Genomic DNA, 278,253 nt, shown 5'->3' with positions numbered 1-278,253 from the left:
AAATTGCTTTCTACCACTGATCCTTGTTTTCATCGCTCTAATCTGTAAATTTGTTCAGTAATCATCTTGTGCTTTTTTTTTAGAGCACAGACAAAACTACTGCATAACATAGGGTCAAGCTCTTGAGGGTGGGATAAAAGAAACTGTTCTCTTTTGTGTTGATATTTAATTGCTATAAGCTGGAAACATTTATTTAGTATTTGGCCTTATCTGCAATTACATTCTGAGGCCTATCAGTCTCTAGCCCACTTGATGTGTCATGTTGATTTTGATTTTCTTAATCAAATGTCATTTTGCATCAAGTCAACTGCCATACAAAACCTGCTATATCTGTGCTATTAATTAGCAATAAGCATTTAATTAAAAACCACACTAGTGCAAGAATATATTTTCTAAAGATTCATGTCACCAATGCTGTATTACCCTCTCCATTTTTTTCTAGCCAGTCTTGTATTGGCCATTCTGTTGCTTTGCCATCAGTGTCACACAGACAAGATTGTAGCTACTCATGTCATCAAATCTGAAAAAAAAAAAACCCAAACCCTACAACACCGCCTCAACAAAACCACCACCCCACCACCCTTGTTATTGTTTCCCTCTGTCCTCTCGAACAGCCTGTTTCCCAAAGAATACCAAAAATCAGCATCAATGGTCCAAACAGCTCCTCAGGCAAGCTCTTTCTTCTAATCACCATGGAAATTGAAACCTAGATTTTAACTCTTTCCCATTTGACCTACTTCAAGCCACTCACTCAAGACATAACTGTCCCAGGAGAGTCATCTGTCTTCCTGTGGGACTTGCAGGAATCCTTTCTAGAGGTTCCTAGAGGTCCCCTGCTTAACCAGCCACAACAGCAGCACTAGAGGTGATGGTGACTTGTCACTGGTTTGGGCAGCTGGGGTTAAAGGGATGTGGGACAGAAGCTGATGGTCTAAATTGCTTTCTGTTATTATTTCAGGTGAATTACATGGCTATGGTTTGGAATTGATTAAATTTTGATGTTAATCTTTGCAGCTGTGAAATAGAAAAATTCAACAAACTTTTACAACTAACCCCAAATCTATAGAAATTGATTCCGCTAGGGCAGTATTGTTGCCAAGCCATCCTGCACAGATGCCAGTTGTGTGATGTGATCCTAGAGTTCGTGGATGTTGGATGGATTGAGTTGCTCTAAGAACTGCTGGGAGCAGATCTTTGGGCAGCAGGGCCAGCGAATCCACTTTTTTTTATATAATGACCTTCAAAATCAAACCTCAGTGTTGTCTCATGTTTTTGGCTGGCTTCCTGTGGGCATGGGTAAATCAGGTCAGTTTGCTCACTTGATGTGCATAGACAAGTAGAAGGATTATGAAATGAGAGCAATAACAGAATGGTGTGTATTACAGTGAGAGGAATAAAGGGTAGCATAGAGGAAAGTGGTGCCCTTTTGTGGAAATATTTATGAAAAAATTTGATAACTGGAAAATAAGATGGGTGATTGATACCTGTGGAATATCCTGGGAATAAACAGATCAATAAAAATCAGTAAGATGAGACCAGGAAGGTGGTATTGTTACTTGCTGGAGTCATGAGAAGCACTTTTGTACTTGTGAAAAGGTCATGTTCTAAATTCTGAAAATTATATTGAATTGAAGTTTTGGGGAGTAAATCAGTGGGCAGCTCAAAGTGAGGTTTGTTTTTAAGTCTGGAACTTGGGTTGCAGTATATTTTCTTGTTCTGGGCCTCGCTTGAGGAACAGTGTGCATGGAGCTGAGGGAGTAACTCGTGTACTGAAAAGAGCTATGGCTTGTTCTGCTCTCCTCGTGATTTTAGCAGGGCAGGTTGCAGGATGTTTTCTTTGTTTTCTTTGTAGCTCTGGTGTTTGGGCTACAGGGATTTCAAATCTTTCAGAGAAAAAATAGATAGCTTCAAATTCAGCTCTGAGTCTGATATTTGTTTTATTAGTGGAAATCTTTGTCTCATGTGTTTTCCCAGTTCTAGATAACCTTTTCTTGTCATCTAAGAAATTAATTTCTTTGTTGGACTCATTGCAAGTAAACTTGATAGCAGGATTGCTGTTATTGAGGCAGCTTACACAGTGATTTGCTAAGTACAGCCTCTTCATATAATGTGAAGCAGAAGTCGATTTATTGACCACCACTGGGATTTCAGGAACTGTTGAACTACCTGGTTTTTATACTTCTCTCATAAAATTTGCTATTAAATATCTTTTTTTCTGTTACCCTCTTGAAAAGGGTTCTCTTTGAAATGCAGTTGTATAAGAGCAGCAATACTACTCATTTCTGTGCTGTAGAATTTGGCTTTTTAATGAAGTGTCTACAGGGTCATGTAAAGGATCTTGGCATCATATTCTTGAAAGTTTTCATAAAATACTTTCCTATACCAGGAGGACACTGATGCTTCTCAGCTGTGACAACTGGCTCTGTGGCTGTGGTGGCAGTTCTGGCACAGAGCATATCCCAGTGAGTGTAAAATGCTGCAGAAAGACCAGCTCTGCTCTTAGCACAAGACTGCGCTTGTTGCTGTACATGTCCTCTGTCAAGTATTATCTGCTGCTTCTCTGGAATACTAAGGAATTAATAAATATATCATTAGATTAATTTGTGCTATTTGCTGTATATTCATAATAGGTTTTTACTACTTTCTGCAAGCTCTTCTCTAAGGTGTATGTTAGGGAGGAAAACTGTTGTCTCTGGTAATCTGTAAAAACAGTTTTAAAAATAGAATCCAAGTCATCTGTACAAGTGGATTATTGATTCTTGGGGATGTGGAGAGAATGCTTTCTGTGAAGTCTTCTTCATTGCTTCAGAGTTTCTACCAGGGTCTGGAGGCTTTGGGGGTGATGTTTTTTGATTAACAGGCAGTAATGGAGAAATCATCTCTAGCTAATCTGGATTTCTGACAACTCTTCCCAGGCACTGCTGCAGATGCGATGTCAGAGCTGGGGTACTTGGGGGTGGAAGTTGGACACAGACAGGTTGTGGTACATGGTGATGAAGGTCTCGGCTCTTGGTGTGTTTCTGCCCCGTGAGATGGTGCCATGCTGTGTTATGTGTGACCAGAGCACCACACTGCTGGGGACTGGCACTACCACAGAGCTGCTACAGGCACTGAAAGGGAAGAGGGAAGTGAAGGCAGAAGAGAACAGCTATTAGTGCCTTAGATTATTGCAACCAGCTAAAGGGGGTGACATATTTGAACCCTGATGCTGTATGCACAGCTGCAACCTCTGCCAGCCCAATGCTCGGGGAGGCAAGCCCATCTAGTTATGTACTGTGGTTGAGACTTTATTTTTGTGTTTATTTGTGCAGAAGTCAAATGAAAGGAGCAAAACTAGTATTTTCCAAATTCCCTTTTAGCTTACCTTAATCTTGTATTTATTGTGGAGCAGCATCTTAGTAGTTCTGATTAACCTGATCACTGGATAGTGTGGGATCCTTTTTATTTGACTGGGCCTAGAATGATTTTATTTTGCTGTCAGCTGCAGAATAACAAGCTTCAAGGGGAAATAGCTTCTGCCAGGTGCATGGTTATCATGCATGTGGCAGCTTGGTTTTATTTCCAAGACTGAGTTCCCATTTGTAATCCAGAGGAAACCCTGATCTCTGGAGGTGAAAGCTGGGCCATCACTCTCCCTTGCAGCTCAGCCTTGCATTCAGCACAGAATGTCAGCTGTGTGCCTGGCTGTTCCCTCAGAGCCAGCCTGGTGTGTTCCCTGCAGGCTTTGTCAGGGCTGTCCTCTTGGAGACTGACATGGGGAATAGTCCATGACACAACTGGCAAGTGGCTTTCACGCTCTGTGGTGATTCTAATGAGCTGCAGCTGCCTGGTGAAATCCTGCCTCAGACCCTCCAAAAGAACTCCTGAAGGTTCTGCTTGGGCTCGTGGACTTTTTTTTTTTTTTTTTTTTTTTTTTTTTTTTTTTTTTTTTTTTTTGGGAGCAGATGGAGAAAGCACTCTTGGAAACTCCTTCATAATTTACATTCACAAGTATCAAGTTTAGAATATGACACAGGAGAAAACGGGGAAGGTGACACGGTACAGGGCATGCCTGGACATGGAAACACAGTGGTGTATGCCCACCTGCTGAGGAAAGCAGGAGTATAAATCACCTCCAGGCTCTCAAAGCTATGAACACCCCCATGAACAGGTATTTTTTTGCTTTCTGTTCACCAGATGCTTTAGGTGCCTGTGTTGGTGCTTGGTATGTGTCCAAATGGGAGAGGTGGTGCTGTCTAATGCATCCGTGGCACTCATGGCTGCATCTTCCAAAACCTGGGATCTGCAGTTGGTAGCAGTGCTACTGTACTTTTTCTTCAATCTTTTATTTTTTTGTATAGCCACTTTCCATTTTGTTCCTATTTACACAACTCACTTTATTCTCTTTGCCTTTTCTCCTGCCTTATTCCGTTTGCCTTTTCTCCTGCCTTAGGGATATCAGCTAGCCTGAACTAGCCTTTTACATTGGAACTGAAGTTGTGAGAGAGCAGGATCAAACGCAGAAATGTTCTTCTCCAGCCAGCGAGTGACAAGACTATGGGTGGGCACATTTAAAGAGAATCAAGAGGCACATTGCTAGGAGACTTCTAGGTACTCAGAGAGGAACATCAGATATGAAATGCTAACAAAATGAACTCCTTAGAAATTCCAAGTCTCACTTCTGCTGTAGAAAATACTTTGTTTTACTCCCTTGATCTTCCTATTCATAGTGGTTTTGACATATTCATTATTAAACAAATGATAAGACACCCCTCCTCTGGTTCAGTGATGTAATGAAGCCTTAGAGACTGGCTCAGTGTTTGGGACTTTCCTAGTGAGAAGGAAGAATGTGAGGTCACCACATTTTCAGTTTAGAAGAATTCTCACCTAGCTGGTGGCTCCTGGCAGGTATCACATGCAGAACAAGTCTGCATTCATTCTTACACCACTTCTAAGACTGAAAACTAGAAGTTAGTTTCCTGATTTGGAGACAGAAGTGCCCAAGGGCTGCTGAAGGCTGTCACCTGTGCAAAGTCCCTGTGAGGAGTCCCAGTGCTGCTGTCAGGGGTTATTCGGGAACTGGGCAGGCACAGGCTTAGCACACGTGGGTGTGAGTCTTGAAGGTGCGTGTTTTTCAGCCCTAGCATTGAAGGCACAGGGCCAATGTGGCTGTGAGTGGCCTCTGCTGCACATTTGTGTTTGTGCCATGCTGTTACTGTTTTCTGGGTAAAATCTGTGATGTATGTAAGTACATCTCAGGTATGTGGGCTCACTTTTTGCATCTTCTATCTGAGAAAATATGTTTGTTTTTTTGTCCTCCCTCTCCTTTGTTTTCAGTCATACTTTGCCTGACTACCACTTGCCCAGAGAGGAACCTGAGCCCAAAATGGTGAGCAAGCAAGGATCTGCTGTACATCCCTGGTTCAGACACCACCATGCAGCTTCTCCACTCTGTCTTTAATTAAACTTGGGTTTTCTGTTGTTGTAGCTGGAAGCAGTGTGCTGACACAACTCATTCTTGTATCAAACAGATTAAAATGTCAATGTTTTAATGTCCTCATCTGTGGGAAAAAGAAAATAGTTGGGTGTTTTATTTATAACTTAAAAAGACGCTGTGGGAAAGGTTTACTTGTGCAAGATGGAAAATGACAAATAAAGGTACAGAGTTCCATTTAATATTAAGAGTGTTTAAAAGGCTGAAAATAGTAAAAGGATGAAACCTCTTCAGGAAATAGGCTATTCTGGGGCATGGCAGTTTAAAACAATTATATATTTACTGTATTTTTAATTATTCACTCTGTTTTCTTTGCATTTCTGGCATAGTGTGCACACATCCTGATGAGCTCATGTACCAAACCAGCATTCTGTGTGAGAAGGAAAAGAATTAAGGTATCTGCAAAGAATGGTCAGAAGTCAGTGTTGTCCTCCATGCTAAGTGACTTCCTTCTGGGACAAGGAAGGTGGATTTTCTAGGAAGAAATGTAATTTTTTTTTTTTTTTTTGGTGACCAATTCCATTCATGTTTTCGGCAGGTTTGTTCCCTGGGCAATTTGAGGAGTGACAGTGGCACTGTTTTGGAGCTCTTGGTTGCAAGTGCCCTGTGCAGGGACCTGTGTGAGGCAGGTTCTGGGCTGGCAGCTTGGCCAGGTGAATGCAGGAGGCTGCTGGGCAGGGGTCCAGCCAACAGCTGGAATTGCCTACTTGGGATTAATGTGGCATTTCTTCAGAAAGTGCCTCCCAGACTTTATTTAGAGATTTGCTTGATTTAGGCTGTCCTCTGGGTTTCCATCTGTGGAATCTCTGTTTCTAGGGCAGCCATGTACATTACATATGTTCACCAATGCCCTTTTGGGTTATGCTTTTCCTGGACTGGGGGAAAGAAATAATCCATTTTAAAGGGAAGCAGAAAGAGCTCCCACCGAACACTGATGCTGGAAGAAGAGTGCTAAGTGTCTTTTTGTTTTACTTTCTTGCTCTCTCACTTATTTATCTCAACCCATCTCCTACAGCCTGGCTGCTGGGGGATCAATTTGTTGGCAGGGGTTATTCAAACATCAGCAGAATGCATGTTCTTACTGTTCTGCTTGGAACTGGGTGCTGGAGCCAACACAAACAGCTCTGGTGTGGGAACCAACGCTGGGTGTTGGAGTCAGGCTGTTCTTGGTGGTCTGTCCTTCCTGCAGTAAAAATGTCAGCAGTTTCTTTTCCCATAGTGTTCATTTATGTTCCTGTTGTTTAATGTTTATACAATCACTGTGCCTGTGGACAGTTCAAATAAATTTTTTGAATAAATTCTGTGGTTTTCTTCACTTTCAGCTCTTGTTTTCTGTAGGTTTTGGGGTTTTTCCTCTATATGGCTCCATGTTTTTTGTCCTCTTTCCCACTGTTATGTTTGGTGTTGTTTTTTTATTGTTTGGTTTTTTCCCAAGAAGTAAAACTTGACTGTGGGGACACTTCTTAGGGCAAATAAGCTCCAAGTGCAAGCAGAGTGCCTCCAGAATGCCTTGGGAGCCAGGGTAGTAGAGGGTGCTTCAGGCTGAGCTGTGCTGAGGCTGGTGACAGAGATGGTGCTGTGCTCTCAGCTTTTTACTCCCCTCAACGGCATCAGACACCCCTGAAGCACTTGGTGTGCTTTGTAACACCTTTCCAAGTATTCAGGAACCACCAACATTCCTTACTGGCTGTGCATTGTTGTTCTAGTGAGAGTCCAGGATGCAGGATGCTTGTGGGAGCTGGATGGTTTGAAGCTTTCTGTAATTCTTCCTGTTACCCTCAGGGCATGCTGAAAAATTACCTCTTTGTAGAGTCTTTGGGATATGATGCAGTCCCAGATCAGACAGTTCTCTATTAAATAAAAAGTATGATAAGCCTAAAAGCATTGAATTCAGTATTTTGAATCTCTAAAGGCCAATCCCAGTGTGGATCTATTTGGACTAATTTACTGAACTATTTAGTTTCTCCTCCTGCATAACAACCATTCCATCCCCAGCCATTACCAAGTCAGCTCTGCCTCTGTGGCTGCCAGGAATAACTTTACTTTGCATGGATAATTAACTGGATTGAGTAACAGCGAAAAAAAAATTATTTCCACATAGTGGTAATAATAAATCTGTTACTACTTTTGGCTCTCCATGTTATTGCCATATTTGGGTATGTCTTAATGAGGAAGTGGCTTCCTTTGGCTGAGTTCAAACACCAGCACGGAGCCTGCCTCCAGCGCTGGGCTGGGCTGGGAGGAGGGCAGAGGGGACGTTAAACCAGGCAGGCATTCCTGCCACAATTAACACTGTTGTTGTTGTTGGTTGATTTGGGGTTTCTTTTGGGGGTGGTTGTTTTTTGGTTTTTTTTTTTTTTTTTTTTTTTGGGGGGGGGGGGGGGGGGAATTGGGGTTTTTATTGGGGGTTTTTCTGGGTTTTTTCCCCCAGCAAGCAGCAAACTTCCAGTCTTTGTGATGAGATAAAACTTGGAATTTCTGTTCATGTAAGAATCAAAGGTTTGCTAAGATGGAAATCTTGCAAACTTTTTTTTTTCTTTTTTTCCAAACCAATATCGACCTTTCCTGTGAGGATATTTGCAGCATCCCACTCTGTTTTCCAAAATGCATAAAATACAGGGATGGGACCTGCTGAGCTCACCACAGGAATTCTCTTGAGAGACAGATATAAAGTTAAAAGTAGCTCCTGAGCACAGTACCTTTCATGTCTCATAACAGCTTATCTGACACTCTCACCACCTTTCCCAGAATCATCATCCTTCTCCTCCCATTAATTTTCATCACCTGTTTTGTCTCATGATCTGGAGCCTTGTTGTCCATCAGCCCAAGGAGGATGAACCTGCTGCCTGCAGACTGCTCTCAGCTGGTGGAGCAGTCTGAGGGTTGTGCCAAACACCCACCATCTCCAGTCAATGTATGTGCCTTGCTGCAGTCATGTGGTGACAACACACCCAACTGCAACTCCTCCTCCAGCTTCTCATTATCATGGGAGCTGCAGACCCTTGAGAAGGGTCACTGACCCAAGGATCACTTTAAGGATGTCACAACAGCAGCCCAATGGAAAGCTGAAGGCTTCTGGGAAAAAGAGGGCAAACTTAATTGCTGATAGAGAAAATTAAAGAAGGTGTTTGTTGGCTTGTGCCCATTAACATCTTCTGTCAGTCTTGCCTGTGTCCCTGTCCCACTATTTAATTCACTCTATGTGTAATCCATATCTGCTGCTCCGTTTCCATCATCCTCTCACCATGTCAGCCTCTTACCTCTAAGCACTGCCCAGTGCAGGCAGCTTCTGCAAAAAAATAAAATGCAAAAATTAACTTAGTTATTGATAAATAACTAAGTGGAGTTTGTTAAAGAGGGGAGAAATATGTAACCTTAGAGTTAAAGCTGCAGAAGTTTGATGGTTGTAAAACCAATCACTGAATTTGAGAAGACAAAAGGAAATGGCTCAAGAAAAGCATTTAAGCAATTCTTGGTGAAAAGTGCTCTTTGCCAAAAATAACTTCACTTTATTGAATTGCTCATGTGGTGAGAGGAAAAAAAATAGTCAAAAAAAAAGAACTTAGAGGAATTTTTTTCCTGTGTTTTCAGCATTGATCTGGCTATATATGACTGCAAAACCTATAAAACTGCAAAAGTGCTGAACCTAAACAAAGCCCAACAGTAGAGAGTCCTTTCCCTTTCTGAGCCTATTTATCAATTTACTTGATTTCCAGGTGAACTCAGTGTGGTGTCACTGATGCTCAGTACCCTAAATATGGGAGCTAGTCCTAATGTACCAGGTTTCAATCTTTATCTGCCCATCATTAAGGGTTCAGATGTGGGGATCCTTAGAAGTAGGCACAGCCAATACACCCCCAGGCACGTGCTGGAGTCTCTACTACTGGAGGGTTTCAAGATGCTTCTGAACAGTGTGAAATAAACTTATCTGGGCTCCTTTTCCCATGAACGATCTACCGAGGTCCTTTCCAGCTGGGGCTGTTGTGTGAATGCACAGTCAGTGCAAAAGCCAGGGTGTTCAGAGGCTGGTAGGAAAGGTCTGGAAGCACGTTCATGGGAAGTGGGAGAGGTAATGGACAGCATTTTCTCATGATTAGAATATGTTTGTTCTTCTCTTCTCCATGGCAAAAGAAGTCAGGGCTCTGGGATTTTGAAACCAAGTGCGTGATGGTCTCGACCAATATTGCAGTTCTGCTAATGACCCCATGGCTGACCACAGCTGCTGGCAGTCAGGCTCCCACTGCCACTGCACTGCTGAAAGGCTTCTCAGGCATTTTTTCTTATCAATTGAGTTGACTTTTTTCAAATACTGTTCCAGCTGTAGTCTTGAATTAATGAATTTGGGAACATGGATAGTGCAGGTTAAGGTCTGAGCTTATGTTCATTATTGCTTGGTGCAGTTGAGGATGCATTATGTCATTAAAACACTCATTCAGATGACTTTTCTATATCAATTAGAGAGGCCTGCAATAGACTGGGTGTAAATATAAGTGGCCATGTGGCTTTGTCATCCTGTCTGTCTTGCCAAAGTATAAGCATGAATGGAGCACTAATCTGTTCTCTGGTACCAAATTAGGAAAAAGCCAAACTGGAAGATAGATAATTTGGTTTTGCCTTCACTGAATTTTAACAAGGTTACCCTGGCTTAAGTCCTAGCTCCCCAAAAGTGTTTATTTAGCAAGATGTACCTCTGAGTTTGCTGGCCCCAAAGCTGCCTTGAGTGGCAGTGAGTCCATGCTAATGCTGCTGCTCTGCAGACTGGGCACCAGCCAACTTCAGGGCTGATGTTACTTCTCTAAATCTTTTTCTTAATTGCTTTTCTCTGCAGAGAAATTCCAGCTGAGCACATGCTCTCACGTCACTGGCAAAGAATTTAGTGGGGGGCCTGACTACTGCCCTACAAATAAATTATATGCTCAAGCCCAGCAGGGAGATGCCTGTGAGACACCTCTCTGGTCAGCACCCTCCAGTTCTCTGCTCTCCAAAAATAAGCCAACTCAAAAGAAATCACTTGACTGTTTTGTACAGACACTTCAGAAACAAAGACTAGCTTTTTAGAAGAAAGGTTGGTTAGGATGGTTGGATAAATACTGAGCATCTTCTATATCCCTGGAATATAGTGTATCTTGTTGTCAGTAAGGAGAGCCACAAACTGAAGTTGCTTGTAGAAATCCCAAATTTCTTTGGGTCAAAGAGATAGAGATGTGCAGATGGGAGAGAAGCCATGGTGCCATGAGCAGGTATGGACTGTGGACTTCAGCTCACTTTGCCTGACATTCTCGTGCCAGGTCCCAGGAAGCAGAAACAGCTGGCTCTGTGGGGACTTGCACTGACTTTGGAGACACCACATGTACCTCAGGGTACCATCCATGTATTAGCTGCATTAAATCCCAGCACTTTCCAGCCGGTGTTTCCAGTGCTCAGCAGCGGAGGAGGAACAGTAATCCAATAGTGGAGGTATCAAAGGCCAACATTCTGTAGTATCTTTTACCCATGGCTGAGGCCCAGGCCGTGGAGCTGGGCGATGCTGGCGGCGGGTCCGTTCAGTGCCCAGCTGAGCTCACGGTGCCCCTCGGGCCGTGCAGGGCAGTGCCACCACAGCAGCTCAGAGCTGCCAAGGTCCCTGTGACACTGGGGAGGGCTCTGCTGCCCCAGCCCTCCTGCTCTCACCCGCACAGCAGTGGGCACCGTGTCCCTGAGCCTGCCACCTGGCCAGATACTGGCTCTTGGTGTTCCCTTCTGTCTTCTTGCGGGGCTTTAGCAGGCAGGTGTAGCACAAATCTGGTTGTGTAGATTTTGGGTTGTTCTCCCTGACTGTAACAGACCTAAAGAAAGAAGATACAGTGTTGATCACAGTTCTGTCCGTGGCTACAATCCTCTCAGATGGCTACATTGGTGCATCCTTGCTGACTTTAATTATGTAGTTTGAATGAAAATGAGAAGGAAGCAGTTTGCCTTGGGCCCATGCATACCTGGGATGCTTCATCACAGCCTGACAAATAATCCCTTAACCTAGTTACTATTTTATATCTTATGGCTTATTTCTAAAAATCCAGCCCAGGGAACTGTGGTGTTTTTAAGGGGAGGGGTGTGACCTGCAAATATATTTGATTGATTCTGTTCCTGTCCCCCAGTTCTATGTAAAATTTATTTACTGGTTCTCCTTTTAAACCATTAGCTGACCCTCCATACGGATCCCAGCTGTGCATTAGCATTGCTTGGGGATGTGTTTGTATCTTTTGTCTAAAAATACCCAGCCGGTAGGATCCATGATCCATGAAAGCTAATTGAAACAATTTCTCTTCAAGTTTTGGCAAGTGAAGCATGCATTATAAGCATTAATATCTATAAATTGAATTGTTAATGAATCTAGACACTAATAATGAATGCAATTTTGTAGGCTTAACTAGAAACACTAAAATTATCAGGATCTGGAACAGAATTTTCAATCATTTTTGCTTATTAAATAGCAAAACTATGCTTTTAATAAGCTAATAATTTTTATTTGACCCCATAGGAGTAGCTCAGCAGATTAGAAACAGGTTTCAAAGTGCAAAACAATGTTGTTTTTCTCTCCCTGTTTTAACTACCACAGTGCTGATCACATCAGATACTGATCTCCATTGCTTATCCTGCAATTCCTCTAAAAGAATTTGTAGCAGAACCTCTCTGTGTCCCATTGAACAGGAGAATTCTCTGCACAGATAAATCGTGCTGTAAGCTGCCAAAACAACTCGAGCTTGCTTGAAAGATAGTGCACAAAAATACAAATATGAGAGAAGTAGAAAAGCACTTGATACAGCTCAAAACTCAAGACCAGAGCTAATAAATAGAAATCTTCTCCCCCAATTTAAAATTAGCCTTTAGGATTTTATGGAGCTGAAGAATATGGTAAGGTTCAGAGTTATAACAAGCAAATCTTAGGTTCCAATGGTTTCCTTTAAAACAGTTTTGTGAAGTTTGCCATTCTTCCTGACTCCAGTGGCTGGAGACTAGGAGGACGCAACGAGATTGTTCTGCAAGTCCCTCAGGCAAAGCTTCTTCTCCCCATGCTGTTGCTGGCAGCCCTTGCAGACAGGCTGTCAGCTTTTATGGAGCACTGGTGTCCCTTAGACAAGCAATCTCTTTTACCAAAAGATTTAGTAACTCTACAACTTTTGTTAAATGAAAAAAATCAAACCTGGTTATCTTGCAAGATAATGTTAAAGAAGAATCTCTGAAAACCAAGGGAGAGGGATGCCCAGGATTTATCTCTGGATTTACATCTGGGAAGGACCATAAAATGTTCCTCCATCTCTGCAGGCGATTGATATCCTTACAGAAATGTATTCCAGTGCTTAATTACATTTTCTATTTGAGAGAGGAGGTTTCCTTTATTTAATCTAAATCTCCCTTACTACAGTTCATACCAACTTCCATTTTTTTCTGTTCTATGAAGATGAAGAAAGGTTTTCACTCTTTCTAACAACCTTCTCTTTATTTGAAGGCTCTTTCCATGTTCCCCAGCTGCCGCAGTACTTCCCCTCCTCATTTCTTCCCTACTTTAGCATGGACAGATGTCAGGTAGCAGTGATAACTGACTGATTAACATCGGGTGGCTACGGAGGAATACTGGCTAACTTGGAGGGATGAAGTGATAAGGAAAGAAACATCAACAGATGGAACTAAATAGCACAGCAGGGGATTCAAAATACTTCACCAAAGTACTCATGGGAAAGAATTGGTGTTTCCTGATTCAATGTAATACTCAATGGGAAAATAATGTTAATATAGAAATACACATTAAAGTGCAGAGTACTTAGGCATGAGTTCTAACTTAGCAGATAGCCCCGCAAACGTTACACTGAAATATTTAGCTGAAGTAGTTCAGAATATTTTTACTACTTGGACATTTGTTTGTGTCCATGCACCCTGGGATCCTGTTCTGCCTTCCCTCGTGGCTGCCAGTGAACCCCTGGGCACTTTCCACTCCTTTACAGATCTTTTGCCTGAGGGCGTTACAGTGAGCGCCTGACAAATACCAGCAGGGATGACCATGATCACAACCACGGCTGTGCAACTCAGCCCCTCTCGAGGCTAACCACTTTCATTTTGGTAAGCTGTTTGGTAATATTTTCATCATGATATGTCTGTAAAATGAAATTACCGAGATAATTTGAGAGGAGAAATGCTTGAGGGTCTTCCCCCACCTCCCCACCAATGCCTTCTCCTGACGGACAATATGCTGGCAGAAAAACGTATCAGTGGAGCCTTGCTCAGCCTGAAGAGTGTGCCCTGTTACCTGCACTGGGCAAGGGAGAGGGTGCTGGGTCTGAGGGCTATACTCCTGTTCTGTTTCTTCTGTGAAATGTCGATATTCTGTGAGACAACTATTAGAATTATCTTTAATAATTAATATTAGAATTCATCCATTGATGACTGGTGTGTTTGGTTTTATTCTTTGCAGTGTTCTGCTGTTCAAGATTCCTTTTCCCAAACCAACAGCAAAAAACAAGGGAAAAAAAAGTTTTCTCAGTGCTGCTGTCTATTGACATTCAACAGAACAACTGCCCTGGAGTTAATTCCTCCTCTTAAGTAAACTACTTCAGTCAGGGCTGTTAGCATAGAGGATATCACCACTCCTGTTTACTGAATGGGAGTCTTCCAGGATCCTTGCTTTCTTAGTGAATTTAGTATATGTACATGTGTACTTTTCAATACATGTAACAAATAACCCAGGCAAACTTGGGAGCCTACTAGTGAGTAGGTTCAGTAGCAAACTGAACCAAAAATATTTAATTCTGGAGTAAACATTCATTAAGTGTCTGTGCCACACTTTGCAATAGGATAAAATGGTCAGTCAGTGTGCTACAATGTGCATCCAAGAAAGAGCTGAAATAATACTTTTTTCGTACTTTAAATGTAAAATAGCGAAATAATAATGTAAACCAGGTAATGTGTTAAAGACTTGCAGCCTCTTTCTTTGACTTGAATGCCAGTTGTGTCAGGCGCCTGCCCATCTCCTCCAGAAAAGAAGTTTCTGTACCTCAGAATCCACCCCTGCTGCAGCCACTGCTCTGACACAGGTGAGAGCTGGAGACCTCTCTGCTTCACAGCTCAAGATGCAATTTTTTCAGCTATAAAAACCCAGCCGCACAGTGTATCTCAAACAAGTACTAGAGAAGGAGGACTTTACCTGAGTTGGTTTTGCCTGCCCTCTACAAACAGAAAAATCAATGGTCTTTGTTCTTTTATTGAGCAGAAAAAGTACTTTCTTCCCACCTGGGAGGGCTAATGGGATATTCTGGTGTGCAGCACCATTTCAGTGGTGAGGGAGGTGTCCCTACTTGATCTCTGCTAATAAAAGTCTTCAGCCAGATGTTCATGCTGATTCTGGGACACAAAATTTCAGGTTCTGGCTCTCCCAAACCATCACCTTGCTAAGCCTCTGTGGGGTCCTGAGCAGCACTTTTTGAGTGTAGTCCCAAGAAGGGTGTGATTTGAAAGTCATGGCCTTTTCACTGGCCAAAGGGTGCTGTGGAACTCCTCTGTGAACTTGGCTGCAAAGGTTGAATGTTCTGATGGACACTGACAGGCTTCTGAGCCTCCCAGGTTGTGTCTGAGTCCCTGACAGAGTCAAACCCAACAATGCCTGTGTGCAAAACTGAGGTTTTTTTTTTTTTTCCTAGATTTCAGACCAGCAAGATCTAATAACCTTTACTTTGGTCTCCTGCACATCCTTCTGAAAAATGAAGCATGTCAGATCCTCAGAAATGAAAGGAAATGGGATAACCTTACACCTGAATTGACATGGGCATGTCTTCTGTCATTCCTCAGTATTTTGCTATCCCATGTTTTACATGGCTCACCTTTCACATTGACAAAAGAGACAACAGATGTATCTTTTTTCATTTCTAGAATACATGATTCTTTTAGAGCAGCTCTGTCATTTATCTTGCCAAATATTTAGCGATGCTCAGTATGTGAGGCTCTTCAGGAAGATTACAAGATTTCTCATTCTTGCTGCCTATATTTTAAACAAATAAAAATAAAAAAAAAAAGAGCACTATATTAAAGTGGAAGAGGAAATAACTGACTAGGGTGCTGGGAGTTAAATCAGTGTTTCAGCAATTGAAGATTACTGGCCACCAGTCTGGGTTGGTGGAACTTCTTGGATGCCAAGTGTCAACATCAGTTTCTGTGTTGGATGTCATGACAACCTGTTGTCACTTTCCAGAGGTCTACAACCAAGGTTTATCATAATAGCAGCCCTCAAAATCAAGATAGTTCAAAGTAGTAGCAGCCTTGCAAACAATTACACCTGCTGTTTATTTTGTGTGTGTACATTTATCTTCATTTCTTCTCATCCTCAGAGTTCCAAGTTTTTATTTTTTAGAGGTTGGAACTGGAAGTTGTTGACACACTCCACCCAATAAGACTGAGCATGGGGAGAAGTGCCCATGCCTGTTTCAGTGCCACAGGGAGAGCAGGTTGTGGCACATGAGGAATGTGAAGTGTTGTTTATGCTTATTCTAATGAAAGAATCAACAAAGGACAGTTGTTTTACAACAAAACAAAACAAACCCACAAAAAACCAACTTTTTGACAATATCTAGTAGAATTTAAGAAACTCGATGTAAAGGCAAAATCATAAATACATTTTTATGATTTTTATGCCACACTTCCTGTGACCTGAGAGTCAGATGGTGAGAAATAACCCTATGAAATGATAGTTTCAAAAAATAGTGTGCACAGGTACTATTGCACTCATATTTTGGTGTCATCTACTGCTGCTCTGCCAAATTTGGTTCCAACTCAAATTATTCAGGAAGACACAATACTGAGCTGGTTCCTCAGACTGGAGAGATGAAAGATAGCTCTGGACAAAGCTTCAAGGGGGAGAAATTTAATTGATAATCTCGGCACAACATAATTAAGAGCCCACTGGAGGTGGAGGGCATGTTAGTTGCTTCCTAGCACAGATGGGTCTCTGACCAGGGTTTGGCACCTGCCCCATCTTTCCTGTGAAAGTGTGAGTGTTTCTGAATGACACCTAAAAGTTGAGGGGAGGAGATGAGCTTTGAACTTTCATTTTTTTTGTAGTTTCTTGATACTACATCAGCCCTGTTTTTCCCATCATCTTTGTCTGCCCCTCACTCCAAGCAAAGATGCCTTGTTCTTAGAAGCGATTTTCTGATGCAGCCAGGATTAGAACTGAATATTTTTCAGCCCATTCTTTATTCTCAATTCAGGACTTACAGACTGCTCTCTGCAATGTTGTAATGAGATCTGGGATAATAATATCAAGCTGTATCTAAACAATTGGATTAAAGGAAGCCCTTGGAATAGGACAGAGGTTGGTGTAACTTGCTGGATCACGTGTCTGATTGCTGGCCAGTTCCCTAGGGACAAAGTTTTTCCTCCTGGCAGAGCTCAGCAGCTAGCTTTCAGCTTCTTTCATGATCAGCACTTTGTACCGAATGTTTGAAAATGTTTGGAAAATGCAGCATAAGGGAGACTGGAGGTTTTATCTTTAATTGGACTAACTTAAAAATTAATATTGAAAAGTTTTCTCCTTGTTGTGTTGCTATTGACCTGATGTTAAGAATAGCTTGTGCTGGTCTTGGGGAGAAGAGTATGGGATATATATTTTGCTTTTAGTTTTTGTGATTTGAATTTTGGATTTTGGTGGGACAGGAGAGGCTGCTAGTACATTTAGGAAAAAAAAGGTCTGATCATGATTAGGAAATATTTTCAAAGGTCTTTCTGGGTGTTGGGTTGTCTGTGATGATCTGTTCATGGATGCAGCTGGGAAAGGCTCCAGCCAGTGTGAAGGTGTTGGTAATATCTGTTTGTCAGTCTCAGACCCAGGAAGGTCTGAAATGTAGATGGACCTTTTTTTTTAACCTGGTGAGGCTCTTCTGGTAATCACTGCTCAGAAAGTAATGGCCTTATGGAATGGAATTGCAATTGCCTCGTTTGACCTCAAAATATTACTTTGTCATCCTTGTCTGCCTCTGTCCCTTTCTCTCTGGAAAATTAACATTAGATAAGAGTGGGGTAGATTCTTTTCTACCTTATTCATTAGCAGCAGCGGTGTTGTTAATTACGTTTAGATTGTAAAGGCTGTATTATGAGTGGTCAGAGAACACAGAATTAGTTTCAGATTTTATAGCTAGAAGGTGGGAAAATCCTCCTCTGGATTGCAGACTAAGCATATTTCCTCTGGATATCACTGAGACAATAAACAATAAACTACAACTTTTTTATCATAGCTTTGCTCTCCATGCACAGATTTTACTCTGAGAAATAACACAGCCCACTTCTTGGAGTGTCTTTTTCTCTTTGTTTATATGCATAATTTTCTCAGCTTCGGCTGGTAGAGTTTTCTTCTTTTTTTTTTTTTTTAATTCTTACAGGAGCAGTCAGAATGTTCTTGAGGAGCCCGTAACTGGTTTTTAGGTTCCTCCTATATGAGTTAGAAGCCTGCCAAAGCCTACAGCCATCTTCCCTGAGCAACACTCAGCAGCAAGCAGGATGGGACCTGGTTACTTGGCATAATAACTAACTACAACCTTTCTTTTTATTTTTAGTTTTGTAATTTATTTAAATTTTTTTTTAATCAGTTTATAAATAATTTTTCTGTCTGTGACTCAAAATATCCGAGTCATTTGTTAATAAAAACACCACCCTGAGCACAAGTACAAGGGAGTATGGCACTTCAAATACATTTATCTTACAAAACCCTTCTCTTGTCCGCTCTTGCCATCCTAATGTGTTGTGGTACTGTATTTCTTACAGACAGAACCGGAGGGGTATCCAATTCACCTGTGGACAGTATTTTCTGACTTGCTCAGTCTTCTGGAAGAGACCTCTTCAGAATCTGCACTATATTTCCTTTATGCTCTTTTGTCTATTTACAAGTGCATGGGGGATTTTGCTGGTCACTGGGATGTGTTCAGCATTACAAGAATGTTTCTAATAACCAAATTTTACTCCTGGTGTCTTTATAAACTCCCTCGGGTGTTCCTCACGATTTCTTCTTCTGAAGTTGGTTTGCACATGTTCCTTTGGGCTTTTTGCATCAACACTTTATCAGTACGGTGTGTTGATAAGACATGATAGCACATTCCTGAGGAATCCCTGGAAGGACAGGGGCACACATTTCACTGCGTGGAGACAGACAAACCATGTTTAAGTTCATCCAATGCAGGGCAGACCCTTCTCAGCCCTGAGTTCCTAGATTTTAGTCAAAACTTCAGTGTTAGATGAGGAATTTGAGGTGGAACATGAAACAATTCCTTTCATCCTCAGCTGAAGTGGTGGTACTCATTTTGTCCTTGGTAATTAAAGGGTATTTCTTGTTTTTCTCACTCTTTCAAATCTGTATCAGTAAGATCTTTGGAGTAATTGCTCAGAATAATAGCATGGAAGTAGAACATCACTGATCTCCTTGGCTGGGAAATGTGTGAAAGGGAATGAAAAAGGGAGAATTTCCCTGTCAGAGCTGCAGTCTGGAGTTCAGTGGGGTCTGAGCATGGAAAGAGCAGCTCTGTGTCAGCTTTGAAGAGGTAAATCCTTGAATTCACAGTGTGTGTGTAAGTTGCACATAACAGGAAATATCAGACTGTAAAAAATTCTGATAAATTTCAAGGAAGTAAGCAACTAGTGTCAGAGAAATGGGCACAAGAAATATTTTAAAAGAAAACAAATACAAGTAGAGAGAAAAACAGGCAAGGATTTAAATATATCATAAGCACATCACAATTAATTCATCTGATAAAGGAAGATACAAGACAGAAGAGGTGATTGATGTAGCTCAAATATTTGATGGTACAAAGCTGCCTTTACTTGAAATGATGAAAGGAAATAGGGCAAAAATCAGAATACTGAGGATTATTTACGATGTAAAGAGAGGGAGAGTAATCAAAAAGGCTGAGTAAATTCTAAAATGAAATAAGAAATGGCTTATGGTGTATGTGGGGTGGGGAGAATAAAGAAATCATTATAAACGGAGAGTCACTCAGGAATCTAAAATGGATGAGCCCTGAACTGATTTCATAAATGGGCCTTGACAAAGGGGAAAACACAGCAGCACAAGGCTATCTGTGAGTAATGGAAACATTTCACAATGCGGGATGTTAATAGAACACTTGGAAAGGAGGACTAAAAATAGAAGACCAGTTCCATGTATGTGTTCTTTATGTAAAAGAAATTAATTAGTATTTTTTTGCAAAATATTGAGAATTAATTTGGAAGATAATAAACTGCTGAGATAGCAAGGGATTGCAGAATTCATGTGAGGATTTCCTTTTTCTCTTTTCAAAAAAGGAATTGGAGTCAGTATTGCTCAGTATATGGTAAAATATTGTCAGAATTTTTCTGGCTCATGATCTGTGAAGCATATTCACTAAAAAGTTCCTATGCTTGGAAGTATGTCTGTCACAAGGCACCTCCTGCTCCAAGACAGAGCTGTCTGAATGCTTGTTCTGGTCTTTTTACTAAGTGTGGATGACACTGGGTACCTAAAGAAGTAAAATAACATTTTGTTTAAGATGTGTTATTCCTGTAAGTTTGAATCACCAGACTGGATTTATTCTGCTGGTGAATCTTTGACAGAGCTAATTTCTACTTAGCCACAGGAATGCGAATGCCTTGGGAAGCATCAGGGTACCAGCACTGCATTAAAGAACACGAGGTTTGCACTTACAGGGAGAAGAATTGTTAAACATCTACTACATAGTAGTAGATAAAATAAATAAAAGATTTTTATCAGTAACTTCTGATTAAGGATTATACTGTATTTGAGAAGACTGACAGTGGCAGTCTTGCAGAATTCCATCAAATTTGATGTAAATTTCTCAATAATTTTTGTATTAATTTCTGCACATAAGATGGCAAAAGTGAATTCAGAAGGACCTGACTGATGTGAATATATATAAGGTTGACACTTCAAGCCTAAGATTTTCCCCATACCACTCGGTAAAGGACCCAGACCAGGAAAAAAAAAAAAATTGAATTAGTGCCAAGCATAGGCAGTTAGAAAAATGATGGAACAGTTGCTGGGAGATTAGTAAATGTGGATCCCAGGCAACACCATTTCTAGAATTACTTTTCTTTGTAAAACTGTGTTTAGGAGCTGGAAGTAATGATTTATGAAGAAATATGAAAATAATTATATGTGTTTAACTTGGCAAAAATAAATGAAGAGTGTTGTACTTGTCCACAAGCATATGAAGAGCATAAACAGAAACCATGGAGAAGAATTGCCCAGGACAGGGCCTAAGGAATGCAAATGAAATGTATTGTGATCATAATGCAAGAAGGAAAATGTATCTCAGATATCAGGTAATATCCTCCATTAGCAAGATTTATGAGACCCATCATGACGGGAATATGAAGGAAATGATGAAAAGTCCATTGACTGAGTCAACCGAAATTGGATTAGAAGGTGTAGAACACTTCAGCCCTGAAACGGGAATTGTCACATGCCCAGCAAATATTGCAAACTCGTGAAACTGTAGCATAACACAGATGTATTTCAAAGTTCTCTCTCGATGGCAGAGATGCAGGTTCTGTCCTTCTGTGTGAATCCAGCTGGGCAGTCACCAAGCAAGTGTGCCTTGGTCATGCCTTGGCGTCTCTCAGCTGAAGTTCCATATGAATCTTGTGGCAAACAGTCTTCATAAACAACAGCATAGTACCATGCTCCTTCACCCCGTGAGTGTTCCTAGAACCAGCGGATTCCATAGAGAAACTGGGGACAAAACATTTTGATCTTACTCTAATGTCTGTCTCCCAGATACCTGGCCAGAGGGCTCCCAGACTCCAGGGCTCATTTCAGAAGCTCAGGAGTGTTGATTCTGGTTGCCTGACACTGCCAGAGAACTCTGGCTCTCATCTGGTGATAAGCCTAAGTGATAGACTTGGAAGGGGTCCCACTCATTTTCACCTTCAGCAGCTTGCTCTCAGGAGTCGGCCGCTGCCAGAGCTGAGGCAGACGGCTGGTTTGGCATCCAGCAGCAAGTGTTTCTCTGGCGCTGCTCCATGTCTTATATCACGCTCAGCTCTAAAGAACTTCAGAGTTTATGGAGCCTCTTTCCACAACTGGCTTCACCACAGGCTTTGGGGTCAGTGCTCCTGTTGTGACAGCAGGTTTCATTTAGATTCTTACTTGAGATCATGGCTGCCCTGTTGAGCTCCTGGAAACCTTCTGCATGGTAATGGCTAGTCAGCTTATGAATGCCAAAGTTGGTAGTCCCCTTGTGCCATGTCACCAAGGCTCAGCCTTCAGTAATTTGCCACTTCCCCTTCAGGGAATCTGAGGCACCTGTACAGAATTGTTATTTAGAAGGTGGGTCATCTTAGAAAGGTGCCTTGTCACTCTAGATCAGTGGTCCCCATGGTGAGATGTACAAGACTATCTATTAGGGCACAGGAAGACTTTTTTTTCAGTAATAAATTTTAAAAAATTAGAATAGTGTTTATTTCATCCTTATCCTTTGTAAATGCCTATTTTTGTGTATGCTTAATACAGTAGTACATGGAGATAGTTTATAGATAAATACACATACACTGGCATGCACACTCAAAATTTTTTTACTGATCAGATGCACAGTCAAAAAAGTTTGGACCCCACTGATCTAAATGTTCAGAGAAAGATGAGGATGATGGCTATGGCACAAAGATCTTCCACAAAGAGAATCCTAAAGACTGATGATAACCTTTGAAGAGGGAATATGATGCAAAGTAATGAAATGTAATGATAAAACCCTGGGCTTTTTCATTTCCCATGCTGCTGGGATGGTGTGTGCTTCCTTGTGTTGTCGAGTAGGTGCTTGAACTCTTTCTCATGTACACTGGGGTGTATTTCAGCCTTATGTAAATCCATAACTGCTGTAGTCAAATCTATCCTACCTTCTCTGCCTGGTGGTTCCTGTGTCTCTTTGTTGGGTCCAGCCTGGTTCTCTGTATCCATCTGCTCCCATGGAGAATCCAGGCCTAGTCTGGACAATCATGCAACCACAGGTCCTGGAACACCTGTCCCAAGAAAAGGGCATAAATTCAGCTGGTTCCACTCATGGGCTGGTGTCCCGTTTTCATCTGTAGCTGTAGCGGCAGCCACAGTCTGATCATTCAGAACATTAATTTATAGTCTCTATTATGGCTTCATATACATGGCTGAGGGCTTCAGCAGACTCATTCATAGTGCCACAGCCATGGCTCTGCCCAGGGGAGGCCGTTGCAGGACACAGAATGGGCTGACTATGGAAAAATGGTGTCAGTTTTTACACTATTGGATCTCTGACTGGCGTCTGCCATCTGACCTTTCTCCAAGGCAAAAAACACAGTCAGGTCTCTGCAGCTTCCATCACACATGCAGGCAGCATACCTGTTTGCCAAAGAAATGTGCTGCCAAACTTTGAGCTGTCGTTCCAAATTAAGATGTTACAGCTTTCCTTGCCTATGATAAGTCATTAAATATTGCTCAATTACCCTTGCATTGAGCCTTTTTTTAAACTCGAGCTTACTTTACTGAAAGGCATCCTGTCTTGATTTGGAGATATTAAAAGATGAAAAATCCTCCTTCCTTTGATAGGGCAGGGTTTTTAATGTCTAATCATTCTCACTATAAAACTGTGCCTGATTTCCAATTTAAGCTGGTCTGGCTTCAGCTTCCAGCAATTGGTTCTTGTTATGCCTTTCTTGGCTGGATTAAAGAGCCCTCTAGGACCTGGTATTTTCTCCCTTTGAAGGTACTTATATATCGTAATCAAACCATCTCTTGATCTTTTTAATAAACTAAACAGATCGAGCTCCTTAAGTGTCTCATTCTCAGGCAGCTATTCCAGTTCTCAAATTATTTTTATGACTCTGCACTGTCTCCAACTTTCCTGTCCTTTTAAAAACACGGCCACCAGAAACAAAGGCACTCAGGGTATTTATAGTCAACTACTTGTCCCATTTCCCAAAATCCTTTAGATTCTCTTATTTCCATGCTATGAGTTCCTCAGTCTGTAGAACACTTTCTTGCTCCTAGAACCAATGACTGCTGATGTCATTTGCTCCAGGTGAGCCAGAACTGCTCCCAGCCATGTAATCTACCACCAAAAAAAAAAAAAAAAAAAAAAAAAAAAAAAAAATCTGTGGACCTGTGCTCTGATCGATGTAACTGTTCTTAAGCTTTTTTTGCCCATTTGTAGGAGCTATTTTAAATCATTAATGCTCGGGAACTGGGATCTTTGTGTATTTTACATTCTAAAAGAACACAAACTTGAGTTGTTTGGGGCTGTCCATAATTACCATTCATTGTAAACTGAGCCTGATTGTTCTTACAGAGGAAACCGAGGCTTCTACCATTCTCCAAAAGTGATCTCAGTAACCAAAATGATGTTTCAGTTCAGGCAATGGTCATAAGAGATAACACAGGGGGACTGGCCAGGGAGGACAGAGTTCAGGAACCACTTACACTTCTTTAATGAGCCCAGGAAGCTGCCTTGGTTTGTACAGGGAATGATGCTGTCTGCGAGGATTTTCTAAACCTATCTGGTGCTGTTTCTTAGATTCGAATGTTTGTTTTTTTGCTTTGTTGGTTTTGTTTTTCCTGCAGTGTACCTGTATTTATTAAGGGGATAGTGGTTGATCACTCCCCAATAAAAAGGAAATTTTCCAGATGTTACCTTGGTGAACTTATTTCTGTTACAATCCCTTATCCTCTTTTGGTCCCCTTTCCAATTCTGTTCCTGTTATTAGTCATAGTTTTCCTCTTGCTGACTATGAGCAAACTGGAGGCCAGATCCGGGGTACCTTGTGTTGTCAATATTAGGCATTTTTTCTGTTGCACCAATCAGCCTCCAAGATATTTATCCTTGCAATTATCTGCCAGGTAGGTAACAGCTATTACCTGGTTTTAAGATAGGGAGGAGAAGACAAGGTATGGGAAGCTTCAGTAGGTCAGGGCTTGAACAAAGATCTTCTAAATCTGGGGTAATTGTGCCTCCTCTCTGTTCCATCTTTAAAAAATAAAGCACACATGTTAGTTCTGAGGCTCGCTTTCATCTTCACCATTCTGCCTTCAGAAATCTTCACTCCTCCTCGTCGCACTGCGGTCGCCCTCGGAGAGTTGCACAAAGGCTGTCAGTCGCTTTGGTTCACTGTCATCAAATATCGAGGAAAAATAGGAACAATTACAAGTTTAATATTAAAAGAAGCAATTTCATTTCCTTTCTGGAGTCTGTGTAGTTTTTTAATGCTACCTGAAGAAGCAGAAATCTTGTGCATGGTGAACGGGGCTCATTTACCTCAATTCGGACCTCATCCCCAGCGTGCAGAAGGGCAAATGGACACCCGGGACCGCCCGTGTGGCGATGCACTGTTTCATTTTTAATTCCCAGCTGGGCCCGACGGCCAAAACTGGGCCGTTGTTTTTTTACTGTAGGAGAGCAAGAAGAGTCACTTAAGGCCGTCGGACTGTTCAGGGGGTCGCTGCCCGGGCCGGGCCGGGAGCGGGGCCAGCCCCGCTCTGGCCGTGGAAGTGCCCCTGTGTGGGTCCCCCTGCAGCGGAGGAGCCCCGCACACGAGGAGCCCCCTCACACGTCCCCCTCAGGGCTGTCCCCGCACACGAGGAGCCCCCTCACACGTCCCCCTCACAGGTGCCCCCTCAGGGCTGTCCCCGGACACGAGGAGCCCTCTCACACGTCCCCCTCAGGGCTGTCCCCGCACACGAGGAGCCCCCTCACACGTCCCCCTCACAGGTGCCCCCTCAGGGCTGTCCCCGCACACGAGGTGCCCCCTCACAGGTGCCCCCTCAGGGCTGTCCCCGGACACGAGGAGCCCTCTCACACGTCCCCCTCAGGGCTGTCCCCGCACACGACGAGCCCCCTCACACGTCCCCCTCACGGGTGCCCCCTCAGCCGCCCCGCCCGGGCGGGCTCCCCGCGCGCTCCGGGACCGCCCTGCGGCGCGCGGCGGCGGCGGGACGGCAGCGCCCCCTGGTGCGCCGCGGCGGCCCCGCCCGCGTCCCCTCACGCCGGGACCGGCGGGACGCGCCCGGGCGGGCCGTGTGTGACCGTGTCTGGGCCGTGTGTGACCGTGTCCTGACCGTGTGTGGCCGTGTCCTGACCGTGTGTGGCCGTGTCCGAGCGCCGGGCCGGTGTGTGACAGTGTTCTGACCGTGTGTGGCCGTGTCCTGGCCGTGTGTGACCGTGTCCTGACCGTGTGTGACCGTGTCCTGACCGTGTGTGGCCGTGTCCGAGCGCCGGGCCGGTGTGTGACAGTGTTCTGACCGTGCGTGGCCGTGTCCTGGCCGTGTGTGACCGTGTCCTGACCGTGTGTGGCCGTGTCCTGACCGTGTGTGACAGTGTTCTGACCGTGTGTGACCGTGTCCTGGCCGTGTGTACCGCGTCCTCACCGTGTGTGACCGTGTCCGAGCGCCGAGCCGGTGTGTGACCGTGTCCTGACCGTGTGTGGCCGTGTCCTGGCCGTGTGTGACCGTGTGTGACCGTGTCCTGGCCGTGTGTGACCGTGTCCGAGCGCCTCCGCTGTGCGGGCGCAGCCGTGACGGGCGCAGGGCACCGGGCACAGCCGCAGCGCTGCCCGCAGTGGCGCCGGGGCAGGGACAGGTGTCCGTGCCCGGACAGGTGTCCGTGCCCGAGGCCGCAGCCCTGGGATGTGGCGGTGACCGGGCAGCGGAGGTACCGCTGAGCTTCAGGCGTGCTGGCAGCGCTGGCAGGGGCTGTTCGTTAGGCAGGGAGCAGCTCCGAGGGGCCGAGGGGAGCTGTGACCCATAGAACTGGCACCCTAAACACCTGGTCGGGACCTCCGTAGGCTGGGCAGCAGCTCCCTAGGGATGAGCTGCGAGCCGAGGCCGCGGAAGCTCCACAGCAGATGAGGTTCCACAGGGTGTGAAGGGTAGCTGTGTGTGGTGACCTCTCCGTGCTCATCCCTCGCCTTCCAGGGCTCCCGGCTCGGCTGTGGCCTCGGCCCCCGGTCCGGGCTGGAGGGGAAAGTCCCTTCCTGCTGCCACAGTGGGCGAGGAGGCTGCTGGCTGCTGCAGGGGAGAAAAGGCTGAAGCTGCCAGAAAAAACCTGTAAGGTATAAAAGCCTACAAATTGGGGAGAGCATTCTCCTTTGACAGAGTAAAAATAAAACCTGGAATGGGAAAGGAAAGGCGTGAAAGAGTTAGTGACAAAATATCATGTACAGCTGGGGAGATGATGGTTTTATTGGTATTGCGGTGGGGAGGGAGAAGCTGAGAGGCAGTGAAAACACAATTTGGCCTAAAATTGAATTTCTCTGATAAGGAATTTCAGAAGCGGCTGCCTCATTCACTGTGCGGCCAAATAATCATATGCGCTTTAATAATCTTTATTTTACAGGAGTATGTTGCCAGGGCAACAGAGTGTAAGCAGGAGCACAGCACCTTGCAGATCACAAAGGCAAAGCTGCAGAAAGACATTTCAGCGAGTTTCTCTCTCCCTTTTGCAATGTAATGACGACTTATTTTTCATGCACTGATTTAATAATCTTATTGAAAGATCCTTTCCCGGTTTCTCTTATTCTTGTCTGTCTGAGCACGGACAAAGGCAAAAATCTGGAATTGTCAAGCCCAGTGGGCTCAGCAAACTAACAGATGTAATATGTTTAGCATTTTTATGTAATTACTTTTTATTGCTATTTTACCCTACTTCTATTCCTCCCCGGTTAGATGCTGCTTCCCTTTCATTCCAACCCAATCAAGGGATGGAGAGGGGCTGGGGGAGAGTTGGTAATTGACGGCATTAATCGGGAATTATTAGTGGGACGTGTTTTCAGAGGTGGGGGTTGGGTGCAGCAAGAGACCTTTTAGGAAGGGTGAATTGAATTATGGGCGATGCAATAATGAAGCCTGTGGGCTGTGAGCTGTAGAGGACACTCATCCTCACAGAGCTCTGAGTGTTATTTATCACAGGCTCTGCTCTCTGGGTGAAAACCAGCACGTTGCCCTACTGACATCCTCTGGATGAGGGGGTCTCAACTAGCTGGGCTGAAAACCAAGCTGATTTGGGATGATTAAAAACGGAAACTTCTAGAGATCTTCAATGTAGGTTAGACCGGGAGCAGAAATGCCACAACTAAACCCTCAGCAGGGTGCAGTGTGACCAGTCTGTCTCTTGTAAACATTTTGCCTCTTATTCCTTCCCAAGGGCCAGCCTGAGGAAGGAAGTGTGTGAAAAGCAATCGCTGCAGGCCACAGAACAGGAGGTAGGGGAAGGCTCTGTGGAATTCAGTACAAAAACCCTGGGTCATCTCACTTCGGCTGAGGAATTCCAAGAAATCAGGAACAAAGGCTGACACCTGAGCTCAGGCTTTGGCACTGCATGTGGCAGGTCTTGCTGGCACCAGGAAGCAGCAGAATATGTGGGTTTGGTGGGCTGAGAGACCCAGGAAAAGAACATGGTAGTGGGGGTTTGCAGCCTCAGCTGAGAATGTCACAGTTTTGTAGTGTGGATACATCCTTTTAGATGTTACTGAAATGGAGCTTTGCTTTAGGAGGCCAGTTCTTTAAAGAACAGCACATAGATTTATGTGTTCTGTATTTTGAGAAAGAATTACATGAAGTGATATTTTAACAATATGTGTAAAATAATACATTTAATATATATAAAAATAATATTTAGGCCAAGCAATATTCTCCCTACAGGATTACACTGTGGCAAACACTACTGGTTTTCTCTGAGTCGGCGTCCCCCAGTCACTGTGAATGTGAGATGTTTTACAGAGCAGTAAAAACTGCTCTGAAGCAGATTGCAGAAATGTTTAGAAGCTAGATTCAGGAGTGGGAGGTGGTTCTGTAGGGAGCAACCAAACCCTTGGACCAGATGTGGGGACAGGAGTGCAAGAGAGGGGGAAAGTCTGTTTGGAGGCTGGGGCAGGACACCCGTAACTCACAACGTCCTTGTGTCCCCAGGCTCGGAATGTTCCCAGTCATATGGAAGCACTAACAGTAATACAGTGCTTGAAGTCTCACTACCACTAATGTCTAATCATAGTACAGACAAAAACTCGAGTTCTGAAGCCCAGTTAAAATTCTATTGTTTTCTCAAAAGAGAGATGAGCATTTAGACCTGCAACATCCAAATCCAGGGAATGAACTGTTCTGGCTGCAGGAACAAGAGTGTGTGATTCAGTGAAGAGTGAGATGAGCAATTAATGCTGCATTGATGTGTTCAGTTTATTAACATTTGTTTATAAACCAAGTGTAAGGGCATTGAACTCCCACTAACAACTTCAGCTTGGCTTTTAGAATATTTGCAGTGCTAATCCTAAACAGCACAGTATCGGATAATGCTGTGATATAAAAAACACGTAATACAAGGTCCTGCAATAGAATAATGTACATTAAATATATACAATATAGAAAGCAATAAGATACCTTCTGTATAATATTACATATATAAGTATATAGAATTATTCATGTGTAGTTTTGAATGTGTATGTAGATTGAGGAATTTAGGAACAAAGACAATTCTTTATTGTTGTCATAAAAAGGGAAAATAAAACCTCTTTTTTCTGTGCAAACATATCCCAGGTTTCACCTTCCTGCTCCTAAATGAATGAACTGTAATGATGTAACCACTGCTTAAGGTTTTATCTGATCAGAAAATTCAGGAGTGCCTGACACTGAATTGTCCTATTGTTCCTAACGTAGAGATATGCAGGATTTTCTACAGCCATTGTAATAGTTGTCCCTTTTTTTTTCATGGACAGGTCTAATTACTGTTATCTAGGCTATATTTTCCTTATGAAGAAAAAGACTTTTCATAAAGCAGAAAAGGCTTAATTATGTACAAAACTATTTTTACTGACTGTAAAAGCACATGAGCATCCTTCAAGTTGTGCTCCTAAGGCTTCTCTGTGGTATGTGGAGTCAGGAGAGGGAATGAACAGAAAAGCTTGAATATAAGATCCCAGCTCAGTTTGACTTTTCCTCCACAAACTTGGAATCTGCTTAATCTTAGAATTTAAAAAATTTTTAATATAAAATAATATTTCTTTGGGTTCCCATAATACAACAAATATTTGGAATTTGATTTATTCAGAAAAGGGTTGTTGTAATTGTCTGGGTGTATCTAGAGAACCTATGGAGTAAATCACTTCTCTGCTGCTACCTTTACATTAGCAGAAAAACCAGGAATAAGGGAGCAGCCTGTTGCTTTGGCAGCATTTGAAGAAAGATCTCCAATTTCCTCAGAGAGCTGGAGACAAGGTCAGGCTGATCTGAGGAAAACCAAGTAACTTCTGGAAATCCCAAATCAGGCCAACAATGCAAGATCTGTCCGCCATTCAGATTTAGATGAAGTCACCTTCCACACTGCTTTCACTGATGTTTAAGATTTTTTTATTATTATTTGATATTGGCTGGTTTCTGTGAAATCCAACAGCTCTGCTCCTCTAGGCTCTAGCTATGGAAATCTACACAGGTTTTGTCATCTCTGCAGCATTAATTTCATAGAAACGCTATACATTGATTCAGTTAAAACACATAGATAGAAGATCTCCTAAAAGCAATCTTCCATGGAGCCTGCAGGAAGGCAGCTGAGTGCAATCAGACTGGGCCACAGAAAGAGCCATGGAACAAGGTGAACTGCAGACTGCCAGACACTGGACAGTATTTCTATATTTTTGGGAGACTGTATTTTTAGCTCCTTAAAGCCAGTGCTGGATGAGAGACTGTTTGCTGGAGGATCCTCTACAATTTTAAAATATTTTTTCTATTTTAATAATGATAAACTTTAAAATGGAGAAAGTTAAAAGGATTTTTATTGGCTCTTTGCAAGACTCAATGGGGAAGCCCAAAGTTGAAGCATTGAAAGATCCTGTATTTGCTGCAGTTTGAAGCAAGGTTATTGCCATCACAATATTGAAAAGATTTGTCTTTTTACTCATTTTCCTATTTTCCTTAGGAATGGTGGGATAAAATTTTGGTGAGAAATTGAAGCCCAGCTGCTTAAATACTCCCATATTTCTAGCACAAAATCTGGGCAATTTGCTTTCCTCTTCCTGCTAGCTTGTATCCTGCTGCCTTTTGAAATGGAAACTCTTCTGACCCTCTAACCCTCTTGTTACTCAGAATAAAACTCTTTTAATTGTGTTTAGGAGGAGCATGCAAGAAGCTCCCACACTACTAATCAGCTTTGCTGGTTTGGGTCTGTATCGCCAGGATTCATGTCAGCAGAATAGCTTGATATTATTGATGCTCTACATCACTGTTTTAATGCTGAAGAGCTTTAAAGGTGCAGGTCCCCATTTCTATCTGTGTTACTACAGAGTGAGAGCAGCTCCTGGGCACCCCTGGCAGTGTCTGGGACCTTGCAGGAGGACTTGGGCAGGCCCTGCTGTTCTTGGGGTGCCTGGAAGGGCTTCCCACAGTGCCAGAGAGGGTGACTGCCTGATGGGCAGGGCTTGTGGGCACAGCATTCACACTGATACAGTTTTTGGAAGAGACCTTTCATACCTGTTTGTTTGCAATGTGTCATGTGGAAATACAGGTCAGCTTTATTGCCTGGCACATCTTCACACAATTAAAAGCAAAAAGCCCAAAACACTTTTAGCTAGAGTCTGTGTTTTGCACTGGCTAGAAGCAGGTCTGGATGGATTTAAAGCAGACCTGTCTTAAGGTGTTTGAGGTCATCTGCAGCTTTGGTTTGAAGTATGAAATTGCTGCCTTCCAATGCCAGAACTTCAGCACTGGATAATACTGAAAAATCCTCCTTTATATTAGGAAGGTGGAAGTTGGTCAATATAAAATCCTGCCTTGCTATAGATCTCCCTTGGGCAGACCCTCACCTATTTTAGCACTATTCCTTACATCATTTGCCTTCTTACCATCCTCAGAAAATGCAAACACTGCTTTAGCTTTTCACATTTCAGTATAACTGTTTAGCACTGAGGTTTGCCCCAGCTGCAGCCCATTGTACACAGAGCTGCTGCTGCTGCCCATTTCCTGGCATTTGTTCATACCTCTGCTAATGTGCCTCTGTTTGGCCTTCAGCATTCCAGGAGTAGGAAGGCCACTTACCCCAAGTCCTAGCTCTCTGATCCTATTTTATCAGGAACAGTGATGCAAGAACTACCTTGGACAAATGACTCTACTGAGAACACTCCCAATTGCCCTGTAATAAACCTGCCTTCCTCCCTGAAAGCCATGATAAGGATAGAGAGGACAACAGTGACTGAAAGGTCAACAAGTTTGAGCACTGACAGAATGAAAGAAACAAATTTTTATGCTGAGGCCATGACACTGTGAGAGTGCCCTGTGTCTAAATCCTGGCATGGTTGGAGCCTGGGTGTGTCAGCATGAATGCCACCCTGTCCTGGTCCCACAGGAGAGGAGGCAAGATCTCAGCATCCTTTTATCCTCTCTGTGGCTGAGAGTGGTTTAACTAGGCTGAGAGTGGTTTAACACAGGCTTAACTAGGGTGCTGGAGATCACTCGTGGAGAGAGATCAGAATTCACCAAGTGTCACAGTGCTAGGCTTCCTGTGTGAGGAGTCTGTGCTGATGAGTCTTCCAGCTTCCCAGTCTGGGCCAAACACACCTGGGGTGGATCCCATTGGTACTGGTGGGATGTGTACATCTGGCTGTGCTGGGCTTGAGTCAGAATTTGTCTCTTAATAAGAAGCAAGGAGAAACTTTTCAGTGTGTTCTCAATAAGGCAGAAAAATGGAAACATATTACAATTGACGTGTTCTGTAATCTTGTCCATTTGTTCTGAAAGGGACAGTCCTGGTGAGCTGGCTCTGGGCCTCATCCCACTGACACAAAGCTGGGAGAAGCTAGCCAAGAAGCCAGTTCTGCAAGTCCTATTTGCTGGGACCTGTGCAACCTTTTGTCTGCTGGGGTAAAAATAAATTTTATGGAGCTTTTCATACAGTCATCCTCCAATTCTGCTGATCATACACTCTTTTGGGTGTTTGCCTTTTGGATTTGAGACTATTCAAATTCTGATGCTTTGAGTTCTGAGATTTTTTTTTCTGTTGTAAACCAATAAATCCATGTGTTCATGCAACAGTCACATGTTTCCTGTGGTTTTAAGACCTGTATTCTGAACAAAAACTGCTGGTACTGAGCTCTTGGTTCAGTGTCCCAGGGAAACAGCCTTTATGGGCTTTGAAGGATTTAATTAATGCCATAATGTTTGGGCTTTTTTTTATTATTATAGTCTTTTACACAGATAGATCACTTAAAGGCTTGATCTGTTTTATTACCACAAAGCACGCATGAGATACTGTTGTACACACCATCATCTCTGAATGTGAAGTGTTTGCACAAATGCGTTTCAGACAACCTGCTCTACAGGGAAGTTTCATGGGGAAAGTAATTCCTGCAGAGAAAAGGTCGCAGTGAGCAGGGATCCCTCCCAGCAGGAATTGGAGAAACCTGTGCAAGGCCAGGTCAGGTAGAGCTCAGACTTGGTGCACCAGCAGCCCCTTTCAACTAGAATGGAGCACATCCATGCTTTTGTTTACATACAGAGATTGATTTTCTCCTGTAGGTGGATATCCAAATCTGGGTGATTATAACAGAGAAATGAGATCCCATGCTCTTACCATAAACATGATAACCCAGGATGTGATTTCCTGACCATGGTTGAAACCACGTTCAGATGGCATTTCTCTTAAGAAGTCTTTTCTGATTCATTTGCATTGCATGGTGTCCTGCAGACCTGTGTGGCATCCACAGATTACTCACTGTTCTTTCTCAGACATTCACCCCTCAACAAGTAGATCTCTTTGGGGCAGGATAGAAGCAACTATGTTCCAAAGTCACAAAATCACAGACTGGGTTAAGTTGGAAGGGGCATTTAAAGAGGACCTAGTTCAGCCCCTCTGCCCTGGGCAGGGTCGCCTTCTACTATCCCAGTTGCTCCAAGCCCTGACCAGCCTGGCCTTGGACATTCCAGGGATGGGGCAGCCACAGCTTCTCTGGGCAGCCTGTGCCAGGACCTGACCACATTTACCACACTTGGTCTGCTTAAGAACAGCAGAATTTCTCTGGTAATACTGGGTATTTTTCTGTCAGATGCAACTGAAGGAGAAAGAATGGCTGTCAGGGAATTGTGACTATATGGTGTGAAAACCCTTCAGGTCAGTTGGAAAGTGTGTAACACACTTTCCACTCTGATGAGTAAGGAAGAATGCAAAGATTGGTGGCAAAGTGTGGTTATGTGGATCAATAAACCACAGGATGTTTTGGATTCTAGAGCTGTAAGGAACAGTGTGAGGCATTGGAAAGTGTATATTCACCAGCACCTAGGGACTGCTCCCATGCCTGAATGCAGGTATGAAACTAAGAAGTAGGAAATGGTAGCAGGAAGCCTCAATATGAATTGGCAATGCCACAGAAAAAGTAGGGAAAACCAGGAAATGGGACCCCAGCACATCAGCACATCCTTAAACTTGCTGTGCAGCAAGATGTTTGTCCTTTACTGTGTAGGATGATTAAAGTAAAAAAGGGTTTTACCCTAAAGTATGACATTCTTTCCCTCTGCTCAATCTTTCCTAGATTACTGATGTTCTAGTTTTGAGCAGATGTCTCTAGTAAGTAAATGGTGGTTTAGTTTTGCCTTGGCCAAGCTCATGTTCTGGCTATAGATAGGAGGGACACACATTGCTTCCTGTGAAGGCATGGGAGCTCATTCTGTGTCTCATTAAATTGACTTGGCCAATGCTCAGGTTCAATAACCGTAACAGCTGTATTCCCTGAAAGTTATCAGCCATTGCAAGGAGGGAAAAACCGTGCTGGGATGTCTTTGGCTTTGTGAGAGGTGACTGATTCCAAGGAGTATTTACACCTGCCACCCTTTGCTACTGCTGCCAGTGCTCAGGGGATCAGGTAACAGTGCAAAAGGGAGGATCTGGAATATTGTGACTTTTGCTGTAAGTTTAAGAGAAGATAATTAGAGGTGCTGCCCCTGCATTCAGCTGGATTCAGAACAATGTTGATGCAGCTGCAAAAGGCCCAGAGCTGTTGGAGTGTGGCCTGTGATGTGGTTGACTCAGCAGCTGAACTGAGGAATTTTATCTCTAAGAGCACTTTACTGAAACCAAAATATACCAGAACAGAAATCTTCCAGCACTTTTAAGAAGAGTCCTGGTTAAATTGCTCAGTAGTTTATGAATTGAGGTGATTGTACTAATTGGATGTTGCACAGAGGCTGATTGAGTTTATGTCTCATGGCTGGAAATCTCAAACACTGAAAGTTTAATTCACCATGCCTTTATCACATCACTTCCATTTTCAGGAATCACAGCCTTTGCTAGTGCCAGAATCAAATCCATGTCTGAATGGAGAGTGCTTCCAGTAGCCTGGGATGTGGCTGATTCTTTCAAGGCCAAGATGATGGAGGATCCTTGATACTCGTGAGCTGAGCAGCTCTGCCTGGTGCAAGAGCAGGGACAGTCACCTGTGTTCTCTGAGCGAGTGTCTGATACTGGGATGGACTGGGGAGAGTTCCCTGATCCCTTGTCCTCTGATGCACTCCTCTGGTCACCCGGATCACAGGATTCTTGTTCTCTGCCTTAGCAAAGCTCCTCTGTTGTTAAGTTTTCACTTTATTTGCTAAATTAATTTTCTATGGACTGAAAAGAGACGATAAGGTTTTGTTGGGGTTTTAAAAAACAAATTGGTGTATGTTTTGTTGGGGTTTTAAAAAACAAATATTTCATCTTTCCTTGCTACTAGCTCTTTCAAATGAGGAAATTCACAGTCATTTTCCCTAGTGCTTTTCATACCCACTTACTTTGTTGACTATTTTGTTTATTGGATTTGTTTAATTTCTTAAATTTCTCTTCTTTAATCCTCTTTAATTTCATCTTCTTTATCAGGGCTGCACGAAGGTAAGCTGAGTCCCAAAGCTATTCCATCCTAAATTCTGGTATTTTATATATATAAAACTTCAGGGCTGATGGTACCTATACCTGGGATTATTTATGGGTTTTCATAAAAAAGAAAGAGGAAATACAGAATTGCATGGCTCCTCTCTTCCTTCTCCACTTCCCAACCCCCTCCCCACAGAGGAGTTTAATGTTAAATGATAAATGTGGAAATTAGAGACCGTCGAGAAAATCCAATTTGGTGAGGAGTTTTAAAAATCCCATAATAAACGCCGAGTGAAATGTATGATTTAATGCGGGGCGCCAATGGCTGCTATTATGTGCTATTAGCAAATCGGGGTTGAGAGTGAATCTTTATCACGGGCGCGCGCGGGCCGGGGCCGCCTCTGCTGCCGCTATTGATTTGTAGCCGCTTGTCATAATGACATGGGGAAGCAATGAATGGAAGATGTGCTTTTGATAGGATTGAAGGGGTGCAAAGGGGGGAGAAAAAATTCAGCAAGTTTTCTATCTCTTCTGCCTGATTAGATTTTTTTCTTCTTTTAAGAGCTTTCACATTCCAATAAAAATGCTAAATCAGCTCTGAAGCAGAATTGTTAGGGAGTAAATAGCCAGTCACATTTAAAGGAGGAAAAGATCTGACTTTACAGCTCTGGTTTCACAGCAGCTGATGAGTCTAAAGAATATTTTTGGCTCCACAGAAATTACAGTAGTGGGTGGTGTGAGGGTGGCTGGGACCTGGTAAGAGGACCTGCAGGCAGTAGGCATCAACATCTGTGGGCTGCAGTTTGTCAGGATGCACAGGAATTAAATCCCCAGCGCTGGTGTTTAAGGAGAGGAGGGTGTGTCTCGTGACCTTTGAAACAAAAGTGGCTGCAATGAAAAAAACCTACAAGCCTTTGCCTTATAGTAACAAATAATAAAGGTCTCATTTGCATCTGGACATAATATTTTTGTCACTTTAATTACAGGTGTTCCTTTTCAGAAACCCAACTCAGGTTTAATGGGAAAGGAGTGCAATCCCTGTGCTGCTTGGGAAAAATAGTGAGGCTTTGCTGCAAATTAGGCTCTCAGGAACCAAGAATAGGCTCCTGTCCAGCCATGGCTCTGGTGCACGCAGGAAATGAGACAAAATCCAGGTCTGCTCAGGAGTGGATCTGAAGGTGGGTCTGTGTGCCTTTGTCTTTCTGATTAGTAGATCCATGTGCTTTTAACTTCCTTGTCTTCCAAACATTTTGCCCACCCTGGGAGGGTGGAACTTGCCTTACGCCCCAAGGAGCAGAGCTCCACTTTGAGCTCCATTGCATCAAAGTCTGCATATGTCTTCTCTCATTACTACTATGATTAATATTGTTCTTGTTATTTTTTTTTATTATTATTACTCTGGTTGGCCAGGCTGAAGAGCTGTGGGCTGAGTAAAGTTTGGAGCTCTGTTATTTGGGTCCTTCCTTTTGGCCCAACCAGCCTCAGCTGCTCTTACTTACAGAACCCTCAAAGAGCAGCTGAGAGAACGTGGTTTCCAGGGCTCACTCTCAGAGTATGAAATAGCAGATTAGAAATCAATGCAAAGAGTCCAAGTGCCACTTCATCACTCAGGAGAAAGAAATACAGTATTCCTGGTCTGAGCTGTGTGCTCATTAAAATCACATCCTTTAAACCAGCCTTTGAATTAAACAGTGATCAGTGGAGATGGGTGGATTTCATGTCACAGGCAGGCAGGCTGGTGCTGTGTCTGACATGGTGTTCACCTCACCACCCACTAGTCTGACTGGGCTCTCCAGGTGTGCCCAGCTCATGTCCAGCTGGAGGTGGCTGCACATCTACTGCAGAAATTCAGTGCAAACCCTGGATGTGTCAAAGGCTGCTTTTTGTGGCAAACAAAGCAGAAAGGATTAGCACCTGACCTGTTCCTGCTCAAGAGCACTGACTATGAATCACACAGGGTTGGACACTTTAGCAATCCATCTCACCCCTCAAGCCATTCCAGCACGCTCACACAAACAGAATGGACTATTCCTACAGGAATGAATGAACAATGGACCAGTGGGAACCCTCTGCTAGAGGAAAGTGCTATTTTGGGCCAGTCTTTTGGGGTGTTTGATAAGGTAACAACTTGATTCTCTACATTTTATTATGAAGGTAAATGTAGGCTGGGAATCAGCTTTGGGAAGCTTTTGGTGCTAATGTGATATTGCTTCTAGAACAGTTGCTCATACTTCTGAACAGATGAGTCAGCAGAAGTACAGAGGCAGTGTTCCAGCTCTGGTCTGTCCTGCCTTCTGGCTCCTAGGTACAAATTCTATGATAACAGCAGAGGAGGTTGATATGACAACAGCTTTCAAACGTGAAGATGCTGCTGCCAAGGGAAAAGGAATAGTTTGTTTCCTGTGTTTAAGACTTAATGGCTTAAATAGGTTAGATCAGCAGCCTGGAACCTGAAGTCTGTGGACCACTTGAGTTCTTTTGAAAGTGCTCTGGTCAATCTATCTGTAAGTCTTCAGTGCAACTACTCATATTATATTACCTGTTTTCTGGGAGCTCAGAGACACTTTTCTGCAAAATTACAGGAAAAGGCCAACTTTGGTCCCTCCTTGTTCCTGCTCATGTCAGGGATGGGACCTTGGAAGGTCCCTTGCAGCCCAAACAGTGCTCTGAGTCTGTGATCTGTATGTTTTATCCCAATTGCATGACATTGGATGCAAATTCTGTCAATGTCTGATCATTATTTAGATCCCTGTATAGTGAAACACAAACATTCATGTTCTTTTGCTTAGAATTTCATTAATAAGCCTGGACACAGAAAACCCTAAACTCGCAGTGAAAAGGATGAACAATGGAATGGAAAACAGTAACATAATTTTGGTAAGATGCCATCAGGAGAGTGAAGCTGTAGAACTCTTGAACTATTATTTTCCTTCTGCCCCTCTTTCTTATGTTTTTCCTTGGTTGAAAACGGAGGAGAGAGCAGATTCTAACAGGAGCTTCTAAAATCACCTCTCTTCTTTCAGTCAGTACAGGTGATCTATCTCCCCAGGCTCCTAAAAGCACATTGATCATTTTCAATTTGGAAGCTTTTCTGTAATAAAACTGTTTTGTTATAGCAGACAAGTTTGAAGGTGTTTATTGTGTTACCGTCGGTTGGAAGACCTGCAATACCCTTTTCTGTCATGCTGGGCATCCAAGGCTCTGTCATCCAAGCATCCCCTTGCATGTGCACCCTTCCACTCCCCAGTGCCACAGGGGCTCTGCCAGGCACAGCTCTCTGAGCCCCTGCCCAGAGCATTCAGGGGTGCCAGCAGGCACGAGCACTCTGAGAGAAGGGGAATACAGGAAAAAAGAGATTGGGATAAATCAGATGTTGACTTAATCATGATCTTTTTAACAAGGCACAGAAGTATTCCTCTGCAGGCAGTCATGAGGCAGTAGGTCCACTGCCAAATGTCCCTTCTAATTCTCTCATTAAAAAAATAAACATGACTATCTGACACCCTACAGCACAAGTTGCCTTCACCACGATGCCATCCAAGGAGTGACCAGGTGGTGTGGGAAGTAGTCGTGGGTTTTTCAGGTTATCTCATTTCTGTCAGCTCAATGCAAATGTTTAAATCTGTCTGTCTTTGCTGCAGACCCCCTCCTTAGAAATCAGGGGTGGAGTTTCTGCAACTGTTTAAACCTAAATAACTGACCATGCTAAAAGGGAGTGTTCCAGTGTTCTTCCCTTCTCAGCTTTGAAATTTTATTCCTGCACCTCCCTTGTGGTGGCATCAGAGCCAAAGCAGAGGCAGTCTGCTGAGTGTTGATGTGGGGTAACATCCCGTGGGAGGTGAGAGGACGTCCTCCTCTTCCTCCTTGAAAGTTTTCCAGCATGTTAGGTCAAGCACACAGTAAACCACTGCATGACAATCTTGCAGGGTGCTCAGTTCCCACTGCTCTGGGGTGGAGGGGAGGCAGGATAGGTTCCGATCTCTTTTTGGTGCTCAAGGCTCGTGGTGACAGCCACATATCCTGTTAGCCAACGTGGCTCCCACATGCTCTGTGGGATGCGTGCTCAACCAGCACCCCAGGGCTACAGATTTGGCTGAGCAGGCTGGAGGAGTGCGTTCAGCAGTAGCCTTGCTCACAGACTGCCAGGATGACAAACATTCCTTGAAGGAGACCATGAAGTGAAATAAACCCATCTTAATATATATAGGGAACATCTATAACAAAATATAGGATGCCCGTGTGTATATTTGCTGTATTTAAAACCTGAATTTGTGAGAGGGACACAGCATTGCCTTTGTCTGAGGTATGCTCAGAACCCCTCAGTGGAGATAATGTGCTTGGGGTAATCTGTCGCCTGCTGAAATATGTTCCTGTTCTGAGATGGGTGTGCAAGATACAGGACACAAAACACCAGTTCTCCTAGGAATGTGATCCAGCTGGTCTGTGTGGCCTTTGAAATGTTTACTTCATGCTGATGAAGATGAGTCTGTCATGGCAGCATACAAGAGTGTTTTAGCTTTCAGAGGCACACGGTCCCCCCACACCCCTGGGGCAGCTCTGCCCTGCATCACTGCAACCCTGGAGCAGCTGCTCTCTAAGTGTGAACAGTTCATTCTCCATTCACAAAGTTCTGGCTCCAGCCATGGTCAACAACCTGGCTCTGCACATATGTGTGGGTAGGAAGATGTGCTTGGGAAGTTTGGAATAGCTCAGACGTGACCCCCTGAATGCCTGAGAGGACAGTCATTTCCCTTGGTGCTGATTGAAATCGCTGGGCTCACACAGAGCTGTGTGTCACTGTGTTTGTCATTACCTTTCTCCTGGGGTTTCCTGGCCTGAGTGAGGCACGTTAGCTGCCTGACTAATTCTTGGCACCATACAGAGACCTGCAAAATGCTTACAGAGGAACAGCAAGCACACCTTTAAATATCTCCTCTTTATGATTCGGCCTGTAAGTCTGATGCCATCTTGGGCACACAGGTATTTAATCCATACTCTGCTGGAACTCCTTACCTCCATCCTGCAGATCATAATGCTAGCAGGTGAGAATATGCCAGTAAAATGTGCTGATAATTCCCATCCTGCCACATTCTCTCCGAGCAGTCTGTCTCCTCCTTGTTCTCCATGTCCTCACAAAGAAGGTAAGGTGAGATCTAAGGGGCTGGGGAACTGCTGACTTTACAGCAGTTCAAGCAGGTAACAGAAAGGGCTCCAGTGGGACGGGACTGGGAGGAGAGAGTACAAACAGTGTGTTAGTAACATGTCCATCCTGGTCTGAAAGTAGGGTGGGGTTCTTGCATCCACAACTGGGGAGTAGAGAGAGACACGGCTGTGTCCAAAGTGGCTCTAGGAATGAAGTTGGCTAAGGTGTCAACATTAGAAATGGATGGCAGTGTTGAACTGGCCCTGTGACAGACAAGGGAGAAGGAACTTCAGGTTCCAGCAACACAAAAACCCACTGAAACACCTAGGTGGAAGAGAGTGAGTTGGTCATGGAGAGGGATATGAGGAGGTGTGAGTGCTGGAGGGTGCCTGGAGATGAGGGAAAACACTGAAGGAGCAAAGGACCATAGGGTAAATAGTAACTTGGAACGTTTGTCAAATGTTACCTCAGTGAATTGTGCCATGAATTGATGTGTCCTGATGGCTCTGAGGGGTTCAGCTGAAAGGAGATGGGCATTGCCCAAATATCTGCCACAGCAGTGATGGGGACAGGCCAAGAGCTGGGCTTTGTGTCCTGCAGAGAGCTCCTCAATGCAGTAGAGGCACGACTCTGGCCACTGGTAAGTCCCAGTATGTAGCACTGTGTTCCATGATTTTAGGATTGTAGGGAAGGAGAGGGATAGAATAATATTTGGTAAAATCACTGGGGTATAGAAACCTCTTTGAGGGTGCAAAATGTCCTGATGTGCTGATGTGTGAAGAGGTGAGATCTAGGCTGGAAGAAGGGAGGATAGGGAGAAAGGAACAGTGAAGCTCAGCAGATATTGTCCTGGTTTGGGGTTGTGCTTAGGGATCCTTGCAGGGCTTAGTCAATGGTGGAGCTTGTGCTGACAGCAGCAGCTCTAGCAGCACAGAAGCAGCAGAATTTGGTTATGATGCTCTCTGGGAGGTACCACAATTTCCTGTAGAAACCCCTGAAGCTAACAGGCTCTGGGCTCAAGAGAGAGAAACCACTCAAGCAATCCATCTGGAACTAATGGGGTTTGTGCCTTTGATAGGGCTGTGCTTTTCAATACACCTTCTGTAGCCTTTGAGTCTGGTGAGACCTGAACCTTGCTATAATCATTTCCACACAGGACAACAAAGGTTGCTATTTAACCCAAAATTTAGTCTGATATACCCTCCCTGGCAAATAAGCGTGAATAATTACTGCAAATTATTGGGAAAAAAAATCTGTCTTAATTACATCTCAGAGGATGAAAATCTCCCACCTTGTCTGAGTGCAGAAAGAGCAGCTGGCAAATGGAGGTTTCTCTCTGTCTCCTAAATGGAATCTGTCTTCACCAACCCCAGACAGTTCTTAGCCTACTTATTCTTGTGTTAATTAATGTTGCCATCTCATAAGGACTTACCTGAGTCAGGAAGGAGGCAACAGCCATGCTCCTTCCCCACCTGTGGGCAGACCCCACCCCTGTGTGTCAGACCCTGCCCTGGCTGCTGCCTCAGCAGGGTGGTGGTCGCTGCAGTGCCCACCTGAGGCATGGGATCAGTGGTGACTGCTGCCTTCAGGTGGGTCTGATGGCTTGCCAAGAGAGTGAATTCCAAACAGTCGTGAATGCCTGGACCCTTTGGGAGTCTCATCCACCCCACCAGGCTTGAAATTGTGGGGACAGCTATTAGGAATCTGCCTGGATGTGACCAAAGGTGTTAGTTCACCCTATATTAAAAACCACTTCTGGGTCTGGACTTGACTGCACAAAAATATAAAGTAGTCTGGAGAGTCTTTCATCTCCACTAGTAACAGAACAGCAGTCTCCTCACAATTGCTGTGACAGAAGTCTGCTGGAAAATGAGACCTGCTTCATGCAGGAAAAATGCCCATTACTACCATCAGCTGCCATTTCCCCCAGTGTTGCCAACAAAAAGGTATTCCTGTCCTTGGGGTCTGCCACAACCCATTTGTTCCTCTTGTACAGTCTCTGAAAATCTTAGTCGTTCCTTGCAAATGTGCTGTGTTTGTGCTGCAGAGAGCTGCTGATCTCCAAATATGAGTCTGGATGCTCCAGAGGACTGCTGGGGACAGGGAAACTGGTGCCTGGGGCTCTCTTCTCTTTAGGGAAGGGGAGGCAAGGGCTTTGCAGGGGAGGGGACCTTAATCTGAATCACAAACTTTAATTTTGTTGGAAATGGAAGATTAGCTGCAATAAAAAGCTAAGAAGGGAAGTGCCTTGAACTCTCTGAAAATTCCTAAACTTCCTATTAATAGATCCATGTTTAGAATCACGTGAAACATCGAGTTTCTCCAAGCACTGAATCATGTGCATTCCCATGAGTGCTCGTCTGCAGCCACACAGCCCAATCTGACTCCACCCCTCCTGTGCTGGCTCTGGGGTCATGCTGCAGCAAGAACCTTCATGGGGTCTGTAGCATCTCAGCTGTGGAGATTCATCACTGCCCTGGTGATTTTATAAAACATTTGTGTTCTCCATACTTTATTAGTCCCTGACAGACTCAATGTTTATAACATACTTCTCAGCAAGCTGTTTGCAACTCATCGCCCTGCTTGCTTTATAGTCTATAAATATTTAATTCTTTAATAAGCTGCTTATATGTAATATCAAATGACTGATGTACTTCTCTCCCCTCTTCAGCAGTGCTACTATTTGCCAAACAATTCTTTTGGTGTTTTGAATAGCAATATGTTCTATAAATGCTTGAATTTCCTTTTCCTAACTAGCAATTTCTTCAGGGTATTTGGTGAATTGACAAACAACACAATGGCTCCTGCAGTGTTCTGGGAGCTGCCCTTTCCTAAAGTCTCCATGGGGAGACTTCCAAATGGTCAACTGACCATTCCAAATGGCTGCAAGCTGAGTGTCTTGTACCCTGGGGGTAATATTCCTGGTAGCGTGCTGGGAAGTGGCAGGAACCATTTGAGCAGGTTGGGCACTGTGCAGAGCAGGGTGCTGGATGCCCCATGGGGGTGTCATGGGTTAGCATCCTGACTCTCACTGTGTGCTCTACCCCAGCCTCTGCCTCACCCACTATATGCTCTATGCTCATTTTCCCAGCACAGAGCACAGTCTCCTTCCTGCTCCTCTTTGGCAGCACTTGTGGAAAGAGTGAGTCTGATTTGGTTTGGTACTAAGCTTCGTTCCATCTTCCCTGGGAGTTTCTCTACCTGAGGAGCAGGCAGCAGGCTGCTGGACTCCTTTCTCCAGTCCCCAGCCTTTGGGCTCCTCTTGGAGTGCCAGATCCTGTCTGACATGCAATGGGAGCAGGAACTTTGAGGACTGCAGAAGTGTCAGCCAAATGAGCCCATGGCTAGAGCCATCGATCTGCTCTGCACCCTGCTCCATGTCTGGGTCAGAAAACCCTCTGAGGGTGTCAACCAGCCATTGTTAGGGTGATGGGCTGCGCTGGGCTGCACCTGGCTACACCAGGATCTATGGACAGAGTGGACAGGCCTGTAGAGCTGGCAGGGAGGGCTGTCCATCAGCATGGACACGGGAAGGGATGGTGACACTGCACCACCATGTTTGTGCCTCTCAGCCTGCCCATGAGTCCTTGTCATACTCTGCACCTTGGGGTGCTCAGGCTTTGCCCAGTTAGCTCCTTCCCTAAGGCTTGTGGCATGCCAAGGCACCATTCAGGATTGGGCACCCCGCTCTGCAAAAACCAGGCTGAGGAAGAGTTCAGCACCTGGAATGATGACAAGGGCATGGTGGGGGCATGGCCTTTCTGTAGAGTCGCTTTCTGTTGGTTTCAGTTGTTCCATATTCCCAGGCTCTGTTTGGTCTGGACACCTTGGTACTGAGCTGCTTTGAGACTGAAGAGCAGAAAGATGAGGCAGAGCCAGGTGGCACCCGCGAGGTTGGCGTTCTGCAGCATCCAGAGCAGCAGTGTCACCATGCTGGGGTCAGGAAGCCATTGGCTGGTGGTTGATGGGGTGGAACTAGATTTCCATTAAGGATCCTTCCAACCCAAACCATTCCATGATATGATTCTAGGATCTGCTCAGACCATTCCATCCCATCATGCTGCTCTGTTCCTCACAGACAGCTTTGGGCTTCTCACGTGGTCCAGGCTGGTTTGACTGCAGGCTCCTTGTAACCTGGGTGGCAACACACCTTAGCCGTGCCCCTGAGAGGCTGCGTGGGCATGGGCAGGACATTCACACACAGCTGCTGGGTCAGGTTGCCTGTTGGGTTATCCTCGATGTCTGAAGTTTTTGCAGGCAGTTTGTAGTGGCAAGCCCAGGTTTGAAATTTCCCAGAGGCCATCCTGGTGTCCTGGTTTTGATCAGGCCTGGCAACCTGTTGCCTTTTCTCAGTCTCCTGGGCGCCCTTGCAGAAGAGGCAGTGCAGAAGGCACACGTCTGTTGAGATGTGGGAAGGGAATGGAGGGACGTGACAGCTGGATGGGCCTGTGGTCAGGAGTCTGAACAGCTGACATCTTGTCCACAGCTCATTGCACCCTCTGCACATTGGTCCTCAGAAACAGACTAGAGTGTAACCCTCCTGTCTGGGGTCTCAGTGTTCCTTTGAGCCTGGCCTGCCAAGGCCCCCTGGTTACTGGGGGGTCACAGGTGCCTTCGGGCAGGCTCTCACACCACTGCTGTGCCTGTGACAAGCAGCACACCCTTAGAGACAGTGGGACCACCCTGCTCTGACCACCAAGGGACTGCTCAGGAGCCTCTCTGGAGCCACAGGTATGGTCTGTGCATGCCCAGACATGGGAGCAGAGGAGGATTCTCTCACAGTGGGTCTCATCTGCAACTGAACCTTCCTCTCCACCTGCCTCTCCCTTTTTGAGTGGAGTGGAAAACAGTTCTCTTTCCCTGGGACTACATCTTTCTGCAGCCTCAGTCCTGCCCACCACCAAGGGTGTGAGGAGGCTGTAGAGCTCTCCAGGATCAGAGCAGGGCAAATACATGAGGCACAGATCCCTGAGCTGATGTCACAACTGTTGTTGTCATCACAGCTGATGTCACAACAGCGTTGCTGTTGACTGCTGGCTCACTCTGCCTCTCTTTGTTCACTCCTACTGATGGATATGGGTGCAGGTCCCAGCCCAGAAAAGCAGATTTTTGTACTTATTATATCCAAGTACCATTCACTACTCTGAGGAAAAGGGGTGAGGGTGGATCTGACCAGCTCTGGACTCCCTGTCCCCAGCAGGCTTCCCAGTGGCACAGTGGCCAGAGCTGCCCTGCCCCAAGACCCCGTGTCCCACTGACCTGTGGTGGGGACCCACCAGCCCCCTGTCGGCGCTCTGTCCCCTGGGAAGCGTGCATGCCAGCCTGGCATCAGCCAGTGCCTGGATGGCCTGTTGTCACTCCCTCGCTGAGCTGTCATCAGGCCCCTCCTTTGTCACTGAGCTGCGGCAAAACATTCTCCCTCTGGTTCCTTTTCTCCTGTCCCCCTTCCACCGCACACTTCACAGTATTTCTGAATGATAACTAGGAATCATCCAGGCAGCTCCCAGCACTCCAGGTCTCCAGCAGCAAGCACGCCCCGTGCCCTGGCTGAGGGATGAATGATGATAAATAAGTAAATCACATGGTGGGCTGAACGATTTCCCCAAATGAGCCTGTTTGTCCCAGGCACAGTGCAAAACCCTCTTCTCCTTGGCGATAACCTTTCTGTGTGCTCACATTATGCATGTATTCATGTGACTTCCTCTGCCTCACTGCCACCTCTTGATTTAAATAAAAATAATTTATGTGGACATTCCTTCAGTTAGGATTCCCCCCCCAATAATATTTCGTCGATGCTCTCAACCCAAATGGGGTCGTTATGCTTTTGCATATCATTAGGGCTTTATGAAGAACAACAGCGACATCTGCATGTGCCGCAGTGCCACAGAGATGGGGGAAAAATACAGAAAACAAACCCCAAATGAGCTCCAAGCTCATCTGGCTCTGTCTTTCCTCAGTGCCTTTGCCTCTATCATGGACACAAGTAATTGTACAGTGTAATCACATCACGGCTCATCTGAATATTCATAACTGACACAAAGACTTGGAGAAGAGAAGTGGGGAGGAAAAGGAAGGCAATTTAAATATAAAACAGCATTTCATTTGAAAGCAAAGTTCCCCGTCCAGCTCAAGAGATTGTCTTGGTACTGATTCTGTCTGTCCATCTCCCATACATAAGCGTGGACAAGTGGGAGCATCGCACCCGCAGCCCCCGCTGTGGAGAGAGAAAATAAAGCACAACAACAAACAGCGGCAGAACTGCCCCCAGCCAAAGAGATGTTTGAAGAGTCGCCAACGGTGGCTAACCAGCTGCTGGTCTCCAGGAAAGAAATAGTCTATTGAGGGAGCTTTATAAAGACTCCAATTAATATGTTGTGCATGTATAGGATCTACAAAGAGCCCACTGTGTTCCTCCCCCCCGCAGCCACCACCTTCTCTTCCTGATCAATGCCAGTGGAGAAGGATCTGTGCAACCAAATAATTGATTAATCACTTCAGCGGTGAAAACACCCCTCTCCAAAACAGAGAAGAAAAACAAACAGAAAAAGAGGCAACAGTTCGCTAATTAGCGTGTAAATTACCGCTGGTCCCATCCTTCTTTGTGCCTTTAAAAAGGAAAAGAAAAGGGAAAGAGTAAATATAATCCCCATCTTAATGTATATGCTGTCTTCATTTCTTTTGTATTACTTTGGTATCCTTCACCAGTATGAACACAGCAGTGTGATGTTGAAGCTGTGGCTGGCTCTGCTAGTTCATTCCCCAAAGAGCTCCTATTTCCATTCCACTGGAGCTTATATTCCTTTAAATGTCTAGCGCAGCATCATTTCCCTCTTTCTAATACATCACTCTGCTGGAATTAGAAGAATCCAAGGTTATATCCAACTTCAAAGGTTTCCAAGTCATCATGATTTTAGTAAAAGTAGAAGACAGATCATGGAACAAGTCCCTGGCTTTTGAAGATAGACATCACAGGGACCTTCCTCCCTCTGTCTCGTTCTCGCTCTCCCACTCTCTCCCCCCAACTTTGTACCTCTCCAGCTCTGAATGTCCCGCGCTAGCGTGGTTTAATGATATGCAAATGAAATATGCATAAAACCATTCTACTGTATGATGATTAAACACTGGAGACATTAGCCGCCGACGTTTCACTGTTTGACTATAATAATCTTCCCCGAGCATCCACTTTGATTGCGGAGTTATGGAAACCCATAGCAGTTGGCAGAGAGGGAGTAAGAGAGAGCGAAGGAAGGAGAGGTGCAGGGATGTATCACCCATCTCTGCATTTATCCCACTCCAGGAGACATTTCCCCTCTTTGTACTGCGTTCCTACTGCTGTCTTTTGTAATCCATCCATGCGGTCGCACCAGGGCAATTAACGGGAAAAAACCCTCTTTTCTCTTAATGTTTCAAAGCTCATTAGCCAAACGATTATTCCTCATTAACAGCGAAAGCTCATTCATTAAAAGAAAAAATATGCCCAAAAGATGCCAGCACTGTTAATCCCGAGCCCTGTAGCTGGGTTGTAGATCCCATGGTAGTATTTTCCATGCAGAAGGGAAGTGCACCAATCCACAAAAAAAAAACCCAAAAAACCAAACCAACAAAAAACCCACCAGGCAAAAAGAAAACATTTTGTGAGTTTTGTAAAATCCGCAAGAGAGGCAATTATTATTCCCATTGTATGACTTTATTTTTTGTGTCTCCCTTTTGTCTCCAGTGCCCTTCCCTGGCTCAGCGCCCAGTGCCAACAGAACACCTTGCAGGATCCTCAGCAGCGCAGACAACGTAAGTAGCCAGCTGTCCCTTGACGCCCTTGTCCAGAAGCCCCTGTGCCCTCCGGACCCCCGGAGCGCTCGCACAGCTCCTTCCCTTGCTCGCCCTCCGAGTGCCACCTGGGTCTCACAAGTAGCACCTTCCAAATCTCTCTGTCTTCAAGTTTGTGCATGTCTGTGTGGCATCCCTCCTCCTCCTTCACTCCCATAGTGGATCTCGTGAAGGGCTTCAGATCGGCCCCATTCATCTCCCTGGTGATAGCAGTGAATGTAGATAAATCTCTGCTGCCTGCTTGCTGCTCCAGTATGATTTTTATTTTGTCTTCCGTGTACACCTAGGTCAAAAAGTGGGATGTATACTGACGGTGGGTGAGTGTGTGTGTGTGTGTGTGTGTGTGTGTCTGTGTCTGTCTCTTCCTCACTCCCTGTCGTTCTCTCTCACTGAGGCACACAAACATACATCTCCCTGCGTGTGTTACACGCGTGCACACAAATAAATACCCCCACACGGACGCACGCGTGTGCACAAGAGGCACACACACATCTCCTCACCCCCCACTCACACAGCTCCTCTGCACCGACCCGAGGCGGTGTGTGCATGTGTGTCTGTGTGTCTGTACGCACTGCTCCGTGTGCGTGTGCATACACAGGCATCTCGCTACACCGTCAACCATTCCCTCTCCTCCCAGCAGAGGCTGTGTGCAGTCTGATCCTGCCCTGTAAGAGCGGTATTCCTTCCTCCTTTCCTTCCCTCGGCTGTTCGGAGACCTTCACGTTCCCTCCTCGGGGTCCCTCCCGAGCTGCAGATTTGGCACCTTTCCCTGAGGTTGTCCAAATGGCAAATGGCATCGGCCGGAGCTCGCATTCTTGCAGCTTCTCTGGGCATTTCTCCCTCCATGTCGACTACTCCCTTTTGTTTGTTGTTGACTGGGCTGGGTGTGGTTGGGGGTTTTTTTGGCATTAATCGTAAACGAACCTGAATGGCAAAACACGCCAACAGCTTGCGGGGAAAAAAAAGCCAAAAAAAAAAAGCAAGCCCCACACAAACGCCTTCTGCTGCGACAGATGCCCATGTTGCCCCTGGCATGGAGAGCGGGCACAAGGGGTTTGTTGATGAGGTTTTTTTCGATTGCTGTGTTTATTGTTCGCATTTCCCTTTTCCATTTATTTTTAAAGACTCCAAGATGCCGGCCTCGGCTTGGAACGGAGCGGTGTCATGGCGGAGACGACGGCCTTTGTCTCGCAGGGTGTGAAAGCATCCGTTGTGCTGGCTCCACTGCGGCAGAATGATGTCTAAAGGAGGGAAAAGTGCTGGAAGTCCGAGTGGTGCGGCGCTGGCGGGGGAGCCCCATCCCCATGGTGCGCGTCCGAGGAAGGGCTGGCGGCGAGGAGCCTGGTCTGTAATCCTGGCACTCGCGCCTCCGGTCGCTGCCTGCCGTTTGCTCCTGGGGGTCTGGATAATCTCCCTTGGCTCTACGGCACTGTCTGGCCCGCGCTCAGGGCCCCCGTAACATATACCCGCTGCCGCGATCGCAGGGAGCTGTGGCGTTGCCACTGAATGGATGGCACTGTGCCAACTCCGCTGCCATCCGCCCTTGCAGCTCTTTTCCTCCCTCCTCCCTCCCGCTCTCCCCTCCTCCTCCTCCTCCCGTCGACTTGATGTTAATTAACACACGGGTTAATTGATTTTAAAAGCTGAAGAATTACAGTTAAGTTTTCCCCCAGGGTCCGGCCGCCAGCCGCCTGGCACGGCTGTGCCTGGCCCGGGTGCAGGGGGGAGCCCGCAGCTGCCCCGGCCCCTGCCAAGGCCGGACGGCGGCCGTCGGAGCGCGCCGGGGCGGTGGCGCTCCTGCCTCGTCCTTCCGACACACCTCCGGCGTGTTCTGCCACGACAGCCGACACGAGCCCTCCCCTCGCCTCTGCCATACACACACCTGTCGTTCGGAACGGGCGCTGCTGCACTTTGGGCGGGGAACCTGCGCCCCGAAGCCCCACGGCAGCCCCACGGCAGCCCCACGGCAGCCCCACGGCACTCGGCTCCCGGCCCGAGCACCCCGCACGGATGGCAGCCTGCAGCATCGGAGGCCCCCAGCCGTCACGGCTGGTCCTGCCTGCCGCAGCTCAGTGCCCCGAATCGGCTCCCATGTGTTGGTTGGGATGAAGCATCAAAACACCAAGGGAAAGTTAGTTTGTCGCAATTACGAGAGAAATAACCCGCGAGGGCTTTGGTTTTTCGCTCTCCCTTGCCCCAGCGTGCCGCTGGTGAGGGTGACAGTGTGGCAGGAGGAGGCGCAGCAGTGCTGGGAACTTGCTGCTTTCACCTTCCTGTGCTTTCATTTTATTTCATTTTGTTTTTTAAAAGCATGAAGCAAGTGAAGCGACAAGAGGAATCCATTATGCAAATCAGGTCACATTTGCATAATGTCTCATGACTGGAATATGCAAATGAGTTGTATAATTTATGAGTGCCAGTGTCTTTCTAAAAGTGTTTCCCAGAATTTATAAAAACTGCGGCGTGGGGAGGCAGCTGCCTGCTGCCCTGCCAGGAGGGTCCACACTAGCTTTGCAAAGTCTGCTTGAGTCTGGGAGTGCAAACGTCTGGGACCGAGAACTGAGCCCCCCCTTCCCATCCCGTCCTTTTGCTTTATTTATTTCCCATTTCTTCCTCTACCAAGCTCCCACCTGCTCCCCTCGAACTTCTCTGAGGATGCAGGGCCAGGGCCAGGCACCGGGCTGGATGGCCAGGCAGTCCCACAGGTGGCTTAGCCAAGGCTTGCTCGTGTCTCTCGGGGCTCTCAGCGGCCACAGAGCCCCTGCACTCTCCAGGCCAGTGAGCTCGTGGGCACGATGTGGGCTGGGGAGCCGCCTCCAGCCTCTCCCGAGCTGCACAGTGGGATTCCTGCTGGTTTGCTCTGCGCCAGGTGCAGTCCCTGCTCGGATGTGAGCCCTTGACCTTGGGGAGAGCTGCCAGCTCAGCAAAGGCTGGCTTTACCAGCGGAGGGACCCTGAGTGTCCTGCCCAACGCCGCAGCGCTTGGTACCAGCTCTGGAAAGGTCTCTGGAGTACCCGGACAATCAGGACAGGTATTACCACATTTTCTTTTCTCCCTCTTCTTTGCATGTCTAGTGATCTGGGGAGCACCAAGAGAGTGCATTTGAGCTCTTGCTGCTGGGCAATCCACTGTTTTGAGCTGTCTGCACAGAGAGAGGATAAATAATAATGTGCAGGCCTGTGGAAAGCTGCGTGGGTCACAGCCTGCCACTCTGAGCAGCATCTGACAAGGAGCACCGGGATGGGAGAGTCCAGGGGTCAGGGCAGCTCAGTGTCAGCCTTCCTCAGCTCTGTGAAGTCCCCAAAAGGGCTTTTGGGCATGAAAGTGTGATTTTCTGTTTTTGAGTGTCTGCATTTCAATTGTAAAACCCAAATGTTTATCTCCCTGGTTCCGAATGACTTTTGGTGTTAGATGCCTCAAAAGTGAAGAATCTCACACTTTTCATCGGTTTCAAAATACTGTGGCTGTGTGTGTGGTTTGTTTAGTGGATGCAGGTACAGGCTGTGACAGTAAGAGTCACACTGAGCATCCTGAGGACAAGGGGATGAGTTCATAGACTGTGCTTCTACCTGTGACTGGAGATTTCTGGTGTGGGAATATGAAGAGACCCTCGACATCAGGTACAAGGCAAACCAGCATGTAATCTGTGTGACACACCAGTGAGAGGCAGCAGCACAGCCAGATTCTGAAGCATCTTAAGCTTGTTTCTGCTCAGGGTTGGTGCCTACCCCTCACACCAAGGGGTGATTGTCCCCATGCCAGCACAGAAAAGTAGCTGAGTCTGATCTGGAGAGGGTGCAAGACAGGGGCCACTGGGTAACAACTGGTGTGTCCCTCTGGAGGTGGGGAGCTTTATGGAGAGCAGGAGGGACTGAGAGCAGTGGGAGGAAGTGGGATGATGGCCCTGGGGAATTTCCCACAGCTCCATAATCAGTGGCCCAGCAATGTCAGGAGACAGAGATCTTTTTGACCTCAAAGCAAACCACCCTGGTTCACTTGTCACAAAGGCTCCTGCAGGCTGGAAAGGAGAGAAGGATGTCTGCTTCTCAGTTGGGGTCTTCAGGGTAGCACCAGCAGATCTTACACTGGGACTGGTGTGGTTCTCCAGATGGGATCAGGGATGACAAGGACCAAGGCTGGACCATGACTGGGACAGGAGCTCTTCCTGTGGGGCAATCTGCAGGTGTCAGGGGGTACTCACTGTCTGTTTGGGGAGAGCCCACTGCTGTATCTGGAGCCACCTCACCATGTTCTGGGCTCTGAAGGTCCTGGTCCCACTCCTTGTGCCGAGGGCTGCGTGGGGAGCTGGTCCCAGTCCCCATCCTGCTCTGGGATATTCAGTGTCCCAGTTCTGGTCCTCCAACTCCCACTCTATGCTGCTTTCTGATATTTTTATGAAACCACCAAAATACCTGAATGTTCTCTTGTGGTTTTGATGCTGCACCAAGGGCTGGTGAATGTTTAGGGATGAAACAGCTTTTTTGGGGTGGGAGAAGAAAAGGTCATCCAGAACATGCATCAAAACCTCTGTATCTGCCAGACAAGATTGTCTGGTCTCTAGTAGGTCAGTAACAAGGGACAGTGCATGGGCAATCTCTCACACTGCTGCTCATTCATGGTCTGGTTTCTACTGAGGTGGCTTTTGCCAGCTGAACAGAGCATACCTGCCAGATTCCTGTTGCTCTCTTTCAGTGTTCTCCTGTGGTTCCTCACCTGGGGCATTGGAAGAACTCCTTGAAGCTCCATCCTTGGGATTTCCTTGGGCCTTTGCCTGTAGAACTTGCTCTCTGTCCCTCAATGAGATAAATTGTCTGAAACACAGATCCAGGGACTTGTGGCTTCTCTGTGCCTGGGGCTCCCCAGCAGAGCATAGGTTAGCTATGTGCCTACTGGCATTACCTGTTGTTATCATTTCCAAGAAGGGTTCCCATTCAACTTAGAGTCACTCCACTGCCTGCTTCTGTTCTTCCAGTACCAGTGCTGTTTTGAGCAGTAGGATACAGTTACAGATAACCCCTAGGCACTTCAGTTTCCTTCCCACCTCTCCTGGGTAAGGCATGCACCATCAGGCAATGCCAGCCTCAGCTGGATGGATAATCCCAATTTTCCACTCCTGTTGATGCCAAACTCTGGCAGTGGCAGCTGCTGATGCCAGTGCAATGACCCACATTCTGGGCTGGCAGCTCTTTCCCTCCCTCACTCAGTCTTGCAGAAGCAGGGTAATGTACAGACTCTGAGCATCGACTGGGCAGGTCCATGAGGGCACCAGTGTGCCAGCAAAAAGCATCAGCCATTAGCATCACATCACCAGCCCTGGCACACCTGATGGATGTGCCCAGCATTAGGAACAGCTTACCTGCATGGGGCTTTTTGCCTGATGGTTACAGATAAAACAGTTGTAAGCAAAGTGTGTGAAATCTTTAGATCTTTAACAAATCTCTCATTAATCCCAGCTAAGTAGATTAAAGCTGACTGCAGGCTTTAAAAAGAAGCAAGCTGATCGCTTGCAGGACAGAGAAAATAAATAAAATTCAAACAATCACAGTGTAAATGTGCAGCTCCCTTGTTCCTCGTGTAGATAAAATTAAGGTGGCAGGATGGCAGCCAGACCACTGGTCCTGGGTTTGATGGAGGCAAAGATTCAGTGAGATGAGGCAATACAGACAATTCTATATCAAAAGAACTACTCAAAAGCATCAAAGATGCTACAGGCAGATTTTGTCAGGGTGCTGCAGACTTGGGGAGCAAAGTGGTGCTGTGTGGGCAGCATCTTCAGCAAAACAGGACAGGCTGCTGAATTCCCAGGCAGAAATCAGGATCCTTGTTAAGATTCATCCTGATGTTAAGGTCCCGAGCATCAGACAGGCCTGTTTGTGGCTCTGGTACTCTCTCCACAGTGGTCACTGCACCATGATGAGCCGTGCTAAAACTGCAGCGGTATCTCCTGCTGCTGCAATCATATACTTGAATGCAAGCTCTGGTGTTTGATCCTGAGGATCCAGGTTAACAGCAGGTTTTCAGGGTTTGGTGGTGAGCCAGAGAAACAGGTGATGCAGGATAGATCTTCTGAAGGGACAAAGGCTGCTCAAACCTCATGAGCATATGCCCAGAGAAGGGAGGTCTTGGCACTCCCCTGCTTTGGCAGGTGGTGTTTGGCTCTTTGAGAGCAGCTGAGATTTGGGAGGGTTTTGTGAGCAGGGTGGGTGGTCATGTCTCTTGTCCCTCTCCCATCCCTTGTGAGATGAGCAGAACAGACCTGGCACAGGTGACTCGGGCTGGCCCCTCACTGCTCAGTCAGAGAACTTTAATGGCAGAAGGAAGAAGCTGAAGGTTCCAAAGCTGCCCCAGAAAAGGGCTCCCAAAATGGTGACGCTTCTGTTCTAATGAAGTTACACTTTGTCTAGTCATGGAAGGAGATGGCTCAAAACAAGGGTGGGAGGGTGCCCTGCCTTAACCCAGCTCTGCCAAAATGACAAGAGGTTCATGTTGTTGCTCTCAGGTGACCACAGGATATTGAACTCAGATATTGTACTGAGATCTGCTCCCTTTTCTCCCAAACAGGCAGCTTCCTCACCCTGCAAACTGCCCCAGGGCACAATAAGTAGGTTAATGCTTGCTTTAGGGTTAGCCTGAGGGTGAGGGTTCCCTGCAGGAATAGCAGAGTGAGGTTTCCTCTGTGCCTGTGTGAGTTCATGTGTAGGGATGCCTCCAAGGCAAATGAATTCCTACTGCTCCCATTTTATCACTGTGTGCCTCTTCCTCCTTCTTTGGGATGGTGATGTTCCTTGGGATGACAAAGCTTTGATTTTATTTCTGCCAGGCTCATACACCTTTCTTTGCATGGTTTTTCCATTTGTCATTCATTCTTCCATTTCCCTGCTTCCCAGTCCTCGTCCTGGCCAGGGCAGGGAGTGGGAGCTCCAATGGGTTGTGTTGGCCACGCCTCATGCTCCAGGCTGCCTGTTTTCTTCTGTGGCCAGACTGGCTCCCAAAAAGGAAAACAAACCAAAACATGTCAGGGGTTTTGAATTACAAATCTGGGTGTTCAAAATGCATGAAATGAGAAATTTCAGGCACTTACTGCAACACGAATCCACCTGTGTCGGACATGAGTGGCATTTCCTATTTATGCTCAGACTCCTGAATATAAAGTTAAAACAGACATCGAGGCAGCTGTGGATGGGGAAAACAGGGTCAGGTGGGAGAAGAGGGAGGGTTTGGTGTGCTCATCATTACAGACTTTGATTGAGGGAAGGAAAAGTTAAAAAGATGCCTAGAACCAGGTATTCAAAATTGATTTCCAATTCATATAGTAATGTGTAAAGTTCATGTGTTTAATTTACCTGTAAATATTGACTCATATTGTTATATAGAAGTAATATTGACATTTTCTGTGCAAAGATTCTCTTTTTGGTTGCTTGCCATTTCTTGACCTACATTCCTAAACTACAGAACCGAACCTGCCATGCTGGTGTGATTCAGCCCAGCCTCAGCTCTGAGTGCCTGTTCTTTGGTGACCTGCTGTTTGCAAAAATCCTGCACTGGAAATGGATCTGCATGTGGCAAATGTGGTTGTCATGTGAGGGATTCCTCACCCCGCTGTTGTGGAACCTGAAAGCATTGGTGAATGGCAAGCAGTGGCTTCAGAGCTGCCTTGGTGGGGAGCTGCCTTTAGTGACAGATACAGCCATAGGGTTCTTATGGTTGTTATGTTACTGGAGGCAATGGACAAGCCAGGATCCTTGGAGATAGCTCCTTGTCTTCCATAGCTGGAACAGGAATGTATTTCTTTGCAGAATTGCTAAGCACTCACAATTTTGCTCGAAACATTTGAAGTGCTGTAAAGTTGTTTAGTGCTTCACAAATTAGAACTAGACATCTTGAACCAAGTGCCTAAAATTAGAGGACAAGTCTTGCACATGAGTCTCTCTCTGTCTCTATTTGGCACTTGGAAAGAGCAGATGATAAAACTTTTTTCTTCCAGGGGTGTTTAGATTAGGGACTGCCCCTGGAGAACTGAGAGTTATGAATGTCACAGAAATGCCACAAGCAGATTAATAGCAAAGTTCTGTGAGAGGTTTCAAAAGTGGGCACTAAATGGAAGTTGGAGCTGGAGCCATACACTGAGCTGTGGTAAGAAGCAGTGACTGATGCCTTTTCAGTGCACATTTGAATTATAAGTACAAGATAGTGTGAGGTGTGCATCAGAGCCCATAACAAATGCTCATGCAGAAGATCCCAGATTGTGCTGGCAATCTTGATTCTGTCATACCCAGTGTTCCAATAGTGTCTTGTAATCGTAGTGTTTTTCTAAAACAGTTCTACTGTAAGCACTGTTCATAAATTAAGAAATTCCATCTGCACTTGTCCATGTTTCCATACTTAGTCCACCTAACGAGAACTGCGAGGTTCATCGTCCTTTGAAAGCTTTCTCACTAGTAAATGTGTTCAGAGACACCAGAGCATTCTCTTGGCTATCAATCTGCAGATAATAGAAGGCTCATTTCTTAAGTACACACAGAAAAGGAGAAGAAGAAATACTGGCTATGACATAAAATGAATTGTCTTCCTCCATGCCCTTGTAACCTAGGGCATGTAGTGCAGGCTGCCAGCCATCGCTTTACAGATTTAGAAGTGCTGGAATCTCTCCGTCTGTAGCAGGCTGCCTGATGGATTGGTGAGTAATGGACTCAGGGAGTGCATTACCAGCACCCAGACTAATGGCTAGCACTTGCCCATGGCTTTGGCTATAGATCATCCACTGTGCTATTCATAAGCTCTTGCCAGTCTGTCTCTGGCACTCGTGCAGCAGCTGTAACACCGTCTGCCTGACGAATTCTGCACCAACTGCCATGTTTTCAGAAGGTGAAGAGTAAACTAGGAGAAAAGAGCGAGTACCAGTTTTCCAGTTGTCTTGCTCTTTGGAGGACAGGTTATAGGATAAGGTAATGGACATGCTACTCACTCACCCAGTGTTACTAGCACAGTAGCATGGAAAATACATTCGGGCTTGCTGCACACCATGAGGCATGGTCCTACCACTGCCTGAGGTACCTGTACCTGAGATCTTTTCCTTCCCAGGCAGACCAATGTTATGGATCATGCCAAGATAGGAAGGGGAGGGATAGGTGATTGGGGTGTCGAGTATGTCTCAGTCATGGTCTCTGGAGTGCTGGAAGAAGTGCCTGGATTGTGCTGTCAAGATTTGGCTGTTTGTGAGCTAAATGAGGTAGAACCAACCTTCACAGCAAAGACAGTCTCCAGGGCTGATCTCTGGGCTGGCTCTGATGGACAGGGCAGGTGTGTGCAGAGAGGAATGAATTGCTCCCAGTCCTGCCTGGCTTAGGAGCTCTTCTTTTCGACTCCATGACATGAATAGGACTCCAGAGTTGTGGCTTCCTTGTCTGATTGGAATGAGCTGGATTCCTCTCTCCTCCTTTCACTTGGACCACTGCCCAGCCATGACAAAAGAGCAATCCAGTCAGCTATCAATTTAAACTGGTGACCCACCCCACTGCCAGTTGTGTGAACCATGCAAGACCCATTCCAGTTCCAGCCTGGTCGCTTTACTGATACTGAAGGTGTAAGCCTTGCTCTGCTATTCTGGGCTCTTTGGCTTTGTATTTTTTGCAAGAATTTACTTAAATAAACTTCTGCAGTTTTTATTTACATATTCCTGATGAGTTTTTGGAAAGGATGAAGCCTTCATCTAAGGAATTTCCTCTACTGCAGTCACAGTAAAGATTGCTGCTAAAACCAGACAGCAGAAGCAAAATTGTAAAAACACTGGAGATGAGGGAGGGACATTTTTCAGTTCATGGGGTCCTGTGCAATAAGGAATAGCCCAGACTGAGCAACAAACACTTTACATTTTCTAGTACTACTTTACTTCATGTGTTAGGGATGTTGTGCCTTTTAAGGGGATAGCAGCAATGACACAGATGTTCTTGGGGTGCTAGATATTACACTCTTTTAAAGAAAGACCTCACCATTAATTCACCAGAAGTCTAGGGGTATTTTGGATACAGAAGCAGATGGCAGATTGAGATTGTTGCAAGGAAAGGTGATGCTGCTGAACAGGAGAAGCTATAAACCCAGAAAATTCCAGTGAGAATTATCCATCAGTTTATTTGCCTGCTATTTTGGGAAATGTTTCTGGTAATGAAGCGTCATCAATCTATTATTTCTTTTGGCCAATCTCTCTCAGCCTGCCTATATAAAACTCATTGTGGCCTATATTTAACTGAGAATAACCTCTGCTTATTTCCTCTCTTCCACCATGAGTTTTATTCCTTTAACAAGCACAACAGCATGCTGCTCCGGCTTCAAAGAGAAAATTAATTCCGTCCGCAAAAGGGTCAAGTGCTGGAAAGTGCATAGCAATGCAGTTTGCATGGCAGGATCCAGGAGATATGATGCTAATAAGATTCCAAGATGAGAACAGCAGACTGGCTCTGGGGATTCAGATGAAGGGTTCTGTAAATTTTAAAAGAAATGGTCTCCAAAAACTAATGATGTCTGCTTTCCAATTCATTAATAATGTGAAGCAGGGAGATGGGAGTGAGAAGCAGGCCATGCTTTGAAATATCAGAATGTAACGAGGAAAAAAACAGCGAGAGCTCATCTCACCGGGGTCATAAAGCTCGGAGGAACAGGCAGGCTGCAGGGGAACACAGTGTCGGTGCCTGGAGGGAAGGAAATTGCACTGTGTGTTATGCCATGTGTAATTTATGCACAGACGCTTTGCCAGCATTGATGTAAAATTTCTATGCAGAAAAAAGATGCTGTTGTATTGACAGATCTTTTTCAGCGTTCTTGTTTAAGGTGACTTAGTACACAGGATATTTGATGAGTTTTAAAAACTGATATGAATTGCCTTAGCATATATACAAATGGCTTTTGGCAAACCTTGCCCTTCCCCTTTCTGCATTGCATGCACGAAACCTTAAGCTTGTTTGTAGTTAATATTGGAAGAAAACCCCTCAGGCAAAGCCTAATGAACTGAGAGCAATTCTGAGCTTCCCTGTGCAATATCTTGAGAGCCTTTGCCTTTCTGAGGGCTCTTGGGCATATCATGTGACCTTGTTGCTTTGCATCACGACAGTCTTCCATTACTGCTGCAGGATTTGTTGGTGCTGCTGCTGTGCTGACTTGGTGCTGGAGTCTCTGCCTTGTGCCTACAATGGGCAGTCAATGGAAAATGTCTGTGCCTGAGCACTTTCCAGAGTGGGAAGTTGTGAGGCAGCAGGATTTAGCTCTGACTTTTATTCTGACAAAGCTAGTATGATTGCAGAGTGAGGTTAAATTATCCGTCCTATCTTTTCCTTTTAGGTGTGTGATACTTCTCCATCTCACCTTGAAACCTGTCAGCAATGGCTGATGAGTTTCTGCAAGAACCTCACTGTCACTAGGAGCTCTTCAGAGGGAGAGGGGCTCCAGTGCCAGCCCTCAATGTGCCCAGGGACTGCCACTCCTGTGGGACCCTGTGCCAGGCTCCTGCGGCTGGACGCGCCCGTTCCAGGGCAGCGAAGGTCTGGTCTTCCCTTCCAGAACTCAGCTCGGTCCCACTGTTTGGCAGTGCAGGTTTTAGCCCAGGTGAGATCAGTGTCTCCTCTCTGCTGCATTGCACTGCCCTGGAGCCCTTTGCCTGGGTCTGCCCTTACAGTCTACAGGGCTCATCTGCTTCCTTTAGCTCCAGCTCCATTCTCTCATCCACAGGCCCTGCTCTAGACAAGTGGCCCCTCTTAAATGCAGGATTCAGAGGGGTGTTCAGTAAGTGGCAGCATGTGCTGGGAATCCCTGTCCCTTCAGAAGACCTGTTTTCATGAGGGCTTATGCTGAGCTGCAGAATCAGAGGTGTCGTGGGTGGTTTGGGGTAGACAGCTCATACAGCCTTGAAAATGAGACCAGAGCTGAGGTTTGCTTCCTTCCTAAGCCTCAGCTATGAAAATGGGTGAAGTGGGGCTCTGCATCATGGCTGCAATGTGTTCACAGAAAAGGTTTCTCTTACAATGTTTGTAAGTACTGTGTATTTGTTTATCCAGAGATGATGGGGCTCTCAGCATTGACAGATGTGCCTCAGCTGTCCCTAAAGCAAGACATGGAGTCATTGGCAGCAGCTTCAAAAAGCTATAGCCTTCACCTGCAGAGTCTGGGGTTTTTTTGCATGTCCTTGGTCTCCAGTGAACATATATACACTGACTTGAAAGTCAACAGCAGGGTGATACAGCCATGTATATCAAGTTCTCATATTGCATCTCAAGTGTTTCCTTGGGGAATGTGTGTCTTCAAGAAATCTCAAGAATTTCCTTGAGGGTTTTTCCAGTGAAGTTCTTGGTTGTTATTCAGTATCTCCACACTTGCCTGCAGCCATGGTCTGCCAGTGGAAGCAGATAGATGCTCAGCTGCTGCAGTTGTGAGCAGCAGAACTGTCTCATGGCAGTGGTAAAGAGGTGAAAACCAGCTGGTATGTGGAGGCCCTCCTTGGTGCTATTCTTCACCCAGACACTGAGCAACTGGATTGATTTCTGTGTCCATGATCTTCCATCCGAAACTGCTCTGGTTTGGAGCTTCGCAGTAACATCACTGTAGCTACCAGGGCCTCAGAATAAGCTGCTAAATTTTTATGGTCTTTACTTCTTCCTGTGTTTGTCTGTGTTCCTCTGTCTATTCAGTCCAGCATTCATCTTTTTTTCTGTGCTTCCCCTCACTCTCATGAGAGCATGTGCCTGTCAATGATGAGCGTAGTCCTTTTACAGCTTCTGCTTCTCCTTCCTCCACATCCAGCATCCATGTGATCCATAGTTCCTGAAAACCAGACCCTGTGCTTGTCACTTCAGTGAGTGCCCAGTAACCAGTGTTTCACATGCCATCACCTGATACTCCAGCCAGAGATGAGGGATGCTGCAGTGAGGGGAAATGAGTGATGGGAGGAACATGTTTGCACCCTTTGCCCAGAGAATCAGGACACAGGAATGTCAGGCAGAGAAGATTTATGTTATCTGAACTGCCTAGCTGAAGATTTCTTGTCTTATCAGAAACCCCTGACTTTTCCACTCATGCAATCCAGAGCTCTGCCAGAGGGACTGTGTCTTAGTGGTGTTCAGATGTTGCCATATGATCCCTTTTCCGCTCCTTTTCTCACACACAGTGTGTGAAAACACACATTTTCCCAGCAGTCTCCTTTCCAATGCTTCAAACCAAGCCAGGCTCTCTGATTATTCCTCATGACAGGTGTAAAAATGCTGGATCCATCACAGAAAGCCTCTTGTGATGAGAAAGCTCTCACTGCAAATAATGAGCCAGATTTCTGTGGAAACCTGCACTGCTCCAGACCCTGGACAGGCCATAGATTCTACAGCAGGATTCTGTTCTCCTAACAGATACCCAAAGGCAGATTTTCTTTTAATTAAATATGAAAATCTATAATGCAGTCAGCATGATGCCTCTTGGTATGTTTATTTTTATACTCCATTTATTTCTTTTGTTCTCAACATCTCCTTCCATTGGGAGGGAATTTTCCATACCATCTGTGTATGAGGAATGAATTAGACTGAAGGACTATGGGAGCAGGACAGAGGTCAGTTGTGGTTTTTATTATCTGAGTGGGAATGGGCACCATTTGCAGTTTGTGGATTAACACACTAACTGGTCTTTTCCATAGAATAATATTGACACTACAAAGTTGATATTTTTAAGCAGTTGTCTTTAGGTTTCAGTATTACCAGGCTTTAGAGTCCAGTGAAGTATTAGATTTCTCATTATACTTAATGCTTCACTTTCTGTGTCTACACTCAGAAAAAATATTTATTGTTTCAGTAATATTCTGACAATATTTTATTATTTTTCTCTGCAGCCAAAGGAGAAAAATATTTTTTTTTCCCCAGCATGAAGATAATGTCATGAGCCCCAGCTCTGTGGAGGGAGCTGCTCCACAGGACTGCTCAAGAGTCTGTTCCCCACGTACAGACTCCTTCGGGCTCTTAATTCCTCTGTGCCTCCCAGCTTTGACTCCTTTTTTCTCTTTGCCTTTTTTTCCTTTTGACTACTTTTCTGCACTCTAAGGTCAAGGGTTTCCCCATGGAAAGAAAAAGCTTAGCCTTTCCTACACCATTTGCCCACCTGGCATCACAAGCACCATACCAAGCCTGGCAGTGCTTGGGCACACAGGTGTGACCAGCAGTGAGAGCATCCTCCAGCTCCTGTCCCTTCACCTGCAGCCCCGGGGGCAGGAGAGGGCTGTCACCCCCACTGCTGTGCTCCCATCCTGGAGCTGCTGCTCTGCAGCTGGAGCCAAGCACAGCAGAGACAATGTGCTGGAGCATTCTGTCTGAGGGGAGTTCAGGGAGGGGAGAGGGAAAAAGGCTGTTAGATCTATCGCTGGCAATTTAGATTCAGAGACATTTCATCTGCAGTTCCCTCAAGTGTTGAATTGAATAAAACCAGAGCAGCGGTGGAAAAGGAGGTGGGGGAAGGGCTCCAAGCACTCTCAGCTAAACAAAAAGAGACAGGCAGCTCATAAAAAAGGAATTGCATCCTTGAGTTGAAAATCTGGATTCACAGGGCAGGGAGGAGGCTGCGTGGCAGAGCCCACCCATGGGCAGGGGCCAGGCAGCACTGCTGAGGGCTTCTGGCACTCCTGCAGCCAGTGCAGATCACAAGGCTCATTTCTGGGTTTCCTGATTTTCTGTTGATTTTTTGAAGTTCCTGTTGTAAAATCAAGCAGGAAGAACAGAGTCCAAGACTTTGGTTGCAATTAAAAAAAAACCCTATCCCTCACTTTCCAGTGCTTCAGGAGAAAAGCACAAAAGCAAAACCCTCAAAGATCAAACAGTCAGAAGTTATTTAGCACTTACAATCTTGTAAACACTTTCTGTCGGGGGCCAGACTCATCATTCCTAAATATAGCTGTGGGATGGTAGAACTGTTCTCACCATTAGGCATTTTTGTTCCTCTGCCTTTGGGGGAATTGTTGCTGGTGGCTGCTCTGGCTATGCACTGCAGCACCTGGATTTCTCTGGATCTGTCCTATTCCCCAGGTGTCAGGTGAGGATGGCTTCACAGGAGTGCTCATCCTGGCCAAGGCTGGGACAAGAGCGACAGCCACCAGAGAGAACTGTGTTAGAGCAGACAGTACATCCTTGGGGTCTCTCCTGCCTCGTGTGAGTGTGGTGCCAACGCCTCTGCCTTGCCACAGGGTTGGCTGTGGCCTCCTTCAGGGAGGAAGGCAGGTCTTTTGTTTGCCCCCCTGCCCATCTTCTTTATTGCCCCTCTGCTCCCTTGTAACATGTTAGTGGCAGATCTGATGCCTCACACTTTGCTCAGCCCTGCTTCAGAACCGGTCACAGCCAAAGCCTGACCAGCACTGAGGTGATCCCATGGTACAGCTGGGCAACTTGGGCAGGTGTGTGGCACAGGGCTGATGGCAACTTGGCAAAGTGTTGTTGTTTGCATTACAGTGTTCCCTGCCTAAAAATTGTCCTCTGCCTTCATGGTGCAGCTGCAGAATCCTGCATGAAACACAAAGGTAAGGCCAGGGTGAGGAGCTGGGACTCCTCATGACAGCGCTGACACCTTCCCTTCAAGTGATTTCAGCTGTAAAACAGGACTCATGATTCTTACCTGTGTCACCAGAATTTGGGAGTCTGATTAGCCACATCTTGTAGAAGGCTGAAGCAGCCTTACTGTAAATCCCGGACCAGAGACCACAGAACAGGAGAGGCTGCCTCACAGGCATGTATTTATGCTGCCCTGTTTCCCTGTGCTATCGACCCAGCGGCTTGCTAAGATACAGCCCTGCCTGCTGTAGTGGTCTAATTCATTTTTAAGCATCATTATTTTTCATGTTGTGGTCTTCCCCTTCTTCTGGTGTTTCTCCCCACCCACCCCCAAAAATGCCCATTCCTGTTTGTCTCTAGGCGTGCGATGCTCCCACATGTGTGTGTGCATACCAGGGAGATGGAGAGGCAGCTTCAGCTACACTAAGCAATTAAACTCCAGTAGCTCAGGGATGAGCAGGAGGCCGTGATTTTCTTTTCCTTCGCAGTAATTGCCTCTGCAATCAGCTTTGATCACCCGAGAGCAGAAGAGATGAGTGCTGCAAGTTGACATCAGTGGTTTTAATATATCCATTTACATATACAGGAGCAGTGCAGCATACAGCTTTCCATAGCGCCTCTGACCTGAAACCATCGCCGCTCCATAGATACCTCATTTAATTTAATACTTCACCACCACTGCGGAAGCCATACGATGGGGATGGGAGGGGGCATAATCAAGCCCTCACTCTCTCGCTCTCCGTGCATGTCTGTAAAAATGACATGAAAGTAATTGCTTTTGAAAAGCAAAGCAGAAATGGCACAATTGATTCCACTTAAATGAGAGGAGAAGGGGTGGGGGTGGGGGATGTTCACCCTAAACATGCCACCTTCTTTCCTGCTGCAAGCACATCGCTGCGTGGGGCTGCGCTGGGACAGAAGAAAGGTGGGCTTGCCTGAGTGGCGTGGGAAGGAGGGAAGCTAGGGCAAGCAGTGCTATTTTGGGCAGGATGCACCCCTTGGTGACCTTGTACCGCAGGCAGATGCTGCTCCATGGAGCCATGTGACATGCCCTGTTGTCCACAGGCACTCCTGGCACCCCAGAGCTGGCAGGGAGCTTCATTGCACTGAAAGTCCTAGAGCCACTCTGCTCCCAAACCCACTCACCTGCCTGGCAGCTGGGGGAAGGGGGATGATGAGGAGACATCAGCTCCTCTCCATCTCTAATATATCTCTCATCATCCCAGTTGACGAAGCTTTTTGAGCCAATAGTTTTGGAATCTATCCAGTCTGCTGCTGCTGGTGGATACTCACCCTTCTGCCAAGGACCTCCCAGTGCCCCCTCTGTGACCTGGCACACCACTCAGCCCCCCACCAGTGGCAGCCAGGACCTGGCACCATGGGCTGTGCACTGCCTGTATGTGCTGAAATACATCTTTAATGTAGACATTAACATGATTTCGTGTTAACTACATGCAAATTGATTGTTAGTATACTTATTGAATGTTGACAGCTGGGTGACAGTCTTCAATAAATATGTTTTACTAATCAGTTAGCATTAATTACTACCAAAATCCTCTCTAGGTTTAGCAAGTCAGTGAACATTGAGGAGGCCCCTCTGTTGCTGCCAGTGTCGATGGATGTTGGCAGCAACAGCAGCAGCACTCAGCTGTTCCTGTAGCAGTGTGGAGCACAAGTGGGCCCAGGGGGTCCAAGGGCAGTGGCAGTGCTGGATGGACAAATGGATACATGCCCAGAGGAACAAGCCTCTGGGAAACATTCCTCTTGGGGAGAGCTCCCCATGCATCAGGGCCCACCTGAGGGCAGGAGGGATGCCAGCTTGAGCCAAGGTGGTGGTGGCCAGGCAGTGCTTGGAAGAAGCCCTGGAGACCCCTTCCTCCAGGACACAGGGCTGCTTCCAGATATATCTGAGCAGCAGAAGCAGGATGTCACCTGCAGTGACCATGTCGCTGCACACAGGACCCTTGGTTATGGCAGCGCATGGCACAATGTCCAGCCAGCAGTGCAGAGGAGTTCTTATGCTGCATTTAAACCACCAGCAGACCAACTCCTAAGCTGCATGGCCAGCATTTTCTCTTGACTCCCCATCCTTAGCAGGGCAGGACCCCTACAGTGCCTGCTGACTGTGGCTTCTCTCGCCCATGACAAGAAGATGAGCAGCATCGCTGAGGAGTAAGTGGCCAAGGCAGAGGGAGAGTGGCTCTGTACTGAGGTTGATACTTGAGTCTTGTCATGCTAATGCTCCTTGGTTGACATTTATGATTCTTCTCTTCTTCTGCCTTGTGCAAACCCCTTAGAGCTGGGACACCAAGAAGTGAATACGCTGAACCCTTAGAGCCACTGCTGTTCAGGCAGAATGGGAGGGACATGGACTGGCTGTGGGGTACCTGAGCCCCTTTGCTGTGTTCCAAGGACAGCAGACACAAGGAAAATGCCCAAAGAGCTCAACACGCAGCTGCAACAGGAGCTGGGTGTTTGGTTACTGGTTAGAATAATTTCGGTCTTGCTCAGCTGCTCTTTGCTTCCCTCACTGCGGGAGTCTGACACCCCATTCTGTGAGCGGAGGCAGGTTCCCCAGTCAGCAGAGTCTCTGCTTTCCCGAGCTGGACATGTCTGCCTGCTGCAGGCAAGCATGTCAAATCACACCTACCATATTGGCTTCCTGTCCCCAGAACATCAGATTTTTGCCGCTAATGTGCTGGGGGTGTCTCCTCCTGCCAATCCCCACCCCCAGCAGCATCAGGTCTGTGCAGTTCGGGGTTTTGTTAAGCTGTTTAGTATTAATTGATTTTTTTTTCCATTTTTTCTTTCTTTCCCTGGGCGGGTCAATAGCTGGATGCTCAAGAGCAGAGGATCTATCAACTGCAGACCAAGCAGAGAGAGAGGCAGACCTGGAGCAGAAATGCAGCCAGAGCATCAGCTCAGCCAGGACGTGGGGGCCAGCCACCAGCTACGGAAGGGAGCTTGGATCAGGTAGGAGAAGATACCAGTCCACTCTAGCTCGGCAGCCCAGGCTGAGAAGGGAGCTCTATTTGATGCATTCACAGCAATAATGATAATCTGCTGCTCTTGTTTACATGGCAGCATAAGGAAGGGCTGAAGATGTGAGAGTAGAGTCTCACCTCCCAATGAGGAGGGGAAGGTGGGAAGCAGCAGGGAGATGGCTTCAGCTCTGCTGGCTGTAAAATGGGTGATGGGATTGCAGTTGCTGTGGGGATGTGATGGCTGTCATGCACAGATGTTGTGAGTGCTGCTCCTGCTGCTGACCTTGGAGAGACATGAAGAGGATGGCTACAAAGACACTGCCCCAGGACAGAGCTGTCCTGGCTAGTGGTGACATTTACATGCTGTGAGCCATGAGATTAGGATTGCACAGACCTGTTCAGCCATGCTGCTGTGGACGAAACCCTCAGCTTGCTCAGAGTGGGGGCACCGTCGTTGCCTGCTGGAGGCCTGCTGGGCAGCCTATGCCAGTCTACCCCATGCTGGGTCTGTTTGCCCCTGCCCCACCACCAGCCCCTGTATTTCAGAAGCTATGTAAGTCAGACCTTTTGCTCAGTATGTTCCCTGCATGTGAACCTGGCTTAGGAAAGCACATTGCTCCTACCTCTGCAGCCATCAGGCTGTCTGCCTGATGTCTGCTCAGGCAGGCTCAGAGGACTCCAACCACAAGATCTCATTCAGATTCACACGGCAAATGGGGTGGGAGAGCTGATCCTGGAAACCTGGGGAACTCCTGCTGCCATGCACTGCAGCATTACTTGATTAACCTCGTATCCACTTGTCATCCCTTTCAGCACCACATAAGCCATTGAAAAAAGTGTTGATTTTAACAACTTGCTAGTGAAATATGCTTGGGGTTCTGGTAGAATAAACCAGGTACTTTTGACGCTGGAGCACCAGGTACCAGCATATTGAATGACAGGATAAGCTCAGCACTGCTGGTTTGTGTAAGCAGCAGCTCGGAGGGCAGCATTTAAAATAGGTTTGGGGGGTATCTCCCTTATTAGGCAAAGTGGAGACATGTTGTTTCATTTAATGTGGTGATGATAAATACATTCCAATAAGTATATTCATATATCTAATGATACATACCTCACAACATCTATTAACACAATGCACTTTTTACATTTATTGCTTTTGAAGGAAAGTTGCAAGATGTTGTTTTATTGACTCCCACATCATCCATTGTTCTGTGTGTGAGGAGCCAGCCCAGCATGTGGGCTGAGCCGCGCATGGCAAGCCCGCATTCCAACTGCCCACAGTGAAGGTGGGAGCAGGATGTGTGTGCCTTTGTCTGTGTTTGTGGATGGTGGCAGATGGATGTATGCAGAAGAGGGTCAGCATGTGCCTTTGTTTTGTTCTGTATATGCATATGGATGACTGTGTGTTGATTTGTGCAAAGGACAGCATGGCAGGGTGGGAATGACACTCTGCTTCTTCCTACTTCCTTTCCCTTCCCTTCCCATCTCTCCACCTATTGATACCAAATTCAGCTGAGCCTTGTTGTTGGTTTCAGTGTGAAAGTGGCAAATAAAACAGCCTAGCTCTCAACTTTCTCTTACAAACCTCCCAATTAAAGAACTGAGCATCAAGCCTCATTATATAAAAATATAACACTATTCTGTGGCAGAACAGTGTTCTAGCTCTGTGTACAGCAGCAGCTTATGGCCCTGTCTAGGAAAGAGCTCTTTTCTCCTGGAAAGAACAGGGGAACCTTGTGAAATTCATCAAGATGCTCATCCACCTTCTGTGGTGAAGGGGCTTCCTGAGCCCAAGGAAAAGGCTTTGTGTTTAACAGCCCTTGAGGAATTTTCATCCATAACTTGTCAAACTAATTCTGTAACTCAGACTTATCCAGCTTCTGCAAAGTCCTGTAGCAGTGAGTTCCCCTGCTTGACCATGCTTGGATAAGAAGCCACCTCCTTTGGTTTGTTTTGAACCTGCCCCCTGACAAATTCCACTGTTTTACTGGAAAAGGCCAGGACAGTCTCTTAATCACCTTCCTGTGACACTTCTGATTTTATAGATCTTTGTCATATTTTCTTTCCAGTATTGTTCTTCCACATAGAAGGACTCTAATCTATTTTTCTGAGCCAGCCCCAGATGCTGATACATTTCCTGTTGTGGGGCCCTGGGCCTCCCAAGGCTGGTGGTCCTGGGTCCCTGCAGCAGGCAGCAGGATTCCTCTGCAAGGAGTGCCAGGTGTAATTTAGCACTGAGAGCATGAGTTATGGTCCTGCCCTTTACAGAGAGACTGGCAGCACAGCCCTTTTTGTCAGCTTAGTCCCCCACCTGATCATGAGCTCTCCTAGTAAATTAGGATTTGGCATATCATCCTTTAGTACATCCCCATGCTAATGTCCTTTTGAAATGAAACCGAGAAAGCTGTTAACCTCAGTTAGCCAGTTGTCCTCACCGTGACCTGGATAAATCATCCAAGCAGGAGCACTGAAAAACAGTGCTCTAGCTGTTTTGCAAAATGGAGTTGAAAGGGAAGGACTGTGCTTCCAGCTTACGCCATGAAGAGTCCTCTGCACAGGCAGCAAAAGGAGCAGTCTTCTTACACCAGAGACCCTGATGGGGCTCTAGGCTGTGTGTCCCCTGGTACACCCCCTCCCCTGGTATCTGCTGAGGGGTCCCAGTGTCAGGCCACAGGTGGGAAAAGGTGACACGTTGTATCTGGAGAAGAGAGAATGGATTCCAACAGGGACCCCAGGGACAGGTTCCTTCTGCTCCTGCCATCGGGCATGTTTCAACATCCAGCCCTTCGTGACCATGCAGTTTTACCACCCATTCCTTCCCTTCAGCTGGGGGCTGGACTTTCCTCAGGGATGTCTCCTTCACCACAATCTGAAGGCAGCTGGCCTTGAGCTGGGAAAAGAGATGACAAGGACACTTTGGTGGCTGCTACCAGGAGATACGGATTTACAGGAGTAGATCTGTTTTGACTCTGGGACCTGTTATCTTTATAGAGGCCTCCTTACTTCATCTGCTTTTACAGGGCATCTGCTCTCATAGATACTGCTCTGTGTGGCAGGGAGTTCTACTAGACAGAGTTTCTTTTGTGATTTCTGATCTGGCTGCTTTGTTGGTGTTTGGGTTTTTGGTTTTTACTTCTGCATGACTGAGGGAGATCACAACACCAGCTGTATGTAAGAAACTCCTGGAAAGAGGAAAAAAGCCATCTGCTCTCCATGTCCATGGAGGAATACTCAAGAACTACTGGTCAGAGTCTCCATCAGGAAAGATTTGGGTTAGAAACAGTTTTCTAAAGGGAAGGAGAACAGAGCAGGTGAACAGACTGCAAGGGCCTGAGGATCCTGCATCACAGGAGAGCTTTAAGGACAGATACACAATACACAGGGTACACAATACAGGGGGACCTTTGTCTCAGAGGTCCCCCTGTCTCAGAACTGGAAGACAGACTATCAGCCTCTTGACGTTCACACCAGCATTGCTGGTGATAGATATTCTCTATATCTATCCCTGCCCTTAGCTTGTAAAGCAGCTCTGCCTTTCCCAGAGCCCCACCACAGTGTTTCCCCTTCAGTGTTTCCCGTTTTACTGCCAACCTGCCTGGTCCCAGGCTCCCTGGGAGGCTGTAACACATGCTGAACAGTGCCTGGAGGAGGTCAGTGGGTGATGAAGACTCCAATACCACCATCTGCATTACATGTGCTGCTGTGCCACAGGCTTTGGCCAGAGACCCATCCATTGTGGGGAACACATGAGTGGATGAGGCAGAGATGGGAGTGTAGATATACTATCAGAACTTTTGGATTCAATTTCCCTTCTCAGCAGAATAGCTGTGTGCAGTTTCTTACATGTGCTGCTCTGCAAATGAGTTGTGCAGGACATGGTTGCAGTCAGAGACCACCTGGAGAGCACGATCCTCTTGGGGCGTGCAGTTTGGCTGTGCAGGGCTGGCACAGGCAAGGGCAGGGTCTGGCTGATGGACACAGCTTGCTCCTCAGGGGCTGTAGGAGTCTGCTGCCCTTTGCCTTGCCCCACTGCATGAGAGCAGCCACGGAGTGTTCACAGAGGAGGGAGGAATAGTCACAGGCATAATACCCTGTACCATATACCAGGACTCAGAGCTGTCCACAGACACCCTGTCAACATCAGCAGAGAGACGGGGAATGAAACACATGGCCAGGACAGTCAAATGAACTGTGAGCCAAGGTGAGCCATGTTATTTGTGTAGACATTTGTGTAGTGAGGAGTCCCACTGGGTACCTGTATCTGAGAGCCAGTTCTACAGCACAGTCATTTAAGAGGGAATAAAGAAAATAATAGAGCATTGATTAAAATGGTTGGCAAGGCCGATTTCTCTCCATGCAGCCTCTGATGGAGCAGACTTTGGGGCTGGGGAGGAATAGGCAGCCTCCAGGCTGTGAGGCTAATGCAGAGCCATGGCTGTTTGTATAACTGCAAAGCTTTTAAGAGAGACTTGGGAAAACTAGCTTGGATTCCAATGAATATTTACAATTACACTGCTCCAAAGCTGAATCCAATCACAGCACTGCAATGTGCAGGCTTTGTGCATCAAAAGAAAATGTGAGGAAAACAGGAAAGATGGAGTTGCCTTTGGAGGGACTTAGAAACAGAGATCTCTCTGCTTCTGGCAGAACTAAAATCCTTTATTTCTGATAGGAGTAATTTATTCTTCAGGCATTTTGCTTGATATTAGCAAGTGCCTGGTTGGTTTTTGAAGTGAGAGTCTTCAATAGAAGGTCTTTAATTCAAAATGAAAGTAAGAAATGGAGAGTGTTTTGGTTTGTAATTTTGATATTGTGCTAACAATCTCCAGAATAGGGGAGCATTACCAAACTGGAGCAGGGGCCCCTTCCACTCCCTGTGTTCTTGATCACCATGTAGAAGTAGGCTGGGTATTTAAACCATGCTGCTAATATTGAATTTGGCTGGTTACTATGCTGGCTGAGCATTCACTGCAGCTCAGTATTGGCTTCCTCTTTCTTGAGGTAGAAGGTATACAAAAATAATGGTGATGGGGAATTACCTCAATAAAAAGATGGAGGATCTGTGACTGCTGGATCACTGCTGAGAGCAGTGTGTCACAGAATAGGAAGTGTGTGACAAAGCAGAAACACTGCCTGAAATAATAACAGAACAACACCACAAGCTGACCTTTGTCATCTGCTGCTCTAGTGCCCTGTCTGCATGGCCTACACTGGCCAACCTGTCCATCCTGCCCACACAATCCATGCTGCCTGCAGCTCTAACCTACAGGGCTCTAAATAGTCAGTGGCCTCAGTGTGGTCCCACAGCACAAACCAGTACTGCTCTCCATTAATTGAAGTACTTAAGGTATAGCCTTGCATTCCATCATGCAGACATTCCTTAGGACTGCAGCAGCACAACAGCAGGTGTATATTAGGATACACACCACAAGAACATGCAATGTGTTTGCCACAGTGTCTGCTTACAGTACAAGCACATGACTCAGGAAAGCCACCTCTGAAGTGCAAGCCTCCTCCTTCCCCAGAGCCCACCAGGCAATGTGTCCCACCCTGGACAGAGGGCAGCAGGGGGCTGCTTCCAGCCTGCACTAATCCCTCCATGTGGTTTGAAGATGATGCTGTCTTCTGATGCCTGTGACCTCGTGGATGCACAGATCTCTGCTGCTGGATGGCAGTCTGAAAGGATGCTGGTGGGAAATCCCAGGAAGCTGGTTTCTGATCTGAGTCAGTCACGCTGTTGGTGCAGAGACACACTCCATCACACGCAGGCATGGCACGGGCTGTTCCCTGCAGCTTGGCACAGGCTGGAGTCGATAGCCCTCAGCAGGAAATTGCAGTCAGTATTATGCTGTCTAAGAGGCTTAAAATCAACTGTGAAGTTTCAGTATAGCTACAAAACCCCTGTTTTCTATTTCTCCACTGGCAGCTTGTTCCAGGAGAAGACAGTGCAATTTGGTGATTGATTCCTGGAGTCTGGTTGGTGCATCCATGCTGGAGTATAGAGGCCACAGATCCCGTGGTGCTTCCCCGAATACTCTGCCAGCCTCAGCCACCCGCAGCTCATGGGCTCTGGAAGCAGAAACACTGTCTTGCCTTCCATCAGTGTGAGTAGATATTTTTCCTCCACCAAAATATTTAATTTATTTTTGAATGCATATGAGCTTTGGAGGCGCACCATGCCCTGTGTGAAGCAGTCCAACACAGCACGTGGCATTCAAAATAAGATCTGGTTTTTAGTTTTTTATTACCTGCTAATTTACAGGGTGCTGTTGGTTCTTATATTGAAGGGATGACGAGAAATCATACTGCAGGCAACCTCTTTTTGCTAAACTTGATACTATAATCCTCTTCAGTCTATTCTTTTCCAGCCTAAAGAAACTATCCACTTTTTCCTCACGTGGAAAATACTCTTTGTATTTGATCATCCTTGTTGGTCTTCTCTGAAACACTTCCAAATCTTTTTCTTGAGAGAGGCAGACAGAGCTGCATATAGAAATCACAGTGCAGCTTTCACTATGAATCTGTTCATTGACAGAACTGTGCTCTGCTCTCCATTATTTTCCTGATAATTGTTAACCATCAGTTTGCCTTTTGGGCTGCTCCTGGGCACTAAACAAATGTTTCCATAGATCCATCTCTCCATCTTCATCTGATTTTATTCCAGCACAGCCCCAAACCCTAATTCCTGAGGAGGAACAGAGCTACAGCACCTGAGACTGCGGTGAGATGTTGTGAGAAAGATGGTGCAAATGCCCCAGACCTTCAGGAAGGTTAGGACCACCTGCCTGTGTCATACCTTGGAGACCAGGGACAGCTGCTAAACATTTGAAAAAAAGGAAGAAATTATATAAGGTCAGTATACCTGGCCTCTTCCAGACAGATATACCTCTAGTGTCTGCCCACCTGAGGGGCTGAGTAATGTGTGGAACGCCAATGTAGCCAGATGAATCAGTGCTGACGTGAAGCCCTATCCAAGAGCACAAATAGCATCATGTTCTTGTGATCTTCCTTTGCATTTCCTTCCTGCAGATTCCCGGGATGAGCGGGAAGGGATTGGGCTGCCTGACCTCCTGTACCTGTGGAAATTTCACCCTGTTACACTGAAATCAGTGACTTGTCAGACTAAGATAGCTTCAGAGAGGCGTTTGGCTGGGCTTGAAGACATCAAGAGATGGCAAATGCATGACATCCTCCCCTGGCAGTCAGTCCCTTTACATCACTCCTACTGTTTTGGTTTGGTTTGGTTTTTTGCTCTCATGACAGCTATGCCAACAGGGCTAATGAAGCTTTCTATGCAGCAGTAATATGGTCTCAATTTTTTTTCCCTTAGGTTTTATCCTTTGTCTTAGAATAGTCCTTTCTTTTTGGCCAGACTTAAGGTTAACCATAGAGGGAAGGGAAGGGAAGGGAAGGGAAGGGAAGGGAAGGGAAGGGAAGGGAAGGGAAGGGAAGGGAAGGGAAGGGAAGGGAAGGGAAGGGAAGGGAAGGGAAGGGAAGGGAAGGGAAGGGAAGGGAAGGGAAGGGAAGAAGGGAAGGGAAGGGAAGGGAAGGAAGGGAAGGGAAGGGAAGGGAAGGGAAGGGAAGGGAAGGGAAGGGAAGGGAAGGGAAGGGAAGGGAAGGGAAGGGAAGGGAAGGGAAGGGAAGGGAAGGGAAGGGAAGGGAAGGGAAGGGAAGGGAAGGGAAGGGAAGGGAAGGGAAGGGAAGGGAAGGGAAGGGAAGGGAAGGGAAGAAGGGAAGGGAAGGGAAGGGAAGGGAAGGGAAGGGAAGGGAAGGGAAGGAAGGGAAGGGAAGGGAAGGGAAGGGAAGGGAAGGGAAGGGAAGGGAAGGGAAGGGAAGGGAAGGGAAGGGAAGGGAAGGGAAGGGAAGGGAAGGGAAGGGAAGGGAAGGGAAGGGAAGGGAAGGGAAGGGAAGGGAAGGGAAGGGAAGGGAAGGGAAGGGAAGGGAAGGGTCCTCTCTTTTTCTGCCTATTCATCTATGTCTGTAACCTCATATCCTCCTACCCTTATGAGGTTCTCCCTGTGCTACCCACCACCAGTCTCTTTCCATTTACCAAGCTCTCTCTGGTTTTTGTCTCCCCTCAGCCCCCTTGCTTTTTCTCTCACGCAGTGCTACCATCACTGCTGGCTTGGAAGGAGGCCCCAGAACTGCTGATGTGGCTGTCCATGGGCACTATCCTTCTTCCAGCAACTTAGTGACTGTAACTGCAAGAACCACCAATACTTTGTGTCCTGTCCAGACTCGAGCAGCACTGCTTTCCTTTCATTTGTTCCTTCCATTATCCAACAGAATTTCTACTTCCTGCTGATTCCCATCTCTTGGTTCCTTAGAGGAACACATGACAGTTCCTACAGAGTTTGTGTATGTCCTTAACCCACAGATTCAAAAAACTGAGATGCAGTTGGCAGAAGTAGCAGTGGAAATGGTACCATGAATGCACAGCAGCACCAGCAGTGGGCAGGAGGCAGCCCCAGGGACTGCTGCACACCTGTGGGGTCATTCCCATGCCCATCTGCACCTTCCCCATGAGCCTGGGGTAGGTGTTTAAACCCAACCCGGCTAGCCCATGTCTGTTCTGGCTGACGCTGCCGGGGCAGGACAAGGGGATGAGCCAGGTGACCCGGTGTTTGAGCAATGGGAGTGCCAGAGGCTGGCACCTGTGTGATTGGGCTGAGTGGGCCTCCTCAAGCACCAACACTCCCCACTAGAGGTTTCATGGGAACATGTGGTGGCTAGAGGAATAGAGCAGAGGCAAACCACTCGTGCCCTCTGGGATGTGCCATGGCCTTTCAGCCTCTACCAGGAAGACAGCAGGGCAGAGCAGGTCCTGACCCATTATCGCTACTGTGGCTGTTTCCTCCTGTTTTAACACATCTAGTTTGTTCTGTCTCCCTTCCCTGGTGGGGGCCCTCTCCCTAAAGCTGCTGTGGTTTTTTAATAAGTATTTTTCAAGTAGCTGGCCGGGACCCCTGCAAGGATAATGATATCATTGGCACCGCGGAATGCAACACTCTGCAAGTCCCGATTGTTGTCGCTCCCGGCAGACTGTGCCCACACTGCCTGTACTTCTGTCGCTGTTCCTCATCCCAAACACAGCAGCATTCCCCGGGCAGTACCAGATGGGATCGGGCCGGGGTACGGCTCCCTGCCAACACGAAGGGCCGAGAACTGTCACTGGAGATGCTCACAAATACCCTTTAAGGCTTATTAAGATTCAACCGACGGAGACGTTGATTCCGTTTCCCCGTTCATGAATCACATTTCTAGTGCAGACCTGCCAGCCCTCCGCCTCCCGCGAGCTGAGGCTGAGCTGCGGCGGGAGCACCGGGCACACCCGGCCCGGGCACCCCATCCCCGGGCACCCCATCCCCGGGCAGCCCCGCTCCGGGCACCCCCATCCCCGGGCAACCCCGCTCCGGGGCACCCCATCCCCGGGCAGCCCCGCTCCGGGCACACCCGGCACGGGCACCCCATCCCCGGGCACCCCATCCCCGGGCAGCCCCGCTCTGGGTACCCCCGTCCCTGGGCAGCGGTCCCGCCGCCCGCCCAGCCCCGACCGCGGCAGAACAAAGGTGCTGGGGTGCTTGGGGCGTGCTCGAGGGGCGCTCGGCGGGTGCGCAGGCGGTGCCCCTGGATGCTCGAGGGGCGCCCAGGAGAGGCTGCTCTGGGGACGGCCGGGGGCAGCGCCCGGGGGCGCTCGAGCAGGAGCCGCCCTCACGGGCAGCGCCGCGCGGGCCGACAGCGACCCCTGCCGGGTGGAACGAGCCGCAGCCGAGACTGTCGGCGCGCATGCGTGAAGCTCCGCCCGCAGCGCCCGGCACGGCCCAGCCCGGGCGCCCCGAGCCCCGATCCGGGCACCTCCGGTCAGCCCCCGGCACGGCCCAGCCCGGGCACCCCGAGCCCCCGGCACTGCCCACCCCCGGGACCTCCGCTCAGCCCCCGGTACTGCCCACCCCGGGCACCCCGAGCCCCCGGTACTGCCCACCCCGGGCACCCCGAGCCCCCGGTACTGCCCAGCCCGGGCACCCCGAGCCCCCGGCACGGCCCACCCCGGGGACCCCGAGCCCCCGGTACTGCCCACCCCGGGGACCCCGAGCCCCCGGTACTGCCCACCCCGGGGACCTCCGCTCAGCCCCCGGCAATGCCCACCCCGGGCACCCCGAGCCCCCGGTACTGCCCAGCCCGGGCACCTCCGCTCAGCCCCCGGCACTGCCCACCCCGGGCACCCCGAGCCCCGCTCCAGGCATCTCCGCTTCCTCCCAGCCACTCCTGGCACCTCCGCTCCGCTCAGTCCCCGGCACTGCCACAGGGTGCCCAGGGAAGCTGTGGCTGCCCCTGGATCCCTGGAAGTGTCCAAGGCCAGGGTGGTCGGGGCTTGGAGCACCCTGGAAGGTGGAAGGTGTCCCTGCCCATGGCAGGGGGTGGAACGACATGAGCAGATGGGGAATCCTGGCTCAGGGCACCAGCGGGGCAGTGAAGACCCCATTGTCTCCTATCAAAGGACCAGCATCAGTGTCTGCTTTGGGATCAGGGACTGATAGGCAGAGCTGGAAATGAGCCATTCAGACTTGGTTCCAAGTGGCCATGGATGGCCCATCCACAATGTTCAGTTTGCTCTGCCAAAAAGAAACCAACCATTCCTCTGTGTGCTGAACTCCAGTTGGTTTGTCATCTCACAGACATCAGACCGGGCTGCACTTCTGCCTGCTGATGCAAGAGCCTCCTTCAGTTCTGTTCCCACTTTACTCTTGCATTCTGATGTGTACCAAATTACTGCTTGGTCTGCACTAACCCACTCACACACAACCACACGAGTTGTGCAGGCTGGCGCAGTGCCCATGGCTCCTTCTGGATCCTTTCCTAGAGCTCCATAGTCCCCTTGCATCACAAGCACTAGTAGCACACAGTAGCACCCACTCCCATGAAGGGCCATGCCACCACTGCAGCTGCACCTTTGGCTGTACAAGCAGCCACCAGCGTGTCACACATTACTGGGATGTGCCAGTGCAGCAGCTACTGCATGAGCTGCTTGTACATTTGTGTAAGTACAAGCAAGACCTTAAGTCATCTCTTTTTCAGCTCGTCTGTGTGAAACAGGGATCACGGCACTTGTTTTGCAGAGGGGCCCTGCAGTTTCGTTCATGAATATCAAGTGGTTTGAACTCCTGTGGTGGAAGGTACTGAAGATGGACAAAGGGGCCCCAACGGCCTAAAGCTGATGGAGGCCCAAGCAGTGGTCTCACCCAGTTGCACTGTGTTTGGTAATCAAGTGTGTAATCAACACACGCGGGCAATGTGTTTGCTTGGGCTGTGTCACACACATCAGCTCAGAACACTCACTGTGAACTCATGCTCCCTGAGAGGGGTGATTGGTGTCTGCACAGCCATCAAGGCTGGGCAATGTGCAGGGGAGGACAGAGGTGGCATGGAGAACATGCAAGCCTCCTTTCTCCCCACCGCCTCTGCCTGCCAGCTCTCCTGAATGAAGTCCCAGCTTTGTTTTTCTGATTTCCATTTTGTATCCTAAAATATTCACTCCAAGTTCCGCTTGACAGACATGCCTAATCTAATCTCCATGTCTGCTTTCTAATTTTCGCAGCCAGGATAAAACAAATTGGCTGGCGTTAATTGCCTGTGCAGCGGCCTGGAGCTCTGAGCCGTGATTTACGAGCTCGGAGCAGGCGCTCTGCAACACATTTTTCTTAATTTATTTTTAATGAGTCTCTCAATTAATTTTCTTGGAAACATCTTAATGATGTTGGAGGCGGGTGTTAATGAGGTTTGTAGCAGCACCTCATTTTGCATATTTTAAAGTACTGAATGGCATGAAGCAAACTCCTTGTCCTAAAACACAAAAAAACATTAAGACTGGAGAGGACTCCTGGGCTGACATTGCTGCCCTGGCTTGAGGCTGAGGCACTGAGTGGGCTAGTTGGTGACTGTGAACACTGTGAAGCAGAAGCTGGTTGAGCCCACAGGGATGGCAGGACCCTGGCAGCATGGGGGTTCAAGGGGCCACACTGGGTCATGGTTGGTGGCCAGATGCTTCTTAACAGATGGAATCAAAGCCTGGACACAGAACCTGGGCACTGGGACCCCCGTGCTGGCCTGCCCCATGTTGTGGGCACCCCATTCCCTGCACACCCCCAGCCAGACCTTTTGAGCAGGAGCTCTCCAAGACAGCACTGGGCTGCCTGGGGCTGATGGCTGTGGGGTGCTCTGGAGTGTCTCTGCTGGCCCGCAGGGTCACCGGTAACTGCTGATGCATGTGCCAGCAAGAGGCAGCAGCTGGATCGCCTTTGTTTTCTCCCAGCATGTCAGTCTTCATTAAACTGGAGGAGAATGAAAAAGGATTCACTTTTGTCCTAGCCTGAACACGGCAGCTGTTTAATTTCAATTAAGGTGGCACTGAAAAGAGTAACATTACGGCAGTAATTAAAGTGAGACAACTCCCACCCCCAGGACCGTGCTCACACAGCAGAGGGGCCAGTTTGACCCCCCCCCACCCATCCTCCCAGGACTGGCAGATTATGGGCAGGCAGTTGTGGGTCAGGGCTGTGGGGCTGCCCCACACACTTACAAGGAGCTGGAGCAGTGTTGAGCCCTTCAAGGCAGGCACTGCCTGCTGCTCAGCACAGTGTGGCATATCTGTGGTACAGAGCAGCATTGCCTGTGGCACCATGCGACATTGCATGGCACAGCACACATGACATGACACTTTGTCCCATAAAGGCTCTGTGCACTCTGGATGCTCTGTGTTTTGGCTGTTGCTGTCTGAATGAGACTGAACTCTGCAAGGAAATTTTATTTCCTCACAGTGGCAGAAACTGTGGCCAAACTCAGTTGTGTTCTGGAAGCAGGGGGTTCAGCAGCCCTGCTCACAACACTGTTGGTGCTGTGCCTGCTCCCATCACCCGTGACTGTGACCTTGCTGGTGGAGCAGGTCGTCATGGCAACTGATGATTTCTCCTATGGTGCATCTGCGTTCACCCTCTGGGCCCAGTTCAGCCTTGGAAATTTCCAGTTAAAACACTTACCTGTGAAACTGCACTGAGCCTTGGCAAAGGATCACACACAGCCCAGCAAGTCCCATGTCACCAGCACCGGCCAGCGGCAGGTCCTTGCTCACACCATCACTGTGCATCCACAGTCAAGGCACTACTGGCACCCAGTGACCCACGTCACTGACCCATGTACCTGGGCTTTATGGGGTGGCCCCAGGCAGGGAGGGACAACAGGATACATGCACTCTCAGCCTCGCCTGTCCACACTCAGCCTCCCCAGGAGCCTGCAGCCCATGGCCCTGTCAGAATGTGCCCCTGCAGCAAGTCTCCCCCCCATCCCTATCCATTGTGTGGGTGGTGGACCACAGGGCACAGCCCTGAGCCCAGCACTGCTGCCATCCCCACTGTCACCTGGCCTGGCCACAGCCCAGCTGTCTGTTCTGTGACAGACTGAGTATGGCCTCCGGACGGTGCAGGAGCAGCATGAGGGTGGCAAGGCCCTGCCCTGACACAGGGGCGCCTCCCATGTCCTGGGCCAGTTCTGAGGATGATGACCAGGACATGGTGACCTCACAGTAGCATACAGGGTAGTGTCACACAGCATGCCAGGGACACAAGATGGTGAGGAGCATGGCACAGGAAGGCTGCGGTGAGGAGTGTGGGCAGGACAGGTGATGCTGAGGAGAGGGCAACAGCCCTGCACAGCTTTGCCCTGCTTTTCCGGGAGCCCCAGGCTAGGCCCCTCCTACTGTCATCAGGTGCTCCTCAGATAGGGATTGGGAGTGCCAATACCATGGGATGGTGGGGCTGCCCTAGGCAGGGCTGAGTAACATCCGTGGGACTAAGGGTTGTCTGGGGCTGCAGGAAAGGTTATGGTCCTTCCAACAGTGAGAGAGTGGCCAAAATTTGGCACATCTGGGGAGGTTCCTGTACCTCAGGATCAGCCTGAAGGCTGCTGTAGAGGTCTGCCAGGGGCAAAGGACACAACACCAGAGCTGACCAGCTCCATCCAGCAGCTTCAGCAGGAAACAGAGGCCTGGCAGCCCAAGGTGAGCAGTGCCAACAGTATGCTCAACCCAGGCACTGGTTTGCATAGCTGCAGATTAGTGGCCAGGTGGTACAGGAGGCCCTGGCCAGCCCCTGTCTGCACCATCAGACATCTCTTCCCCAGGGCTAGGGAGAGCACAAGAACTTAGGCATATCCAGTCCTGCTGTGGCTGCACTGGTCCCACTGCCGCCATTTCCCACAGTGGCCACGCTTCACTTCAAGTGTGGAGGGCCAGTGGTGTCAGGGGCTTGGCTACTTATGAGCCTAAAGGAAATGTCTGAACATGCACATCCATGGGGCAGTGCTGCCTGGTGGGGACGGGCTGCACCCACTCGCGGGCAACATGGTCCATTGCTAGTCTGCACAAAACTAGGACAGCTAGCATTGTCCAGCCCCAGTGCCTGCCCAGACAGGAGCTGCAAGACGGGTTGACTACAGTGGTGAGCTGGACAGATGCTGCTCATACCATGTCCTAGGGCCAAAGGCAAGCACTGGTGCAGGAGCCACAGCATGGGGAGCCTAGAGCATGCCAGGACACACAGCAGGAAGATCTGGACCCAGCTCAGGTGCTGGCCACGATACAGGCATTGCAGCTGGACCTGGACTTCTGCAGGAGCACAAACCACAAACAGCTGGTCCAGCTGCAGGAGCAGGAGTGTGCACTGGAGCAGGAGCACCAGGACTTGGTCATTCTGATGCAGCAGTTCCAGGCACTGACAGGCAAGGTACCAGTGCTGGGCACAGTAGCCACAGACCAAGCTGTGGTGACCACCCAGGGGAGGGTAGAGAACATCCTGCCAGCCACACATGGCTCTAATACCACCTGCACAGAGCAGTGTAGCCACAAGGCAAGCCTGGCTGGCACAGCCCAGTCCACCCAGCTGAGCAGAGCTGGAAGAATGCAGACCCTAATAGCCCCACTGACACCCTGGGCACTGTCCCAGGGCTGGTGGCACTGCTGCAGCCCACAACCTTGCCAATGAGCTGGGATCACCACTCTGCCTGTGCCCATGCTCTGCCACTGGTCTGGGACCACAGGGATGTCTTTCCAGGGCTGCTAGGTGTCCAGCAGGGAGGGCACTGTGGGGACTGCACAGAGATGAAAGGGCCAGAAGCCAGCAGCCTTCCTGCCTCCCACCTGGTGCAGGCCACATTCCTCTGTCACAGGCCCTGCCCAACAGCCCAGTGTCCATAGGTTGTCCCAAAAAGGTTCCTTCTGCAGCCTCAGCTCTACACAGCAGAGGCACAGGGTGATCCCACACCCTGTGCCATACTCACAGGTCAATGATACACCCCTCCACCTGAAGGACCAGGCAGTGCAGACAGAGGTCACCTCCTACTTCGCTGGCCACAGTGATGTTGACACCAGCCACAATATCCCAAAGGAGAGCAGAGAGCTGCTCAAGCAGGTCAGTGCCAACAGCCCCCCAGCCACTGGGCACCAAGCCTAGGGGCAAGCAGCCAAAGAGGCACAGGAGCTGTGACAACCACACTGCAGGGCTGAGCCCTGCTCCACTTTCCCCAGAAGGCCTGGGACGGGGCAGGGGCAACAATGTCAGCCTGCCCCCACCACCTCATACAGCCAGGCACTGGCCAGCCCTGAGTGTCCTGTGGCACACAGAGGGCAGCTGTGCCTCTGCTGAGGGAAGGGTACACAGCACAAGGCCAACCCACCAACCACTGCCTTCTCTGCAGCTGGGGGCACAGAAGCTGAGTCAGGGCCTGCAGCACAACACAACCCAGCTGCAGGGGCAACTGGAAGCCATCCAGGCCCAGGAGCAGCAGAGCATGCAGCAGCTGAGCAGAGCCAAAGAGGCCATCCAAGGCTTACAGCAGAAAGTGGCAGAGCTGCAGCAACAGGTGAGGGCAAGGTAGGACAGGATAGGGATGCAGCCTTAGTCCTAGACCCCTCTCCTGCCTCCAGGAGAGACTCAGCCATGGCCAACGACCCTCCCTGCCCCACAGCTTTGCTGGCAGGTGCAGGACGTGGAGAACCTCCAGGCAGAGCTGGCCGAAACCCAGCAAGAGAGCACCAAGCAGGTGGATAAGATTGCAGCCTACAAGACACACAGGCAGCAGCTTCATCGGGAGCTGAGGAAGATGCAAAGCTTCAAGGAGCAGAGCATACAGAAGGTAAGGAGGTCTCAGGTCTTCCTGTGAAAAACCAGGAGCCTGTGCTCACCCTGTGTCTCTCACTGTGCCATGGACAGACCTCCTCCCTCCAGGAGAGGCTGCAGGAGCTGAACAGCCTAGTCCAACACTGGCAGCAGCTACATCTGGACAGTGAGCAAACTCTGGCTCTGCGAGAAGAGGAGCTGGTTGTCTGCAGGGTGGAGTTGGCTTTCCTTAAGGAAGAGCTCAGCAAGATGACAGAGCAGGTGCAGGACACAAACAGGCCTTCAAGACACACTAAGCAGGATGCAGGAGAAGAACCTGTACCTGATGTTCAGAAAACCTCAGCACCCCCACAAGTGTGAGCAGCTGAAAAAGTGAGCAGAATTCCTGGCACAGCCTGGCCTGAAGGTCCCAGGTGTGCAGGGACAGCTGGGCACCAGCTGCCTGTCCAAGGCATGGGCTGTGCAAGAACTACCTTTGCAGGAGGCCAGGCTTGAATCAGGGACAGGCTGTTTTTGTCCTCCAGGTCACTTTAATTTTGTGCCCTATTCCAGGTTCTACAGGGCAACAACTTGACAGCACCAGCCCTGCATGATTCTCCACCCAACATCCACCTCTAGGACAAGAAGCAGTGCAAACAAAGCAAGGATTAGACTGACAACCTTTAAACAAATAAATTCTTTCTGTTCTGTAGCAAAATTAGTGCCAAGCACCAAAGCCTTCCAGGGTCACAAGCTGTGGAGACCTCAGAATACACTGATCAGGGTAGCTGGGCACTACCTTAAGCGTCAAAGCAACAAGTCGTGCCTCCTTAGAGACCAAAGCGGGCTGGGGTGCGTCGTGGTGTCAGGGGCTCTCCCTGCTCCTTTCGCCCAGGGGTATAGATTTTAGTAGATCTGTCAAAGAGGACACGGGAAATTAATGGAAAATGCAACCTTTCCTGCACCAGAACTCCACAGGCAATTTGGGACACAGGCAAGCCATGGGCAGGCAGTGCTATCACCCACCTTGCACTGCCCAGGGGGGTTGCGGCGCTCCTGCTCCTCCCGGCGGGCACGCAGCTGCTCCTCTGCCAAAGCCATTTCCTCCTCCATGGCAGACACTTCCTCCTTGGCACGGCGACGGTTCTCCTGGAGCAAGGCAGCAGCAGGTCAGGGGCAGCAGACTCCCTGCAAGCCCACAAGCTTGCTCCTTTTATGTCAAAACACACATATACAGCAGCAGAATGCAGAGGCCTTGCAGTCTGCCAGCTCATCCAGGACAGAATACTTACCTGGCGTGACTTGCCAGCATGTTTGATACTGTAGAACATGGGGCCCAGCTCTGCCAGCCACTCTCCATCCACAGCAGTGACACACTGCATGTACTCCTGCAGGGACAGAAAGACCAGGATAGCAGGATGGCATCCTTGGGGCCTAGGCACCATTCCCAGAGCCAGAGCAGCTTCCTCCCCCAGTTGCTGATGGCACTTTTCAGGCTGGGACAATACCCCTTCCAGACAATTCGTCCTGTCCTCAGAAGCTGCTATGGGTTGCATTTGATGAGACCACAAGGAGGATCAAATATATCCCACAGAAGCCAGAGAAAAACAATGGCACGAAGGGACAAACAGATGACACAGACATGCCTAGCTGGCATAGATGGGAAAGGCTGATATTTGTCACTCAGACAGATCTCAGTCTCACAGCAAAGTCCTCCCGTCTCGCTTGGAGCACTCATCACCCTTCCTGCTAGCCGTCAGCTCATGCTCACCTTGGTAGTCATAACCAGTTCATGGTACACAATGTAGTCTGGTGTGTAGCCCATGCCAAACAGAGAGCTCGTGGGGTGCAGGTGGCAGGGCATGCCTGTGCGGATGTTCACATACTCCCCAATGCCCTGCAAAGACAACTGTGCTTAGTCCACCTGTTACCAAGTCGGCCCTTGCAGCCCCCAGACACCTTAGACATCTCTCACCTTCAGCTTTGCAGCCTGATGGAAATACGCAGCACAGATGCACTTCCTGACAACATCCCAGTCTGTACCACAGGATGCCAGACTCATTCGCTGCTGCACCATAATGTCCTTGAGCTGGGCTCGCACCTCCCGCACCTGCAAAGGTGTGTGCTGGTCACATCCCTCTTCTGCATAAGGCTGTCTCCCCCAGCCTTACGGCCACAGCCTCACCTTCCGCATGGCCTTGGCATGGATGAAGTGCTGATTGCACCACAGGGTAGAATAGCTGTTGTTTTTCCACTGCAGGTAAACATTCAGGTAAGTCAAGTGATCGCTCTCTGGAACAGCAAATTTCTCCCGCACTTGGTCACTCTCCTCCTCTCGGCCCTGAAGGGTAAGCAAAGAACATGTGTTAGTCAAAGGGCAGGGAATGGCCCTGAGCTGCTGGAACAGCAACATCCTGTACCTTAGGCCGGTAAAAGATGGCAGGCACAGACAACATGGAGACAACGAGCAAGATCTCAGAGCTGCAACCCATGTCACAGGAGACAATAAGCATTTTGGAGAGTGCAGGGTCCAGTGGGAACTCCACCATGAGACGTCCTGTAGAGGTCAGACCACCTGTAAGAACAGAAAAGGGATCAGTGATCAGCAGCTGGGCAGGCCCCAGTTCCACGGGCTGGCAGCTTACCCCAGCAGCCAATACCTGTGTTATCCAGGGCCCCCAGGATCCACAGCTGGTACATGGAGTTCAGCATATTGTCCTCAGGGGGTGGATCCATGAAGTGGAACTGCAGCAGGTCCTGCACACCCAGGGACTTGAGCAAGAGTACTACATTGGCGAGGTTGGTGCGCTGGATCTCAGGCACCGTGGTTGTCAGCAGCTCATTCTTGTAGGCACTCTGGGTGTAGAGCCTGGGAAGAGACGTCAAGAGCATGCTCCTCCTGTTCCAGCCACTGCACTCCTTACAGACTTGCTAGCCTCTGTCCAGCCCAGCCCAGCATGGCACAGGGCAGCAACCCAGCACCCAGCAGCATGACCCTGGGGAGGCACTCATAGTCCAGCCAAAGTGTGGTTTCCCCAGCACACTGGGGTGTTTGGGCTGCAGCACAGCACATGACCAAGCACAGCCCTTCCCTGGTCTTACAGCATAGCCTGAGAAGAGCTTTGGCTTGGCTCTTATCCTGATGGCATCGAGGGCAGACCAGCCGCAAGTGAAGATGGGTACAGGAATAAAGTGGAGCACATCTTTTTCTCTGCAGAAGCACTGGGTCCAAAGAAGGCCTTCAGGCCTGCCTACTGCCCACATAGCCCCAAAGTTCAAGATAATGAACAGCTCCAGTGAGAAAAAAAACAAACATAACCTGATGCCAAGCTGAGGATACAACAGGAACAGGAATATCAGTGACATACCTACCTGAAACAGTGGCCTGGGCCTGTCCGGCCAGCTCGGCCAGCCCTCTGATTGGCATTGGCCTGACTGATGGGGTAGATTTGCAGCGCATCCATGCCTATACGGGGGTTGAAAACCTTCAGGACACAAGAAGATCAAACAGACGTAAGAGGAAGGCTGGATCACGACCTCAGAACTCCCTCAACCTACCCTAAAAATCAGCAGACAGTACAGAAAACCCTGGCTCACCTTCAATTTGCAGTAGCCAGAGTCAATCACAAACATGATACCGTCCACTGTCAGTGAGGTCTCTGCAATGTTAGTGGCAACGATGCACTTCCTGACCCCATCAGGAGCCTGCAAGCACACTATGCATCAGTCATGCCCCTGGGCATGGCTCTGCTCCACTGAGGAGGAGTGCAGAGCAGAGAGACAGGGGTAATTTGGGAAGTGGGGTGGTGTACATGTTTTCTCTCACCCTCCACATGCAATACTGAGGTATATCTACACCTCTCACTTCTGCTCTGTACCGTATCCTGCTCCAGTTTTCCCTTTCCCCACCCTCATCACAAAGCACACATCAGCACCTTCTGGAAGATCTTGGCCTGCAAGTCTGAGGGTAGCTGAGAGTAGATAGGCAGTACAGCAAGAGCAGGTGCCTTCTCCAGCTCCTCAAGATGTTCCACAATTTGCTCTGAGGTTACCTAGACACAAAAAGGGGTGAAAACATCAGACTGAAACAAGGGAGTAGAACAGTGCCTGTCCTTCCAACTCACCTCAATATCCTCCTGGCCAGGCATGAAGACAAGGATGTCTCCAGGAGCACCAGACAAGTGGACCTGCAAGGCTTGTTTCACTGCAGCCTCCACATAATCTTCCTGTGGGGTCTGAACAGCACAGCCCAGGTTAATCCAGACCAATATCCTTACCTGCCCTGTCCTGTGTGCAAGACTCTGGCACCACAAGCTTAACTATACCTTGCTGAAAAGAATATCCACAGGGAAAGTGCGCCCAGGAATGTGGAAAATGGGAACATTCCCAAAGAAGGAGGCAAACTTATCTGCATCCATGGTGGCCGAAGTGACAACAAGCTTCAGATCTGAGCGCCGGGCAACCACCTACAAAGCAGATGAAAGGGACAATATGGAAGGCACATTCATGCATGGCTGTGGGGCTGTTTTCATTCTTACTGAGACAATGGCTCATGACATAGCTTCTATTGTACTCCAGAGGCAGTGGCTGTGCATGCCAAGGAACACTGATGCTCTATAGTCAGTGTAGTTAAAAAGACCTGCCAACAGCAGTTCTGACATTCAGCCAGAAAGACTCTGGTAGCATTACAGGAGACTTAACCCTCCAGAGCCAAAGACCAGGATGCTGGAGCAGTCAAGCACAGAGAAATGTGGCAGGTCTGCTTTCCTGTGCTAGGCCTGGCAGAGAAGGGCTGTCCCAGATCAGGTGCCCCATGCTGCTGTCCTCTAGCCCAGGACCACACACACCTCCCGAAGCAGCCCAAATAGCACATCCGTGTTGAGCGAGCGCTCATGTGCCTCGTCCATGATGATAGCACTGTAGTTGTCCAGGTCAGCCTCCCGCAGCGACTCACGGAGCAGGATCCCATCTGTCATGTACTTGATCACCGTCTTCTCAGATGTGCAGTCCTCAAAGCGGATGGCATAGCCTACCTGGAAGGGCAGAGATACCAGAAGTCTTCCAGTAGTCCCATGCACTCACTGTCATAGGGTGGCACCCTTGCACTCCCTAGCAGACTCACCTCCTCGCCCAGACGCACCCCCATCTCTTCACTGACCCGCTTGGCCACCGACATGGCAGCCACTCTGCGGGGCTGTGTGCAGCCGATCATGCCATAATCAGTGTAGCCATCCTCATGGAGATACTGTGTCAGCTGAGTTGTCTTCCCACTCCCGGTCTCCCCCACCACAATCACAATGCTGTTGTCTCTGAGGAAAAGGAGAAGGAAAAGGTTTTTCTTCATATGCCTTCAAAGAAGGGCTTTTGTGTTCTCTAGCTAAGCATCATCCTACTCAGTCAAGACAGCTGAGCAAACACAAAGCAACGGGTTTATTTCCTGAGAGTATAGCTTCCCAGCAGTCATGATTATATGATTCTGTAACTGAGTTCCCAAACATAGGCCAATGCCCTGGGAATGCCCTGGCAGCCATACCTGAGGATGGAGAGCAGTTCCTGCTGTACAGCAAAGATAGGTAGGTATTGTCTCTGCTCCAGGATTGATTTCTTCTTGGCAAACTCACTGCTGGCTTCACTTTTTTCTTTCATGTGTTCAGCAAACTTCTGCTCTGTTCTAAGGAAAAAACACAAGTCATGAAACTGCCTCTCCACACATTTTGCTATGACCACAGCCCTCGTTACCAGCTGAGCAGAGTAACTCAGCACAAGCCCCTACTTGTAATCCACTTTGCCATCTTCTGTTACCATCTCGTCCTTCTCCTCCTCTTTCTTGATCCCCATAATGTCTCCCAGTTTGGTGCCTGCCAGCTCCCAGTGCTTGTGCTGAGCCTGGAAGGAGAGAGAACAGCATAACTTTGCCACAGCAAGCACAGACAAAATTCTTCCCCAATCCTACTCCTAAGACTACAAAAAGGGTATTAGTACCACAGTTCCCCAATGCAGCACACACACTCGACTCCTACATTAGGTTCCCCTCCTCCAAATGAACTGAAACAGAGTTTTAAGACACTGAGATAGATACAGATACTTTAGTCTGAACTCCTGGGCAGTCTGACAATTGCCTTCTAAGAAAACAGTTCCAGCTGCTGACTCCTCTATTAAGTTTGAACTTAAACCTACATGGATGTGAACCAGAGATAATCTTGCCCTTGCCAACTGCTCAAAGGCTTTCCTCACACCTCTGCTATCAGTTTGCTTACCACCACCATTCCACTCATAGTGTAAGTAGGTCAAATCCAGCCCAGTTTCAATGTACAAGGAACACATCTGTACTTTCCTCACAGCTATTATGTGAGCTTTAGAGAAAATCCCTAGAAAGCACCCCAAAAACTAATCTGCTACTTTACCCCATACTCTTTCTTCTCCTCACAACTTTTCTGCTGAGAGATGACAAGGTACATCCTGCTGCCATACTGCCTGCTGACAGTCCCTAAGCTACTTGGCATTCTTCTACCTGCTTCCTTCTCCCATAATCCAAATGTCAAAATGCACAGTGATTCATATCCCAAGGCAGCGCCCAAGAAAATCACACCACAGCAGCTGCTATGAGGCAATGCAGTAACCTTGGCTGCCAGGGTGTCCCAGCTCACAAAAAAATGAACTCCTTATCATCACTGCTGCCAAAGTCTGAATGCTGCAGAGTCCAAACAAGGTTGTGAAGAACTACAAAATGTGTACGGTGGGCAGTAAGCCAAGGGGCTGCCAACATACCCTCTTACGCTCCTTTTGCTCCCTGTGCTTGCGCACCAGCTGGCTGCCTTTCCGAGCTATGATGGCCAAATCTGAGGTGGCATCCTTCACAGGAATGACTGGCTCTGGCTGGAGGGAAAAGATATAGCTTCACTTAAAAAGTCCTCACATGTATGGGATTCCCTACCATAAGTGTCTTCAGCCACAGTCTCTACCTGCTTGGTGAAGACAATCCTTCCATCTAGGAAAGGGGGCACTAGATTGTGCACCAACAAATGCACTTTAGCAGAGTTATCCTCCTCAAAATCTTCGTCCACTTCAATCCGATGGACCACACCACTGGTCAGCATGCGATTTGTCTCCCAGCGCTCATTATCCTGCAGGAAACAACATATCAGAAATACAGTGAAGCCACACAGAAAGTCACAGAAATTACACCAGAACACCAAGCTAGGGCCTGGGCTCTGCACTGGCAAGAAGATCGTTCAAAACTAGAGAGCCTGAAAATAAGCACAGGAGAAGAGACAGTAATTGGAAGCAATAGAGTACAGGAAACTGCCCATGTGAAGCACATGGTCAACAGGACTGCCTCAAAGGAAATGAACAATGGACATTGCCTGCAAGGCACTCAGAATACATCAGGAAGCCTGAACACAGTCCCGCTCATGTAAAGAGCAGCTGCCCCCAGCATCCACTGAGACAACAGTGGACAGCGCCAGTAATGCACTTTGCACTCAGAACAGCAGGAGCATGGTCCTCTCCACTCCTGCTGCCCTGGACACTACAATCAACCAGCCACTCCAGCATGGGAATTCTGCCCATGCAGGAGTTGCAGGGCTGGATTTTCCAGGAGAACTCAACCACAGTTTCCCTGTGAGCACTCCTTCAGCCTGGCTTTTCCACTTGAGAGGAAGGGCTCAACAAATAGATGTTTCAAGAGGCAGCAAAGGTGTTCAGAGCAGCCAACCTTGAGTCTTAGCCTTACCTCGTTGATCTGCCGCCGCTGTGCCGAGATCCGCTTCTGCCTCTGCTTGTGCAAGTGCTGCTCACGCTTCTTCACATACTCCTCAGAGGAGTAAGCCAAAGGGTTGTGAAACTCATCATAGCCCTCATCCATCATGTACCAGTCCCGGTCAGCTTGCTGGGAAGGGAGAAGTGCAGCAGTGAGTTCTGCCCATCCCTCACAGCCTGGTGGCCCCGAGCCCCCGGCCCATCCCAGACTCTCACCCGCTGGTCATCCTCCCACTGCTGCCGCTCCTCTTCTGTCTCAAAGGCAATGCCCTCCTCCCCTTCTGTGCGTCGCCCTGGGGTGAGCCAGATGGTCCAGAATGTTCCCAAGGAAACCCCAACTCTGTGCCACAGGAAAGGGTATTCCACACTGCCCACCCCAGGCAGCTCAGCCCAGATTCCTCACCTCTCCCCCGGGACAGGCGTGGTGTGGCGCCCAGGTGCCTTCGGTCATCTGCCCATTCATTGTATTTGTATGATGGGGTAGGCAGTGGTGTCTTATCAGAGTACCTGCTCCTCACAGACCTGCAAACACAGCAGATGGGAGAACTGGTGCCCACAGCCAGACCCTTCTCATACACAGAGAGTCCCCTTTCTGCAGCTGCACAGCTCACAGCACAGACTCAGGCCCTGGTACCTGTCCCGCTCCCGCCGGTCCGTGTCTCGCAACGATGGCAGTCTGTGGCTACGCTCCGAGTCTCGATAGGAAGGAGTAGGAGATGGAGATTCCCACTGCGAGCGATGGGCACTGCTGTAGCCACCATCATCTTCCTCCCAGCTGGAGCGAGATGGTGTGGCTGCATCTGGCAGAAGAGATGGGGTTTGACACCAGTTGTTCAAACAGCGGCCCTGGGCACCTGGAGCCACCTAACATCTTCTGAGAAAGGAGCACGGAGAGAGGGTACCCACCGGCCCTCCCTCTAAGACAAGGGGCTGACCCCATGATTCCAAGGAATTTCCAAAGGATCATATTTCCATCACACAGACCCAGAACAGACCCCACTGTGCAGGGACCTGCCAGACTTTCAACCACACACAGCTGGCACAGTGCTCCCAGACCCAAGTTGAGCTGGGAGTTTTATCCCTGCCTTAACCACAAACATTACAAGGTACAAGCTTTTCTACCACCCCTATCCTGCGAAAACAGCAGGAAGTATAAAATATTCCAAGCCCTTCCCTGTTAGGTCTCATACTAGAGCTCTGCCAGGTCCTACTCCCACCTTTGGGACGATGTCGGGGGCTCTCAGGTTCACTTCTCCTGCCACTCCGCTCTGACGAGCCGTCCCTCTCTGATCTACTATGATGACTCCTGTCCCGGTCCTCTGCAAAAACAAAACAGGATCAAATGCCTATTATCTGCTGCAAAAACTACCACAAACATTGGTAAAGACTACAAACAGGGCAAAGGACAAGCCTAGACCCAAACCAAGAAGCACCACAAAGATCTCTGAGCAATTACCACGGTCTCGTTTACGATCGTGGTCCCGATCCCTACTGCGTTCCTTCTTTCGGTCCTTCTCCTCCTTGGAGGAGGCAAAGACTCCATGTTCCCGGCGCTCTCTCTCCCGCTGCCGGCTGCGTTCCAAGAACTCCTCGCTGACTCCCCCTGTGTAGGAAGGTGTCTCTACGTGGACAGAGCGGTAATGTCTGGGCAGGCAGAGCAGAGGGAAGAAATGCTCAGAAGTGCTGAGCAACAGCTGCCCTTCGGCTGGTCTCGGACAGCTTCAGTTGCAGCCTCTGCCGTAACATCCCGCAGTCCCCTCTCTCCACACCGGAGGCTGCGGCCCCGCCTGTGCTCACCCTGCACTCCCTACCCGACCGGACGCGGCCACCGCTGGCACCAGGAACCCCCCTGCAAACGCCACCTGTTCCTGCGAGCTCCGCGGCTGCTCCGGTCGGCCTCGTCCTCTTCCTCTTCCTCGTCCTCGGCGCTGCCCGCCTCGTCACGACCCTCTTCCCAATCCTTATAGGACGCGACACGGGATCGCTTCCCCCCGGCCGCCTCCTCCTGGCGCTCCCGCCGCTTCTGCGCCGCCAGCACGTCCAGTCCCAGCAGGGAGACGCGCGGGGCCGGTGCCTTAAAGACGTGCTGCTCGGCGCCCCGCGTCCGCAGTACCAGCCCGCCCGCCTCGCCGCTCGGATTCGTCCCCGACAGCCGATGCAGAGACTCCTCGCTCGCCGCAGCCATCGTGGCTGCAGCGCCGCGCGGTCCCCACAGTTCACTCAACAACCGTAACCCGGCTCCCGGAGCGCCGCCATAGCCGCCCCACAGTGCTCGGCGGCAGGAGCCCCTCTAGCCAAGTGCACCATAGAGACGGTGGCCAAAGCCTATGGGAGAGCCGCGACCATAGAGCCCCAAACGTCGCTAGACAAGCCGCGCTGCCCGGAGGGGCGGATTTCCGGTTGCGTTTCCGGATTTCCGCAGGGTCACGGGGGCGCGGGGCGGAGTCCTGCGCGGACGGGAGCCGCCGGGGATGCACGGCGCGGGCGTACAGCGCCGCACGGGGGAACAGCCCCACGCACACCCCACACCGTGCAGGGGCGAGAATCCCTCGGAGCCCCTGCAGCCCCGGACCTTCCAGCCAACGGCCGCCGAAGCCCTACAGGACCCAGCCGGGAGCAAGCGCAGGCAGACGCTAACCCCCGGTAGATCGGCCCGTGCAGCGCCAGGCACAGAAACGCTGCATGGACAGACAGACGTACACAAAACTTGCAGCCTGCTGCGCGACAGTTTTATTCCGTCATGGTCTTGCCTCAGCCATCTGCTAATGTCTCTTTCACCCAGGCCAGGACATGCTTCACGTCCACGCCATACCTTGCAGCTGTGCACGTCTTAGCTGACGATGCCAGCTGTGTACCAGGTGTCGTCATCGGAATGGTGTACGGCAAAGGCATTGCCTGCATTCCCAGAGCAGGAGCTGAGGTACAGGAGCCAGGTCACATCCTAGTCTGTGCCTGGCTGAGGGGTACAGTATGTCTCATGTCAGGGACAGGCTCTTGAGGGACTGCAGCCAAGCCAGCTTTCAACCAGAAGCCATCTCTTCCCATGCAGCAGGCTGCAGCCCATGTCCCAGCAGCCCCTGGCTTCTCGGGTGCAGGTGGTTTGTCAGCAGTGTCAAGGGCCCAAGCCCTTGGAACTCACAGCAGCAACGGTCAGCTAGCGGCCAACTGGATCTGGCCAGCCAGCAGCAGGGGTGCAGTGCAAAGCACATCAGCCTATTCCCACAGTCTGTCTCCCACAGAAGCACAGCTGAGGAGCAGCAGGAGAGGAGGGAGCCAGTGCTGTGAGGAAACTGCCCCAAAACCATTCAGAGCATGTGTATCCAGTCCCAGCTCTGAGCCACTGAAGCCTGGGCTGCTGGGTATCTTGACAGTGCCTCCCTTCCACTCGGATATTCTAGTCCTTCAGGCTTAAGAGGGACGTATCTGTCCAGTCCCACACACCCAGAAGGTGGCTTTTCCATCCTCTGTGAACTTCTTTCCATTGCATAGGGCATGTGTCCCTGAGCAACGCACACCCAGCAGCAGCCGTACTTGTGCCAGCACGCAGAAGGATGGAGTCCAGCACAGGATGCATCAGGGCTCAGCAGCTCTCATTTGTAGCCTTGCCACCACATTAGGAAGGTGCTGTGCCACCCTCAGACTGGAAGAGCAAGAGTCTCCCAGGCCCACTCCAAGGCACATCAACACCTCAGCCAATGAACCAGGTCACATCCCTGTTAGAACAGAGAGAAGTGCCATCTGTCCAGGAAGAATCAAGGAAATTAAGAGGCTAGTGCAGGAGGGGTGCAGAAGTGGGGAGCAAACAGGCAACATGATCCAAGGGCAACCACAAAGGACAGCAATAGTAAAAAATTTTGGTGAAGTGCTATTGTGCCATCCTGCTCTGCAGGGTGGATTGTAACAGGCTGCTGAGTGAATGCTTTGTGCAGCCTAAACTGTTGCTTAGGAAAGGCCCAAGATGAGTGCAGTGCGTTCAGGGTGAAAGAGAAGTCAGCACCAGAGGTCCCAGACAAGCACCTTTGATCAGGCCCTTTCCACAACTGACAGGGCATGACTGCAGCCATCTCCAAAGAGCTGTGTACTGGCGCCCAGCACTATCACTGCCTTCCCACCCCAAGGGCCTGGCCTCAGGCAGAAGTCTGCAGGGGAGGCCTGGTGCACTTGTCAGTCCATCCCAGAGTCTGGTGACCTTGGTGGCTTCTCCCACCAGGAAAAGTGGGAGCATTGTGGAGAGTTGATCCTGCTCAGCTGAGAAGAGCTAAGCTGCATTCCTTCACCCATGGGGTGTCCCCAGAGCAGCACACAGGACCAGATGAGCTAAATGTTTATTGACAGTTCTGCTGTTCACAGGAAAGCCAAAACAGACCTGAAAAGCAGCACTGTTGTGAAGGCCCTGTCCCCTGCTCCCCTCGAGTGCAGCCCCTGCTTCACCCATCAGACTCTTCCCAGGGGCTGGAACAAGGGCCTCGTCTTAGTCCGTCTGCCCAGCACTGGAATTCTCACACCCATCCGTGCTCAGCCATGGCTCCTCCCAGCTAGACCTTCATTCTGCAGCACGTCAGCAGCGGTGATCTGCTCCAACTGCCTCCATGACGTTCTTGAAGCCCTGCTCCCTAACCAGTGACCGTGTGTGGTGGGACTGGGCTGGCACTGTGGCTCAGCCCTGCAGTGCCCCTGGCTGGGCACCAGCACACAGTTGTCCAGATCTGTCCTAAGACCAGGGCTCTCTGGGGATGTGCTTGGCCTCCACTCACCTCAGCAGCTCCTCCAGTTCCTGCTTCACGGCCCTCACCACTGGTGGCCCATGGTACACAAGTGCTGTATACAGCTGCACAAGCGAGGCTCCAGCACGGATCTTCTCCAGAGCATCCTGCCCACTGCTCACCCCACCCACGCCAATGATGGGAACCCGGCCTGTGGGTGGGGTGCAGGGTCAGGACGGCACAGGCAATGCTGCATGTGCCCCCAAGCCCTGTTCTGCCATCACCTTGAGTGAGAGCGTACATCTCCCTGATGGTCTGTGTGGACAGCTCCCGCAGGGGCTTCCCACTGAGTCCCCCAGGCTCCACGCGCTGCTTGCTCCGGAGGCTGCTGGGGCGGCTCACAGTGGTGTTGCTGACTATCAGCCCGTCCACACCCAGCTGCAGAAGCAGCAGTGTGAGGACACAGCTTCCACAAGCAGCTCAGCCCAGCCCTCCCCTCCTGCCAGGTCAGGACCACCCAGAACACTACCCAGAAGCATGCCCAGGGACAAACCTGCCCCTCACTGCCTGGGTGACACATAACGGCCCTTGCTGAGTCTGACCTACCCGAGACACCATTCCTACAGCAGTCAGAGAGCTGCAGGTTTACATGTCTTTCAGAGAACTGACTTGCCAAGACCACCATGGTCCTGCTTCCTCACCTCACAGACAACGCTGGCGATGTCCTGCTTGTCCTGTGCAGTGAGGTCAGGGGCAATCTTCACCAGCACAGCTGGCTTACGCTTGCAGGGCAGCAGGTCCCTCTCCACCAGCACCTGTTGGTGCACATGGCAGTGCATGGCAGGGACGTACCAACTGCCCCAGCTAGGAGATACAGACACCCACCATCACAGGCAGTACAGGGACAGGCCCTGCTCCTGTACATGGCACCAAGAACAGGAAAGACACCCTTGGCACAGGGCCTGGAGCACATGGCAGGCATAGGACCCCAGCGATGCCTGAAGTGGGGTGGACAGCACACTGCCTCATGCAGGAGCAAGTGGAGGGAAATGCCTCACTGGTCTTGTCCACCCTGCAGGAAAGCCACCTCCATTCCTCCCTGTGCTCAGGCAAATCCATTGGCTTCAGCATTGCAGATGCTGCCAGGAGTTGGGATGCATCCAGTGCTGTAGCTGTCTGAGGTTTGGGCTGGCTGGGGAGAGGCACCCACCTTGCTCAGCAGGTACCGCAGTTCAGCCTTGCCCTGCAGGTCCCGCAGCCCCGGGGTGTTTGGGCTGGACACGTTCACAACAAGGTAGTCAGCCAAAGGGCCCAGTGTCCGGACCCCAGCCACATAGTCAGCTGCAGCATCAGTAGAGCTCTTGTTCTTGCCCAGGTTGACTCCAAGAGGCATCCCAGCTGGAACACAGACAGAGATGAACCAGGGCAGTGGGATCAACCACTGCCCAACAGCCAGAGCACCTGAAAAAGGAGGTCCCAGGACCAGCTAAAGTTAAGATGACGATATGCAGGCCATGCATTTCATAAGGATGGGCCTAGGACTTGCCACAGCCACCCCAGTCAGCACTTCCCAGCACCACAGCATGGCAGAGGCTGCCCTCAGGATCTGCCCAGCTGGGGTCCTCTTGGCTTTGGCTATGTTAGCAGACACATCCTGCCCAAAGCAGCAAGTGGAGCTTGATCCAAGAGAAAACAGCAGGAGAAATGTGCCTAGGCACAATGCCAAGGGTGAGACTACAGCCCCAAGAAGGTCTTGATGTCCAAGTGTTCCTTGCTCCAGTCGGGGTGCTCCTGTGCGCGGATACTGGCATTACACACCAATCCTGGCCTATAGGTACCCAGGAGATGCCCAAGCCTACCCTACAGACTTCAAGAGCAAAGGCTTACAAGCTTGTCTCACCCCTAGTGAGCCTGCTCTGTGTCTCCTGGCGGGCTCGCAGCCTACGCTCCACCACGGCATGGCCATGGCTGTTGAATCCATACCTGCACCAGGACAGAGGGGGTTCAAGGCTGGGTTATGTCTGCAAGCCTTCTGCAGGACATGCAAGAAACACAAGGCAGATATTGCCTCTATAGCTTTGCTTGACACATCCAACCAAAAGCCACCACAGCACCAGCCAAAGACCTGAGACCACCCAAATATGCACCCTCCCTCACAATGGGCAGACTGTGGGACATGGTAGAACAGCTGCCCTCAGATCTCACCTGTTGATGACCGCCTCGTCCTCTACCAGACGGAAGACCCTGGGCTTGGGGTTCCCTTCCTGGGGCTTGGGCGTGACAGTCCCCACTTCCACAAAGCCAAAGCCCATCTTGTACAGCCCGTCCACAGCCTCACACTGCTTGTCGAAGCCAGCAGCCAGGCCCAATGGGTTGCGGAATCGCTGCCCGAGGACTCGTACCTCCTGCGGGGCTGGGGCTGGGTCAGAGCCCACAGACTCCAGGAACCATTGACAAGGCCTCGCTCCAACACCCCTCCCGACAGACCCGGCTGCCTCCTCTGCCCTATGAGGTGTCCTTATGGGGTGTCTGCCGACGATCCCTCGTCGCCCGCCACGGACTGCGACGGGACCCGGCCGCACGCGCACCCCACCGGGCCAGGCGACCCACCCCCGATCTCTCTGTTGTGGCCGCCCTTCCGACCTCCCCACTCCCCGCCCTGGTCCCCGCGCTCCGCCGCGGTTCCCCCTCCTCCTCCTCCGCCCTCGAGAGACGCACCAGCGCGGGGCCGTCGGGACGGGTGGGGGGCAGCAGCCCGAGGGCGGCGGCGCGCAAAGCCAGGCCGTGGGCGGCCTCAGGGGGCAGCGCCCGGAGCGCGGGCATCACCGCCGCCGCGTAAAACCGCTCGTCGCCTGCCGCCAGCGCCGATCCCAGGAGCAGTCCGCAGCCTCCCAGCGCGAGCAGCCGTCCCTGCGCCATGTCGTCAGCAGAGCACAGCAGCGATGCCCACCCATCCCATGCCGGTAGCGATCTCGTCCCGTTCCCTCCCCTCACAGGACGCCGGTCCCGATCCCACCCCACCCGTCCCGTCCCGCTCCAGCCGCAACTGGCCAAGCCCATGAGCCCATGGGTCCCATGAGCGGCCCCGCCAGGACATCTCCCGCTCCCTCCACCGTCCCCGGGACCCCCCGGCTGCTCACGCGCAGCGGCGCCGCCATCATGCTCAGCCCAACAAGCGAGGGCACTTCCGGGGGCCCCCCTCTGTGATTGGCGGAGGCCGTACCCTTCCAGCCAATAGCCACACAGCAAAGGTCGCGGCAAGAGGCTCCGGGCGATGCGCGCACACGGTGAACCCCGGAGCGCGCTTTATTGAACGAGGTACAAACGGCCCGAGCCCCCGGGGAAGCGGACAGGGTTGGGTCAGGTGGTGAACAGCCGCGGGCGGCGTCACGGAGAGGTAGGGTAGGGCTGCAGTGTCACAAACAGGTGCGTTACAGTCCCGGGATGCCTCGGGCTCAGGTAGGGTAAACAAGGTGCTGCTATATATCCCATCAGACTGCCCTCCATGCCTCACCCCCAGACCTCAGTGGTCCATAGCTGCTCAGCACCTGGGAGAAAAACTAATACATCAAAACCCCGAGGCAGTAGCAGAGCCTGCCCAGCTCTGCCCTCTATGCGGCCAGTCACATATCCAATAGGCCCAGGCAGACAGTGCCACTCTTCTGCAAACAGAGCCCACCGGGAACATCAGCAAGGCCAGCAAGGCCTCCCCAACGGAAATCCTCTGCCAACAGGCAAGGAGCCATCATGGAGGCAGCCAGAAACAGTGCCCAGGACATCATGCACAGCCTCCCTGTACCACTACCCAGACCGATGGGGTGCTTCTCTGCCTCACTCTCACAGCATTCCCCACAGTTCATCTCCTGGAGCAGCAAAGATCAAGAAAGTGCAGCACTTGGTGTAAGTACATCAGGAAGAGTGCTCAAAAAGAAGAGTATGTTCATTGGAGATTAATACAGGAAATGAATTTCAAAGGGAGTCTGTTTCAGAGAGATGTCACAGCTCCTTCCCCTCCTTCCAGCAGCCCAGGAAGTTTTATGTTTTCTTCTTCAGCTCCTCAAATCTCCGTGAAAGATCATCGAAGTCAATGTCTTCTGAGGCAGAAGAGTTGGCGCCAGCAGATGCTGTTGGCAGTGTGTCTGGTACAGATGGCAATTCAGGCAGCACAAAGTTATCAATGGTATTAGTAGCTCCAGCTCTTGGTTTAGGAGAAGCTTCTGTATTGGGCTCAGGCCCTGTTTATAAGAGAAATGTTGTACCTCACTATCAGCACACACTCACCAGGCCAAGTGGAGCCCCACAAAGGAATGGTCTTTCCAGCAACAGGCAGTACCAATGGGTTTTTCTGAACAGCACCTAATATCCAACATACTTTCCAAACCTCAATATACTCACCAGGCACTAGTGCAGGAGTGTCCTTGTCAGTGTTAGGCTCATCAATCTGAAAAAGACTCTCAGTTACTACAGCTCTGTTCCACCAGGCATGGTCACACCACCCCACAGGCAGAGCTCAGAGGCACAGCTCCAGCAGAGCAGTGCACACTCCTCCCCACCCCTAGCAGGCAGCCATGGCTTTGCAACAACATGCCTCTCTTCCCAAGAAACAGAGGCATCTCTTCAGCTTTTCTCTCTCTCCTGCTCAACAAAAGCTGCTTCACTGACCACATTCTGGATCTGGACCAATCAAGCATATCCACTATCAGGTCTGAAACATTTATCAAGGCCACCAGTGGGAAAGCATCACCCCCTTCATGCATGTCATCACAGCTCTTTGCTGCTTTTCTTAATAAACCACTGACAGGCCCTTCCAACTAACAGCAGGGTATGAAATGGCCCATCTCAGGTCTCTGCCAGACTCAGAAAAAGGCTCACTAGTAAAACTTCTTATTCCCTGCATGCTGCAGTCCTCAACATCCATTCCTACCCAGTTCACCTGCACTGCTGTACCTGTGAGAACACAAAGTGTCAGCACCCACAATGGTCAACTGTGCATCTCTCTACTCAGGATAATGCAAAAACAAACAGCATGTCACCAAAAGTAGAGTGGGAGGCATGACAACAAACTGCAGCAACAAAACCACTGACAAGCATAGAAAGGGAAATCTCCAGCCTCTGCTTTGTTGTCCCCAAGTACTGAGGAAAGTCCGTGAAAGGAAGAGTCTTTAAACATACACCATCTGGGTCAGCCAAAATTGTCATCCAGGCTGTTAATTAATTGAAAAGCTGTAATTAAATAGACTCAAGATATTCACACTGCAAAACCCAGAACTTGTGGATTCTGCTTGTTAACTGTTTATCACCACTTTAACAATGCAGCATGAAAAATCTCAGCTTTCCTTTGCAGCCAAAGCACAAAGCTGAATGAGGAACTTCCCTTCACAAGTCATCCTTCCATCATGTGCACTCAGTGATTCACTACACCAGCAAGCAATGCCAGCACCACCCCAAAACAAACATTTCCTTTGCAAACATTTCCCTTCTCTGTGGCTACCACTGCACTCTGAGGATCTTTCAGCTGCCTGCAACTGCCAATTATCTCAGGCACTTACGGACTCATATGTGGGTGGGTTTGCCGGAATTGGTGGTGGGTGGATGTTAGTGAAAGGCTGGTAGGTCCCCACTGGCAGGCCACTGAAGTTCTCCTGTACAGAGAGATCAGTCACACACCAGACTACTCATCTGAGACACCACACACCTACAACTGCCATGGGAGTCACAGGAAGTAGAGTCTTAGATAAATGCAGGCAAGCGTCCAAGTGGGTAAGAGTTCATGCTTACAAGGAAGAGATTTTAAAGTATTAAGTCAGCTGTAGTCACCTGGAGCAGGCAGACCCAGCTAACTGGACTGTGGGTTTTTCTGAAGAACCAGCACAGGTAAACATTTCATCTTTCAAGGCTTGAGAAGTATCAAGGCAATAAAGGAAATACTCTGCTATTTCTGGCCCTGTGTGCAGTATTGCAGAATAGGAAAGAGGTTTCTGGCTCACACGAGGCTTTGAATTGGCCTCATTTGTCACACAATAGCACCTCAAGGACCCAGACCTGGCATGAGCCCTCAGCATGTTTATGCCTGGGCCAACAGCCAACTGATGATACTTGGCCCAGATTTTCCACAGAAAGCACTTCTGGGACCATATTAAGACTCCAAGCCATTCCACTATTCTGCTCCTCAGTCTACACAGCTATCTGTAAATTACTTAATTCAGAGAACGGAGGAGTTCTTTTCAGCTCCCACCTTCCACCCTTACAACAAATCATCTGCAAGAGCCATTGCCTCTGTCTTCTCCCCTTGCAGGTCTGAAGGCAGGGCTCTTCTGCATTTTTCTGTGCTATTCCCACCCCACAACACTCACCTGATTTCCTTGACTGAATCCTGGCACACTACCAGCCTACCAACTTGAAAGTGCAGCTCCAACTCCTGGACAAAAGTCTGGCAGTCACAAGACTGCCTCAGGAGTTAAGTCTGGACTCCTCTGTTCCCTGAAGGCAAAGAGGGCTGGCTAGAGAACAGGGGTAGGAACCTCCACAGTCAAGAAGCATCATTAAGCTTCAGCTGCACTGCAAACAGCCTCCATCTCATGCAGTCTCACACCAAGAACATGGCCTTCTGACACACTGAGCTATTGGGTACAGTGAGCAGGAACAGGGCTAATCACCACAGTAAGAGTCTTTCACAGGAAAAGGAAACACACAAAGCTCAGGAACTTACCGGTCCTTTTGGAGGTGGATAGGAGAAGGCTGGATTTGTTGCTGGCATGGGCATAGGCATCATCACTGGCATGGGTACTAACCCATCCTGACCTATCATTGGGGCTGTAAATCCACCACCTCCTCCCCCTCCGTGGCCACCCTTCTTCACATCATCCGTGAACCCCACATCAATTAGATCTGCCTCTCCGCCTGCCGGGGCTTCAGCCTGGAAAGAGTGGAAGAATTCTGCTCACCAAAACACCTCTTATGATCACAGCCCTCTGTACAGCATTAAATGCAGTATTTGTCAATGGACAAGATGGGAATATGCAACAGGAACAGAGAGCAGTTATACAGTGGTATTAATGGGAAACAGGACAGGAACTAGGCTGTAGCACGTGTAACTACTGCCACATGCCATAGGGGTGCGAAGGACCCCTATGAAGGAACAAGGATCACGCTATGCTGGGGCTGTCTAGAAGACACGAAAGCACAAGGACCACCCAGTTCACTGCACTGCCACATCCTGGGGCTCACTCACCATCACCACTGAGTCAGGCTCATAGGGCACATTGTAGTTTTTTGCAATCTCGATGAGGTATCTCTCCACCAGGATCTTGGGTGGTGCTTCCACACTCAGCTTGTGCATCAGCTGGAACACAGGGCAGGAGAGACTTAGCAGGGCCAGGGAAATGCAGCATCCAACAGCTCTGTACCAGTGCCATCCCAGCCAGGGTGACCAGCTGTGGGGAGCAGCAGGCAGCCCTGGGGAGCCCTCTCCACCCAGTACAGCATGCTGCAGGCAGCCAAGGCTCTATTTGCTCTACCCTTCCCCATCCACAACCAGCAGAGCAGGGCATCCCTGCCTGGGGCCTTAGCACCATGCTCCAATGCAGGTGGGCCCTGGCTGCACAGCACCTGCCGTGCTCCAGTGACTGCAAGCATCAGCCACTGGCCACAGGCCCAAGGAGCAGCAAGCCTCAGCGGGCGTGGCTGCTCTGCCAGCTCCACCTGTTCTACCAGTTCATTACCCTGTCGTTGACTGTCCCAATCTGGTTTGTCCGGCACAGCTTCCCATACTCTTTGCTGTACTTAGCACACAATTGATCAGCAACCTGCAGCAGGAGAGAAACTCTAGAACATGCACACCCCTGCTTTCCCCCACCTCAAACCACACATCCACTCACCCGCCTCCCTCTTCCTCATTTCTCCCACTAAGCACCCCAGTTCAACAGCTGCAGCAACCCCAGATGCTCCAAGGACATTTGGTTTCCATCCGCAGAGCCCTAAAGTCCTCTGTTTTAATGATAGAAAGTCCCAGACAAGGGCTTCCATCAGCATCTGGCAGCATCACCCCCACCCTGCATATGCAACATCCCTCAAGCAACCCTACTCACAATCTTCAACTCGGCCACTTCCGACTGCAGGCGTGGTGCAGCCCAAATCAGTGTTGATACTGCCTCTGCCAGGCCAGAGTCCAGCTCCCTACAACCAAATAAAACAATTCTCTCTCCACCCATACACTCAACCATTGCTGCCCTCAATCTGCTTAGCCTTTGAGTTCCCATCCTATTCACTGGGCTCCACAGTCCCTACATGGGGAAGCAAAGATCTCTGGAGACATAAACACGGGTGCCCTTCTGTACCCTAGACCTGCCCCCAGCAGTGCCCCTTGCTGAATCCAGGACCCTCTCCTCCAGAGCTTACTTCATGGACTGGATCAAGCCAAAGCGGGCGAGCAGCAGATCACAGTACAGCTCCAGGATCTCCATGGCCTCCACAAGGTAATCTTCACGGATGATGTGCTCCACACGAATCCTGGCACGCTCATCTTTTCCAGCTGCCAGGTAATCTGCAATCTCCTTCCTTGCCTTCTGGGCCAGCTCAGCTGCAGCACATATTCCCGAGCCTGGTCACTGTACGGGCCTGGGCTGCTACCTCCAGACCGCCCACAGTCCCCATCACACAAAGCCACCACTATCTTCTCACCCCTATCAAATCTCTGCAGCATGAGACACTCAGCCATGGTTTGGTAGAGCCCTCATGTCCAGGCCCAAGGACACTTAACTCTTGGGAGAAAGAAAAGTGAACTTTAGGCTGCTGGAAACACCTCTGCACCTACAACCTTGCTGCAGAGTTAACTAGGACCACAGACCTTATTTGTGTCAGGGCAGGTGGGGAAAAGCTCCCACAGCACCCTGGGGGCTCCCCTCTGTGCTGTTAGCACAGACAGCCCACAGCTACCACCCCACAAACTACACTCCAACAGCTGTCAGGAAGGTGGACAGAGGCTGGACTGTATCCAGCCTTCTCTTCCAGCTCCTTGTGCACCAAGGCAGGTTGTAAGGCCCAGGTCCAGCAAGGAAGAGCAAAAAGATACTCCATACTTGGCCCATGAAAGTACACCAATTAGAGAAACACCTTCTCAAGTCTCCTGAGCACCAAAAGCAGGTCCCACCTGCCCCCTTAAATACTCACTCTTTTTTTTCTCCAGTAGTTTGAGGCGATTGATGACAAGGCGCAGGTTGACTCGCAAGCGCTCTGCCTTGAACCCAGAGCCCAACATGATAAACACTTTCTGTGGAGAAGAGAGACAGTCACTGGAACCAAGAACTGTCAGTCAGCACAGCAGACGCTGTTTTACAGGGAGGGAGGCCAAGAAATCCCCCAAACGAACAAGCCCGGATCTGCCAATCCTGAATCTAGTTATTTATAAGTGACTGAACCTCGAGTGCTCATTATTACCATTCCCATTTCACAACCCTGCACCTAACCAAGACCAACAGGACTGGCCTTAGAAACTTCGAGGAAACTTCCTGGACTTTTTTTTTTAAAAACGGAAAAGTCAACTGAAAAGCTAAGCCCACCTCTGTCCTATCAAAATACAAGTTATAAACCAGCTATGTAATTAATTCGAGGACTGTGGAAACTAAGGTTGTAACAATCTCGCCACCACAAAGAAAAAGCTGTCGTTCCACATTCCCCACACTCTTCCTGCCTACTGAACACATGCTTCGTCTCGCAGGAACCATTTCAACTTATTAACCCTACAGAAAGCAAACTCTAACAGTATTTAATCATAGCATTCTGCTTGCCAAGAACCATTCACCAAACAAAAGCTTCCTTAAAAGATATCGCATAGAAAGACTCGGGTTTGCATCTCACCTCCCCATCCCTGCTTGCCGGCGACTGCACTGCCCAACGCTGAGCGGGCCATGACCTGATCCGGCAGCCAGGACGGCCGCCAGCCACACCAGCCGCTCAGCGAGACTCGCCGCGTCCGGCCCAGTTGCCCAGAGACAGTTCGGACAGTGCGCGGGAGGCCCTGCATGAGCTCCACCAGCGCAGCTGCACCCGAGGGCTGAGGGTAGAAATCCCTCTCTCCAAAGAGGTGGCACCGAGGGAACATCCCACACAGCACAAGCGGAGCAGGTTCCAGGGGCGGGCCCCAGAGCTGCAGGAGACCCTGGGGCAGGGCTCTCCGTCACCTCCTCGGACGCCGAGCGCTCCCCCCGACCCCGCTCACCAGTCCCACGGCCCGGCTCACCACTCTCCGCTCCGCAGCTCTCTGCCACCCAAAATGGCGCGCGACGACCGCAAGACTTCATCTGTGCGGAGTGATCCTCACAGCCGGCACTCCCCGCACCCAGTCTCCGGCACTCCCTGCACCCAGGCCGGGGCACAGTCGACCTGGCACGGCGGGCGCTAGCGCGACCCGCATCTGCAAACACGATCCTGGAGCAAGGGTGGCCGGGGACAGTCGGGCACGGTCTGGGAGAGCGTCGCGAAGGGACTACATGGGCCGGCGGAGGAAGCCTATGCGAGTCTGACTAGTGCCACGCCTGATGAGCGCCCGCCGGTGCCCGCCCCCGGCGCGGCGGTTCCGGCAACGCGGCGTTCCGCCGGGTGCCGTGACCTGGCCGCGGAGTCCTCGGCGCTTTGAGGGCCGCCCGGCGCTGGTGGCACCGCGAAGGAAAGTCGGATGAAAGTCCAGCCGGGGCCCAGGCCGGGTACCGCAGCCCTCGGGTAAGCGGGCCCAGCGGCCCTTCCGAGCGGGCCCGCTGATCCCGCGGCGACGCTCGGTGGCCCGCGAGGGGAGGCGGCCCCGAGCCCCCGGGGCGGTTCTCCTCTCAGCAGGTGCGCGAGTTCAGAACGCGTGCGGTGGGTTTAAATTAAAACTAAACCCGTGCATTTTGGCCTTGCAGGGTACGCGAGATTCTGGTGAGCCGGCGCGGCACAAGGGCTCCCGGTGAGCTGCCGGCAGAGGCGGCCGGGGGCAAGCGAGCCTAGTCGCAGGCACGGATGAGCTCCCTCGGGCGGTCGGGAGTCACGCGCTGGGCCGGATCCATGGCAAACAGGTGAGACGCTTGAGGTAATGAAAAGCCGGCACCTGAGGTGTGCGGCCAGCGGTGCCGGGCCGTGCCCTCCAGGTGCCGAGCCCTGGCCCCCGTGCCCGTGCTCGCGTCGCGCACTCTGGCGGCGCCCTCCGCCATCTTGCCCGTCCGTCTGTCCGCTGCCCTTTGTCTGTCCGCGGCTCCCGGCGCCGGCGGCGGGACCGGGTAAGCCGGTCCGGGCTAGGCTTGCCGCCCGCGAGGAGCGAAACGGGCCCCGCGGCGGGACCTCCGCTGTCAGGGCCGGTCTGTCTGTCAGTGCTGTCCGCTCAGGACCTCGGGGGCCCGGGCAGGGTTCCCGCGTCCGTGCTGATGCCACAGGAGCCGCATCCCTTTGTCCGTATGCCCGGCCGCTTGCGGGCCCGATCCTTCCTGCCGTCTCCCGTGTGCTGGGACTGCTGGCTGGATCCCACTGTCTGGGGAGGTTGCCGAGATTTTCGTGTCCATCCATCTGAAAAGACTGATGGGATCTCTGTGTCCATCTGGCTGTGCGAGGCTGACAGGATCTTTTTGTCCGTCTGTCTGAGAAAGCTGCTGGGATGTCTGTGTCTCTTTGTCAGCGAAAGGCTGATGAAATCCGTGTGTTTGTCCCTCTGAGGAGACTGACGGGATCTCGGTGTCCATGTGTCTTGTGGGAAACTGGTTCAGGTCCTCCTTTTGTCTGTCTCTCTGAGAGGACTGCTGGAAATGCCACCTTCCTCTGTCAGCTCAACGATGAAGATGACTGTTAGGCTGCAGGAATGGGCAGGAGGGAGAAGGGTGTTGGGACTGAGGTTGCAGTAATTTTTGAAGGAGACACTCATCTTTTGGGGGGGGTCATGATTTCTTAGAGCTTTGTCTGAGAACTGGGTAGGACTGCCCATGCACAGTGCTTTGTGACATGCTTGTGGATTGTGTTGGACGCTGGCCTGGAATCCAGCTGTGGTGATGCAGAGCGATGGCAGAAGGGTGAGGAATGACCCTGGGACAGCCAGCGGAGCTTGGCCAGAGGCTTGGAGTATTTTGGTGAGGTGACAGACTTTTCTCTTCTCAGATGAGCCCTCTGCAGAGGGGAGGAACACTCTGTGCTCCCAGGTCAGGGAAACATGTCCCGTCGGAAACAGACCACTCCTAACAAAGTTCACTGTGAGTATGATGTTATGCAGCATTGTGGGACCCTTGCTCTGGCCGGGTTGTGGAGTGAAGTGGGGAGGAGTGAAATGATGGGAGTGATGGGAAGGGACAGCTTGTGGGGAATGGTGGTTACTCATGTTTTGTCTTAGGATTTATAAGGAGAGGAACTGAGCTCTGTGCATCACGGAAGCTGTCTGTGTCCTGGCATAGCAGGACTGAGATAGGCTTGAACAAACAGCTAATGCTGTAAAGGTAGGTGTGTATGTGCAGGGCCTCTAGCTGGGCTTTGGATTCACACTGTCAAAAGTATAAGTTAGAATATTACAAAATGTGGCTTGGGTCTCTAGCCTCTTTTGGGTGGCAGAGGAAGTTCTATGCAAGGTGGTTGGAGCATGCTGGCTAAAAGCCAGCAAGTCCTGAGTTTTGATCTTCATCCTACCACAGACTCAGCTGACTGGCCTTGGGCATGTTACTTAAGCTCACTGTACCTGAGTTTCCTACCAGATAATGAAATAGAGCCATTTGCTCTTTCCTGTCAAGGAATGGGTGATGACCAATTAATTTGCAGGACAAATAAATGCTGTCTGCCAGATCATTCTTGAGCTGAGGTGGTAAGGTGGATCTCTGTTTCTCCATCATTGCCAAGACCTTAGCATTTGTTTGACAGTGGAACAGCTGAAGATGCTGTGCATTGGCATTTCTTGTGGGTAGGCTATAGCCAGGCACCAGTGGAGCTGGGAGACACAGGTGGAGGTTTGGCTGCAGAGGGGAAACCACACATATATAGCTTTTGTTTGGCAGCAGAGGGAATTTGAGGGGCCTGCAACTATGCCCTTGTTCATACCCAGATTTGTGACTGGAAACATCCTTGGAATTTGGGCTGCAATTAGGAAGACAGGTTTCCATTTCTGTAGATCTGTGAGAGCAAGGCTGCTGAGAAGGCCCTGGGGTTTTTTTGGCTGCAGTAGCTGTCAGGAGTATGAGACAGAGCTGAGTGCTGCAGCCCTAACACTGCCTCTTTGCTGGTGCTGCTGGCTTGCATATCTGTGTGTTTGTGTGGTATGCAACAGGCATCTGTGCATGCTGCTCTCTGCAAGGGGAAACACTGGGCTGGAGCTGACACCTTGCACACTTGGTGAGTGCACTGGGAGGAGCTGCCTCTGTCTGTGACTCACTGGCTGGGCAGCTTGGCAAAGCCAACTGAACTGTCCATGTTGGCCAGAGTGAGGTTCTCAAGGAGTGTGGCTTGTGGCATCTGCATTGCCTTGTGCTCTCTGATTCCTGCTTCTGGTTGCTGGGTTCTACAGTGGGCAGAGTACAGGTGTGATTTGTCTGACAGTACAGTAGTGACTTTAGGGTTGTCATGCTTAGAGAAATTTGGTATATCTCGTATTTTGTTTTGTGATGCCTTGTGTCCACACACTTCTGTTTCAGAGAGTGGCCAGGTATAACTGCTGCTATTGAGCTCAGGTTTATGTCATGTATGCACTTCAGCTGTCTCCCCTGGGCTGGAGTCAGGATCTCTTGAGTATGGAAACCAAGCACTACAGCAGCTCTAAAGGTGCAGATAGAGTTTCCATGATGCTTAGCTGTGTGTTTTCTCCACTTCACTGCATAAGGGTTATGTTCTTCAGAAGCTTGTACTATCATATACAAAACTCTACATATCACAAAATTCATCTGTGCACTGTTTTCACAGTGAACGTTGCTTTTTTTATCCACAATACAAATGATTGTATCTCCAGTCTTGGTTTCGGAGGAAGCTGTCTGGCAAACATGTTACCAGGGGGCAGGAGGTTATAGCATCAGGTATGCCATGGAGTGGAATTCTGGGACCTGTTCATCTCCTTTACATGCAGTATGTTGCTACAGAGCAACTGTTCAGCAGGAGCCATCGAGAGCAGCAAGTAGGACGACAAGAAAATAAAGGGGACCAAGAGATACCAGGAACTTGTCAATGGTGATGTCATCACCTTGGGATGGAAAATCTTGTCTGTCTTACGATGAACACCACGAAATCGTTGGGACTTCTCTGTCTACCTAGCCTGCTGTTTGTCTGGAGGGCCCAGAAATGCCGTGCAGTGCCCTGACGAGGATAATCGGAGAAAACACCGGCTCCAAGAACGGGGTGAGCCAGCAGAATGAGGAGTCAGGCTGAGACATAGCAGACACGTTACTGGGACTTCTTCACAGGGACTGCAGTGGTTGGGAGGAGAGGAATGAAAGGGACAGCAGGTATGCAGCTTTTTACGCAGTTGCCTGCCGCTGGGGTCTGATTTGGCAGGCTATGGGGCTGGGGAACTGCCTTTTGGATTTGCATAAATACGACTGTGCATATATGACTGGACAGATTTGATGGGAGGATGGTGCCTTCTTCCTTGCATGGCCACTCCATCTTCTCTTCCTTCTTGGACTGACTAGGGCAAGTGACAGCTGCCGATCTCCTCTCCTTGGCTTGCTTGGTGTCTCCTCTTTCCAGGATTACTTTCCAGGCTTGGCATGGCCCTCATTTCACCTTGCTCTCACAGCAACATGGTTTGTTGTCCTCCCTTAGGACAAAATCACTTTGGTTGGCAAGCAGAGCAACCAGCTAGGAGATTGTATGGTTACAAATCAAAACAGTTTTAAACAGAAGTTGATATGTAAGGAAATTTAAAGTAATACTGAAACAGTGATAAAAATTGTGGTAAAATTTATCGCAAAAGTCTTTCTGTGCATCATAGCCAGTTTTAATTGTAGTCATTTCCCCTGCAGCACATAAATAGCTCTTAAGAATAAAATTTTATTTTGCCATGTAGTGCATGAAAAACACATCTGACAAACTGCTAACAGCAGTAATAGTGGAAAATACTTGTTGAAAAATAAAATGCAGTTAGATTGTTTATCTGGAGATACCTTAATTGATTCAATTTGATCTTTATTTTCTCCCAGAGTATGCAGTATAAAGTATAAAGACCTCTAAGCAATTCATCTGTTCTTGCATTCATCTGTTACTGCGCTGTCACCCCATCAGTCATGGACCACTTGCTGTCTTTGTGCTTGCCAAAATTTGTTGCAGGTATTAGCATGCACTTCTCTCTCCCTGCTGTTCGCAAGCTGCTTTGCTTTCTATTGCTTGTGCCCTCTGCAACTGATGCTTATTTTGGAACTCTGAAGAGCTTTTGTTAGTCAGATTAATTCCTGCTCCTGAGCTCTATTTATCATGGTTCCAATATCCCATTAATCCGCTATTTCCTTCCCCCTCTAACACACACATGTTCTGTGCTCTTTGGTGTTCTTTGGATTCTCCTGTCTATAATATTCCCATTTTGAAGGAAAAGTATCTTGCAAGAAATAGCATTCAGCATTCACAACCAAGCAGAAATGTTACTTGCATCAAATCCCTTGGTTCTGAAGGGCTCCGTGGACTGCCATTGTTAACCCTTTCAATTGTGTTGTTTTTCATTTCAGTAACCACTACAGCAGTGTGGACAACCCAGAATAGCCATGGGGCAGGTGGAATAGATCCACAGTGGTGGAAAGACTTGCAAATTTCAGGTCCAGGAACACAGAGAAGACCTACATGAACAGGGACTTTTAATTGATGTACAATGAGGGAATAAACTGACTCATCTCTGAGATAACTTTCTGTTTAGGGAGGAAGGCAGGAGAATGATGTAGTCCCTTTGGATTTTGTTTTGTGGATTTTGGGGTGGGAGTTGTTTGTTTCTGTGTTTATTTTCCAGAACACCTGAGAGTTATCCTGCATTCATACAGTTCAAGAAGGGAAGTGCTCAGGGCTGATACCCCAGCAGATCCTAGCAGTCATACCTGTTCATGTTACACAGTACCACAGGGCTGTCCCCTACCTCCACCACTGCTCACCAGGCATCCCACTCATTCACAGCAGTATGGAGAGGAGAATGGAATACAAAGCAGAGGCATTTGTGTGATCTCTCTTGTCCTGCATCAATAGCTGTTTGTAAACAACTACAGTGACTTGTTCTGGTGTTGTGGTCAGCCTGCAGCTCTTTTTGTATTTAATAAAGAAACTTCTGGAGAAGAGTCTGTGAATTCACTATTGAGCATAACATCCTTTACTTATGGCAGTGATCCTAAAGCTGTTGCCTGTCTGACTCCTCTTCCAAATGAATGGAAGTGTACCCAAAGTGGGGTGGAGGTGGGGGTATGTCTGTTTGTGAGCATGTGTGTGCAGAAAGATCAAAAGTATAACCCTGGACCTATCAAACATTCCAGCTGTAAAGCTTCATCGAAGTAGGACTTAGCCTGTCAGTAGATGATCAGGACACTCTTTCCTAAGTTCAGTTGTATGCTATTATTATAATACATAAGAAATTTCGCACAAGTGGAAGACAGTATTTTTCCCCGTTTGCCTTTCGCAGTCCCATGATTTTTTTAGATACAGGCTGGGGAGGATGCACAGGACATGGCCTGCTAACAGCACGGGTTTGGTTAACAGCTTGCGTTGCTGGCGGTAAGCTGGTTGTTCTCTGCACTGTGCTGAGTCAATGCTCACTAGGCTCTGGGGGAGTTGTACAGAGGCTAAAGGCACACACAGTTGCTGTCAGTTACTGTGACTGATGCCAGTGTTCCATATGTGAGGAGTTCCTTCTTCTGTCACCTCAGCTAAAGATCCCAGTTCTTAAATCCTTCAGACTGTCCACGTGGTTTGTATAGCTGAGCAGGAACCTGCCCTGCCTTTGGACTCCAGGGTGCCCCTCAGTGGGCATGTAATCTGTCTGAGAGGGAAAAGGGGGAAGAAAACAAACATGTAATTGCTTCCACGAGCAGCCTCAGTGGCATTTGGGAATTCTGTTTTGGAACTCTGTGAAAGGCAGCAGCACATCTCCCATTGTACTTTTTACATCTGTCCTGTGTTCTGTAGGTTTCCTCATTTCAACATGCTTTCTCTTTCTCTTGCAATGCTTTTTTGGTCTATGGACTTCTATCCTGGTGGTTTGTGGGTTTCTGCTTCTTGGAGAGGCACTGGAATTCTGTGGTGTCTGCTGCTTGTACAGTCTGTATCTCAGTCCCATCAATGTGAGGCTGTGGTCCAGACATAAACACAGCACTCCAGGCAGCTCATGAAAACCATTCAGTGCTGGAATGGCTTCTGAAGGGGTGTCACAGCAGCCATGATGGTCTCTGCTGCTTTCAATGACAAATACACTTGGTGCTCCTCAGCACCTCTCCTCAGGCACATGGATTGTGTTCTCAAACCTTCTCTACAGCACCCTTCGCACATCTCTGAAACGGGAGGATAAAAGCCTTCAAATGCTTACGGAAACCTACATGGGCACATTGGGAACTAAAATTCTTCTCTTACAGCCTCAATGGGACTTCTAAAGGCCTTTGAAATCTTCCATAAATTACAGCTTTTTAAAGGCCTGCCAAAATTGCAAGGTGTGCCCCAAGGAGAAGGCAGTGTGAATGAGAACATGGAACAACACTGGTTGAAACAGTTCAGCACATGGGAATGTACCTGTCCTTGTAACAGGACTGGTGCTCTGTCTCAGGAGTTCAATTTTCTGGTTATACTAGTGTCAGCTGTAGCAGTTTACTAAAAGGTAACATTGTCTTCTGAAAGATAGGTTTTGTTTTTATGTGAAAAATGCACTATGTTTTCCTTGGCATTTTCACATTTGTGCTTTGAATGGTTCTTGAGCACTTACAAATCAGTTGATAAATACAACCCAAAAGCCAGCCTGCTGGGAAGTTCATCATCCTTCCCAATCCTCCCAGCTCATCCACTGGAAAAGGTAAATTACGACTACACCTGGAACAATGTAATTTGTTTGCTTTAATATGAAAATTAATGGTTGCCTTTTATTGTTGTTCTCTAGAACCAAAACTTCTTTGGGCAGGGATTGCTGTAAGAAGTTTTCATTCAGAGCACAAGTAACTAGTTTCTTTCAAGGTGTTTACCATCTCCTATTGGGCTGAGGTACTAGTGGTCGCTGCTTTCAACAAAACAAATTGTTTTGTCCCAAACACGCATCTCAGCTCTCTGGGTTCATTCCCTTAGGTTTCTGTTTTGAGCACATGAAGTGCCAACGAGGTTTATTTTAGCAAGAGCCATTCCTGGGCAAGGCAAGGTAGTTTTCTATCCATCATATACACAGGAGAACACCAGCTCTGAGCATAGACACCTTCTGTAAAGGCAGCTTGTCCTCATTCATCCTGGCATAGAAGAAGGTGACAGAGCATGCCAAGGACAACCCCTAGTTTTCATATCACTGTGGAGGGCAGGTGAGGTACCAGGCACTTAGGGCAGTTCTATTTTTCAGCAAAATGCCTGCTATAGCTGGGAATAAGACTTAATAATTCAGAAGAGCTATACAGTACTATCCCTAATCTGAGATACTGTCATAGTCCCCAGGGGCTTCCCTCCACCCTGAACTGTGCTGTAGAATATTGGTGGATAGCTTGGCAGCAGCAAGTCTCACCTGGCTATTTATAGCAGATATATGGGGTTACAGGTGTTTTGTGGCTGGAATGGCATATGCATAGTATGTGGAGGGCAGCCCAGTGCTGCCCATTGCCACTAGTGAGACTCTTCTACATCCAGGCACTGGACTCACATCAGCAGGTGCCAGAGGCTGGTGTGGCAGGGTAGGCAAGCAGAGAAGTGACCTAAGTGTTTTCCAAGAGGTGACTCCAGAGGTTCTGCACAGTGCAGGTGAGCAGCCCCGTGCCTGTTGTATTTTTGGCAAGCCTTGGTGGTGGAAGCAGTGGAACAGCACCAGTCTGATTCTTTGTCTTTGTGGCTGCTAGGGGAGCAAGTCTTTGCAGGGCTGGAGGAGCAAGCCCGCCAAGCCATGATGAAAAACAACTTTCCTGGAACTCTTGGGGACCAAAGACCAACAATTCGTCCACTGCAAGAGCCTGACTCCAGCAGCAGTGAGTTCTGCCCCTTCCAGTAACACCAAGGTAGTAGACTGGGGAGACTCTGGGAAGGGGTGAGGCTTAGTGCTGCACAGTGTGTGTGGCTCCTCTGAGGATGGTCTTACTCAGTTCCTCCTCTGGGTTAGCCCTTTGCTCCAGTGCAGGACTTTGTCCTAAGGACCAGACCAGCACAGCACAGACTGGGCAATGCCATGGGACCCAGTCCCTGGGTGGGAACAGCAGTAGCTCTAGCTGAAGGTCTGGTAATTGTCAGGCAAGGCAGTGTAAGAGGCCATGCCCAGGGACTCAAGTCCCTAGACTGAGTTGAAATGGAACCCCTAGTTGGAGGTGGTGGGTAGAGGCCCCTTGTAATGCTGGTCAGGACAGTTAATGCCTGTGAGTGCCCTCAGGGTCCTGACACTTGATATAACTGTTCTGCCCATTTCAGGTGGCAGCGATGATGAGGAAACCACTCAGGATGAAGTTTCTTCCCATACATCTGAGGAAGATGGCTCAATGGTGAAAGTGAAGAAGGAATTAGAAAATGTTGAACGACCTGTGGCTGGAACCCCACTGATGAGAGAAAATGAGGCAAGTGTGTACTGGCTCTGCACTCACCGTAGCCTCCAGAGTGAGAGAAGGGTACTGTCTAAACATTTCCTCTTCCCATCATCTTTCTTTATCTTTTTCTCCCTCCCACCTCCTCCAAACAATGTCTCCTGGCAGGAGGAAAGGGTATGAAGAGCTTTTTGGCTGCCTGGAACAGGAAACACCAGGCACAAACTGGCCAAGATGTTTGCAGAGTGCATCCCCTTCCCGTGGTTCTGACCCCTGGAGTCACTGTGCTGGCAAGAACCTGGGTGCAAGTGAGGCTGTGAGGCCTCTTTCTCCTCTCCGTGAGATACAGGAGTTTTGCTCAGAAGCTACATGAAGGAGGTTTCTTTCAGATGCAAAGCACCCAAGCCAGCCCTGGCAGGACTGGGCACAGAGCACTCGATGCGGCAGCACTGGGGGCAGCTGAGGAGGGGTGGTGTGCCTGCAGGGGTCTCTGTGCCTTACACCAAAGTGGCTGTTCCTCCCCCTAGGTGCCTGAGAGTTTGAACGCTGAGCCCATGCTGGGACTGTCACAATGTCCCCTCTGCCAGCTGGAATGTGGAAGCAGAGATCAACTCATTGCACACGTGTACCAGGTAGGGATAGTTCCAAAGTGTGGAGTGTCTCTGGCCTGAAGCCTCAAACCCAGAAACAAGTCAAAGCTCTGGGTAACTTTGTTCTAGTCTTTGCAACCACAAAGAACTGAGTTTCTAGCTAGGATTGAAGTTTACAGCTATAAACTGTGTCCAGGGGTTGTTCGGGGGAAAGAATTAGCAAGGCCTTAGTCTACAGATCCAGAAAATACAACTCAATGCCAAGGCAGCCTCTGCAAGTATTTCAGGCTGAAACCAGGCAGTTCCTTCAAACAAAACATAGAAGCAATTTTTACATCATTCAGTAAGATAAGAAACCTTCCTCCTGATCATTTATTTTATACTTCATTATAGTTCCTGTAATTACCCACAAGAATAGCTGTTCTTCTTAAAAATTATTCCAGTTGCAAGAAATCTGTGGAGAAATCGTAGGTTTTGTTGTCAGTGCTTTCTTCATAGCACATCAAAATCTGTAGCAGAAGGTATGAAGCAGAACTGAATCGGCCACTTACCTGTACCAGTTGTCTCCATCTAAGTGTTTCCTCACCAGCATCCTGCCTTGCTGTTAATTGAGTCATGCTTTGTCCTGCACCAGCAGCTCCTCAAATGCATTCCTGAAAACAAGGGTCAGGTCTTACAATCCAAGTGTTTTGACCTTAATTTTTTTCTCCTGCACTGGAGTTGAGCCATAAAGGGGTTTCCTCCTTGTTTGACCTGTCACACCAAATTACCTGTCTTGACCTTGGTCTAAAAGCTGGCAGACAGAGGTTTAGTGGTAAAGGGTTCCCATTCTAAGAGGCTGAACAGAATGGTTTGAGCTTGCCTTGGACTGGGCAGCAAGCTGGGCAATGTGTAACTACCACTGGAGTGGTTGTTTTGCAGCACACTGGAGCGGTGGTGAGTGCCAAGAGCTACCTGTGTCCTGTGTGTGGCAGAGCCCTCAGCTCCCCAGGATCCCTTGGGAGACATCTCCTGATCCACTCAGAGGACCAGCTGTCCAACTGTGCAGTTTGTGGAGCACGCTTCACCAGCCATGCCACCTTCAACAGGTCAGGGTCACTCTGGCCAGTGAGTGGGCTAGGGCAGAACATTAAACATTCGGTGGGTTGCCTTGGATGACTCAGAAGTTGTGGCTCTGGACCCACTGAGGCCTGTAGGACAGTGCGTAACACCCCCAGTGAGTGAGATTCTCTTGATCCCTTCCTGTCTGCAGCGCTGCAGCCTCTGTCAAGCTATCTGCAGGCTGAGCTGGTGAAAGAATCTTTCTAAGGACTGTGCAGAGCTAGAGAAGTGCAGAAAGCACTGCGGGCTCTAGTCACTGGAGAACAATGCACCCCTTCCCTTGCCCAGCAATCCATTGGTGTAAGGCTGCACTGTGCAGATGTGTTCATCATGTCCAGAGCAGGACTACAAGGCAGAGACCAAAATGTTCTTTGTGCCCTGCCTAGTGGGAGATTATCCACTGACCAGTGGAATGGGATAAAAGGAGAAATTCAGAGATGATGGGGAGGAGCAGCTTGCTGGTTTATTCCCATCCTTTCTTGCTGGTTTATTCCTACTCTTGCACTCTTCCAACCCAGATACTGCTCTGGGCTAATCCATTTCCTTACCCTGGATAGGGTAGTACTTTATTTTAGATACTGAGAAACATCTATGGGCAAATGATTTAGCAGAGGCCCCTAGAGAGCCCTCTGTGGGCTGTAGTGGGAGCATTGTTCATGGCAGTCCATGGGCACTCAGAGATGGGGACTCTGCCCACAGCATCAAGCCTCTGACTCCGTTCCTCCTGCTTTGCAGTGAGAAGCTGCCAGAGGTGCTCAGTGCGGATCGGCTGCCAGCACCTCAGAGCCAGGGCCCCTCCAGCGCTGAGGGTAAGGATGTTGCTTTTTGCACCCCTGTGTATCCTGCTGGCATCCTCCTGGTGTGCAACAACTGCGCAGCATACCGTAAGCTGCTTGAGGCACAGACCCCCGGCATGCGCAAGTGGGCCCTGCGGCGCCAGAACGAGCCCCTGGAAGTGCGTTTGCAGCGCCTGGAGCGCGAGCGCACAGCCAAGAAGAGCCGGCGGGACAATGAGACGCCTGAGGAGCGGGAAGTGAGGCGCATGCGGGATCGGGAAGCCAAGCGGCTGCAGCGCATGCAGGAGACAGATGAGCAGCGGGCACGGCGGCTGCAGAGGGACCGAGAAGCCATGCGCCTGAAACGCGCCAACGAGACCCCCGAGAAGCGACAAGCCCGGCTCATCCGGGAGCGGGAGGCCAAGAGGCTCAAGCGGCGCCTGGAGAAAATGGATATGATGCTCCGGGCACAGTTTGGCCAGGACCCCTCTGCCATGGCCGCTTTGGCAGCTGAGATGAACTTTTTTCAACTGCCGGTGAGCAATGTGGAGCTGGAGAGCCAGCTGCTGGGCAAAATGACCTTTGATGAGCAGAACAACAGTGCATTGCACTAAACCACAGCCAAGAACTTATGCTGCCTTTGCTGCACCTGCCACATGTGCACTAGCAGGCTTCTGCACTCAGGAGGCTGCTGTGGGTCCCTGCCTGACCCTCCCTGCCTGACAGGTGGTCCTGGTTTTCCTCTGAACCCAGAAGGAGAACTGAGCTGAGAGATGCCTGCCAAAGCAGCTCTGGTGGGAGCAGATTCTGATGATACAGTCTGCTCTGGGGGCCAAGTCACAGCCTGTGACAGAACAAAAATAAATTAATGTATTAATTAACATTAATTAACGTTCATATGTATTAGTCCCCTTCCTTTCCTTTTGTGCTTTGTCCTGGTTTTGGGCCTTTGCCCCATAAATGGGTCTAGGCTGCTGCAGTTCTGTAGGTGAAACCCACCTCAATAGCAAAGGATCTTGTTTACTGCAGCAGGAATTACAGAGCTGAAGACAGACAGTCCACAAGTCCTCCAGGAAGAAATCCTTTGCAGTTTGTCCCCGTAAAAAGGAAACAAAGGAGGATGTTCTTCTAGAAATGCCTTTTTAAAGGCATACTCTTTTTTTAAAGATCATTATTACATATTTAGTTGCAGTAGCATCCATGGAAAAACTAAGGAACCTGAGGTCCTGTTTTAAGATACCACATAGAAACAATGAAAGAAAGGCTGACCAAGGTAAACAAATAGCAAACAAGTTTGCTACTTTACTCAAAAGTTAATTTTCACTTAAACAGCATTTCATGTTTGTAAGTGAAAGAGTTATTTGGTAAATAATAGAATAGCTAACACTATTTGCTAATAGAAATCACTATTAAAACAATGCAACTATGGAAATTATATTTAGGAGTCTTTAAACTGCAGAAAGCAAAGCAGTGGCACAGAAGGACTCATGGCAGGGCAAAATAGTGCACTCTCCATTATTTGGCTTCTTTAAGAATGAGCACCTGAAAATGCATGCTGTAGCTTTGTGGTTTTTAGACATCAGCCCACCAAAAGCCAGTGTGCCAGACTTCTGTGTTTTGTAGCTTGAAAATTTCCAGTTCAGGTCTAGAGTAATAGAGTGGTTCAAACACCTTGGGACATACTGTCTTCTCTCTGATGGCTATTTCTCTTCTTTAAGTCAGAAATGGGGACCATAAGAACAAGAAGCAAGACCTTTAGATCAAACTACTTAAACCCCTCATTTCTCAGTTTGAAAAACATTTGGTTGCAGTCCCTTAAAGCCCTAGTTAAAATAGTTACCTTCAAAATGCATAATTATGCATTTTTTTCTGGCAATAATGAACCACTCTCACAGCCAGCCCTGGGGATGCTGCTAGGAAACAGCATTGAACCTTTTCAGTGCGAGTTTTCTCCACCTGCCACTGCAACATCTAGCTTCCTCCCTGTACAGAAGCTGTTTTAACATGAAGTTCATTCATCATGTAGAACTGACACCCAGGAGCCACCCCTGCTTCTCTCTCTTTGGGAAAAGGCACTGTAAAGGAGCTGTTCAGTTCCATGTTCCTTTGTTCATATCCTCCTTTGTTCTCTCATCTCTCACTTTTATCCTTACTTCTGTTCGTTTTCATACTCAACCCTCCAGTTTGCTTCTGGCAGTATCTGCTTTTGCTCTGCCTCGTGTTTTGCTTGCCCAGCAGAGCTGTACCTTTACTCTCCAACTGCAGCTGGAACGTCCCTGTAGCATCACTGACACCTTATCTTTATTCCCAGGGGTTCAGGAGAGACCACATTAAGTATCTGAAAACACAGAATTATGGCTTATAATCCGTCACCCTGTATCTTGTCCTTGACATGAGTCTCCAGATCACTGTGTAAATCCAGAGAAGCTACATGCTAATGACCACTGATACTGCAGACAAGCAAAAAGTCTCAAACACCAAAGGAAAAGCTATTGGTTTATATATATATATATATATATATATGTATATAGATATATACTGTGTTTACAGAGTCAACAAGTTAAATGCAATATTCATAAAAGCATTAACAATAAAAATACAATCTGTTTGTAGGCAAGTACAGACTTAAAATGGTAAAACAGGAAAAAGGATCTCACCAAAGTACAAATATACAGTACAAATTGATTTATTTAAAACAGTTACAAAAAAAGCACAACAAAATAGAGATTATCCTTAGAATTATTAATGCTTTGTTAAAGATCAGGTAGGAGGAAAGGGGCAGGGACAAAGTTGGAGGGGAGCACCTGACTAGTTCTAAGGCTTTAGATACACTGCATCGGTTACATGTTAATACAGCCATATACTGGGGGTTATAGTGAGGGGTCAGCACTTATCTACAAACAACTCTCTGCCTCAGGGCAGCCCAGCCAGCTCCCCCGTGTCTCTCTGTCTCTGAGCAGACCCTACCTGGCGCTAAGGTGCCATGAAAGCCAAAAACAACTCAAGTGTGCCAGGGGCATGTTGACAGGGTGGGCAGCAGCAGCCTAGAAGGACTTTAGGGGCAATTCTGTCCTTGATGGACAGGTGTGAAGGCCGTGGAAGGGCCTGGACCATTGGTATTTTAAACTATATGTGGAACACCATGGGACAAACTGTACAGAATGTGTATTTGTAGCTGTCTTAGCAGCTTCTGACAAGTGTCAGGCTCTAGCACAGCTTGAAAGACAAGGAGCAGTTGTGAGTGATGCTGGGGAAAGGCACATGTGCTGCTGTGGGCAGGAACTATCATTTGGGCTACTCCAGCTGCTGTAGTTTGTTTACACTATTTTCTGAGTAACAAGGATTGTTAGTTCTCTACAGGACAAAGTGACTTGAAATGTGGGGTGGGGTCAGGGACACTTAATGTGAAAAGTGCAATATAAAAAGCTGCTCAGCAGCTGGAAGGGGAAGGCAGAGGGGCCTCTGCAGCTTCCTTCCCTTCCAGACAGAGCTTCCTCTGCATAGTCTGGTAGTGATGAGCGCTCACTGCTGTGAATGCACAGCCCAGAGACAGGCTTGGCTCCGCCGTGCAGCTAACCCGAGGCATGTTCCATGCGATGGGACAGATGGCTACAGACACCCATTATTGCATCCCATGGACTCCTGCTACAGAGCATGAGCTGGATAAGATTAGGGCCCCCTCCTCCAAGCAGGACAGACCACAGCTCTCCTGCCCTTCACAATAGCAACAGGAATGTGGTATATGTCTCTGAGAAGTCTGTCACATCTGTGCCAGCAGAAAAGCCCAGGTAACCATCTCACTCTGCAATGTCTTGCTGGCTTAATCTCCTCCTCTATAAACCCAAGAAATAAAAGGCTCCTCCATGGGCTCATTCACAGCCTTTCTCCCTGCAGCAGAGCCTGTCTCAGACACTCCATGTCTCAGGAGAGCCTCTAGTGCTCAGCACAACTACCACTATGGTGCTAAGCCATACAGCCCTGCCCAGTAAGGACAGGTTCCCATGATACCAGGACTGCTGAGCTGGGCTGGAGAGTTGCCAGTGCCCCCCTCCTGCTCACCCTTCGGGGCAAACAGCTAGACACACAGATTCTTCATCTCAGTCTCCCATCATGAGCTGTGCTTCAAACCATTGCTTCCAGGGAAGAGCTGGCAGCTGATATATACAACAGCGGGACTGACAGGAGTCTGGGTAAAAGCACCAAGGTCCAGTTCACCCTGGCCTGTTCCACAGAGCTCAGGACTGCACCCAACAGAGGTGCAGCAAGCCAAAGTCCAGGTCAGCAGCCAGGTAAACAACAGGGCAAGCACCTTCACAGCCTTTCACCTGCCTACAGTACAAAGCTATTTAAGCCACATAGCTTCTTGCCTCTTTTGTCAGTACTGCCCATTCAGACCACTGCACAATGCAGCTGAGATCGAGGAGTGACAGTAACACACATGGTGTAAGGCAAACTCTCCAAACCCTCACTCTAAGACAGACTCTGGTGCTCAGAAGACACTCAAGGGGCTCTGTAACCTCAGTTGCTCAGACATTGTCTCTATGGTGTAACCAGCCCCTCTACACATGCTGTATGTATGCAAGATCCCTTTCTCAACTGCCTGTTGCAGCCCTGAATTCCTCTGCACGCACCGTGCATAGAACAGGCATGAGAACCTGGGCTCCTCTGCCTCCTGCCTTTGGCCACAGACACCTCAGATATCCTGTGCATTAAGTATAATTACCAACATTAATGGAGAGTTTTATGTAGAATAGTCCGGTCAGCAGGAGCTGTGACACCCCCAGGTGACCAAGGGGCCCAGGTGGACAAATGGGGCTGTGAAAACAGCATCTGTTCCCACAGCTGCTGCACCTGAGGAGGCAGAATCTTCACATGACAGCATCACTGTGACATCACACATCCCAAATGCAGCTGATGAAACCAGAAGTAGTGTGTCATTTGGGAGCAGCTACATGTGATACAGTCAGCATCCTCATTCTGGAGAACCCCGTGAGGCACAAAACCTTACACATGATTAGCACACATCTCACCTAAGGCCTGTCCTGCTGGGGCATTTTAAAGGCAACAGAAATGGCTAGCAATGTGCTAGGAAAACAGGACTGAGGCTGGGATGGAAGGGACATTCTGGAGACTAACTTGCCTAATAACACAGGCAGAGCACGTGTCTTTTGCACAGTCAGCAGAAGCAAACCAGTTACAGGACACACTCCGGGGGAGTGCAGAACAGCCCTGAGACACCACCACTGCAAGGAGAGGTGCTGACACACACCATTCTGTGACAGAGAGGAGTGGAGCCCCACGAGTCAGGCACACATGACAAGTTTCAGGCAGATGAAAGCAGGGAGACAGGAACAGCATGCTGAACATCAGGACTCTGCACACTAAGAAAAGCCCCTCCAAAGCCTGGTCCTAGCACAGAGATGGGCATCTGAACACAAGGAATACTCAACCCAGATTAAGTCAGTGAAAACTGTTTTCTCACCAGAACAGTGACTATTCTTTATCCTAGCTGAGCAATGGTGTCATAACACACCGTCAGAGGGCAGATTAGTGTAACTACCGGAGCCTTCACTCAATAGAGTGTTATCACCATAATCAGGTATTCATACACAATAATATTAAATCTCACCATGAAAAACACTACTCTTGATTTTACCACATTGTTCTACAGAGGAACTCCAAAGTGAAGCATCAGAAAAACTAACACAAAATGATCCCAAAATGCCCTGTGACACTATGATATTTTTAGAGTCCGTATATTAATCATAGAATTGTACTTAGCACAAACTTTGTACCTTGCCTGCACATGCACAAACATTTGTCTCTTGTCTAGAGCTTATTCAGGAAACTGCCTGCAGGGAAGGATTAACCATCTGGAACATTTTTCTGAGTTAATTACAAAATATCATCGGTCTTCTCACAAAAGGATGTTTTCACCCTTCCCTAGAGAATGCTGAATGTATTTTGCTCCAGATTTAAAAAAAAACCCAAGCCAATAAAATACCCAAACCCAAAATTCAACCAAACAAAAAAATCCAGCCCCATTCATCCCTAGGCTAAACCTCTGCAAAAGCTATAAACCCAGGAGGTTTTTTTTTTTTTAAGTTATTAACATAGGAAGAAAGATTTGATTTGGTGGCAAAACAACTAAGTAGACTTTATAGCAGGAAACAAATGTCTCCCATGCCAACTTGTGTCCCATCTCAAGTGCTCAAGTTCCCTATTCACCTGCACCCAAGCCCATCCTTTTGGTCCTTCCTCTTGAATTTCTGTGATTCATTCAAATCTGTACATTCTTTGCAAAAAGAAAGAGCAGTTGGATTCAGTGGAAGAGACATTAATCAGAACCACCAGAGAAGCACCTCCATCCTGCCCTTGAGAGCTCCATCGGTGAACGGTCCTTTTAAAGTGCATGTGTGAAGAAAGGGGATGCTGGGAGTAAAGCCCCCAAACTCCAGTGGGGACTCATCTCTCCCCATCATGAGAAAAGAGGAATAAAATCTTCAGCAATTTTATCTGCTACCTTAAGCCAAGTCTGCCCTCCTCATCTCCCTACCTGCCCCGAATGCTCGGCCCCTGCCCCGCAGGGAGTCAGTTATCCCAGGAGGTGGGAGAAAGCCCCAGCCTCCAGCCTCTGGAATGCTCTCATCACACGCCCATGAGCACATCCCTGCTCCCCACCCCAGCTAGCCTGTTGCTGCTCCCTGAGGCACTGGAGCCCTCCTAACTCCCCAGGAGGAACTGGGCAGCCATAGAACTGGAATGAAGCCATTCTTGCAAGGCAGAGAGCAGCCTTTTCTGGTGAGCCTATGACAGAGTCTGTGCAATTTCTCCACCTGATGGTGAGGCTCACCTACTGTGGCCACCCTAGCTCATACCTCCAAGGGATCATTTCCCTGCATTTGAACGCCCTTCAATAGACAGCTTGACCTCCTGGGGAATGAAAGAGGGACGGAGCAGAGAGGGCCGAGGCTCCTCTGCCTGCATGCTGTATCTTTGGAAGCCTGGGGCCAAACTGTACGGACTGCCAGCCTCAGGCTGAGAAGATTCTGCACAAGAGCTCTGGGCTGCGCTGGTTCTATCTGTGTGGCTCTTCCTTTCAGCAGCTCTGTCAGACGGCTCTCTGGGCCCCTGAGCTGTTCGTTCCGATCTCTCCCTAGCAGATACCAGCTGATCCATGAGTGGGGAGTTGGCCTGAGAAGCAGAGTTGCCATTCATGCTCTGTAAACTGATTGATATGCAGACATCCCCCACCTGCAGCCTGTGACAGGGCAAAGCAAAGAGCTGAGCAGTCCTCCCGGGGCTGCAGGAGGACCAGCCCTGGCCATACACAAAGAAGGGATGCTCCGGGGGCACATCAATGCTCACTTTACTTTGTTGCTCCCCAACCACAAAATGCAGTGTGACAAGCCCAGGCCACTGGCTTTCCTGAATATCCACCACAGTGCTGGAGTCAATCTTCAGGCCTCCACTCACCTCCGCACTGCGAACAAAGTCTTGAGTCTGCAGGTCTTCCACCCGCTTCAGCTCTCCCGTGGCCAGCTGGATGATGGCTCCTTTCATGAAGTGAGAGGGCAGTTGTGAGGAGCTGGGTGGCTGCAACTGGGCCAGCTCCTTTTCAAGCACATTTCCTCGAGCCTGTGTATCTGGGCTCTCCCTCACCAGGGCTTCTGAAGTGGAAGACCTGACAGGCTCAGATCCAACGGGAACAAGTACTGGCTTGCCATTGGCTATCACCATTCCTTTGGCTAACTGTCTCTGTCTAACAGTGTCTTCGGGGGACATTCCACATGGGCTCTGGGACTGGCTGTTCCCAGCTGCAGCCCTGTCTGTGGTGTTCCTCAGCATGTCTCCCTGCCCATCAGGGATTTTATGGCAAAGGTTCAAAGGGCTTGGGTCATCTTTCTTCTGGGCTGCCAGAACATGATAATCCTGAGATGCCAACACTCCCACCACCCTCTGAACCTCCAGATCAGTGTCTGGGGTGCTCCTGTGAGTAGGCACAGAGATCTCTCTTCCCAGCATCTGGTAACTTGGAAGGAACTGTCCATCGCCCATACATCCTGTGGGAGCTCCTGGGGGCAGACAGTCCTCAGCTGCACTGCTGGCAGAGTCCACAGCCTCGCTGGGCCTCCCGGCCACACTTTGCTCCAGGGGCCTCTGCCCACCATTGGCTGCAGCCACCTCTGAGCTCAGCTGACTGTCTTGCTGAGGAGACTCTGGGCTCCCACCTGCCACAGGTGCCTCATAGGCTGAATAGCCTGGTGGGAGTCGGGACATCTGATAATAAACAGGAATTCTCCCTGGTGCCATGTCCAGCGGTTGGGGTGCAGTGTGGTGCTGCATCTGCCCAGGAGAGGCTGCAGAGGCGGATTTGTTGAAGCTGTGGGTGGGAGAGGTAGTCTGGGGGGAAGGAGCAGCTTCTTCCGTGAACAAGGAGGCATATGGCACAAAGTGGGGGACATGGGGAGCAGTGAGATTGGTGGAAGGAGACAGGAGAGGACTAGGCAGGAAGGCAGGAGGGACGGCATAGGGCACTGTGTAGTGGGAACCGATGAGCTGCAGGGAAGCCGAAGGGATCTGTGCATAGTGGATGGAAGGAAAGGGCACTGCTGGGTGCTGGATGATGGGTGAGGTCACGTTGAAGGCAGGGGGCAGGGGGCTCACGTTCACCACGGGGTGCAGGCCCGTGGGGGAGAAGGTGGCAGGCGGTGCTGCTACTTTGTAGAGCATCCCGTACTGGTCCACTGTCAGCCCCGCCGACGCCTCGGGAGCCTCACCAGGACCGTAGCGCGGTGCGGCAGGAGCCGGCCGAGCCGTGCGAGCCCAGTCGGGTCCCTCGCCCGAGCCCTGGGCTCCCCCCGCCCGTCCCGCCTCGGTGCCAGTGTTGGCGGCGGCAAGTTCCCGCTTCTTTGGCGGGAGACACTCCTGGCTCCGCTCGTGGCCCGCTCTCATGGCGCCCCGCGGTGTCCCGGCAGCCCCGGCCGCGACGCTCGTTCATGGGGGCACCCACTGGGGCTGCCACGCGCGGGCTCCTGGATCCGCGCCGCCGGCCGCCGCCTCACCTGTGCCAGGAACAGAGGGAGCCATGAGTCCTAGCCCAAGGGCAGCCCAAGCCCCGGCTCCGGGAACGGGCACGGCGACGGCCCCTGGCCCAGGGTCGGAACGCCGAGGACGGAAGACGCCCGATACCGGTCGCCGCCCCCAACCCTGGCCCCGAACCCCGGCCGCGCTGCCGCGCAACGCTCCCCTTCGCGTCCCGTGGGCCCGCCCGGTGCTCGCCCAGTGCCCGCCCGGTGCCCGCGGCTCACCCGCCATGGCCCGGACCGGCCCCGCGGGCCCGCCCGGTGCCCGGACCGGCTCCTCCCCGCCCGTGGCGCACGGCGATGACGCGTCGCATATCAATGACTCGTACAGGGAACGCCGGAACTGCTCGCCCTTCGGCGGGGGTCGTGACTCCGCCGCGCCCGGATGGCGTCACTGGGCACCCACAGTGCTGTTGCTGTGGCAACCAGCTGCGTCCGCTCGGGGCTCAGTCCGGCCCGGCCTGCGGGACGTGCCCAAGGCCCGGCCGCACAGCGCCAGTCCCGCGGCGGCAGCGCCGTGCGGTCCCGCGCCCCAGACAGGCTCTCTCAGTGGCTGGCTGGCAGCGTGGGCCGCGCGGCAGCGTGCCCCGGCTCTCTTGCGGGAGCATTCGGTCTGAACGCTCCCGTGCCCTCTCTCGCACCCCCGCAGTGTCCGGTCGGCCCCGTGCTGCTGACCAGGCTCCGCGGGGGGCAGTTCCTCGTCATTCGGTGATCGTTAATGTGACATAAGGTCCCGGAAGTGAGGACAGAAGAGCTGCCTGGGGCGCAGGTGCCTCTGTACCCGCTTCCAGAGACGCTCCGTTTACTGCCGCACCCTGCGCTCGCCTCCTCGCCGGTGGACATCTAAACCTTGCGAGATTCCCCGGGCTGGGAGCGGCTTGGCCCCTCCTGCCTCGGAACCCCCCGCTCCCGGAACCGCAGACACGGCCAACGGGTCCCGCCCGGCCCCGCCGTGGGGAGCGCGCGCTGCCGGGACCGCCCGGTGAGTGACGTCATCAGGGACTGCCACGGTGCAGACGCACCTTCCTTCTAAGACCAACCTCACGGGTGCTTCCGCTAAGAAAAGTAGTGCAATCGGCATTTTCCGTCCCGCCACCGGCGGTGCTGCACCGCATTCTCGCCATCCCCGCCCCGTTCCCGCCGAACCCGGTGCGGCAGCGCTCCCAACCGCGATCGGGAGAGTCTGCGGGCTCGCGGGGAGCGAGTCGGAGCGCGGATCCCTCCGCCTGCGGTATCCGTGCTGCGGCCCCGCCGCCGCCATTTTGAATGCCCGGCTCTGTCCGCCGCTGCTGCTGCAGGGACCGGCCTGGTGAGTGGGATAGATTCGGGCCTCCGCTGCCCGCCCCGCGCCTCCCCTGACCTCCAGGTCCCGCCGCCTGGGGCCCCGCGAGTGCTGAGGCCTCTGTTCACCTCGAACTCCGCGGCTGGGCCTCGGCCGCTCTGTCCGCGAGGCCGCCCGGTGCCCTCTCGCCGCCTCTCCCGGCGCTGCTGCCTCTGCCCGGCGGTCCGGCCCGCTTCGAACTCTGCCCTGCGCCCTGGGGCCTCCTGCTCGGGCGCCAGGAGCGGACCGCGCCTGCCCTGGCCGTTCTCTGCCGGGAAGACGGCGGTGCGGGTTCTGCCTTGGCCCCCGTACCCGGAGCTCGGGGGCAGCACGCGGCTGAAGCGGCAGCGCGTACCTCAGCAGCTGGTTCGTGCTGTGGCCCGGTGCCGTCTTGAGAGCAGCCGGGACTTGTGCCCGTTCTTCCCTCGGGTATATTACTGCCTAGGCTCCACAAACGCTATGACTATTACAGCGTCAATAGTACTTACGGTTCATGGGTTTTAATGGAAGCAGGAGATGTTCGGTCTGGCTAAAGGTGTTTGCAGTTAGCTGCTGTCTGACGGCCGGTCTGTAAGGGCGCCTTCGAGTCCCTTCAAGGCTGGTTGAGTTCTCGCGCGAGCTATAAGATAAATTGTAATTTATTTTATAGTAGCCATTACTTTTAAAGTTTACAGATAGAACAGGTGTGTGTTTTATAATGTTGAAAGTCATGTGTAAAAATGCTGAGTGACAAATTTCAGTTTCTGATGCTTGAAATATTAACGGGACAGCATAGAATCCCAGTGGAACATCTTTGAAAGGATAACAATGTCACATGTGTGGCCAAAAGGTGTTTGGTGCATAGTGATTTAAATAGTGAAATATATGTGTGTTTTCTTCTGTAAATGCAGGGGAATCCTTTAGGGATGCACCTTGCATCCTACATTTAAAATAGCAGAGAAATTTGTGCTGTTTCATTCCCCCCCCCTTTTTTTTTTTTTAATTTTATTTACTTATGTGGGATAGACCATAACAGCTTTTTGTATCTGTTTCCCTGCTACCGCTACACTTGGTATTTTTTCCTTTGTTTGTTTGCATATCACATTCTGTTGTGAAATTCTTTCTTTTGCTTGCTTGTGTGCTCTCTGGTGTTTAGCACTGGATTTGAAAACTTTGGGTACTTGAGAGCTGAATGAAGGCAGGAGATTTTGTGAGGTTTTTTTCTGAGGAGTTTGGTGTGAGCCCTTCCATTCTTCTGTACTGGGAGAAGCAGAGGAAAGGAATTTAAATTCCTGTTTCTTGAGAAGGGAAAAGTAAGTCTTGTGTAATTTTTTTTTTTTTTTTGGTGAAGGGATCCAGCTTTTGTGTTTCCAGTGTGTAAGATAACATTTAGATTTCCTTCTTTTATGATAAAAAAAGCAATTTTCCTCCTTTTCTTTTTTCTTTTCTGTTCCTGTTAATGCTGATCTGTTTTCCTGAAGGTGGCACGATTGAGATGGAAAAATCCTGTAGTACCTTTGTAGTACCCTGTGAAAGATTAAGGGATAACAGAAGTGTTCTGATTCTTGGTAGCTCCTTTGTGTGCAGCGATTTTCAGTGGCATCACTGTACAATGAGATTAGTGAGTGTCAGACCATGGTGTGAGAAGGTTGTGGATAATGGCACAAGAATCCAAGCTGGCTGTTCTCAGACACACACAGCCCACCCTAGTTAGTGCAGTTCAGGTTTGTAATGTCAGCTTTCCAAATGTTCATGCAAATCTTTACTGTTGCTAAAAGTGATGGCACCCAGTAAAGCTGCTTGTGCCTCTCCACTGTGAATATTTTTATTTGTGAGATGACCCTGTATAACTTCAGGGGATGGGTTGTTTGAGCTCATCAGGTTTTTTTTAATGATAGAGCAATTTTCTTCTGAATGCAGGTGATGCTAATTTGTTCTAAATGATACGCAGCTGTTCTCTGGGGAAAAAGGTCTGTTGCTGCCTTGGTAGGAGCATTACTTCACTGGAGGAGATTTTTGGAGTTAATAAGTAAATATATGATGAGGCTGTTACTTGAAAAACAGAGCTACGGTAATGTGAATACAAGTGAATCTGCTGATATCACAGGTATTAGTGTAACCTGTATCTACTATTTGACAGAAATGCTGCAGGTAAAATCAAAGATTAGTACCTCCTAGGCCATAGCTGAAGTTACATGGCTTGTTGTAAAGTTTGTATTAATGAATGTAAAAAATGTGGCGTCTTGTCTTTCATCTGGTGTTGGCAAGTACAAAGAAGGGTGTGGGGTTTTTTTGTGCCAATGGCTTTTTTTTTGATTTATTTAAAGTTTAACTCTGCAGGAAAGTGAACAGGAAGTAAAATAGCCAGATTATCTCATAGATTAAATTAGTGAGGAAATCAGAAGCAGGTGATAAATACAAAGATAATGTAGGTCAGTTGTGATTGAGGTATTGAAACAGAAGCCAGAAACTCTGGAATTCTGCTTGTGTCTGTCATGGAGATCACCTATATAGCTGGGCTGCTAATTTTTCTTCCTACATTTTTTAGCTTCTTTAAAAAATGGGGAAATACTTATTTTCTTTTTTGGCAGTTGTTGTTGTTGATGTTTGTACTGACTGTGAGCTCAGTGTGTCTTTTGAAGGCAGTGCAGGAGTTGCTGGGTTTGGTGTACATGCACAGTGGTGCAGGAATGGGATACCTCATCCAAAGTGCTGACTTGTGCTGTGGGACCGTGTGTCTGTCAGCAGGGAGTGGGAAGGGGTCTGTAGTGGGATTGGGTGGGATCTGTACAATGTCCTCAGTCTCTGTTGTGCCTCTCCTCTTCCTCTCAGCCCTTAGCAGCACTGAGCCTTGCTTCTTGAATACTGTTGTGCTGCATTTCTTGTTGGTGAGGTTTTTTTTTCAATGTAACTTGAAGTGAGACTGTCTCTTCTTCCAAGACTATTTTTTAGCTCTTGTTTTGGGGTACTTTTTTTCTTATTTGACCTCCCTTGCTCTCCTCCAGCTGTCTCTGCATAAAGCAAAAGTGTCACTTTGATGCCTTTTCTTATGAGAATGCATTTTGAAGCCCCCTGCTGACTTAATTGCTTTCTGATTTTCTGATATTGCTTTCTAGTTGTCTGTTGCATTCAATTGCTTTTTCTTCATGGGAGATTGTCCCACTTAGCATGTTACATGGTAGGGTGCTCTTTCTCTCAACTTGTTTGTGTCACCTTTGCCCTTCTTGATGATGATAGTGCTCCTTGCTTTGGTGTTTATTGTATAAATAGTTATAGTAGTTTAGTATTTACTGTTTTCTGTATAAATTTTGATAGTACTAGACCATATACCAATATCTCTGCATTTGTTGACACCTTCATCTGTACTTGGAGAGTATGTTTCTGGTTTTGCTGCTAATACATTTTTCTTTTGAAGTGTCTGATAGAAGTGGGAAGCCTACTGATAGCAGTGTGGAGTTGAAACCATCAGTGTTGGGTCTCAACACTGCAGTTAGTCCTTTCATGGAGTCTGGGCAGATCCTCTGTTTTTGTGTGCACTAGGTTGGATTCAATTGTACCTAAGCAAGGAGGGGAGTTCTGCTATTCATTTCAGTTAGGTCTGGCTTTAGTTGTGTAACTTCCCAAAAGTTAGGGTTGCTTGAGGAGTGTGATTCCTTACTCATGCCTTGGGGTGGAGCAACTGGAGTTGTGTATTTTAGATGTGTTTGAAATGTGTGCTGCTTCAGGCTTGGGGTGTGTTCTAGACAGAACTAAGTTCAGAAATGCTATTTACAGGAAAAGCTGTAACTTGGTGTCTATATCACCACAACTGAAAATTCAGATAATTTCCCCAAACAGTAGACATCTTCTGTGAATAATTCCATTACTTTTGATGGCCTTTATGTCTTAATGTTTCTGGAATTTAAGGCTAAATAATAATGTTAAAATGTTAAATGTCTGATAACTTGTCCTAAAAAAATTTTAAAACAACTGTTAAAGTTTTATTGTCTTAAAGACACATTAGATATTTTAGACATAAGCTAACATTTCTGAATAGCTTCCAAAGGACATGTTCTCAACTCAACATTTAAGGACTATCCTTTGTCTTTACTCTGCAATTCCTGATAGAAGAATATAGCTTGACTGAAGCATTTGAGCATTTTTAAGGTGAGTTTTGGTAATATTAGGTGTGTGTTTAAATATGAAAGGTGACCCGTCATATTTGAATGTGACTGTATTCTCAGAGATACTTCTGGTAAAGTTCCATACTCAAATATTTTTGGTATGATGGCCTGTTGAATAAAATCTTTAACTTTTGAATGTGACAAGCTTCACTAGTAACAGACCATAAAAAAGGAGAAAATAGTGATTTATCAGTGCAATTTAAATGAAAATTAAATGTTTTAATACATGAAGATTTTTAGTGCGGTTTTTTTTTTCCCCCACTTTTTGGTAGTAGGAATGAGTTACACAAAGAGAGAGAATGCCTTTTTATTAGTTTAGAGGAAGGATTCCTGAGTAGCAGAGGGAAGAGAATCACTGTGGTGACACCTTTCCTAGTCTCTGTATTACAGGAGAGAAGCTGGAATTCTGTTTTCCTAGGATCTTAACCACCAGCCACTTATACAACATGAACTTCTCTGAATTAGGTCTCTGACTCTGAGAAGTTTTGATATTGATAGTAAGTTCTTCTAAGGAGCTAGGCTTTCGAAATGAGAAGAGGCAAACAGATCTGATAAGGTTGAAGAATTCTGTGTGCAACTCTACCAGATATTGTAAATATTAACTAGTAGGCTCTTTTCAAATCTTCAGAGATCATCCTCGATTTCGGGAGCTTGTAGTTAGCAAAGAAATGGCTGAAGGAAGCTTCTGTTTTAAACCCAAGGAGTAAGCAGGTAATAACTTCTACAGACTGCCTTGTCATTTATGTTGATGTGTCAAGAATAAAAGGATGTGTCTGTGCTGGAGAAAAATGTTAACTAATCCTGAAGAACAAGATTTACTTCTTTGGAGAAAGTTTTAAGTAGCACTTAGGCACCAGCTAAAGTGAAGCTTCACTGTCTGCTGTTGCTAGATGGTATCGTTGTCCTCCCATTGTTGCATTAAAGGTCCTTTGGCATTGTCATAGGTTTTGGAATTGCCGAGACTCGGTAAATGTTAATCTCTTCTGTAATGTTTCTGAATTTAAGTGTTCTCATGTCCAGAGTTTCTTCTCATCTGCAGTAACTACTGCTTATGCTTACGTGTCTGAAACTCAAAACTGCAATGCAATTTCCAATGTATTAGCATGCAGAAGAAGCCTAAAGTCACTGAAGGCAAAAAACCAGGTACCTGATGCAAGAATTTTTGATATTAAGAGAGCTATTTCTTATGGAGGGGAAGAAAACACAATGTGCTACATTGCATGGCAATTACATTGTACTGAAATACTGGAAGAATGTGTACAAGAAGAGCTCAAGCTTCAAGGATAAACATGTAAAGTAATTTTTTACAAGGGTGAGAGGAAGACACCGTTTTACATAGATGGGTGCAAAACCTTTTGTATGGGACTGATTCAAAGGTATATTAAAAGAAAAGCCGAATTATTTGATATTGACTAAAAAAAAGTATTTAGTTGCAACACAAGGATAGAAGTTTTGAATATTGGAAAATAAATTACAGCTCTGTCTTTTGTCCTTGATGTTGTCCACCATCAGAGCAGTTCTGTTCTCATCAGGCAGGAAGTGTGTGTGAGATACAGTTGCTCTTAGTCAGTCCTTCAGATTAGGCTCTTGTCTGTGTAACTGTGTTAGTTGTTACACAAGTGAGAACAGCAGGAAGCCTCAGAAATTGGTTCTTGAGTCTTATTCATCAATTCTTTACTTTCCAATATGCTGGTTCTGCTTGCTTTCCTGTGGTTGTGAAGTGAGGAGAAAAAATAATTTTTACAGTGTGCCTTGCTAATTCTTTATTTATGCGAGGACATTTGTAAATACTGACTATTAACTTTGTTCAATATCTGAATGATGTTCAGGTGAAGTCTAACTAGATTTTCAGTTTCTTGTCATTGTACCTGCCTTCTCGGTGAGACAGGAAGTCCTGCCTAAACACCAGAGAAGGTTGAGAAAAAGGTATTATAAAAAGCTGTACTCCACATACATAGTAATGTTGTTGAAGTCTGTTTTTCCATTGACTAGAACTGTTTAGGCAGTCTTTCCTTTTTTTTTTTGTTGTCCATGGCCAAGCTTAAGATGCTCCCATGGCCATGCCTACAGAAAGTTTTTGGTCCACTGGCAAGGAAAGGAGTGGGCTTGTACAAGTCACAGGCTGCAGATACCAGCATTCAACAATTTATAAACCTTCAGGTAGAGAGTAGGAACAAAACAGCTTGTGATATTGAAACGATTTGTTGGCAGACCTCTGTGTGCAATAGGTTATGTATTAGTGTTTCAAAAACTTTGTAAAGAACACTTTCTTTAAAAATAAAGGAGTCAGTCAGGGTTGTAATATCTGGAGTAGTAGTAGCCACTGCTTATCTTCTCAGGAGCAGCAGCATTGTAGATGAGCTTAACTAGGGTGCAGAGCCATAGCATAAGAGTGGATTCATGCTGCAGTGAATCTTTCACCTCTTTTCCGCTCCATCTGAGGTCTCCCAAAGCTGCATGTTCTCAGTGCTGCCTGTCTTTGCACAAGCCAGGCAGATGTGTCTGAGGACTGCTTTGGGAAGAAGGGGGCAAGCTGTTTTATGTGTGTGCAGGTTGGTCCCTGGAATGCCAGTGTGAACACAGTGGAAGGACTGGACTCACCTTTTTCAGCATGAGCCGGCACATGAGTGATATTAGTGATTATGAAATTATTGCCTATAGACTGCAGAGGAGCATTTCTGCAGTAGCGCTTTCATCTTTGTAACCCCTGCCCCATTTTCCAATAAGAGCATGGCTGATCAAGATCAGTTTAGAATCACGTCATATAGGTGTGCAGTAGGTGAGTCCAGGCTTAAAAATTCAGCCTTTAACATGAACAGTTGCCCCCAGCAAAGAGAGTTTTGAGTGTCTGATACTGTTGTGAAAAACACAATCTGAGCATTTTGCAGCAATCAAAACTCCACAGAGTGTTACCAATTTTCAGGAAAATAACAGTGAGGCAAAAAAACAGAAGGCATTTTATATAAATACATCAATATTACATCTACCCCTTAAGTGCTGCATGCAGCATTTTGCTTTTCTTCCCCTTCAGAAAGGATGCAGAACTCTATTACATGCAGGCATGGCAGCAAAGGTAGTGGTCATGGAAGGGCTTGTTCTGGAGATGGATTTTTTACTTCTCCGTGACTATTTCTGTTATGCCTGTTAGTGCAGCATGAGTGCATAGCAACCATTAATTTATTCATGTCACAGTCATGTGTGGAAGTGTTGTGAATTCACATGGAGATACAAGGTAAGAATAAGGATTAAAGTGTCCAGTATTCATTATCCTACACATGTCAGCATTTTGGGACAAAGTCCTTATGCAGGAAGAATATCTCTACTCTTCTGTTTTCAAAACTGCATGCTTTATGTCTCTCTAAATTAAAACCTTTAAAAGTATGAAGATGAGGAACTTAAATATGAAGTGTCTGCATGGTTTGGCTGAAGCAGCCTAGTGTATGTATGAGTTTATAATTGGGACTCAGAGCTGCCTTTGTCTGGCTTAGTGTAAGGCCACCTTTACTTGGTACATGCACCACTGTCTTTTTTTCTGCAAGCAAAGAAGTCTCCTGCTAGCTCTGTGTCCCAGTCTCTCCATTCTGTGGTATATAAGCCAGCTAGTACAGCACCTGAATGCACATATTTTTCTTATATGGCAATGCTTAAAATGTATGACCATGTTCGGGAGAATGGCGACCCAGACAAAATCTGTAGCAGACTGCTGTGGTAACTTTTTACAAGTTGGTCTGATAGCTGTTATCAGAAGGGCTCTGTTCTGTTTGCAGGCTGGCATGGGTGAAAGAAGGCTGTAAAGATGTTTATATAGTTTGAGCTCTCAAAGTTGGAAGTCGGCTTGCGTGAGCGTGAACTAAAAAGTTCAACTACTGAACATAAATCCTAAAGTTTGGATTCTGTTTGACAGCCGCTTTCCTCTTAACAGATACTTGGCAAACTAGATTGCTTTCTGGTTCAAATGGCTCCATCAGCATTCCATCTGATGAGGTGAAACTACTCTGAGTGTTGTTATATACACCCTTCATACCCATACTGCCAGACAGTAATGTCACAGGCTTGTTTGTTTCAGAAAGGGTTGTTCTAATTGGGCTGTAATAAAACGATGATGTAAAGCTGATTATTTTTGAAGCAGGATTCTCTGAAATATTCACACACCTAAGATTGCTCTTCCATTGGCTTTTGTACTGACTTCCACACTTCTAAGAAGGAAGTGTGTATGGCACAAGTTGGCAGGATTTTTGAAGCATGGCCATCTGAAGCACTTAGATGAAATCTTGTGCAAGTTATTAAACAGAGTTGTGTTTTGTGGGGGATTTCTGTCCCAAGTTGTAATGATTCTAAGATCAGTTCTCTTTGGAGCCTGGCTTTTCTGGAGAGAGGCAGATAATATATGAGAGTACCTTGCAGAGTGCTTCTGCCTGTTTCAGGTGGGGAGTCATGTTATGTTCACTTGACAGCTGTCTCAAATTGGAGTAATTCCCATTTCTAATCTTCTAGAAGACCAGATGTTAGGTACAGTGAAGTTTTCAGGTTCTCAATTTTACCCTTAACCATTCTACTGAAGTAGCCTACATTTTTTTAATTCTTTTACTTACATAATTATAAGGTAAGAAAGAAAAAAAGAACACGCAGAAGTGTGAGACCATTATGAAGCCTTTAGAGACAGTAGAAGTTTTACAGACCTCTTTCTTCTCTCAGAGGATGCCAGCCCCCATCAGACTGCGGGAGTTGATCCGGACCATCCGGACAGCAAGAACCCAGGCAGAGGAGCGTGAGATGATCCAAAAGGAATGTGCTGCTATCCGGTCATCCTTCCGAGAGGAAGATAACACGTACCGATGCAGAAATGTGGCAAAGCTGCTGTATATGCACATGCTGGGATATCCTGCACATTTTGGACAGGTAGGTTAAAATTTAGTGCCTTCTGTGCATAAGCCAGTCTGTCTTCTGTGTTTTGGGCACATTGACTTGTTCAGAGCATTCCTAGGTGCAGTTCTGCTGTCCTTCAGGATGTTTAGAGGTCTGTTTTTGCATATGTTCTGAACCTCTGCTAGTTAATTTAGACTTTGTTGGTGAGATTTGTTGTTTGGAGCTTACATATTTTGTTTTGAAAATTAAGATTAGTCTGCTTTTCCCATACTGTCTCCTCCTCACCATCCATATTTCTACAGAGCAGTAGTGCTTAAACCACAGTTCAGGACATAGGGATATTTTTAGATTGGATGAAAATACCACTTTGGAGTTCTGTCTCTGAAAAATACCACATACTTCAAAGGAGGTTCTATACCTTTTTTCTTATAAAGCAGTGTATTTGAGACAGAAAAGAGCTGGTCCGTTCCTGGCAGTCAAAAGTGGTGTTCCTTACCACATCTTAGTGAGGTGACATGGAGAATGCAGGTGTGAGTTTTCCATCTCTTGGCTTATTTTTGATGTGCTGTTTTTGACAGAAATTTTAGGAAAGGGAGACGGGAAGACGGAAGCTCATGATCTACAAGGTGTCTCTCAGGTTAGCTTTGCTTAGTCTTTGGGGCATGGTCAGTTTTTCTTAGAAGTCAGTAAGTGTCCTGTTAATAGTAATCTAACCTAGGTTTTCAATAAAGCTTAAATTAGTTAATTTGTTGCATCCTTTCAAGTAGCTTCGTGTCTTGTGTGTCTATCCATTTGTGGTTGGATTTACCAATCCTCATACGGCTCACTGAAACAGTAAGCTCAAAGCAACAAAATCAAATTGCAGATAGCGTTAGGATTACTCAGTCTGGGCTCTGCTCTAGCACATGAAGTGCCTCATCGTACTTGTAGATTATTGGATTCTTGTCTCTGGGTAATGAGTTTTTGAAAATGAGCAAGTGAATTTGTGTATTATTCTGTTCTTAACATTTTTCATAGCCAAGTGGTCCAAGAGAGAAACTTCCTGTCACGAAAATTAAGGCTAAGTATCTTGGAGCCTTAAGAATAATGAAAAGTGTTACAGATAAGTGTCATCTAGAATTTCAATGTTTGGCCTATGTTAAGAACATAATGTAAATTTCATTCTATCTCATTATTCAAGTATTTAATCCCATATAAGGAACATTATGATTTACCATTTAATTTAATATTTTAATTTACCTTTACTAACTAAATTTTGTATTTTACCATTACTAACTAAACCAGAAATTTTTGGTTTCTACTTTGATTAGTAATGGTAAATTCACTGTTAGTGAAGGAAGGCTAAAGCAGATTGTTTAGTACCTATTATTGCTGAGCTTGCTACCTCTGGAAAAGCAGCATCTATTCTGACTATTTGGGGAACAGGGTACTTCTTCATTCAATGCCCTTGGTTCTCTTGTGATTTATTTAGCTGCATTTTCACGAGGGCATAGGGCCCAGTGCTGAAAAGGGGTTTTAACAAGTATTCTCCAAGTGAGTGAAGTAGAGACCTTTGCATGTCCTTCACTGGAAGGAATCTTCCAAGATACTGCTGTTGTACAGGACTATAGTTTCTGTGAGGTGGGGACCTGTTGAGAACACAGGCTGTTCCAGCTGTACAATCTTGCAGATAGATAGTCCTGCATTGTAGACAGTAAACTTCTGAGAGTGGCAGGATAAATATGCAGGAAAGATGTTTTGCTGAAAAACAGGAGAGCCAGAAGTGGTGTTAGAGTCTCTCAAAGCTGTAGGCAGACTGCAGCTAACAGTGTGGGTAACCAGTGGTCGATCTACTTCTGTCCAAGCCAGAGCTCTTCAACCTTGACCTGAGATGTCTTGTACACAAGTATGAGAATGAATGCCATATTTAAGCAGTGCGTGCTGATCTGCACTGGATGGCATGCTGTCTCCTGAGCATATGCAAAAGTCATTTGTGCAAGTCTAGAAGTCATTGGACAGCTTGGACAAATGGTCAAATAACTTTATTATTGTCATTGCTTCTATTTGAAAAAAAACCTCCAGTTGAAAGAGTGGCTATGTCAGTAAAAGTTGGGTCAGTTGTAGTCTGGCTACATGCCAGTAGTATCTGTTACAGTAGTGATGTACCAGATTTAAATTGTTCATTTGAATGAAATGGATTTAACAGTATCAAGATTTTTTCCAATAATTACACCTAGTAACAGCTTCAGCTGATCATGTTTCTTAGTACTGCTGTGCATGAATCTAGTTTGCATGTTTTTATGTACAAGTGAAACAAGAACTCATCAGCCTCTTCTGGGGTAATTTTCACTAATATCTTTTAAATTCAAAAGTACTAGAAATATATCTTAGCTATCTGTTGCAGTCATCAGTTTCCTTATGCTCTTCCTTGGTCATTCATCTTCTGTATTCATTGGCTCTTACCCTGTAGCTTAGATGTCATCAATTTTATGTTGCATTTTTGCAGAGGCTTGTATAAGTATCTTGTAAGCCCAGGAAAGAAGGTTGTTTCAGAGGTGCATTATTCTCTTACAGAAAGCACTGGAAACATGAGAGCTTGATATCTAGTGTTCTGTACATTATCTCTGGCTGATCTTGGGCATTTGTGCAAATTCCTCTTTGCAGAGCTCTGGTGTTATTGTTCAGAGGTGTTTATTTGAAGTTTTGAACCCCTTTTAACCTTGCAGACTGAAATCAATTTCTTTCAAGCCTTTTCTTACCAGTTTGTCACCCTTGCACTAGCTGGGCTTTGACATATGACAATGTGAATAGTTGAGTGTGTGCTCTAATACCATGTAGTCATGAGAACTGGCAGGACTGGAACTAGGCCATAGCACTCTCTTTCTCTGGCACTTCAACTTAAATTTTCATACCAGTGCTATGCAACTTTAGTCTGATGATATGTGTGTTTCTTGCATCTCACCTGTGTCTGTTGCCCTGTTCAAGCTTCTGGCTAGCTGGGGCCATGAACCCCTTTTCCTGACACCTCCTGTCTACCTGTGCATGACCCCTTTGCGATGGATCTGTTTCCAGCTCTGTCTGACCTCTCCTCAAACCTGTTGTGTATGCTTACTTGCTGCCCCAGCTAGTTTGTAAAGCAGACTTACAGAAATTGTCTGTGAGAGGTCGATCTCTACTTTCCTGTCAGGAAAGTAGACATAGAGTATAGTTGTTTAGTTATCTGCTACAGAAAACTATTTTAGTGCATGGAAATGTCAGAATATCTCTGTGGTTGATGGTTTTTGTTTTTCATTTTAAAAGTGTCAGGTGTAAATATGAGCTAGCAATTAAATTTTAAATTAGCAGAGTGCAGGTGGAAACTATATATGTTATCTTGGAAATATCTTCTGTGCTATTGATAACAGTTGCCATTTTTCCAGGGGGAAAGGGAAACTTGTAGTGGCTGGAATGCACATTATTTTAGTACACTTCAGGTGTTCCAGAGATTACAGAGAAGTGCAGAAACGTAACTATCTCTGACATTCTACATTTTACCTAGCTAGCAAGTTAATTACTGACTCTAATAAACAAAACCTAGTTTTAGACTCACAGAATCCAAGACTGGTTTGGGTTGAAAGGTCATCTAGTTCCAACTGCCATGGGCAAGGACACGTGCTAGTCCAGGTTGCTCCAAGCCCAGTCCAGCCTGGCCTTGAAGACTTCCAGGAATGGGGCAGCCACAGCTTCACTGGGCAGCCTGTGCCAGGGCCTCACCATACTCACAGCTGAGAATTCCTTCTTGATCTAAACCTGCTCCTTTTTCCATCTGAAGTCATTACCCCTTGTCCTATAACTACATGTCCTTGTTTCATCAGCTTACAGAGCACTGATCATCTTCCTAGTAGATAAATGGAACCTTTAAAGTCTAGTTAAAATTTTTCATGTGCATATCAAACATGACACATAATCTAGATTTCCAGATCTTTACTGTTTTATGTATAGTGATGTATCTTTCATCTCTATCATTGTGTTATCGTTTACTTCTGTGATCTGACATTAACCCATGTATCTGGTATATTGGAAGACCAACAGCTGTGTCTGGCTACTTCAAGGCACTGGAGGTGCTAATGGCCTTCTTGCTAGCTTTGTTGGAACTTTCAGCAGGTCGTTTAACTTTTCTTGGTTTTCCACATCACCAAAATGGGAACCAAATACACCTTTAAAAGTGTGTTCTGAGATACATACTTTACTATGCCTCAAAATTCAAACTGTCTCTTCTCTAGCTAAGAAGTAGTTTCAAGCTAATTATGTCCTTTTTTTTGTTCTTTTTGTCCTTTTTTTTTTCCAGTTGGAGTGCCTCAAGCTTATTGCATCTCAGAAATTCACAGACAAGCGCATTGGGTATTTAGGTGCCATGTTGCTGCTGGATGAGAGACAGGATGTTCATCTTCTTATGACCAATTGCATCAAGAAGTAAGGGTACCACCTCTCCATCAAACCATGCCTTGCAGTTTCAGTATCAGAAAGTATCCTTCTGACAGTGATACTGAGAGTACTTTCGAGTTTTCCCTTGTGTTAGAAAACTGGTATCTTGAAATTGTTGTATGCTGTTGACCATAATAACGCTGTTGTAGTAGTGCTCTGTGTTGGGCCATCCTGTTTATCTTCCTTAGTGGGAAGAGAACATAAAATTGCATTGTTTTGAAGAGGCACACGTAGCAAGCACATGTACTGTAACACATGTACTGTGTGTGTTTGTTTGCTTCTGCTGACAAGCTCTGAAGAGTTGTCAAAGAACAAGGCTGTGCATCTTGCTTTCTTTTTAAGATCTAATGATCCTGATGAATGGTTTTTATTGGAAGCAAGGCAGCAGCTTGGGATGTGTTGTCATTTTGCTGAAATCTGACAAGAAGGGATGGGAAATACTATTTTTTTAATACTTCTCTCAGCAAGGTGCTGTTAAAGTGGAACTTTCTTACATCATAGTTTAGTGGGTGACAATGAGTGTATTTTCTTTTCAAGATAAATTGGAGCAGGTATGAAACAACTGGGTTCTGGGTGACCTACCCAAAGGTTGTGTGTGGTGTATGTACCTGTTTTTATTATTACGTACTGTTAGCACATAAGCCTCTCAGATATTAGCAAGTAAAATATTGATCTTGAATTGGACTGTGGCCTCAAAGGACTTTGAATGAAACTTGGCAAAACTATGGGCCTGAGGATCTGTTAACTTTGGACCTAGTGTGCAGGAGACAAGATTTTTGTTTAAAGATCTTTCATTGAAATGCCATACCTGTGAGATTAGAACCAGGCTGCAGGTTAACACATTTTGATTGTTTATGTTGTGGTGAATTTGGTAGGGATATATAGTGAGTTTGAGCTGGTAATGGGTCAGATAGGAGCTGAGCAAAAATGGTGGACAGCTTCCCACGTCTCCTGGCTTATATATTGCTTTCTCCTTTGGCTTCTATATCTGCCGTTGTCTTGCTTTTATCTAGACATTAAGGGATTTATTTGTGGCATTGTTTTTCCCTGTTTCATAGCAAGACCCAGATTTTTGAGACGAAAAGGAAAGCAACCTCTTGAAGCATGTACTTGTGATACACACAGCTTTATATAGCTGCCAAAAAATTGTTAAACGAAGGAAACAGAACCCCAATCTATTTAGTAGCATGTGCTACCTGTTCCTTCATCTGCATGTTGCCATAACTGCTTCACGTTATAACCAGAATACTGTCTTTCCATTCTGCACCTCTTGCGTGTTTGGTTAGGAAACACTTCTTTCCCCAGCTCTTCCATCTTGCAGTCCCCAGCTCCCCTTGCCTCCCAAACAGGAGCTGTATTTTTGCTTTTTTCAGCATTGAATCCTAGGTGCTGTGGCAACCACAGTACCAAACACAGATGGAAAACTGGTGTAGAAGTCAATTTTAAAGGCTGTTGGGATTGCCATGTAGAAGCTATGTTGTCTTGTGCTTTGTGTGACATTGGTAGCTAGCCTCCTGAATAGCATCTCCTGTTAGGTAGTTTAGCTTCTTAGTGTCCACTTTTCACAGCTTCCTTAGATATATGAATAGGAAAAATTGCTGAACAGAATTCTTCTGTGGATTATTTTCAAGGAGTGTGAGTGGTGGGATTTGTGGGTTTTGGTCAAGATACAGGATGCTTTTACACAGATTTTTCTATACTGTTTGGTTTGTAAATGCAGAAGCTAAAGCCTGTTGTAGAACATTTTTAAACTGGGACAGCCCACAGTGTCACTGTAGGTCTGTACTTTGCATGCAATTTCCAAAGCTAAAACCATTTTAAGTGGAATTCTGTATAGTCTTTCCTCTCTCAGCTGAATCCCTGGATGCCCTGACAGGTCAACCTGATAGCTGAACCAAGTATTTTTTTAATTGAGGATTCTAAGTAAAATTAGTAGCAAACTGTGTTACATGCACTCAAAGCTTCTTTTGCTCCCAAGTCGTGTTCCCACACAGCTGTGAATCCAGAAAGTTCTTCTGGGCCATGTGTTGCTGGTTAGATGACTCTAGCTATAGATGCCCTTTTTCATGTGCTCAGTTTCTCTGTGTGCATGCTGATTGACTTTTTTTTGTTCTCCTTTACAGTGACCTTAATCACAGCACGCAGTATGTGCAGGGGCTGGCACTTTGTACTCTTGGCTGCATGGGCTCCTCAGAAATGTGCAGAGACCTTGCAGGAGAGGTGGAAAAGCTCCTCAAAACTTCCAATTCCTATCTTAGGAAGAAGGTACTTCAGGAAACTGTTGAATAATTTGTTATGGATTAAAAGGCAAGATTAATTGAATACCTTGCTAGTGACTGAGATTACACTGAGTGAATATTTTCCCAGTGTGCAAGACATAGCTCAAAACTCCCTGTCTGTTGATAGCAGGAATGTATATGAGCCTCTAAAAGGCCTCCAATTGGCAAGGCAGTTGCTTCTATTTTTGTACTCTCTCCCATAATGTTACTGGTGGTAATGTGAACGCTTGCCCCCTCATGGATGTTAGCCTCAAAATTCTGGTCACCAGTTTGATTTATCTTCTCAGACAAGTCCAGGGAAACTGGTTATTAGCAGTGCAGGCTAGTATCAGAAGATTTGAACCTATTTGATGTCTTCTGTTGATGATGGTGACAGTAGTATGAGAGCTAGAAGGGTTAAGGTCTTGAAATGGACAAACACTTAAAAATTGTCTTGGTTCTGCAGCAAATGTGCCATAGCGTCAGTGAAGTGTGATCACCCCCATTCTTTTAGATTTATTTATTGATAAGTCTTGGTGAGAGTGTGAAGCAGTAAGATTTAGGGAGAGATGCATTGTTAATTCTTTGTCTAATGCTGGATCTAAAGAGAGTTTGGAGAGAAAGCAATGCTAAGATGTCTTACTGTGTTCTGGAAAGAGGTGCTGGATTTTCAGTCAGGTGTGAGGAATAGTGTCTCCTGTTGCTTCTCCATCCTAGAAGAAATGGGTTTTTTCAAAAAAACCCTGGAAGTGTAGTTTTGTTTCTCATAGCACCCATCACCTACAGGCAGAAGATGGTTTTTTGGAAAGGATGAAAGTAAATAAGCCATAATTTGACAGTAAGTTCTATTATTTGTTTCCAATGCATTATCTCCTTCCCAGCAAGAGGAAGACAGGCTGAAGTAGCCCTATTAAAGGCAGAGTTGCTTTGCAGATAATAGCACTTCTTGTGTGAATAATGTAAAAATTAACCATTGCTAGGGGGAGTATTAGTTTTTGCTCCCCCTTTATTGAACTTTCTTCTGGAATGCTGTTTAGTAACACTTGCAATAGAGATGGAAAAATGTGCCATAAACTTTGCAGACCTTTGTTTATCATGAAGATTGTTACAGTTTCCACTATGCTAGTTATTCCCAAAACAGGTATTGTTGTCATTGCAGTGTGTACTAACAGAAGTGTTTTTCCTATACAGGCAGCACTGTGTGCTGTTCATGTCATCAGAAAGGTGCCTGAACTTATGGAGATGTTTCTGCCAGCCACCAAAAACTTGCTGAATGAGAAGAACCACGGTAATAGCCAAGACTGTACTTAGCAAGGCTAGGCCATTCTCTAGAGGATAATGCATTTGCTACCTAAGGCTTTCATTTGCAGGGAACTTCAGGGGTGTATTTCTATGATTTGTTTCTTTCCACTTCTAGACGTTTAATGCAAATGTCATTTAGGAGGAAGGGATGTGTATGACTCTTCTAGTCACCAGGACTTCACTTTGTCAAAAGGACATGTGACAAAAGGAACTCTTTCACTGTGTTTTGGTACACCTCAGAGTGGATGAAATGGGAAAGTTTGATTTCTATCCTGTACACTGCCTAAAGTGGCTCTAAGGCAGTGACTTCTTAGTTTCGGAGGTTTTTGGGTTTTTTGGTGTAGTCTTTCTTTAAATGGAGTACTGAGGTCTCCTGAGGAAAGTGACATAAGGTCAGCTAGGCTACCCAAGTCAGAAGAGAAAATCAGGAAATTATCAAATGTCTAGAGCCAGTGGAATGTGTGTTAAAAGGAGATACATTTTTCTTCCCCCCCCCCTCTTAGGTGTTCTTCACACATCAGTTGTCCTCCTCACAGAGATGTGTGAGAGAAGCCCAGACATGCTTGCACACTTTAGAAAGGTAAGTGGGAACTGGTAATATTGCAAAGTTAATATTCATGGCCTTCTAGTAAAATCCTTTCAATTTTTGGGGTGAAGAATGTAATGATACTGCTTGTTGGCTATTTTTTTTTTGAATCATTAAATGTTGGAGTTCTGTGTGTATCTAGGCCCTTCAGTAAGTGGCTAACTTACTGAACATCAGTCTTAAGATTGTGCAGTATAAAACTGATCCTAGAGTTATATTTAAAGTTGTCTTTACTGGTCCTTTAGGTTTTTCTCCATTCCTTGTATCTAATGCATAGTGACATTTGAATCACAAATTAAGTAAACATAAAGACAGATGAAAAACTTAAGCTTATATCAACACCTGAATGCCTTAACACAGCCACACAGTTACATACACTCAGTTCAAAAACACCAATTTAAATTCTAGTTGTTTAGATACCTCATGCCTGGGGCATGCTGTGCTACACAGTTTTCCATTGCAACTTAAAGGGTTTGAGAGTCAATGTCACTCTTCCTCCTCTGGTTAAGAATGTTTGCTTCCCATGACCCTCCTGACTTACTTATGCTGTTTGCTATAATTTGCTGTATTATTGCCATGTGAAAGATACTGATAGAAGGGCATCTGAAATTTGCCTTGATTGTCATTTTAAATTCTTGGTCAAAGAAGGAGAAATTGAACAAAGCTGGTAGAACAGAGTAGGCTAATTACTCCTCTGAAAAGTCTTAAAAAGGCTTGTTTATTTGCATGCCCTGGTTACTTTCTTCCTTAATTTGTCTATATCATTAGGGGTTTAAAACTGTACATCCTTTGGTGCATCTTAGCATTTTGGTATGCATCTTCCCTTGCCTTGATCATAAATGTCAAAGCAGGAAAAATGAGGTTCATTTTTCAGGAACCATCCCTGCTACTAATTGCTCAGTTAATGTAATGGTTTTGGGAAAAAGAGAGAAGAGCTGAGTCCACAAAATTTTGTTACTAGGTGCTTTCTTTCTAGCTATTTCTTGTAGTTGTTATGCTTTGAATGGTATAACATTGAACTGTCCCTAATGCTTGCTTCGTCTGTTTTGTCCCTTTTGTCTATTTGGAATCCTGCTGAGTTAGAATGAAAAGGTAAGAGTTAATTTTTCTAGATGATGCATGTTTGGCTTGAATCTGTAGATGTTGGTCCCATGTGAGGCAGTGCCTCTGAGTGACACAGCTGTGATTGATGCCACATGCTTAGATCATCTGTACTTGTCTAATGCTTTTTGTGTGCTGGTCTTGTCACTAAATCTCTACATCCGTGGCAGCCTTAAATCTCAGTTGTGCCCTTCTGTGAACATCAGCCTGCTTTCCTCAAGTTTTCCCTCATTTGAGTAATACTTTACAGATTTTTTTGGTTTTGTGCCTAAGCAAGTTGATGCCCTGGGCTTTCTTCTTACCAGAAACAGGGCTTTGTGATTTGTCTGAATCATGGAGCAACTTTGGATGATTCCCAGAAGAGAGCAGGACAGACAGACAGTTAACTGCCTGTAAGAGGCTGTAAAGGCATTCTGTGCTGCAAAGAGCTACCCAGTCCAGCTGCAGTGCTGATAGTCTTCATGGGTGTAATTTGTACTCCAGAAGATGGGGGGTGGTGGCCCTCAGCTAATCTCCATGGTTGTAATATTTCCCGTTGTTCTGCCCTCAGTCCTGCTAATACATGCATGTTGGAAGGCAAAGCAAACATGAATAAGGGTTCCAGGAATGCTTCACTTGTCTTTACTGTATCTGGAGGGAAGATGTTGCAGCACCCTTCAGTTTCCTCTTTAAGGCAGATACAGAAAGTTCAGGGTTCATTTTGTTTGTATGTTTTATGAAATGCATGTTTTCAGAGCAGCGTGTAGTTCCTGAAGAGCATAGGTGGGAACAAAAGGAGATGACGGGGAAATTAGGCTGGTTTTCTTCTTGCACTATACCCCAAATGTAGATTTACTACTTTAGAAATAAAATGTGGTGCTCTGGTCCTAGCTTAACTGTTTCTAGTTGTGTCTTAGTCAAACTGTAGGTATTCATACAGCATCAGCTCTAGGTGGGCAGGTTTGAACTTTGTTGAAGAATCAAGAGACTCTCTTGCTTTCAAGATTTGCTCTTTGACCTGTGCTTCAAAGCTGGGGTAAGGGAAACAACAGTATCCTAATAGGACAACTCTCTTCTTCACAGCTTGTTCCCCAATTAGTTCGTATTCTGAAGAACCTTATCATGTCTGGATATTCACCAGAGCATGATGTGTCTGGGATCAGTGACCCCTTTTTGCAGGTAAGAAATGATGCAAACAGTGACTGATAGCTTTAATTCTAGGAATGTGTTTTGAGCCTTTGGTGTGATGAGGTGGTTACTGCCACACCTGTGATGGTTTTAAGGCTTTTTTGGTCTTCCTTTGAGCTGATTGTGCAAATGCTGTTCATCTGCCCTAGTGAAAGACACCTGCCTTACTTTAACCAGCAGTTGTAGTGCTTTATCATGTTGTGTCACAAAAGAGAGAAGCAGTATTGGTTTTGGAAGGCTGTGCCTGGTAGCAAGGGGACTCTGAACAGTTCTGGCTAGTGGGAAGAAAATAAGCACAGCAGAAACCTGGTTTGGTTCATAAATTTCTTATATGGGATAAGCATTTTGTTCAAGAGTGAAAATCAGCAGCTTGTTTTGCTTTTTTGCCACTATGACCTCATGTCAAACACGGCCATCCAAGCTTTTCTTTGCTTTCTTTTATTAAATAGGTACGCATCCTGCGGCTACTAAGAATTTTAGGGAGAAATGATGATGATTCTAGTGAAGCAATGAATGATATACTTGCACAGGTAAGGTCTGCAAGATTAATGATTGGTTTAAACTTTTTCTTAGTTTCTTAATAGTTTGGGTTCAGCAGCACTGTGAGGATACAACTGCTTGCCATGCTGAGTGAAATTTTGTTGGAAGAGATGCGTGTTCTCTAGTGTGATGCTGTTTTGTAAGGGTTGGTTACTTTCACTGCCTGTTCTGCAGAACAGAGCAAAGGGGATCTGCTTTAAATTTGTTGAAGTTATTTTGTTTCCTTTCTCCAGGTTGCCACTAATACAGAAACAAGTAAAAATGTGGGAAATGCCATTCTATATGAAACTGTGCTGACTATTATGGATATAAAATCCGAGAGTGGCCTGAGAGTAAGTTGCTTTTGCTATGGCCTTTGTTCTTTTCCCTAGGGTTGTATTGGAGTAATTTGTATGGAGGATGTGAAGCAAGGTTTTTTCATCATAACTCAGCTCTGCATCTGGCTCTAAGTCTGTAGCCTTTGGAGAAAGGGTGCTCATTTTGAGGGAGGAAGGGTGTTTGGGTTTTGAAAATAACAATTAAAAGACAAAATTTCCTGCAGAGTGCATGTCCTGAGTGCAGGTGAGAGCCTGTGATGCATCTCTTAGTGTTTCCTCTTAGGCAGCTTCTAGAGTTCTTTTTGGCTGAGAACCACAATGCTAGTTTTGACATGTTGCCTTTGAAGTCATCATGAAATGATGATGACCAGCAGCCCTTTTGGATCATTGATCTTCCCTAACTCTTTCTGCAGGTCTTAGCCATTAACATCCTAGGCCGTTTCTTATTAAACAACGACAAAAATATTAGGTAAGTTGTACAAAGTGTGTTTTGACAACACCCAGTTTAAAACGTATGAGAAGCAGTTGCACAAAGTTGATGTTGAAGTAAAGCTTTCCAGGAGACCATGTTGAGATCACTGCTCTTGGGGTTAGTGTGGCTGTTCAGCTTGCTTCTTTCTTGGTGCATTCTTTTCTCTGTGGAAATCTTAACTGTGGCCCTGCCCTTCTTAGTTGATAAGTTGGAGTGTATGATCTCTTTCTCAACTTGTGATTTCTTAATCAGGTCCATGTTTTTTCCTGTCTTGCCCCAAGTGGTCTGTGGTGCTGTTAAATTCAGAGTTGGCATTGGAGATCTGACAAATTAGGCAAAGACTGATTTTTCTGTGATGGTGGCAACAAAGGAGTTTAGTTCTGCTCTGGTCACTGTTAATCAGGAATTGCTGAAAGTGCTAGAACTGAATACCATTTCTAAGGAACTGAATAGCAAATCGTTATATGGGTTTCAGACTCTTGGCCTGGGAGTTTTGACTGATGCTAGTTTGAGTGTAAGATCTGCAGAGGTGCTTAGGACAGGTGCTTGCTTGTCTGGGCAGCAGTGTTGTTAGGCATGTTACAATTTAGTGAGTCTTCTAGCTCACCTGTGAAGATAGACCAGGAAGTCCCCTACAGAATTTCCATTCATTACTGAGTACAAGAGAACCCTATTCTGTTGCAAAATAAGACCACGTTTGGGGCAAGGGGACAGTGTCTTGTGCATAGAAATTAAATGGCTACTGTGAGCTACTGATGACCATGTTTCCATATTGCAGATATGTAGCTTTGACGTCATTGTTGAAAACTGTGCAGACAGACCATAATGCAGTACAGCGGCACCGAAGCACCATTGTGGACTGCCTGAAGGATCTGGATGTTTCCATTAAAAGGTAGTCATCAGTGAAATAGACTCTTGAGGTTGACAGTCTGTGGAAAGTGAGCAGAGCATGGGGGAAAATGACAATAATCCTGGGGAGCTGTGAGACTACTGTGAAGGTATAATAATATGGTTCCGTAATTCAAACAATATAATGAAGATGTGCACCCACCTTCTTTGGAAATCTGCTGTTACATTTCATGGGGAAAAAAATAAGTTCTTTTTGCCTGACATTTTCCAAAATGCATTATCAGTAGAGATCAGATTTGTGTGCTCTCAGTGAGATGGAAAGCCCCTGTGCCCTAATGATTGTGATCAAGCCTACTTTGATGTGCTCCGCGTTGGTTTCCCTTCCCAGATGAACAGACAGTGCCATGTTGTCTTGAAGCAGTGTTAGGTCATCCAAATATTGTATTCTTAGATACATTAGGGAGTGGTAGAATTTAGGCTTGATTGCTCAAACAATTTGCATACAAACCCCATGTCCTTTTATTATTATTGGTGTTCATTTTTCATTTAAATAGTGTTGTGTTGCTGCTTCTCTGGGCATTGGGAAAGCTTACAACCTTACTTGTCACTAGAGAAGTGCTTTTTGTGTTGTACTGTGTCTTAATTTCTTCCAGTTTATTCTCATTACTTCAGTTATGTTCCTTTTACTCATGATAGTAACTTTCTCCTGTTTCTGTCACTCATGGAAATTCTTGAACTGTTTGATCTCACTTTTGTCCAGCCTCTGTGGAAGGCTGCTCTTCTAAACTGAGTCTTTCAGCCTGCTGATTTCTTGTTCCTTCTTTCGGAACTCTCCTCCTCCTCATTTTTCTTTCTGCAGCTGGGTTACAAAGAAAGGTCTGGGCTCAGTGCAGTGTACCGCATGTAGTGTTTGGGACAGCAGCATTTTTCCTGTTGCATTTAATAGAATCTCTCTGCTATAGGCCAGAATTTCGTTGAGGACTCATCACATGTATATACCTTCAGAATTGTTCAGCCTCTACTTTTCCATCTGCTCAAACTGATTAGATGCACTATATATTCTCATTCTGATAGTCATTCTTCAAACTTAGCTCTGGATTTTTTTTAACAGCACTGCTCAGACTAACGTGTGTAAAACATGAAATAAATTGGATTTGTCACACTTCTGAAACTTACTTTTAGCTGCTACGTAATGAGTATCGTGTAATCTCTTTTTTGTAACCTATCCCAAACCAGAAGTTTTTTTATCTTAAATGACTGAACAAGTCAGGCTGCCCTTGCTGTTAGCTGTAGGAGCCAACATGGGGCTCGGCTGTGGAACAACAAAGCCTTATCTGGGTTTTGGGTAGAAGGCAATGAAAACGTTTTATTGGCACCTGCTAGGAAAACTCAGGTATACTACAAACAACTGAGCTTCATGTCTGAGTGCTGTTGGAGGATGAAGCCTTTGAGTGATCCATCAGCAGAGCACATGTTGCCATGCTGACACTCATGCTGCTGACAATGCACTGTCTTTGTTGAAGCATTGTATTGACTGGATATGTGTCAGAGTCCCCAGGCAGCAAGCTTCAAGGACTTGAGGGAAAGTCATGATACCTGACTTTGGTTATCCAAAGCATGGCCTCTTGTAACTGGTGCAGTTCATCTTTGGTCTGTGTAGTGTAATTCATAATGGATTTGCCATTTAATGAAAGTCTTTTTGTCTACTTGATTTAATTAAACTACATGATTAAAAGCTTTGTGACAGAAACAAAACATGTAATATGACTGAAGGTAAGCAATATATGCTGAAATAAATACCTGGTATGAAGACTACACTGTACTCCTGCACAGCTGCGGTACTGATGTATCTGCTGTAAAGTGACTGAAATTTTAAACATAAACATGGAAAACGTGTAAACCAGGAGGGTCAGGTGTAAGGAGTTGGGAACTAGTTGGAGAGATGGAAACAGTTCTAATAATGGTATAGGTCATCAACTAAACACAGATTTATATGTTAAAAGGTATCAATTTAGTTTGGTATTTCCAACCTAATTCTGAATACGTCTGCATTTTTTCAGTCCCTGGATGGGTAAAAAGCAAAGTAACATGATAATAACTAGGAAGATGTAGAGAAGTAGTTCTGTGTAGATGTTCTGAGATTCTTGAGAACAAGTAGCATTTTACAATTACACAACAGTATTGTGCCCAATACCATTTTAAAATTCAGCCAGGGTTATTTAGTGAGCCTGTTGTAGTGAATTTGAATACAGCTGCTGCAAAGTTGTGCAGAAATCAATCATATTTGAAAGTTAGTAGTCTTCCAAAAAATGACAGAAGAACAAGAGACCTGTGCTAGAATCAACTACAGAAGCTTCAAGTAGAGGTGCCTGAGAGTAGTCTCTGAGTCTCAATGTGCACAAGAAAGAGTAGGAAGGAGCTACTAGTACTCTGGCTAGTTGTGGTGTCAGTACGTCTGCGGTGAGGAGGAATGAACACCCCTAGGGTAATTTTGGGTTCTAGAAATGTTAGGTAGTTTATCCAACTGGATACAGTGAGGCTTCTGAGTTAATATTTTGAATCTCTACTGTGTTTGAATATCTAATATATGGAATTAGAAGCAGGTGTGTTCTGGATCCCTGAAGCTGGTTGTGGCATGCTTTAATTGTTATAGTTGTGTGTCAGAAATAACCAGCATTTAGTTACACTTGGACAGTCAGACCTTAATACTGATGGATTCTGGCTGCTAAAAGATATTGCTAGCCTTAAGCTATCTTTAACATATGGATAGATGTTTCTAGAACACTCCATAGCCCCACTCCCCCTTAATTTTTTGGAGGGTGGATATTTGCCTATGAACAAAAACAAATACTGCACATTAAATGTGGAGGCCTGTTCTCACAGGATTAGTAAGTAATGATCTATTCTTAAGTAAAAGCTAACTGCATTTTTGTAGCTGGGTTTGGGTTCTTTTTATTTCCTTCACTAGGTGAAGTTACTTGATTGGTTTTCTGTCTTTTGCCCTAGGCGTGCAATGGAACTGAGTTTCGCTCTTGTTAATGGGAACAATGTCCGTGGAATGATGAAGGAGTTACTATATTTCCTAGATTCTTGTGAACCAGAGTTCAAGGCAGACTGTGCATCTGGAATATTTCTTGCAGCTGAAAAGTATGGAGTTGTTTTACTTGCTAATAATTTTTGGTACATCCTCAGAATTGTGAACATCTCGTGTGTTGTTTCTCTCCCTGCTTGCTCCCAAGAGAGAACGTGTTAATTCATTTCTTCTCTGTTTGCTGATTTATGTGTGGTTTGTCCACAAACCACACATGTGGTTGTAGCCCGCCCTCAGTATTGATGTCCTTCCTCACAAAGCAGTGGGCCAGGAAGTAATTGAAAGGGGAGGTTCTGATGATGGTGGGTTTCTTCCTGGTGTTGAAAACTGACAGTTATTGCTCTAACTTGTTTTCTTAATTTTGTCAGATATGCTCCTTCCAAGCGCTGGCACATAGACACAATTATGAGAGTCTTAACAACGGTAAGAGAAATTACCTCTCTTGTCTGTCACTACATAAAGTTTTCTTAATTCTGGAGGAAGTTACTCACCATCAAGTTGGAGATGGTTCTAAAGGTTGGCAAATAACAAATGCTGAAATACATAGAGGAAATGTACTTATGATAGTCACATTTACTGAGTTTACATATTTCTGACTGGCTGCCTTGTATCATTGAGTGATTCTTTTAGAAGAAGTTCTATTTCAGAAACGCACAAAAGTAACAGTGTGTAACAGTGTTTCTACTGCAGTAATACAATCACATTAGTTTCTGAGGACTACTCTTGTATTGTCTGATTCCAATATACAGTCTTTTCAGAGGAGAGTGAATGCAGCCGTAAGTGACTTGCAAAGAGAAAAGGGGTGAAGGAGTTTTTGGAATTACTCCAAGTTGAGTTTATCAAATTTTTTAATGAAACTGTGTCAACAGCCTTCTAGTTCACCTTCTTTGGGTTTAATTATTACTCTTTATCTACTTGAATTTATCTATAAACATCGCAGCTGAGGTGGAACTGGAGCAGTGCTCTGTCAACTGAGGGAAGAAATCTTGGTAACTTGGATAGGCAGTGTGTTCGGTCAGGCAAAAGAGTGGGAAAAGATTTGTCAGTATGAGTGCTCAAATTTGAGAAGTTTGTCAAGAAGGAAATCTGGCTGGGGTGCTCTTTTGTCACCTGAAACAGAGAGAAGTGGATTCGTCTGAAATGAGAACTAATTTCCATTGGCAATTTGGCTGTGAGAATTGCTCAGATTACTTTCTTCAGTAACGTAATTGCCTTTTCTTGTTTGCTAGATAAACCACTCATGAAGTTGTATTCATTTCTGCACTCTAGCCTCGTGCAGCTTCAGGGTATTTATAGTATGGATTTCTCTAAGTGTAGTTTTATTTGTTGGTAAATGTGTTGTCCTATACTTCTGCCCTCCTGAGGTTGCTCAAAGTCAAGACTAAAGTGCTCATGGATGAGAGGGTTGATTTTTATTTCCAGGTGCATCGGGTGGTTTTGTGAAGGTTATCACAGCTTCTGAGTGTTACTTAAGAAGGTTCATAGTGAAACCTAACAATTGTTCTTGCAGGCAGGAAGTTATGTTCGTGATGATGCTGTTCCCAATCTGATCCAGTTAATAACTAATAGTGTGGAGATGCATGCCTACACTGTGCAGAGACTCTACAAAGCCATCCTTGGAGATTACTCCCAGGTAAAACCAAATGCGGCCGGCTTCAGTTTCTTTGTTGTACTGCAATAATTATGTGTGTTTACTAAATGTCTCCAGGAAAGCAAGCATCACACTGTCTGGCTCCAAGGGAGAGACTGCTGAGCAGGCATGTCTTCTATAAGTTCATGTTCTTTTTAGTTTCTCCAATTCACTCATGGAATTCTTGATTGAATCAGATATTCCTCTTTCTTCTGCTGTGGAAGGCTGTGCTTGCTCCTGGAGATGCAGATGGTTTAACTTATCATGCAGGCAGCCATTTATCTGTGAGCCTTCTCTGTTTTTTCTTCCAACAGCAACCCCTGGTACAAGTTGCCTCTTGGTGCATAGGAGAGTATGGAGATCTTCTGGTGTCCGGTCAGTGTGAAGAGGAGGAACCAATACAGGTATAGCTTGGGAAAGAACTGCAACTGGACATCTGGCTGAGGCTGGACCCACTCACTGCTTGGCTAGGGGAAGGGAGTGCTTTCAGCAGTTCCTAGCACTGATGTCTATGATGTTAGTGGACCCATGTCAGGAATCTCCTTCCACTGTGTAAACACTGGGGTGTGTGGAGTGCTGCTACAACTAGCAGAGTGGTGTGGTTTCAATGCTAACTGATTGGGAAGAAGTCTTCTAGGGTCTTAGCAGTGTATTTCAGAGATGAACCCGCTCTTCAATGTGTTAGACAGGAACTGTATTTTAAAACTGATACTGTAAGGTCTCCACCTGGATGCATATCTCTCACGTTCTGGACATAATGCTACAGGCTTAGAGTTGCAGAAGATGTGTGACATGGCCATTAGGCAAGAGACAGGTTTTTACACTGTTGTCTGGAAGACTTGCTGTAAGCTCCTCTCTGTCTTTGCCTAACCTTGCTGTACCTTTTCAGGTAACAGAGGATGAAGTGCTTGATATATTAGAAAGTGTCCTGATATCTAATATGTCTGCATCTGTGACACGAGGCTATGCTCTCACTGCTATCATGAAGCTTTCCACAAGGTTCACCTGCACTGTCAAGTGAGTTCCCTTTGATGGTTTACTGCACAGGGCTTTGTTGCTAATATACTGACGTCAGTTGCCTTCAGTAGGAGTATTCCTTGAACACGTTCTGCTTCCGTGATTTACAAGAGTCATCATGTTATTTGTTGGCATTTGCAGTCATCTTTTGCTCACAGGGTGGAAGATGTCTGCTGTGGTTGCTGTTTTCTCTAGGGATGCCCTCTGCTTTGTGGGGACTTAATCCATGTTGCTGTTTCTTGAGAACTCCTTACAGGGAGGAGGAGTCCATACTTCCAGTGGACTGTTCTTCCTGGTTCCTTTTTTGGATGATGGAGAGAAAAATAGCCTTGTTTCCTGTTGGACACTTCTCAGTGTGGGTAGTTGAGCTTTTTTATGCTATACCCTAAGGTGGTGTATTAATTACCTGCTGATGCTTTTGTGAAGGGACAGTTCACATATGGATGTCACGTGGATACTGCTGTTTTCCATGAGTTACATGAGACTCCTGTTGAACAGACTAGGTTGCATCTTCAGGATGACACATGCTAATCCCTTACTTATTGCTGCTAATTCCGTGGTGTGTTTGTTTTCCCTTGCCTCCAACAGTCGCATTAAGAAGGTAGTTTCCATCTACGGCAGCAGCATTGATGTGGAGCTACAGCAGAGAGCTGTGGAATATAATGCACTTTTCAAGAAATATGATCACATGAGGTAAGTGTTGATAGAGATTTGGTGTTTGAAAAGAATCATTATCTGTTCTGATCTCCTCTGGATGACACTGTGCTGTGAGAACTTTGGTGATTTTTGTTAGGGTTACAGAGGAACTAGAATTCCTCCTCTTCTACAAGTGTTAGCGATTGCTTTGAGGACTTAATGTATCCTGTATTATTGTCTGTGATCAGAGACTCTCTCTGCCAAAGCATTTGTCCTGCTTTGAGCCTAAGCTTGTCAGGTACTTGCAGGAGACAGGAGGGCTTGTTTGTCTTTTAGCTATCAGCTAGTGTATTAACACTGGAAAAGAATGGCAGGGATTGCTTCTGACCACCTCAAACTGTCATGCAGTCTTGCAGTTCTGCTGCATTGGAGCTCAAGGGAAAAGGCAGGTTGTCCCATATATATCAGCTCTTGAATGTCTAAGTATTTGGACTGGGATCCAGGAAGATGGCACAGTGTAACTATGTCAGCTTCTTTCAGGCCAGCACTGCTTGAGAGAATGCCAGTAATGGAGAAAGTCACCACAAATGGCCCTGCTGAGATTGTGCAGACCAATGGAGAGACAGAGACAGCAGTACTGGAAACCAAACCTCCACCCTCTGGATTACAGCCTACTAACCAGGTAACAAACTGACCTAGGATAAATTGCCACTGCGTGTAAGACCATGTTCCAGCCACTGTCAACAGTAAGCTGAAGCTATCTCCCTCGCCCTTTCTACTTTGCTGTTTCTGACTGATGATTGTATCGTTGCTCTGCTCTGATGGCACTAGTGTCCAGAACAGGTGTGTGGGGCAGGTCATTGTAGGCTGTCCAGGAGCAGGGTGGGATTATCTGTTTGTTATGGGACTAATAATGCCAAGGTTGTGTGTTTGATCCCCTTATGGGCTATTCACTTTAGAGTTGGACTCAATGATTCTTGTGGGTCCCTTCCAACTGAGAATATTTTGTGATTCCCCAACCTTAGTGTGCATGAACCCAGTCCTTCCCTATTTCTTTGGTTCCTCAAGCATGGAAACTAGATTTCTGGTGAGGCATGGGATCACAGTGAAACTAAGAACCCCTCTAACTGGCCATCAGCTCTGGTGGTCTTTAGTTTGAGAACAAATAGACTACACTGCATTTGCAAGGGAAAGCAGCAGAATGTTGAATATATGTAAGTATTACATCCACTCTCTCATTAGGCAAATGATTTATTGGACTTGTTGGGGGGAAGTGATATAACACCTGTAATTCCCACTGCACCTACAACCAAGCCAGCCACAGCTGGTGGGGAGCTGCTTGACCTCCTGGGAGACCTCAACCTAACAGGTGAGCAGCTGCATTTCTTAGAAGTCTGCATTCTCATCCCTGGGATGGGATGAGGGTGGGCTACTTCTTCATTGTCTTTTAAGTCCTAATTTTCACACTTACTCTTACCAAGATCCATATTGGCATACAGGTGGGAGTTAGGGAATGAAGTCACAGGTTGATTCTGCATGATTAGCTGGTGAGACTTGAGCATTTTCACACCTGAGTCTTGGAATGCTGTGAGCCTTTCTAGAGAGGACTGAGATGTGAGGAATTAATTCATTTGAATGCTTACTAGTGCAAGAGTTCTTGAAAGCAAAAAAGGGGAGGATGACAACACAGATGATTTATAGAGCTTCATGTAAAGAAATACAATATACAGCAGTCAGTCTTCGGCAAAAGAGTAATGATTCTTCATCTCCTGACATCAAAGTATTAATCCTTCAACATTTCTTGTAGGTTCTCCAGTACCTGCCCCTGCACCCCAGATAGCACAGCCTCCATTCCTGCTTGATGGACTTACATCTCCACCTCTCTTCAATGATATTGCTGCAGGTTAGGGAAATGTAAATCCTTTGCCTAAAGTGCCCCAACACCAAACTAGAAGAGAAAACCAGGAATACTGGAGGGGAAAAAAAGAAAAAAGCAATTTGAAAATATGGCGTAGATAAATATGGCCTAGATACTGGAGCACAAGGGGGGGATGTGTTTAATTTTCAGAAGAGTCTGCGGTAACGTAAATGCATACTATGATAAGAATGATCTCCAGATTCTGTAGGTTTGCTGCTTTTTTGTTTCCTACAGGAATCCCCTCCATTACTGCATATAACAAGAATGGGCTGAAGATAGACTTCACCTTTGAGAGGTCGAACACCAACCCTAGCGTCACTGTAATCACGATACAGGCCTCCAACAGCACAGAACTGGATATGACAGATTTTGTTTTCCAAGCTGCAGTACCAAAGGTAGAGCAACTTAGTGCAACTACAGTGAGAAGTTGAGGGCCAGTTGCAAACACTTCCTGATTGATGCTTTCATGTAGATAGAAACTTGCAAGGTAAACAAGGCTGAGAACTGTTCCAAGTTTCTCTTAGTGCTCAGTTAAATCATCTCTTTCCAGTCTGAAAGTACATGTTGTAAATGCAATAGAACACAGATTCCAATCAAATTGGACCACTTCTGCTTGGACAAAATAGTGTTTTGAAGTCACCACTTTCTAGAAAAATGGCTGAACCTCAGGCAAAAGAAAAGTGTTTGGGTCAAAACCAGTATTTTGGAGACACAAGGCATACTCTTTATTTTTAATTTCCAGGAAATATACTGTATTCTTTGGAGCTATGGATACATGAAAGAAAATACCTTTTGGAGATATTAGTTGCTTATAAAAATTTAAATGAGTCACAATATGGTGATTGGTGGCAGTCCTCATTTAAAGAAGTGAATTGTTTCCCCTTGCACTCAGCTGCAGCACAAAATGTGACAGATATTACCTAGTTTACAGCAGAGCAGACTATTGAAGCAGCATGTGACTGGAATGCTCTCCAAATTTAGGAAGGTACATTCACTTCTAGGAACTAGTATTCCTCTGACTTGGATTCAGGTAGGTTTTACACCTACCATATAGGAAGGAATCAGGGAGAGAACAGGCCTTCCAAAGTTACAGGTGTGCTGACAGTTCCTCTGAGTGCAACACATGGAAGAGAAAGCATTGCTGCTTATCTTGGTACACTGCAGTAAGCCCTCATCTCCTATTATTTGTGTTACCTGGCTCCTACTTGCATAGAAAGCAGGTGGGCCAGTGAATGTGTTGTTCTTAGGGACCAACAAGATAGGGAATTCAAGAACTGATTATTTAGGGCCAGAAACCAAACTTTTAATTTTCCTTGCTTTCTTTCAGTGCAAACAAGTCACTTCTTACTTGATTAACCATCAAACTGTTTTCTTTTTGCCCTATTTTCAGACATTCCAGCTGCAGCTTCTGTCTCCCAGCAGCAGTGTCATCCCTGCATTTAACTCTGGGACCATCACACAGGTCATTAAAGTCCTGAATCCACAGAAGGTGAGTGATTCCAAGAAGAATTGTTGAAGATAGTGTCTTGTAATCGTTCATTTAGTGGCAGTCAGGGATGCATCTCTGATGAGAGGTAGGGAGTAATGAATGATACATTTTTCATGGCAGTCACTTTGGTTAGAGTTAGGGAAAAGTTATGAAAAACACAGGACACAGGTTTGAACTCCTATTTGGTTATACTGCTAAAACAGTGTAACAGCTTTTCTATCTTGAATTCATTCACCTTTTGCAGTGGTGGTGAAGTTTTCAAATGGCCAGAGGAGCTTAATCTAGTGTTTCTGTGGGTTGTAAAAGTGATGTTTGGAAGGCAAACATCTTGACACACAAAGATATTCAACATTTTTTCTTGCTATCTGCGGCAGTGTTGTTGAAATATTTTTACACAAAAAAGTAACTTGATCCATGTTCTTAAAATTGTCTGTCAAGTGGTCTGATTTGTTTTTAGTGTGATGAGTGTAGTTTTTGATAGCTGATGGAAAGAATCTTTAGGTGTGATGTAATGTTTGTAATGATGCAATGCAAAACAAATCCATTTGTTTTGCAGCCTTCAGAGACAGGCTTCAAGACTGGGACACAGCAAACTTGAGGGGAGGGAGGGATGTCGACCACATTTCCTTCTTAAGAGGGTTTGCAAGTGCTCAGATGACATTTGAAAGAAAAATAAAATTGAGATCACATTTCTTCCTTTGAGACAGCCTTATGATCTTAAATTACTGTAGAAACTTGAAACATCTGAAACTTATATAGATTAGAACTTATATACTGCTCTAGATGTAAAGTGTTTCTGCTAGACTGATGTGCAAGTGAGAAAAAATTCAAAAATTTCAGCCTAAGTTTCACAGAATGGCAGTCTTCTAGTGCATAGTTTTTGTGGTTTCCATTAATCTCCCCTTTATTTCTATGTAGCCTGCTCACCTCTGCCTGTATTAAGCCACAAGACTAATTATTCTGTGTCTTATATACATTTGATACCAGTTTGTCTGTGGTGCTGTAGAGCACCTTTCAAAGATCACCTTGAAAGTTATTTCCTGAACTTTGGAGGATTTAGGGGTTTTCCTGTAATGTGCCAGAATGGCACTCCCAGGGTGAAACACCCAGGGTAGTGGCATGCTTTCTTGTAGGAATGCCACAACTTGTAGGAACACTTGAGAGTACAGAGGTGCAAAATAGAGCCATCGTGCTGGATTGAAACTAATGCCTCGTTTTCCAAAACACCAAATAAACCAAAAAGTGACAGTGATGATGTTGATCTATTAGTGATAAGGCATAACTTCTTTATCCTGAGTCTTGTTGAAGCAGTCATTTCTTCCATTGTCTTTTCTTCCCTCTGCTATCCCTTTTGTGTATTTGTCCGTAGGTATGGAGAAAAGAGACAGAAATGGTCAGCTTTTAGCTTTTAATTTTTGGATTTTTGAGAGAGAGGAGAATAGGGAATGTGACTGGAGCATACTGTACTCTAGCTGTTTTTACGGGCCACCTAGTATCTGGGCGACAGCCAAATGACAGTGTGAAGCATCTTCTGAGCTATTCCATCATTTTGTTACAGCAGAAGGGAATGTTCTTGGAGAGTCTGTTTCCAGTCTTTAATAAGCTATTTCCTTCACAGTGCCGCTGAGCTGTGCAGTACTTGAAGTTTTTAGACTGCTGCATTGAATGAACAGCCCATCTCTCCCTGCAAGACCAAGTGCAGTGCAGCAGAGTACAAATCTGCTACCTGTTTTCTTCTGTTGTTAACTGGACACTGATGTGGGTAGAAGCTGTGCTGTAACTTTTTTAGGAGCTTGTACCTGATCTGAGAATTACGGTGATCAATCGATGTCCTACTAGTTTGAGCATTTATCTGCTGTGTCATAGCTCACCCTACATACACTCCCAGCAAGTTTTTGCAGTCAGGAAAAGTCTGTGTTGAGTGTTTGTGGGGTGGGGAAGGGAACTGGATGAGGTGGGAGTCTCTTACCTTTAATGAAGACCTGAATTTGTTTTGTTTGTGTTTGTTTTATTCCCCCTTTTCTCTTGTAGCAACAACTACGTATGCGGATCAAGTTGACATATAATCACAAGGGCTCAGCAATGCAGGATCTAGCAGAAGTCAACAACTTCCCCCCTCAGTCTTGGCAATGAGGCTCTGGCACCATTCTTATTCTCATCCCACCCAATCAAAAGAACTCTGGGAAGAAGGTTGTGATCCTTGGCAATCCCCCAAACTGCACCATGGGCATGGGGAACAAATGAGACCTGCTGATGAGGAGGAATTTTCCTGAAGTGATTGCTGACTTTGAAGCATATCTGTTAAGACTAATCTCCTCTCCTCTGCTGATGAGGCTGGTGGCTTGTGGAGGCTACTGTGCACTCCCTTACACATGCATTCACAGCCAGAAGCAACATTCCCTTCTCCCCTTCCCCACCCTCCTTCCCCCTCAAAAAGGAACACAGCCTGGTTGGAAGAGAAGTCTGGAATTTCTAGCAGGGAAACTTTCTTCTCTCTGCAGCAAGTGAGCAGTTGCTCCGTCTTTCTGCTGTCTTTTTTTTCCCTGGGGTGGGTAAGGCGTGTTGTCATTCATTTCTAGCTGGATTTTTTCAGGCATTTTCATCTGGGACTCACATAGGGTCTTGGGGAATGTCAGGCTGCTCTGCCTCTTTCTTCTTGTGTCCCCTGGGTCTTAAGGGGATGGAGGCTTCTTATGACCTACACAGTGCATTATTGTATACACCCACTTCTTAGTTATGTGCTGCATACCAAGAGCAAGTGAGGCCTTTGGAGTTCATCTGCAAACCTGGGACACAGTGCAGGAGAAGTGGTGCTGGTAAGAGCTGGTAAAATTGCTTTGGTGCTGTACTTGGAAATGAAGCCCTTACACCTGAATTTTCTTTCCTTCCATCAGTAGTCACAGCCATGCAGATTCAGAGTCTTCTGTAGCTTCCCCAGAAAGTGAAGTGAGTTATGAGAGATGTAGAGATAAAAGGAGCAGCTGGTTTTCTACCACATACGGTTTCAAAGTCTTTCAACCTGTTAGTTGTGGTTTATGGGTAGAAGAGACACTCAATTTTGTAGATCAGCTTTTGGGCAAGGGCTTTGCTCCTGGAGGGAGACTCATCAGAGACTATGCTGCAAAGTTGCTCTTCCTGGTTATTCCAGAACTTCTCCCCAATTTTATTTCCAGAGCCTATTGTAGACCCCCTGGGTTCCATTTGAGTTACTTCTGACTGGGATATTTGTGTTATATCTGTAATATTGGCACTGAAATAAAGACCATGCAGTTTAAAGAGAGCTTTTCCCATTTTTTTTACTTAGTAGATCCTTGCTCCCCTTCCAGAATAATGTGCCAGTTCAGGTTCAGACTGAACATAACTAAACTGTGTTTTGAACAGAAGCCAGTTATTTGAGTATTTGGATCCAAAGATGCAAGGTCTGGTTGGTGCGCCTCTGAGCTCACAGAAAGCTGTGTTCAGGGATATGCCTGCAGGAACTCCTGGGGGGTGGTGCAATTCTGGGCGGTCTCTTGGAGGTGATGTGTAAGACAGACAAAAGCACAGTGTGACAAACTTCAGATATTCAGTGCTCTTTAGGATATGTATTAGATCTTCATTTGTGAGTGTGCTGGAGGCTGGGCACTTTCCTTCAGTTCTGTTCTAGGGATTCCCAGATCATTGAGTGCTCTGAGGGCCTGCTTAGACATTGCTTCTTGTGTCCACAGAAGTGCTAACACTGGACTCCAGAACTTGCCAAAAATATTGCAAGAGTGATCCACAGTGTACTTAGGGAAAACTGAAGACCTGTTCTGCCCTTGAACTGGGAGCAGGAGGCCACTAAGGGTTGTTCAGTCTGGTCTGGTCTTGTCTTAACTGCATTCAGCAATGTAATGTAGGACTGTCACTGATTTAAGTGCTGCTCCATGTGTAGTGGAGTAAATTTACATCTTCTCTTGAAGGGTATTTTTGCTGCCTTACCAGTTGAACTGGTTTCGGCCTTTGGATTAGCAAAGAGCTTTTTTTTTTTCCTGGAACTAGCATCAATGTAGGGTTATAAAATCTAGAAGAACAACGTACGATTTCCTTAAAATTAACTTTGAGTTGTGGTAGGGTAATGTCTTGCTATCAGTAGTGAGAGATATCCTATGCTTAGCTAGAAGCATCACAAACCAGGCAGTTTTTCAGGAAATGGCTGAATCAGGGTCCATTTCTGGTGCTGAGCATTTAGCTTAATTGTTTTCACTGTATTTGTGGCTATTCATTGCCCCACTAGCTCAAGCTCAGCATTGAAGACTAAGCACATTAAATCCATACCTCAGTGAGCTCTGAGGGCTTCCCAGATAAAAAGCTAATGAGAGGTCTTCACCTTGGTTCCTGAACTCCTCATAAGCTCTCCCATTCTCTTCACAGAGTTGTACATGGTCACTCGTACTGAATGCCAGCATGCTTCGCTCCCCCTTTGGTTTTGCTGGGAAAGAGCACTGGTACAGGAAATTAGATGGGAAGGAAGAGGAAAATGGTCTCTTGCCTGGCCAGTTTGTTGCAGCAGAGTTGGGAAGTGTATGTTGTCACTCTTGTCATGCTTGTTTTCCGTCCCCTAGAGCAGCTGGTGTCTGCTGTGCATCCCTGGTAAGCTTGCAGGGTGAATTCTTTGTGTTCTTGTTTCCTTCAGCCACCCTTGCACTGTGTCTGTGGGGAAATGGGCATTTTGTCATGTATTTGAGTTGAGCTGGAGGAGGCGATGTGTGTACCGAAAATGTTTTGCAGGAAGCAATCCCTTGGCCGTGAAATACTCTTTTGTATCAGCCAAACATTCCAGTTGTGCTTGGTGCTCTCTCCTCCTCACTAAGGGATGGATGTTGACATTGCACAAGAAGGAAGGCCAGGCTTCACACCTTCCCCTATCTGCAATATCAGATAATGCTGCTTGCTCCTTAACCCCCATGTGTATTTCAAGCTCTGTGCTGCTGCTGTGGTTTTCCTCTGGAGAGTACTTGCATGTCTGAGGCGCTCCAAGCATCTGCTGAGTCCTCTTCCTGCTGTTTGAATGCAGCAATTCTTACAGGTCTGATCAACATTTTCCTTGTTTCAGTGTAAGGGGGATAGAAAGGCAGCAAGATACGGACTTCATGGCTAATCTTATTAATATCTGCATGGGAGGCTTTGGAACTGGGAGACACTGGATGTCTGTTTTTCCAAGTGAATGTATTTTGAGTCAAAAAATGCCAGAAACAATAGTGGCCATAATGGGCTTGAAGGGGAAGGAGACATGGAAAGGTCCTAAAAGTCAACTTTGTCCAGGTCTTGATGGCACAAAATATGGCCTTGAACAACTTATTGAAGCAATAGCAGTGAGGGGACTGTCTTTACAGTACCTTGGATCTATAACTCAGAAGATACTGAAGCAGCTGGGAAAGGTACCAGTGCCTTCCCTAAGGCTGGTACTAGCTGTGAGCCGCGGCAGCAATGACGCTGGTGCACTTTTATGTGTTTATTTTCTACTTGGAGGCTGTGAGGGAAGGAGCTGCTGGACTGCTTCCCTTTTAACTTTCAATCTATTCCTGTATATTCCTTTTTCTTTTGTGATGTTGTAATTTAAATTTTACAGAGCCCCATCCCACCTCTTTGACAGTATAGAGAAAGAAAAAGGCAAACAAGAAACTACTAGAATACAAACCCACTGAATTTAAAGTGAAAAACATGCCATTTGAGGCAGAGCACCTGTTGGCACTCAAAATTCTGGAGACCTATTTTTGAGATGTGAAAAATTTAAGTAAATGCTGAGTCATAGGTGAGTGAGGAGCTTAACAGATGTAAACATTTACATGGGATGCATTAGACTTCTGCTGTGTGTATTGTCTTTTGGTTGAAACAAATTATGAAGTGACTAATAAAATGAGTCAATATTCAATGATTTAAAACTGTGCCTTGTTGCTTTCTGCAGATATAGTGGGATAGAATGTTTTGATTCTTAATGTTTGGCTATGGCAATGTCAAGTGATGCAAAATAATAGGGGCCATATTTTGAAGAAACTTTACAGGAAATTTTGGAGACCAAGATGAGTGGACAATTGTAAAACACTTGAGCAGTTCCTGTGGAATACCATCCCGAGAGAGAGCATGTTAGTTAAGAGCAGCAGTGCTTGTCCAGGTGCTAGAAAGGTATGGTGGGATCTGAACACAAGGAATGTGTTTGGAGCCTGCTCTGGGAGCTCGTAAAAGACCCCTTTCATTCTCTGTGTGCCTCTTGGACAAGGATTGTCATTGTATCTCTGTCCCCATATGTGCCTGATTTGTGTATTCTAGTCACAGTTGCATTTTAACTAGATGACCTTTCATGTCTTTTCAAACGTAATTTCACTGTGGGGAACGTGGGGGGGCTTTTTTTAATGTGCTGGATCCTGTTGGGGCAGAAGCAGTGGCTGCCCAAAAACATACTCAGATTCTTGCAAACTGTCATGATGATGTCCTTGGTAGATGATTACGTCACTAGTAGTTAATTACATTATTAGTAGCAGCCACTAATTAGGGCTGGCAGAGCTTACGTGATGGACCTGCAGGGCAGCAGGAGAGAATGCTGCGGGGAACTGATGGTGACGGACCCTGGAGCTCTGTGAAGGGCGAGCGGTGACAGGTGTGTATGCAGCGGCCACGGAGCTTTGCCTTTTCCCCTCCGGCTGGCGAGCGGTTCGCCCTCGGCATCTCTCGTGGAAGGACACGGACACAGACACGGAGCTCGGAGCGCCCGGCCCAGAGCGGCTCCGGCGGGGGCCGCGGGCACTGCCGCTCCCGCCGCCGCCCGGGGCGGGGCCTGCGCCGGACGGCCCGTGCGCTTCCGGGGCGGGGCCGGGGAGGCCCGGGGCGGCGGTCCGGCCGGCGATGGGGGAGGCCGGGCCGGGGCCGGGGCCGGGGCCGGGTGCTGGGCCGGGGCCCAGGGAGGCGCAGGAGCCCGAGGAGGACGAGGCGGCGGCGCTGGCCGGCGCACGAGGGGGCCGGGCCGGACCCCGCGGCGGCATTCGGGTGCTGAAGGTGAGGAGGGGGCCGAGGCCTCCGCCGCTCCGGGCCACTCGGTGCGGCGGAGGGGAGTCGGCTGAGGGACGCCGGGGGCACTTGCCCGCCGCGACCTTGGTCTTTTCCATCCCGGTGGCTGCTGCCTGTGCGGAGCGGGCCCGTGCGAGGCCGGCGCGGAGTGCAGCCGTGGCCGGAGGAGGTGCTGACGCTCTGGTCTGGGCTGCCTTGCAGAGGAACGCGAAGCGCACCGGGAGCAGGAGCTGCCAGAGCCGGAGTCGGGTTGGTTCCCGTGAGAGGACCTGGCTGAAGGGGGACGTCGGACGAGGCTGCGTGTACGTTTATGGAAGAGATTCAGCAGCTGCGGCTCCTTCAGACTTGCGCCTGGTCCTCTGTACAGTGGACACCCAAGCCTCGGAGATCTGTGACGGAGAAGGGAGGAAAAACCTCTTCTTGCAGCTTCATGGAGACCTGGTCAGGTGAGGGCCGAGAAAGGATAAACCTGAGAAATGTTTTGGATAGGTTTGTGAGGTTCTGTTAACCGTGTGCCTATGCCTGTTGACATAGATAGATGGCACAGGCAGAGATAGTAGTTGGCAGTCAGGTACAGCCTTGAGTCATGCACTTCATAAAAATTAGATAGTGCTGAAATAGAGGTTACACACCTTGTAGTTATGTGTTTTAACAGGGAGAGTTTGACTGTTGCTCCAGCCAGAAATATGTCCTAATTTTCTGGGTAGAGGCACCTGTTCATATATTTCTTTGTTATGTTTTATGTTACGGGGATTTTAGCATCTGGACAACCTGCTCTATTTAATGGTTATTTTGAGTCAGCAAAATAAGTAAGGTGGTTTTGCAATTATGTCGTGTAATATTTCCATGTTAGTAATTTTTTTTTTTTTTTTGAGAAGAGTTGTCAGCTAAATAATTAAAGGCAGACAGAAATTGTAGCAAGGGTTATATAAAGAAGGCTTAAACATCAGATGCTATATTTTATCCCTGAAGTCAATTTAGGCTGAAAATAGATGGCTAAGGGTTTAATGTGCATGAACTTTATGCTGTGAGTGTGTTATGGACTCCTCTAGGTTTAGAAGCTCCCATTCAGTTTGTTAGGATTTAAACTTTGCACTGATTCTTCTGGACTTAAGATTCAGTTATAAAGTTGCCACTCCCATTCTCTGGGGCAAATGATTGCTGTGGTCTCCTTAGTTGAAGGCTAAGCTGTAGATACGATGCATTTTGAACAGAGCTAGTAGCTGGAGTTTTGGACACAGGTTGCATGTGTCCAAATTTTAAAACTGTGGTGTGTTTTTACTCTGTAATGGGATGGGAATGCTAGTGGTGGGACATGCAGAGAGAACAGGACCTGTTTATAAACTGACTGTTGGAAAAGGTTATTTAGAACTGTTTGCCTTGCCCTCGTCAGGGTTATAGGAGTTAGGGATGAATTAGTTAGAAGTGCTGTATGAGAGCAGATGGACACTTGAATGTAACCAGTGAGGCAGCTGAAATACTCTGTTTGTTGCTTGAAAAAATTGTGAGAAAGTTGGCATGTTTCAGACCCTAATAATGAGCAGACTTCCCAGCATTTTTAAGGAAGAGCAGATCTATTAGTGCAGATAATGAAAAAGCTTAGGTAAAGCTTGTAGATGTGTTCAGAGAGATACATTTCGATTTTATCTAGCTTTTTTACTTTATTTGGCTTTTGCATTTGAATTCTTTTTGGTCTCTTCTCTTGCTAGCTAGCTGTGTCTGTCTTTGATTTCTGGCAGATTTTGCTCTGGATTAGCAAATTGGATCTGCTGCCAGTCCTTTGGAAGCAAATACTCAGTTGTAAATTATTACTTCCTACTCTTTTTGCCTCTTGATATGTCTAGGACTTGGTCAAGATTTGTCATAAATTTTGTGAAGAGTTCTTGGTTATGATGTGTCTGTTCTTTGTAATTCTCAGTGTGTTTGTCACAGAAGAGACCCTTGAATTACTTACCACTGGAGCTGTTTTTGGTAGGGAAATGGGAGTTACCAGTATTGCTTCAGTAACACCCGTGTTAGCAGCAGGAAGCAGGCCTGAATGGCATCTGTTTGCATGTCCATCGGAAGGTGACATAGTGCTCAAGATCATCCTTGTGCCCTGTTGAGATAATTCCTTCCTCCAACAAACTGTACAAATTACTTTAATAACATGTTTACAATACAAATTACTTTGTTAAATATCTGATCACATCTTACCGTAAGTACGTGTGTCTCCCAGACAGCTTCTGAATCTTCACCCTTTTAATATCAGCAGGTGACTTTCTTTCCAGAGCATAGCAGACATTGGTTTGGCACCTGACTTGAAAGACTGAAAGCTGTATGGAAGAACAGCAGAAGCTCTTTTATGTATTCAGTGTAAATATTCAGCAATGTCTTTGTGATCATTCTGTTTCCTTTTCAATTCTGTGAATTCAAGTCAGTTTTAGTTAGAACAACTTCTCCACAATGCACTTCAAGGGTCTTTAGCTTTCTCTTAGCCAGAATCTTTCCTTATGCTTGTACCTCTTCATATCCAGAAATTATATCTTCCTGCAGAGGGAAGGGTTAAACAAGAATTGCACAGATACCTTCTTTGGTCTGGATACTGCTGGTAACAAAAATTTAAGCTTCAAAGAGTTGAAAACTTGACGCTTACTTATGGAGAGCTACAGTTGCAACAGCAGTGAAACTGAAACTGTTGCTCCTTCTTGTTGGCTTTTCTGTCTCTTTAAGCCTTTGCGCCTGTGCTCCTCTACAGAGCTGCTATGAGCCGAGGAAGTATTCAGACCCTGATGTGTGATACTGCTGAGTATGTCATGAGCTGTTTGTGCCACATCGCAGCTGCTGTGACAACCGCATGTTCTTGCATATGCCAGTGTTCAGAGCTCACTGTGTTGGGTGCAGGATGAGTTTGTGCAGTTCTAATGTGATCTCATGCCAGTTTGGATTTCACACCATATTCCTTTCTCTTGAAAGGAAAGTGTATTTTTCTACTGCACTTTAACTGTTACTTCTGGAATCTGTCAGACTTGACCAAGTTACTGAAGAAATTTCCTGTGGAAACTGCTGTTCCATATACAGGTTTTGGTTTTCCTTTTGCTCACCTGTCCAGGGTTTTGCTTGTGAATCACATGGCTCTTGATGAGAACTTGGACCAGTAATCCATTCCTCCAGGTCTCCAGAATGTCTCCAAGAGCACTCAGGGATCTGCTCTCTTTCTCAGCGTGAGCATGATCCATAGGCAGTGGGCTGGTTTGCTCATGGTTTTATTTACAGACCCTGTGAGTGTTGTTAGTCACATACCCGGCTCTGCCCTAGTTTTCCTCGGTCACACATCCAGCAAAGTGCCAGAAGGCAGTCAAGCACATTTTCCACCATGTCTTCGTGAAGTACCTAACCCTGACCTCCACTTCCTCTGCAGAGAGGCCAGTCATTGCCTCCTGTGACTTTGGGTGTAGATCTTTCTGTAAACTCAAAACTCTGTCGCCAGGTAGTGAGGTTTGAACAGCTTGTGATGTTTTACAACAGCTTCTAGAAATCAGAAGACTACATATTTGTAGATGTACTTGTCTCTGAGCTTGTAAATCTTGACAGACAGTCCTAAAAAGAGCTGAGATCCTTCATTTGAACTTAAGAAATCTCTGCAAAGAAAGAAGAATTGATTTCATTTCACTCTTTTGAACCAATCTCGTCTTGTGTCCATCTTACAAAACAGGCAAAGAAACAGCATTTAATAAGTGAGCTTTTCATGCTTTTTGTGCAGGAATTCTATCTTAGCTGACATCAGCTTATTAGTGAATAAGAGCTCCAACAGACAATTTCGTTAGAGAGGGGAAAGGGTTTATTTGATATACAGGCTTCTGGCTAGTAAGTAGGTGTATTTCTGTGTAAAACAAAAGCAGGGAGCAGACTTGCCCTAAACAGGCTTAGCAAGCATTGAGCAGTAAGAACTGGTTTTCTGGGTCAGCTGCATATCAACTACATTGCCTTTTCAGGCTATAAACTTAATTTGAAAGTAATCTCTCTTCTGATCCAGAGGTTCTGTAAGTGAAGTGAGAGGTGCAATGTATCTGCTTGAAATACCTGAGGTCATTTTACTTCTTGAGATGTGTCTTTGTGACTCCAAAGGAAACCTGAATGACTAGATACTTGTAAATGGTGTGTTTTCTATGAAATCAGTCCCACCTTAATTATTTGATGACATTTATAAAGCTGTCAGTAATAGTGGAAATACTCTGATACAATCATTAAAAACAATCAGAAATGTTTTTATTCTTGAGAAGAGGTGAGAAGAAGTGGAAAAGTTTGATACATACAGCAGTGAAATGTTTCCTATTAAGACATGCCGTATAAATGATGTATGCTGGTCATCAAAGTTGGGTGGAAAATAGGTCCTAGCTAGCAAACTCAATCTTGATGCTTCAAAATTTCAAGCTTGGTTACGAAAGATATTAGTCATTCATTGCAGTGAGATGTTGGACTGGGCTCTGTGCAGCCTGTTCAAGTCAAAGATGTCCCTGTCCATGGTGGGATGGTTGGGGTAGATGACCTTTAAAGATCCTTCCTACCCAAGTGCCTGAGGTTCTGTGTTCTGATGTCATAGGGAGAAAAGCAATGCACAAACCAGTAAAACTCATTGGCTAATATCTTACAAACTGGAAACTGTTATTCAGTGTAAGCATCTTGTTTTGGGTGAGGAGCTGTTTGAAGGAAGAAACGTAAACTTGCATTGTTCAGTTTACTCTGTTAATAACCTATGGCTAAAAGGTAAGAACTCAGGAGGGCGTGGATGGAGGGAGTGATGGCTACTGAGAAGCCAGTGCGGCACATTCCTTTAGATGGCTCAGCATGCAGTATTCCCTAGAAAACACTGCTTTTCCGTATCACTAGGTATATTTATGTAAATAAAAGACAAGTGTACTAAATACTGCAAAGGAGAGGAAGGAGGCTCTAAGTTGCCAAAAGATGCAGTTCAGGAGGACTGAACTGTGTTGTGCATTGGAGGGATATGAGTCAAGAAGCAGGTTTGATCCAAGAACAGAAAAGTTGTTGATTTGAGTTGTGAATTTGTAATTTGAGTTGAACCAATGCATATATGTGGTTTTGTGTAGTCAGTGCATGGATACAGGGAACAATCATGTTAGTGCTTACAGAGTAGGGATAAACTAAAAAAAATTGGTGGTAAAAATCCTTTTGAATCAAAGTAGGCTCACTCTCCTGCAAGAATAATTTTAAAAGCACCTTGAGCCTTATCTTGAAGAGGAAGTTTGAAATGTTTAATGACATGGTTTATAAATTCCTGTTTAAAAAAGAGGTGACAATTGAGATCCCGTGACTGTAATCTGAAGCTAGGCACTTTTTGAATAAAAATGGGGATTTTTTTAATGGTGAATAATGAGTAGACCATTGGAACAATAGATTTTAACTCCTACCTAACATTTTCAGTGCTTAGTCTTCTACACTTTTTATTTTCCTAAAATAAAGCTTGTAATTTAGCAAGAAACTGTTGTTTTTATTGAAGAAAATCATAGTTCAAGGTCTTTGGAAGAAGTGAGAAGAGAGGATCAGAAAACATACTTTCTATTCTGAATATGCTAAATCTGATGTTTCACAAAAATTTTGTCTTATTGCTGTTTATTCAAGCTAGCCACTGAATCCTTCCTGTCTTCTGCCATAGTTCTAAAATGTCCTTCTAAATGTACTGGTTGAGTTAACTTGACAAAGCATAAGACTCTAGCCACTGATGTGAGCTGAAGAGAGTAGGAAATTTGTCTTTTGGTTTGGTTGTTGTTGTTTTGTTTTGTTTGTTTGTTTGTTTTTAAGTAATTCTTCATGAGGATTCTTCAAATGCTTTAGTCCAAACTGAATCTGGGAGAAAAATTTAAGAGTTCTTTTATATTTTGAAGCATTATGCATAGGGTTTTTTAATTACTTGGCATCTGCTTTTTCTTTTTTGTTCAGTATTTCCAGTTTTGTGTTTTGTCATGGATTCCTCCTGGTGCTCTTTAAATCATGAAATAAAAGTACTCACCACAAATTGTGCGACTTATGCCAATTACTATTTCTCTGTGTTTCTCTTCTGCAATGTAATTCCCAAGTGCTGCAGTCCTTAAGCATTGGTTGTCAAGCAGGAAGCAGAGACCCAAGAGTCCATGTTTGCCAGACCCCTTCAGAGGAGCAGAAGAGACAGTGTGTCACACTTTAGCTGTACTGAGATTTGTTTAATCTTTTTTACATTCTCAAACTTCTTTCATGTATGTTTTGACAGGAGGCTGGAGCCCACAGAAAAACCCCTTCAGATTGTATATGACTACTTGGCTGGGTTGGGTTTTGATGATCCTCTCAGAATGCAGGAAGAGGCAACAAACTCTGATCTCAGCTGTATGATTCGCTTTTACAGTGGTAAGAAATTGTGTGTGCACACTTTCACTGTTCCTGCAGCTGTAACTATGAGCTGTAACTCGGCTAAAGCCTGAGTCATCAGCCTGTTGGGTTTATAGAGGGTTACATCAAGCACCTGCAATGCCACTAAGCATTCCTTAAAATAAAACATTTTCAAGATTTATAAGAAAAACATCACACTTATGTAGTTTTCTTGATCCTGTCTGTGACTTGAGAAAATACAGGTCCACAGGAAGGCACAAGATTGCACGGCTGTCTTTAGCTTCAAATATTGCAGCTGATGGCTTGGAGCTCCCACTGGGATCAGAAATATATGACAGTTTCATTTAGATGTGCATGAAGATTGAATTTACAAAAAGTTTTGGATGTGGTCTAATGCCTCCGCAGCCTTTAAATAGTGAAGAGTGAAGGTGCCAGCTGGTTAACAATAACACAGGCTGCCATCAGAAACCTAGGGCACTGGATTGCAGAAGCAAGACTTCAGAGCGTGGACTGTTGAATTGGTTTGGGCAGGATACAAGGAGCCACAGATAACAGGCATAGGCCTGTGGGCATATGGTGCTAGCATTCAGAAAGGGAATTCGCTGAAGTTGAGAGGAAATACAAAAGAAATGAGAGGGAGGAAAGATAATAAAAGTACTTGTAAGTACTACACCTATATATTTTTTGCATTTCAGAAAAAGAAAATCAAAATGCTTTTAACAGAAAATTGTTCTTGCATTGTGGATGTGGGCAGCCAGGCTAAACTGCTAGCCATCTTTTGGTTATTCAGTGTCAAAAAAAATGCATTTATAAGAAATCAGCTTCTTCACCCTGCTGTCTGATACAAAACCCTTCTGTCTGGGAGCCCTGTGTAAGAACAGGCAAAACGCTGTATATATACAAATATATATATATACGTGTGTGTGTGCGTGTGCAAAACACGAAGTGTAACAGATGGAAAAAGTGTGACATGCATAGTCTGAATTTATGGGGCAAGGAAGAGGGAGTCAAAAGTTACTTCATCTGGAAGGAGTAGAGGCATGAAGGATAAGGGGTATGGAGAACTTCTGAGGAAGAAACAAAAGCTTGGGTATGTCAAGCAGGAACTGCTGAGGATTCATGAACAGCTACTCAACTTCATGGAACCAGGTAGACAAAAAATGTAATTGAGTAGTTTCAGTCAGCATGAGTGGCTAGTCTGCTTAGAAGAAGGCTATGAAGGAAGAAGTATCAGGGTTGAAGTGTGATCAGGACACATGTTTTAAGGAAGTACAAGCAAATGCTGACAAAGTGGTTCTCAAAGGTAGGGGAGGAATTAGAGGGAATGCTATGGAGGATGATACATTAAGTTTGCAAAGCCTGTAGCTGAGAACGTGAAGAAGTAATGGATTTTAACCCAAGAAACTTTACTTAGAATCATGGCATCACAGACTGGTTTGCGTTGGAAGGAACCTTAAAGATCTTCTAGTTCCACTCTCCTGTCATGGGCGGGGACACCTTCCACTAGACCACATTTCTCCAAGCCCCACCAGCCTGGCCTTGGACACTTCCAGAGATAGAGCAGCCACAGCTTCTCTGGGTAACTTGTGCCAGGGCCTCCCCATAAAATATTTCTTCCTTCTGTCCAGTGTAAATTTGCCCTCTTTCAGTTCAGAAACATGGGCCATTGTTCTGCCACTATACGCCTTTGCAAAATGTCTTTTTATGCTTTTCTTATAAGCTGCCTTTATCTGTGGAAAAGCTGAAAGAAGGCCTTCCCAGAGCCTTCTCTTCTCCAGGCTGAACAACCCCAACTCTCTCAGCCTGTCTCCATAGGAGAGATGTTCCAGCCACCTTACTGTTTCCACGGCTGCACTTTGACTTGCTCTAGGATAGGTGTCATGGTTTTGGAGCAGAGGAGGAAAGTGGAGGATTGGTGTAGCTGCATAGTAATACTTGCAACGTGCTGTTGTGGCAGTTAGTAGTAGCATACCACTTTTAGTCCCATAATAATGTTTTCTTACATGTGTGCAGCTGATCTTTCAGCTTGGTGAAATCAAAGTAATTTTTTCTGTGGATTCTTACAGTTTCTCATCAGTAGAGGACATCTTATGTTAAACTTCATGTCGATGAAACAAAACTGTTGTAAACAAATGTTTCAGCTAAATTCAGCCAGATATGGATGTCAAGACGACGCTTTAGATTTGGCAGGCTGAAGATCCTGCTGTCTTAAGTGAGAAATAATATTACAGCTTGAGTTAATTGTTTGCTCCTGTTAAATGTTTGGAGTATGGTTTTCATATTCAAGCTTACTGTCTGATCAGTGTGACCTGCTTACTCCACATAGCATCATATTGAACATCCAGTGCAGCACCCCACTAGGGTGCCAGGAGCAGCTGGACCTCAGTGCCAATCAGCTCTGAAGTAGCTCAAACCCCTTCATATGCTACCAGTATCTCTTTCAGTTAGAGTATTGTGAGCGCCAGTTAACTCTGTTAACTCCGACTCCAGAAGCTGCATAGCTGACCTGAAGCGTGTCTAGTGTGGCAACAGTAGGCAGCAGTCTGACCCCAGTCCAGCCTGAGTAGTCGCAGTGGCTTGCCGCAGGGTTGGAGTAGCCACAAATAGTTGCTTCTCCCTGAACAAGACCCGAATCAGATTTATGGTGTCTAGCAATAGGAAACCACACTGGTTTCAACATCCCAAGGATATTAAAAATTCCCAAGTGCTGTTGTAATTAAACTGGAGGAGAAAAGGAGGATGTGGGATGTTGTCCACTCCCAAAGTGGGCTCTCTGAGGAGAATAGGCAAATAGTGTCATTATTGATATTTTCCACTAAATGGCTCCAGAGCACAGAGCTAAGGGCAGTGCTGAGCACACAGACCAGATTACAAAATACAGCACCATAACCTTAACCCAGCCTTTACAGCAGATAAGGTGTAACATAATGCAACCTTGAGAACAAGTGCAACAAAATTGAGCAAACAAATCAACATTGTAACCAGCCACCGTTACACCAATACAATAAATGCTTATAGCAAATTTGTTTTAATGCACTCTGGTCAGATCTGTCTCTGCCCTTTGTGCACCAGGTCTGGCACCTAAAAGGACTGTTGTGGTTAAACCCCAGCCACTCATCTGCTCACTCACACACTGCTTCTACCATGGGATGGGAAGGAGAATGGGGAAAAAGGTGACACCTGTGGACTGAAAACAGTTTAATAATGGAAATAAAGTAAAATAATAATAATTGTAATAAAAAGGGAAATAACAAGAGAGAGGAATAAAGCGAGGCACAATACACTGTTCATCACACTGGTCCCCTTCCTCTAGCAGTGCTCAGCCCTCCTGTCCTAGTTTCTTCGGTTTGTATACTGGGCATGATGTTCTATGGTATGGAATATTCCCTTCGCTAGTTTGGATCAGCTGGTCCAACCACACTCACTTGTAGTTTCTTGTGCACCTGCTTGCTGTAGAGAATGGGATACTGTAAAGTCCTTGACTTGCATGAGTGCTGCTGAGCACCAACCAAAACAGCAGGCTTTTAAATATTTTTTTTAATGTTATCAACATTATTCTCACACTGAAGCCTGGTACACACAGCTATGTACCATCTGCCAGGAAGAATATAAATTATATCTCAGGCAAAACCAGGACAGTCATCTTCAGGGAAGGAATGAACTTTGGAGCTGATTTTCCAGGCCTTCCTTGAAAGTCTAGTAGAAGCCACTTATTTAATGGTTTCTGTGATTTTAGCTGGCTCAACGAGAGTTTAAAATTGCTTTTCTGTTGCATTTGAATGAAGGATATTTGACAGGCATGTGGGTTCGCTAAGGTCTGTAACTACGCGTGGATTAAAAACACACTGCATGGCAACCATTCTAACATTGTTCTGGGAAGCACAAATGGTGCTGCTCAGCAACCATTCCTGCACTGACTGAGGATGTTCTTGTCCTCTGGATGAGACTTTTTTTTAAAGTGCGATTTGTCTGCTTGTTCTTTACAACAACTGGTTTTGCATGTTATATCTCTGTTATTTGTACTCATGGATAAGAATGAAGAACATAGGGACAGTAAATGCTATTGCCCCCCTTTTCTTCAGAAAAGCCATATCAAGTGGAACAGTTGGATCGCGTCCTGCTCTCTGGAGTCTATAACGTACGCAAAGGAAAGACCCAGCTGCACAAGTGGGCAGAGCGCTCAGTCACTCTCTGTGGTACGTGCCTCATTGTGTCCTCAGTGAAGGACAGCCATGCAGGGAAGATGCACATCTTGCCTCTCATTGGAGGGAAGGTAAGGCTTTTTTTTGGTTAGCTCTGTGTACTCTGAGGAGGAAGAGGAAATGGTAGTGATGAGAATTGTCTGCAAGAGATTAATGTAGGCTTTTTTAACAGATTACTGCATTAATGTGCCCAACCCCTTTCTACTTGCTTTGCTTAGGTAGTAGTCTGAAGGCTAATAAAACGAAGAGACACTACTTCAGCTTTCACAGCAGTGGCTAATGTCGTGAATGTATCCATTTCAGCAGAAAGATGTTAAGCAGGATTTACTTCTGTGTTTTTGTCCAGTGACTTTTCAGCTGTATTTTCAGCAAAATACAGTGTTACTGGTGGTCAGCAATACCTCACCCTAGACTTCAGGTCAGTTGTAATTGCTGGCGCTTAGGCAGACTGTTGATGTCAATTCTTTCTTTGCAGGTGGAAGAGATAAAACGTCGGCAGTACACCCTTGCTTTCACGTCTGCTGGAGCACAAGCTCAGACATACCACATTTCCTTTGAAACGCTGGCAGAGTGCCAGCGATGGCACCGGCAAGCATCCACGGTGAGGCAATGGGGATAGTGTGGTTTGAATGGTGGGTGCAAGGTACACCACAGGAAGGGTATTGTGATGCAAGCTTGGTCTGCAGTCAGAGATGAAGTTAGAGATGCTGGAGAAAGTACCCAAGACTTTCCAGCTTTTTTTCCTTCATGCTCTGGACTACAGAGATTTTTTTTTCTGCTAGTATTCTCTTTCTTCCTACCTGTGCAACAATGTTGAGCAGTGTTTCTGTGCCGTCTTAACCTCTGCTGCAGTGACAAGACTAACTTAATCACAGGTCCCTAGAGCAAATCACAGGGACTTGCTGACTTTAGAGCCGTAGAAATCTTCAGTTTGCATTTGTTGCCATACTTGAACGTACCTGAAGTATGACCTGGACATTCACAGGGCTGCCCTGATAGGTTTAAATTACCAAGAGATGGTAGGTCAGCAAGGATATTATGGAATACAAAATAAGTATGGGATAAAGCAGGTCATAAAATGTCAAATTAAGCACCAAAGACCTCAAAACAAAACATACTTAATGAAAGGACATCTGAGATTTGCAGAGACTTTATGAAATGTTGCAAAACCATAATTTATAAAGCCTTTTTATAACAAGTTATGCGTCAAATTTTATACCCTTAACAAGCTAATAAAGAAGGAAGTAGCTAAAAGTACAGAACAAGCAGCTAGGCCAGGCAGAGGTTCTGTAAAACTCAGAGAACTGAACTGGAAAATCAACTGCTTCCTGTTGTTTCTTGCACCTTCAGAAGGCACTTGGAGATCATGCATTCTCAATGGAGTTTCCTGAAAGATCTGTTTTCCTCTATTGCATTGGCTTTCATACAGCCTAGCCTTTAGGCAGTGTGCCTAGTGCACATACAGAGCAGGGCTTTGTGTGAGTCCTGGCAGCTATGCATCCTTGTCAGAGATGTAGCAAAGGGCATAGGCTTGTACTTCATGGACTCGCATTTCCTCCATGGACTCTACCTGGTAGGTGCAAGGGGTTCTTTCATGTTCTTGCAAATTGTTTACTACTTGTATTCTTTGGCCTTCCATTAGACTTCCAGGGAAAATTTGTTGCACAGCTGCAGCTTTTTCTCTTTCTTTTCAGATTGTGTCTATGCGATTTAGCATGGTTGACCTTTCATGCTACAGCCTTGAGGAAGTACCAGAGCACCTCTTCTACAGTCAAGATATCACCTACCTCAACTTACGCCACAATTTTATGAGAACAAGTGGAGCAGGGAGTCTTGACTCTCTTTACAGGTCTGCAAAGAATAATTTTTCTTCTACATTTGGAGCCCTTGACGTGAGGATACAGGAGTGAAGTATTGCTTGTCCTCTTGGGGATGGTAAAAAATTGATCTTTAGGAAGCTCTAACAAATGAGGGGGTTGGAAGCAAAACTGGGCAGCACAAACAGGGATAAACTTCCAACTATTTATAGTATTCATGAACTCTCTTCCACAGATTCTGTGCTAACTCTGATTTGAGATAAGCCTTGTGGTGTGACATGCCATTTGTATGGACAAGATGCATAGTAATATTAGGCTGCTTGCTAAGCAGAGAACATCTTGGGCTATAAAATAAAAGGCAAGGAAAAGCATAATGCTGCTATCATGAATAAGTGTTTGTAGGAAGAAGTTTAGGTCAGAAAAACCCTGTTTTGGCAAATTCTTGATGTTCATTTGGAATTGGGAGAGGGCCTGTGAGACTTCAGCTTTGCTTTGGAAACTTGTGATGATCTGCTTTTAAGAGAGTAACAGTTATGTGATGGTATGGAAGCATGATGTAGTCGTCTTAGGTAAGTGAAGGAATCATACAAAAATATTTTTAAACTAATTTCCCAAATCATAAAAATCTAGGGGGAAATAAGTCTGTTGATATGTACACCAGCCATACTAAATAGACTCCAAGGAGTTGCTCTATGAATTTTGAAAACTGATAGGATGCCTGTAGTAATACTGTCCAATGACTCTGGTCGGAACACATTATAGCCTAAGGAAAATGTATTTGGAGAAACTTTGCAAAACTGCTTTTTTTGTTGGTTGTTTTGGTTTGTTGTGGTGGTGGTTTTTAGGTTTGGTTGTTTTTTGTCATTTTGATTTATGGAAGGTTTTTTTGCAAGGTGGGGTGGGGTGGATTTTTGTTTTCTTTGTCTCTAGGGGCCTACTACTGTGCTATTTCATTTTTCTTCCTGTAGAGTAGTGAGATGCCCAGGTATCTATAAGAGTATACTATGAAAAAAATTGCTCACTTTTGGGAATTCTTTGCAGTTTCATTGAAAGCCAGAGTCTAGTCTGGTTTTCCAAACTTGCTTAAAAGTTTTGCATTTAATACATTTATTCCATTAAATAGATTCCGTTACTGGAGAAGCTGCTTAAAATAATTTAAGATTTTGCTTTCTACTTGTCTCTTCAAATACGTTGTATGATTTTGAAAAGCACATCAGAACTTTATTTTCTAAAATGCAGTATCCTTGGTTCACAGGATCAGCAAAGGGGCTTGAAATTTCTTTTGACCTTGCGTGTAGTCAACAAGAAATCTGACATGTCAGAAACTCAACCCTTTTCCTGGCAGTGACTATGTCTGATGAAGCTGAAATCCTCAAACAAACAAAAGCCGTAAAAGAAGCTCTCACTTCACACAATCTTGAATAAACAGGTAGCATTAGGTATCCCACGTAAGGCTGCTCATTGCCTTTTGAAATTTTTTCTGTCTGAGGTTTTTAGGATGCTTCTAAGATTACAGCACCACAAGGAGACCCTTGCTTACTTGTAGTAGGTGTTCTCAGTGCCTCAAGACTGTCAATTCCCAACAGCAAAATTTTTCACAATGATCAGATCTCTTGCTCTGAGCAATTTTCAAGCTCTAGGAGTCTTAATTACCTGTAACTGTCATAATGGAGCAAAAATAATTAGCTAAAGGGAAAATGTTAAGCAAAGGGCATTAAATAACTCTACCTGCTTTGTTACATCTCCTAGCTTATTTTTTATGTATTGTAGTGTCTTTCAAGTATCTCCCTTGTCTGAAAAACACTGAGATCTGGTTTTGTTGATATGTGTATGTGCACACATGCATACATCTGCATGTTTCTTGTCAGCATTCTAGCTGGTTGATACAGATTTTTGCTGACATGCTTTGGTGGCAGAACAGGATGTATTAAACTGGGAACATTTCAGGGCAGCAGTAGTTTGGGCTGCTAAACAGAGGGTGATCATCCTCTGGAAAACTCACTGCTGTGTTTCCGTACTTCTTTGCTGTCTCAGTATGCCCTGTGAGAGCATAAACCAAAACCTGAGGAGCCACAACGACTTTGGGATCTTTATCCCCTCTAATACTTGGTGTGTATATATATATAGCTTTAATGAGAATTCCATTTCCATTCCACTTCACTCCCATGTCACTACATGAGCTTACTGAGGCAAAGAAGAAGAAACAGAAGGAGAACTCAAAATGCTTTTGAGTATTGTCCTCCCCACTAAGTATGAAAATCTGCTTGAGGAATCTCAGACCAAGATGTGCCATGTGCTAGTTTCCCTTCAGCTTTTGGAAACTTTAATGCCCCTCTTGTGCTTGCTTTGATATTTTTTGCAGAGGGATTATTTCTAAACATTAGTTGTTACGTTTATGCTGTTATTTTTAATGCTGTGTCTCTCAGAGCAGCTTCTCACAATGCTGTCAGTGCAAGAGAAGTGGCACTAAGAACAGGTATAGCAAAAGCCATTGCAGAGCTCCTGAGAAAGCAGTTTCATTAAAATATTTGCTGATTTCAAACCCTGAGAGCCGTGACCTGTCTTAAAAAAGTTGAACCTGCTAATGAGATAGCTCAAATCTTTAGGCTGATCCTCATCGTATTCTTCTTTTCCAATACTGTGGTGGAATTCTGTGTGCAATTTTCTGATTTTTGTATCATTGTTAGGTCTTTGCATTATCCTTCCTTTGAGGAAGGCTTTTACTGACATAGCATCTTTTTCTCTTTGGTTTTCAGTTGCAGTACAAGAGAGTCTGCAGCTGCAGCAAACAAAAATGCCTGTGCCCTTACTCATGATGGGGTGCTCAAAGCAAACAAACCATGTCCAAGTTTCAGCTATGCTCCCTCTTTTAAAAGAACAACACCCCACAAGGTTATAAAGCAAAATGGAGACATATTACGCATAGTTCCTACACAGATCATTACAAGTATTCTGAATCCGAAAAAGGTCACTATGAAGAAGAAAAAACTCCAAAACCTTTCAGTCTTATATTTCAAGACATCTCCAGCTAGAAGTAATTCTCCCTCAAGTTAATAAACCTTGATTTTGTTACCTATATTAAAACATTTGCTTCAAAGTAAGAGCTACTCACCATGCCTGGAAAAAGTCGGGTAGGTGAGGCAGATGAATAACTGCATCTTTCCAATAAGTAGTTCTTTAGTACATGAAATTTGCAGTTTTCTCATAGAAACGAGATATTAATTTTCCCACTGAATTAATTTCTGGTGGTTCCAGTTTTGGATGAAGAGACTATTACTTGGGGAACAATATTTTTGCTTCCTGTAGAAGGAGGCAGGAAGTCTTGCAGGAGAGCCCTGCTGTAGGTTACCCCAGCTACACTAAATTCCTTCTCTCTCTCTTTGGACCTGGTGATTGAAGGAGCTAGAAATAGGTAACCATTTCTCAAGCACTGGTGGGACTGTAGTGACTGTGGGGCTGTTTGCATTTGGGGCAATACACAGGATGCAGTCTGCTGGGCAAGGGATGCTGTAGTTGTGTGATCTTGTTCAAGGACCTCAGGGTGCAGGTCTTGGGCTTTCCCAGCATGATGCAAGGGCTTTCCTTGTTTTCTGTTTTACAGCTTGGCTTGGCTTTCTGTTGCACCCAGCTTGGAAAGGGGATTTCCCTGTTCTGTTTTATTCTTAGAATAGTCCCAATGAAAGTTTTCAGCTCCTCTTTTCCCAAGCTATGCAAGTGTAGACTCTTACTGTAGTTAATTCTTTTAAGGTAAATTTTTTGAACTGAGCATTTTAGTCACCTTAATCTTAGTCACTATGAGGAAGCTTGTCAAGTTGGGGTAGAAGGCTGTTAGCAGTTTCTGCAGTAAATCCACTTTCAGTATGATCATTGAGAAAAATATCAATGACTCAAACCCAAATTTATGTAGGCACTCCTCTAATGAGTTAAGTGACTGTATCACCAGTGTACAAACACTTAAGAATTTTTTATGAGTGTTTTATGTATTTTTGCTTTTAGACATGTGGATTTGTGAATTAACTAGTGTTCTTGCCAATAGGTTTTCTCAATTGAAGAGTCTGAATTTGTCTCATAATAGACTGGGAGAGTTTCCTGTATCACTGTGTGAGATCTCTACTCTGACAGAGCTTAATATTTCCTGTAATGGACTTCATTACTTGCCAAGTCAGATTGGGAAACTGTTGAAGTGAGTATGTTCTTTACATCTGTGATCATAAATATCCTTGGTGCCTCAGCTGAAGCACTACTGATGTGCAGGTACTGTTTCTGAAAGTGTGAATTCTAGGGCAGCCTGTTTTGCCCATGAAGGCTGAATGATTAATTTGACTCCAGCAGAAGGTCAAGAACTGAGATGTGCAATCCCTTAATCACTACTATTAAAACACCACAGCTCTTGTGCAGGAAAGATGGGGAAACTTGTTGTAAATAAAGCACTGAAAGCCATTGTATTGTTTCTCAAATAAGTCTATTTGCATTTTTCTGCAGCTGCATAGTTGTCTGACTTTCTGGATTTATTATTTGAATTTAATGTTTTCAGTACTGATGCAATTTCTATTGAAGTTTTAATTTATTATAGAAAACTTTTCTGTGATAACTTCTCACAGGGGTGTGGTGTTTTTTGTCAGCACTGGTATGTTTGATTGTGTTTTACAGATTTGGCTGCTTTTTTGTGTTAGAGGATTTTATCATGAAAATACTTGAGCAATCCCCTCTGAAAATTTTGTCTTAGTGTTTGCTGGAGCCTTGTCCCTTTTCCTTGGTAGCTACCCCAAATGCATAAGAGCTAAAGCTTTGGTAAATTTGATTGCAAGACTGTTAGTAGATTGGTATAGATAAACATCAATATTGAATTGTTGGTTTATTGTGGCTTGCTTTTTCTCCAGCTTGAGTCTTTAAAAAATGAGTGTCTGCAGCCACAATGGATGTGAGCAAGTAATTTCCAGAATGATCTTTTAGTCATATGCAAACTGAGGAATAAGCCATATGTAGGCTTAGAGATTTACAGCTTAGTTATGGATCCAGTTACTTTGATGACTTCTTGAGCCCTTGTTCATAAGAACTTTTCGTGGCCTCAGATTTCATTTCTAGCACCACTAAACACAGAAAGGTCTCTGTTGGAACATAATCATAATAAGAGAAATGTATATTTGGGATCTGAATCTCAAAAGCCATACAGCCTTTGAAACAACATACAACAGAAATCAAACAACACAGAGAATCATACAACAGAAAGGTGCCTTACTCTTTTCTGAGTGTATGTTGGAATGGACAACTAGAGTATAAAAATCTTCCACTAGTGCATTAGTGTGGTAGGAGGTGTGATTAAACTGTGCCATTTGTAGAAAACCAAGTAATTAAGTAAATAGCTTGCATTTACAACGTAAGTACTGATTTGTATTTTGTTTGTGTTAACTTACAATCTTTGGCACAACTGGAAGTTCCAAGCTGATTACACGTGTAGTAAAAGTACTTCAGTAACTTTACGTATACAAGAATAAAATTAGCTGTTAAATACCTTTAAAAATAACCACGTTGAGACTAGCTAACTATATAAAGAAACTCACTGAAAATACTAAATGTTCACTAGTGATGTTCACTAGTCTTCACAGACTTATTTTCTTTCTCTTTTTCACTGTTGCAGTCTCCAGACCTTCTGGCTTGATGGCAATTTCCTCACATCCTTACCAGAAGAGATGGGAAACCTTCAGCAGCTCAGCTGTCTTGGGCTCTCCTTCAATAACTTCTGTGAACTGCCAGCAATTTGTGAGAAACTTGTCACCTTAGACAAACTAGCCCTGGCAGGGAACTTGCTAGAGACCTTGGACTTGACAGTGCTGAACCGTATGAGTCACATCAAAAGTGTAGACCTGAGGTAAGGGGTGAAACTTGCTGTTGTCTATAAAACAGATTGCTACTTTCCATTTACAGCAGAGAACCTGTGTAACTTCTGGTACATTTTGCAATAAACTAGTTTCAGTTTTTTCTCTTACCGAGTCTGTAGCTTTTATGGAATTCTGTTTCTGAGGGTGTGCAGAATCCACTTGGAAAAGCAAGCTTAATTGAGCAGTGCTAGATGTTGAATGTGACCCAGCCCTCTAGTTTCCTCTTGTGATTTGCTGCTACCTTGAGCTTTGGTAGCTCAAAGTACCAAAACCTTGATCTCTCCTTCTCTCTTCTGCCTTCCTGCCCTAGAGATGTGATCCTGATTCTCCAGGCTGCCAACTGCAGATCTCTCAGAAAGGACAAAGAGCTTTTTGTGTGTGGCAAGGCAGTTACCTGCTCTCTGCATAAGCTTCCTGTGTCCATGCAGAGTAGCTGCCCCTTGGCCTGGTTTCTCTTTTCCAGACTAGATCTTTCTTTAGAATCTTCTTAAGAATTTGAGAATCATTAAAATGGTTATGTGTAGCAGCATAGGCAAAGGAAATGTTTTTGTTTGCCTGAAATTCACCATTGCTTGTCATGCATTTCGTTTACTGTGTGCACCTTTGGTGTTAGCCTTCACCAGAATTCTTCCTTTCCCCTTCTTTCTTCTCTCTTCTTACTGATGTCCAGTGTTCAGTGTCCTATTTTTTGACTTTTTAACTCATCTCTGAGTGTTTAGGCTGAACAACCTGAAGAGAGCAGCAACTGACACTCTGGAGGGGAACAAATCTGTGGCTTATATGGATTTACGAGACAATCAGATGACAGATCTGGATCTGAGCTCCTTGGTCAGCCTGGAGCAGCTGCACTGCGAGCGAAATAAGCTGAGAGAGCTGACGCTGAGCGGCTTCTCCCTTCGGGCCCTGTATGCCAACAGCAACTGTGAGTCTCTTTGTCTTATTCACCTGCCTTTTCCCTTTAAGCCCTGGGAGCAAAGGAAAACAGTCTTTTGCCCTCTCTCACACACGAAAAAAATACTTATGCTGATGTTATTGTAGTGAAACCATATGTGATGGGTCATCTGAGGTTAGCTCCTATGGATCACATATGCATGTGTGTACACAGGCTGTGTAACACTGTGGAAGTTGCGGTGTTACGTCCAAGGAATTCATCTTCCATTGAGATCTGTCTGGGAGCCCACAAAGAAAAGTACAGTTCTCTCTTGTTCTGGTGCTCCATGTGATAGATGGAGAAATGGGATAGTATGAGACATTGTAGTGCCATATGGCAGATGTATGAAGTGTGAATTCTGTGGTGGGAAGGATCAGTGCAAACCTTGAGTCTCTATAAAGAAAGACTGTGAGTCTCATCAGATAGAGCTGCTTCTTCTGTGCTATTTTCTCTCCAAAGCTCTGCAATCATACTTACTTGCTTTACTTTGTCAGGTCTGACAGCTGTCAATATTTATCCGGTTCCTGGTCTACTGACGTGTCTAGAACTCTCTCAGTAAGTGATAATACACAACAGAATTTAAAGCAAGTATCTGGGCACCTTTTCTTTTTTCTGCAAAATTTTCGTGACGTTTTAAGGATTTAAAACAGTTGAGAGCAATCAAACACAATAGAACTTCAAAGCCCAACACTAAACAATTATGAAAGTGTCCCAGACCAGAAGCCCTTCTGACCCAGTATGACCTTTTCAGGTGACTTCTCTGTCCTTCAGCTGTAGGCTGTGATCAGAAAAAAAAAACAAACAAAAAGCCAAGCAGGGACCACTGAACTTGTGGCAGCTTACTGAACTGAATGAGGTTCAGTTCCACTGAACCATGGATCAAATATTTAGAGCAGCTGCCAGTGATCTCTGCTGTTGGTTTCACTGCCTACATCTGCTCTTGGAGCAGCACTGTGAGACTTGTAAGATAGGATGCCCTGCTAAGTCATGAACCAGTTAGGTTTGCATTAGCTGTGAGATAAATTCCACATGACTAACTCAGATGCTGTTCACTTTTTGCCTGTTGCTTTTAGTTTCGCTGTCACTAAAATCATGCAGCATTTAGAGTCTGTTCCATATGGAGTGCTGGTTTCTAGCTTTTCCCACTTGCTTTTCTCAGCAATCAACTACAGTGTGTCCCAGACTGGGCCTGTGAAGCAAAGAAACTGGAAGTTTTGGATATGAGCTACAACCTACTCTTGGAGCTTCCATCAAGGTCAGAAAACTTTTGTAAACAGAGCTGAGCTTTCTTCTACAATGGGCTGTCTGGGAAGAGAGAAGCACTGCTGTTCCAGTTACTTCATTCCTTGTTGCGTTGAGATATAATCCACTTTATCTGTGCAGCATCAAAAATGCTCTGTATTCAAATGCTGGAAAGAACAAGTTTCTAGGTCAGCCTTTTGAACAATAAGGGCTAGGTAATTCCATCCTGTGCTTTTAGCTGCTACTGCAGCTATTTGCACCTGACACAGAATATGCTGCTGTGATTTATATGTATTATCATACTGTCTGTGAACACAGGTCATAGGTGGGACCCTAATACATTTTGCATCGTCCCACAGAAATTTCATCTGTTAACTTTGACATGGAGTTATCACAAAGAGACAATTCAGCTGGTCTCAAATGTAGCTTTCATAGTACACCATCAGCCAGCTCCTTTCTCCCTATTTCCCTTTCAGTTTCTGCAGAAATGCAGTGAATGAGAGCCAAGAACTAATACACTTTTGCAGTTATTTATCCTAAGAAGCAAAGCATAAACATTCGCAGCCTAACAAGGGTGTTTGGTGGGGGTGTGATTTGATGAATGGCAGTGTTTAGGGTAAGTTATACTAAAATTGAAGAAGTGGTTAACAGGAAAGAAATGTAGAACATGGGTTGGAGAAGTTGCAGCAAGAGGCATAGGAAGTGATCAGCAATGACATTCTAGTGATTGTCACAGAAAAACTGTGTACATCAAAAGCAACAAAAGGACATAATGAGGATGTGATAATCAGAACTTTGGAGAGACTTTTCGCCAATCCAATGGATTAAAGGGACCAAATTTTAAGTATATGATGCAAAGAATAATTTACTGCCTCAGAAATAATACAGGAGTGCTAAGCCACTAGTTAAAGCTCTGAATTTATGTTTGCACTGTGGAAGCACTTCTTTCTACCTACAAATGACAACAGGCATTTAAAGCCTTCATTTGTGACTTCTTTGTCTGCCTGAGAGAATGCTGGGCACATGCACACCAACTCTCGTCACAAGATACCAATCAGCAGTAGTGTAGAAGGAAATGTAGGTACCCTTCCAAGCATTCAGAGAGACGGAGTTATCTTACCCTATGTGTTGTTGTGCTTTGTCATTGTTTACATTTTATAGATCAGTGTATTTTCATTTTTCCCTGCTGTACAATCAAATTAAGTGGATAAATACTACCTTCCCCACTCTGTGGATGTCAAGTGGAATGAACCAAGTTAAACAGAAAACCCTATGTCTTTCTAGGATCCTCAGAAGCTTGAGTCTTCGGAAGTTGATGGTGGGGCACAATCGTCTGCAGAGCCTTCCACCTCTTCTAGAACACATTCCACTGGAGGTGCTGGACCTTCAGCACAATCTGTTGACTAAACTCCCAGAGACACTCTTTGTCAAAGCTCTGAAGTGAGTGTCAGTAGCAAACATCATTTGTCTGCATTATCATTTTGAGTGTAAGGGCTGAAAGTGGCACCTGTGTGACTGTCCTTGCAAGGTGCCACTTGCATAAGAGATAACAAGGTGTGCCCTTTATGAGGAGGTTATTCAGGTGCCATAAGGGAAGCCATCAAGCTGATTTGAAGGAATCAGTCCACGTTACTGCGTAATTACAGGAAAACAGAGGCTGCCTGAAGAGCTTTGTTTTTAAAAGTAGTCATAAGCTCAAGTGCAAAGAAAATAAGCCAGTCAGATTCAGGTCATTGGAGAACAACAAGAGTGACCCTTAACAAATGAACAGTCCCTCATAACTGTCTATTCACACAGGAGTTAGCCCTTCTTTAAAGAGTCTAGGGAAAGTTTTACATTGTCTCCTTCCACCAGTATTACCTGCGGGCTTTTCAATACTCACTGTTTAGTGCAAAACACTGTGTGCATCCATAGTGCATATAGCTAGGAAGTCATTAGTAGACTCACAAATCTTGATGTGAGTAGGGATGTTACAGTGTTGTCTGGCCTCTTGTCTGATACTGCTGTCCACACTGGCATTTGTACAGCTCCTTTTCCTGGTGTTAATGGAGTGGTTTGGATGATGTGAAGTCTGATTTTTTGCACTTGCTGTGTGGTTAGCCTCAGGTACCTGAATGCATCTGCAAACAGCCTGGAGTCCTTGCCCTCCGCATTCACGGGGGAGGAGAGTTTGAGCATGCTGCAGCTGCTATACTTGACTAATAACAACCTCACAGATCAATGCATCCCCGTCTTGGTGGGACACCCAAACCTACGGATCCTGCATCTGGCAAACAACAACCTGCAGACTTTTCCTGCAAGGTAAGTCAGTAAGGCTGTTGGGTAAGACAATGCTCCCTAGGGAGGACGCTGCCACCTCCCCATGATTGTACAAGTTAAAGTCAGAGCAAGATGCTCTCCCTGTAGCTTGATGCCAAAAGCCTGACATTTCTACACACAAAGTGAGGAGAAATGTGTTAAGGGAGATTGGCACAGGGTACTGTGGCCTGTAGGTTTTCCTGTCCTAGCTGAGGTGCTGTCCAGAGGGACCAAGGGATGTAACTAGTTGCGTTGTATGTGTGTGTGCGCTGCAAGGGTCTATCTGTTGTACAAATCCATGCCAGGCTTGGGGACTGTGCCTCTTACTAGAGCATCTCTTAGGACTTCTGGTCTCCTATCAGTAAATCGGAAAATGGATATTGCATGTGCAGCTTTGGAAAGTGACCAGTTAATGTCTGTAAGATACAGTATTTTTTTGTTTCCCTTTCAGCAAACTTAGTAAGCTGGAACACTTGGAAGAACTGAATCTGAGTGGCAATAAACTGAAAACAATTCCTACAACAGTTGCAAACTGCAAGCTACTTCATACACTTATTGCACACTCTAATGAAATCAGCATTTTTCCAGAAATCCTGCATTTGCCCCGTATTCAGGTATTTATATGGAGCAGATAAAGAGATACCTGGGGAAAGTTTGGGTTACAGAATGAGGAGTAACTGCTAGGAGAAAACAGCATGTCCCAGCAAGGCCAAGTGCAAGGTGCTGTACCTGGGTCAGGGTTGCCCCTGGTATCAATCCAGACTGGGGGCTGAATACTCGAGAGCAGACCTGCTGAGAAGGGCTTGGGGATGCTGCTGGATGAGAGGTTGGACATCCCTGGCCACATGCGCTGGTACTCAGAAAACCCCCCCATCCTGGGCTCATCCCCAGTAGCTTTGACAGTGGATGAGGAGGGGATTCTGCCCTCCTGCCCTGCTCGGATGAGATCCCACCTGGAGGCCTGCATCCAGTTCTTGGGTCCTCAGTACAAGAAAGACTTAGACCTGTTGGAGTGGGTCCAGAGGAGTACATGAAGATGATCAGAGAGGGCTGGAGCACCTCTGTTGTGGCGATGGGCTGAGTGGTTTGGGGTTGTTCAGCTTAGAGAAGGGTCTGAAGTGACCTTATTGCAGCCTTCCATTATGTAAAGTTACCAAAAGAGAGCTTGAGAAGGACTTTGGACAAAGGCATGGAGTGACAGCATAAGGAGGAGTGGCTTTAAAGTGAAAGAGAGTAGGTGTAGGTTGACTATTAGGAAGAAACTCTTTCCTGTGAGGGTGGGGATGCCCTGGCACACATTGCCCAGAGAAGCTGTGGCTGCCCAATCCCTGGAAGTTTCAAGGCCAGGTTGGACAGGTCTTGGAGCAAGCTCTTGTTGTAGTGGAAGGTGTCCCTGCCCAGGGCAGATGTGTTGAACAAAATGAGCTTTAGCATCTCTTCCAACACAGACCATTCTGTGGTTCTATGACTTTGCTTGATTAACTTGAGAACAGGCCACAGAATATGCGTTCTGGATCTCTCACCTTTCTGAGTTGATCAAAGATCATCTTATTCACCTTTACCACCTGTCTCTGACATTTCTAGTTTCTTGCATTTGAGATAGTGGGCAGTGTTACATAGCTAGGCAGGTTTGAATATAGAGGCCTTCTTTTATCTTTGGTGTGACCTAGTCTTTCAGTATTGGAGTTGTGACTATTGCAGGTTGCTTATAGATCATTCTTGTTTTGACAAGTAGATCCATTTTCATGACCTATGTGTGAGATACAATAAGTAGCAGGCTTGTATGATATTTGTAAGGAGCACTGGAGTAACTGATGACATGACACAACAAAAGAGTATTTTCTTTGTCATGCTGTTTGTTGCTACTGCAGTTTGTGGATTTGAGCTGCAATGAGTTAACTGAAATCCTAATCCCTGAGGCACTGCCAGGTGCCTTGCAAGAGCTGGATCTGAGTGGAAACACAAACCTGGTGTTAGAACACAAGACACTGGATATCTTCAGGTGAGCCATTGACATATCAACCCAGTAGTGGTCTGCACAGGAAAGGGTAACCCTTCCCAGGAGAGGAAATGGGATAGTAAAGTAAAAGTACTTTATCACTGCATAGTGGTATAATGTTCCCTGCCTGAGGCAGCTGAGACTTACTGTCTTTGGGAAGGGAAAAGTCTGGTTCTGAAACATCAGAGAAGGAATTCTTCAGGTGGTAGGAGGTTTTCCCACATGTCTCTGTCATAAGCAGCCACACATCTCCTAGACGTTAAACTCCTCTCCTTGATGCAGTTTTCTCCACAGACTGCTGTCTAAAACCCTAGACTGGACAAGGTCCCAAGGCCTGTTCAGCAGGTTCTAGAAAAGTATAACTTCTGTTCTCTCTGTAGTCACATTACCACACTGAAGATTGATGCTAAGCCCTCCCTCGTGCCGGCAGACTCGGCACTTACTTCTGCCTTCTGGAGTCACGGAGTAGCTGAGCTGGCAGGCCAAAGAAATAAGTGAGTATTGTGGTCTGCTAAACAACTGACACTGTTTTCTCAGGATGCTGGCAAGAGTGCACTGCTGAGCATGCAAGCAGACCTGTTTTGCCCAAGAGCTCATCCATGCGTTTGTCTCTCTGGATCTCTTACTAAGTCTTGGGAACTCAAGTCTCCACACTACCTTTTGCCTCAGTTTTAATGTTTATTTCAGTACACTTGGACTCTTCTTCCCTCTCCAGCAAAGATGCTTTATCTCTTGCCAGCTGTGCCTGTTGCCCTCTCCTGCATGTGGTCAAGGAGGGTTTGCAGTTCCAATAATAAAATGAAGCTGTACATCTCCCAGTCTAGTGAATGTACACTGTACATCTCCCAGTCTAGAGACAGTGGCTTTGCTGCCCTGTGAGAATGGCACTCACAGCATGGTGCCTGATGGCTCTGGCTTTGAGAACAAGATAATTTTTTGAGATATGTTAACTTTGCTTGTATGCTTTTCTGACAGGCTGTGTGTGTCATCCCTGGCACTGGGGAGCTTTGCAGAGGGGGTGGAGGCTGTGTATGGCATGTTTGATGGTGACAAGAATGAAGAACTGCCACGCTTGCTGCAGTGCACCATGGCCGATGTGCTCCTGGAGGAGGTACAGCAGTCTGACACCATGTTCATGTCCAACACCTTCTTGGTCTCCCACAGGTAGGACAGTGAGCAAGCTGGTCCTGGTGGGACTTGCATAGGTATATCGATATGTTAGGTGGGGTGAGGCAGCCCTCCACAATGCTTGTCAGTAGAGTCTGGAGCCTCCTACACCTTCTCCTCCAACAGGAAGCTGGGCATGGCTGGGCAGAAGCTGGGTTCCTCTGCTGTCCTTTGCTACATTCGTAATGAGGTGGCTGATCCAGCCAGCAACTTTTCTCTGACGGTGGCCAATGTGGGGACGTGCCAAGCTGTTCTGTGCCGAAGTGGAAAAGCAGTGCCTCTCTCCAAAGTCTTCAGCCTTGAACAATGTTCAGAAGAAGCCAGGAGAGTCAAGGGGCAAAAAGCCATTATAACAGAGGTTGGTTTGGACCCTTTCCACTTCAGCTTCCATGCCCATGTAAAAGCTTGGTACAAATACATGAGCTCAGCTGTCTGCATAACATTACAGGGGAGAGGGTGACATAAAGGGTCTGAATGACTGACTTGTCTAGTGCTTCCTGCTCTGCTTCTTTTGCTGATTAGCTGTTCAAAATTGCATTTTCCTAAAACACTATGGCCTAAGAACTATGGGTACAGAATGACATGTAGTATGCAAAAGTATTAAAATGATTTCTAGGGAACTCTGTAAAGGTTAACTTTCTAAACACTTGGAAATAACAGGGACTTGTCAAAGAGTGGGTGAAATATGTCTGTAAAGATCTTGAAAATCAGTGCCAGTCACTTTAGTTTTATGCTCAGTCTTTTAGAAAGTATTAAATTGGCAGATAGAGGTATTTTTCATAAGCATAATGTGTCACTGTAATACATCTCTTAAAGGTGTTGTAACACTGCAACATAGCACTCTGACTGAAAATAACTATGGGATCAATGTAGCACATTAAATAGTTTAAAAACTGGCTCATTATTGGGTTCTGAAAGAGAAAAGTGAAATTACTGTATAAAAGACTACCCTGTGCATCTCATCTGCTGGGTTTTAATACTTGGCAGCAGCAGCAGCAATGTTGACACCCAGAGGATATAGAAATGAAGAACACTGAAATTAAATTCAAAACAACTGACTTGGAAAAGGGACTGAGGGTTGTGGGCACTTCTCTTTATGTGAGACCACTGCCAGGCTGGCCAGTGGTCTCATCTGGCAGAAGAGGGTAATACATCCAGGTTACACAAACAGTTTGAGATACCTACTTTTTCTTTTTTTCTCAGGATGTAGTGTCCACACTTCAGAATGCAGTTATATATTAATGAAGAGGAAAATAGTTCAGATAATACACAGAACTGTTTAATGTCTGGGTAGTATGTCTTGCACTGAGATAGTCAAAAGTCACTATTTCACTTCTACTAAAAAAATAAGTTTCACATAAGACTTATCAATGAGACTCTGATCAGTGTACTGCAGGTAGTCTAGCTGCACATTTCAGAATAGTCTGCTACAATTCTTCAGAGTGCAACAAAAAGTCTTGTGGGATAAAAGTCTGTTATTGCCAGCATGGATGATGGCAGTTATTGCACCTATGCATCAGGCATAGTGAATGTCTGAGCTGTAGTACTTGCACCTAGATCCCTTCCTCCAGTGCTGTAGCTGTGTAACTGGCATTTCTCAAGGCTCCAAACCAGCATATGAGCAGGGAAAAGTCTGCTTTCTAAATGATCTAATAGCATATCCAATGCTACTGCCGTGTTTCTCTTGTCTGCAGGACAATAAAGTCAATGGTGTGACTTGCTGTACTCGGATGCTGGGCTGCACGTACCTGCATCCTTGGATCCTGCCCAAGCCACATGTCAATTCCATTCCACTGACTGTACAAGATGAGTTGCTGCTTCTAGGGAACAAAGCTCTCTGGGAACACCTTTCTTATGCAGAGGCTGTCTCAGCTGTGCAGCACCTACACGACCCACTAGCTGCTGCAAAGAAACTCTGCACTTTAGCCCAAAGCTATGGTTGCCAAGACAATGTTGGTGCAATGGTGGTATGTCTGAATATCAGTGAGGACAACTGCACCTGTGAGATGCATGGCCTCACTCTGGCAGGCCCTGGGGGATTTAGTGCTACCACCACCAAACCAGCAACACCTTCATGTAGCAGTGGAATTGCTTCAGAGTTCAGCAGTGAACTATCTGCTTCTGAGGTTAGCAGTGAGGTAGGCTCTACTGCATCAGATGAACACAGTGCTGTTGGTCTTGACGGCAGTTTGCTACCACGACAAGAACGACGTTGCAGCCTACATCCTGTGCCTCCCTCAAGCATCTTTCAGCGCCAACCTTCCAGTGCCACCTTCTCTAGCAACCAGTCTGACAATGGTCTAGATAGTGATGATGAGCAGCCTGTGGAAGGTGTGATGACAAATGGCAGTAAAGTGGAGGTAGAGGTGGACATCCATTGCTGTAAAGGAAAGGGCCTGGAATTAGAACGTCCTGCTGCAGAGTACAGCTCTTCTGCTCCAGGGCCAGAGGATGACTCTGGGCTTGTACTCATCATTCGGAGGCAGAACAGTGTAAACAGCAACATTGTGCAGAGAGGGGTCAAGGAGAAGTGTGAACTCCAAAAATCACTTTCCACATGTTGTCTTTATGGAAAGAAGCTTTCCAATGGCTCTATAGTGCCCTTGGAGGAGAGCCTCAACCTCATCGAAGTAGCAACAGAGGCACCCAAAAAGAAGACAGGCTATTTTGCTGCTCCATCCCAGATGGAGCCAGAAGATCAATTTGTGGTGCCACCTGATCTGGAAGAGGAAGTGAAGGAACAAATGAAGCAGCACCAGGACGACAGAGCAGATCAGGAGCTGAAAGAAGAACACGCAGCACCCCTGCCAGAGGAGTTTGACACAGCTTTGTAACCCTACAAGTACCACTCCCACATTGTCTGTCCCAGGAAGCTCTGTTTCATAAGGGCTGTCTTGCCCTTTGAGGAAGCTGGGATCTGCAAGGAGTACAGGCACCTGCTGCTTCCTTAATGGAGTTGAGGAAGAATCAGGAAGGCCGATGTCTGGGCTGTCCACTTAAACACTGTAGGGTGTCAGTTGTTCTATAAGCACACAGAGCAGTAGCTGAGCTCTGTGTTAGGGACTGTCTAGTAAGTCCTTGAACCCTGAGGTTCTGCCAGCTCTGCAGGAAAGGGGCTGGTGTATGTGTGTGTGGGGTGAAGAGGCTACTGAGGGAGAAATGCTCAGTGTTTAGAATATTTCTGTGAATGTTTCTGATGCAGTGTCTCACCCTCCCTCTGCAGCACCTGACCTTATTATTCCTTGAAAGAACGTAGCCAGTTGCAATGAAGCTCACTTGAGAATGGTTTCCTGCATTAATTGCAAGCACTTTTATTTATTGCACTTAAGCTGTTCTTTTCCCCTTCAGCCCAGCACTTTATTATTTAGGGTTAGGGGAGAAAGCACTCCACAGCATGTATGCTGTGGACTTTTCCCAGTGGATGTTTTTAGGCAGTGGAGGACTCAGGGTACCAGTGTTCTGATGAGCACTGGTGTAGGGCAGAGTGAAGGTTATGGTGGGATCATTCTGTGCAGGATGAGAAAATACATAGCTGAGTGATAAGCAGGTGCCAACCAATGCATTTTATATGGAGCATAGGAAAGATCAGCTCAGGACTGGTTGATTAGGACAATGTGTAAATCTAGTGCTTACAGCTGCAGAGCACAGACCCACCTCAGCAGCAACCTGACCACCATCATGGATGCTTCACAGTAGAGGCTTCCTGTATCCAGAAGACATGGGATAAAGCCGGGAGCTTGTGCTTGTCTCAGTGCTCAGTCATAGGAGCCAAGCTGTGAACAGTGGTGTGCTGCTCTAAGACTGGCCGAAGCAGTGCTCTTTTCCATCAGCATAAATCTCTGCATTGTCAGTTACAGTGTCTTTGCTTGCCTCTGGAAACAGGAGTCATATTCCAAATACAACAACCAGCATTTCATGGTATGTGCCCAATTTGGCCACAAACAAGGAGAAAGTGTACTGTTCTTGCTTAACCTTCAGCCCAAAAGCAAAAAATGAACTTCTCATCTTATTAACATTTTTATCAGCCCTGAAAAAGACGTTTTAAACAGTCCCACTAATTAAGAACTGGCCAGTCTTCACTCAGATGCCATGTGTTTCCATTAGGATTTTTGGTGCAGGATGTAAGTTGGCTGCCCATGTCATCATCTTGGATACAGGTTGTGGAGACCACTGCCTCTGTAGCATGCAGATCTGTCTTCCTTTCTGACAGAGCTGGATAGCAGCTGTCTGTCATGTCAGTGGTACAGTAATCCTGACTAATGTGAGCTAGTGCCTTTTCTTGATTCATTGTATTTATGAAGAAAACTTAAAAGTTTCTTCTGAAGAGATCTGAGGGCTTGAGTTGTCTCTTTTGGATCAAGTTTGGGCCTTGTTCAAAAGGAAATACTGTGCAGACTGTGGAATTTTGTCAATACAGATTTTTTGACAAAATCTAATGGAGTTTTAAGGAGATTTCAGTGCACTTTGAATTTCTTCTCACTAGGAAAAAAAGGTATTTTTATCATGCATGAGGAGCAACATTTTAGGATATACTTTGTGCTAGTTGCAGTGTGATCACAAAACAACCCAGCTTTTTCCAAAGTTTTAACGCTCACAATTTTTGGTTGTTTAAACACCTATTTAATTTGGAACTGGAGGTTGAAGCAAATTCTTAAAATCACAGAAACAACAGCATTTTAATCCTTTAGGCAGAAGAACAGCAGGAAGGATTCAAATGCTAACCCCCAAAATTCTTTCATGTTATCATCATATAAGTATGCAGGAAAGGTTCATCCCAATGTATCTGACTGCAACTCTTGATTCTGTTGCTGGTGATAATTTGACCAAATATCTGTGCCTAGCCTCATGCCTTCTGATATCTGGAAGGGCTGTAGAACAGCCTTCATTCAGTATGGGATTGATGCAGAAACCATTATTTCTGAGTAAGACTGACAAACCCTGCACTCGGAGTGGCACATATTAATGCAAATCAGGTCTCTATTTCTTGCACTGACATGGAAAGTCCAGTGTGTCCTTGCCAGTCTGAACCAGTAGTATTGCATGCAGAATTGCCACAAGGAGTTAGTAATGAATGGGCCTACCTAGTTCAGTGTTGAAGGACTAAGGAAAATACAGTTCTGCAATGGAGCATGCAGATTTCTGAATTGCACCTCTTAAAGGTAGTGGCAGAATGCAACAGAAGGAATTCCAACTTAGACTTTTTCTCTAGTGCTGTTTCTGGTTTTGAAACAGAAAAGGAGTTTAAATACAGCCAGCTCCTATTTTCTGTAGGTGTTAACTGTCATGGAAGACATGGCTTGTTATCTTTCTTACACTCCAGGCAGAATCCACAGATTTCTCTGAAGCTGGTATTGTGAACTCTGGGCAGCACAGGCTGACTTGCCTTTACCTGTTCCAAATAATCTTTCTCTATTTGACTAAGACAAGCACTGGTGTCCTCAAGCAGCTTCTGCATATTTTCCATGTGCTTCTTCCAAGGATTAAGCTTTTCCTTCTCCATTTCAGCCACAGCATTATGATGCTTTTTCTCCAGTCATCCAAAATCTTTTTCATGAAAATAGTGCCTGTTGATCAAAAAAAGTGCTGCTTTTTCCTAGGCTAGTTTTGGGTGTCAGCAAAGACACTGGCATCATTTTTTCATGAAAATGTCCTGGATTTTCTAACACAGGATTTGAACTGCTGAGACATGCTTTAAGGTCACTGTCATCCAAAGAATTGGGATTTTTTTTCCTGATATTGGTCAGACAGCGGTGTGGCTGGGTTATCTTCATCTATCTGGTGAGGACAACTCATAGAACAGAGTGATTCCCTCCACTACCTTTTTGCTTTTCTGCCTCCCTCTGTGTCTCGCCTACCTTATTTATTAACACTACCTTAGATTTCAAGCTCCCAAGGAACACTGCAGGTGGAATACGTATGAAAGGGCAAGTCTACTGAAGGATTCAGGGTAGGGTAGGGTAGGGTAGGGTAGGGTAGGGTTGAAAGTCTTCCCAATTATCTTCCTGTTCTCTTCCCTGATTTTTGTTTTTGGAGTTTGCAGAGATACTATGTGATCATCACATAACCACATCACTGAGAACTTCCCACTCACAGACTTGCTGTTAGAGAGAGGTTCTCACCTTGAGGTCTTAAGGCTGTTTCGTTCCTGCTGAGCACTGCAAGCCCTGCCACACTGCACGCAGCCACAGCCAAGTGAGGCTGAGGAGTTCCTTGGTCCATCTCTTCAGTAATTCTAGCTCTGCTGATAAGCATGCTTGCTGAGAAAGGTACTCTGAAGGCTCTGCTCTGTCCTGTCCTGTCCTCTCCTGTCCAGAAAGGCTTCTGCAAAAGGAACCCATAAGCGTTATATTGAGTGGTGGTTAACTGGGGCCCAGGGGTTCAAGAGAGAGCCCCCAAGTTGCCCCCAGAACAAGGAACAGGCCCGATGGGGGAGCACCACAGACTGTTCATACCAGAGCAGAATCAGTTAGAAGGGAGGAAGTCTTTCCCTCTCTCGGGACAAGCTGCTGTGAAGTCTTAAATCCTTCCTGTGGTACACAGGACCTTCAGCCACACCTAAGGCTTTGGACCTGTGGGGTTTCTGCACTCTTTCTGGATAGATGCTGGTGGCTTTTGTGTCACTTGCCAAAGGCCTTTGTTCAGGCAGATCACCTCTTTGGTCTTGTGCAATCATTGTCTGCTATTCTACTGCTCTCTGAAGACTCAACTGTATTTTTCCTCTTTTTTCATATGTTAAAATGTTACCTTTTTAATGACTCATATGACCCAACGCATGTTAAATATTGCAGTGTACCAACTGTTTACTAAATCTTTTTTCATGCTTTTTTTTGGTTGTTGTTTTTAAAAAGGAGAGTATTTTCTGTATCCCACTCTAGCATGCACCTATAACAATCCCTGGTTTTATTGTGTATGGGAGTAGGTTGTCCAACGAATGCACCCTCAGCACTGTGGCCTATCTATTGCTTTGGAAAGGCAAGTAATGTAAGATTGTTGGAAAACACTAGTCCATTGATTCTTTATTCAGATGTATAGAGAAGTTCAGGAAGGAAGAGTATTTTTGCATTGAATTTTCAGCTGACTTAGCAATAAAGATTTTTACTTTCATCTAACAGCTTATTCTGATTCTGTTACTGGGCTGGAAGAAATCTCTGCAATATCCCAGTCAAAGGGTAGCTGTGTCATGCAGCAGCTGTGCTGCAGATTATTCACTGACCTCTATGTGCTACTTCACTCATCAGCCTTCCATACAAAAACTTCTTTCAGAACACTGTGAGGGTAGAATTAGGCTTACCAATTATTAAGGCAGCTTTCTGTTTCCTGCTAGAGAAATCCTGCTCTCTGACCTTGCTCTCAATAGCACTGTACAGCTCTAGATGTAGCTGCAGCAAGAAGAAATACAGAAATGTTAACGGAATTAGGACTGTCCACCCTGTGCTGTGGACACTCAATGCTAAAAGGCAAGAGAAATCAAACCCCAAAGCATCTAGTGTGTTCCTATTAGGCATCTATTTTACTTTGGTGTCTCTACTTCTAATAGTGTTCCATGGTTTTGGTAATTTTGAGGATTTAGTCACTGATGCCAGTGAAAGAAGAGCTATGTCCACGGCAAAGCATGTTTCTGGCATGTTTAGTTATTTTTAATATGGGCAGAACTCATCTGTGAGACTGTAGTGGTTCGATCCTCATGAACAATGAACATAGCAGACACTGTTCTGAAATGGCATTTCATTTTGAGGCATGAGTTGGTGATTCTAGTGCTACTTTTCCCAGTTAAATTTCCTATAAAGGTTTGTCTTAAAAAAATTTTAAAAAAAAGGCAGCATCTCATTTCTCCAACTTGTATATTGAAAATGTATTTTGAAAGCAATATACGTCTATATTCAATCACCCATTTGATGTCATAAAGCTTTTGTCTGATTTCCCAATTCAAAGAATCTTTTTAAGCAAAACTCTTGTATACAAGTTGTATAAAAAGACCATTTCATACAAAAATGCATCCTTTCCAGGAATTTGAAAAGGCACTGTATCGCAAGTAAGACTGAGTTTGCGAGAATTTTTTCAGGATTTCTTCATGGCCTTACAAATGTTATGTTCACACTGGTCTGTTAATTCCCAGATACTTACCAGGAAGCAATATTTAGCTGTCACAACATGGGCCTTGATCACTTGTTTTAAGAGCTCTTTTCTCAGTCAAGTCACATGCCTTTTTGTAAAGACAGTTTTAGCTGCTAATTGGCAGAAGCATGTAGAGGCAGTGCTCCTAGCAAGGCCTCACTAGAGAAGAGTACACCTCAGAGTGGAATGGAAGGGCTGCCTGTGAAGCAGAGACAACCCACTGCATCAGCTTTGTGTCACTAATAATTTAATAATGCAAATTCAAGTTAGGGAGAGCCAGACTCTACCATATTTAGAGCTATGCCAGCTTGATGAGTGTTCTGTAGCATTAAGGCTGCACTGTCCAGAAGAAAGGAAAGTATACTGCTTCGTCTCCATAACGATACTGGCAAAAATCAAGACCATTACCGGAGTGGAGGAATAATTTGAAAGTTCTTATAATTGCAGGGGCTTCTGTTTCTGTTCATGAACTGTCCTGTAATCTCTGACAGCCAGGCCTGCACTGAGCAGATATGCCATGGCAGCCATGCAGCACAAGAGGCCAGCAGCAATCTCTGCCCCGTGCAGGCTGCACCAGAAGCCCTGATAGCCTTTGCTTTGATAAAGCTGTTCTCTCTCTTTACACACTGACGAATTATAAACGCTCAGCAGAGAATGGAGGAAATAGTACAGAGCAGGCACTGTGCCAACTGCAATCACTATGTACAGGGTGCATTCAATTAGCAGCCATGCTGGAAAGTGCCACGGGACCCGCAGAACACCAACCAAAATAAGAACACAAGGGAAGACGAGGAGACACCCTCCCACGGCCATCGCTGCCCTTGCAATGGGCAGCTTCAGTAGGTAAAAACGTTGGTCAAGCTGCTGGGCTCGCTCCCCATCCGCTCCACTGAAGCCGCTGTAGGCCCCGCCGTACTGGTAGTAGTAGATGCCCCCCAGAGCGGGGAGGCCGGTGTATCCTCCCGCCGAGCCACAGGACACGGAACCGCAGACCAGGATCAGGGCAGCTAGCAGGACCTCCACCATCTGGCAGCAGGCTGGAGGGGAGGCCGAGGTGAGTCCGCGGCCACAAATTAGCGCCCGTGAGGGTGCCGGGCCAGACGCTGCGCCCCGCAGGACGGAGGGAGCAGCTCCCGCCGGCCGCGCTCACCCCGGCCCGTGCGCAGGTACAGGCAGCGGCGGCGCTCCAGCGACCGCGGCACGACGCGACTTCCCCGCGGCCCCTCTGCCTCTGGTCCGGCTACGGCGCTAAGGAGAGAGGATGGCAGGGATGGCAGTGACCCGTCCAGGCCCCTCGCGGCCGCCCGCCCAGTCCGGCCCCGGCCTCTGCCGCCGCAGGTCCGGTCCGCTCAGCCCCGGCGCCAAGCCGAACCCCTCGCGGCCGCCCTCCCGCGCCCCCTCACCGCCCGCTGCTCTCACCGCCCGCCCGCTCCGGCGGCACGGGGGCAGCCCCGCTCCGCCATGGCCCGGTGCGGCCCCGCTCCGCCGGTGCTGGGGACGGGGGGCCGGGCCGGGCCGCCCCGGGGTGCTGCCGGCACCGTGAACTCCGTCTCGTCCGCTCGCCTCAGCTCCGCCGGCCCTTCCCTAAAGTGCTGGAAGCTCCGGCCCGGCCAGGCCCTGCCGCGTCTGAAGGTGCTCAGATCCTCGGCGCAGGTGCGCGGTCTCCCGGCACCTGCGCACGGTTCACCAGCTGTTGGCGTGCGTGCCCGTTCCCCTTCGCTTCCACGGACACCGTCCTCGCAGCCCCTTGTGGCGATAACGTCTCGAGGTTTCCCACCTCCCGCAGAACATGCTTGAACTCTTTGGAAACTGACTAAATTTAACCAATTAAATTTTCACAGATCTGCAAGTTTTACTTTTTCCTGTACTGTGAGTTTTGGTGAGTGTTCTCTATTCAGCTTTCCTGCCACCTTGGGCCGCTGTAAACTTCGTCTGTGCTTCTCTGTTCCCTTATGCAACCCTACTCCCAGCCGCTGTGGGCCTGCCCTAACTCTCCTGAACCCATCCTGTGATGCAGTGACTGGACTTCCATGCAGCCCTCAAGACTCAAGTGCACCAGCAGTTTACATCACAGCAAAACAACCGTCTCTGTCTTGTCCCGGCAATGCACAGCATTTTGTTGCTTCTCCAGCAGCCCCGGCACAGAGCCTGTGTCTCCAGATACAGTCACTAACACTTTGGGATCTGTCCTGCAGTGCAACTGTCAGATTCCAGTTCAGCTCTTGGCAGACTATGTTCAGGTAATTTTCTTTAGATGCATTACCTTATATTTAGCCATACTGAACCAAATAGACCCCTTTTGTGTCTTTTTGCTGGAGGCCACTTCAGACTACACCTTTTTACTGGTGATAATGTCCTGCTGGCAGTCTGTCCTCCCATCCTGGCAGAGCCCTTAGCACAGCAGCCATCACCTGCCAGCAGAGGAGGTGACGAATTACTCTTGTGGTTATTGGTGGTGGTTGGAATGAAGGCAAGTGTCCAGGATCTTACCCATGCACAAATGTCAGCAGTTCTCAGGGCTGGTAGGGGCAGACCTGATTCAGGAAAGGGAGAAAAGTAAACCGTAGGACAATTTAGAAATGAAGAAAACTTCACATTCAGAGCAAATGCTTTTATTCAAGAGCTTTACCAAATACTGCCTGTAAAAGCTCTTTGCTTTTACAGAAAAAAAAATTGCAAAGAAATACTTTCATTACATTTAGGAAAACAAATTTTTGGGAAAAACAGTTTCATTGTAAGGTTTCAGACACAGTGCCCGAATATGTGCCCTGAGAGGTCCAAATTTGTCTCTAAGATGCGGAAATACATTTCCTCCATCTGTAAGACTGGTGGCAATGGTAAGACTGTTTCACCCTTCTGTCTGTACAGGAGCAATAACCCTATAGACTTTTATATGGTGAAAAGCCTATAAACTGCATCTCAGCACTGTGAGAAAACACTTTCCTCAACACTTCACCTGATTCCAAAAGGACCGGAGACCTGAAAATGCATCTTAAAATTTACTTAGGTTGAGAGAAGGAAAACAAAAGAATCATTATTTTGATGTCCAGTTCGCATAGAGGGGACAGAAGTTGTGTGCTAAGTTAGAAAATGGAGAATCCATAGGGTGCTTAGGATGAGGACTCTGGAGATAGTGGAGGTGCTCAGCAGTGAGGCTCTTGCACACACCTTTCCATCTACAGATGTTGCGTCACTCATGTTGATGTGCCAGAAAGCAGGTCGCCTTGCTGGATGGGTTTAAAAGTTTTAGCAACCCTTTGTGAACTTTTAGGGTCATGTGCAGTGCCATTTTGCTAGTAGAGCTTTTAACTGACATGAAAGGAATATGAAGAACTAAGTTGAGTAATTATGAGTCACAAGAAGGGATAAAGTAAGTGTTTCCTATGCAGAGTGTTGCTGCTGGTCATCCAACAAACTGAGATAAAGCTTTCTTTGGATTTGTGGTTGATTTACTTGTTCAAAGACAGAGCCAGGAGGTATTGCTCTGTTGGAGATGTGTTCAGTGTTTTACTAGAGTGTTTGCTGCTAAAAAGTGAGGTACAAGCTTCAAGATGCTGTAGACGTGAGTCAGTCTTATTTAATTTCTGTTGCTATAATGAGAAATCTTAAAAACATGCTTTGTGTCAGTTCACTCTTGCTCAAAGTACCATAGCTCAACTTGGCCATTATCATCTTCTGGGTTCCTGTTCTCACTGTAACAAACACTAGTTGGCAGAACAGAGCAATAAGAACCCAAGGATACCAATATTAATTTTCGCCACTGTTTTGGCTTCTCTTTGAAATTATTTATTATTATTATTTTTGGCTTCTTTGTTTCTGCCTACTTCTGATTTTGCTGTGCTAAGGGAGGGAAGAGCCTGGTATGGCTTGCCATGGACCAAGAGCTCTGACCCAGTTCAGTGCCCTCCCTGGGAACCTGGAGGGCAAAGTGGTAGGAATAAGTCATGAACTGCCTCGTATGTCGCAGTTTGAGGCAGCTGGGAGCTGCAGCACAATCACTGCTGAACGCCACAACCAGATTTATTGATTGTCCCACATAAATAAATAATCACAGGGACAATGAGTGCAGCATGATGATGACAGGGCAGTACTGTAGAAAAGAACTGGAGGATATTGTGAATGACAAACTGAATTCAAGTCCACAATGTCATCCTCTTGCGAAAAAACTAACATTTCTGGGGTGTATGAACAGGAATATCACATGTAGGATATGTGAAGAAATTCTTCTGCCCCTGCTTCAGCACTGGCTTGGCCTCAGTCTTGCACACTTTGTTTCCAGAGGTGAGTGGATGAGCTGGGGAGGATTCAGAAGAAAGCAAAAGAAATCTCTAGAAATACAACCTGTAGGAAAAAGATTGATCACAGATACCTCATTTGAAATAACAAGCATCTGTTAATAGCTTACGAGCTTGTTAATAGAGAGGTGTCTAAACAACTTGCAAACTTGTAAAAAACTGCTGTCAAGAGGGGGGAAATATTTTGTTTAGTGTATTTGCTGTTAGCATGGTCAGGAAACAGCTTAGCTTGGCACAAAAGGGATGTATTTTAGGCATCCTCAATGTTCCTCACACACACTCCAACTCCACCATTTTATAAGGAAATGAGCAGTCGTTGCAGGAGTAGATTAGTCAGCAGATGGAGGGTTCCATCACTGGGACTCTAATTCAGTCATGAGAAGGCTGGCCTGTCTATGTTCTTGTGAGAAGCAAGTGCTAATGCTGCCCACACCACCCACTTCAAGCTCACAGTGTCATCTCACCCCACAAAGCCACTGTGCCCCTTTCCACCCCACCCCCACTGGCTGGTCGCTGTCCCAGTAGCTCCAAGGCCATTGCAGGACAGCTGCCACAACATATCATGCAACAGCTCAAGTCTCTGAAGTCATAAGTCAAATACAGGATATGCACCTACCTGGATAATATTTACCTGAGTGTAAACAGACACAAGTCTGGACAAGATGTTTTCTTTCACTGTGCCTGTACTCGGGAACCAGTAACATTCACACTTTGTGGAACATTTCTCTCAGCATCCGTAAGAGGAGCTGCAAATCTTTCATCGTGGCTGTTGGGCCTGTAGCTCACTGGTGCTTTCAACTCCCCACATACCTGGAGTGCAGTCCGTGTCTCTCAACACAGTGGCTATGGACTCAGTGCCCAGGCTGAGCAAGCAAAGGCTCCTGTACCTGCTAGACTCTGTCCCCTTCCAGCTCCACAGAGGTCGGTGGCCAGGGAGTGCAGTCTGCTGTGCCCAGCACAGCTGCTATCAGATTGCTGCAGTGCATTTTCAGGTGCAAGTGTTGTGGGAGGCACACAAGATGCCAGTCATTAAAGCATTTAGGTTTTACATTCCTTGGTTTTCTTGATGGAGGGAAATGGCAAACAGTAGGAGATGGTGCTCATGAAGGTGTGTTAATGCAGCTATTTTCAATCTGCCCAGGGCTTGCAGAGAAGAGTTCTACCAGGAGCCTAGGCAGGGTCACTGTCCCTACTATAGTGCCAACCATTCGTGCACTGTGGGAGCCACCTTGTTCTCCTTCCAAAAGAAATGCAGAGACCAGACAGCCCCTAGGTGCCAGTGCTCTACTTTGCAAGGCCCAGCTCACACAGGTGGCAAGAGCATCCTGCAACCCACTCGCAGGACACTGGATGCTTTTCCAGAATAGGCATCTCTAGCTAGGCTGTGCAATTTCTGTGTGTTTCAGATTTTTATTTCTGAGATCAAATCAGAATTGATCCTGCATATAGGCAGATACATAAACTGTAACTAAAGAATATTTTTAAATTACACTGTTAGTGGGTTAGTGGCATTGAGCCACTCTTTGTGGATCGTGCCATCTTTCTGGCTCTTAAACACAGTGTTTGCACATCTTTGGAGAGCGTAGCTGGGCATTCTTTGGAGCTGATTTTCTGCTCTGATTATGCAAAGAGGTAACAGGTGATATGCTCCATGTCATCAATTAAGATTGCTGGAGGCACAAGCATCACCATCACCTGATCAGAGGCTTATGCAGATATATGCAGGTTTGGCATAGCAGCCCTGCCTACACCATCGGACAGCTTTAACTTTGAATATATGCATCTTCAGAGTTCCCATGTGACCTAGCCTATCAGGAACAAAGTTTGTGCCTTGTGTTTCAGAAAACCTGCTGCAGTGTTACAACAATGCTGTCAGAATCAATAAACAGACAAAACATCCATGAGACATGGAGGCTTTATAGCTGTTTGCTCATCTGAGATCTTAACTATAAATTGATTTACAAAAAAAAAAAAAAAAAAAAAAAGGAAAAATCATATAATTAATTATTAAAAGCTGATTCAAGTGGGAATACAGAGATTAGGATACACACGAAACCTGAACTGGCTGGTGCTGTACCAGTGTCTGAAAGGAGCAGACATAAATTGCTGGAAATAAAAGCAAAATATAAGAAGGTAACAAGTGAAGTGATTTGAATCCTGGTGGATTTTTATGCAGAGTAATAGGTGCCCACCCCTGCAGCAGTGCACTCTGAACTGGCAAAACTATCCTTGCGTATTACCTACCTGCAACCTTACCAGAGACAGATTTGTCAGTGCAGCAATGCTTGAGCCTGTGCTCCCCTCAAGCAGCTGTTTCTCAGTCCTGCTTTGTGACTGCAGCTCCGTCTGGAAGTTTAACTGCTTGGTCTTACTGATTTTGCCTCTGCTCACAGAAATGGGTCTCTGGAAGCCCTGGTACCGTCAAGAGAAGGGCAGTACCATCAAAAATGCTGAAGTTATTACTAGTTTCTCCTTCCTGTGGGAAGAGATAAATATCAATTGCTCAAGCTACACACGAAAGAGGGAGCTGAAGAGGTATGCACAAGATACCTGTGGGGTTGACCTGCTGGGACAGAGGAGCCAACTATAGAGGGTGGAGGCAAGTCAGTGGAGTGGGGTGCTAGTGGGGAACATAGGGCCTGATAGTCCAGAGAGACAGCAGCCTTGCTGGCAGAAATGCATCCTGCAGGATATGGCTGCCTCTTACACTACACCATAGAAGGATGGCTTGGCCAAATTTCTAGAAGACAAAATGCTGAGCTGTGTGTTCATGCTTTGGTCTCGGGAGGCCCTGTGCACAACAAGCAGTGGAGGATAGGGGCTGCATTCTCCATGTGAAAGCATCTGGAGGAGGATGGAGTCATGCAGTGAGAGGAGAAGGGCATTTTAAGAGCAAGAGAAACCCACTGATGCCATTGTACACTTCTGTCCTCATCCTGCTTCTCACCAGGTTCTCAGCCTTATGTAACTGAGCCTCCTATGGCTCCAGGGCCAAATTTCCCCCCCTCTTGGCAGCAAGCAGGCTTCCACTGTGGCCTTCCCTGAACCCCGCTGCTGTGTGCGGTATGACGGGTAGAGCTCCAGTTGCGTCAGTTTGGGGGTTGTTGCTAGGCAGAACATAGAGCATTGTCCTTGAGGCCTCCCAATGGCATGTCTAACCCTGCCAGGACTGCAGCATGACAAGAGATGGGGCCAGCTGGGGGAAGTGAGAAAATAACCCACAGGTGCTTGGATAGGGCCTGCAAAACTTCCGAAGGTTACTTACCACACCAAAAAAAAAAAAACCCAAAAAAAAAAAAAAAAACAAAAACCAGAAAAACCAAACCCAAAAACCAAAACCCTACAAATGGATGACAACTTGAGCTTACTTTAGTGCTGCAGGTCCTGGTGCCTCCAGGCAAGTGCTTTCCTCCCTTTAGTTTATTGAGGAAGATGCCTCCCAACTGTAATGAAGCCAAACTGGTGTTTGTCAGCTGGCTCATTGGGATCCCAGAAACTCTTAGGACAGATTGATGGCTTCCTCAAGCTTTATGGTCCATCAGTCCACTCTCAGTGACTTACAAGGTGCTAGTGCTGGAATACCTGGACTCTGGAGATTTGCCCCAGCAGTGTTTGCAGGCTGAGGAAAGTGGTAGCAAAGGATGGCAGCCCAGGCACTCCACGAAGCCAAGCTGTGTCCTTCAGCTGCTCCCAGAAAGAGTTAATGCACAGCCATGTTCCAGGTGTTTGAAGTGACTACAGTTGCAAAGGGGAGGAGAGGTCATTTTTGGGTGGGGAGAGCAGCCCTCTCTGTGAGCCAATGGCTAAATGATTCTGTCTCAACGCCCAGTTTTGGGGATTATTTCATGGGCAAGAACTCACAGGACTTTCCTCTCAAGGGGATTTGTTCTGGATGAAGACTAGGGACTGGACCCCTAAGCTTGGTGGTGTCTCCCTGTCTGTGCTGTAGAAGGTAAAGTGCTGTGCTCTGCTGCCTTGCTTCTTTCAGGTGGGTAGTGGGGAGTTCTTCCCTGGCTGCCTACATTGAAGGTATCTATTGTGCCTGTGTCTACAGCTCCCCTTTTCAGAAGAACCATGTTGCACGGTGGTGTGAGGGCTCTGCTGGGATAGACTGTATATTTGGGACACAGCCCAGCTGTTGAACTGAGATACATGGCTCGTTTCTAGGCTCAGTTTATTGTGCAGCTCTGCTGTATATTTCTTCAGCTGGTTTTCTTCTGGTGGAAAGGACACCCAGAAGGTTTCAGCGGAAAAGCTGACATCTTGCTTTGTGACCCTGTTAGATCAGTCTGAGTTGCTATAAATGGCCTAATAAGGTACTGCTGGTTGAATAACTGCAGCAGCATGGGGCATCTCTAGGTGCAAACTTCACTGAAACAGTGAAAAATTTGCTCAGATAGCAAATCCTGCTTGAACCAGGCAACACTACAGCCCTTCTGGCTCAGTCTCTGTGGCAAGGAAAGGGAAGTTGTGTTGTATCTGTGAGTGCAGGGCTATGTTACTACCGTTAAGAAAGGGCCACTGTTCACTGAATTGCTTTTCAGTGGAGCAGAGAAATAGGACAGAATAGAAAGCATAAGCAGTTCGTGGCAGGATTACAAGGTAGTGTGCCAGTATCAGCAAGAACGAGCTTTGTGTCTCAGAAGGTCTGCCTCTTCTGTGCCCTATCCCTAAACTGCAATTGGAAAGCCCTGAGTCATCATCAGTTTGTAAGTTAGGCTTTTCCTGCCTGGTCTAGCTCATGTTCTAGATATGATATGCTGGGATGTATAAGTCACTTTTTTGTCCATTTTTGGGTCTTGAAGGCAGCTGTTCCTCTGCTGTGCCTTCCTTGTTACTCAGTTTTAGGTTGAACTACAGGCCCTTTGCTTGGAGCAGTGCTGCCTCATGGATTTCCCTCTTGGCCATACTAGTCTTGCTCTAGGCTGTCTGGGCTGTGCTGTTCTCTGCTGACAGAAGTAAGTGGCCAGCCTCTGTCCTGCTACTGCCCAGTGCATACTGATGTCACTGAAGAAGAGCTACCTTTTTGGCATCTGATATATGATCTATAGTGCTGCATTTCTGTCTGTAGGCTGGAGGAACATTCTGGATATGGACAGTCATAGTGGGCTGGCCTTTGTGTTTGGAGGTTGGAGTGTGTAAACTGATAGCTGGGGGGAGAGAGTGGGTGACTTGGTCCTTCTGTCAGTGGAATATAGAATCTGCAGTCAAGCAATGACTATTAATTTGACAACATGCTATTAATTCTTGGCTGCTGGCTTTAGTGGGACTTTCTCCTCTTCAGTGCAGGAGGTCCATGCTAGGCAATGGTGCAGCTAACACAGAGAAGTGCCTTAATCTTTCCCACTGTATTGCTCTCTCGCTTATGCATGTGATTTCACTACATCCTGGCACCAAATATGACCCTAATTCCTGCTTTATCCATAGGCAGTAGTTAGTGTCTACAGCTTTCAGAAGTTTTACTTATGGGCTGCATCCCCAAATGGACAGATTTCTTGTTTGACATGTGTTAACTAAGCCCAGGAAATTCACTTTGCACTGACAGCTCTCAGGATGGACTCATACCTGATCCACGTGAATGGCCATGGAGATCATGCCCCTATGTTAGATGTTAATCTCAAGAACACTGGGAACATCATATCACCAGGGAAGGTGAAGAGTCGGAAGCCAAGATGGGCTGTGAGGGCTTCTGAAATGTCAAAGAAAACTTTCAATCCTGTCCGAGCCATCGTAGACAGCATGAAGGTGGAACCCAACCCAAAGAAAGCCATGATCTCCTTGTCCTTAGGTGAGCACAGTCCTGTGGCTGAAGCCTCCAGGTAGTTGGGTCAACTGTGTGGGTGACAGGTTGCAGGGCTCTGAAGCACAAAGTTTGTGCAAACACCAAGGGATGGGTCAGGCAACCACACAGCTCTGTGCCTGTCACAGATCAGCGAGAACTTTACTATTTTTTCAATCTTTGAAAAGGAGACCCGACGGTCTTTGGAAACCTTCCCACAAATGATGAGGTCACACGGGCTGTGAAGGAGGTTTTGGACTCAGGACAGTACAATGGTTATGCTCCATCTGTTGGTAAGTTGACAAAACTCATCCTGTGAGAGTTGGATGAAGTAATGTGCCAGCTCCTACCCTACAGGAGCTCTATGGAGCCCACAGACATCTTTCCATTAGCACCCTACAGTGGTCCTCACCAATAGTCACACGAACGCAGAAGTACGTAGATCTCCCAGACACACCTGTGTGCTCTTTCCTGCATGAGCTGCTTAGGGCCCAGAGCTCCTGCAGAAGCTGTTTGCTGCCCCAGCCTTTGGGGCAGACAGGCTATCAAGAACCCAGAAGGCCTTGGGAGTGTGTGTCCCTGCCATGAGTTATAGCCAAGCTGCTTTCTAATCTGCCTTAACCAGGGGCTCCCTGACTTCACTGACACCATGAGCCTTGTTTGCAGTTAGTGCCAAAAGTGTGCACAGAGCATAGATCATGCCTGTATCGTGGGACCCTCCATCTGGTGACAGGGAGGGCTGCCCCAGTGCCATCACTAAACAATGAAAGCCATGTAGTCACACTTGACTTCCTTCTGGCTCAAAAAACTCCTTGGATATCTTCCACTCTGCTCCCGTCAGTTCTGTTCCCGGGACACACTATGGCCAGAGTTTGTCTCCCTGCCCAAGGTTTGTCCCTGCTCTTGGCCATCCTGGCCCAGCCTTGGGGTTGCATGATGCTTGGCCTGAGGCAGGACAGTCTCTGCCACCCTAGGACACCACCAAATGGGCTTTCCCCAGCTGGGCAGCAGCTGTGAGCCTCGTACTGGTAAAAAGAAAGAAGCAGTACTGGTAAAAAGAGGGAAAGAATCTGTAAAAACCTCCCTTCCATGTTTGACTCCTCTTTCCTCAGGCTACCAGTCCTGCCGGGAAGCTGTGGCTACATACTACAACTGCCCAGAGGCACCACTGAAGGCCCAGGTACTGGTACCCAGCCAAGGTACTCCCACTGCAGCGCACACAGGGTGCTGCTGCCTGCAAACCATGGGGCATGGGTGCCCTACACCAGCTCTCCCTCCCTGCCCAGTTACAGGACTAAAAGCTAGCCAAAGCACCTTGGCCCAAGGTGGCCTCCTGCTGCTCCCATTACTTCCCTGAGCCCTTCCCCTCCACCCTCCCCAGGAGGAGGTTGTGCTTTCCACCAGGCTTTCAGTCAGGCTCTGGCACTGTCTTTTTGGCTGAGAAGCTCTGCCTGGCAGAGTTGAGCCTGGATGTTATGTCACTCTCGTGTGTCTGGAGTACTTCAGAGTGGCTATGCTTCCTACTGACCTCTCTGTGCTCTTTGCAGGATGTCATCTTAACAAGTGGCTGCAGCCAGGCCATAGAGCTTGCCTTGGCAGTGCTGGCAAACCCAGGCCAGAACATCCTGGTGCCACGGCCTGGCTTCTCCCTCTACAAGACTCTCGCATTATCTATGGGGATAGAGGTCAAACTCTATAACCTCTTGGTAAGTGGTGGCAGGTCTGGAAGGGGCAGTCCTGACATTTCTCCTCTCAGAAATACCCTGGCCCTCCCTGGGAAGTGGGTGAAGGGGATATGAGTAACCCTGGGTGCCTCGGTGCACCTGACCTTGTGTGGCAAGTCCAGTTCCTCAGCTTTTACTTCCCCTTCTCTTCACTTCACTAGCCAGAGAAGGCCTGGGAAATTGATTTGGAACACTTGGAGTCTTTGGTGGATGAGAAAACAGCTTGCCTCATTGTGAACAACCCATCAAACCCCTGTGGCTCTGTTTTCAGCAAGAGCCACCTCCAGGAGATCCTGGCCGGTGAGCCTGCCTGTGTGTTTCTGGGGCTTGGGGCTTGGTTGCAGTCTAGGGTCTGTCCCCATTGCTCACGTCTCAATCGCTGCAGTGCCATGGCCTGGGGCTTAGCTTCTGACCGACCACCTCAGGAATGAGGGCTTGCTCAGTGTGGAGGTGCTCTCTTATCTAGGCAAGAACATGCAGAGCATGTGTCTTCCTCAAAAGCTCTGTGTGACTTGGACTGCTCATTTCTCTGCTCTGGCTCTGCCCAGGGAGTGTTCACAGGAGCCCTGTGCTTCCTGAGCCCAGTGCTGACAGGGAGAGCTGTGTTGCCAGTTCCCACCAATTGGAGCAGAGCAAGGCTCAGTCAGGGCAGGGATCCCTAGTGGTCTCCAAATAAACAGTCTGTAGGAGGAAGATAGGGACCCTGTGCCCTGAGACAGAGCTTCCCTCAGAGCTCTGCCAGGCCCTGCAGCAAAGGGCAAGCCTGTTCCCATGGAGGATGCAGGTGGCCAGGCTGAATGCCCTCTCTTCCACAGTGGCATCAAGACAGTGTTTGCCCATCCTGGCTGATGAGATCTATGGAGACATGGTGAGTGTCTGTTGCAGTCCTTTACACTCGCAGTGCTGCCTGTCCCTTTTGATGCACCTAATCCTTGGCCATGGCCTCCAGGTCTCTGGAGGTGTGGGACAGCTTCACTCCCCTGTGCCTGGGTCCGTGCCTGGAGCTCCTGGTCCCTTGGTGTGGTCCTAGGGGAATGTCTCATGTCCAGCTCCCTTCCTCTTCCCAAACAGCTTGCTTTTATGTGTGTGCACTTACTATCTTCATACTTTGAAGCTGTGAGTTTTCACCATTGATTTCCCATTGCTTCCCTGCATCCCTTCTTGTTAAGCCTCATGCACATGCCCAGTTCTCACAGTAAGAGGTGGGGACAGCCCTAACACAGTCTCCGGTTGTAGGTGTTTGCTGACTGCAAGTATGAGCCCATTGCAACTCTCAGCACCAATGTGCCAATCTTGTCCTGTGGTGGCTTGGCAAAGCGATGGCTAGTCCCTGGCTGGCGGATGGGCTGGATCCTAATTCATGACAGGAGAGACATCTTTGGTAAAGAGGTGAGAACTGCTGAGTTGCTGTCATGGCAACAGATTTGCAGAGTCTTCAGTATGTGGATCAGCAGGTCTTTAACTGATACAGGCAGGTACTGCTCTTTTACTCTCATGTTGATGTCACTCAATTGTGCTTACCAGGTCTTCTGCCCCTCTTTCATGTCCCTTCCTTACTCCATCTACTCCCAGACCTGGCCTTCTACCCACATCTACACTGTAACTCACTCACTGTATCTGCTGCTCTTTGATATATGCCTTGTCCTTTTTCTGTGCTTCTAACTTCTCAAATAGCTCTGAAAGTATTGCATGGCTTATCCAGCATGTGGAGTCCATGTGTGGTGTCTATGTGCTCTTACATGGTTTCTCTTAAAAGTAAGAACAAAGCACCTTGCAGTGCTGCCAGTACTTTATCTGGCTATTTTTCAGCTGTGTTACAAGGACAACCATCTACTGCAGTGACCTTTCCACCTAGAAGGCTCTCTGCAGAGGAAGAGGGAGAAGAGAGGACCAAATGAGTGAGCAGAAAAGCTAATGTTGATTGTCCTTACCTGGCTCTGAAAGTGTGGATTGTGGGCACAAACCTAAGGGAAATGCAAAGTTGAATTAGGAACAGCTCTGGCTTTATTTGTGTTATCTATATTCCTGATTTGAGTCAGATTGGGAAGCTACAAAGGTTGTCTCTGTTAGCATTTCAGTCTGCAATGGAGGAACAGAGAATGACACTGTAAATAGTGTGCTAAACCTGGCATATAGTCAAACAAATGTTCTTTAGTAGTCTGTATGCTCACTGAAGAGAAGGGTGTGAACAGCTGTAGGAATACAGGAAGTGAGCCTTGGAGCTGTTCCTTTCCTTTAGGGAAGCATCATCTTAAGCTGCAAATACGATGTTTTCTCAGATCAGGGATGGCCTTGTAAGACTGAGTCAAAGGATCCTAGGACCCTGTACAATTGTCCAAGGAGCACTGGAGCGTATCTTGCACCGCACACCACCTGAGTTCTACCACAACACTCTAAGCATCCTCAAGGTAAACAGGCTGTTATAGATCAAGAAGGTCTGTTCACAGATTATTTGGAGGGACTCCTTTCTCTCTAGTTCATCATTCTTCCTCTCCTCCTCCCCAACTGGAGGTGCAGTTTTGTCTGTGATTAGGATGACCCAACAAATCAAATTCCAGCAGGAGACAGTGTAATGGGCAGAAATACTGGCTATGATAGGTTTCAGGCAACCTAGCTCTGCAGCTGGAGCTGCTGGCCAAGGAGATGGAGTTTGGTCCTGACTTGCTGAGCTCAGCTCAGTAACCCCTGCTGTACTCAAGGCCATGATCTCCCATGCTGTTTGCATTTGTTGCCCTTTTATTTGCAGTAGGCAAACCTGTTCACAGACCCGGTCCAGAGTTTGGCTTCCAATCACTGAGCTGCTTCCTGGAATTTCTCCTGTTTTGAAATTTCTCCTTTTTGCTTTTCAGTCTAATGCTGACCTTTGTTATGCTGCCTTAGCAGCTATCCCTGGCCTTCAGCCTGTCAGGCCTGCTGGAGCCATGTACCTGATGGTAAGTGAGGATCACCAACCCTCACAGTAGTTCTGGTTGCGGAGCTAGTCAGTGTTTCAGATTGGTAGTTGCCACCAGGTTTCCATTACTGTGCATTTTCATATTTCCCTGTGTGGTAAGTGCATCCCTTGGTCACTTTAGAAGGCCAGGTTATGCTGTTCACTGCTGGCAGAGCAGAGGCCACTACACTTAACCCACTTGTTCCTGCACAGAACTCCATGACTTGTACTTTGCAAGACAAAGCTATTTTACCTGGCTATGAAGCCAGCTGCTAACTGGAAGCCCCTATAAAAACAAGGCAGATTATTATACCTCCTGTAGAAGATGTAGCCTTCTTCATACTAGCATGCCTGTCTTCTGCTCGTGGTGTTGCCTCTTCTTCTGCCTTTTCCCATGCCTGTTTGCTTTAAAGTTTATAATGTGCTGAAATTTCCTTTTTCATCTCATCAAGCTCAATTGAGACATTTATGACACTTTAACACATGTTTGGATTTATTTTCCTTTTTTTTTTTCCATCTCATAATGTCTCCAGTTTTTCATTCACTCCTAAAATGTGGACTCAGAACTGGACAATACTGCAGTGTCTCGCTCATTTCTGTAGAAAAATCCTTATTACCTGACCCTGTTTCAAATTTTACCCAGAGCTTCACAGGTCATTTTGCTTATGCTTTTTATGTAAAGGCCCAGCTCTAAGATTGTACTTCTGCAGTAGCTGACTGTCTATTTCAAATTAAATCATGTGTTTATTTTTGTTTTCTACCAGCTCTTCCAGAACTTCTGTATGCAAATTATCTCTCAAATTATCTGTTTAGGAATATTTTCATGAGATGTTTTAAATCTTCTTTGGGTATAAAGGTCAGTCTAGATGGGGCCCTGAACAAGCTGATCTAGTGGGTTGCAGCCCTGCCCATAGTGGAGTCATTGGAACTAAACGAGCTTTAAGGTCCCTTTCAATCCAAACCATTCTAGGATTCTATAAACAAATGACCAGATTAGCACTGTCTTTATGTGAAAGATGGACAGCTGCCTTCTTTCCAAATACAGAAGATAAATATTTATTGAATATTTTACCATTTTCATGTCATTTTACCAATTATATCATCCTCAAAGGATTTATTTTGTTCATGATATTCTAGACCTTTATTTTAAATCAAAGCAGTTTTTTTTCTTGCATTAACAGGATTATTAATGCATATTGAGTTCTCTGCCAAGTTCTGTCTCAATGTCTTATTTATTCCTTTTCACTTCTAATTGGTTACTATGTCTTTTCTGTCAGGTGGTTTTTTTACTGAAGCAGCATTTAACTGAGATGCCATTTTAGGTAGTTAATGAAGGCTTTTTCAGAAGCCCAGTTTTCATTTTTATGTTTCTGTCTTGTATCCCAGGCAGCCCAAATCAAGAATTGAGGGCAGACAGTTGCACTTGACTGGGAAGTCATTGGGCCATGTGTGTAAGCAAGGACAATGTAGATAATTTTGGTGCCCTTGATTGCCATGTTACATCTTTCTGCTGCAGGTTGAGATTGAGATGGAGCATTTTCCAGAGTTTGAAAATGATGTGGAGTTCACTGAGCGACTCATCTCGGAGCAGTCTGTGTTCTGCTTGCCAGCCACGGTGAGCCTAGGACTGAGAGCCCCAAGGAGCTGTGGGGCCAAAACATGGTGGGAGAAGCTGTAGGGGTTTGCATCCCTGAGCTCTGAGGACAGGCTGGGAGTTGTGTATGCAAGTGTCCATGGTCTGTAATACTGTGTAGGAGCTGGCTGTCAGCTCCTCATGCTGTGTGTGGCAGTCTCTGGCTCACTAACAGCACTCAGTCCCGTTGCCAGGATCTTCCCAACTCCAGGCTTGCACTACTGTGCTTGCACTACTTTCTCAAACTGGCAGAGCAGTATCCCTGAACTCCATATACCCCCATATCTCTTTGCTGAAGGTGCTCCCTCAGAGGAGTGCTCCCACTTATGTTCCTTTCCTCAGTCTATTTCCAGTCCTTCACCCCTGCAGACATAGGGAAGAGAAGGCTGAGAACATCTGTGCCTTGCATTCACTTCCAACATTGGGCCTTAAATACTCTCCAGCCCTCTCCTTTGCTTAGCTCCTTTCATCCCATTCCCTGCACAGTCTGGTCTGCATAGTTCACACAAAGTCTTCTGGCCTGTCCCCCTCACAGCATCATGTCTAGACAGATGGAGATAGGAGATTTGCTTCGAATAGGAAAAACAGTCTAAGAGAACAAGAACCAAGCTCTGCTGTTTTACAATGACTGTATTCATGCTGATGTAGCTCGTGGTGCCAAGGCAGGGCTCTAAAAGTGGCACTATCCCAGGTAATCTACCAGCTTCATCTTTTCTCATTTCAGTGCTTTGAGTACCCAAACTTCTTTCGCGTAGTGATCACTGTGCCTGAGGAGATGATCTTGGAGGCCTGCGGTCGCATTCAGGAGTTCTGTGAGATGCACTACCAGGGTGCTGATGGGGCCCAGGATCTGGAGTGTGACAAGTAGCTACAGCTGGCCCCCTACCCCTGTCAGGCTAGACCTTGTATGACGCAGCAGCCAGGCAGGCAGGGCTACTTCCAGCCAGCCCTGCCTCTCCCTGCCTGTAAGCAGCCACTGTCCTGCTGCTTCACTTTTTGTGCTCCACAGACTCCTCAGCATTATGGAAAGAAGACACTTCTCTCTCCTCCTCCACTAGAGCTTGCACATCCTCTTGCTTCCAGTCCCCCATGTCTCTGTAGACTCAGTATCTGTGCCCTGTCTTGGTCTGTGCTACCTGTGAACCAGCCGCAGGCAGGGGCAGAAGGTTGTTCCTGGGTTGGCCCCTGTGGCAAAGGCCACGTTGGCCTGTGGCTTCTGTGCTGGCCACACTTCCCCTTGGGGGCAGGAGAAGGCTGCTGTCTTCGAGGATAAAAGTACCCACCTCTCACTTCCCTGTGTTACCCTAGGAAGCCAGAGCTCTTTATACCAAGCCCTTTGTGTGATAAAGGGAGTAAGTTATTGTAACTTTTTTTATTAATAAAAATTCTGACATGGCAGTTCTGCACTGTCCTACTGTTCCACTAGGTTGGGCTTGGTCACTGTGTGGTCACCTTTGCTCACCCCATGTTATTGCAGTGCCCCAGGCATATACCTGCCTGCCCAGGGCCATCCTGTGTGCCAGCAGGGATATGGTGAGAGTGATTTAGACCCCCAAAGAAACCCACCAGCCCTGAGAGCAGGATGGGCCCTGCAAGCTTGACACAGACTGGAGCCAGCCTCTCCTGCCCTGATGATGCTGGCAGCTTGCTGTGGCAGCCTGTCCACTCCCCACAGAACAGTTCTGTCTGCACCTTCTCCTTGGCCCTCTCAGCCTGCCCCACTGTGGACCCCAGCAGAGCAGCGGCTGCTGTGCTTGCTGCTGCAGGGAGGCAGCTGTCCCCAGGGCTGGACCCAGCCATGCCTAAGTACTCAAGGCTTGGCATGCCTTTCCTGCTTAAGTGGTGAATCACTGGGTGGCACCCATGGCTCATACTATATGTGGTGTTTGTGACACGCCAGCGGTACCAAGATTACTGATTGCTGAATACATCAGCTCCATAAAGTAATAAGGAACTAGTGGCCTGTTGTCTGTTAATTCAATGGGAAATGGGAAGAGATGATAATGCCCATTGCAACGCGTGTTCTGGTGAGATTCTCAGGAGCCGTTTTTGGAACTGTCAGAAGGGCAACTTGTGGAGTGCCTCATGTTGCCACCTTCAGCTCTGTTCACCTGTCCTCCCATAGAGTTCAGATCCACAGGTCAACCCTGCCTCGCCAGTGACAGAAAACATGAGCTAGCTCTAGACTACACACTGCCAGTCCTGCCAGGTTCTTCAGCTGTCTAATTGTCTCCCCTTCCCAGTACAAAGTCTGGGTACCATTAGAAGGGAGTGCTAAATGAGAAAGATAGCAGTGTATTAAAGGTCTTTGACATGTCAGCTGAGTGTCCATGCTACATCTTTTCCTTTCAAAGAAAGCAATCCCAGAAAAAAAAGAGAGGGAAGCTGGGGCTGTGAGTGAATGGTACACAGCTTCAGAGATTTCATGCCACTAGACCTTCAAATAGAGCCGAATAACCAGAGCTGCTTAAGAAAAATCATTGACAAGTAACAAGCTGGGTGGTTTGTGAAGGGTCTGTTGGACCAGGAGACCTTTACAGCATGATGTTGCTGCATTGTTATGCCATCTTGAACCTACTACAGCTTTCAAGTACCATTTGCTTCCTTCAACTCTTCTTCATGTACCTTAGGTTCTACGGCTTTAATCCCCATTACTAATAAACATATCCTGGTTTTAGAGAAACCTAATCCTTTGAGATCACTCTTCCTTCGGGAACTCCTTTTCTTTCAGAGTCCCCTCAGAGATGGCTGGTAGCATCCAAATATTCTGCAATAATTAACACAATCCTGTTTCTTTTTGACCCAGCAGCATTTGACTGGGAAGGCTGAGAGAACCAGAGACATAGGCATATATATACACCTCATAAATCTCAGGATACTTAGATTTCTCAAGGCCACATCCTCCATTTTCATCTTTTGTAAACACATCACTGCCTTTTGACCACACCTAGGTTTTTCCTGATGCAATAGCAAACTAGCATTAAACCACAAATGTACTGGTATCATTTTTCAGGTATTATACTCACAGATGCTTTGCGTCATGGTGTGGGCGTAGGTTAGAGCACCCTGCCAGCCATATAGACTAGCCTAAGTTGGAGGTTGGAGGTACTCTGTGCCAAAGAAAACCTCCTTCAGCATTAACATCAAGGAAGATATCTAGACATGGGTCTGAAGCTGCTCTTTGGGGATGCACAGACAAGATCTGCAGAGCTTCAGCAGAACTGCCTCAGTGCCCTTATAACTGATCATGGGAAAATAAGGGAAGATTAGCAAAGAGGATTGTAAATACACTCAAGTGTCTTGCAGGTGAAGTGTAGAAAAGCACATATATTATACTAATAGTTGTTTAGTCTTGTGTGTTTGGTAAGTAGTACTTCTCTCTTTATATGAAACAGGCCTGTGCTAGACTTAGAACCACCCCACTGAACATGCTTGACATTTCTGCTTTGCTGCAGTAAATCTCAGTGGTAAACTATGCCTGTAATAGTCCCTGATATACATGTGAAAACAGCAGGTTTGGTGATCCTTGAGCATGGACCAGACTCCACAGTGCTGGCATTCCTGTTTGTGTGCTTCTACCTGGGTTCCTGCTTTGAGGATCCCATGGTTGATGAGATAATGAAAATAAATTCATTCTGCCTTTCATCTATGGTTTTGTGATTGTTCCTGCATCCTGCCTGTGCCAGCTCACACACCAATCCACAGCCATCCTCCCTGTCTTAGCTGGGGAGCTACAGCGATATACCCTGGCACAGACTTGCATTGTGCATCTGCTCTTTTCTGTGCTGTCTGAGATGGCCATGTTTAGGATTAGGGTGATTTACCTCAGATATGGGAACCTAGGCAAGGAGGTGACCTCATGCTTAGTGCTCTCTTTGGGAAAGGAAGGAACTTCTCAGCTTGAAGTATATTAGTCCTCAGCTTCCAAAGGGGCTGGCAGTAGGTTCAACTCTGACAGGGAAGCTGGCACTGCAGGCAAGCTGGGACAAATTGCACCTGCCAGCAGCAAGACCATTAGTTCCCCTGGATGCTTTAGGAACCTCAGTGTAGCCTGGCTCCTGGCTCTGGCCTCACCCACTCTCTCTTTCAGCAGCTCTGACTGCCTTCAGCAGGTCTGTAGATCAGAGGGGCCCCTGAAGGTCTTCCTGCCTTGGGACCACGGCCTTTGGCTCCAAGAACCTGTCTTCATGAGCCTGCTCTCTACCTTCATGTAGCCATGCTGTACACCTGCAGTGGGAAGATGTGATTTTCACTGATTTGGACCTAGAAAGGTTGCAAAGGAAGCAGTCTAGGGGATGATGGTGGAGGCCGTGGTTAACCAGACCCCAGCCTTTCCAGGAGCTCAGGTAAGGCTTGAGCATTGCATGGCAGTGGAACCCCAAGAGAAGATGTCTGTGAAAAACTTTGTATGTGAGGCCTACTACATCCTAGGGCATGCTGCTCTGTCAAAGGCCAAAGGAGCTGACCTGCTCTGGTGGAATTACCCACCAGAGGCACATACTGGTTTCCACAAGCCAGAGAAGTGGCCAGGAAGAAAGTGTGGATGCAAGAGGAGGTGGCAGCAGTGGGCTGGGAGACAGTACTTATTTGATGTGTCTGGGAGGGATTTTGTAAACCAGAGTGTGAGAGTGTAGAGGAGCTCTGCAGGAGAAGGAAGGCTTAGCATGGTCAAAGTCATGCCATTGACAGGAGAGACACGCAAGACACATCCTCAGCAGGGTTCCAGTAATTAGAAGGCACCTACCAAGCTAGCTAAGCTTAACAACCAGTCAGAACAAGGTTGAGGTTGTATGTTATACACTAGCCTTCAGCCTTGATACTGATACTGAGTACCAGCCTTGGTACTCAGCTCTGGGTGAGCCTCCCAAAGGGCAGAAGTTCTGGGATCTTCCTCATGGTTTGGCTGTCTGGCATGGGCTTTTACAGTGCTGGGAGCCCAGATCTATACCAGCCCTTTGTTTTGTCTCATATTGTCTTCGTTTTCCTTATTTGTCTTGGGTCAGTGTTCCCTGAAGTTTTGCCAAAGCAAAGAGGTGTTGTCAATAAGTAAGTCTGAATTACTTATTTCCTGGATACCTGACAGAAGTGGTGCTGGCACAGGGTCTTCTGCACTCCAGTGCATTGCATGGGCTATGCATGCTTCAGGTCTGCTTGTTGCTGCTGTTTCTCTCAACTCTAAAGTAGCTTTCTGCTCCAACTTCTGTTCCTTTGCTTCTTTCCAGTTTCAGACTGCCTATGTGCATAAAGAAGGCAGTTGACCAGGGAAATTAATTCAAAAGTTGAGTAAATACTTTTTTTCTTACTATTTTTCCCATTTCTGTCATGTGTTTGTAAAGTATTATGTGACATCCTTCTTTCTCTCCTGTTTTCTCATTTTTCTGTTCTCCACCACTTGATACTAGAGTGCTATATTACAATGCAGACAATAAATGATACTGCAGCTGTGCTAGGGTGAGAGAGGGAGAAGGTCAGCCACTATCCTTGCTCTGGCCTAACACAACTTTGGGTTCCTGTGTGCCAATTCAGTCAAGTCTGCTTATCTCAAACTGCCTTTAAATAAAAATATAACTTTAAAACTTACCTCAAACACAAGAAAAAAGCCACAGGCACACCAGCCTGTCCTTGGAGAGATGCTGCCATATAGGGCATCATATCAGTAATTTGTCTCATTTTTCCTTGTTCTGGAAGGCATATGGGGCAACATCTACTCTGGCCCAGAAAGAACTTGCTCTGACTGGAATTTAGCATAGGCATTACACATCTGCTCCTATGCATTCTGGAGCTTCCCTCACTGCTGCATTCTTTCCATCCTCTATGAATGACGATTTCTAAAGCAACCAGGGTGACTGTATATAGCATCCCTATTGAAAAAAGCTCTTTTTTGAAAGCAGAGTTCCCTTCTGCTGCCTTCATCCCCATGTAAGTAATGAGCAAATGACATAGAGACTTTTTTTTTTTTTTTTTTTTTTTTTTTTTTTTTTTTTTGTAGATTACTGTCAAGTTTCTTTACTGCAAAGAGCCGGTTTTTTTTTTTCCTGTGCATTTTAAAACACAGTATAGCAGTACTCAAATCCACTGATCAGCACAGGAAGGAGACTATGCATGGCCCTTGTGTGAGCAGTGACATGGTAGCTTTGTGTCACAGACTGTCTTGCAGAGCCATAAATTTTCATTTTCCTCTACAGCTTCAAAAGTGTAAGCTAGAAAACAACTGAAATCCCTTTACTTTGAAAGGGAAACATTCACCAGTGCATAGTCACAGCATTGACTCTTACAGCAGCTCCCCAGTGTCATATCTTTCAGACGCAGAAAATGTGAACTATCCCATCACACACCTGAAAGCGGTAGAGACTTTGGCAGCATGATTACCATGGCCTGCTTTCAATATCAGCCTGGTATGAGTTGTGTTCTTCAGGGCATATAAGAGCAAATATTAAAAACTTGTATAGCTTGAAGACTGCAAATAGGGAGAAATTACTCATTGTGTCTCTTGTAATTAAAATTGTAATTATACCAAATACAGTGCTTTTATGAAGGTTCACAGCAGAGGAAAGTAGTTCTCACAACATGCAGCTAAACGTACCCATATTGTCAGGAAATCCTGTTGATCCCAAAGTATCTAAGTTCAAAACAAGACTGGAAAAGTGAATAGAAAAATGTCTAGGTGCTATAAATGCAAAGACAAGCTTGATCTGAATAGATTTTAGACAGCTTCTGGGTCTACTCACAGACATTACTCCCCACTCTTGTCACAGCAAAGAGAAAGAAACAGGAGCTTCCAGGGCATCACTCACTAGCTTATTTTGGATATTTCCATTCAGAGAGGTGAATCATGTACTCCAGATCCCTGGCTTCAGGAAGGAAGTGTTTTTCTTGTTCTCTTCCCTAGGCATCTCCTCTAGATGATGGCAGAAGACAGGGTATGGGGTTAGTCCAACCTTATAGCTTCCAAACCTCAAATCTCAAATCCAAATAAGAGCATATTCTCGTGCTCTGTGCAACCACTCATACCACAGAGGATGCCTTGTGGAAAGCTCAGACAAATAACTGGAATGTGATGTCTAAACAAGTAGAAAAATCTGCTCAACCCCTTGACAAGATAACTGTACAGTAGTATTCAGTGCTGTCATTAAGCCAACATACTGATGCCAAGGGATCAGCATAGCTTGGGCAAACGACATACAGCTGGAAGACAAGTTTTGATACATCTCTGTTCATGCAACTGTTGACCAGGGAGGAATAATCCTTCAGGAAGAGCCACTCAAGTGGTGTGGCCTTTACAAAGGTTTTCTAACACTTAAGGACATACAGGTAAATCCTGTGTGTCAGTGCAGGGCATGGGAACACATAGTAGAAATCCAGGTTGCACCAAACATTGTGTCATCCTCCACAGGGTCCTACCTGGACCACTGCCAACTTCTCACCTTGTTTCCCAGCCCAGGGTTACCAGGGCTTGACGATCTGTGTTTACAATGCAACAAGTGAAAGGGAACGTGACCTGCCTGTTATGAGCGAAATAGCCAAATTGTTTTATATGAAGAAATTTATTAAAGTCAATTTGGTTACAAAGAAATAAAAAGTCCACCACCAAAGATGCCAAGCCCGGGATTCGGCACCGGTGAACAAGGTCGGACCAGCAGTCTATCTGGCAAACAGTCCTCCCCTTGTTCATGAGAAATTGCGGCTGGAGCCTGGATTTTTATACAGTTTTTGTGCCCTCAGGCTAGACCCAGCGATGTAAATCTCCTCAGCCGTCCGGTATGGTGTTATCTATTCTTTATCGGCTTGCATTGCATAGTTCTTCCTGGGCTTACTGGAAGTCCTTTTGTCTTTCTCTCCTGGTCCGGTGATGTTGTCCAGGTGGCATCAGTGTCTGGTCAGGGAGTGATGACCGCTCCTTGTCTCGCTCCAAAAAAATGTTACTTCGCCCTGTGCCTTCAAGTGCAAATGAAGTCTCCCCCTTGAATTTGAGCTTTGCTCTGTGCCTTCAAATGCAAATGAAGTCTCTCCCTGAGTTTAGGTTTTGCAATCTGAATTTTACAAAGGTGGGGGGAGGTGCTTAGTATATTTATATAAAATATTATTACAAGCATGAATTAATTCTTAGCCTCCCTCATAACATGCCCCATTCAGATTGTCCCTCCTGCTGGAAGCACCAGCCTTGCCCAGATTTTTTCTTTTGCTGTCTCCTATACTCCACTTGCCCTGAAAGAAGCAGTGAGGTCCTTGTAACACAAAGAGGACACCATTAAGAGGTCTATATCTCTCCAGACTGTGTGACAAAGTCTATGAGATCTGGAATAGGAATGACCCAAAGCAACTGTCTCTGGGTGCAAATATTTCTCTTGAGCCCAGTGCTTCCTTTGTTTCACTACCTTACCTGGCACAGTCCCTTTCCAGCTCCAGCACCCTTGTGAATCATTAACAGGCCAAGTCCAGCTGCTTCTTTCACAGCTTGTCCTTTCACACAGTTTTCTTTCCCAGCCCCCAAATATTTAATTCAAGTAAGGTACAGACAGAGAAGAGTCAAAAAGATTTGAAGTGAATCTGCATCTGCTGACAAGATGACAAGCAGCCAGAGCAATAGTAGGAAACTATGCCCTTATCTCTGCACTCATGGTGGGCAAGCTGGTTCTCCTTGCAAGTTGTTTGTCCTTTGATCTGACACTCTACAGACAACCCTGTTTCTGCTCCTACAGGCAGCAGTCTTTTGGGGGGCTTGCAATAGGAGTTAAAAGTATCTCCCAGTCTCCTTCATGAACTTTCTGGCCCTGTTCCCTTTACTAGCAGCACCTGGTCATTCACACCCCTGCAAGAGACTGCCATTTCCGTACTTTGTGCTTAGTGCAGGGTGGAGTTTTCTAGTTCAAGGCTGATCAAAGTAGGCGGGGAGTATAGAGCAGTCGGTCTTATAGCTGGGATGTACATGAAGAGGACAGGAAGGTGCAGGCACAGGTAGGTAGGAACTAAGTATATGTGTATATGAGACCCCAGAATGAAGGCAGAACGCCTGTACACGAATGCACAGTTGTCTATCTGACGGTCTGGAGACGTGTGTAGCACAGCAGTGGATGTGTGGGAGGGCAACTTTGCTTGAATCAGGTCTGGTGTTGCTTCAAGAGGACTTGTTAAGGTGAGATTTTCAACCATTTCTTGGTATCTAGTGTGGATGCTCTTGATGCCAGCAAATTGTGACAATTTTCTGTGGACAGAAGCTCTGGCTCCAGCTTAGATGGTAGTTCCTGCTTCTCCAGACAGTCTTCTCAGTGCTCCTGCTCAGCTTTTCCCACTAGTGACAGTCATGCCAGCTGCTCACTTCTGCATGGGCAGATAACTTCTAATTCTGCAGAAACTGACCAGGCCAAATTGAAGCAGCATTTGAAAAAGCTATGAGCAATCTTCAGTGCCATCAAAGACCAGTGACTGAAGCTTCTTTGGGGCCAGATCCTCTTTATGATTACAGTAATGGGAAACCTGTACATGTCTGGAGAACTCCCTCAGACTGGCAGAGCACTCAGCATTAGTTTGCACGGCACAAGGTGGTTTTGGGCTGTAACTGTCTCATACCTACCAGAGATATATGTACATGTTCAAGAAACCTGTAATCTGGGGATATGGCGCCCAGTGCTGAGTGTATTTCATGGGTACATTTCCCTTGGGCTGCTTGCTGCTTTCTCTAACCCTTGCTCTTTGCCAGGAACAAGCTTTTCCAAGGTCCATGTGTGTTTCTGAAAAAGACTAAGACACTGCTAATTTTTTTTTTTTTTTCCTAACAAGCTGCTCAGGCAGTATTTTCATACCTTTGCTGTGGGAGACGCTAACATGTTGACAATGGATTGTTGTATTTTTTGGTAGTTTCTATACTGTATTCTTTGTGCCCCAAGGTTCTTCCAGGTCTTTCTGCTCTCAGCCAAATCTTAGGTCATCTCTGTTAGCATACAATAACAATGTGCTTTTCTTGTTCTGCAACTGAGATTCTGGGCTGATCTATACTTGGCAGCTCTCTGAGGACTTCATATTTCCATTTTTGGTATGACATTAACTCAGTCACTGGTGACTCTGAGTGTTTGCTGTAGAGAAAATGTGGTTAAGCTAGAGACCTCCGTTTAGAAACGTCTCAGCTCCCATGATTGAGAAATACAGTGGTGAAAAATAAGGTGATTAAATTAGTATTTTTCTCATATTAGGGAATGTATCATAGATAGTATAGTATGATGCTCCTCTTTCATTCCTCTTTATCAGGCACACAATACATTTCAGTCCTTCCACTCTCTGTGGAACAGACTTCTGATGGCAACAATTACCACTATGTCTTATATGAGTGAAGAAGCTGTTGAAACTATGGTCTCACGTGAGGTCATTTCTATCAAAAGCAGTGACTGTGAAATGTCTAAAACATCCAGCTATCCCACCCTGATTTCATTCAAGATAAAAGTATACTCTTGCTTCCTGGAAAAAAAGAAATATTCCATTCTCATACTCAGGCAATTCACATGTAGGTTTCCAAAGAAACAATTATTTCTGTGGTTTTAAATCTGCCTGGGTATCTACCTTCATGCCTTTGTTCATGTCTGCTCAAGAGAGTTTTTCTCAATTCATAGCTTCTGGATATATTCCAGGAGCTCTGTCAGGAGTTAGAATAACAATATTAATGGTGCCAGATGGAAGTGATATCATCAAAGTTCATTTGGAAGCCAGGACTTCTGATAAACACTGCTGGTATTCATTTGGACGGAAGAAGCTGATATATTGCTTATTTTTACAACAGTCTTTGTTTGCAGCTCTTCCTAGGGTTGATCCAAATAGCAACCTGATTCAGCTCCTATTCAGACCTGAACACTACAGGCCATTTGTGTAACCAAAAAAAATCAGAGAGCTTTTTGTCCAGGAGACAAGAATGATGTGGTCCCTCACTAAATGCACCGCCCCATCCTTGCAAAACATTACTAAAGTAAAATCCATATTGTAGTAGCACCTGTTGACAACAAACAGACTTACCCATCGGGCTGGTATTTTTCTTAGTCTGAGAAATTATAATTGCTGCCTTATAAACCCTAAGCTCAACACAAATGCACAGAAGGTAACTTAGATAAACAAGACAATTTATGCAAGCATGTTGGAGGCACAGATTAGTACTGTTCCTCATTGGTTAGCAGCAGTGACTGTATGTGAAACAGTCTAAAACATCATTAGTAGAGGAACTGCAGTCATGGGAGGAGGGACCCCGTGCAAATTCATCTAAAAGCTTTGCTGCAGAGGAAAATTGAGGCAGGGCATAAGAAGGAGGTTAGGGAAACTTTGGGAATATTCATAATCACTGTGGACCCAGATGACATGGCAAGCATGTAGCGGGGAAGCACTGTCTGCATTGCAGCTGGCTGAGTCATTTTATACCTCTGCTGCTTGAGCAGGGGGGCTCCTGCTCTACATGGGCATAACTGCTTGAGTGTCGTGCAATTGTAGACTGCACAAAAGCAGTGCACAAAGCTGTAAGAGCCTGGGCTCAGATGCTGTCCAGGATTAACATCCTGCCCTAAAGGTCCTGCTCTCTCTGCCCTGTCTTGCTGTGCATTTCCTTGGAAGCACTGACCATGACCAGGAACCAGAGAGTGTTTTCAATTTTAGTTCACCTTGGAAAATATAAAGCATTTGCACTAGCAAGAGAGGTCTGTCTCCACTGCGGCACAGCTAAACTGCCAACCTTGGGGGTGGGGTGGTGATGGGGAGCAGTCCATGCTGCCTGGGCTTCAGTGCTGCCCAAGGAGCCTGTCCCCAGGGGCGGCCCATGCTGCGGACACCCAGCCTGTATTTGAGGCACAGTCAGGCACTGCTGGGGGGCGGAAGGAGAGCACACAAGACAGGAGTAATTGGCAATGTGCGCTTTAATGTACTTTAAAAAAATGTAATGAATTCTCTCTGCCTCAGATCCCATCTTCAGCGGTGTACTTTCTGTAGATTCCTGTGCCAGCTGGTATTCAGGATATGAATTCTTCCTGTGGCATTTTCATGCCATGACTCCAGTGGCATGAAAATTATTAGACATTTTCCAATAATTCAGTCATTCTCCACAGGCAGAAGAGAGATTTAGCGTATGAAACAAGGAGCCAGCTTTGGGCAGACCTTTGAGTTCAACTAGCACATTCTATTGTATGTCTTCTCATAAAAGGCCTACAGGATGAGTGGGGTTGGAGGGAGAGAGGGATAGAAGGTGACAGTCTTTAAAAAGAAGTTAGGCTAAGAAGTGAGTTAGTAGGGCAGGTAAGCAGCTAAGCCTGCCTACACAAAGATGGGTCTTTCTAGCTAAATTGCCTACAAAGCTCTGTCTGTAGAGGAGATGCTGTTGTTGTTGGATTTATTACAGTGCCAAGCTTCTTTCTTTTGTATGTGAAGTTTTGCCTGTGGTGACAATAAACGTTTCCTGAAATTTCAAAAGGAGTATAATCAAAACAAAAGGAAACCTACATTGTATGTTTACAGCATTTTGGCATAAATAATAATTGTAAATATTGGTCAGAGTAGGTGTTTAAAAGTAAAATGTGCAACTGTTGAATTCTCCACAAAAAGCAAGGTTTTGCATCTTTCCTTCATAAAAATTGCCAGGATCATTTGCAGAGATTACGTACATGAAGTACACATTTGTGTGTACTGACTTACTTCAGTGCACTCAACTAGCTCTTAAACTTTGATAAAAGTGCACACAAGCTTTTCAGTATCTTCTAAGACTATATTAGAATGGATTACTGACAAACAGTGGTTTTGCTGCAAAAAACCTTCAGCCCTGCAGTACTTATGTCCTTTGCAAAGACGCCTTGTGCGGTGGTTTCCACAGTGTCACTAGTAGTGTGACAGTTTTCCAAAACCCTGTGCCTGCAGAGAGATGCACGGGAGCCAGATGCACCACATCCTGCCTTTTTCATCATCTTGTGATGCTGAAACTTCTCTGTCTCTGCAGGTCCTTTGCAATCATGGTGAAGTTTAGAAGAGTTCAGGTGCTCCTCATTCTGGTAGTTCTGACCTTCCTTCTGCTCCACTTCCTACCCTGCAGAAACAATGCCCACATGGAAGAAAAACCTTCTCCTGTCCATATCCTCATTCTTTCCTCCTGGCGCTCAGGATCCTCCTTCACTGGACAACTCTTCAGCCAGCACCCCAGTGTCTTTTACCTGATGGAACCTGCATGGCACGTTTGGGTCAAGATGTACAAGAACAGTGCCAAAGTCTTACACATGGCAGTGCGGGACTTAGTCAGGTCAGTCTTTCTGTGTGACATGTCTGTGTTTGATGCTTACATGTCTAGCCAGAAGAAAAAGTCTGATTTATTTAAGTGGGAGACAAGCCGAGCCTTGTGCTCCCCGCCTGCCTGTGACTCATTCAGTCGCAGTGACATAATCACTGAAGGCAATTGCAAAACAATCTGTGGAAAGTACCCATTCAGCAAAGTGGAGGAAGCTTGTAAAACGTATAGCCATATTGCCATCAAGGAGGTTCGATTCTTTGACCTGAAAGTTCTCTATCCCCTTCTCACCGATCCATCCCTGAACCTCAAAATCATTCACTTGGTACGTGATCCTCGGGCTGTGTTCAGGTCCCGAGAGAATACAATGGCAGACCTGAAACGCGACAGTAACATTGTTGTGGGGTCTCAGAAGACAAAGGGAGAAATGGGGCCCTACAACACAATGCAAGTCATCTGCAAAAGCCATGTTGAGATATACAAGGCAGGAAGTCAGGCCGCTCCAAGCTTCCTGAAAGACCGGTATCTGCTGGTTCGCTATGAAGATATTGTCAGAGACCCGCTTGCAATGGCTGCTCAGATGTACAGGTTTGCAGAACTCTATTTCACACCTGAGCTTCAGAATTGGATCCACAACATCACCCATGGGAAGGGTCATGGGGCACAGGCCTTTGATATTGGGTCAAGAGATGCACTGAGAGTTTCACAGGCCTGGAGAAAGACACTTCCGTTCCAGAAAATAGAAAAAGTGCAAAATGTGTGCAAAGATGCAATGGATTTGCTGGGCTACCGGCTTGTTCAGTCTGAAGAAGAGCAAAAAAATATGTCTTTGGATCTTTTGTTTGCCCACAACTCCTCTGAGTATCAAATTTTGAAGGCAGAAAAGCTGATCTCTACACCTACTCTCTGAAAGCTGCAGAGGGCTGAACTAGAACAAGAGTGTTCACTAGCACAAAAGAGGAGAAAGGTTCAGGCATAGAAGTATAGCAGTGTATGCATGGATGTGCATGGATGCAAGAACAAGTGGTACAAGAACCCTGACTGCATTCAGGAGAGCTCTGAGCAGCACAGGGTCACTCTCCAACACCCCTGGAGATTCAGCCACAATGGAGGCTAAAGTAATGCAAGTTTGTTTTCCAAATTAATTATGGTTAGGTTGGAGCATACAGAATGGAAAAGGAGTAGGACCAGATAGCAGAAGCTCAAACCCCCACAGACAACAGCTGAAGACTAGGGAAACTACATGAAGCTATTGCACTGTGAAGAATGAGGAAATATAAAAGGAAGCTGAATAAAGAAAACATTACTTGACGCACTGCCACACAGGATATGTAGTGCCAGAAAAGACACAAGGATGACCAGACATTTGGTTTCTGGAAAGATGCTGGGTTTGGGGGCTTTTTGGGTTTTTTTTCTTTGAATGGTTGAATTTTCAAGTCCAGTTTTCCTTTTGCTCCATTCACGTGCCTGAGTATCCCACCTTGGTGGCAAAGGTGGGGAAATTTTTGTGTTCACTTACTGTATAATGGGAAAATCGAATAAACCAGCTATTGCTGAAAATAAAACCTCCTGAGTTTTCATGTGGGAAACCATTCCTGGGATCATGTGAATCCATTTATTTTTTAGCTGAAATAAATCTGTCTTCTAGCTTTCAAACCCAAGAACAGTTGTTTTCCTGGGAATTCCCACTGTTCACATGGGTGACAGAAGAATTTATGTGAAGGTTGAGATCCTAAAGACAAGGTAAAGACACAGATTTCATTGGCATAAATACTGAAACCGAGAAGATAGGTTAATGGGAGTGGATTGAAGAAACCAAGAGAAGATCAGGTTCCTACTGAAATATTTGGTGAGAGTATTCCTTGTCTTGGAGCACAAAAAAATATTTAATGGACTATGCCATTCTCCCACCTCCAATGGGAACATATAACTCAAATCAGAACAACAGAATTGTTTTCACCTGGTTTTAAGTGTTCCAGAAGACAAGGAGAAAAACTTGCTACCAGATTTGGGGAGGAGTGAATGCCTACAGATACCTATTGCTGAATATCCTCTTTCATGTGTAAAACTATGGAGTCCCTCTAAATGGCATCTACAGAACACTGACTACCTTACCAATATGGGTATCTGCATTCCTAGAGCTAAACTCCTAATCTCTGAAAATGGTGGGGTATTGTATTATGGAAATAGTAGTCATTACTAGGAATCTTTCTGAAAGACAAAATCCATGCTGAGCAGGCAGCACTGGCATCATTGGAGTAAGTTCACTGAAAGCAAGGTATCTTCCTTTACCACTGTGTTTATGCAAATTTAGGGCAGGCAAGCTGACATAGAGAAGTGAGAGTTGCACTGTGCCACAGGAACACACAGCCAGTTTTTCTTTATAGTCTCTTTAAAACAGACCTTAACATATTCAGCTAAAAGCAGCTGAAAGCTCATTCTTACTGAAGTTACAGTAAAGAGCTTTCTACTTTAAGTGCCAAGAAGCTGGATTCTGAGCAAAAACAAGTTCTTTGCAGTACATTGCTAATTATCTCTACATTAACCAATGTCAGCTTCAGTGGCTTAAGTTTTATTATGAATATTTATTTTCAGTGGATGCAGTCAATTCTGTGTATCAAGTGTTTACCCCCAAGAAAACCTTCAGTGTTTCCAGTCAGTAAAAAGATGTCATAAAAGTAACATATGATGCATTGCCCTTATGTACTGTCTTGAAAATTACTTTCACTTCTGCTTCCTAAGCTCATCAGAGAAAACGCAAGATTGTTGATTTCAGTATATCTTTATTACAGTTCTTCAGGTATGCTTCCTCAACACAACAACTGGTAAGATTTTCCTTTTTTCTGGAAACACCAAAGTCTGCTGCCAGTCTGGTCACATGGAAATTTAAAGTTCTCTTGATGCAGGTAAAGATAACTTCAAATACTTTTTGGAGGAGGTAAAAAAACTTCAACAAAAAACCCTCAAAATCTCAAGCTGCTGCTGCTGAGACGTAAAACTATGACTACGTCCTTTGGCATATGCAATAAAGATCACAGAAGTCTGTTCAGAAACAAACATTAAGTTTACATTGTACAAGTTTAGAAAAGTAAACTCTGTTTTTATACCAATGAAATGTAAGATGCAGAAGTCTCCAGTCAAAAGGACATTTAAAAGCTGACTTTGTGGTATTCCTGTCTGTTGCTCTTCAAACTGGTGCATACAATCAGTTTTTCATTGGTAACTCTAGTAATGAAAGCACAGAAATTAATTGATTTTGATGAATGCTGGCAAACTCTGAAAGGAAGCAAGTAGGAAATACCCAAATTGCCAATAGTTTGCAGACCCAGAATTTCTGACTATAAAATTGTCTTTAACTCAAAGTCCTTGCATGTGCATTGCCACTTTGCTCACTTTACCAGGTATACAAATATTGCTGCTCCAGGCAATAACAGAAAGAAATTTCTTTGAGCTACAAAAATAACCTTTCTGACCTTTTGTGATAGTGCAGGAACGTGATAGGAATATGGAATACCAAACTGTCTCTGGCATGTTGAAAGGAGCGTAACTGTGTTGTAGGTAAGACAAAGCACAGAAAACAAGGATTTTTATCATGGGAAAAGACAGAATCAGAAGTAGAACCATACAATATGGTGTGATCTCTGGGTGCTCCAGGTTTTTACCTGGTAAAAGAGACCTAGACCTATGTGCATTCACAAACAAGTGATATCTGTGGATATCACAAACAAGTGAAGCTGTGCCTTTCAGGAATTCGTAACAGATGAAAGAGGGCAACCTTGAGTGAACTGTGGTCTTAGTTCCAACACCTACTGAGTGCACCAAGCACACATGGCAACATTCTCAGCATTAGATAATGTGTCCACACAGCTCTGCAAAGGCAAAAACATTGTCTGTGGACTCAGAAGTTTGCACTGCACCTTAGACTAACTGCCTCAATGTGACAAACTCGCTCTTAAAATAACTGTCGCTGAGAATTATAAAAGATATAGTAAATTTGACCATTTTGTATTGCAGCTATTTAATGTGTTCTACCTCTTACTTTGAATTCTGCAGTTTTCTTAAACAAGACCATTGCAACACTATGGTGCTGCTGAGATGTGTACACAGTCCAAGCTAGAATGGGAGTTTTCAGCTGCAAGAGGTGACAGGTCTCCTGTTCATGAACCTGGTCATCAGCAAAACTTGGATTTCAAACCAAGAGGGTAACAGGGTAACATTTCTAATTTAGAAAAAAAAAAATTATTACTTTATTTGCTATGTTGTCTTGCCCTCTCTCATTAAGTGCTTGTCTGGCTTCCACACGAATCTCAAAATCTTCAAAGTCTGAATAGCATGACTATGCCAAATCTCACTTTTTCAGTCCAGTGAAACACCGCATAGTGCTGTTTTAGCAATAATCTGTAGGTGTTGCAGTGGCTTCCTGAAACGGCAGTGTCATTATATTGGTTTTTATTTTCAGTATAATTTTAATGTGGCTTAACATCAGCCATTTCCCAATTTACCTTAATTTTCTGAGTGCCCCAGTACAATATGCTAAAAACCCAAAACGTTAACTCTTTAGAGAGGTACAAACAAACAGACAACAAACCCCACAAAACAAAACCAAAAAATAATCTTTGCCTTTACCAGCCCATTTTATTTCCAAAGAACGGAAATTTATACCAAAAGAATGCCAGAATTTTAGGACTCACTTCAAATAATATTAAAAAAAGTGACCAGAGCACAATTTCAGCTAAAAGTAACGAGTTTTTTATATTATGACTGTATCCTCAGCAATGATGTTCTCTCTCAAACACAATTTAGGTGATAGATACACAACCTCTGATCATTCTCTCCACTTTCATTTCCTACTTCAGCTATTACTCATAGCCCTGAAAACTGGTGTACTTTTCCCAACTAGAATATACAGCCTGGTACAAGCGTTACTGTGTTTGGATTAAAGCAGCTGCTTCTCTTAGATCTGTAGAGATGCAAAATAGGCCTTTTAATACAAAAAATTACTTTAAAGCGTTCCTGAAAGTTCAGAACTTGGATCAAATTTTCCACTGCATTTCTAAAATGACTATTAAATTCATGCAGTTGTACTGAATCAGTAATGTCCTCTTGTCAACTCTCTCTAAACAGGATGCGCTTTGCTACATTTTCAGCTCCAAATTTGGCTATCAGCTTATTTCTGACATGTTCATCATCCTTTTGCAATTCTAAATCATCCTCTCTGCTCCATACAGGGTACCCATCCAAGCGCTGCCCTGTCTGCAGAAAGTATGAAGTAGCCTCCATGTCACCACTGTTTTTCAGAAAGGCCTGTGTTACAGTGAACAGGTCCACAGCAAACTTCTCCATGAAGTGCTCCATAGTTTTTACTACCTCTCCCACCACATTGGAAGAAGAACAAGTGCTTTTTGGTCCTTCTTGCCTTTGTAACGGAACATCAGGGAAAGCAGAGTCCTTTGGCCCAGTTTTCAGATCGGATGCTGTTTCTCCTGGGGACCTTTCCACTTCATCTTGTGTAGATAGTTCTGCAACATCCGAAGAGTCACTTTCTGACTAACAGCAAGAAAAGTGGAATCACCAATTAGACACGGTATTTTTTGGCAAATCTTTTACCACTGCAACCAACCACCTTTGACTCTAGAGTATATTAAAACCTCAGAAATTACTAAGCATAGTAAAAGTTAGTGAATGAAGCAAAGCCGTATCTGTTAATGAGGCTGGACATGATCCCAGAAATGCATGATCTATAAGGAAAAATTTGAACAAACTAAGCATAAAAGGCAAAAGTAAGTGTTGATGCAACAGTAGGAATGTTTGTTGCCCGAGGTGAAAGGACAACTTCCATTTGCCAATACAGCTTTTAACGTGACAACCCCCATAACATAAACCTCCTCACGTTAACTTAGACAAGGAATCAAGAAAAAATGCACCAGTGAGGCACCATTTATCGCAAACCACATAGGTAACAGCTCGCAGGAAGTTTACCCACAGCAGAAGGGACATCGCGGTGCCAACTCATTTCATGTGTTAATCATGTGTTTCTGTTGTGCCATCTGTGGCACGGGGGAAAGGCCTGCTCCGAGCACTGCTGCTCCCCAGCCTGGCCCCGGTCGCTCACCTCCGTGCTTTCGAACTCCCGATTAGCTGCCGCGAACAGACCCTTGATCTGTGTGGGATCCTCCGTCTGCGGGGGCTCTGTGGAAACACGCGGGCATCGTCTGCCGGGCCTCAGCGGGGCCCGGACCCACGCTCGTCGCCGACACCACGGCCCCTAGCCACCCTACGCCCGCTGTTGCCCCCGCTCACCCCAGAGCCGCGGCCGCAGGTGCCGCAGGTAGCGGTCACGCATGGCCTGCCAGCTGTGCCGCGTCAGGCCGCTCCGCTCCAGCTCTATCCACAGCGCACGGCCGCTCACCCGCACCGTGCCCTGGCCGCGCACCGCCTGGAGCAGCGCCGCATCCTCTGCCTCCGTGAAGGCCAGGCGACCGCGGGCGGCCAGCAGGAATGACTCCAGCGGCAGCCGCTGATTGCGCTCCACGCACTCCGTCACGTACTCAGTTGAGACGGCCCCGTCGGGAGCCGCCTCGCCGGGCTGCACCAGGAGCACGGCCCCCGGCTCTTGAACCCGGCACAGCCTCCCGCCGCCCGCCAGCACTAGGGGCGCCAGGCGCAGCTTGGCCAGGCCGGGCCGCAGGTAGAAACGCATAGGACGCCCGTCATCCCACAGGAACAGCGATCGGGACCGCGCCGCCTCGGCCTGGCCCCCCGCCATGGCCGCCCTAGCCCCGCCCACCGCCATCGCCGCCATCGCCCCGTGCGCAGGCGTGCAAGGGCGGAAGGGCGGTGGCGACAGCGGGGAGATGGAGGCAGCGGCGGGCGAATGCAACGCGGCGGAGATTGAGTCGCACATCAGCAAAAAGTGAGGGTGGGCGAGTGGTCAGGTGGGGCCGGGCTAGGCCGGGCCGGGGAGGTGAAGGTGTAGGTGTGTGTCCAGCTGACCCGGTGCGTGTCTCCGTCAAGGCGCCCGTCGGAGCGCCATGCTGAGCCGCGGGGCTGCGCGGCTCCGCAGCTGGGTCTGGAGGGCCGCGCCCGCGCTCCGATGGCAGCAGGCGCTTCATGACCAAAGCAGGTCGGTGCTTTGCGTCTGGCTTGGCCCGCTTCTTTCCTTATGGAGTTGTGGAAGGCGCGGTCAAGAGCGCGGCGGGAGCCTGAGGGCCATGGGGGGAATAGGCTGGTTCGCGAAGGTGACTTCGGGAACCCTACGTTACTTCGGGAGAAGTTTGCCTTTTTTTCACTTACACGCTGCGTAGGGTTGTAGACTCTTTCGGATGAAACGGAGTGTGTCAAGTCCTTGAGCACGTAGGCATGCGTCCTCAAGGTCTTGTCTAAACTACGTTTAATTTCGCTTTCGCTTTCTCTGGGTGATTGTATTATAGGGGATGAACTGAAGGAGTTCAAAGTAGAAAATCATTAAACATGTTTAAGAATTATTTTGACTATTGGGAAAAGTAAGAGAAGTGACAGAATTATTTGTTAATGAACAGTTAGATTTTGGCAAAATCCTGCCAGTCGTTTCCCTGTAGAAGTATTAGAGAACTAGCTGCATCCGGTTTCCTTCTCTTTTGTAGTGAGCTGAAGAGACGTTTAAAGGCTGAGAGAAAAACAGCTGAAAAAGAAGCAAAGCAGAAAGAGCAAAGTGAAAAGCATTTAAATAAGCCTTCCTTTACTTCTGAAGATAATGTTGGTACTGATGAGGAGAGCTTGGATCCAAATGTGAGCATCTGGTCCCATGCCTATTGGATGTTCTGGGAATAAATGTACTGACTTGCATTTGATTTTTTTATTCATGGGTAATTAAATGGCTGAAAGGGGAGAGATGTATATTCCTACATTAGGGCAGCTGCATCTTAATTCACAGGCTGTAACACATTTTCAGATCCTAATAAAATAATTTGATTTTGTTTGTTTCTGGTGACAGCAATACTACAAGATCCGTAGCCATGCAGTCCAACAGCTTAAGGGCTCCAGTGAAGATCCCTATCCCCACAAGTTCCATGTTGACTTATCTCTCTCGGATTTTATAGACAAGTACAGTCACCTGCAGCCAGGAGATCACCTGACAAACATTACAGTGAGAGTTGCAGGTAAAAGTTTATCTGGGGTACAAAAGAATGTATCTTAGCAGTCTTAGCTGCTTTTGTTGATGGGTTGGTCTTTTTTGAGTTTTGCTGATCTCTTACTCAGCCATGAATCCTTGTAGCAGTTAAACTATTCAGGATGTATCCTTCAGACTGAGTGGACCTGTGCAACATCCCTTGCAACTATAAGATCAGGTGGTAACATGGGTTCCAGGACCCAGAGTTTTTAGCTTTTTTGCACTAGTTTTCATTTTGAGATTTAACTGCTTCTCTTTCACATAGTGAATAGTTCAGAGCTGATGATTCTAAGTGATAGTTACTGTGGCTTTTGCCTCTGTATCCTTTCTGCTCGGAACTTTTCCTGACGTCTAGCATACTCTGATATTTAGGTCGAATCCATGCAAAGCGTGCTGCTGGAGGGAAACTGATTTTCTATGATCTTCGCGGTGAAGGAGTCAAGTTGCAGGTCATGGCAAATTCCAGGTAAATTGAGGTATTCCCAGTAGCATTCTAAACTGCATTGCATTCTAGGGTCTAGATATCTGTATATGAGTATTTCATTTCATCTGTGGTTTGGCTTAGGCAGCCAAGTAATGTTTTGCTTCAGATGTTGTGGTTGTCTTCGTTTTAAATAACTTCTGTATATTTTTTTAATGGATTTTGTCTTGTGAGACACTTGAGGACAGTTTGGAATATTGAATTTTAAACAAATGTGCTTACATTTGTTTTGCAATTACAGCCTCTACAAATCCGAGGAAGAATATTTCCGTGTTAACAGCAAGCTGCGTCGTGGGGACATTATTGGTGTAGAGGGCAATCCTGGGAAAACAAGGAAAGGGGAACTGAGTATTATTCCTTATGAAATCACTCTCTTGTCTCCATGCCTGCACATGTTGCCTCATCTTCATTTTGGCCTCAAAGATAAGGTACTTTTTATACCTGTCAGTCTTGGAGGCAGTTTGACAGTTCCTAGAGTGATATGGGTTGGAAGGCACGTAGAAGATCATTTAGTTCCAGCACCCCTGCCATGGGCAAGAATGCCACAGATAAGTCTGAATGGATGATGTTTGTTGCCTGCTGGTACTATCAGTCAACAAAGGAATATTAGTTTTGTTTTGGTATTTTTTCCTTTGGCATGACATTTTATCTAGTTTGTTCTAAAGATACATATTCTTTTCAGGAAACGAGATATCGTCAGAGATACTTGGATTTAATTCTTAATGATTATGTGAGACAGAAATTTATAACTCGTGCAAAGATCATCACTTACCTTCGTAGCTTTCTAGATGAGTTGGGCTTTCTTGAGGTAAGGCATCAGTGTTTGCCTCTCTCTGCATACTGAATGTGTTTACAACTTCTTAACCTCAGGGATGTTTTATATTCAGGCTCATATACAAAGTACTTACAGAATGGGCAATAATTGCCTCAGCATGTTGTATTTTATCAGCTTAATGTAACAGGAGCAATTGCTTTCCTTTCTTGTAAAGTTAAGATTATTCATCAGTAGGTAAGTTTATGGCTTGGGAACCTTTTGTCTAGGTAATACTCCAAGCTACTGATGTCCTTTTCACATTTCAGTAAATTAGGGTGAAAACAATGTTTTTGCAATGCTGTTTTGCCTCTGGAGATAAAAGCCATTTCTGCGTCCTGTAGGCAGAATTGGATTGTGTTGACGTAGGTGTAGGAAACTGCACTTGGCCTTGTTGAATTTAATTTTCTGCAGTGTAGAGAAAGGACTTTGTGATAATGCCACAGCACTGTTCCCAGCTTTGATAACATCAACCCAGGAGGTTCACATTTGCAGTAAATACGAATGACTGTTCAGGGCAGATGAATTAAGTAATTTGTTATCATTGACTGCATGGAAAAAGTGCAGTTTTGTTCAGTGGACTTTAGTTCAGAATTGTTTTTATACACTGAAATGCTGAACAATAAGTGAAATACAGATTTTTCATCAAAACTAGGTGTTCTGGTTGGTTTGCTTGTTTGATACGTGTGTTTCTGGTTTAGAAACGGATGTCATGAAAACGTTGGTAGTTTTTTTTTGTTTTATTTTGGTTTGTTTTTTTGGTTTTTTTTGTTGCAGGTTGAAACTCCTATGATGAATGTAATTCCGGGCGGAGCTGTGGCAAAACCATTTATCACATACCACAATGAACTGGATATGAATTTATATATGAGAATTGCTCCAGAACTTTACCATAAGGTAAAATGCAAGCCTTTCATGGCTAAGCCTATATTCTTCAAACTGTATTAAAAAAAGTAAATGTAGCTAAAATGGGGATGATTTTTGAAGAAAGATGGGCTTGTCTCATGAATGAGATTTGTAAGGTTGTGTTGCAGCTGCATGTGTTTGGGCTCTCTTAGGTTCTTTCGAGAAACTGTATTTACTGGAATTTCATTTTGTTTAGATGTTGGTGGTCGGTGGTCTGGACAGGGTATATGAAATTGGGCGTCAGTTCCGGAATGAAGGAATTGATTTGACTCACAACCCTGAGTTCACAACTTGTGAATTTTATATGGCTTATGCAGACTACCATGACTTAATGGAAATTACAGAGAAGTTGCTTTCAGGTGAAGTATGAAATATTATTAAAAAATTAGTAAGAGTCTCTGGAAGAATTGGTTGTTATGTAGCATACTCTTCTAAACCTCACATTCTTTTTGTAGGGATGGTGAAACATATTACTGGGAGTTACAAGATTACTTACCATCCAGATGGTCAAGATGGACAGGCCTATGAGATAGATTTTACTCCTCCCTTCCGGCGAATTAGCATGGTGTATGATCTGGAAAAGGTCCTAGGAGTGCAGTTTCCATCAACTGAGTGTTTTGAAACTGAAGGTTAGATGCTGAGTCTGAATGTCCTATAATTCTTCATTAACAGAAAGTAGGCAAAAGGCTGCAGGTTCTCAGGCTGCAGTGTGCCAGATGCTTTTTTTGAAGTAGTACTGACACATGGGATTTCTTTTCTCTGGTTTTGTTGGTTTACCTGAGTTCAGAAAGAAGTCTTCATACCTTGCCATCTTAGGCAGGATCTGACTCTTTTGCCTCTTTCTTTGTTGAGTACATGTGAAAGGATATACTCCAGAGGCTTGATGTTGGGGGTTCTTGATCTGTTGAAGAGATCCAGCTTGTTGCTTCTTATTTATTCTCTCTTGTGCAGTTGAATTTCCGTGCCTGTCATTGTAACTTGGGTGTGTGATTATTTGGGGCTTTCTTAAAAATGTAATTATGTGCTATTTTATTCCTGGAATTGAGAGACATAAGGAAACAAATTAATATAATTTATAGTTTTCCCCCCAGTTCCCTCCTCTCTCCCCACAAGCCCCCAAATAATAATGTCCAGCAATTATGTGGTGTGTGCTTAACTGTTGTCAAATTTTTGAAGTATAAAATAACTACTATTTTGCTGTCAACAAATAAAACCAAACGCTATTTCTGTAGACTGACATTTAAGCTCATGTTTTCCATGATGTCTGAGATCTTAGAAGTCACTCAAAGAAAGGTTGAAGGATCTAATAAAAACAAAAAATGGTTGTTGGGATGCCTGTTCTAATTTTTGTCTGCAATTTCAGAAACTCGCAGGTTCTTTGATAACCTTTGTGTGGAGAGAAATGTTGAATGTCCACCTCCTAGGACAACAGCCAGGCTTCTTGACAAAGTAAGTAAAGGCACTATTTTTGTAATCCTAATGTCTTTGAGGATCTCTGTATCGACAGAAGTCTCTTAGAAGAAAAGGTTTAGCAGCACCAGGAAAAACATGCTGCAATGCACTTCTGCTGTTGCTGTATTACAGTGAGAAAACTTCCTGTCAAAATCTTTCCTCATGTCATCTACACCAAAATGTAGTTCACTTATGTCTGCTTAACTTGAGCACTAGGGGATTTTAGTTGGATTAAAGAAAAACACAAGCTGATCTCTTGTGGTTAAAACAGATTTGCTTTATCTTAGGTCAGTTTTGTCTGTGAGATTTGTGCATCTATATGTCGACCAAAAGGGTAGGAGTACCCTATACAGTTCTATCAGCTGTATTCCTTTGTATCCAAATATTGTCTGATAGCTGTTCTTTTGATGCTTTTCCTATTTGCCCTTACTGTAATGTGCAAATTGAATTACTATACTGTTTTCGCTGTGTCGTTTTTCCTTACCTGACTAGGACACACACTCTGTTGATGAAGACGTTACTATAACCAGAAATACTTCGGAAACTGCAGATTTTTGTACCCTCTTCAGTAGTGGAAGAGAGGGAATTAGGGTGCTTGGTGAAGGCAGTGCTGGGAAAGTGCGTAATTGTACACTGCGTAATTGTTTCACTTCTGTTTTCCCAGTTAGTTGGTGAATTCCTGGAAGTCACTTGTATCAACCCCACATTCATCTGTGATCACCCACAGGTCATGAGTCCGCTTGCCAAATGGTAAGAATATGACACAGAGTCAGTGCATAACTCAAACATTTTACTTTATTATTATTTGGGGAAAAAAAAAAAGTTGCCTATGTGAAAAGAGATTTTGATGTTGTTGTGTACTAGTTTGGGAATTCTAACGCAAACCAAGATAGACGTTGGTTCCTGAGCTGTGAAACCCATCATTCAGGGAAGAGGTGTGTCAATGCTTAGTACTTTGAAATTTTGTCAGCTGTTAGTGCTAAGTGTGAATAATGCCCCTAAGTAATGTATGTGCTGTTTGCTTCTATAAGTATGATTATTTTAAGGTATGTTTGTTTTATCTGCTTCACATAGGCATCGCTCTCTTCCGGGACTAACAGAACGCTTTGAACTCTTTGTAATGAAGAAGGAAGTGTGTAATGCGTACACAGAACTTAATGATCCTTTCCGGCAGCGTCAACTGTTTGAAGATCAGGCCAAGGTATGGTGTCTTGCTGATCGTGAATGTAATACAGGCATGTAAGCAAAGAGTATTTCCTATGTCTGTCCGAAATCTGTCATTAGTACCTACTGCTGAAAAGTGTTGTTACTATTTTGAGCGAGTCTTTCTCATTCAAGTGAAAGCCTGTCATGAATTCAATCCCTTTTATAGGAACCTTGCTCTTTAAGGTAAACAAGATCAAACACTGCTGTTGATCAGGTTTTTTAGTGCAACTTTGTTTTGGAATATCTTCCATTTTATTCCACCCAAAGCACTAATCTGGAAAAACACAAATGTGCAAAAAGTTTTCTTTGTCTTTCGCAGTTTGAAAGGGTTTTTTTTTTTGGTTGTTTGTTTTTTTTTTTTTTTTTTTCCCCTCAGGTATTTCTGTAGTCATGCAACATTATACTTATAGGTTCTTAAGTAAATTTTTGAATGGTGTGTAAGAAATACCTTAATTTCCTGAACAGAGTACTAGTATTTTAGGTGGAGTCACAGGATAGGGGTGCACATTTGGAACTATTAGGCTTGAAGATTTGTAATACTAGATTTCTCTATGTAAGCCTCGAAAAGGAGTGACTGAAACTAATTTTGTTACTAATTTGGTATACACATCCATGAGTGCATGCTTGGCCACACATGACTGAGGTCAAATGATGTGGTCTACAAAAACAGAGTTCCTGATCTTCCTGTTCTTTCTAATGGCTTCACAGTGCCTGAGAGGTTTAAACAATTGTCAAAGCCAGGAAAATAGATTTACGTTAACTAACTTTAGATAGTAAATTTCAAAATATTCAGTCAGAACTGATAGATAACATTACAGGTATTGTTAATTTTTGGTCTGTTGTATGTATGCTTGCTGCAGTTCTCTTAAAACTATAGCCAGACTTTGCAGACATGTGATTATATGTATAAAATGATAATTAGCCTTAAAGTTTAATGTTAGGTGGAGACTGAGATGAAGGATGACAGTTTGCATTTCAGGATTTGAGGGAGAAAAATTTGCCATAGCAGTCTTTGCAAAGTCTTCCTTGAACTTGTGAGCAAAAATGTTTGCTGTTGTTTTGACACTTAATTTTGGCATTTTTAAAATTTCAGATGGTTGGCTAATCTGTGTTTTTGTTATTACAGCTTTTATCCCTTGGAGGCTGTCATGGTCAGGTGCATTAGTTACCATCTCAGTGTAGGGTTTTTTAGTCTTTCTACTTAAGAGGAAAAATCAGCCGCTATTTGTGGAGCAGCTACTGATGATTCAACCAGTTATGCTTCTTTGTTGTTTCTGCAGTCATTGACAGGGGAGTTGCTATCAATAAAGAACCTCGTAAGACTTTGAAAGCATTTCATTCTACTGCCATCGGCCGCCATATGGCTCTGAAAGATGGCTTTTACTGAAGTAGAGCCTGGGCCTTGGCCAAGACAGGAGACTAACAGTTCAGAAAGGAACTGAGTCTAGAGCTATTTTGGGAGCACCTGTACAAAGGCCCTGCAGAGTTCTCTGTGTGCTGAGGTTTCTTTCTCTGTTACTCATCTGCACAGCTCTATCGGGGTTTGGTTTCATGAGTTACATGGTTGCTTGCTACAAATGGCAGCATTCTTTCCTTCTTGGTAGGAGCTGGCAGGAGTGACACTGTCTAGCTCTGTACAACTCTCTTTTTCCTAATAATTACCTCATTTAGGCAAAAGCTGCAGGTGATGATGAAGCCATGTTTATTGATGAAAACTTCTGCACCGCACTGGAGTATGGTCTTCCTCCTACAGCTGGCTGGGGCATGGGAATTGATCGCTTGACCATGTTCCTTACAGATTCCAATAACATCAAGGTAAGCATAAGCAGTGGCAGTGCCTTCCTACATCTGGTTTTGTCAGGGAACAGGAAATGCGATTCGACAGAGCTGGCCATCTCTTTGACGAAACCAGTGCCTGACAATGCAGGTGTTTAAATTTTTTTTAAGACGCAGAATCCCACCTGGGTAAAGCGCCTTGATGCACTTGCTCCGCTCTCTGAGGCCCGCTGCTGAGCAGCAGAGCCGGGTTAGGGCAGCTCTCGCGAGACTTGGGCACCGGATGTAGTGTTGCGGGTGGGCGCGGCCGATGACGCTATTGCTGTTTGCAGGAGGTGCTGCTCTTCCCCGCCATGAAACCAGAGGACAGCAAGAAGGAGGCGCAGCCCGCCGAGGGCACTTCTGTGTGAGGCGCGAGCACCTCCGCTTGAAGCCCGAGCGCGGCAAGGGCACCTCCGCTTGAGCTTCGGAGCGGCACATACCTTCAATTAAAGGCAGCTTTCTCTGCACCCGTCTCTGAGTCTTTGTGCGCGTGCGCAAGAGCTGCCGCGCCCGGCGGCTGAGGCTCGCAAAAAGCGGCTGCGCGTGCGCGGGCACTGGGACGCTCTGCGAGCGGCGCGGCCCTGGTGGTTTGGTTGCCGCCGCCCGTCCTGGCGGGGAGCAGCGGTGGCGGTGTCCCGGCGGGAAGGGAGGGGCGTGCAGGGACTGCGCCCGGGGTGGCGGGAGGTGCGCCCGAGCGCGGCGGCAGCGCCCTTGGAGCGTGGACTGCCTCTGGTCTCTCGGCAAGAGGGAGGCCTCGAAAGGAGGCAGGTCGTGCCAGGCGCCTCAGGTGAGCTCCAGAGACCGCACGGGGACGGCGCCGTGATGCATGTGGTTGGTTGCTGCACAACTGAGAGCCTTGGGAAAACCCTCACCTGCTGCTGCACTTAAGGATTCTAGCACTTTTCTTATTTCTTACGATTTGGAAAAAGTTACTTCCTAGAAGTAGTCCTGAAAGGCATGATGCGGTTAGGTCGTTGTTATTGAAACGTGGTGCAGGAAAGTGTCATGCAGAACAAGACGGTAGGGTTTGAAGAGATGGGGGTTGTTACTGAAGTGTTGTGATGGAATCCAATTCTATGTAGAACCTGAACTTGAATCAAGAGCCATGTGGTCAGCTGATGAAATTGCTGGGCTGTGTTACCTGCATTATAGGACCAGACTTCCTAAGCAGGGGAAACCAGATCCAAACAGAGAATGGACTTCCCTGGCAGCTGTTGTCAAAGTGGAATCGGCAGCCCAAAGAGAGGCTTTTGGTAGTCCAGGAAACTTGCAGGGTAAGAATGAGTTTTGGGGATAGAGGTGGGAGAGAAGGGAGGGGCAGAGAAGGTTCTTGATGCTTTCTTTTTATTTCCTTTTTTTTTTTAAATGCCTTTTAAAAAAGCATACACCCCTTCCTATTCCGTTTCAGTCTCCACCCAAATTCTTTACTCTTCTTGATTGTGAACTTTGCAATTGTTGTGATTCTCAACTTCTGTCTGGAAAGAGGTGGTTTTAATGAAATGCTGTTCTTCCCAGACTGTAAACGTGACAATGAAACCTTAATTTGGCTGTTCAGTATATGGTGAAATCCTAGGCAGGACCTGAATTCATATTAGAAACTCTTGAAAAGACGTGTTTAATTTGATAGAGTCCTAGAAAGGTTTGCTCTCCTAACACAAGTTGTGTTACTATGTTTTGTGTTTGTGTTAGTTTGTCATAATCTTTTCCCTTAGTGGCACTTCAGTGTTGTGAGGCAGCTTGTATCCCATATTTATTATTTCTTATGTGCCTGAGGAACACTATGGCTGTGTCTTCTGTGTGCTGTCCAGCATATCAAGCCTGTATTAGCCTTCTTCCTATGTGGTCATAGACTTCCTAGCACCGGTGCTTCTGACTGCTGTAATTCCATTCTTGATCTGATTCTGTTTCCTTTCTGTAAGGTTGCATGGTCTGCCTCTCTGTACATTCCCTTTTACTCAGTGTTCTGTGTGTTGTCTTGCCAGAAAGACTATGAGAGCAATGCTTCTGGCAATAGTTTGAGGTGATAGTTTTTTCAGCTAATGTTGTTTCTTTTTCAGTAACTAAGGAAGTTGTTGCTATGGGAACTGGAACAAAATGTATTGGTCAAAACAAAATGAGAAAAACTGGTAAGTATGGTGTAAAATTCAAGAACAAACTACTTATGCTACCTCCTTTCTTGCTGGTGTCACAGAATCAATGAAAATGTCCAAGGCATTCTGCTCAGACTTGTTCTGGATTGAAGCCAGAAGTGTAAGGTAGACCTTCTGTCACCAATGAGAGAACAGCTTAGGCAGCCACAATGGCTGCCATGGTTTGGTTGCTTGCTGCCAAAGGTGAATTAACTTCTCGTATCTGGAAGTGTGTAGTTTAAACCCTGAGTCTGCATACTCAAAGACTTCATAACTAAAAGCAAAACAAAACATAAGGAAAATGATTGTGCTTTGGTTACCTGTTGCAGTCTAATTTTGTTGCGGTCTGATATGAGAGGTACCACTGCTGATACTAACCAGCAGGAAGGTACTAACAGGTTTTGTTTCCTCACTGCATGCTTCCTTCCTTACTGCATATTACTGCTAGACAGTTTTAAGTGTGGTACAATAAATGTATGGGATAGATACGTGGCTTCTCACAAGTACCATTTCTTAGTACGTATTGTAGGAGACTTCCCTTGCTCTGTGTGTCCTTTTTTTAATTCATGATGTATCTGTCTCCTCTGCTAGGACAGGGAAGAAGCCATAGTAATGATGAATGCTGAAAAGTGAGGAAAGGGGGAAAAGTGTTCATGCGTATGTAGATACAGGGCTTTCTACCCTCTTTAGACTTCAGAGGAGAACTAGACTGAAATATGAGAAAGGGTTTTGCCTGTATCTGGTTTAGGCTATTTCATGTTCTCTATAATGTCCTTCATTTTGACGTTAATTAGTGAAGCAAAAGAGAAGAAACTAGATTCTGTATCTTAGATTTTTTGGACGTTTCTTGTGATTTGGCCATCTCAGAAGAGTTTTAATACAGACATTTTTCTGACTGGTTTAGGAGAATTAGGGTAAAACCGGTGTACCATTTACAATCTAGATTAGATATTAAAGCTCTAACTGGAAAAATTGACTAGGAAAAAGTAACACTAGTTTATTTTGTGTTTTTGTTTGTCTTCAGTGATCTCAAATTTAGAAAATATTCTCCTCTTATGATAACATTTTTAACTTGGTGGTATGTCATGTTAATGGTTATCTGTTAGATCACTTCTAAACTTTTAGAACTGTTAAAGAGGATTTCTATCACTTGGCCTTTACCTCTGAAAAAAAAAAAGATGATCTATAGCTCCTCTTTCCTTTACATACCCTGACAGGCAGATAGTGTAGGAAAGCTGAAGATGAGATGTGCAAACTTAGTAAATATCAGAATTATTTGCAGGAAAAATAGTTTAAATTGTAGGGCATAGTTGAAAAAGAAACTTCAACCAAAAGCCTAACAAACACTTGAAATGTTCTGGCAGAATGTGTTTTGAGAATATCAAGATTTACCCTTGAAAACAAAAGTCAGGAAGATGTTGAAGAATGGTAGTGTTTATTCAACTCAAAGGGTTTCCAGTATCAAAAGAGTTAAAATTTGGTATTCAGTCAAGTCTCTGATTTGCTGCAGACTGAGTATTTTTATCCTTAATTTGTGTAGACTGTTGACCTCCTTTTGTGGTGATAGGAAGTTTAAATATCTTGCAATACTCTAAAAGCAACAGTAAACCTTCAGATACTAACAAATATGGAAAACTGTCATATGTAATATTTGCTTTGTCTTCTTTTTAGTAACGATTTAGTATTCTCATTTGGGTTTTGCTTTAGGAGACATTCTGAATGACAGCCATGCTGAAATTGTGGCCAAGAGGAGCTTCCAGAGGTGAGGCATGAATGAAGTTTTACTCAGTGCTGTAACAGTGCTGTTACTCAGTGAATAACACCTGAGTTTGTTGTGCTACAAAGTGTCTGGACCTCTTGCTGAAATAGCCAAATTTTATTCCTTCATATATTTTAATGTAGTGAATCACTGCGTTATTTCTGTGTGGGCAATGCTCATTTTTCCTGTTGTCAGCAGGATTTTAGCCTAATTTTTATACTTCTAGGTAGTGTTAAGGCCTTTTCACAAAAGCTTGCTTTTTCCTTGTTCTTGTGGAGCCTCTCTATGAAGAATTAGGATCTGATTTCATGTAACATCAATGCAGATCTGATCACTGCTAGTCAAGGATAGAATTTTTGCTTTTTCCCTGCACAGCAGTCCTCTTGTTTACCTGGGATAAACTGGTTCAGGGAACTGAGCCAGGAGGATAGTAATTCTGCAGAAACGAGTACGTTTCTTGCAATTTGATGCCACTGAACTGAGTCTCATTGAATCAGATGAGTTGCAGAATTGGTAAAAACATATGCAGTGAGGACCTTGTCTGTTCAGTTAGAGATGGTTAACATTAACTCCACTGGATCCAACTCTTCGAGGTCTGTTATTAAAGTTCCAGTGATATGTTTATATGTTTATTATATCCAGTGATATGTTGGATGCCATCTCTCTGTAAAAGCATACCTGATTGGCTCCTGATAGGCTCCCATCAGGAAAGAGCAGGCACTAGAGGGCATCTAAGTTTTGTTGTTTTCTCATGCATCAAAAATGAAATCAGTGTTTCATGAAAACTTTCTGCCTGACAGGTATCTTCTTCATCAGCTGTGGCTTGCAGCTTCCCATCAACAGTGTATCTTTAGTCCAGGAACTGAAACTGGGAAATGGAAACTCAAACCAAATATCATATTTATTTTCTTCTCCAGTCATACCCCATGTAAGTATGCTGGAGTTAACCAAGTACATTGCTCCCACTTACAGAATCTTTTCTGCCCCTTGTCTTTCTTTAGTCTCTCTTTGGTCTGGGTTGAGTGTGAGGCAGTAATTCATGTTACTGATACATGCCTGAGGATGACTGGTCCTCCACAGATAGATTTGGCATTTTATCTCACTGAATGTGATTCAGGAGAACTCAGTAAGTCTGATATACTTCTTGTTATATAGTGGAATGTTTCACTTTAAACAATAATAGCTATTATTTTCCTTTCCAGAAAATAATACACTTGTCAGAGGTCCTATCATATTGCCTAGTTGCTTTGCTCCAAACATTATGTCCTTGGATTGTAATTCTATTAAAATATACTGCATTTACCGCCATTCCTAAAAACAATCAAACAAAAGATACCCCACACCCAACCACAACCACCTCCAACCCTGTGAAGCAAACAAAGAAAAAACCCAAATCAACACCAGAAAAACTCCAAACCAGCAAGCAAACAAGAAGCCCAAAGCCAAGCAAAAAAGAAAAACGGATGAGAGCTAACACTGACTCACACAAAGCTCCCCAACAAACCAAAACCAGACTCCTGAAAAACAGGAGAAAAAGCCCTGTTCATGACACATCACTAGCTCCCCAACACAAAGCTTCTTAGGGAATGTAATAAAACTTCTGTCATGGAAAACCTTTTTTGTGTGTTTCAAAAAAAAACAGCACCACAAAGATGAAAATCTAGTGACAGAATGAAGAAATGCAGCCTTGGTCTACCAACATATCAGGCATCTTGATGTTACCATACTCTCTCACTGGTGCGTTCTTCAACTGCTAGTCTGTTTCAGAGCAAAATATGCCTCATCAATACCTCATAGAGTGGGTTAGTTGCTCGTACATTTTCATGATTTTGAGTACTTTGCTGGAATATGCAATATTATTTTTCTTCATTAGTACATTTGAGAATGGAAATTATATCTTAAAATTTATTAGTTAGAATAATTTAATTACTTTCTTTTTCTCACATTGTGATAAATTTCTCACATAGATCAGATGCAGGGCTGTCAGGCTTGCTTTGCTTTGAACCGAGCTTCAGAATTTTGGTTCTGAGCTTGTTTCAGTGATACAGGTTAAAATTCTCACCCGTACGTGACAGGTCATTCTTTCATTATTCTTTTGAGGTTCTTGTTGTTTGATTAGATCAGGTTTTCCTGTGAGTCCTCAGCACTGCTTGTAGTTTGTCAAATGCCTTTGTTACCTTTTACTTTATAGGTTGTAAATTTTCCTTCCTTGATTATATCTTAGAAAGAATGCAAAACTTGAAGCATATGTTGCCTCAGATTTCAGGGAGATTTGATTCCGTGTTGCACAGGACAATGTTTCAAAAATGTGTTCTCATAGTTTATAATTTTTCATGAGTTCAGATCTGTGAAAGTTACTAGTAGTTGTAGTGTTGCTGGTATGATGTGTTCCAGTTACAAGATGATTTTTTAGCCAGTTTTACATTATTTCTTTTGTTTCAGGTGGAGATGCTTCTATTTTTCCAGTTAGTGAACCAGAGAACCAGTTTTCTATGCCAGTGACTGGAGGTCATGCAGCTGGACAAACAGCAGAATGTAGAAGTAACCATAATCACTTGTGTCCAGAAGATAAAAGGAAATCGGAGAAGATGGAAAGCAATTATGTAATCAAGAGAATGAAAACTGATGATGGTGGTTGTTTTTCCATAATCCCTGAAGACCTGGCTATTCACCATGAATCTGTGGAACAAGGAGACAACACAAATCAAAAGATCTGTGAATGTTCTGCAGAGATGCAAACAGCTGATAAGGAGATGGGCTTAGTGAGACCAAAGGTAGTAGATGTTCACAGAACTGGAGCAAAATGTGTACCTGGAGAGCTGGATGATGCCCGAATACCTGGGCTGGGGTACCACTGTGTGGGATTATTACGAGTGAAGCCAGGTCGAGGAGACAGAACATGCTCTATGTCCTGCAGTGATAAACTGGCTCGCTGGAATGTGTTAGGGTGTCAAGGAGCTCTTCTGATGCATTTTTTGCAGTATCCAGTGTATCTGTCAGCAGTTATAGTGGGCAAGTGTCCATATAGCCAAGAAGCTATGCGGAGAGCAGTTATTGAAAGGTAAGTGCTCTCCTCAGATGGTGCGTATGGAGACAGTGGGCTTTGGAAGATGAGTGTCATGGAAATAATAGAACTTTAGTAAGCTTTTGATAATGTGTCTTGTAAGATCCTGATGGAGAATCTGTTCAGGTGTGAGCTGGATGAGCAGACATGTGGATTGAAAGCTATCTGAATGACTGGGCCCAGAAGGTGATGATCACTGGGCAAAGTAGTTAAAGGTGTAAGTAGCTGTGTACTCCAGGGATAAGTATTAGGTCCAAACTTATTAAATACCTTCATTAAACAATCATCTGGATGATGGTGCAGACTGTATGCCCAGGCAGTTTGCTGAAGATGCAAGACTAAGGAGTGGCTGGTTGGCCAGGGCATGATGCTGGCATCCTGAGTGACCTCAGCAGGCTGGAAAAAAAGTAGGAACTTCATGAAGTTCAGCAAGGGGAAGTGAAAACCTGCACCCGGGAAGGAAGTCCCATGCACTGTTGTACTCTGGGGGCTGCCTAGTTGGAAAGGAGCTTCACAGAAAAGGACTAAGGGTTCCTGCTTAGTTGAAAATGAGCCAGTAGTGTGCTCTAGCAACAAAGAAGGCTAATGGTGTCCTGGGCCACTGTAGGCAAAGTATTGCAGCAGGTCTAGGGAGATGACCCTTCCCCTGGACTGACACTGGTGAGGCCACATCTGAAGGGCTGTGTCTAGTTCTGTTTCTGTCAGTATAAGAGGGATGTGGACATACTGGAGAGAGGCCAGCAAAGGGCCTCAAAGATGCATAATGAATTTTTAGCATCTCTCATGTGAGGAGAGCTGGGACTACTTAGCCTGGAGAAGAGAAAGCTTGTCGGCATCTTAGCAATTTGTGTACGTACCTGAAGGAGGGTGGCAGAGAAAATGGAGCCAGGCTGTTTGCACTGGTATTGGTGATAGGACAAGAGGCAATAGCGCAAACTGAAGCACGGGAAGTTCCCTTGGAACATCAGGAAACACTTGTTTACTGTGAGGGTGGTGGAGTACTGTTAGAGGTTGCCCTGAGAGATTGTGGACTCTCCCATCTTTGAGTTATTCAAAAGCGATCTGGACGCTGTTCTGAGCAGGTGGCTGTAGGTTGCCCAACTGAAGGAGGAGTGCTTGGACTAGATGACCTGCAAGAGGTCCCCTCCCACCTCAGTTGTTTTCTTATTACCGAAGTGTTCAGGACACATAGTATGTGACAGCTTGTACTGGTCAGTTGGAAGAAGACAGTTGTTTTACATTGGAGAGGCAAAGCTTATATGCATTTCCATGGTGGTAAAAATTCATCTGCTTCTTTAATCTCAGTTACATCCATGTAACTATGTAAATGCTTGCTGATTTTTATTGTTCTTTGTGATTGCAGAAGTATATTGCAGTTTTTGTCCTGCATACTTAATTGATTATAATAGCTTTTAACTAGACCTTTTTAAAAGCCAGTTTATTAGGACAAGGTTCTAATAAACTAATGTGGCTTTGGGGTTTTTTTAAATAAATGTTTTTCTGAAGGGAAAAATGCTTCCAGACCTCCTTGTCTTACCTATATAACCCATATTCAATTCTGTTTTAATGTAAAAGAAATGTTTTTTAGATAACGAAGGGAAATTGTGCAAAATGATCTTTTTTAGGAAGAACATACTGAAAATCACTTGCATTTTTCTGTGTTTACTTTAGGTGTCAGCACATCTCATCTTTACCAGATGGTTTTTTCACTCAAGAGGTTCAACTGCTGCAATCAGATCTTCAATTTGAACATAGCCGTCAGGCAATTCAGGAAGTTCAAACTAACAGCAAAACAAAACTTGTTCCTTGCAGTGCAGGTGAGCTAAGTTGGGCTAGTTGCATAACTGTGTGCAAAAGTCTGAATAAAAATGAGGTGGGGTTGGTTGTTTGGAATGGAACATCATTCCTTGCCAATATACTAGCAGCAAAGTATGAAAAGCAAGAATTTCTTTTCAGGTCATGACTTAATAATATTTGTCTCAGCCTCTAGTTTCCAGTAGGGAGTTTTCAGACTGAATAAACACTTGGTTGATGTCATTAAGAATTTATAATCTAAACACAGGAAATAATCAGGGGAAACAAAAGTTGAGTACAAGAAGAAAACAGAAGACTTTGTTTCAGTTAGTTCTACATTCTCCTTGGTAATGAAAAAAAGACTTGCTATGCTGAGTTATGTTTGTAATTGCACCAAAGATCTGTGAATGAGGAAAGAATACAGATTAGTATAATGTAAAAGTTGTATTAATGGAAATTTTGGGCACGACCTTTTTTGTTGTGGTGGTGACTTATGGTGGCGGTCTCAATGTGATTTAGCAACATGGTCTCATTTGGAAAAAAAAAAAGCAACTGCCACTCTATATGTATGGCTAAGAAGTTTCTTTAACTTGGACATGGCTACCTTCTGCTCTTGTATAATTTTCTGTCTGAGCCAGAAGTGGGAGTTTTTCTATTACAATAGAGCTAACAAGTGCCAGGAAGGAAAATACTTTAATTTTGTGAGATAAGAAACAAATTTCATCATTGAAAAACAGTGTCAGTTGAGTTAGCAAAAAAGGCCTGAAAGCAGCTGTGACTAAATTCAGTATGTGTATTTCCTCCTGTACACTTCTCAGGTAATTCTGTTAAAAAAAGATGAATGATGCCTTAGCACACTTTTTTTGATGTCAGGTAGTTTGTTTCTTGAAGGAGTAAAAATCAGAATAAACCCAAAATCTAGGGCTATTACACAGAGTATTAAAAGATGCTTGATAGGAACATTTCAACTGTTATTTTAAAGAAAATATCTGTTCAGTTTAGTGCTTTGAAGTTTGAGATAATTACGAAAAAGTGAAAGAATGGAAAATGTTTTAATTTTTAAGTTATTTTGTGTCTGCTTGTCAGAAATGGACATCCTCTAACCAGGTGATTTTTAGATATTTCACATGGGGAGGATTTAATACCAGTCATACTTATCTAATGTTATTTCATGTTTCAATTACATTTCACATTTCATAAATACATTTCAATATTTCAAATACACAGGATTGTAATTTAGTAGAGTGATACACCATTATACTTGAATCACTGTAAGTACAGTTGGCACTTAGCAGGGTACAACACTTGCAGCATACAGCTGATTTGTAATACAAAGGTGAGTAGCATAAGCAGTCTTTGAGCATCTTGAATAACAAGATGGTCTTTAGAGCGAATGCATGTGCAACTGTTTTGCCTGTTAGGAAGACAGAGAAGAAGGAGAGTTTAGTAAACCGAAGCTGTCTCTTGGTAGTAGAAGTTGAGGAACCTGCTGTTACGCTAGGGAGGGACAGATCGGTCATGTCAGTTTCTGTTGACATACTGCTGATGCTTTGCTCATTACTTAGAAATTGTAAGGTATTGTATGCAGAGTTTCAGCATTAAGAAGTTTACAGGCTGAGATGATTACAAAGTTCTCAGACTTGGGGTAGAGTTTAAGGCTATTGGTACTTGCTATCTCTTAGAATAAATTATTTTTATTTGACTACTAACTAATAATATTTTTCAAGTAAAGTCTGCAAATATTTGGTGTATGTCAGTCATCAAACATGAAACTACTTAGAGTACACAATAAAATAATAGCAGACAATAAATTAAGAAGGAAAACATAGAGTGACTGGTGCAATTAGTTTAGGGCAATATTTCACAGCCTGATGTGAAAATAAGCCATCTAACTTGGAAATTTCTTCATGCATTGTCCGGATAGAATGCAAAAAAGAAAGTAGAATCCCCCTAAGAAATGGATAATTACAAAGCTGAAGGCCAGATGTTTAGAAGCATGGATTGTTAAATGGTGGTTAATTAAGATGAAAGCTCTATGTGTGTGTGTTCATATTTTTAAATTAAACATTCTTTTAGATACTGGAATTCTGACTGTAGAAAACCATGGGCCTCTTTCTAGTTAGAATTATTTTGGGAAGCAATGTTGCTGTTCACGACATGAAAGAATGACACTCATGTCAGGTTGAAGTGAGGAGCGAAAAAGGAAGTTTATTATGATTTGGGGTTTAAATAGGATTTGGAATGTGATCAAGGTCTGGGAGATGAGAGGAACACCTTTCTGGCCCCAGTGGTCAAACCAGCAGTCCATCACAGAGAGGGATGAGAAAACAATCTACTTTGTTAATGTTGAATGCGTGAGAAACTGCAGTAGAAATATGTAAACAAGAATCAGAAGGCTGAAATCAGGGCAACAAAGCTCGTGAGCAAATAAAACGAAAGGAACTGTTAGGTTCTGCTTTTGTGATAAGAGCAAGCATCTTCCTTTGTTCATAACAATTTCTTCTACAGCTATCAGTTGGAGTGCGGTCCCTGAGCAACCTCTTGATGTCACCTCAGATGGCTTCCGCCAGGGGACAACAAAGAAGTGGATTGGGAGCCATCAGAGCAGGTGTGAGAGTATTGTAATATCTAGACACATTTTATTTTTTAGCATACATGCCTTTGTCAGCTCATGTGATGTTGTCAGAGCAGGAGGAGATCTAGAGAGTAGTGAAGAAGGGGGAAAGGTAGAGAGCAGGGGAAAAGGAAGAGTCGCTGTGTAAAGGAGAGAGGGCAGTTGGAATAATGAAAGCATTGCTGGCGAGGTGAAGGAGGGAATTGTTCTGCTCTGCACTGATGTGGCCTCACCTCCCGGGGGCAGTTCTGGGCACAGGAATACAGAAGAAGATAAAACTGTAAGTGCCCAAAGAGGACGATGAGGATGATGAAGGGAGGCTTCCCCTCCCTTCCTTTCTGGAGGGGAAGCCTTGCAAGGAGCAGCTGGGGTCTCTTGGTTTGTTCAGCCTGGAGAAGCGGAGACAGGGGAGACTTCATAGCAGGCTACAGCTTCCCTTGTGAGGTGACACAGAGGTGCAGGCACTGCTCTCTGCTCTCTTGTCACCAGTGATAGGGCCCGAGGAATGGCTGGAGCTGTGTCAGAGGAGGTTTAAGCTGAATATTAGGAAAAGGTTCTTCACCCAGAGGGTGGTCGGGTGCTGGAACAGGCTCCATAGAGCAGTGGTGACAGTGCGCCGAGTTCAAGGAGCATTTGGACAATGCTCTCAGGCACATGCTGGTATTATTGGGGTTTTCCTGAGCCAGGAGTTGGACTTGATGATTCTTGTGGAGATTCTATGATACATTTTGATGTTCTTAAATACATGTTGGCAACATAGGAATATTTTTTTTATTATTGATTTTGTTTTCAGTGCTTCTAGAGATCAGCTTACACTTGTTGGAGAGCTGAATCAGTCATTGCCTCAGTATGGAAAGATAATTAAATAGGGGATACAGCTGGGCCATTCAAAACCAAACTACACTTTATAAACAGTGATTCTGGTTGCCATCCCCTTGGGGAATAACAGGGCTCAAAGCTGACAGGTGTATATAGTGTCTTTGAAAGATATTTCCCACTGACTCACTCTATGTTTTGGTGAGCTTCTTTGTATTTAACTGCCCTGAAGCTGTTGCTGAATATGTCCTTGTCACCACTGTGAAAACATCAGCATTGTTCCAGATATTTCTGCTCCTTCTTTATTTGTTTTGAATAATACACAATTTAACTGTTGAAAAAGCCTTTGGAGTCCTGTGCTTGTTTGATCTGTCCTGGAATAGTCCTTCCTTCTAAACCTTACTGCAGCTCTGAACTGATGACTAGTTTCATTCTGCAACTAGTGAGTGCTGCCTAGGAGAATGGGGGCAACGCAGCTCTTTGTCAATATAGCATTTAAAACTAAGGGAAAAGGCAGGTGGGTAACTTAAGTGAGGTAGGAAAAGTTAAATGGTAAAGAAGTTTTTACATTCTTTGAGAAGTGAACATAATGCTTTCTATCAAAAATGTTTAGCTGGGGTGTACTGCTGTGATCTGTAAGGTGGAAGTGAATTATTATTTTTTTTCCATCAGAATTTCTAATTTTTAATTTTTTTATATCAGATCCAAAATCTGTAAAGTGGAAACTCTTTCATACATTCCAAAAGCTGATGACAAGTATTTCACAAGAGGATCTACCAGACACTCTACGGTAAAGACATATCATTACTTTTAGAAGGGCGAATTTATCATAATGAAACTGAAGAATACTGTGATGATACAGTATCTGCTCATGAATCTTATTTTAGCTAAGTACATTGTTAAACATTGATACTAGGAAAATGTGAAAAGAGACACAAGATGAGGAAGTAGTATCTTTTTAGAAAACATGAGCTATTAGATCAGCTGCCTGCAGCTCTCTGCCTTGGTGGTATTCAAACCCTGCATCCCAAGATTGCCATGAAGTTATTGGCATCTAGTTGGTGTTCAGTAATTCTATCAAATTCCACTTCTTTGATTCACAAGAAGTAAGAGTTTAAGTAAAATACCTTTTTTTTTTTTTTTTTTTTTTAAATCTAGTTTAAAATCAGTTTTCATCTTAGTATACAATGGAGTAAGAGCTAGTAAGGTGAGATAGTGTATAGTGTATGCATACTTGCATAAACGGAGACCTTCTGGGAAGAAAATAAAGCACCTTTTGTCTGTGGAAGCCATAATTGGAATTACCTTCACATTATTAAAAACAAATCTGGTTTATCAGACTGGGTTTACTTAATTGCAGTAATCATCCAGTATGGCATAGTATTATGTATTTGGTGGTATACTATAAAGTAAAGTGTAGTTTCACATGTATAGAAACTTAATTCTCTTTGCTTAGAGATTCTGGGAGACATAGAAGGTTCCAATCCATAGCCGTGGAGGTTTATTTTATTTTAGTCTTCCTTCCAGATACAATTTCACTAGCTTTAGGATGCAGTTATCCCAAATCTTGAGCCCGTTTAACTGCATGTAGCTGCTGATGGGGTTGGTCCTACAGCAGTTCTCTGCTGCTACTGGCTGTAGATTACTGTTTTCTCTCTTGTATCAGTAGCACTTCTCCAATCTCGTGGTGAGCCAGTTCAACTAGGTAATGTGACTGAAAACAATTTCCTTGTGTTCTGTGTTTTCTCTCGGACTAATAAACTTAACTGGCCAATGGAAATCTGAAACAGAGAAAACCCATGCCAAAGAAGTAGGAGGCATATGTGACTGGAAACAGGTGAGATAGGCCATTTCAGCCTTTCATGGTACTAAGGCAGTAAATGCAACAAACTTAGGCAAAGTAAGTGCACCCTGGATCTTTGACTAATGAATCTTGCTTGCTTTTGAGTTTTGTTGAATTAAAGATTGCAGTTACCTTCTGTGTTTATGGAAGTGTCTCATAACTGTTTCAGAGTTTTAGTGTCAACACGGACCATGCTGTTGTTGAGATGCTTTCAACTGATTGATTCTATAAGTAGGGATACTTTGTCCTTAAATCAGTTTGAAATATAAAATTTTTAACCTGTTTTGGGTGGGAGTTTGCCCTCACTCGTTTATAGCCATCATAGTTTCCTCAAAACAGATTGTGAACTTGTGCATTGTTGGGTAGGTGACTCATGATTGCATGCTGCTTGCACAAAGTCACTTTACCTCAGGGCTTTTCTAGACCATTGGCTTTGTCGTTTCCTTTGACATTTTTGTCCTCTACTGTTTTTTTGTCTGGGCTTCTCCTGACCAAGTCCAGCTGATTCACAGATGTGACCTTTTTTTTACGCTTCACAAACTCTATACAGTAGAGGTGCTAGCTCGGTACTCAGCTTGTGCAACTGATTGCCTTTGAAGTCTTTTCGTTTTTCTCCACTTAAAAGGCAAAATAAAAAATATCTTTGTGTTGCTATTTTTGTCATCTTCGCTTTTCCTTTCTACATGGTATTCTGATGTTTGGATTTTTCTTTCCCTCTTTGGAGTCTGAGTTTGAGCGAACTTCAGATAAGAAATCTTACACTCTCAAACTGCTTCTTTAAACTTCTGTGTATTTAACTGTTGCCCAGTTTTATATTTTCTTTGCATTCAAATGTATCTTGTTATCTCTTCACACAAATGGTAGGCTCTAAAGCTGTGCTGTCATCCAGTTTCCTTTTTCCACTTTGACCCTAAGTTCCTTCCCTGACTCTTCTAGTCCACTTCTGTGTTTCTTGCCTCCCATCCTTCTGGTCCATCAAGGAAAGCTCATTCTGTAGTACTTTCAGATTTGCTGAACAGCTTGTTTTGTAGTTGTAGGGTATATTAGGAGGACAAGGGTTATTCTTCATGTAATGCTGCCTTCATTAACTGTTGTCCGCTGTCAGACTTAGGAACTGGGGAATTAAAGACTTTACTTGGAACCGATTCTGATGTTCTTTTGTTGTTGTTGTTTTCTTTTTTTCTTTTTTTTTTTTTTTTCTTTTTTTTTTCTTTTATTTTGGGGGGTGTGTGTCTCTAAAGCTGGTTCTCCTGCTTTTTTATGACTTTCTTATTCATTCTTCACACAGAGGATCTGTCTGGGTGCTGTTAAATTGGTACAGGTAGACAGCCTACTGGGGGCAGAACTTTGCTGGCTCTTCTAAAAGGCAAATTTAGGTACTTATAATAGTATAACTTTTCTAAGATGTTAAGCATGACATTCATCAATTTGGTTTTTTTCAGGATTTAGTTTATTTGCTTTCACATGAAACTGAGAAGGAGGTGGTGTTTGACTGGCATGAGCTACTTCACCCAGAACCAGATAGTACTGTATTATGCTATCCCACCTTCTTTCTTCCTTTGCGATAATGCTTATGATCTGTCTTCTGTGCTTTATTTAAATTCTCACTCCTCTCTCTAGCTAGACTGACTCCGATGTTGTTTATTTACTACCTGTTACCACCACCTGTCATACCTAATTTTCTTCTGTTGATTCCCTCTCATATGTTATCATTTTGAAATTACTGGTGCATAACTCCATCTTTCATTTTTTTCATGTTTTCCATACTCAGTGCCAAAGGAATGGTCACACACCATTGGACAATGTTGTGCTGTTGCTAATCTGAATTGTCCATAAAATCCTCTGCAGTATTGTTTGCAGATCACTTGATGTGGCAAAGGAGATTTTTTGCATTACGGGGGTTTATTCCCTGCTGTTAGGAAAAAAACATGCCTTAGTCACCACATGAGGAAGTGAAAACCTTCTCTTGTCATACAGTGGCATCCACTGTAGAGAGTCTCCAGGCATCACTGTTTGTTCAAGGTGTGGCTAGCTGTATGGCCCTTTGTCTGAATCTAAGGGAGACTTTGTAAAATAACCCATCCTTTTTCTTGCTGGGCTTATCAAATGAATGACTAATCCTCTTTTCTCTTAAACTGTAGTCAGGAGCCATCACAATGAAGATTGTACTATTATTCTTTCTTTCTGCTCAGTTCACAGTATATGGAGGATTCCAGTTCAAGATCCAGTACTCATAATGTGGTTCTGTGGCCAACCCACTGTACAAGTGGGAGAAAGTTCTAGTGTGGCCCTTACATGAGACTTTTGAGAGCAGCTCAGAGGTTAGTTTCAAAGAGTATGATTAATGTGAGAGAGGTGGAGAAAGCAAAATGAATTGGCTGTAATAAGAATGCAGGGCAGGTTTTTTAAGAGACTGTATCTCCCATATTCAGCAATGGCATAGACAAGTTCTCCACTCCTGCACCTTTCTGAGCACAAGGTTTGAAGGATAGTTAATATGGCTTGCTTTGCATGCCTTAGTGTTTTAGAAATAAATTTATAGCAGAATGCTGAGTGCCTCAAGCATAGCTTCTGATAGTCTGCTGTTATGGTGGAGCTGTGGGGTTTTTGGAGGGTGATCATAATTGTCTTTGAACATGAAAGCCTGTTTCAGAAGTTAGTGCAGTAGTTCCCAGACCTCACAGATTAGGATTCCTGTAGTAGTTTGGCTCTTCCTCTTTCTTGGTGAAGGTCATGTTGACCATGATCTTCCCTTCATATTGGGTTTGATGTATAAATATTGCATGTCACATGTGGCTGACAGATGCTTTGACAAAGGAAGATAAAAGAAGTTCGGAATGGAATAAAAGGAAAGGAAAAAAAGTCTTGATGAGATTATCTTAGAGGCACTTGTGTTCAGATAATCTAGACCTGAATTTCTCTATTTTGAAAATTACTGGTATAATGTACTCAGCACAGTGACCAATTGTTCCGCTGAGGTTGTGGGGCATAGTTACTACTTGAGGAAGAGGAATAACACCAAAGCTGATGAGTCTCTTTTGCTTTAAGGAAAGAAAAACAGATTATTTTCTCCTTTGTCTCATTCTTTCCTGTTAGTTTTTCTTGTCCAACACAAAAACTATGCAGTTCATTCTGTCCTTTTCCCTTAAAGCCAGTTTTCTAGCACACTAAGTAAGGCTACTTCCACCCAATTCAAAGCACTCTAGCCACCTTTTCTGCTTTTCTTCAGCGGTTTTTGCTGTCGTAGAAGTTTTCTGTAACCTGTGGTCACACAGTCGAACACAGACATTTGTAGTGCTAGAAGAGCTGTTTTGCTTCCTTTTGTAAGATTGATGACAATGTCTAGCTTTAGAGCCTGGACGTCTCCAGGTCTGCCTAGAAGAGAATTTCACTAAGTAGCATGGAAGAGTTCATAGGAGATCATCAGGTTCTTAGGTGTTTGATTTCTTTTTTCATTTTGCAACCTCATAATCAATAGGATCATAGAATTGTTTCCATTTTTGCGCGTTTTTTGTCAGGATGAAGACTCTAAAAACCTACTGTGACTACAAGGAAGCTGCATTAAATTATCAAGAAGCCTGGAGAGTGCTTCGTAGCCAAGCTCTGCTGGGTTGGGTCAAGAATGCCAAGGAATACCTGCACTTCACCTAAGAATTCATTTGACTATGTGAATCCAGGAATAAACTCTGGTCCACAGCAGATACCTCTGCAGTTCAAGGGCCAGAAAAAGACACCCTCTAGTTTGTGTGCTGTAAAGAGACAGGAGTGAAAAGGAAAGCAATTTAGAGAATACTTTATTTTTACTGAGTTGAAGCCTCCTTTTTAATGAAATATAGAAAAGGATCACTGCTTACTTAAAATTCTGAGCTGCATAAAACAATATGCATCCAAAAGAAAGGAAGCAGTGATGTGCTATCCTAGTATTTGAGGATATAGTCATATATATCACCAGCCATAGTCATTGCAGCAAAAGTAATGTCAAGTGAAATTGAAGCAGTATTATGGAAAATTTTAGTGCTGCTTTTTTTCTTCCGCTTCTCATAATGTTGTGGTCGTTTTTCTGTTGTTGGGACAACCTTAATGTATAGTAAGTAATACTTTCTTAACTGAGCTCTTCTTATCTGGTGCCTGGAAGAATTTTCTGTGTCCCCCAGCCCCATTGCTTCTAACTGGAAAAACTAATTCCGGTAAACTGCCTTTTTTTTTTTTTCTGGGAATCCTTCATATATGCTGCTGTTTACTTAACATAGCCACAGATACTGCCACAAGCAGAAGCAAAAGCACTGGGGAGGAGTATGTGTCAAATAATACCACTTATGTCCCATGCATCTCAATTTCAGGACTTTGCCAGATAATCTTTCAACTGCCTTGCTTCTGTAGGCAGGAAAGAAAACTCCTGAATGATTTGGTTCAAATTGGTGTGTCCTATGTAATTACAGGCAAACATTCACCTGCTTTTAAGTGTTTCAAGCACTGTCCATCTCCATGGCCCCCTGTGGGAAACGGTCAGTTAAAAGCAGAAATGCCTCAGCCATTTATGTCAGTGTTCGTGGTGTTCATTAATAGCCTGGCAAAGGTGGAGATGCTTTGCAGAGTATTCCAAGTAGTCTCTGGCATTTCTCTTCTAGTCTCTTGTCATTATGCTTTATTACCAACTAACATCTGCATGGCAAAACTGTAACAGCAAGACAGTCAACACTGTGAGCAGTTGTGGGGGAAGAAGCGTGTAATCCTCCTTAAACCTTCTGTCCCAGTTATTGCCTTTTGTGGGCAATTTTAAGACTGTGTAACTGCTACTGAGCACATTCCCCTTTTGTATTTTTCTCTTGTAAACCACAATTCATAAAATATTTGGACAGGGCAGTGGGCAGGATGAAAGAAGTGGATAATTTAGAACTTAAAAATTCTTCAGTGATTTGATTTTTTCCCCCTTTGGTATCCTATACTTTTGGATTTGAAAAATGAACACAGCAGTTCTTCAAACAGCCTTTCCTGTCAACCTAGTGAGCCACATATCAGACCAAACAGTATACATCACATTACAGTCTGAGAATGGATAGCAAGTCTTTCTTACTTCACACTTAGGTTGGCTTTTCGAGTAATAACAGTTCTCTTGTTGAAGAAATAACTTGAATTCTGTGTGTATATGTCCATTCTCTCAAATCCTGCACTAACATGCAGAAATACCAGTTGTACTGGTGAGGGGGAAGTAATTTTATGTGTTTGTAGAGGGCAAGGGATTATGGAGATTAGGGACTTGCAGTAGTCATCAGAGGATAAAAAATGGCAAGATGCCATTGCACATGGACTACAAGGTGAACTGCTGAAGATAAATGGTAGCTATTCCTGTAATTGAGCAAGTAGCATTCCAAGGGCAGAGTTCTTCACTGTACCTAAAGAGCTGTCAGTAGATTTCCATGTTCCTAAAATTTACCTTTGTTTTTCACTGAAATCTTGCAGAAACTATTAACTTACATTACCTCACCTCATTTCTCATAGTTAATCAACAATGTCAGCAGTGAACCTGCTGACCAGACTGGAATGTTCCCATTTCCTATCCAGCTGCAATATTAAAGTGGGTTACGTAAGACTAGTTCTGTATTCTTGCATCAGTTTTCAGATAAGCAGTTATATGTTTTAAATTCTTTTAACTCTTTTCTAAAATTAGAGCCTGACTATTAGGATTGTTCCTTGCAAGGTTTTTTGTGCATTTCTAAAATACTTAGGAACTGTAGACTGCTGCTTTTCTGTTACTTGTCAGGTTTAAAAGTAGTTTTTGAGGTGCTGATGAACACTGATGCTAACCTCACTTTTTGGATGGAGTTGAGGACATATTTAAGCCTAGAGCAAGTCAGGGAATATGCGAAGAGAGGGAAGGAGCTGAAACAGAACAGCTTTTAAAAGGCTGAGAGGCTAAGCCTGCAGGATATCGTCCTCAACTGGATGGCATTTCTGTGATGGAAAATCATTATTTAAGTGCTGCATCTGTTTCATTCCAAAATGTCAGGAAATGCTGTTGGCAGTAACATGAAACTGCTCTAAAAATCAGAATGCAAAAATGCAGAGATAGGAAAGAACAGTCTCTGCTTTTCCCAAAGGTAGCAAACTAAACTTTGATCATTGTTAGCAGGTCTTTGGGAGAATTGCTCCTGGAAAGTAATGGTTGACATGTTCCAAGCCTGTATCACTCCTTTGCGCTGGGATAGCTGACACCCTGAAAAGCAAAGGCAAGGCACAGGGAGGACAGTAGAATGCAGAGACTGCCACGGGAGAGCAGAGCTAGCAGGGAGGGAAGTAGCAGGAATGAAGTGCACACAGTGCATGGTTAACACAAGCAAACAATTGGAGTGGAGAACATAGGAGGGCACCAAGATTCCCACCATATGTGTAAAATCAGCACATTTGTATTACCCATATAGGTCCTTGCCTGTCCCAAACTTCCCTGGGGCCAACGGCTCCTAATTGCCAGAACAAAGAAACTGTAATCACTGAGTGGGCTGTCTTTAACAGCATCACTATTAGAGACATCACTCTGTTTTCAATCATAGTAAGAAGGCAAGACAGACTGCCTGCTTGTCTTTAAGGAAGTCAAAACCAGAGATAGAAACAATGGTTTTTGTCCAAGGGGTAGGAGTAATCAATCTGACATTGAGGCTGCAGTTCCATGAGCCCAGATGCTAACATTGCACTGTCTTTGGAAAAGCAAGGTTTTCACAGTGTGCTATCCACTTGCTCACCTTACACAGGCTGGAAGGCTGACTGATCTCAATACATTCCGAGTAAATCGAAGACTATTTAGTTACCGTAGTTGTAGAACAACCAACCATGGAGTCCGAAATAAGCCTTTCACTAGGAGTTAAAGACCTGCAATAAATCACTAAATACTAGAGGAAAGGAAGAGCAAGGGTTGTGCTGCTGAGGACAGAATTCTGTTGGTGAGGAGGAAAGAAAGCTGTTGGAGTTCTTCTCTCAGACTATCTAATAATGTTGTAAGAGGGCTGCAGCAATGATTGGTATGTAAGATATACAATTAACATAAATACATGTAGAAGCAAGATAATTTTTGAAGAAAGACCATCTAAATGGTCTAAATTTGACCTGAATACTAAATATTTACTGAATGCTAAGTTCATCCAGTAGTCGTTTAGTTATATTGGAGATGACATTTCAGTTGAGCTTAAAGGTAAGTGACATAGAGGTCTTGCTGTAGGAATAGTGAGGTATTTCTTAATTTTTTATTCAGTGTATAAATTGAAGGGTTAACAGAAAATGAAGATCATACAGGATCAAATGCTTTATACAGTCTGAGAGGCATGTACTAGCTAAAGGCATGCATTTCACCTATGCATTTCAAAAGGAAACCTCTTGATGTTTTATTGCCATTTTAAGTGTAAATGCAGATGAAAAGTGGTTACTGCTGTAGAATATTTATCCTTACATTTTCTGGAACTACTTTCATGTGTGGGCTCCTAAATCTTAACTAATAAATACAGAGATGATAAAGAGAGCTGTTACGTGGAGGTTTTAGGGGCTTATGAAGGGTAATCCAAAAGTTATCTCAGTCATAACGTCTTCCCCTGCTTTTAGATACATCTATTTGCTACCATGCAATTAACTTTATCTAGCATTTTAAAGTATTTCTTAGTCCTCTGGTAATAGCTAAGAAAAAGTATTACTTGATAACTGTCAAAAAACTGTGAAATTTCAGCATAAAGGAACAGAACATTTTCTAGTTATAAAAAGTAATTTAAAAAATGACAGGTGAAACCACTTTTCTTCATTCCGAATCAAAAATTCTGTTAAGAGTAAACATTAATGCATGAAAATGTAGTTAGAAGTAATTCAGGATGGAAGCGCTGAGAAAATGTTTCCTAAAGCAGTGGTTTACAATGCAGCGCTATTCTGAATAATGAAAGGCTTACTGAGATCAACAGCACATTTTCAGATGCAATAAGCACATGCATCACAGTTGCTGGGACAAGCCTCAGTAATAGGATAGTGTCAACATTTCACAGACTCCTACGGTCACATTTTGGAGTCCTTCTGCTAATACTTGTTAATGACTGCAGAGCTAACAAATTCTAGGCATAACGGATCTTCATGGGGATTTTGAGTTAGTATAAATTTAGGTTTGGAAAGTGGTAAATTTCCACTGTAACTGGAAGGATTTTAAAAACTAGATTCTTAGGCACCACATAGCATGTAAATGAATTAAAACTTTTACTAGGAATCTAAACTGCATTTAGCGTTTCCTTGCTGCCTTAGGAAGGTCAAGGTGATGCTACTTCTTCGACCCAGTGTTACCTTTAATATCAGTGTGAACTCCAGCACTGTGCAATTAGATCAATTAGCTGTTTTTTCCACCCTCTCCCACACAATCCAAGGGCATATGCATATAGAAATAGCTGTGAGATATGGTAGCTCTGAAGCTATTGGTTTTGATACCTACAAGGATGCTCATTGTTTCTTCCTGGTAACATCAGTCAACACTAAAGTTTGAGAAGCTGTACAATGTCTAGTAAGTAACAGAAGCAGCTGTGTAGTATCTAGTAAATGTGATGAGTAACTTTCTGGCCAAATTAAGGTTAAAGAAATGACAGCACTGCCTGTTTGTGACAGGAACTTTTTATTGTACTTGCTTGTTAATTGAGAAAGAGGAACATACTAGCTCAATTCAACATGATCAGCATCTTGCTCCTGGCTTTGGATAAGCTAGCAAATCCAGTGTTCCCAATACTAATTTATTTATTTTTTTAAAACTAACATCTCAAAACAGAATACGTGTGTGTTCTTCTCTTTATGTTTTAGTAGCCCAACTACTTTGCTTTATTATTTAATCAATGTCATCAAATGTATCCCCCCCAAAGAACTGAGACTCTGGGAATTCATAGCCATGAGAAAAAAAAAAAAAAAAAAAAAGCACAAAACCAACAAAACTTTCTTTTATAATTTAACAGTCTAATAAACAAGACCTAGCAATATATTAAGAAATAAATCCACTTACAAATGCATGTATAGAGAGGGAACTTCTGAGGATGTCAGAACAGAAAGTGATCAGCTATTTACAAGATACACAGCAGGATGGTACAGTAGCCAAGACCCACCATTCAGAAACCAAATGTGTTCTCTCCACTGTAGGCAACATACAAGAATCCATCCTCATCCTTTTCCTTCTCATAAAGTTGACCCATAGTTAAGCTGAAAAGGGGAAAAAAAGAGAAATAGTTTGCTTGGCTCACGCAAGTTGCCAATGTTAACAGTTAGAACCTCATATAAACAAGGATTAAAAGCTAAAACTTGTAATCTGTGTATAGGTTAAAATACAAAAAATGAGGATAAATGAAAAGCAGTTGAATCCTAAGTTAGAGAAATGATCCTGGATGCTGCAGAGTAAATTTTTTATATTTCCTCACAAATACCTTTGTCAGAATTCTTCCTTATTTTGTTGGAAATTAGTCTCTATTTTGAAAACGAAAAAAAACCCTAGCAATTACTTGGCTGGTCATCTGCTCCAGCCATCTATCTACAGATGGTTGGAGCAGTAGACGTCATTCAGGTACACAAATGAAGCCTCCACAGCTCACTTTTCTCTGACTTCCCAAAACTGAGAAAATGCGAATGAACTGAAAGATGGAGACTGGATGTGGGTGACAGGGAAAACAACCCTGTCATTCTGCCCAAAAGAGGAGCTGGGAAGATTGGTAAGTAGTACTTGAAATGGAAGAGAATTAGTGACTAGTAGATAGATCACCAACCCCTGACATCCTTATCTCCTCATACAGAAGTTTATTATGTAAACTCAGCCTGTGAGATGAGCAGAACCACAAACAGATTGTGGTTTTGTTTATCGGTTAAGAAGTTACCATTTTTACATTAATATTGAATGATTAAAGCCCTGTTTTTCTAGTTGAGATGTGACATCTCATTATGGACATGTGAGAAGAGACAATGGATCTCTTCTTTCCTGCTTCCAGCAATTCTATAGTACTGTTATAAAGATGATATACAGGCATTCTCAGTACTGTTAGAAGAAAACAAGCAGAAAAGGATGGTTCTCATGGGTCCCCCTTGTGTATCAGGTTACCTGGAGGGACTCTTTCTTAATACAATCAAGTATTAAGAATAATATCACATTTAAGGTATGTAGGGACATATTAATTCCTTAAATGTTACTGAAGTATCTTGTGTAGAAAGTTGTAGAAGCTGCTTCTGCAGTATTCTATATGTAGCAGAAAACAATGAAACTTACTCCTATATAAAAGCAACGTAAAAAACCTTTCTATTGCAGTTACTTATTTTTTATAGAAGTAAATAATTTTAATAAAAGGACCAGCAACTGGTCTGTAATGTAATGATTTCTTTGTAAACCGACAGGTAATTTGTTTTTTCAGAATAATTTATGGTATTTGCTATTGAGTATTTAATGTGCAACATTTCTTGTTATACTGAGAATCGTTCTTTTTTTGACATTGATGATGTACGTGTTTTGCACTCGACCAAGTGCCCCAACATAGTAACAGCAAAGCTCACCCTTTTGCCATGGAAGTAAATCATAGTACATTTTTCAGTCACCTTTCCTTTCAGCCTAGCTCAAGAAATAAGATGTTTATCAAACTCATGAGAAAAAAAAAACCTTTTAGTGAGATTCAGATGTGACAAACATCTCCTAAAATCACCAAACGAGCATTGAAGAGTGGTGTTACTAACCCTCTAATACGCACAGGCTTGCTGAAATGATTCTGAATACCAAGTGAATGGCCTCTCACCTGGATTGTGGGACAGTCTTGTCTACAAAGAGAAATATTGCCTTCTCAGATGGCAGTTGAATCCTCTTCCTGATGATCCACATGAACTGAGCCACGGTGATGTCAGACGGAACTAAGTACTTCCTCTTGTCAATATCAACAATCTGAGATCCCGAGACCTTCTCCACTATGACCTGTAAAGTGCAGGTGTGAAGGTCAGGCTGTTCATGATTGGTATAAATAGACAGCTTTGGCAGATCGCTTGCTCATACAGGCTTACAGTGGTGAGCAGAGGGGATGAACAAAAAGGTTTCCTGACCGCAACCAAATCAGAGGTAGAACTGGCTCAGCACTGTAAAACCAGATTTTACAGCTGCACTGAAACCTACATTCATATACACAATGGCTTGAAACTTCCTTTGCCTGTGTTTGGCAGTCGTGGGGTAAAAAAGTGCTTTATGCCTTAAAGATACCTGTGACAGCAAAGTATGACCACTGCTTAACCTTTTGTATACTGATATGAAATTATTGCAGTGTGGACCCAAAGTTGAAAATGAATCGGCAGTGTACACTGGACACAAGTAAGGCTAATAGTGTCCTGGATTGCATTAAGGAAAGGACTGGGAGGTGATCCTTTCACTGTACTGGTACTGGTGAAGCTACCTTTTTATTCTGCTGAACTGACATTCAGAGTATTTCATCGTTGCTTCAGAAATCAGAAATTGACTACAGGAAGGAAAGATAGCAAGATGGCCACAAACAAAACCAAACAAAAAGCAACAGATAGAGGGGGAAGCATAATTAAGTATTGCTTGTGAAAAAGACCTGATGCTTATTGTATTACACAGACTGATTCTGGAAGGAAAAATACAGCAGATCAAGAAATAAAGTCTCCATTCCTTAGCACTTGAAACATTAAGTTTGAAAAAAATATTAAATTGATACTATTTGGTATCAATGGTATACGGCTCAATTTGAACCATCAAGCAGAAAACACATACCGGTCCAGACAAAGGATTGCTGCAATTTGACATTTAATTCCTGTATCTATCTACACCTTGCTGTCCATTCCTGATACAGCAGCATGTCATTCTGACTCACTACCAGTTTCTATGTTTCTTTTTCCCCTAAGGTTATCAGGGATATTTTTGAAATGGATAAATGGATACTGTGGATATGTATGGTCATTAAGGATGCTGCAGTCTACGTGTGAGGGGATAGTTAGTCAAGAGAGAACAGCAAGGATCATAACAGCTTGCCAGACTGCCAACAGGAGAAAATCTTGACTAGGTGCAACTGAGCAGCAGAAAAGTCAATGGGAATGAAGACTCTTCTTTGGGCTGTGCTAATGGAGAAGTTACTTACCAAAAGGTGAGAGGCAGGAGTGGCACTAACTGGCACGTGTCAGATGGGATGTGGGAAATTTTACACTCAAGCAAGTAAGTTGAGAATATGGACATCTTGCTAGCTATTACAGAAGGATGTGAACTGTGGACTGAAACATGGTAAAAGGGATTGCGCAGGGAAGAAGAGAGGTCGTTCACTGTTTATCAGATTGGTAGGTATTATGCAGAAAGGAGGGGTAACCACTTGCACTGGCCCTTCAAGCAACAGGGTTTGCATGGGGAAATTCACCATGATGACTGGAATAGGCGTGGGATATATACAGATGTGGAATACATGAGGGATATCATCTAAACTCATACAGCCAGGATGGAAGATGGTCAAGGTTTCAAGAGTCTTCACAGACTTTCTGAGGATCAGGCACAATCTTAATGAAGGTGTTTGCTGGGATATAACTGCCATTAGAAGAAAGCAGGGCCATGATATATCATAAGAATCCCTATAAAGTGTTTAGAAAGCTGATTTGACAATACGCACTGGAACAGGAGGAAATGTTGGAGTAGTTAGATGTGTTTGGGGCTTCTTTAAAACATCTAAGGACACAAAAAGGAAAATTAATTTACTTAGCAGGAGCTCATCAGAGTGGGCAGGATGGAAACAGTTTATCCACCTTTGCCTTTAAGTACTCTGTTGAAGCTGGTTTGATTACTCACCGGGACACGGTCGGGGTATTTGGCTCGGATTTTTGCGGACTCGACACATCTGTGCTCTGTGAACAAAACTCGTAATTAGTCATTGCATAGTAATAACACTGCCGACGTCCTAGGCCGAGAGGACAGCGCCCGCAGGGCCGTGAGCCTGCGGGGATCACGATCATATTCCCGCCTCCGAGTGAGTTCTCTGGCTTTTCGGGGAGACCGTCCCCGGGTATCGCACCACCCTTCGGCGAAGGCCGACACCGGCTGTCCGCCCACAGACAAGATGACCGTCTGGGGAAGCCGACCGCGACAGATGGCGACACGGGAGACTGAGGGCAGCGGGGCCGCTGCCAGGTAGCACCTGGCTCGGACCCACCCTTACCCAGCGCGTGGTCCTCCTTGAACATCCACTTCATGGTGCAAGCGGGCGGGGAGCGAAGCCAGAGGCGGCGAGGCCCGTGTGCGGGGGGCGGGGGCTCGTGCCGGGACTGTCGCTGTCACGGTCCCTGTCACAACAACAGCTGCGGCTCGGCAGGCGGAACTTCCGGCTCGCCTGTTCCCCGGCAACCGCTTGAGCAGCCGCGCTTCCGGCCGGGGATCGCGGGGTGGGGTTGTGGCGTTCGAGCAAGGAGTCACCTGCAGGGTGGGAAACCACCCGCAGTACTCGAAGCCGCTCCACAGACTTCACCGCCCCGGCAGGTGTCTCTATCAGTACGACCCCATCCCGCCGCCGGGCGCTATCTCGCCGGCGGCCCCGGGAGGCAGCCGTGCGCGTTCATTGGCTGATGCACCCGCCCCCTCGGCCCTGATTGGCACGGCGTCTCGTCAGTCTGACGCTCCGCCAGTGCAGCGCTGAAGGCGCGGGCGGGGGCGGCCGGAGAGGGCGCTGGGAAGGGTGGTGCTGTTGGACACGGAGGGCTGTTCGGCATGGCTGGCGTGGAGCTGTTCTCGCATCCCGCGCTGTACACGCGTTACCGGGCTGGGTTCTGCTCCGCCGCTGCGCTGGGGCTGTTGCTCATCACGGCACTCACTTATGTGCCGCCTCTGTTAGTGGCCTACCGGAGCCACGGTGAGTGCCACGGGATCCTACGCGGCCCGGCCGGGCCCGGCGCAGCCCTGAAACCTCGCGCTGTTTCTGCCCTCAGGTTTCTGGCTGAAGCAGAGCGCGTACCTGGAGCAGCCCACCGTTCGTTTCCGGTACGAGGTTCTCTTTGTCGCCACCATCGGGTCTAGCCCGGGCAGCTTCTTGGCGTGGAGCACATTCCCAGCGTTCAACAGGCTCCAGGAGGACCGGCTCCGAGTCCCGCTGCTGTCGGTAGGCCTGCCCGGGGCGGCCCGGCAACAGTGGCGAGAAGCGAGGCTGCAGAGTGGGGCCAGCGGATCGGCAGCCGGCACTGGGCACGAGTGCTGATGGCATATTTGAGCCGGTGGCCCATCAGGCACTGCTGCCTTCAGGTGTAACAGCAGCTTAATGTATAACCTTGTGCTTCACATCGGGATTTGCTGGATTTTTAATGAGTCCCGTTTCACTCCTACTTAGTGTTACTGAATCATAGCATTAGTTGGATTAGAAAAAATCCGTAAGTCCAGTCATTAACCAAACCATACCAATTTTGCTACTAAACCATGACTGTAAGCACCACTGGTGGTTTGCGTGAGCACATCGGTTTACTTTCATCAATTAATTCTCCCCCTCTCCCCTGGCCACATGGCTTATCACGATGTGAAGTTTGCAGGGCAGCCCCTAGATTTAGATGCAGATACGTGCCTTCAGAAGCACATAATCTGTGCCTTGCAGTCACTTTTCTTTCTGGGATTTCACAGTGGCAGTTATTTTTCTGTCTGCCTCTGTTACAAGCCCTGCTATATTTTCAAGTAGCTGAAGTACTGGATACTCTGGCACACAAGGATAGCAAGCCTTGACTCACAGCCAGGAATCAGTATACAGAGGCCGTTTAGGAGGCATGCTGTGGTGGCAGGAGGCACAAGCCTGACCATCAGTCGTATATTTGCAGTGTGTCTTACAGAAGATCCAGCACTAAGGCATGCTTTGTAGCATGCAGGAGAGACAATTGGAATGGTGTAGGGCAGAAAAGACCTTGAAGTAAACTTTCCCTCCCTTGAGGGGTGTATGGGACATTGTATAACAGATAACAGCATAGACTTCTTGTTTGTCTCTAGTCCTCTGTCTATAAATAATCAAGTAGCTTTTTATTGCAATCTTACCTATGCAGTGTATTTGCTTCCTTGGTATGTCCGTGCTGCAGTTGTGGAGGTTCCCTTGGGGTTTTACTTTTTTTATTTTTCTTTCTAACAGAAATTCCTGTCTTTAAAAACCAATTGTTTAGACTAGAGAAGAAGACAAAAATCAAGATGGCAAAATGGATCAGTTGCATTTTAAATTGGAACTTCCACTACAACCAACAGAGCATGTAGTTGGCGTTCAGCTGATTCTACTCTTTTCCTACCAGCTTTACGTGAGCATTTTTTGGTTTCTTTGTTATGATGTGTAGACCCATTGTAATATTCCAGTAGTGGTTATACAAAAGATGAAAAGAAACTCTCCACATTTGAAATTTCTATCTAAAATATGTATTTTACTAAAAAATACAATTTTTTCAAAAAATATTTTCTCCTTCTCTGCTGTGTCATTCCTAGTCTAGCTGTCTTGTGTATTTTGATACACCTTGTTAGAATTTTTTTGGTTTTTAATTTTTAAGCTCTGTATTTTCCTGGGCTGTAGTGCACCATACAGGACAGAAGTGCATAACAGTAAGTATCCGTGTGAGTGGCACCTGGAAATAACTGAGAGTCTTGCAATAGGCAGAAGGATGTGCATTCCTACACGCCTGCCATCTCTTGACATAACCAGTTCATTTTCAGAAGTAGAGAGTCTGGCTGTTACAGCAGCCTAAAGCTCCTTAGATTTTGCTTAACAGCTCTTGAAGCATTGTAACTGACAGGATCTTCTGTATCTTGTAAGTGGGATGAGGAAGCAAGTGTTACAGAAAGACAAGACAATATGATTCCGCTGCCATTGCACCTCAAGTGGCAGTGCAATTAATACCTAAAGCAAAGAGTAAAACACCAGGCCACAGAGAACCCAGGGATACATCTGAAAGGAGCAATCATATAGAGCTGTGTTGGGTGCAGCGGCGCGGACAAGAAGTTGTTTTCCTAGGGAGATTAGGCTTTTTCTTTGGAGGGTCTTGCTGATTGCAGATGGACAAACTCAGCAAGCATAGCTATAGCTGTGTGGTGTAGAAACCGTTCTTAAGCCTGAGGCCCAGAATAAAGGCCCAACAGTCCTAAATTTGGGCTGAAATATTTGGTCAGGTATTAGTATCACAGAGAGTTAAAATAGGCACCACACTTTTTATTCCACTGTAAATGTGGAAATTTCCCTTCAGACTGAGTGGTTGATAAGAACTAAGGACTTACCTTCTTTATTTGGTTCTTGATGCAGAGTACAAGTCCTTGATTTTGACTGTTGAGTTTTTTAAAGTGTCTCTCCAATGAATGTGTTTATTCACCTTGCTGCTTTTTACATGTTATGGCTAGTCAGATCTTTCAGTCATTAGCCACAGCTGTTGGACTTCACTGGCTTTCCTGTGGAACTTCGTTGAGTTAATAAAGTTAGCTAACTATTAACTAAGGTAGTTAACTTCTTAAAAAAATGTGTTTTTTTTATTTGATGTTCCCTTGTTTGGACTAAGGTGATGATCTGAAATTTGAGAGTCGTAGAAAAATCAAATTAATGTAGAAAAGTTTGTAGATGCCCAGAGGTAGAAAAGTGTATTGTCTCCCTCCTCCTCCCCCTAAATTTTCCTTTTTTGTGTTCACTATTTCAGAGAATGTCAACGTTTGTGATGCAGAGCATGGCTTTTCTTCAGTTTTTTTCTCCTGTGCCAGGGTCTCAGCTCTACGTGAATGGAGACTTGAAATTAAACCAGAGGCAATTACTTAACCACTGTGGACTGGATACCAGATACAATGTGAGGAAACGTTTTTCTCTTCACTCCCCAAGCTCTTAATCCTCCTAGCATCATAGGTGACACCCAAATTATTTGTAGTACTCCACAGAGTGAACTGTAAGTCTTTGGAACTGGTATTTTCTTGTTAGTCTACAAGAGGGAAGAGGTTATTCTGCCGAGATGTTCAGTCTGATGTTTATGTTCATTCCTTGAAGGGCATGGTTACTTTGTATAAGAAACTCAGTAGAATTACTGTCTTGAAGACTGGATAAATAATGGTGTCTCCTTGTTATAATAGGTATCTGTGGTCAATGGCACAAGTCCTTTTGCAAGTGACTATGATCTAGCAAACATCATTGCAGCATATTGGGATAGAAATGGTAAGCCTGAGTATGTAGCTAAAGGACAGTAGTAGTTAGCATACTGGTAGCTGTTCTGTGAGGTATACGACTTCAGTGTTAATACCTAAAAGCCCCTTAACCTGGATGTTTCCTTTTCCATTTTAGTGACAACAGTCTTTTCAGATCCCAGCCCTGTTTGGATGACTGGAAGAGCAACAGATATGCCATTTATCATTAACGCCACCATTCATTACCCAATGGAAGTTATCTTATATCCTTCGAAAACTGCAAAAACTGTGACATAACAGGGTTATATTGTTTGAGCCTCCACCACATACAGGCCAAATGAAGACTATGAAAATGAAAATGTTTTCTCCTAGATGTGTTGCTAAACTTTATTTTTTTTTTTTTTTTTTTTGGTCAGCTAAGCAAATGCTACAGTTATGGAGTAATGAAATACCTATTTGTCCATTCCTTCAGATGGTTGTGCTTGCATAACCACTTTTTGCCTTTCTTTAATGGGAACCCATGTTGCTTTTAATCTTTGTTAAAAAGGCCTTTAAGGCAGTTTGTTAGCTATTCTCAGGAAATATTCGCAGTACACCTTGCTTTGGTTCTGCAGTACCTGCTGTCCCTATCTGTCACGGATGCCACTTGCAAAGCATGGTACTGTAGTCTGTGACCTAAAGCAAACCATTAGAAATCTGTGTGCAAGATCATCCCACCACATAATAACTCCTGCAGTGGGAGGTTGTTACATCTGTTCATGTGCAGACAGACCGGAAGTTTTTTCTTTTTCTTACAAAATAATCCTTCGTTCGTTATGTTCTTCGCTCTTTTTCTTAGACAAGAACAAATATGCATTTAGAAGAATCTGTATGGAGCACACTTCTTACAAGATTTGTTTATCTGCCTGAATATTAACAATAAGTACTTTCTGATGACTCATGCACAAAGTAGGTACTTTACTCAGAATTGGTTTAAATGTCTTCTAGGACATTTTCTAGGATGTTTTCTCCAGCTTTTGTTACCTACCATGGTAGAAGGCTTTTAAATGTTTTTGTGGTTCCGAGGCTTAGCATGTGTGACATGAACTGATGTCCTAACAAGGTTTGTGCTTTTCTGCCTATGAGTTTCTTTGTTTAGTTATCACAGTGGTAGCATCAGAAGCTTCTCTATTAACACTCCTTGACTTTCCTTAAATATCAGCCAGGATTTTGGGAAATTATCAAATTTGCCTGGATCCAGTACGTCAGCATCCTTCTTATCTTTCTTTGGGTGTTCGGTAGGATTAAGATATTTTTGTTCCAGAATCAGGTTTTGACTACAATTCCAATATCACCAGTTCTGCCTGTATCTCCAGTACTATCCTACAAACAGCACCAGTCCTGAAAATATGCCTGAGAACACGTTATAGAAATGCCATTCAAAAATAGTTACCCGACTTTATTCTCTATACACTTCTTACTTCAGAAGATCAGAATTTTGTAAGTATGTTCCAAGTATGCTCTGTTTGTGCTTCCTTTTTAAAATACATGTTCATTCATCTAATTTCTTCTAGAACACTGCTTTGGAGCTGGAAAGTTTTATATTTTTGACAGTTCAAGAAGAGCCTAGTTACTATTTTGCAACTGGAGCATGCCTCAGAAACCATCTTGAAAAGTGAAAATAATATGCTAAAAGTAACAACACGAACTGTTTTTACGTCTTGTAAATCAATTCACTGCAGTCTTAGAGTTATCAAGAATTATTTGTACATGCATTTATGTGCACTGTGAAATGAAAAAATGCAGGGATAAGTTAAGGTCAGAGATGCACTTCTGTAACTGGCTATACATACTCAGCAATTTAATTATTAAATTGGATGATGAATAAATTCAAAGCTGATGTGAGAAAACAGGTTTTGGGTGATAG

At 45.7% G+C, this 278,253-nt stretch overlaps 15 protein-coding genes, 1 long non-coding RNA gene and 1 other non-coding gene across 33 annotated transcripts; 10 read left to right on the top strand and 7 right to left on the bottom strand.

Annotated features, from left to right (window-relative positions):
- The first annotated feature begins 63,211 nt into the window (after nucleotides 1-63,211).
- LOC136366369 (uncharacterized) lies at nucleotides 63,212-73,801 on the top strand. The gene is made up of 4 exons (XR_010744520.1): nucleotides 63,212-63,441; nucleotides 63,739-63,806; nucleotides 66,670-66,810; nucleotides 73,486-73,801. It is a non-coding gene; the product is annotated as an uncharacterized lncRNA (long non-coding RNA).
- Nucleotides 73,802-83,648: 9,847 nt separating this feature from the next.
- DHX38 (DEAH-box helicase 38) lies at nucleotides 83,649-93,134 on the bottom strand. Of its 2 annotated transcripts, none has more exons than XM_066327367.1 (26): nucleotides 92,587-93,134; nucleotides 92,181-92,368; nucleotides 91,942-92,043; nucleotides 91,359-91,524; nucleotides 91,128-91,246; nucleotides 90,941-91,017; nucleotides 90,699-90,854; nucleotides 89,929-90,090; nucleotides 89,735-89,842; nucleotides 88,740-88,852; nucleotides 88,500-88,637; nucleotides 88,089-88,275; nucleotides 87,814-87,999; nucleotides 87,292-87,432; nucleotides 87,091-87,201; nucleotides 86,902-87,018; nucleotides 86,564-86,671; nucleotides 86,339-86,451; nucleotides 85,627-85,835; nucleotides 85,387-85,541; nucleotides 85,152-85,307; nucleotides 84,942-85,076; nucleotides 84,738-84,863; nucleotides 84,259-84,354; nucleotides 83,993-84,115; nucleotides 83,649-83,881 (listed from the first exon to the last, which is right to left on the bottom strand). In XM_066327367.1, the coding sequence occupies exons 1-26, from the start codon at nucleotides 92,907-92,909 to the stop codon at nucleotides 83,873-83,875; spliced, it is 3,624 nt and encodes a 1,207-aa protein (XP_066183464.1). In that variant the 5' UTR covers nucleotides 92,910-93,134; the 3' UTR covers nucleotides 83,649-83,872. The 2 variants fall into 2 exon arrangements, with proteins under 2 accessions (XP_066183464.1, XP_066183466.1); XM_066327369.1 differs by having other exon boundaries at nucleotides 84,000-84,115.
- A 1,898-nt stretch (nucleotides 93,135-95,032) lies between these two features.
- Nucleotides 95,033-98,613, bottom strand: DHODH (dihydroorotate dehydrogenase (quinone)). Of its 5 annotated transcripts, none has more exons than XM_066327356.1 (9): nucleotides 98,568-98,613; nucleotides 98,146-98,337; nucleotides 97,633-97,832; nucleotides 97,328-97,410; nucleotides 96,638-96,825; nucleotides 96,129-96,242; nucleotides 95,712-95,865; nucleotides 95,479-95,638; nucleotides 95,033-95,337 (listed from the first exon to the last, which is right to left on the bottom strand). In XM_066327356.1, the coding sequence occupies exons 1-9, from the start codon at nucleotides 98,586-98,588 to the stop codon at nucleotides 95,283-95,285; spliced, it is 1,167 nt and encodes a 388-aa protein (XP_066183453.1). In that variant the 5' UTR covers nucleotides 98,589-98,613; the 3' UTR covers nucleotides 95,033-95,282. The 5 variants fall into 5 exon arrangements, with proteins under 5 accessions (XP_066183453.1, XP_066183451.1, XP_066183455.1 ...); XM_066327354.1 differs by having other exon boundaries at nucleotides 95,033-95,330; XM_066327358.1 differs by lacking the exon at nucleotides 98,146-98,337 and having other exon boundaries at nucleotides 95,033-95,330; nucleotides 98,568-98,592.
- Nucleotides 98,614-98,679: 66 nt separating this feature from the next.
- On the bottom strand, nucleotides 98,680-105,796 carry IST1 (IST1 factor associated with ESCRT-III). Of its 6 annotated transcripts, none has more exons than XM_066327360.1 (10): nucleotides 105,665-105,794; nucleotides 104,596-104,695; nucleotides 103,825-104,005; nucleotides 103,515-103,602; nucleotides 103,149-103,232; nucleotides 102,659-102,769; nucleotides 102,137-102,343; nucleotides 100,977-101,069; nucleotides 99,823-99,868; nucleotides 98,680-99,662 (listed from the first exon to the last, which is right to left on the bottom strand). In XM_066327360.1, exons 2-10 carry the CDS (start codon nucleotides 104,681-104,683, stop codon nucleotides 99,463-99,465), a joined length of 1,098 nt encoding a protein of 365 aa, XP_066183457.1. In that variant the 5' UTR covers nucleotides 104,684-104,695; nucleotides 105,665-105,794; the 3' UTR covers nucleotides 98,680-99,462. The 6 variants fall into 6 exon arrangements, with proteins under 6 accessions (XP_066183457.1, XP_066183459.1, XP_066183458.1 ...); XM_066327362.1 differs by having other exon boundaries at nucleotides 105,668-105,740; XM_066327361.1 differs by having other exon boundaries at nucleotides 105,644-105,714.
- Nucleotides 105,797-105,976: 180 nt separating this feature from the next.
- Nucleotides 105,977-118,418, top strand: ZNF821 (zinc finger protein 821). Of its 3 annotated transcripts, XM_066327351.1 has the most exons (8): nucleotides 105,977-106,143; nucleotides 106,323-106,475; nucleotides 107,542-107,633; nucleotides 114,396-114,521; nucleotides 114,955-115,097; nucleotides 115,592-115,696; nucleotides 116,576-116,742; nucleotides 117,491-118,418. In XM_066327351.1, exons 3-8 carry the CDS (start codon nucleotides 107,594-107,596, stop codon nucleotides 118,143-118,145), a joined length of 1,236 nt encoding a protein of 411 aa, XP_066183448.1. In that variant the 5' UTR covers nucleotides 105,977-106,143; nucleotides 106,323-106,475; nucleotides 107,542-107,593; the 3' UTR covers nucleotides 118,146-118,418. The 3 variants fall into 3 exon arrangements, with proteins under 3 accessions (XP_066183448.1, XP_066183449.1, XP_066183450.1); XM_066327352.1 differs by lacking the exons at nucleotides 105,977-106,143; nucleotides 106,323-106,475; nucleotides 107,542-107,633 and adding an exon at nucleotides 112,353-114,300; XM_066327353.1 differs by lacking the exons at nucleotides 105,977-106,143; nucleotides 106,323-106,475; nucleotides 107,542-107,633 and having other exon boundaries at nucleotides 112,353-114,551.
- A 1,783-nt stretch (nucleotides 118,419-120,201) lies between these two features.
- On the bottom strand, nucleotides 120,202-127,547 carry ATXN1L (ataxin 1 like). Its single transcript, XM_066327350.1, has 2 exons — nucleotides 126,843-127,547; nucleotides 120,202-126,596 (listed from the first exon to the last, which is right to left on the bottom strand). Exon 2 carries the CDS (start codon nucleotides 126,484-126,486, stop codon nucleotides 124,420-124,422), a length of 2,067 nt encoding a protein of 688 aa, XP_066183447.1. The 5' UTR covers nucleotides 126,487-126,596; nucleotides 126,843-127,547; the 3' UTR covers nucleotides 120,202-124,419.
- A 203-nt stretch (nucleotides 127,548-127,750) lies between these two features.
- AP1G1 (adaptor related protein complex 1 subunit gamma 1) lies at nucleotides 127,751-165,665 on the top strand. The gene is made up of 23 exons (XM_066327348.1): nucleotides 127,751-127,926; nucleotides 136,776-136,979; nucleotides 141,253-141,377; nucleotides 143,513-143,654; nucleotides 144,839-144,935; nucleotides 145,453-145,529; nucleotides 147,699-147,794; nucleotides 148,253-148,333; nucleotides 148,577-148,675; nucleotides 149,074-149,129; nucleotides 149,911-150,024; nucleotides 152,988-153,128; nucleotides 153,441-153,495; nucleotides 154,583-154,705; nucleotides 155,017-155,106; nucleotides 155,592-155,719; nucleotides 156,308-156,412; nucleotides 156,896-157,037; nucleotides 157,598-157,724; nucleotides 158,163-158,258; nucleotides 158,508-158,668; nucleotides 159,664-159,762; nucleotides 161,794-165,665. The coding sequence occupies exons 2-23, from the start codon at nucleotides 136,779-136,781 to the stop codon at nucleotides 161,893-161,895; spliced, it is 2,457 nt and encodes an 818-aa protein (XP_066183445.1). The 5' UTR covers nucleotides 127,751-127,926; nucleotides 136,776-136,778; the 3' UTR covers nucleotides 161,896-165,665.
- Nucleotides 151,406-151,491, top strand: LOC136366745 (small nucleolar RNA SNORD71). The gene has a single exon (XR_010744566.1). It is a non-coding gene; the product is annotated as a small nucleolar RNA SNORD71 (small nucleolar RNA).
- Nucleotides 165,666-166,593: 928 nt separating the features above from the next.
- On the top strand, nucleotides 166,594-199,792 carry PHLPP2 (PH domain and leucine rich repeat protein phosphatase 2). Of its 2 annotated transcripts, XM_066327346.1 has the most exons (19): nucleotides 166,594-166,773; nucleotides 166,987-167,231; nucleotides 173,033-173,166; nucleotides 177,231-177,421; nucleotides 177,826-177,951; nucleotides 179,045-179,199; nucleotides 183,204-183,350; nucleotides 184,806-185,036; nucleotides 185,766-185,968; nucleotides 186,472-186,532; nucleotides 187,137-187,232; nucleotides 188,504-188,659; nucleotides 189,320-189,520; nucleotides 189,969-190,131; nucleotides 191,389-191,519; nucleotides 191,897-192,010; nucleotides 192,492-192,680; nucleotides 192,810-193,041; nucleotides 194,378-199,792. In XM_066327346.1, the coding sequence occupies exons 1-19, from the start codon at nucleotides 166,624-166,626 to the stop codon at nucleotides 195,515-195,517; spliced, it is 4,065 nt and encodes a 1,354-aa protein (XP_066183443.1). In that variant the 5' UTR covers nucleotides 166,594-166,623; the 3' UTR covers nucleotides 195,518-199,792. The 2 variants fall into 2 exon arrangements, with proteins under 2 accessions (XP_066183443.1, XP_066183444.1); XM_066327347.1 differs by lacking the exon at nucleotides 194,378-199,792 and having other exon boundaries at nucleotides 192,492-192,627; nucleotides 192,810-192,986.
- Nucleotides 199,793-200,507: 715 nt separating this feature from the next.
- On the bottom strand, nucleotides 200,508-206,258 carry MARVELD3 (MARVEL domain containing 3). The gene is given in 7 exon segments (XM_066327366.1): nucleotides 200,508-201,877; nucleotides 201,880-202,046; nucleotides 202,218-202,462; nucleotides 202,465-202,496; nucleotides 202,499-202,538; nucleotides 202,541-202,575; nucleotides 205,710-206,258. Coding segments are annotated over 7 exon segments (1,251 nt in total). The 5' UTR covers nucleotides 205,798-206,258; the 3' UTR covers nucleotides 200,508-201,233.
- Nucleotides 206,259-208,949: 2,691 nt separating this feature from the next.
- Nucleotides 208,950-218,559, top strand: TAT (tyrosine aminotransferase). Of its 2 annotated transcripts, XM_066327344.1 has the most exons (12): nucleotides 208,951-209,045; nucleotides 210,639-210,881; nucleotides 211,061-211,165; nucleotides 211,985-212,052; nucleotides 212,420-212,578; nucleotides 212,758-212,896; nucleotides 213,412-213,464; nucleotides 213,833-213,985; nucleotides 214,876-215,004; nucleotides 215,446-215,529; nucleotides 217,045-217,143; nucleotides 217,886-218,559. In XM_066327344.1, exons 2-12 carry the CDS (start codon nucleotides 210,647-210,649, stop codon nucleotides 218,027-218,029), a joined length of 1,368 nt encoding a protein of 455 aa, XP_066183441.1. In that variant the 5' UTR covers nucleotides 208,951-209,045; nucleotides 210,639-210,646; the 3' UTR covers nucleotides 218,030-218,559. The 2 variants fall into 2 exon arrangements, with proteins under 2 accessions (XP_066183442.1, XP_066183441.1); XM_066327345.1 differs by lacking the exons at nucleotides 214,876-215,004; nucleotides 215,446-215,529 and having other exon boundaries at nucleotides 208,950-209,045.
- A 7,608-nt stretch (nucleotides 218,560-226,167) lies between these two features.
- On the top strand, nucleotides 226,168-231,987 carry LOC136366359 (carbohydrate sulfotransferase 4-like). The gene is made up of 2 exons (XM_066327343.1): nucleotides 226,168-226,294; nucleotides 230,114-231,987. The coding sequence occupies exons 1-2, from the start codon at nucleotides 226,182-226,184 to the stop codon at nucleotides 231,303-231,305; spliced, it is 1,305 nt and encodes a 434-aa protein (XP_066183440.1). The 5' UTR covers nucleotides 226,168-226,181; the 3' UTR covers nucleotides 231,306-231,987.
- A 3,023-nt stretch (nucleotides 231,988-235,010) lies between these two features.
- On the bottom strand, nucleotides 235,011-237,299 carry TERF2IP (TERF2 interacting protein). The gene is made up of 3 exons (XM_066327342.1): nucleotides 236,696-237,299; nucleotides 236,508-236,584; nucleotides 235,011-235,942 (listed from the first exon to the last, which is right to left on the bottom strand). Exons 1-3 carry the CDS (start codon nucleotides 237,297-237,299, stop codon nucleotides 235,502-235,504), a joined length of 1,122 nt encoding a protein of 373 aa, XP_066183439.1. The 3' UTR covers nucleotides 235,011-235,501.
- KARS1 (lysyl-tRNA synthetase 1) lies at nucleotides 237,193-245,685 on the top strand. Of its 3 annotated transcripts, none has more exons than XM_066327337.1 (14): nucleotides 237,193-237,308; nucleotides 238,018-238,162; nucleotides 238,368-238,533; nucleotides 238,917-239,010; nucleotides 239,267-239,453; nucleotides 239,708-239,833; nucleotides 240,614-240,733; nucleotides 240,939-241,101; nucleotides 241,198-241,371; nucleotides 242,106-242,191; nucleotides 242,859-242,944; nucleotides 243,269-243,395; nucleotides 245,072-245,215; nucleotides 245,509-245,685. In XM_066327337.1, the coding sequence occupies exons 1-14, from the start codon at nucleotides 237,250-237,252 to the stop codon at nucleotides 245,584-245,586; spliced, it is 1,755 nt and encodes a 584-aa protein (XP_066183434.1). In that variant the 5' UTR covers nucleotides 237,193-237,249; the 3' UTR covers nucleotides 245,587-245,685. The 3 variants fall into 3 exon arrangements, with proteins under 3 accessions (XP_066183434.1, XP_066183436.1, XP_066183435.1); XM_066327338.1 differs by lacking the exon at nucleotides 237,193-237,308 and adding an exon at nucleotides 237,373-237,518; XM_066327339.1 differs by lacking the exons at nucleotides 238,018-238,162; nucleotides 238,368-238,533 and having other exon boundaries at nucleotides 237,214-237,308.
- Nucleotides 245,686-245,715: 30 nt separating this feature from the next.
- ADAT1 (adenosine deaminase tRNA specific 1) lies at nucleotides 245,716-262,970 on the top strand. Its single transcript, XM_066327340.1, is given in 11 exon segments — nucleotides 245,716-246,005; nucleotides 246,301-246,492; nucleotides 247,276-247,344; nucleotides 249,055-249,109; nucleotides 249,907-250,034; nucleotides 251,549-252,167; nucleotides 253,842-253,987; nucleotides 256,473-256,572; nucleotides 258,097-258,118; nucleotides 258,120-258,184; nucleotides 262,756-262,970. Coding segments are annotated over 10 exon segments (1,506 nt in total). The 5' UTR covers nucleotides 245,716-246,005; nucleotides 246,301-246,323; the 3' UTR covers nucleotides 262,889-262,970.
- Nucleotides 262,971-266,453: 3,483 nt separating this feature from the next.
- GABARAPL2 (GABA type A receptor associated protein like 2) lies at nucleotides 266,454-272,546 on the bottom strand. Its single transcript, XM_066327335.1, has 4 exons — nucleotides 272,407-272,546; nucleotides 272,040-272,095; nucleotides 270,004-270,176; nucleotides 266,454-268,435 (listed from the first exon to the last, which is right to left on the bottom strand). The coding sequence occupies exons 1-4, from the start codon at nucleotides 272,438-272,440 to the stop codon at nucleotides 268,345-268,347; spliced, it is 354 nt and encodes a 117-aa protein (XP_066183432.1). The 5' UTR covers nucleotides 272,441-272,546; the 3' UTR covers nucleotides 266,454-268,344.
- A 232-nt stretch (nucleotides 272,547-272,778) lies between these two features.
- TMEM231 (transmembrane protein 231) lies at nucleotides 272,779-278,215 on the top strand. The gene is made up of 7 exons (XM_066327336.1): nucleotides 272,779-273,093; nucleotides 273,170-273,339; nucleotides 274,373-274,501; nucleotides 275,876-276,019; nucleotides 276,297-276,378; nucleotides 276,505-276,610; nucleotides 277,542-278,215. The coding sequence occupies exons 1-7, from the start codon at nucleotides 272,952-272,954 to the stop codon at nucleotides 277,729-277,731; spliced, it is 963 nt and encodes a 320-aa protein (XP_066183433.1). The 5' UTR covers nucleotides 272,779-272,951; the 3' UTR covers nucleotides 277,732-278,215.
- The last annotated feature ends 38 nt before the right edge of the window (nucleotides 278,216-278,253 follow it).

The sequence above is a fragment of the Sylvia atricapilla genome, chromosome 12, assembly GCF_009819655.1.
Source record: "Sylvia atricapilla isolate bSylAtr1 chromosome 12, bSylAtr1.pri, whole genome shotgun sequence".
Lineage (NCBI taxonomy): Eukaryota > Metazoa > Chordata > Aves > Passeriformes > Sylviidae > Sylvia > Sylvia atricapilla.
Note: the sequence above shows the minus strand (reverse complement) of the source record. Positions and strands in the feature narration are given on the sequence as shown.

What these genes read in the sequence shown, in the direction of transcription:
- DHX38 (XM_066327369.1), bottom strand. Translation starts at nt 92,909, where the DNA reads ATGGCTGCGGCGAGCGAGGAGTCTCTGCATCGGCTGTCGGGGACGAAT. An exon ending in CCCCCGACATCGTCCCAAAG is followed by an intron (nt 91,525 to 91,941) that starts GTGGGAGTAGGA and finishes CTCTTCTGCCAG; the next exon opens with ATGCAGCCACACCATCTCGC. An exon ending in GGGGGCCCTGGATAACACAG is followed by an intron (nt 85,542 to 85,626) that starts GTATTGGCTGCT and finishes CTGTTCTTACAG; the next exon opens with GTGGTCTGACCTCTACAGGA.
- DHODH (XM_066327354.1), bottom strand. Translation starts at nt 98,588, where the DNA reads ATGATGGCGGCGCCGCTGCGC. An exon ending in GACGAGGCGGTCATCAACAG is followed by an intron (nt 97,411 to 97,632) that starts GTGAGATCTGAG and finishes GTCCTGGTGCAG; the next exon opens with GTATGGATTCAACAGCCATG. An exon ending in ACAGAGCAGGCTCACTAGGG is followed by an intron (nt 96,826 to 97,327) that starts GTGAGACAAGCT and finishes TCTGTGTTCCAG; the next exon opens with CTGGGATGCCTCTTGGAGTC.
- IST1 (XM_066327360.1), bottom strand. Translation starts at nt 104,683, where the DNA reads ATGTTGGGCTCTGGGTTCAAGGCAGAGCGCTTGCGAGTCAACCTGCGC. An exon ending in AAGTGGCCGAGTTGAAGATT is followed by an intron (nt 103,233 to 103,514) that starts GTGAGTAGGGTT and finishes CTCCTGCTGCAG; the next exon opens with GTTGCTGATCAATTGTGTGC. An exon ending in AGCCTGACTCAGTGGTGATG is followed by an intron (nt 102,344 to 102,658) that starts GTGAGTGAGCCC and finishes CACTCTTTCCAG; the next exon opens with GCTGAAGCCCCGGCAGGCGG.
- ZNF821 (XM_066327351.1), top strand. Translation starts at nt 107,594, where the DNA reads ATGTCCCGTCGGAAACAGACCACTCCTAACAAAGTTCACT. An exon ending in AGAGCCTGACTCCAGCAGCA is followed by an intron (nt 114,522 to 114,954) that starts GTGAGTTCTGCC and finishes TGCCCATTTCAG; the next exon opens with GTGGCAGCGATGATGAGGAA. An exon ending in CACTGATGAGAGAAAATGAG is followed by an intron (nt 115,098 to 115,591) that starts GCAAGTGTGTAC and finishes TCCTCCCCCTAG; the next exon opens with GTGCCTGAGAGTTTGAACGC.
- ATXN1L (XM_066327350.1), bottom strand. Translation starts at nt 126,486, where the DNA reads ATGAGAGCGGGCCACGAGCGGAGCCAGGAGTGTCTCCCGCCAAAGAAG.
- AP1G1 (XM_066327348.1), top strand. Translation starts at nt 136,779, where the DNA reads ATGCCAGCCCCCATCAGACTGCGGGAGTTGATCCGGACCATCCGGACA. An exon ending in AATCCGAGAGTGGCCTGAGA is followed by an intron (nt 148,676 to 149,073) that starts GTAAGTTGCTTT and finishes CTCTTTCTGCAG; the next exon opens with GTCTTAGCCATTAACATCCT. An exon ending in AAGAGGAGGAACCAATACAG is followed by an intron (nt 155,107 to 155,591) that starts GTATAGCTTGGG and finishes GTACCTTTTCAG; the next exon opens with GTAACAGAGGATGAAGTGCT.
- PHLPP2 (XM_066327346.1), top strand. Translation starts at nt 166,624, where the DNA reads ATGGGGGAGGCCGGGCCGGGGCCGGGGCCGGGGCCGGGTGCTGGGCCG. An exon ending in CAGATTGGGAAACTGTTGAA is followed by an intron (nt 183,351 to 184,805) that starts GTGAGTATGTTC and finishes TCACTGTTGCAG; the next exon opens with TCTCCAGACCTTCTGGCTTG. An exon ending in ACCTTCTTGGTCTCCCACAG is followed by an intron (nt 192,681 to 192,809) that starts GTAGGACAGTGA and finishes CTCCTCCAACAG; the next exon opens with GAAGCTGGGCATGGCTGGGC.
- TAT (XM_066327344.1), top strand. Translation starts at nt 210,647, where the DNA reads ATGGACTCATACCTGATCCACGTGAATGGCCATGGAGATCATGCCCCT. An exon ending in AGGCACCACTGAAGGCCCAG is followed by an intron (nt 212,053 to 212,419) that starts GTACTGGTACCC and finishes TGCTCTTTGCAG; the next exon opens with GATGTCATCTTAACAAGTGG. An exon ending in TGTTCTGCTTGCCAGCCACG is followed by an intron (nt 217,144 to 217,885) that starts GTGAGCCTAGGA and finishes TTCTCATTTCAG; the next exon opens with TGCTTTGAGTACCCAAACTT.
- LOC136366359 (XM_066327343.1), top strand. Translation starts at nt 226,182, where the DNA reads ATGCACAGTTGTCTATCTGACGGTCTGGAGACGTGTGTAGCACAGCAG. An exon ending in CTTCAAGAGGACTTGTTAAG is followed by an intron (nt 226,295 to 230,113) that starts GTGAGATTTTCA and finishes CTGTCTCTGCAG; the next exon opens with GTCCTTTGCAATCATGGTGA.
- TERF2IP (XM_066327342.1), bottom strand. Translation starts at nt 237,299, where the DNA reads ATGTGCGACTCAATCTCCGCCGCGTTGCATTCGCCCGCCGCTGCCTCC. An exon ending in CCTGCGGCCGCGGCTCTGGG is followed by an intron (nt 236,585 to 236,695) that starts GTGAGCGGGGGC and finishes GTGTTTCCACAG; the next exon opens with AGCCCCCGCAGACGGAGGAT. An exon ending in GGGAGTTCGAAAGCACGGAG is followed by an intron (nt 235,943 to 236,507) that starts GTGAGCGACCGG and finishes TCTTGCTGTTAG; the next exon opens with TCAGAAAGTGACTCTTCGGA.
- KARS1 (XM_066327338.1), top strand. Translation starts at nt 237,427, where the DNA reads ATGCTGAGCCGCGGGGCTGCGCGGCTCCGCAGCTGGGTCTGGAGGGCC. An exon ending in ATGAGTTGGGCTTTCTTGAG is followed by an intron (nt 239,834 to 240,613) that starts GTAAGGCATCAG and finishes TTTTTGTTGCAG; the next exon opens with GTTGAAACTCCTATGATGAA. An exon ending in CAGCCAGGCTTCTTGACAAA is followed by an intron (nt 242,192 to 242,858) that starts GTAAGTAAAGGC and finishes CTGTTTTCCCAG; the next exon opens with TTAGTTGGTGAATTCCTGGA.
- GABARAPL2 (XM_066327335.1), bottom strand. Translation starts at nt 272,440, where the DNA reads ATGAAGTGGATGTTCAAGGAGGACCACGCGCTGG. An exon ending in AATACCCCGACCGTGTCCCG is followed by an intron (nt 270,177 to 272,039) that starts GTGAGTAATCAA and finishes TGCACTTTACAG; the next exon opens with GTCATAGTGGAGAAGGTCTC. An exon ending in AAGACTGTCCCACAATCCAG is followed by an intron (nt 268,436 to 270,003) that starts GTGAGAGGCCAT and finishes TCCCCTTTTCAG; the next exon opens with CTTAACTATGGGTCAACTTT.
- TMEM231 (XM_066327336.1), top strand. Translation starts at nt 272,952, where the DNA reads ATGGCTGGCGTGGAGCTGTTCTCGCATCCCGCGCTGTACACGCGTTAC. An exon ending in TCCGAGTCCCGCTGCTGTCG is followed by an intron (nt 273,340 to 274,372) that starts GTAGGCCTGCCC and finishes CCAATTGTTTAG; the next exon opens with ACTAGAGAAGAAGACAAAAA. An exon ending in TCTTTTCCTACCAGCTTTAC is followed by an intron (nt 274,502 to 275,875) that starts GTGAGCATTTTT and finishes TCACTATTTCAG; the next exon opens with AGAATGTCAACGTTTGTGAT.